The sequence below is a fragment of the Dipodomys spectabilis genome, unplaced genomic scaffold (genome assembly GCF_019054845.1).
Source record: "Dipodomys spectabilis isolate Male_0828 unplaced genomic scaffold, ASM1905484v1 ptg000094l, whole genome shotgun sequence".
In the NCBI taxonomy this organism is placed as follows: domain Eukaryota; kingdom Metazoa; phylum Chordata; class Mammalia; order Rodentia; family Heteromyidae; genus Dipodomys; species Dipodomys spectabilis.
Window position 1 is genome coordinate 4,048,092 of NW_024870771.1, and position 288,358 is coordinate 4,336,449.

The following is a 288,358-nucleotide window of genomic DNA, read 5'->3' on the forward strand; positions in this document are numbered from 1 at the left end:
TGGTTTATTGGAGATAGGAGTCTCACGGTCTCTCCTGCCCGGGCTGGCTTTGAACCGCGATCCTCAGATCTCAGCCTCCTGAGTAGCTAGGATTACAGGCGTGAGCCACCAGCGCCCGGCTTTCCCTATCAGTTTTGCATAGACTTTGGCTACATGTAACACATGTGGGTAGACTAGCAGACAATAACATCAAAACTCAATAAAATGGTGTGAAAAAGGAAAAAGAAAATCCTTCTCATCACTCTCATTCTATTTTAAGGATGTGAGAAGGAGGAAAAGAGACACCTGTTATACAGAGTTGGTTGAATGTTTAAGTAGAAACGACACAGCCATGTCAGAGATATTGTGACAGGATTGGCTACAGATGGAGTTCCATTAACTATTGCTGTGGGTCCCAGCAATGGCTACATAAAGAGATTTCAATGAAAGGCTTACATGGAGAGGTGCACCAGGGCTCAAAGCACACTAGAAATGCTATGGCACCAAAAGATCAGCAAAGTGAGAAGCAATTATTTCTGTTAGGGTCAAAGGAATAGAAATAGGAAAAAGAAGCACCAGAGCTCACTGAAGGCTGGGATGAAGAATAAGGTCATCTAGAGGCAGCTGTAGGCATCGCTACATTGCTATTGCTAAAGACAAGGCACTGACAGAGGAGATGGGGAGACCTACTGTCTGTCTCCTCTCTGGCAGACCTGTCAGCCAGCAAGGGATCCTGAGAAAAGGAATTCATAGGCAGCATCATTTGGGGCACAGAGCAGAGCAAGAAGAGTGAAGAGTGGATTTAGTGGGGAGAAGTGCAAAAGAATCATCCCCCACCTCCATCTAGGAGTCTTTCTAACTCTTACATGGAATTCGAAAATTCTCATTCCAACACAGAATGTATCATTAGTTTTTGAGTTAAGAATTAGGCCAAGAATGTTAGATAACATGTTAGCCATATCAGAGTTTGTTAACAGTCACAGCCACAGATTTAGGGTCATTTTATAATTTAGCCTCATTCCCAAGTATAAATGCACAGCATTAAATCTCAGAAAGAAGAGCAACTCTAGAACCATAATGTCAGTTACATAATTTAAAGTTTCCTAATAGTCACTGTGGAAAAGTAAAAAAAAAAAATAGGTAAAGTTGATTTTACCAGTGTGTTTTCTTTTTTGTAAGTTTAAAATTTTTAAATTTGTATTTTTTGGTATAGCGTGGCAAATTAATATATCTTCTTATATTTATTATTCCAATATGTAATCAATGTAAAATTATTTTTTTGTACCAGTTCTAGAGCTTGAACTCAAGGCCTGCGCACTGTCTCTTAGTTTTTCACTCAAGGCTGGTACTTTACCACATGAGCCACAACTCCACTTCAGCTATTTGCTTGTTCATTGGAGGTAAGAGTCTTATGAACTTTCCTACCTGGGTTGGTTTCAAGTAGCAATCCTTAGATGTCAGCTTAAGAGTAGCTCAGATTAAAGGTGTGAGCCACCAGAACCTAGCTTAATGTAGAATTATTAATGAGATAGTTTACATTCTTTTCTTTATGGTAGATCTTTGAAATTTTACACTTACAGCACATCTTAGTTCAAACTAGCTATGTTTCCAGTGCTCCATAGTCATCGGTTTCCAAGTAGAACTAAACAGCTCCTTTGTGTATTTTCTAGATGCTCTAGAGAATGCATGGGCCAGCATCTAAAAAATCAGAGCTCAGCCTTCAGACACTTCCTAGTGAAGTTTAGGTTTAATAAACTTTTTACTGAGGAACAAGGTACAGGCAAGAGAAGAGCACCGATCATGAGTGTGCAACTGGAATTTTCACATAACCCATCTGTGTAATTGGCTCTAAGGTGAAGAAGCAGAGCGTTCCTCACATCCACTATTGGTAATTTCCCCCACCTTTCCTTTTCATCCTATCTTCCAGCAGCACAGAGATTTTTTGCTTGTTTGTGAGAGATACGTTGTGAAAATTTATATTCAGTTTTGTTTCTACCCTTTTGTGCTTGGCATGTGGTGTCATTGTGATGAAACATTCAATTCAATGACTCTTCCACCATCTTTTACCCATCTTCTGGCTGAAAAGAATTTGGCTTGTTTTGATTGTGCTATGAACACACTCTTTTCTTTCTTTCGTTTTTTAAAAGTGTATTATTATTGTAAAGGTGTTGTACAGAGAGATTACAGGTATAGAAGTCAAAGAGTACATCTCTTTTTGAACAATGTCACCCTTTCCCTCACTCTCTCCCTGTTTTTTCCTTTCATCCTCACCCAAAAGTTGTATAGTTCATTTTCAACATCATGTCTACTGAGTATCACTGCTGTATTTGTTCACCCTTTGTCCCTGGATTTCTATGCCCCATACCTTCCCAAAGACAGATAAATGAATAATCAAGACAAAAGGAAATGAAAACAATAACAGCAGCAAAGGAAGCATCATCATTTCTACTTTTTGGAGATCATTTTGATAAATATTATTATTTTAAAATTCTATTGTAAGGGTTATGTACAGAGGGATTACAGTTACATAAGCCACATAATAAGTACATTTCCTTTTGCTTTTTTTGCAATTTTTTTTATTGTGATTAAGTGATTACATAATTTCACCAGTTTCACAGTAGTGTGGGATAGTGATGCTTAATTAAAGTCACAAACACATTCTAACCTTCATGGGGCAAATTGTCTATTGTGGTCTATAACATTTATGAGTTCTATGGGTTTTGACTATACAGTTATTTCTTCCACATTGGGTGATATGTACATTCCTTTCCTTTTGAATAGTGTCGGCTGTTCCCTCTTTCCCACTCATTCCCTCCCTCCCATAGCCACCATTGAGTTGCTTAGTTCGTTTTGATCAATGTCCAGTGCAGCTGATGGGCCCCACTGTTGTATGTTTTCCATTGTTTCCCTCTAGCTCTGTGTCCTCCTCCTAGTTTCCCTCTGATGTGCACATATATATCATATATGTGATCAGCAGCATGGGGTCATTTAGTAATGATTCGACTAGATAAGTGGAGGTCCTTTGTTTCTTGAGTCTTGTTTACTTTGTCATATCACCTTATATTTTTGGATTTAACATCCACTTATCAAGGAGACCATGTGCCATTTGTCTCCTTGCTCTTGGCTTACCTCACTCAACATGATTTCTTCTAGTTCCATCCATTTCCCTGTGAATGCCATTATTTTGTCCTTTTTAATGGCTGCATAATGTTCCATTGTATATAGATACCACAATTTTTGGATCCATTCATCTGTAGTGGGGTATTTGGATTGTTTCCATATCCTGGCTATTGTGAACAGTGCTGCAATAAACACGGAGGTGCATGTGTCCTTGTATCCTGATTCCTGTTGTTCAGGACAGATGCCTAGGAGGGGTGTGGCTGGTTCATAGGGGAGGTCAATATTTAGCTTTCTGAGGACCCTACAGACTGCTTTCCAAAGTGGTTGTGTAAGTGTACATTCCCACCAGCAGTGTAATAGGGTTCTTCTTTCTTTGCATCCCCTCCAGCATTTGTTTTTGGCTGACTTTTGGATGTGGGCCATTCTGACTGGGGTAAGGTGGTATCTCAGGGTTGTCTTTATTTGCATTTCCTTCACAACCAGGGATGGTGAACATTTCCTCATGTGTTTCTTTGCCATTTTTATCTCTTCTTCTGAGAAATCTTTCTTTAGTTCCCTTGCCCATTTAGTTATTGGTTTATTGGGTTTGTGAGGGATTAGTTTCTTGAGTTCCCTGTATATACTGGATATTAACCCTTTGTCTGATATACTGCTGGCAAATACTTTTTTCCAGTTAATTGGCTGTCTTTCTAGTTTGATAGCTATGTCTTTAGCTGTGCAGAAACTTTTTATTTTAAGGTAGTCCCATTTGTCGAGTCTCTCTCTAACTGGTTGTGACCCTGGGACTCTGTTCAGGAAGTTCCTTCCTGTGCCTGTAAGTTCAAGTGTCTCTCCTACTCTGTCCTGCAGTAGTTTCAGAGTATCAGGTTTGATGTTAAGGTCTTTAATCCATTTTGAGTTGATGTTGGTGCATGGTGATAGTCTGGGGTCCACTTTTAATTTTCTGCATGTGGCCTCCCAGTTTTTATAGCACCAGTAGTTGAAGAGGCTGTGCTTCTTCCACTTTATGTCTTTGGCTCCTTTGTCAAACATCAGCTGATGTAGGTGTGTGGTTTTATTTCTGGATCTTCTATTCTATTCCATTGGTCTTCAGGTCTGTTTTTGTGCCAGTACCATGCTGTCTTTGTTATTATGGCTCTATAGTAGAGTTTGAAGTCCAGCATCGAGATCCCTCCCATGTTGTCTTTTTTGCCCAGAATTGTTTTGGCTATTCTACATCTTTTGTTGTTCCATATGAACTTTTGGACTGTTTTCTCTATTTCAGTAATGTATGTTACTGGGATTTTAATAGGAACTGGGTTGAATTTGTATATTAATTTTGGCAGTATTGCCATTTTCACTATATTAAGTCTGCCTATCCAAGTACATGGAAGGTCTTTCCATTTCCTGGTGTCCCCTGTAATTTCTTTCTTTAAGTTTTTATAGTTTTCATTAAATAGTTCTTTTTCATCTTTGGTTAGGTTAATTCCTAAATATTTTATTTTGGGGGGAGTGGGTTATTGTGAATGGGGTCGTTTCCTTGATTTCCCTTCCTGCTTGTACATTGTTGGTGTGCAGGAAGGCGACTGATTTTTGTGGGTTGATTTTGTATCCTGCTACGTTGCTGAAGTGTTTTATAAGTTCTAAGAGTTTGGGGATGGAGTTTTTGGGATCGTGAAGGTATAGTATCATGTCATCTGCAAAAAGGGATAGTTTAACTTCTTCCTTCCCTTTAATCCCTTTAATGTCTTTTTCTTGCCTTATTGCTCTGGCTAAGGATTCCAGAACTATATTGAAGAGGAGTGGAGAAAGTGGGCATCCTTGCCTTGTTCTTGATTTTAGGAGAATTGGTTGTAGTTTTTCCCCATTAAGTATAATATTGGTTATTGGTCTGTCATATATGGCTTTTATTGTTTTAAAGAATGTTCCTTCTATTCCTATTTTCTCCAGAGTTTTTAACATGAATGAATGTTGTATCTTATCAAATGCCTTTTCTTCATCGATGGAGATAATCATGTGGTTCTTGACCTTGTATCTTTTTGATATGATGGATTACATTTATTGATTTACATATCCCAGTATTCCTGGGATGAAGCCTACTTGGTCGTAATGTATGATTTTTTTTATGTGTTTCTGGATTCTGTTGGCTAAAATTTTGTTAAGGATCTTTGCGTTTGTGTTCATCAAGGAGATTGGTCTGAAATTCTCTTTTTTTTTTTGTTGGGTCTTTGCCTGGTTTGAGGATGTGTGATATTGGCATTGTAGAATGTTTGGGATAGCTCCCTCTTTTTCTATTTCACAGAAGAGTCTGAGGAGTATGGGTGTTAGTTCTTCCTTAAAGGTCTTATAGAATTCCGTAGTGAATCCATCTGGTCCTGGGCTTTTCCTTGTTGGAAGACTTCTGATTGCTTTTTGTATCTCATTGTAAGATATTGGTTTATTTAATTGACTTACTTCTTCTTTGCTCAGTTTGGGCAACTTGTATTTTTCTAAAAATGCATCCATTTCCAGTAGGTTTTCTTTCTTTAGAGAGTATAGATTCTGGAAGTAGTTCTTTATAATTGTTTGGATATCTTGGGTATTTGTTGTGATTTTTTCTGTGGCATTCCTGATCTTGTTATTTGTTTCCTCTCTTTAAAAAAAAATTAACTCTTGGCAAAAGTTCATCGATTTTATTTATTTCAAAAAACTCAGCTTTTTGTTTTTATTAATTTTATTTATAATTTTCTTAGTCTCTATCTTGTTACTTTCAGCTCTTAATTTGGTTATCTGGCTCTGTCTAGTAACTTTAGGTTCCATTTTTTTTCATGTTTTTCTAGAAGTTTTAATTGCAACATGAGATTATTTACTTGGTCTGTCTCTATTTTCTTGATGGGGGCACTGAGGGCACTAAATTTGCCCCTCAGGACTGTTTTTTTCTGTGTCCCACAGTTTTCTTTGTGATGGATATTCATTTTTATTGAATTGTAGGAACTTTTAAATTTCTTCTTTAATTTCTTCTGTTACCCAGGTGTTGCTTAGAAGTGTGCTGTTCAATTTCCATGTATTTGACTAATTTCTACAGTATGCTTTGCTATTGAGAATTAACTTGATTCCACTGTGGTTGGATAGGATACAGGGGATTATGTCAATCTCCTTGGATTTGTTTAAATTCCTTGTATGAACTATGATATGGTCTATTTTGGAGAAAGTTCCATGAGCTGCTGAGAAGAACATGTACTGTGTCATTTTAGGGTGAAAAACTCATTAGATCTCAATTAGTTCTACTTGAAATATGGCCTCACTGAATTTGGTAGCTTTTTTGCCAATCCTCTGGTTGGTAGACCTGTCCTTTGCTGAGAGTGGGGTATTAAAGTGTCCTAATATTATGGTATTTGGATCTATTTTATTCTGTAAGTTTCAGAGTATTTGCTTAACATATTTGGGTGCTCCAATGTTTGGGAAGTAAAGTTGATAATGGTGATATCCTCTTCTTGGATTGTTCCCTGTATTAATATGTAGTGTCCTTCCTTTTCTTTTTGTATTGATTTTAATGAAAAGTTTATTTTGTCAGATATCAGGATAGCTTTCTTGCTGGGGGCATTTGCCTGGTAGATTTTTCTCCAATCCTTCACTCTGAGTTTGTTTTTATGTTTGGCTGTGAGGTGGATATCTTGAAGGCAACAGATGGAGGGGTCTTGTTTTCTGATCCAATCTGCAGTTCTTTTTCTTTTGATTGGTGAATTGAGTCTGTTGATATTTATGATTATTATAGAGAGATGCATTGTGTTTCCTGTCAATTTCCTGTTTTCCTAAGTTTTTCTCCTTTCATTTCTTCCTGTGCTTACTAAGTTGGACTTCTAGTGATACCTGTCTGATGAGGATTCCTGTTCTTGATTTCTTTCTTCAGGTTGTGTTCCCCATCTTAGTATTCTTTGTAATGCTGGCTTATTGTTTATGAATTCATTTAGTTTTACTTTACTATTAAAAATTTAATTTCTCCATCGAATGTGAATGCTAGCTTTGCTTTGCTGGGCATATCAGTCTGGGCTGGCAGTTATTGGTTCTCAGGCCTCAGATCATACTTTCCCAGGCCTTTCTTGAATTCAGTGTCTGTGTGGAGAGATCTGCAGTGATTCTGATTTTTTCCCATTGTAGTAGACCTCCTTCTTTGTTTTTGCTGCATGCAAGATTGTTTCTTTATTATTCAGATCTATCATTTTTACTATAAGGTGCCTAGAAATGTTTCTCCTGGAATCCTGCTTGTTAGGTGTTCTGTATGATTCTGTTATGTAGATAAGATGTTCTCTTTTAAGATGGGGAAATTTTCATTGATAATCTTGCTGAATAGGTGTTGCAATCCCTTGCTTTGATATTCCTCACCTTCGTCCACTCCAATTATGCAAAGGTTAAATTTTTTGGCACTGTCTGCTTGCTCTTGGATTTCTCTTTGGCATAAGTTAAGTGATCTTTCCATATTTCTGACTTTTTTTCCAGTTGCTGCATTTTGTCTTCTGTATCTGATATTCTAATTTCCATTTCATTCATTCTGTTAACTATGGCTTCCATTGTTGTTTGCATGGAGGAAATTGAGCCATTTATGGCTTCTATGTTGGTTCTCAGAGTTAATATCCCTTAGAGAGGTGTGTACTGCATCTATTTTTGCATGCATCCCCTGTTTGAAATCCTGTATCTCTTTTGATATTTCATTTCTGTGTTTTTTAAATTTCTGATCTATTTCTTGCTTTATTTCTTGAGTCATTGCCTCCAGCATCTCTTGGATGCAGCATTTGTTTTCCATTCCTGCTTTGTTTCCACTGGGGTTCTCCCCTAGATGGTTGCTGGCTTTTGGGGTAGCTTGCTATCCTGGGTGGTGATAAACCTTGTAATTTTTCTCTGTGATTTTTCACATGGGGATTTAGGGATTATTGGAGGCTAATCTGAAATTCTGACTGATTTGGTCAATAGATGGGTTGGTTCTTGGATCAATTGATGAAGCTCATTCTTGGTCCTGGGTTGGCTGAGAGAGTCTTTACTTGGTCTTATTTCTGTAAGAGGAGAGGCCAACCTCCAGCTACTAGTCTGACCCATGTAGGGCTCTCAGCTGTCTGCTGTAGATCACTGGCAGTTCCCGCCTTTAGAAGGACTGAGCAACCTAGACTGCTCCTGTTTACTCCTACAGGTGCTCTTGGCAAGATCAAGTGTATTCTCCCAGTTGTTGGAGTCTGCTATGAACTCCTGATTTTTTTTTTTTTTGTCAGTTGTGGGCCTGAACTCTGGGCCTGGGCGCTGTCCCTCAGCTCTTCAGCTCAAGGCTAGTGCCCTACCACTTGAGTCACAGTGCCATTTCCAGCTTTTTCTGCTTATGTGGTGCTGAGGAATTGGACCCATGGCCTCATGCATGCAAGCAAGCACTCTACCACTGAGCCACCTTACCAGCCTGAGCTCCTAACTATTATCAGGTGCTGGCGGCCTGAGTTGTCCAATCCCTGGCCTGGGATATACAGGTAGGTTCTGGTGGTGTTTGGGCTTCTGGTTCTCCTAACCTGAACATACAGGTCTTTTGCTGTCACAGCTGATTCCCAGGAGGTGCAGTTTGCTGCTTCCCCCCATCTGTTGAGGCATGTGCTCAGCTTCTGACTTCAATTGGGAGGAGTTGGTTGTCCTGTTCAGGCACCTGATCCCCAGGCCTGGCCCTGGCTCCAGTCCCCCACCTGGGGCATGCCAGTTGGACCTGTGCTGCTGGGTATCCTGCCTGGGGTATGCAGCCTAGGGTACACAGTTTGGGTTTCTTCCACTGTTGGCTGCTGTGATCCACCCAGCGCTGTTCCATGCTTGGGCATTTAAGCTCCCTTCCAAGGGTGCTCTTGATCTAGACTGGCCAGCTGGATGTGCTCCACGGGCTGGTGGAGCACTTGAATAGTTCCCAGTTTTAGTAGGACCTGTAGTCCAGGTGTTGGGGCAGGGGCCTGGGTCAAGATCTGGGGGTTCCTGCCAGCTCTGGTCTCCTTTGAGGGGGGATACGCTGTCCCCTGTGGAGTACTCACCTTGGAGCTCGTTGGGAACTCTCCAGCTCTTGTTTCTGTGTGATGTAGGTTGCTGGTTGCTGCTGCAATCTGCATTGGGTGGAGATGCTTGTGGGCTGGGCCGGGTGGTGGCGGCTCTCCGTTAGTGTTTCTCTCGTCTCTGCCTCTGTTGATGCTGTCTAGGTTCGCACCATGGCCTGCACTGGCCTCTGGCTGAGGGGTGAGGGAAGGGTCTCCATGCAGGTTCTGAGCTCTGAGGTTTGTGTCTGTGCTCTCCAGATCAGCACCAGTACCTTGAGGGTCTTCTGCACTGGTGTTCTGTGGGCGGACCCCTATAGCTCTGGGGTTCCTTCCAATGGGGCTGTGGGGCCGAGTGGCATTGGCAGGGTGGAGCCATGCCGCTTGGTGGGTGAGGGGTGGGAGAGGGGTTTTTGTGCAGGTTCTGAGCTCCGAGGTTTCTCTGTTTGTGATCAGTGGGTCTGGCACCGGAGCCTCAGGCATCTTCTTCATGGGCTATCTGCAGATGACCCCACTGTGTCTCCAGGGCTCCAGCAGCCCCTGCCGGGCCGGGCTGGCCACAGTTTGGCGCATTGCTGCACAGCTAGCAAGGGTAGTACATTTCCTTTTGAACAGTGTCTCCCCCTCCCTCATTCTCTCCCAGTTTTTCCCCTCCACCTTCTCTCACTTCCAAGTTGTAAAGCTCATTTCCAATATAATATCTAGTGGGTTATTTAATATCAAGTGGGTTTCATATAATATCTAGTGGGTTTCACTACTGAATTGGCTCACCCTTTGTCCCACCACTGAAAAACATTATTTTATACAGTCAGATGCACATAGCTATTGCACCTATGTGTTCCTCTCCTAAGAATGTCCTCCTTTGATCTCATGGTGTGAATGCCTAGAGACCTGCATAATTTATTATGTTCAGTGTATTTTTTAAAAAATCATCTGGTGTGTTGGCCAAAAGGGAACTTTACTATACTGTTGGTGGAAGTGTAAACTTGTTCAACTGCTCTGGAAATCAGTATGGAGGTTCCTCAAAAGACTAAACACGGAGCTTCCCTATGACCAAGTGATTCCACTTCTGGGCATTTATCCAGTAGACCACACACAAGGCCACACTAAAGCTACCAACACAAACATGTTCATTTCAGCATTGTTTACCATAGCCAAGATATAGAAGCAACCAAGATTCCCCTCAGTAGACAAGTGGATCAAGAAAATGTGATATATGTGTGTGTGTGTGTGTGTGTGTGTGTGTGTGTGTGTGTGTGTGTGTGTGACTTCTACTCATCCACCAGAAAGAATGACATTGTACCATTTGTAAGGATATAGAAAAACTTGAAAAAAATTATATTAAGCGAAGTAAGGCAGATGCAGAGAAACATAAGGTGTATGGTTTCCCTCATTTGTAGTAACTTTTTTCTTTCTTTCTTTTTTCCTTTCTTCCTTCCTTCCTTCCTTCCTTCCTTCCTTCCTTTCCTTTCCCTCCCTCCCTCTCTCCCTCCCCCCTCTTTTCTTTTCTTTTTTTTTTTTGTATTGGGAGATGGAACTCATGGTCTTACAATTGGTAGGCAGATGCTCTACCATGTGAGCCACACTGCCACCTTTTTTTGTTGGTTATTTTTGGAAGGAGGCTCTCACTTTATCCCTATGCTAGCCTGGGCTGCTGTCCTCCTAATTGTGCTTCCCCATGTTGCTCAGGGTGACAGGAGGACACCACTGTGCCCAGTCCTTGTTCTTCCCCTGTAGCTGGCATAATAGGTGCATACCACCATGCCCCAATTTTTTTTTATTGTAAAGATACTATACAGAGGATTACAATTACATGAGTGATGTAATGAGTACACTTCCTCTTGAACATTGTTACCCCCTCCATTGTTTTTCCCCTACCATCCCCTCCCTCCCTACCTTCCCAGAGGCTCTTTTTTTTTTTTTTAATTGTGTTTCAGTGATTACATAATTTCCGGAATTTCACAGTATTGTGGAATAATGATCATGCCCAAATTTTTATGCCAAGGCTATGTTTGAACTGCTATCTCTACCTCCTAAGTAGTTAGGATTATGGGCGAACTATTGCACCCAGTTGATTCTGCTATGAGTAGTCTTACACATGACTTAGGGAGACACAAGTCTTTGCTGTGTGATAAAAGAATATGGGATTTGCCACTGTCTATTCTCTTATTCCTGTTAGGATTTTACACTAGAGTTTAATAAAATGTGTTTAATAAAGTGATGGCAGAAACACATCATGATTTTTGTAGAAAGTAATTATTTCTCTCATGTCTTACACTTCTATTTTTGTATATTACCTATTGTATTTTTTTTTATTGTGAAAATACTGTACAGAGGGGTTACAATTACATGGGCAAGGTAATGATTACATTTCTTTTTTTGGGGGGAGGGTCTGGTCGTGGGGCCTGAACTCTGGGCTTGGGCGCTGTCCTTAAGCTCTTCAGCTCAAGGCTAACACTCTACCACTTGAGCCACAGCACCACTTCCGGCTTTTTTCTTTTTGCTTATGTGGTGCTGAGGAATCAAACCCAGGGTCTCATGCATGCAAGGCAAGTGCTCTTGACCACTGAGCCACCTTCCCAGCCCCATGAGTACATTTCTTATCAAGCATTGTAGCCTCCTCTTTTGTTTTCCCTTCCCATCCCTTCCCATCTTCACCCCCGACCCCCACCCAATTATTGTAAGTTTTTGTAATGTTTTATTAAGTAGGACTGGCATTAATGATGAGTTAGTACACTTTAATTTAATCTAAAACTTTTCTTCATTAAGTAAAACAAAGAGTTCTCTATATAAATATGAGCCTTCTAGCAGCTTTGCTTCAGGTATTAAGTCTGGGCTTCCCTGGCCATCAGTCAAAGTAAGTATAGATGGGCAGATCTTAACAGCTCTTGGTAATTTGTGGTGACCTGGCTATACCCACAATTAAGAGAAGAGAGCTTTGTCTAACTTAGATCTTGAGCTGACCATGAGTCCCTGACTATCCAAATGGGAAAGACAACCACTGGAGCTACAAAGACTAATGCAGGTAAATGTGGGCTGAGCAGCTATTTGTTAGTGCTTATTAAGTAAGGCCAAGTTAAAACAGAAACCAACTAACTAGTTGTGACACAACTAGTACTTCAACAGGTCCCATAGCGCAGCCTCTATCAGTGACAAAGGGTCAGCTGTAAGACTGCAAGGAGGTGTTTGGGGTATGGCAAGCTGAAGTATGGGCTCTTCTAATTTATATGTACAGCTTGGCCTCTGAGCACATGATACTAACATCCCCATGATCCTAACATCCTATGTTCTCCCGCAATGTTTCTGAAGCAGAGATTAGGCTAATGCTAATAAAAATGAGTCCCAAGCAACATTTAGTAAACTGCCATGTCCCAAGCCCTGAGCAATGGGGTAAAGATGCAAAGATGATAAAGATAAGCTTCCTTGCCCCCAGAGAACCCAAAGTGATCTGAAGAGGTTTTCCAGTGGTCAGTGCTCTCAGGTTATCTTGTATAATCCTATCAACAACTTGACATCAGTTCTTTGAAATGTTTGGGATGAAAAGCTTCATAGTTTGGATTTTTTTTTGGAAGTTGGAATGTTTACACATAAATGATGAGATTCCTTGGAGGAAGCAAGTCTAACTGTGGAATTCATTTATATTCCAGGTAGACCCTATACATATGGCCTGCAGGTAATTGTGTAGATTTTCTGTGTGGCCATGCTTTGACTGTCACCTGTAATAGGAGGTGAGGTGTGCAACTTGTAACACTACTTGTAACACCATGTGGATGCCACAGATGTTCAATTTTTGTCCCCATTTTACAACTAAAGAAACACTAAGACACTTTATGTATTGAAAATTAAAGAATGCCAAGTACCAAGCAGATAATGAAATTAAGAAATACAGGCCAAGTACAAGATTACAGGAACTGATGGTATGAATGTGCATGCTTTACCTGAAGATTCTTGGATCAAAGCAAAACAAAATAAAAGCAGCCTTTAAAGACCAGCCAAGAAGTTGAGCACTGAACTCTGGTGGCCCACACCTGTATTGCTAGCTATTCAGGAGACTGAGATTTTGGCTTGAACAGAAATAGTCTGTGATACTATCTTTAATTAATTACCAAAACCTCCAGAAGTGAAGGTGTGGCTCAAGTGGTAGAGTGCCAGCCTTGAGTGAAAAAGCCAAATGAGAGCCTAAAGCCCATTCAAGTCCAGACCCAATACTAGCATGAGAGCGAGAGAGCGAGAGCGAGAGCGCGAGCGAGTGAGTTGAGTGAGCAAGAGAGAGAGAGAGAGAGACAGAGAGTGCAATCTCAAAATTACAGGGCAGTTGGGATAGTCAGTTTCTAATATACCATCACATTATTATCACAGCCTTCCAAATGATGATGATGGGGTAAATTATTAAAATCCTCTGACCTACTCCAGCTTTCATTGTCCTTCTCTTGCCAAAATAATGGGGTAATACTATTAGCAATGCTAATACAGCATGTTACAAGTAACAGGAATTAAAATTATACAGCTTGGAATTTAAAAGATTCAAAGATTCAATAGAACAGAAATTTAAAATTACAAAGAACTTTACAACAGTGTAGACACAATGTTATATTAAGGAAGGAATCACTTCAATTTACATTTTGAGGAAGCTAAGTATCAATGGGGAAGAGAATGAACTCAGAACTAAATTCTTGAATTTTTTTTCCTTTTTCTGATACCAGGTTTGAACTCAGAGTCTGGAGTTTGCAGGCACTGTAACACTGGAGCCTAGCAGTCTTTGAGTACATTTTTTTTAATTGTGAAAATACCGTACAGAGGGGTTACAATCACATGAGCAAGGTAATGAGAACATTTCTTATCAAGCATTGTGGCCTCCTCCTTTGTTTCCCCTTCCCATCTCCCCTTCCCCTGCCCCCCCCGCAGAGAGAATACTAGCATCTCTGTACATGATTATGGAGTCATGTATCTACAGAAACCCATGGCAGTAAGGAAGTGCTAGAAAATACATAGAGAAAAGTAAAGGAACACATTATGCAAATTTTCTGTATAAACTAGTTTAAAGACTTCATACTATAGTTTCCATTTTAAATGTAGTGAGATACGAATTGATGTTTTGCTGCTGATGAACAAAGCACAGTACCTTGTAGTAGGTGTGGCAGCTCAAGCCTGTAATCTTAGCTACTTGGGAAGTGGAAATCCAAAGGTTTAGGGCAAGGTCAGCCAGGGGAAAACAATGAGATTCCATCTCTACTAATAAAAAGCTAGGTGCCATGGCATACACCAGTCATTCAGTCACACGTGAAGTGTAGATAGGAGGATGGTGGTCCAGGTAGGCGCTGGCCTAAAGGTGAGACTGTGCTAAAAAAAAACTGAAAAGAAGAGGAATGAGGGTGTGGCTTAAGTAGTAGAGCATCTGCCTGAACACAACCCAGAGGTACCATTATATCTCTATCAAAGCCACAAATCCAGTGATAACATCTTATAATGGCAAAGCTGAAGAAATGGACTGATTTCATGATGACTTGTGTATCTGTGCTGGCTCTTGGAGCCCAATCAAGCAATCTCTCTCAAGGACTATAAAGTTGTTTGCATGCTTTGATCAAATAGTTCCAGATCCCAGAAGCAGAGATTTCTTTTCTAATGGCAAAATGGTTATAAGAAAATCAGTTATAAAACACATAAGGAGAAATGAAAAAAATATACATTATTGTTGAGAAGGACACACATATGAAGGATGAAACGTGAGCAGTCAGAACACAGAACTGTGTTCTCAGCTGACCACTGTGTTATAGACCTGCATATGGGATGGATGAGGTTGAGAGAGATGGGGCGGGGGGGGGGGTGGGGGGTGGGGTGGGGGGAGGGGAGGGGAGGAATGAACGGGATGACATTAATCAAGAATCATTGTACTCATAGACTGACATGTTGAATTGCGATCCCTTTGTAAAATGACATCAAGAGAATAAAGCTATTCTAAAAACAAACAAACTCAGATATGAACATTAATACCAAATATAATTTCAAATGAGAGAGTTTGTTCAATTTATAGAGCACTGGCTACTCACCAGGTGTTCTGCGTGATCTTTGGAAATAAGAGAAAAGGATGTTTTCATATATACTTGTGTAAATGTAAAAACTTTCCAATGTGGTAAGTGCTCCCAAAATAAATGCAATGCTAGAATGTCAGAAGTGATTAGCATGTGTGACAGACACAGTTTTCATCACTTTGCACACAGCTTGAGTAATTTTCCTGGTAAGCTTTGAGCATGCAATGATCATCATTTCATCCGCAGAGCAGGAAGCTTCAATCCTCCACACTGTAGGCTCACCACTTCCTCCAACTCCCAGGCGGCCAGCTCATCGGCGGAAATCCTGCCAGTTGCAAATACACTTGCCCAGGTCAATTCTGAGTAAGGTCCCAGCTCAGATTCTGAATAAGAAGTCCAAGAACTCTTGCCCCCTCTGTCCTACTTTGCTGCTGAAGTTCTGGCCATCTGGTTCCCCTGCCTTAAATCGCTGGTCATCACTTGGCAATCTACCACTGTCAGGGTTTGGTGTGCTCAGGATCATTGCTAGGGTATTGCTGCAGTTCTGTCTGATAACTTCAGACCTCAGTGATGGGAACCAAGCTCTTAGGTCCTGAGGCCATGGACTCCTTGACTCCTCCCCTTCTGTCTATGGATGTTCTACCATTCTTATTACCTTCCTCCCCTGGCATCAGCAGAGAGCTGGATACTGAGCAGCCTGCATTGCATGCTGCAAGCTGTGCCCAGAGCCCTGGAACCCCCAGACGGAGAGGGCAAGTCCAGCTTTCTTAAGGACTTGAAAAAAATCATTTATGTTATTCGAAAGATAATGTACAAAAGGATTACAGTTACATAAAGAGTATATTTACATAAAGTTACATACAGTTACACAAAGAGTACATTTCTGTCTTTCTTTCTTTTGCTGGTCATGGGGCTTGAATTCTCTGGGCCCGGGCGCTGTCCCTCAGCTCTAGGCTAGAGCTCTACCACTTGAGCCACAGCGCCACTTCCAGTTTTCTGAGTGGTTTATTGGAGATAAGAGTCTCAGGGACTTTCCTGCCTGCACTGGCTTTGAACTGCGATCCTCAGATCTCAGCCTCCTGAGTAGCTAGGATTATAGGCATGCAAGTACATTTCATTTTGAACAATGTCACCCCTTCCCTTGCTCTTTCCCAGTTTTTCCTTCCCATCCCCACCCACAAGCTGTGTCCTTCATTTTCCACATAGTGTCTAGTGAGTACTTCTGCTGCATTTGTTCACCCTTTGTTCCTCCATTTACCCAGATAAATGAACAAACAAGACAAAAGGAAATGAAAACAAAAACAGCAACAAAGAAAAAAACCTCTTGTTTCTGCTTCCTGGAGTTGATTTTGATGAATATTATTATTTTTGGGGGGGGGGGGGTGTCCAGTCGTGGGGCCTGAACTCTGGGCCTGGGCACTGTCCCTCAGCTCTTCAGCTCAAGGCTAGTGCTCTACCACCTGAGCCACAGCGCCACTTCCGGCTTTTTTCTTTTTGCTTATGTGGTGCTGAGGAATCGAACCCAGGGCCTCATGCATGCAAGGCAAGCGCTCCACCACTGAGCCACCTTCCCAGCCCCCGATGAATATTATTTTGTATGTCAGATGCACATAGCTATTGCTCCTTTGTGATCCTCTCCTAAGAATATCCTCATTTGGTCTCACTGTGTGAATGCCTAGAGACCTGTATGATTTTTCATGTCCCAACCATGTTCATTGCAGCATTGTTTACCACTTCCAAGATATGGAATCAACCCCGATGCCCTCAGTGGACAAATGGATCAAGAAAATGTGATATATGCACACAATGGAAATCTACTCATCCATCAGAAAGAATGACATTGCTCCATTTGTAAGGAAATGTTAAGACTTGGAAAAAGCTATATGAAGTACGCCTGACCCAAAGAAATACAGATTGCATGGTTTCCCTCATGTGTAGTAACTAGAATGTCCCTGTAAATCTTGCCTTTGTGATCCTGCTTCAGCTTCTGCTTCAAAGCAGTTGCACATTTACGTGTCAGACTCTTCGAATAAGATGGGTGTGGGACTCTGCAGAGCCCTGCAGATGCCTCCACGTTCAGGAGCAGCGTGGAGGGGCACTGTGCGCACCCCGCACAGGGCAAAAGGGAGGCTCCATGACCGCAGCAGGCCTCGCCGCTGGGCTCTGAGTGCGGAACACGGGCCTCCATTTGCCTACGAATTTTCTGGAACTGGATTGCTTTTTCAGTCTTTTCAGGGTTCTGGGGAGAGCACCCCCGGGCAGAAGCTATGCATGGAGGCAAAGGCAGCCCGGCCACCCTGGCGGACTGCACGGCGCTCTGTGCACGGCCCCGCAGTCCAGCACTGGGACCACGACCGCACTGAGCATGCGCTACTCCTCACACGGGCCGCGGCAGTGTCACTAGGAAGGAAGGGACTGGTCACTAGGAAGGGACTGGTCCCAAGGGGTCGAAGACGACCCCGCCCCTGTGCCCACAGATGGCCTGGAGCCCGGGAGCCCACCCCGCTCAGGCCCCCGGGCTAGCACCTCGCCACTCCCTGGTGCTCCTGCTCCCCAGGCTTCCTGTTGGAATCCGGCCTGACTCTGGGACTCTGAATGGGCTCGCGAACCCGTAGCAAGCACAGGGGTTGCCCTGGCTGCCCGTGGCACAGGCCATGTCAACACCACCAGAATTAATATGTCAATGGATTGCTGTTTCTTAAAAATTTATTTACTATTGTTATGCATGCCAGTGCTGGAGCTTGAACTCAGGGCCTCAGGCCCTGGTTTGGCGTGTGTGTGTGTGTGTGTGTGTGTATGTGTGTGTGTGTGTGTGTGTGTGTGTGTGTGTGTGTACTCACTCGCGCATGCTCCATATTGAGGCTTAAATCCAGGGCCTGGTTGCTGTCCTTGAACTTCTTGTGCTCAAGGCTAGCTCTCTACCACTGGAAGCACAGCTCCACTCTGGCTTTTTGGTGGTTAATTGAAGATATGAGTCTCAGGGACTTTCCTTCTGGGGCTGGCTTTAAACACTGATCCTCACATCTCAGCCTCCTGAGCAGCTAGGGTCATAGTATTGAGCCACTGGCATCCAACTAAAAGCTTTGTAAGTATTGTGATCTTTGCCTTAAAGTGACAGAACTAACAGACCACCTACCAATGATTTAGAACCACAAATTCTGAGCATGGGATCTGAGGTCAAATCCAAGCCAGGTAGAACATTCATTGTGAGATAATAATGCAGGAACCTTCAGCAGACATCCAAGAAAGAGTTCTTTCTTTGAAAGGGACTAATTCATTTATTTAACAATTACTGTGTGCCAAACTCTGTTCCAGACCTTTCCAGAAGCTGTGGCTTTCTTAGAAGGAGGAAGTTCTTGCACTACTAGGAAGCATGAAGTTGTGGGATAGACAAGAGGAAGGGACCCAGTCCAGACTTCAAGAATCCCAGCACCATGCTGGAGTGCCGCTAAGGACTCTTGTGTTTGGCTGGCCTGTGAAGGCTTTCATGGTGGAGCAAAGCTGGAAAGAGGCATGGGAGATGATGAGGCTGCCTAGGGCCTTGGTGGCTGGATTTTGAAGTGCCATGTATGTTACGGAGAAGGTTGGGTGAGAGGGATTGGGAACATAATGGATAGAGACCGGATGGAGGAGGTAGGGTGTGGCACACAGTAATAACTCCCAGCATGAGAATGACTGCGCCCAATGTCTCTTAGCGGCATTAAAGGATGCAGTGACTGTGGGTGTGGTGGAGAGGGAGGGACACTGAAGTGTTCTGGTTGAGGCTCCTAGTGTCAGGGGCCTGTTACTAGGATGGATTTTGGAGAAACACAGTTGGAAGCTGAGGTATAAACTAGGTGATATTATTCCTAAGGCTACACTTTGATCACTACTTTTTTTGAGTCACTGCTTGCAACCTAACTTAAATTCTAGTGATGTTTGTTATAATATGAAGGTGTCAGTAACAATGATTACTACATTCAAAAGACCCACTTTCTTTTTCCTTTCCTTTTCCTTAAAAAAAAGTGTCACTGAATTCAATCCTTGTGCCCCTAGCCCCAAGACCCACTTTGTATGTCTTTCCAAGGAGGAAAAAGAGAGACTATTCATTTTTTCCTTTTAATTATACAATTACATATGACTGTGTGTTTGTTGGAAAGTTTAGGTATAATTTATATAATTATGTATATTATATGCAATACAATATATAATATATAATATATTATAATAATATAATTTAGTGTTGCTGGGTTTATTACATTTGTGTTCTCAGTGTTGTCCCTGGAACCATTTTTTTTCTTTCTGGCACCAGGGTTTGCACTCAGGACCTTGTACTCACTTGGTTGCTCCATTGATACTCCACACCTGAGCCAGGCATCCAGTCTGGCTTTTCACTGGTTATTTTGGAGGTGCAGTCTTGAGGACTTCATTGACTGGGCTGGCTTTGAGTTGAGTTCCTTCTCATCTCAGCTTCCTGAGTAGTTCTGATTTAGGGTAAACTGCTGGTACCTGGCTTCCTTTATTCTTTTATTTTTATTTTTTTATTTAATATATATTTTTTATTGTAAAGATACTATACAGAAGGGTCACAGTTACCTGAGTAAGGTAATGGCACATTTCCTATAGAGCATTGTTACCCCCTCCTTTGTTTTTTCCCTTACTATCACTTCCCTCCCCATCTACCCAACTTCTCCCTCCCCACACCCTGAAGTCGTCAAGTTCATTTTCAACATAGTGTCTTGTACATCTCATTGTTACAATGGGTCAACCTGTATCCTTATTTCAACATTTTGTTATTTCCCTTTATTCTTTTAAAAAGAGCTTTAGTATATTTGAGTTTTATCTATTGGCATTTACCACATTACAAATTAAAACTGAGAAGTTAAAAATACATAATTTGGGCTGGGAAGGTGGTTCAGTGGTAGAGTGCTTGCCTTGCATGCTTGAGGCCCTGGGTTTGATTCCTCAGCACCACATAAACAGAAAAAGCGGGAAGTGGCACTGTGGCTCAAGTGGTAGAGTGCTCTCCTTGAGCTTGAAGAGCTGAGGGACAGTGCCCAGGCCCAGAGTTCAGGCTCCATGACCGACAAAAACAAAAAACAAAAAACCCCAATATATTTTGATATAGATTATATGCATTTTACTAGATTTTGGGTAGACTGGTTAAATGTTTTTATATATCATAATGGTATAATTTCATCATGGTATTTTCATACCTGTATATATGTAATGTACTTTGATAATATTCACCTCAGTATCCTATCACACTGGTTCCCTTCCTCTGTCCAAGGTCCCCCTTCTTCTCTCATAGTTTTACTTTTTTTTGGTGGCCTGTATGATCTTTAAATTTGTTTACCAGTTCTGGAGCTTGAAGTCAGGGCCTGGGCCTGTCCCTGAGTCTCTCTGTGCTCAAGGCTAGCACTGTACCACTTGAGCCAGAGCATCACTTCCAGCTTTTTCTGTTTATGTGGTTCTGAGGAATCAAATCCAGGACTTTATGCATGCTAGGCAAGCACTCTACCACTGAGCCACATTCCCAGTCCTAATTTTTTTTTTAAAAAAATTAGGCAATGTACAAAGGGGTTACAGTTACATAAGTCAGATAAAGAATATATTTCTTTTTGGATAATTTTACTCCTTCTTTCACTCTCTCCCAGTTTTTAACCTCCAATCTCCCCCACCCCCGAGGTGTATGGTTCATTTTCAACATGATGTCTAGTGAGTAGCACTGATGCATTAGTTCACCCTTTGTCCCTCCATTTTTGTGCCCTTCCATACCCTTCCAAAGACAGATAAATGAATAAGCAAGACAAAAATAAAAGAAAAACAAAATATCCACAAAGAAAAAAAGCTTCTTGTTTCCATTCCTGGAGTTCATCTGACCATATAAAATAAGTTTTATCAAAATGAACTCCAGGAAGTAGAAACAAGAGGTTTTTTTCCTTTGTTGCCATTTTTTTATTTCCTTTTGTCTTGTTTGTTCCTTTGTCTGTGTTTGGGAGGGTGAGTAGGGGCACAGAATTGGTGGGATGAAAGGTGAACAAATGCAGGAGTGGTGCTCACTAGATACCATGTTGAAAATGAATTATACAACTTGTAGGTGGGGATGGGAGGGAAAAACTGGGAGAGAGAGAGAGATGAAGAGAGAAAGGGTGACATTGTTCAAGAAGAAATGTACTCTTCATCTGAGTTATATAACTGTAATCCTTTTGTATATCACCTTTACAATAACAATACAAAAGAGGATTCTCCTTTGGTCTCACTGTGTGTGAATGCCCAGGGTCTTTTTAATTTATCATGCCTCTACATGTCTTATGTCTTTAATGTTTTTATTGTTATTATTAAAGTAATGTACAGAGAGTTACCATTTCATAAGTCTGATAATGAGTACATTTCTTTTGGGGCCATTCTTTTTTTAAAGACTAGATTCTGAATATGAGAAAATTCAATATTTTTCTTTTTTAAATATGACTAACATAATGATATTCAGTTCCTGCAAATACAGGAAATGCACTCTTTATGACTACATAATACTGTAGATATGCCACATATTCATTATCCAATCATCTGTTGATGGGCACCTGGGCTAATTCCATAAGTTGGGTATTTTGAATAGTGCTGTAATAAATATGTGTGGTAGCACAGTTTTAAAAGAAAATGAAACGTATCTATCCTCGCAAATTAGTGAAAAGAATAGCAAATCTATTCAATAGAAGGCAAAATATTTTCATGACTCCTTTTGCCTTTAACCTTTCATGATATAAGTCTTGTACCCTTGGAAAACTTCAACATATACCAGCAAAAGCAAATGATGGCTTTATGTCATGAGGAAAAATAGTTCAAGCATTGCAGATCACTGAAGGGATCTCAGCAGACATTGAACTAGTTCCAACAGGGAGACACCAGGGCCAGCGTGTAACTGGCTTTGGGAAAGATGCTGGGAAGTCTCAAGTGGGGAATCCAAGTCTGACTTCTCATCCATTGCAAGTGTGCCCTGAAGCAGCTCTGTAGAGTTATTCACATTGTGTAGCTCTCTGGACCTCCGTTATATCACCTGGGAGATGAGAGGACTAGAATATATCCAAGTATTCTTCCTGAACAAAGAATATATAAGTTGTCAAAGGAACTTCCATATTGAGTGGAAAAACTGGACCAGAATTCAGGGGTCACAATTCTATCCATATGAAGGTCAGGTGTCCTGCACGGGCAAAGCAGACTGATGAGAGATGGGGCGGAGGGGTGGGGTCCATGATGAGCTGGAGGCATTGTAGCTTGCAAGGAAACAACATTTTGACTTTGTGATATGTGTGTTATTGGAATCTTTTTTTTCCCTAACTCAGCATCTCACACTTGCTACACTGTCACTGTATCAATTGAGCCATGACTCCAACTTATTTTTTTTGTTGGCTATTTTTGAGATAAGGTCTCACTTTCTACCTAGGTGTATGCTTAAGTTTCAGTCTATTTTAGACTTCCACTGGTTACTAGGGTCAGACACAGGCCACTAGGTTCAGCTTCCTTTCCAAGAGATGGTGTCTCAGCCTTTTTTCTGCCTGGACTTGACTGGTCTAGATCTAAGATCTTACCAATGGCAGCTCTCATGTAGCACAATGGGATGCCCGGTGTGTGCTACCGTACTCAGTTGTAAGATTCTCTTCTCTTCTCATGAAAACTTTTGCCTGGACTGTTATTTTCCTGTTCTTAGTCTCTCATTACAAGCATGAGCCACTAGTACTCAATTTTGCTTTTATTTTTTAATATAGGGCCTTACTCTGTAGCCTTGTTTAACCTCAGAGTTATGATTCTTCTGCATGCTGAAATTATAGGTGTATACCACCACTGTTAGCTCCAACTTATTATTACATTATTTTAGACAAAGAACCAGGCTGGCTTGTGAGCTGAGTTGGGACTTCTGATGTGGATCTTCTCTTATGTGTTTGTTTGTTTTTGTTTGTCTTTTTGTTTGTCTTTTTTCTGATTTGAAGCCCTCTCACTTGTAGCTCTTCCTGGAACACAGGGCCCTCATGCTCTCTTGGTTCTTCTTCTTAGTCTAAACTTATTCATGGGAAAAGACCTAATAAACTCATTCATTGACGGCAATCACAACCAGTGAGATGAACACCGTGAGATACTTACATTTTTATAAGAGTTTGTTTTAAGCCAAAGTAAGGGTGCTCTGATGGTACAATTCACACATCAGTGATCAGGCCAGGCAGGCTTGACTGTGCTCCAGGATTCATACCACATGTGTCTACCTGCCCCGGCCTGGAAGCTGGGAGACACAGCCCTGCTTATGAAGCCCAGAATGGATGAAGGCTTTGATCATCAGAAACTCTTCTCCTGGGAATCTCCATCCCTAGGAGGTCTCAGGCAAATGAACAACCATCTGTACTACAACTCTCCTTTCTAGAAGAAATTCACTTTCTGTAGACACCCATAGCCGGAAGTTGGTTGCAGCTGACAGCATCTTTGATACTAGGCAACAAGTTTTGCTGAAGAGGTCTGCTCCTCAGGCAGGGTTTTGTTTTGGTTTTGATTTTGGTTTTCTTTTCTTCTTTCTTTCTTTCCTTCCTTCCTTCCTTCTTTCTTTCTTTCTTTCTTTCTTTCTTTCTTTCTTTCTTTCTTTCTTTCTTTCTTTCTTTCTTTCTTTCTTTCTTTCTTTCTTTCTTTCTTTCTTTCTTTCTTTCTTTCGCTGGTCATAGAGTTTGAACTCTGGGCCTGGGTGCTGTCCCTCAGCTCTTCAGCTCAAGGTGAGCGTTCTACCACTTGAGCCATAGTGCCACTTCCAGTTTTCTAGTAGTTTATTGAAGATGAGTCTCATGGACTTTCCTGCCCGGGCTGGCTTTGAACCGTGATCCTCAGATCTCAGCCTCCTGAGTAGCTAGGATTATAGGCGTGAGCCACTGGCACCCAGATATTTTTCTTTTTTCTTAAGAGGTGCTGAGATAAGATTCTGGTAATTTCCTAGAAAAGTGGCAAACTCCCTTTGGAATGTCTTAACTATCTCTTCTCCATTCTGTGAATCTAGGTACTGGATATGTACTAAGAACAGTCCTTCTGAGCCATCACTGGAAAAGCCACAGTGGTTGCGAGAAGGAAGAAGGAAGGGCTCTTCCAACTGCCACAAAGCTGGGGATCTAGAATCTGAATTGCTTTCAGCCAACCTAGATACTGTCCTCACTTCCAAATGTCATCATCCAAATATCACTCTGGATTCTGTGGCCTCAGACAAGAAAGTTCAAAGTTTGCACGTTCTTTTTTAGTCATTACTGGGTTTTTGAAAAGTGGAGATTTCTCTTTAAGCATGATTAGGACTATTGCAACCAAGATCATTACAAAGTAAGATAGAAAATCGGGGGAGACTCATTTGTTTTAAGAGAGTATTGCATACATACAAGATTTTATGACCAACAAAAAATCCTGAGAGATCTACTGTAATGGAATGTTTTATTGAACACCCAGGTAGCTTTCAGACCGTTGCTTCCCATTCATGTACTCACGTATGTGTGCATTTAACTATGAGCACATAGGAAACCTTAAGAGCGTTCAGGGCCCAGGTTTAGGCACATTCTATACACACAGGTTACAGTGCAGCTGGTCGTGAGACGTGAGCAGGAAGGTAGCAGGGCATGTGTGGCAACTGTGCAGGGCAACTCTGTATCATATGAATGTCTCACTCTTTAGTCATGGAAAGAGGTAGGAGGTAGGTCTCTGGAATCTTTCTAGTTTTTTATTCTTGTTTTGCTCTTTGAAGAAAAAACAGGTTCTTGGCATAAAGCGTTCAAAGGTGTTACTCACAAGATGCCATGGGAAAACTTCATCTTTAAACCCTAGTACCATACCTTCCACCCTGTACTCTTCCCCTTCACAAACCAAACCAAAACCAGATCCAACCACTGGGCCTGAAAGTTGAATCAGCCAGATGGATTTAGTATCTTTTGCCCCAGATCAAGACCCTGGGCTGAGAGCTACAGTCCTTGGGGTACTTTTTTTCTGATACCTTCCACAAAGATGGGTTCCTTCTGGTGTCTAAGACAATCTGGGCCTGGCAGTACTGTTAGAGCAGGGAACTCTGAGCCTAAGCAGGAACCTACATACCTTGGCTTCTGGTCTGGGTTTTTGTTTCTTTGCAGGGGGAGGTTGGGGAGAGGGGCTGTACAAGGGCTTGAACTCAGGGTCAGGGCACGCTGCCTTAGATTTCTGCCCAAGGCTGGAATCTACCTCCCCTCCACTTCTGGCCTTTTTTGGGGGTGCTGGTTAATTATAATTGAAAATTAGAGTCTTGTAGATTTGTCTGCCTACGCTGGCTTTAAACGGCAACTCTAGCCTCAGCCTCCTGGGTAGCTAGTATATACCAGGCATGAGCCGCCAGATTTTGGCTGGTCTCTGGTCTTGTTTTCATCTTTTGAAGTGCTCTTTGATCCTCTAGCTTATATAGAGAATTGACCAGGTCACCCAGAGGCTCTGTAACTACTGTTACAGGCCTGTTCCAGGGCGCTCTGGCTAGCGTCCAGCTCCATGAGGGTGGCCTTTTGGCTGGTTAGTCCCGTCTGATGTTTTATTTGCTGGATATTGTAACGTTGGATTATCATAGTGGTAACTGGTAATGGTGGGGATACTCACATGGTTTATATGGAACCCCCTCAACCCACACACACACTCCCTAGAGATTTCCCTGCCTAAACTCATTACCATACCTAGGCACCAGTGTCTCACGCCTATAATCCTAACTACTCAGCAGGCTGAGACCTGAGGAGCATGGTTGAAAGCAAGCATGAAAAAGTCTGTGAGACTCTTATTTCCAATTCCCAAAACTGGAAGTAGAGCTGTGGCTCAAGTGATAGAGTGCCAGTCTTGAGTGAAAAAGATAGGAGACAGTGTCCAGGTCCTGAGTTAAAACCACAGTAATAGCATATGCATATGTGTGCATGCACATACACACACACACACACACACACACACACACAGACATACACACACACACACACACACACACACACACACACACACACACACACACACACACGAAACCCCCCAAAACCAAAACAGTCATCAAGAGTCACACATGAAAGAGTAGTGGGGGCTTAAACTGTCTTCAGGGACTGGTGGTTTGGAGGGGAGGAGGGGAAGAGGAGGAGTTTGAAGAGAGAGTGAAAGGAAGATGATTTCCCCTGCTTTTCATTATACCCATGATTGAAGGTTGGTTGTCATGAGTCTCTGGCACCATGGCTTGCCTCAGGCTATGGGCTGAGAGGCAGCATCAGGCTCTTTCCCAATGAGGAACAAATGTTGGAAATGGATGTTCCTACTGGGTAGGATAGTGACCAGTTCCTTTCCTCACAGATGTCAACCAGTGTCTCTTAGGCACGCTCTGGTAGATTTTGTTCTTTCTTTTGATGACACTGGGTGGGGTTTCTGACGATGAGACTCCATATGTTTTATTCTATCCTATAAAGTCTGAGTGAGCTTCAGAACAACTTCCGGGCTACTTCCTCTAGCGCCAAAGGCTTCTCCTTGACATGATTGTGAGTTTTTTTCCCCTACATCATCTGGTCTAAACTTGAACTTCACTCAACTCATTGTACTATTTAATTGATGTTTAAAATTTAATTATTATTTACAGTGTGTTCCTTCCACCTGGAGAAGCTCTGTTCTGTCTCATCCCCAGTTGATAAGAATGGAGTGGCAACAAGTAGATGTTCAGCTGAGTGAAATCATTATGGGACTTAGACTTGATAGAGTGTTTGTTTTTGTACATTCTGTTCTGTGTCTTTATGTCTTGCTTGTGTTTAAGGAAACCTACTGTATAGTGCTAATATTTCCTTCCTTGGGAGGATATGCTAGCCTTGGATTTTATTTTAATACAGTTTTTTTTCCCTTTTTTGAGCCTGTCCTGGGGCCTCGGCACTGCCCCTGAGTTTTCTTTGCTCAAGCTAGCACTCTACCACTTGAGCCATAGCTCCACTTCCAGCTTTTTTGGTAGTTGATGGGAGATAAAGAGTGTCACAGACATCCCTGCCCTGGCTGACCTTGAACAGTGATCCTTGTATCTTCACCTCCCCTGTGGCTAGAATTACAAGCATGAACCTCTACCCTCTAATCCAAATTTTTTTCTTTTTTTTAATGAATAAGTTTTTTATTGTGAAGATTAATCCAGTGTTTTTTAACATCTGTTGAGTGTAGTGGCCTAGAATGTGGGCCTCAGTGTCAAAAAGACTTGCTTTTACCCTTGCTCAGAGATTGAAAGTTCTAATCTACCCAAACTTAGTTTATACTATTGCCCTCCCAAGGTATTATGGCTGCACAGGATAAAGGACAGTGTGTGTGTGTGTGTGTGTGGGGGGGGTGTGTAACAGCTAGCAGACTTCTTGACACTGTTACTGTTACTGCCATTTCCTCAGAGTCTGCTTCTAGGCTCACCACTGAAGATACAGAGATAAACAAAATGCCTTTTAAATCTCCTGATCCAGATAAGAAATGGCGCAAGCACCATCCCAGGGCATGAGGGAGAGGCAAGGTTGTCTAAGAGCTTGGAGCAAAGACACAAGGGAAAGGTAACATTGTGGAAGCACAGGCGAAGGCAACTCCCAAACCAGGAAGTCAGCAGCCCCCAACTGTTGAGTAGGGTGAGACTGTTAGTAAGATCAAGAGCTCAAAGATTGAGGGCCAGGGGCTTGGAAGTGGAGGATGGGATGGTCTCCAGCTTTGATTGTGTTGTTGTTGTTGTTATTATTATTATTATTGGTGCCAGTCCTTGTGCTTGAATTTGGGGCTGGAGTGCTATCCCTGAGTTTTTTTTCTTTTTGTTTTTTGTTTTTTTTTTTTTTCATTCAAGGTTAGTGCTACCACTTGAGCCATACTCCACTTCTGGGGTTTTTTTTTGGTGGTTAATTGAAGGAAAGAGTCTCATGGACTTTTCTGCACCAGCTAGCTTAGAACTGAGATCCTCAGATCTCATTCTCCTGTGTAGCTAGGACTAGGAGTGACTTCAAGTTGTTTTAACAAAGCTGTGAGGTATCACGTGTAGTACGAAGGCAGTGTGGATGGCTGGTGTGACACTGTTTTTAAAGCATTTCTAGTGTGTTATGGAGAGCAAAGTATAAGCCACTGATCATATAAACAGGGATGAGTGAGCATGTGCCTAGTGCACAAGAAGCATGGCAGGAGGTATGGCTAATGCTGGAGGAGGAGGGAGGGCATGGCGGGCATGGTTAGAACCAAGGAGAGAAAGATCCCAGGAGGATGGGGGCACGAGAAGGTATTTCCTGGGAGTGGAGGGCTAAGACATGAAATGGAGAAATGGAACAGAATGGTATGTTTAGGTGCATGTAAGGTTTTGTAATGATTATCTGGACTGTCAGGGGTGTATGACCTTGGGTCAAGGGACATTTTCCGGATCTTACTCCAGTGGACAGATGCTTAGGAAATCTGAGCTTCTATTTATTTATAAAGAGTCGGTCTCCTGTTTTCCTTACTGGCTGAGCTCTATAGGAAGACTGGCTTTGGAGACTTGTAGAACTACACATTTTACCAGTTGTAGGACAATGAAGAAAAAAATCATCTAATGTTTCTAAACCTCATCTTTCTTACCCGTAGAATAGGGTATGTACCTGACAGGGCTGTTATAATAAGCTAATGTGACAGCATATTTACAAAAGTTGTCACAATTAAAATGGAGTCACTTATGTCAATTGTAAAATAGTAAATAAAGCCATGATGCTATGAATGTCGCATGAATGCCTTGCCTGATAATAGTGTTATCACAAAGGATTCTGCCAGAACCACAGCCTCACATAGTAGTCACTGTAACTTTGTACAAAGAGTATGTCAGCGAGACACCTGCTCACACACCTGTGTGTCCCCCATGTAGGCTGATACCACTCTTCTGTAATTCTTGTAGCCAAGGATTCTTGTTTCAAAACAATTTATGAAATTTTCTTCATTTTTCCTCTAAAGCATCCTCGCAGTAGTAGAACACATGTTAGCCAGGTATTATGGCACTGTAGTCCCAGGAAGACTACAGGTTCTAGGGTAGCTTGGGTTACATAACAAGTTCCAGGATCAGGATAGCCTAGGCTCTTCATAAGACCTTGCCTCAAAACCAAAACCAAAACCAAATAAAACAAAAATAGTGAGTGGGCTGAGGTGTTTATGGCTCACATCTGTAATACTATCTAATCAGGAGGCTGAGATCTGAGGATTGTGGTTTGATGCCAGGCTAGGCAGGAAAAGTCCTCATGAGATTCTTATCTCCAGTTAGCCACACACACACACACACACACACACACACACACACACACACACACACAAGCTAGAAGTGGAGCTGTAGCTTAAGTGGTAGAGTGACAGATTTGAATGAAAGAGCTCAGGGACAGTGTCCAGGCCTCAAATTCAAGCTCCAGTAACAGCACACACACACACACACAAATAGCAAGTGGTAGGCTGCTTAGTTAGCAGGCAGAATGTCTTGTGTTTAGTTCTTGGCACTATTTAAAAAAAAGAGAAAAGAAAAATAAAGACTCATTGCTTCAATTCCAGTTTAACATCACACAGAATCTGTCTATAATGTGTCATAGCATACTTATCCTAAATTTGCAAATCCCTAATAATTTTTTGTTGTTGTTGTTGGTCGTGGGGCTTCAACTCTGGGCCTGGGTGCTGTCCCTCAGCTCTTCAGCTCAAGGCTAGCTCTCTACCACTTGAGCCACAGTGCCACTTCTGGCTTTTTCTGTTTATGTGATGCCACCTGAGTAGCTAGGATTCCAAGTGTGAGCCACCAGCACTCAGCCAATTTCTTTTCTTTTATGGAATTCAGATACCCATCAAGTGGCACAGCATCTTTGTTGTCTTAGTGTGAGTAAGACTTTAAGAAAGATTTCTAGAAATTATTTCATTGTTTTATAGTAAAATCCCTGCCTTTTGCTCCTCTTTTACCAAGCTCTTTGCTACAAACAGGAGGAATGGCTGGGTGCCAGTGGCTCATGCCTGTAATCCTAGCTACTTAGGAGGCTGAGATCTGAGGATCGCAATTCAAAGTCAGCCCAGGCAGGAAAAGCCATGAGACTCGTACCTCCAATTAACCACCCAGAAAACCCAACGTGGGGCTGTGGCTTTCTGTAGAAATTCTGGTAGGATAATGACCACCGCACATGTTTATTTAACACAAATCGATCTGACTTCAGAGGCTAGGAATTTGGCCTATTGACATCCACAACTCACAACACAGCCTCAAAAAAGGGAAGCAATAAAAGAATGAAGAAGTAAAGGAGCAAAAGGCCAGAGGAATTTACTATACAACAATGAAATAATTTCTAGAAATCTTTCTTAAAGTCTTACTCACTCTAAAACAACAAAGGTGCTGTGCCACTTGATGGGCTATAAACAAAATTTATTCAGTCCAAACACTTCTAATTCATAACTCCTTCCCTTTTTTAAGGCTGTGTTGTGGATGTCAATGGGCCAAACTCCTAGCCTCTCAAGTCAGATGTATTTGTGTTCAATAAACATGTGCTGTGGTCATTATCCTACAGGAATTTCCACAGAAAGCCAAATCAAGAAACCAAAGACTGTGAAAAAGTACATTCAGCTTATCTTTTATTGATGTAGAGATTAGTTCAATACCTGTGTCATGGGACATCCATACCTCAACAGAGAAAGAACTTCCATACTTGAAATTGACAGAATGCATGGTCCATGGGAATTGGGGAAGGGAAAGGAAATCAGAAGAATGTTGTTGGAACTTCAAATCAGTCAATACACAGGCTGATAAGGTCTCTTTGAGGGTGTGAGAGAGATGAGCACTTCAGCACCTACTGAGCACTAATTCTGTGCTGGCGGACACTTCGAAGACAGCATCACTGAAAATCGTCTCAATAATCTCTCAATCCTATTTCACAGAGAAAGGCTCAGAGAGATTAAGTGATTCCTCTTGGCATCCATCGCTAGGTAATGGGATGAGGATTCAAACCTGAGTGAGTCTGACCTCAGAGCCCAGGGACTGGCTACTCCCTTTGCACAGTGTTGACTCCGGAGCAGTTCTGATGGGGATCAGATTGGGTCTCTGCCAGGGTTGAACAAGGTCTCACTCAACACTGAGATTCTAGGTCACAGACGAGCACACAGGACAGCATCTTCTTCACCTTGAAATCCAAGGATCTCCTGCTGAAATTGGTTTTCGTGTGTTTGAGGGCTATTCCTCCTTTGTCATTGTCAACTATTCAGGGATGGTGGCCTGGCCAGTCTGAGTTCCTCAAATTTGCTGGGGGTCAGAGGATTGGGGGGGAAATGGTATGATGGTGTGTGAGCTGATGAAGTATTAGTGGAGTTTTACAGTGTTGTTAGGAACTTTATAATGTGACTTGATTGTTTCATGTAGCCTCATAAAACAAGCCAGAGGTGATTACATCACTCCTGCCTTCCTGACAGAGACGAGGGCTTCTTTGGTGCCTGGAGTGTTTCCTGATGCTAAACTCAGGCCAGCCCACTTTGTCAATCGAAATAAAGCTCTGTAATAGGTGTAAAGGAGAAAAGAGGTGAGGGAAAACCATAAGCTCAAGTTGTTCTTGGTAAACGTGATGAGTGACTCATGTCAACGCAGAGTACCAAAACGTTCAGAAACAGGCCTGTTTTGCTTGGGCAGTACATGAATAAGCCAGTTAGACATTTCTTGGATGGCTGGCAAAAATGTTGTCGTCATAGCAACTCTCCCATCAACCTTGCTCTGCTTACACAAGTTGTCAGCTCCTGTCCCAACCCCAAGCTACCTGAGGAGGAGGAGGAGCTGGGCTTTGTCCATTCCTTATTTATAAGTAGCTCTAAGTGAGGGGGAGGGACGGGCAAGGTTGACTCCTGTGCAGGCTGCGTGCCCAGGTTACATCTACAAATGCCTCGGAAGCAGCTGGCTGGCTGCTTCCTTCTCCTCATACTCTTGGCTCTTTCTGGGCTGGCTGGTGCACTTACCAGAACATACTACATTGGGATTGTGGAAGAATACTGGAACTATGTACCTCAGGGGAAGGATGTTATTACTGGGAAGAGTTTTGCAGAAGACAAGTGAGTGAACTTGGAGTTCTTACAGACTCCCAGATTTGGCTTTTTGTTTTTTTTTAAACTCTGCATGGGAAAGGTTGTATTCCTTGGGTGGTTATAATGAGGGTCAGCTGATGGAGACCGAGTAATAATTCCCTGGTGTTGTTATAATGTTGAAGACTTGTAGCATGGGTAGATCTGTAATTTGTAAGAGAAATTCTTAGCTCCATATATCTGTTGAGTCGTCTGTTAATTTTATGAAGAGATGTAGACACAATTTGGTCTTTTGAAAAAATAGCTGTTATATGAAAGAATAATTTTCACAGTAACTTCTAGGAGGTTCTGGTCCCCGTTTTTTAAAAAATATATTCTTCATTACCATTATAAAGGTGATGTTCAGAGAGGTTGCAGTTTCATAAGTCACGTATCAGCTTTTTTTAACTGTAAAATTGGGGTGAAAACTTGAGAACACTGTTAAAACAGTGTTTTCTTAGTTGTATTTTTAGAATAAAACATTATAGTTGGAGATCATTCTGCTGTTATGTTTTGGATTTTTTTGTAATACTTAAAACTGAGGGACATAACAATAGATCTAGTTTGTATTTGAAGAGTTTCTCGAGTCTACTTACAAATGGCTCTTCCTGTGGTAGAAAGCTTATTCTAGTCTTCATTCATTCATTCCTAGGGAAATGTTCTGCTCACAGCCCATGGCATAGTTGGGTGAAGTGGTACTAGAGTATCAGATACTATTGAATTTTAATTGTTTTTCAGGAAATGGTCCTTGCTTCTTTCCCCCAGCCTGGGTCTAGGGTCTTAAATATTTTAGGGTATTTCTCTCAACTCACCTCTGGCTCTAGAAGCTGTCATTTGGATTTTACCTTGGTAGTTCTCAGGATCTCTTCTGAGTTGATTTACCAACCAATGTTGAGTCAATGAATGCATGCTTCTTTCTTGATAGACAGGCCCATTGCATTCAGCATCCACATTCTATTTCCTAAAAGATGAGGCTCGTTGGTAAAACTCAGGCATTCCTGAGTTACTGCACAGGGTCTGCCAATAGGTCTTGAAGAACCAGCTCCTCCTGGAGGAGAGACCTAAGAGCTAGTTTGTTTGGTGACACTGCTTCATTTCTAGCAACAGAGGTAGCATAGACAAGTGTTATTAAGTAAAGAACCATGGTGTTTCTACCAACCAGCCTTCCAAGGAAAACCTTTCCTGAGGCTTTATACTGAGGAATTTATTGTCTATAGGATTTTGCTAAAGAAAACCCTGAATTTCTTTTAATTTTCCCTCTGCTAGACAGAGGATGGTGCTGGTTTTAATGTGGCAAATGGATATTAGTTAACAATATCCTAATGTTACTGGGTATCACTACTATTTACTCTCTTGGAGAGGGTTACTAGGAAGTGGTTAGTGTGAGCAACTATGAGATGTTCAAATGTTCAAGATGTGTACATGGAGCACATTGAATATAGTCAAAATTGATATTGAGTTGCCTTTCTACACAGTTGAGTAAAACCCAGAGAAATTCAATCCCCCCCAATATCTATATTAGCATATCAGTATGTAGACATTTGTTCTGACCCAAACATTCCACAGGGGACTTACAATTCACCACTGTCTACAGATGCTACTGCTTCCATTTTACAAACCAGGAACAAAGGCTGATTAAAGAGTTGCCTGCCTTTACTGCATAAATAAAAAAAAAAACCTGTCTCTGGGCCAGAGTGCCTCATTCTTCCTTGATACACAACCTAATTCTTGGCGAACATGATCCTTTCCTACTAAATTAAACTTTGGAGAAAGCCAGGAATTTCAAAAGAACTTTCTAGAATGCTGTAATTCTTATCAAAGGTACATTTAGTCTTACTTGCCAAACTTCTGAGAGATGCTGAAAAATAATCACTAATAATTTGTGACCAAATTGGCAATGTAGGTCTAATCATATATATACATATATAAGTGTACATATAAATATATATATTATATGACAATCATATATATCTAATAATATATTATGATATATATCATACACATATACATATGTATATTTATATTAGATGTATATTAGATATATGTTAGATATTAGACATGTACTTCTACATTTATATATGTAGATGTACAAAGGAGTTTCAATTCAACATGTCAGTTTGTGAGTACGATGTATCTCCAGCAGCATTACACCTTTTGGCATTCTCCTCTATCTTTCCCAAGATACCCCAATATACCTTAAATACTCAAACAGTGTTTTCAGAAAACTAGAAGTGAAGAGCTTCCTCTTGATAATTTTTTGTTTTTGAACAGTTGTGGGGCTTGAATTCTGTCCCTGGGAGCTGTCCCTGAGCTCTTCAGCTCAAGTTGAACAATACCACTTGAGCCACAGCACCACTTCTGGTTTTCTGGTAATTAATTGGAGATAAGAGTCTCATGGACTTTCCTGCCCAGGCTGGCTTTGAACTATGATCCTCAGATTTCAGCCTCCTGAGTAGCTAGGATTACAGGCATGAGCCACTGGTGCCTGGCTCCTCTTGATAATTTTATCTAGAAGAGAGTGAGTGCTTCAAAGGAAGTGTAATATAATGTTGGGAAATTCTTACATTGATCAAGGCAGTTAGCATGATGCAAACAGGTTCTTTGACATTAACTTAGATGAAATGGTTCTCTATGAGTGGATCCCTTGGTCTTGACGACATGATAAGATGTCACACCTAGAATTTCAGACTCCTAGCTATTTCCCTCTGGTGTACAGAGGTAGGGTGCTTCTGTAGGACTGGCTGCTGCTGCCCCTTGAAAGGAAAGCTCAGGTAAGCTTACATTGCATATTGGAAAATTCTAGTGGCTGTGCTAGGTTGTGGTAAACCCTTTGATATTTGGGTAGGTATGGCTATGATAGGCTGCTGGCCTTGCTTGTAGGCTACAGAATATCTGCCACAGGTACACAAGGAGATGCCATAATGGAGAGACAGATACAGAGCTAGATACGTATATTCTGCATTGTGCCATTTCCCTAGAAGCAGGAAGGAGCCATTCACAATGGTTTAGTCATGCCTCAGCTTCCTGCAAGATGAATTACTGTATTCTGATGAATGCCAGGTGCTTTGTATTTCACTCTGAGTGGAAAGATCTTGAAACAGGAATCCAGAGACTTGGCTTCTAGTTCTTAGTCTACCTCAACATGCTTTGTGATATTGCACAGGTCCCCATTCTCTCTCTCTGAATATCACTCTTCTTAATTTCCTTAATTCAACAGAGTTATAATCCCTAAAGTCATGAGAAGTATATTTTCAAAACATCAATACAATATTTGAAACCAAATTAAAAAACAACTTTACCTGATTTCTTTAAAAAATCTAGAAAGATTTTATAAATGGGGAATACAAAAAGAGAAATGGTTTGCATATGTCCAATATTAGGGAGTGAAGCTAGAGAGAGCCTAGGAATAATAGTGGGGAGACGGCAGTTTTTAACTTTAACCATACTCTTCATTCTATTCTTTAAGAACTAGCTCCACTTTGTGCTTAGAATTTTCTACACAACTCTGACTTGTTCTTGTCATTTCCCTTCTAGATTGAAGTCTCTTCGTGAACTTGGTGTAATAATTTTCTTCTGTCTTTATTACTCTCTAGTTGTTTGAAGAATACCAGCCACCTTCCACCTTTACAGCTTGGGTAGAAGCACCATAATGGCAGTTGAGGGGCCCAGATGTACTTGACCCCCTCCCCCATACACATAGACTCTTATTAGTGAACTATCCCACAGACTATAGAACAACAGGCAGGCATTCAGAATTATCAAAGCAAAAATAAGTCACTTCATTAATTGTTCTGGTTGCTTTATTTTTGAAGAAGAGGAATGGATATACACTAGAAGAAAAAGAAGGTGAATGCCAAACTAAAATTTGGCAAACAAAGACCCTAGTAAATTCTGATGACAGAAATGAGATGGGAAATAACTGAAACCATTTGATCAAGACTCTAGCAACCAGATGGTACAATCTGACTTTCCAACTTGATATCTTTCTTTGGTCTTAGTATTCGAAACTATAACTCAGATTGTACTCACCACTATTTTCTTGGAATATTTTTTATTTCAGAGTTACATTCTATTTAGAAATAGTTTCTCCAGCTAAAATACTCCTCTTCCTCCCTTCCCCTCCTCTTCCTTCTCTTCACTGGCTTAATTGGGGATACCAGGCTTCTTTGATTTGCCTGAGAATGGTGTCAGCATTTTGATCCATTCATGCCAGTCCAGCTCAGGCTCATAAAGTACTTAATTAAGGTGTGGCCACTTCAGTGGCAAAGCCTGATCTTTAATGGGACCTGAGTGGGGTCACTTTAGTTAAAGCCATACAGGCAGGCTTCTTTTCAGTAAATGTAGGTCTCTCTCTCTCTCTCTCTCTCTCTCTCTCTCTCTCTCTCTCTCTCTTTCTCTCTCTCTCTTCCCCCTCTCTTATGATCAGAACTACCTTTGGACATGAGTGGGAATGACCATTGACAGAACTCCAAGTCTGTAGGACCTGTGAGAGTGGGTCTACCTAACCATATCTCTGCATCAGTCTAGTTAATGGGAAGGAGATGCTACAGTAGATATGAGAAAGGGACCCATATGTTCCTTTAAAAGAAAGGCCAATTGAAGGGAAGTAATTGGGTGAAAGAAGCTTTTATAAAAATATTTCCCTTTGAAAATAAGAGAAAGGTATAATTTCATTAGTAATTGTCTTAGACAAATGATGACATCCAAATCTCAACTTGGTCTTACCAGTATTAAAAATGTATGTGACCCTGTTGCCACACGGATCTCTTGAAACTGCTGTTATACCTTGTATCAGTAAGTGGTGCCTTGAGTTGCAAGAAGTGATTAAGATACAACAGCAGAAAAAGTTAGGATTTTGTATTTGTTTGAAAAGAAATCCAGAGGTTCCTGGGCTAGGCTGGTGGAGAGTTGTTATGATAGAGACTTAGGAGCTTTCTTGTATTTCTGACCCAGTCATGGTTTACATCACAAAGTGGCTTCTGAAGCTCCAGCCATTATCTTTGTATTCCAGAAAAGAAGAGTAGAGGGGAAAAGGTTGAAAGAGCATAGTTCCAGGTGCATCAGTCCTGTAAAGACCTCTCATGGAGGGGCTGGAAAGTTGGCTCAGTGGTAGAGTGTTTGTCTTGCATGCATGAGGCCCTGGGTTCAATTCCTCAGCACCACATAAGCAGAAAAAGCTGGAAGTGGCACTGTGGCTCAAGTGGAAGAGCGCTAGCCTTGAGCTGAAGAGCTGAGGGACAGCACCCAGGACCAGAGTTCAGCTCCCACAACCGACCAAAAAAAAAAAAAAGACCTCTCATGGAAACTTCCCCCAACTTTACTCAGCCCACATCTCTTTTAATAGTCACAGATGTAAGGGAGACTCTAAAATACAGCCTATTTTCAGAACATGATCCTAACAAAAATGAGATTCAATTTTGTAACTAAGAAAGAAGAGCATGAATATGGCAAGGCAGCTGACAGTCCTCACTCCCTCTTCTTCCTGTTTTCCTTTGCTTTTTCATAGTCCTTTTCTTTTCCCACTCCATGAAGAAAGGCCCCAAGGCCCAGTGGGTAGGATCTGGAGCACTGACAGACAATATAATAGTTTAGTGTCCCTGAGTGCCTGCTGTGCTTCAAGCAAGGTTCTGAAAACTTAACATGTCATGTGGAGGGGATGACTGATCTCCTCTACCTGGCCAAGGACCCAGAAAGTGTAAGGAGGTAGTCTCAGCTAAGTGTAGCTAGCGATGGTCCAACAGAAGTACCAAGCAGTCCAGCTTGCTGGTGAAGCAGGAGACTCTGGCACAATCAACAAATTTAGAATTCTTGATCTACTTATTAGTCATGTAATTGAAGTTCTCTGTGCTTCTATTTTCTTATTGGGAAAATAGTGATCATGATACTTGCCTCTCGGGCATATTAGTTTCCTATGGCTGCTGTAACAAATGACAACAAAGTAGGCAGCTTTAAACAATAGCAGTTTGCTTGTCCTTAGTTTTGGAGGCCACAAGATATTGGCAGGGCCATACTCATTGAAGCCACTAAGAGAGTCCTTAGAGTTTCCAATGGCTCCTAGCATTCCTAGGCCTGTGGCTGCATCACTCCGGCTTCAGCCTCCATGTTCATTAAAAATAGTCGCTTTCTAATGTCAGTGGATTTTGAGCATCAGGAGCTTTGTTGGAAAGAGACCTTGAGCAGTCGCTTTCTTCTTTTAACTAAGAGAGCTTCACCAGAAATCCTCGTAAGTGCCATTGATGGAGTTCTATGTGTCAGGGACTGTGCATGGGGTTTTGAATTCATGTAACTCTCATGATGGCTCTATCATGATCAGTGGCTTACAACTCAGAAGTCTGGAGTTCTGGGAGGTTACATCACTTTCCCAAATGGGAAAGTTGAGATTCAAGCAAATTCTACTTCTTCTTCACTATATGGAAGAATTTTTAACATAAATTGCATATATTTCTAGTGGCTTCTATGGAAATGAAATCCAAAAATGAAGGATCAAAAATCTATTTGGGTCTAGGGAGATCCGGATGAAAGAATTTTACAGAAGCAATTAATACCCAACTAACTAAGGAAGGTGTAGCTCTGAGTTCCAATGTGCTATTTCTATCCTTTTGGCCAAGTGGCATTTGTCCCAATCAGACACTATTTTCTCTGTGAAAAAAAAGTTCCTTCTCAAGCTCAGACAATGTTCTGTCTTCTTCTACATGTCTGCTCAAACAACACCTTCTGCTGACATTACTTTGCAGCTCATCTTTATCATGCTACCAGACATTCAGGCTCTAAGCTGCATAATTACCACCTAACATATGAAGCCTTGTCCTAGTATTTATTCTTCAATGCATATGATTTGATCTCTCAACCAGATTGTAAAACAGTAAAGATTGAGATTTAAATATCTTGGTTCCAGTTTCCAGTTTCATATTCCATACACAGTAGATGCTCAATAATTGATCCAGGCTGAACGCTGAAGAAAAATCCTAGTAAAATACCCAGCTTAAAGACTGAGGTAAAAAAAAAAAAAAGACTGAGGTACTGGTGAGGTAGGTACACACACCCAATAAACAATTAGCTCCTCTGAGTCTGACCAGGAAGTCTCCATCTTATGGCAGACTCTTTCTGATTATGGTTAATCTCACCTGCTTTTGGAAGATACTCCTACCATGTTATTGAAAATCTAGAGTTCCCCATGTCAGGTTATGCTACTCACCCCTGTGTGCTAAATTAAGAGGCATGGTGAAGGGTAGAGAAAGATTATTTATGAAGCAGCCATGAGAACATAGCACTTCAGAGCATCTTCAGCCATCTTTGGCTGTCTTCAAGGGTAACAACAGTTGCCTTATGTTATGTAGGGAGAATTAAGGTGGGAACTGAGAAAGTATTCATAACTGAAACAATCTCAAATCATAGGTGTGTTCAGAGATGGTCAGAGGTAGTGTGAGGTACTCTGATGCTCTATTGTCTCAGGATGGCTTGAATGGGATCTTGTTAGACTAAGAGTCATTGTCTCCTAGCAGGTAGCCTGCTGCTTCTTGGCTTCCAAGCTGGTGGCTAAATGACTGCGGAAGAGAATGGCTCAGGAAAAGAGATAGGGATATAAAACAGAGGAATCGGGAATGCCTACCCCTTATCCAGTTTTATGGGACCAAATAAGGAGTCAAGGTTTCTCAGTAAAGGGCAGCTTTTTTATTTTATTTTGGTGAGGGTCCTAGGTTTGAGTTCAGAGCCTGGGTGCTGTCCCTGAGCTATTTTTGTTCATGGATAGCATGTTACCACTTGAGCCACAGCTTCACTTCTGGCTATTTGGTGATTCATTGGAGATAAGAGTCTCACAGACTTTTCTGTCCCCATGGCTTTGAATCTCTATCCTCAGATTTCAGCCTCCTGAATTGCTAAATTTACAGGCATGAGTCACCAGTGCCTGGCAAAAAAGCAACTTTAAAGCAACTTTTAAGCATTTCTTACAGTATAGCCTTTTGACCTCAGCATGTGAGAGTCTAAATTTCTTCCCTGTCTTTAAGGCAGTTGCTAATGTGAAACCTCCCAATTCAGATTTCTTCACCACAGGGCATAGACACATCTCCACATTGAATGAAAATATTGCAGTGTAGGTTGGGATGTTCTTATGGGGGTTATGATTACTTTGTTCCTTACAACAGTTGTACAAGTAGCTTTACTATATTCTGATTTGTAATCTTTTGGATTAATGCCCAAGAGTGGTATAGACAGATCTTAGGGTAGCTCTATGTAGATTTTTGAGGAATCTCTAAACTGCTTCCTACAGTAGCTGTACTACCTTATATTCCACCAGCAGTGGATTGTGGTTCCTTTTCCCCCACATCTGCATCAGCATCTGTTGTTTGTACTCTTGAGGATGACCATTCTAACTGGAGTGAGATAGAAACACAATATTATTTGATTTGCATTTCCTTTATGGTCAGAGATGCTGAGCATTTTTATTATGTATCCATTGGACACTTTTATTTCTTTTTCCAAGAAGTCTCTATTTATCTTATTTGCCCATTTATTAATTGGGTTGTTAATTATTTGAGGTTTAGTCTTTTGAGCTCTTTCTGGATACTATGCCATTGCCTGATGAGCTGGCAAATATCTTCTGTCATTATGTAGGCTGTCTTTTTATCTTGTTGACTGTATCCCTTGTTATGTAGAAACTTTTTAGTTTGAGGCAATCTGATTTGTCAATTATTTCTTTATTTGCTGAACCTCTGGAACTTTATTCAGAAAGCTCTTGCCTGTGCTGAAAAGTTTTAACCTTTCTCCTTCTCCTTCCTATAGTAGATTTATGTTTTCAGGTCTTACATTGAAGTCTTTGATCCATGTTTGAATTGATAAATACAGGATGACAATAGGATAAGTTTCAGTTTTCTACATGTGGATATCTAGTTTCTCCAACACATTTGTGGAAGATGTCTTTCTTCTATCTTATGTTTTTTAGCTTCCTTATAAAATATTAGATAGCTGTAGGTCAGTGGGCTTATTTCTGGGTCATATATTCTGTTACATTGGTCCTCAGGCCTGTTTTTGTGCGTATTACAAGCTGTTTTCAATATAATAGATCTGTAGTAAAGTTTGAAGCCTGGAATTATTACACCTCCAGCATTACATTTTTTTTTTTTTTTGCTCAGGATTGCTAATCCCTTTTGGGGTCAACTAGTGTCAGTTTAGTAAATAAGACTGATGAATGCCCAGCAATGTGCAAAACAAGTCAACATGTAATTCAGTGCTAAAATATGCAACATATATATATATATATATATATATATATATATATATATATACACACACACACACACACAAATGCTGTGGGAAACATTGCAACATATATATATATATATATATATATATATACACTAAATAGATAGATAGATAGATAGATAGATAGATAGATAGATAGATAGATAGATACAAATGCTGGGGGAAACCAGTGAACATTTTCTGTCCCTCCAATGTTCCATGTTGTCTCTTTTTAAATTGTTTGCATGGCTTTCCAGAAAGGTGATAGGAACATTTTGGGTATTGATGATAGGGAGAGTAATGAGGTCCTGCCCTGTGATTCCCAGTACACATCCTCCTTAGAATAGGCATATCCTGGCACTTCTGTGAGGGTCCTGAACCTCTGGGATTCTAGCGGGATAGAGAAGTTTCTGGCAGGAATTAGGCCAGATTAAAAACAGCAGAATGCACATGAGAGTATGAGTATGAATGTGGAAGTTTCAGTATGCATTTGCGTATATGGGTGTGTGTGTGCACATGTACATGTTATGTGCGTGTCTGCTGGGATAGTAAGGTAGAGAAGTGTAAGGACTTCTTTCAGAGCTGGCTGCAGTGAACTATGAGTAATTTCATTATATCTTTTACTCATCAGGGGTCAGGAGTACCAGCAATGGAATCAAATCCTTGCTCTGCTTCTACCTCACTTAGTGACCCAGTGTCAGCTCTAAAGCCAGGTAGCTCTGCCTACTCTGGCTGGTGCTAATTAGGCAGCTTGTGGAAGACTTGTATCTTTCTCTGCTTCTTCCTTGTCCTTTTGATCAGCCTGTTCAGTCAGAAGTTATAGTCACTTCATTGTTAGTTTAAATGTGTTAATTTTTCTTACACAAAAGAGATCTAATTTCAGTAAGGCTTTTTAGCAAAACAGTGGCTCAGTATTTCTGAATCAAGGTCATGTATGGATATGCCTCCTGGGGGTGGGTCATCTGTCATGAACTACTTTCATAAACAAATCTATACTAACACTTTTTGTAGTAAAATGACAGTTTTCACTAATATCTGCTCTACAAAATTTAATAGAAATCTTCATTTCACTGTCCAAAGCACTAATTGAAACTTTCCAACATTAAGTGATTTGTTTTCCCCAATTAAATTAAATTAGATTAAATGTTACCTTAGGCTTTAGCATATAGATCTATCTCATCCTCCACTTCAAATTGAATGTTTTAAATCTCTGTGCAAACTAATTTGCCTATTTTCATATCCATTAGCTACTTTTCTTCAATTTTAGGGAGTTTATTGTATTTACAAAAAACTATTTAGCAATTCTTTAGACATACAGGGTGATTTTCGTATAAATGAAACAAATTAATAAATTGTGTTCTTCTCAATTAAAAAAACACAAGAGAGATCTAAAGGTTGACAGTCATCAGGGTTCTAGGCTCTTTTTGGTGTTCAGCTTTACTACTCCTATGATGTGATCCTCTTCTTCATTATTTCAGAGTGGCTTCTGAAGCTTCAGCCATCACATCTTCCTTTCTGTTATGAATAAAAGGCAATAGCAAATGGCCAAACAGTCACTGCCAACTATATATGGAGAAGTGACACTGAGTGACTTCTGTTTACATTTAGTTATATATGATTACGTAAAGCCACAGTGAGGCTGGTGAATGCAACAGCTTCTACTATTATACCCCAGGATCTAGACCTTTTATCCTCCTTATCACTTTTGGCTCAACCAAAAGCACCTTGAATGTGCACAATGTACCCTGGAACTTAGTGCCAGTGTCTGAATGGGGTCTTAGCAAACCAGAGGCTGAGTGGTGATTCTTGGAGGTCCTGCCCCTGTCAGAGAAGAAGAGCTGGCTCCCTCTACGTACTTTGTGATGCCAACATTGTCTTCAGGGGGTTAAAATGTATGCAAGAGTATGTTAGTGCCTCAGTGGTAAAACAGTCTGAGCCTAAATAAAATGTGAGCTTATTGTTACTATGTGAGTCCATGGGTACAGAGTAAATACCTCCATAGTAGAATGAAGATGAGTCCTCTCAAAGCTGCTCTTTTTCTTACTTCCCTGGCTACCTCCCAGATGTTTTCTCTGCATTTACAGATATGAATATTGTTCAAAACCACACAAGTAGAGGGCTGAATCTGATCAAGGTACATTGTATGTTAATGGATATATCAAAATTAAATGCCCCTGTAAAAATAATTGATATTAATAGAATGTTGAAAAATAGCTGATAAAAGTTTGTATGGACCAGCTTAAATTGCTTATTATCATTAAGTAGTTGTACAAAGGAGGTGCCATTTAACAAAGCAGTTTATGAATACAGTGCATCTTGATCAATGTCACCCCTTCAACATTCTCACCCCCCCTTAACCCACTCCTTTCCTTACTTTAATTTTGTAGTATATACAATGAACTCTTAACTGCATTCTCTTTCCCTTTCATTTGTCAAACCCTTTCCCCTTGACCCAGCCTCCCTTCTTGCATGTACACAATGGAATTCTAGTCATCCATTAAAAAGAATATGGTACCATTTGTAAGGAAATAAAAGTCTTGGGAAAAATTATATTAAGTGAAGTAAGCCAGACCAAAAAAAAAAAAAAACCACAAAGGTTGAATGGTTTACCTTATTTGTGGTAGGTAGAATGTACTTATAAATCTATAAGCAAGCATGTTGGATGGTATGCAAGTGGTTACAAGTGTTAGCTTTTTTATTAGTGCCGATACAGCATGAATATACATCATGTACCAATTGAAAAACATTTCTGTCTTTCAGATGTTTACTGTTACTGTTCTCTGCAATTTTAAGTAGGATTCCAATCATGTTGAACTCCTTATGCAGATTGGAAGTTGAACCGGGAAGCTGGGAGAGGGGAGAGCTTTGCTGACTCTGGGAGATTTTGCCTGGTGATTCTTGGGGTGCACATCTTTTGCTGGCCAAGTACACCCTGGCTCTTCCATGAGGGATCTGAACCCATGTTGTTCTCTGCTGACCTGGTAACTTCCCCTACTGACTTCAAATCAAGCATTAGGCAGGGCTGCCACATCTGAGTGCCCCTGGGTAGGTTAAAAATCTGGTGCCTGGGCAGATAAATAGTGCAGGGCTCATTCAATTGATATTTGCAAAAATACCTGTTCAATTCTTAACAATGACACTGAGGGTTGAAGAGAGAAGATGAATGACCTGCCAGTTAGCAGCTCTCAATTACCCTTTGGCTGCTGCAAAAAGAGCTCACCCTAGAGTCCACTGGTCTAATCCCCTTGGGGTAGATTCTGGTGACCACTTGCTTTACTAGATCTCGGGACCTTCCTTACTCATGTGTCACACCCCAACTCAATTACTTAACCAAAGCCTTCTCTCCAACCTCTCATACGGTACTCACTCTGGAGAAGTTCTTAAAGTTGCAATTCTCTCAACCTTCACAGTCATTTCTAGTGAATTTGCTGACTTCTTGCCTCCTGCCCCCTCCCTGTGGTGCTTCTAGCTCAGAGGTAAGATCCAGCCATTTAACACCTTAATCTGGCTCAGTTGAGTATTCTTGTAGTTTTTTGAGCTTCTGAGACCAAGAATACATTTGTCACTAGTGAGTTTGTCCTTATACATGATCATATTAGGGGGTCTGAAAACAAGCTGAATCTGGCTGGTTAGAAAGAGGGAGCTGGTCATGAGAATTGAATGTTCAATCTCATGCCTAGGTTCGTTCAGATGGCTCAAGACCAACTGGGTACGTCAGGGATCTGATGACAGCTCTTTGATCTCTGCAACTGAGTGGGGCAGGAACCAGCAGAGGCCATGTGGACCCGTCTTTCAACAAGGGTTGCATCCCATCAGATGATGACTGAGAAGCCAGTCAAAGCTCTTCCCATTAAGACAGTGAAGTTACATTATTATTCCAAAATTGTGGTTCTTTATGAAGAGAATGTTAATTTGGGGAAGCCTGCAATTGTTTGTTTTTGTTTATTTTTACTAAAAGAATTAAAGAAATGAATTAAAAGATTAAAAAAAAGAAAGAGGGAGCTGGTTAGAGACAGGAAAGAATGGCCTTTTAGCTTGATTTTAAAATCTTGCTATGCTCTGTTTAAGTGCTTTCCTTTTTAATTTCACTACTTTGTAAGCCCTAGTTTATAAATTACAAAGGATTTACATCAAGGTGGTTGTAAACTCTACGTGTCAGCAAGTTCTTGGAAAGAAGCCAATAGTTTTTGGAAGGTATAACTAGCAAAGGTAGATTTATGAGCAAAGATGACTTATGAGAAACTTCTTTGTGTGTTTCATTCTGAGACATATCCACTGGTTCATTTCTCTTTTTTTAACCACAAAATTAAGAAAAGTAAGAGATGAGGAAGGTCAAAGGGGGATGAGAATATTGAAGGAAGCAACCCTGATCAAGATATATTGTATTCATAAGCTGCTTTGTTATGTGGCACCTCCTTTGTACAACTACTTAAATATATTTTTAAATTTAAAATGAAAAAGAAAATTCCAAATCATATGCAAACTCCTATCATCATTCACTGGTTCTTTTCTGATGGCTATGAAGTATATCCTGGAGCCAGGAGCCATTGGATAATGATCAGTGATGTGCTGATCCATTATCCATTATCATTAGATAATGCCTGGTGTAGTTTGGTTACAAGAGGGACTTAGTAAATGAACGTGAGTAGATTATTTTTTAGTTGTTACCACTATGAAAAAATAGCCCAGTGTGTGTGTTCTTCCAGTAGTGAGGTATATCAGCTGTAGAGAGGGTCACACCTAAAGACCTTGACCACCATATTGCCAAGAGCACCGTGGCCATCCACACAGAGTATGAAGAGCAACTACCATCATGTGTGCCTCAAGCCCCATTGCTACTATAGACAACTGGTGTGGATTATATCATTCTTCCATCTGACTGATCTCAACTCTGACCCCTTTACTAAGCAATCACTACCGATGATCTGATTTAGGGCATAAGATAAAACATGTTTGTTACTATGGGTCTAGACAATATTCAAGCAAGGCAACACAGGTTTTACTGCAATAAAGTCTGCAAAACTATCCAGCTTTAGCTTGTCAGTCTGGGAGAAAAACTCATTCTTTTGTTTTAGACTACAAAACCATTTAGCACCAACTCTCTTTCAGAGATAATTTGCATGAGGATAGTAGGCAATAAGAAACGAGGCTAGGCATTAGCGAGAAGAAAAATATTTGAAGAAGCTTTATGTTCAATAAACTCACAAACTAGAGATGTATGTATCTTACCTTAAAGCATAACTTGTAAAGTACTGTTTCAAATGTATGTGAAGCATGTATGCATGTGGTGTAGTGAGAAGGAAAGAAGAGAGAGTTTCAACTGATGAGGAAGAGTTCTTAGAAGGTAGAGAATCAAAAAGATATTGAGACACGAGAAAAAGAATGTATGGAAGTGTTAGAATGCTAAAAGCATGTGTTTCAAGAACAGAAAAAAAGATGAAGACCTAGAAATGGGGGCAAAGAGAAAGAAAATGAGGCCAGAAATGAAGCTGGGACAGGTTTCTTCAGAGGACCTCTACTATTTTGGTTGATCCTCTGGATTCTTCTCCCACCTTAATTCAGGTGTTCTTGTTTCCATCTGCCTAAGTGATTCTTCTGGAATCTGGGAGGATTCTCATCTCCTGTTCCATTGCAGGATGGACTCTTAGCTCCTTGACATGGTGACCTCTTCCATGTCCTGGGATGCCTGATAGGTGGACAAAGCCATCCTTCATAACTGGGACTGCCGAGGACTGTGCAGTAGGAAGTTCTGAGGCTTGTTTCTGACTCATGGGCACACTTAACATTTGACAGTCTCTTCTAGTAAATGAAGATGAGGCCCCTAAAATATCTTTGACTTTGTATCTATGGTGCTCTCCCCAATCTTAATGAAGATTATGTATTTGTTAATACTGAGGATATCAGACTTGCTGTGGCAATAAAGGCTAGGGCAATGATTAGATTTGATAGGACAGGAATTGAGAATATGACATTGAATAAGGGCGATGAGGAGATTTACCAAATTGGCTTTAAAAAAGATCAAAATTAGGTATGGCTGATGTTGCATGGGTAATGGAGAATGTGAGGTTTAGTTGAGTTCAGATAGCAAGGAATAAAAACCACCAAATCAAACATGAAATTAAATGAAGTCTTGGTCAGGTGCATGGGTGTAATGACTCAGTCAGTATCCAGATGTATAAACATAGGAAGGGCTTAATCCAATGAGCAAAAGTAAATAGAAAAAAATCATATAAGTAGATATGATAAAAAGAAGTAAGAGAATCCACCCAAATTGTATTCCTTAAACACATATATGGTCTAATTTCCTTGATCAAGAAACTTTTAATTGAAGAGACTTTTAATTGAAATATCATTGTACCTGAATGTCTTCAGCCAGCATCCAAATTTCTCTACAGTTTCACTCTCATCAAGTTTCCTGGCTATATAAAGCTTTTTTTTTTTGTTCATTTCTAACTGCTAATCCTCTCACCTTGGCACCTTGCTCAAGCTATTCCTGCCACATGGAGTGTCCGGTGCCTTTTATTGAATCCTAAATTCCCAGAGCATTTGTTCTGTTCATAGGACTCTCATCATTCTCTTCAGTATAGATACCAACAGTATAGATACCAATATTAATCTCTTCTTCTTGCCCATAAACATATTCAGGAACTGTATCTTGTTGATTTTTGTGTCCTAAACATTTAGGCCAGAACAATACATGCTATGGACTCTAATCTGTTCTTGAAAGTCAGATAGTCTACAGGCTTACCCTATGGTGGGTGCACACATGGTCCACTAGGAGGGTTTGTGAGTCATACTATGTTTTTTTCTTATCAACAAAGCCTACTGCAGAGCCAAGATTCCATACTAATTTCTTTCCAGAGTAGTCATGCATCTTTATTAAGAGCTTTCTCTATTACAGAGACACAGTCACAAATAGCTATTGAGTTCATTTGGTTGAAGGGCTATGTCTACCCCAGAGGGTGCACAGAACCATCCCTGATTCTGTCTTTGGGCAGAAAAGAAATGTGGTGAGGTTGAGTTAAGAAGTCTCTGGATTTACACCCCCATCTGTCAGTGTCAGACAAGGGTGGCTGAATCAGGGCCATTAGTCTAGGATTCTGACTCAGAAAGCCAAGTCAAATGTGATGATTGTACCCATGCTGAGGGGGATGAGGTGGCAAAAATTGGTACCAGACACTCTGGAGGAACCTGGGAGACTGGAGTAAGCACGTAACTCTTTAGGCTGCCATATCATAGAACAAATCATTTAGGAACTTCTACATCCAACTGGTCCTCATAGAACCATCCTCATATTCATTGTGAGCCTGCAAAGAGCAGAACTGACTGCATTGTTCATTCTAGCACACTCAATTAAAGACACTAGACTGTCGGGTGCCAGTGACTCACACATGTAATCATAGCTCCTCGGGGGAATGAGATTGCAGTTCTAAACATGCCTGAGAAGACAAATCTGATACATTTTTGCATCCAAGTAACCAGAAGAAAGCCAGAAGTGGAGGTATGGTGTAAGTGGTAGAGTGCCAGCCTGGAGTGTAAAAATCAAGCAAGAGCACAAATCCCTGAATTCAAGCAAGAGCACAAAGCCCGTTCTTTGTACTGTCACAAGGAAGCAACAGACAAAATCACTGTCAGATCCTTTAGGAAAGAATAAACTAGTTTTTGTTGTAAAGACTTCAGAAAGAAAAGAAAAATATACAGAAAGGGTTTAAAGGCTATTTTCTTTTCTTCTTCTGTTCTTTCATAGAGAAAAACACTCTCTGGTCACAAATTCATTTTAAGTGAATTTGATGAATAATTGAGTTCTTAAAAGTAAATAAAGTATAAAGTAGAATAGATCCTATAAAAAATGAGGAGAATTCTAGCTACTCAGGAGGCTGAGATTGGAAAGTTGAGTTTTGAGGCCAGCCTGGGCAGGAAAGCCATTGAGACTCTTATCTTCACACACACACACACACAAAAACAATGAAACAGTGATATTCACAAGATAATATGTTAGAAATGACCTGTACAACTTGGGGTGGGGTTGGGGGGAGGGAAAATGAGGGAAGGGGTAACAAGTTTGACAAGAAATGTACTTATTACCTTACTTATGCAACTGTAACTCTCTGAACATCACCTTGACAATAAAAAGAAAGATTTTTTTTTTTTAAAGCCAGAAGTGGAGCTGTGGCTCAAGAGGTAGAGTGTCAGCTTTGAGAGATAAAAGCTAAGAGATAGTGCTCAGGACCTGAATTCAAGTCCCAGTACTAGAATGGAAGGAAGGAAGGAAGGAAGGAAGAAAGGAAGCAGGGAAGGAAGGAAGGAAGGAAGGAAGGAGGAAGAAAGGAAGGAAGGAAGGAAGGAAGGAGAGCGAGAGGAAGGAAGGCCAGGTATAGTGGTGCATGTTTGTCATTTGAGCATTTGAGAGGCTGACACAAGATTGTAAATTTGAGACCAGTCTGGGTAACAAAACAAGGCTTTATCTAAAAAGCAAAAACAAAATGGGAATGGAAAATGAACAGGAATGTTCAAGATGATAGAAGCAACTGCATTTGATTAGAGGTAAAAATAAGTAGATAGTAAGCTTCAAGCAAACAGAGAAGCTGACAGCTCTCAGGCAGACCTGGGCAAGTGCACTATGACATTCTTCACAGGCCTCCAGATTCCCTCAGATCTAGCCCCTGAGTTACTCCATGGCTGTCCTGGATCTAATCACAATGGTCTAGAGTAGGGATGAATGCTATCAGTTGATCTGGACCATGAGTCTTCCCTTGACAGCATCTGTGTTATGGGAGCTTATATGCTCATAGGTTAGGCTGAGTCACCAGATCGGGAGCTGAAACTCCAACCAAAGCCTACAGGATGAGAATGGGGAAGGGTGCTCTTAGACCAAATGGAACATGAGTGTTGCATTACCAGAATGTTCACCACATTGGCATTTCCTTTTTTCTTCCTTGGATAACTCTTCTTTGCTTTTTGGAAGCACATGGAAGCATTGATTGCATGAAGCAGCCTTTCCTGATCTGTCCTACACTCCAGATTAGATGTCCCAGAACATCATCTGCATTCTCACAATTCTCTTTTCCAAATTAAATTCCCTTTATGAGTTCTTAGCACTGAGTACAGGGCTTGACAAGAATAGCATGTGTAGAATGACTGTAGAATGTGTGTGCATTCGCAGCATTGTTCCAGACTGGGCCTCTGCTGCTCACTCCCTGGGAATTTACAGCTATACCAAATAGCGGCTTTCACAGCAGTCATTCCATTTTTGCTCAGTAGATGTTGGTTGGAGCCCTGCACTAAGCACAGGCTCTGAGTACAGAAGCAGGCTTCATGTTCCCAAAAGCTGGTATGGTAAAGTGCAGCTTTTTTTCCGCAGCCTTCCAAATTCTGTTTCCACACACCAAATCTTCCCTTTGGTCCTGAGGGCCAGAGTGCACCCACTCACTTCAATCCCAGAATCCTGCTTTTCCTTTTCCTTTGGCTGCAATCTTCTCCCCTTTTACCTCTCATCTTTGCCTTTTCCCTTTATCTGACTCTAAAATTCGCACACCACTGCCATAAGAAAGGTCCTTAAACACCAATTATCATTCACCCATTTTATGAAAAGTCTGAGTCCTGTCTTTTCATTTCCTTTTCCTCCCTTTCCTTTACTACCCTTTTTCTGTTCTTTTCTTTTCCTGTGCTAGTACTGAGGCTTGAAATCAGGGCCTTGCACTGTTGCTTGGCTTTTCTGGCTCTTGACCACTTGAGCCACACTTTTACTCCTGGTTTCTTGCTGGCTAATTGGAGATAAGAGTCTCTTGGATTTATCTACTGGGTTGGCTTTGAACCATCATTCTCAGTAGCTAGGATTCCAGGTGTGAACCACTGGTGCTCAGCCCCAAGGACACTTCAGTGCTTCCAATAGAAATTCTAAATTCTTCAACCTGGAATTACAATCGTCATTATCCATCTAGTCCAGGCATTTTTGCATACCACCTTTCTACTTCTCAAACCAGTGTCCAGCCCATGCCCTCCTCCCCACCCTGCTAACTGCATGTCTTCCCCTTCACTCTTTGTCCTTTTCTACTGTCCTCCTTGTAAGATTTTAGGTGAGGAAAGAACACACAGGAGGAGGTAAAGGTGAAGAAAGAAAAGTTTATTGGGGTACACTCCTGGGAGAACTCCCTGGTCAGGATCAGAGAGGTCCCGCAGTCTGGTTGTAGCAGAGTTTATATGGCCGGGCAGGAACTTTTAGCACTGTAACTAGTTTTGCAAGTTTGAGCAGTTTCAGGCTAGTGCCCCCAAAGAATGATCGGGATAGGTGGTGTATGATTGGGACGGGTGGTACATAAGGAAGTGGCTTTTCTCGGCTGCCTCTGCCCTACAGCACCCCGACACTACTTTCTTCTACAAGCCTGCTTCTTAATTCCTGTTTTTGTCATGGGGTGTTTTCTTACACCTGTTCACAGCCACATTTTCCTTTTTTGAACAACTATAATTCTAGGAAAGTTGAGCCTGTATCCCTCAACTGTCAAGCACATATGGCTTAATTTTCCATGATTAGATTAAAGCTCTTTTTGCGTCTTTTACACAGCACCTAGCAAGGTTCTGGTAGCAAGTGCATATTAAGAGTGGATTCCATGTTAGGAGAATCAATAAGAGTGAAGAGCTGAGCTAAAATTTCATGTAACATTTGTAGAGCTACCAACAAACACAAAAATAGTTGACTTGCACTACACTTTTTCAGAGTAGAATGAGTGTTGTAATTCAATAGATGGAGTTTGTGATTAGCATGCTTATTTTCTCATTTTTAAATTATCAAAGCTAGAATCCTAGGAATGCCTATTTCCTCTTGCAAGAGTAGAATCTGTATATACAAGATGCAGGGCACCAGTATCAAATACAGTGACAACAGGGGCTATACCATGGGGGAAGGGAAAGACAAATAACAAATGCTGAAACAAGGATATAGGTTGACCTATTGTAACAATGAGATGTACAAGACACTATGTTGAAAATGAACTTTACAATTTTGGGATGGGGAGGGAGGAGTTGGGTAGGTGGGTAGGGAAGGGATGGTAGGGGAAAATCAAAGGAGGAGGTAACAATGTGTGATAGGAAATGTACTCATTACCTTACTCATGTAACTGTAACCCTTCTGTACAGTATCTTTACAATAAATAATATTAAAAAAAAGAGTGGATTTCATGAAAAAAGAAGGAAGGTGTGTAAGGTCCACCCCAAAGGAGACTGCCATGTGGTTCCTCCCACTGTGCTCCAGTTACCTGGGCGGGGCATGGGCTTCTAGGGAAGGAGCCACGGGTGCATTGGAGAGCAATGAGGAAGAGGCCGTTTTCCCCCCAGCGGACCAAGTTGAAAAGAAGGGGAAAACCAAGACTGTGACTTCAGAATCTTTTGCTTTTGTTTTTGTGGGGGCTGTGGATGCTATTGTTCTTTGTAGTTTGTCAAAAGCCCAAAATGAGCCCGGGCACTGGTGGTTCGTGCCTATAATCCTAGGCAAGAGGCTGAGATCTAAGGATTGAAGTTCAAAGCCAGCCTGGACAGAAAAGTTCATCTCGAATGAACTACCAAAAAGCTGAAAGTGGAACTGTGGCTCAAATGATAGGGTGCTACCAAAAAGAAAAAAAAAGTGTTACCCCAGAAGCTCAAGGACAAAGCTCAGGCCCTGAGTTCAAGCCCTGGGACCTGCAGGACATATATATTGTTAGTGGCACTACAGAGATTACATGTCATGGTGAACACCAAATGAGAAATTATAATGCAAGTATATATTTCAAGTAAGCTATTAGAGTTTCTCTTGTAATCTCAGTGATAAAATATTTTCCTTTTTACTTTTAGACTTGCAACATTATTTCTCGAAAGAGGGCCCAACCGAATAGGTGGCATCTACAAAAAGGCTGTTTACAGACACTTCACCGATGGGACCTATTCAACCGAGATCCCCAAACCCCCTTGGCTTGGATTCCTGGGCCCAATCCTGCGGGCTGAAGTGGGTGATGTGATTGTCATTCATTTAAAGAACTTTGCTTCCCGGCCTTACTCCTTGCATCCACATGGTGTTTTCTACAACAAGGATTCGGAAGGTAAATACCAATTCTCTGTTGTGAGGGTTGTAGGTCAGTTCCACTTAAGGGGTCCTAAAACACCACCGTTACACATATTCATTTGTTTTCTTGCCTTGGCTCTCCTAGTCTGTCTCTTCTTTCTCTTCCTTCTTCTTTCCCACTTTCTCTGTTCTTGCTCTTCTTCATGTTGTTACAGAGACGGGGCTGGGATCCCTTGGCATGTGCCCACCATGCCATTCCCAGAGCACACTGGTTTCCTTTTGTGCCACTCCGTGGTGTCATGGAAGTGCACTGACTAAACATCTTGCTCCTGCCACCAGTTGCAGCCTGTGGCTCTTCCCCTTCTAGAAGCACCTTTGTCTTTCTCACGAGTTTTAGTAGGGTTGTTTTTTTAGATTTCTCTCTAATGCAAAAAGTCATGTAAAAATCCTTGCACTGTTAGTTGGCCTGCCACCATACTAACAATTATTCAAGAGAAACCAACTATATTATAAAGGAAAAGGTGTACTTTGGCTCACAGTTTTGGAATCTGTCATCTATGGACCCCATTGTTTTGAGGCCTGTAGTGAGGAAGAACATTACAGTGGAAAGCATATGGCAGAACAAAACTGTTCCTCTTGTGACTAGGAAGCCAAAAGAGCAGGAAGAAGCTGGTGCCTACTGGCCCCATCCAGAGCGCATCCTCTGTGACCTGAAGGTCCCCATCTTCAAAGGTTCTATAACCTCTCAACAGCACTACTCTGGGTACAACTGTTTGTTTACTATTAGGGAAACGCTTCAGGTCCAAATCGGTAACATCCCTTGTATTCTTGCTTGTGATTGGGTGGAATGAGTTGAATGATGCTACACCTGCTTGGTGGCTGCACCTGGGGAATGTGTCAGACACAGTCCCATTAACTCTGATGCAACTCATCGTAGCATCAAGGAGGAGCTACTGTTATTGAAGGTTCCCTGGCACCCAAACTTGACTGGTAGCTGTTCCTGCCAGGTCTGTGTAAGCAACAGGAGGAGAAAACTCTGAGGATGAGCTTGAATTGGGGGGGGAATGCCCTTTGTTCTTGACACATTTCCTTTACCACAGGGTAGCCCAGGCATGGTCATTTTTAATTGTTGAGAATGACCATAAGATAGTATGCTAGGCAAATTTGAAGGTTTGTAAAAAGGGGACTATTTTGGAGATAAGAACAGGAAGGTAGAAGAGGAAAAAAGAGGGTAGAAGGAAATATGATCAAAGTATATTGTCTCTACATATGACTAGGACAAAACCCACTTAAAATAAAAAGTTTAAGACATTTTTATTTTAAAATTTTTAACATAGTTGTACAAGAGAGTTTTCATTCAACATATGCATTTAAATTTTTTGGGGGGGTCTGGTCATGGGGCCTGAACTCTGGGCCTGGGCACTGTCCCTCAGCTCTTCAGCTCAAGGCTACCACTTGAGCCACAGCGCCACTTCTGGCTTTTTTCTTTTTGCTTATATGGTGCTGAGGAATTGAATCCAGGACCTCATGCATGCAAGGCAAGTGCTCTACCACTGAGCCACCTTCCCAGCCCTATTTAAGATTTTTTAAAGCAAGTTTCAAAAGGGTATTGGGAGAAAGTAATAGAGGCAGTGAGTATAATCACAACATATTATATATATTATATATTATGTTTTATATATTATATATAGATAGTATGGAAATACCACTATAAGATTACATTAATAAGATAATTTTGGAAAGTTTATAAGAGATAAAATTTTATGCTTTTTTTAAAGCTCAACAGCTATGTACATATGACCATATAAGATGATGCTAAGTGAAATGAACCCCAAGATATGAACACAAGAGGTCTTTCCTTGTTGTTGCTGTTTTCAATGTAATATGTTATTTTTTGTTTCCTTTGTATGTTCTTCCCTCTATGGTATATCCTCTGCTGTCATTGTACTTGATTTTGGCACCCTGTATCTTGTATATTCATTTGTCTAATTTGGGGAGGGGAAGGGGAATAACAAAATGCTGAAATAAGGACACAGGATGATCCACCGCAACAATGATACCCACATGACAGTATATGGGAAATGAACTTTACAAATTCAGGGGAGGAGGGAGGAGTGAGGAAGATGGGAAGGAAAGGGATAGTGGGAGAACAACAAAGGAGGGGGTAACAATGCTTGACAAGAAATGTACTCATTGCCTTATTCTTGTAACTATAACCCCTCTGTACAGCATCTTACAATAAAATAAAATTTAAAATTTTTATTTTTTATGCTTTTAAAAATATAGTTATTTTGAAAGTATCATTTACACTTCAGGAGGAAGGCAAAGATATGATATATTGTCCCATAGAATGAATTAGGACGTCTTCTTTTTTCTTTTATTATTATCATTATCTTTAAATAATTGTACAAGGAAGCTTCAATTTAACATGCCATTTATGTATACAATGCATCTCGATCACTGCTTCTATCATTCTTCTTCCTTCCTCTCCTTTCCCACTCATTTCCTCATTCTATGTTCATCTATCTATATTGAATATTATTACTGCACTTCCACACTTTTCCTCTTTCTATTCATCCACCATCTCCCATTAACCCTCACTTCTAACTCAAAATATGCTTCAGTTTCCTAATTTTTTTTTATTAAACTACCTGCTAATTGTTCAAAGGTGGTATACCATGGAATTCTACTTCTGTGTGTACCATACTTCAGTCATTTTGATCATACATGTATGCATATGATCCTGCATGTGTTTACATATATGTTTATATTTTGGTCTAATAATACTTAGATATGAGAGAAAACACGTAATTCTTATCCTGTGAATCTGGCTTGAAGTTATCCAGATCCATCTTACATATGACATAATTGCATTCTTTTTGATAGCTGAATAAAATTCCACTGCATATATGCACCACTTTTTCTTGATATATTAATTGGTTGTAGGACATTTGGGCTGTTTCCATAGCTTGGCTATTGTGAACAATGCTGCAATGAACAGATATGTCCAGATACCACAATTGTATCCTGATTTACATTCCTGTGTGTGTGTGTGTGTGTGTGTGTGTGTGTGTGTGTGCTAATCCTGGGGCTTGAGTTTAGGGCTTAACTTATCCTCGAGCTGTCCTGAGGTTTTTGCTCAAGGCTAGCACTCTACCACTTGAGCCACAGCTCCACTTCCAAAGTTTTTGGTGGTTAATTGGAGATAAGAGCCTCATAGACTTTTTTACCTGGCTGGCTTCAAACCATGATCCTCAAATCTCAGCCTCTGAGTAGCTAGGATTACAGGCATGAGCCACCAGTGCCCAGCTATTTTTAACTTTTGAGAAACCTCCACACTGACTTTCATAGTCAGTACATTAATTTACATTCCCACCAGAAGTATATGAGAGTTCCTTTCCCCCAGTATCCTTGCCAACATTTGTTGTTCATATTCTTGGTGATGGCCCATTCTGAATGGCGTGAGAGGGAATCTTGTGTTGTTTTGATTTGCATTTCTTTTATGGCCAGGGATATTGAACATTTCTTCATTTATTGGCCATTTGTACTACTTCTTCTGAGAAGTTTCTATCTAACTCATTTACTCATTTATTCATTGGGTTATTGATTTTTACAGGATTTAATTATTTATGGTTTTTTTGGGGGCGGGGGGGTCTGGTCATGGGGCCTGAACTCTGGGCCTGGGCTCTGTCCCTCAGCTCTTCAGCTCAAGGTTAGCACTCTACCACTTGAGCCACAGTGCCACTTCTGGCTTTTTTCTGTTTGCTTATGTGGTACTGAGGAATCGAACCCAGGGCCTCATGCATGCAAGGCAAGCACTCTACCACTGAGCCACCTTCCCAGCCAGGATTTAGTTTTTTAAACTCCTGGTATATTCTTTTTTTAGTCCTTGTCTGATATATAGTTAACAAAGATTTTCTCCTGTCCTGTAGGTTTTAGCTTTTTAAGCTTGATCCTTCTGTTTTCTGAAATATTTTTAATAAACAATTAGCATATTTCTTCTTTAATAATTGATAGAACTTATTTTCTTCACAGGGAAATTTTAAATTACTAAATAAGGTTTTTTTTTTGACATCGATTACAGTTTTTCACTTCTTTTTGGGTCAGTTCAAAGCCAGTATACTTCTTCATATACTTATTTTTCCACTGCACTTTTTCAAATAGGCATTTTAAAAATACATGTGTCATGGGCACATGGGTCATGTGTCACGGGCATGGGTGGCTCATGACTGTTATCCTAACTACTCAGGAGGCTGAGATCTGAGGATGGAGCTAGCGCAGGTAGAAAAGTCCATCAGACTCTTTTCTCCAATTAGCCACCAAAAAGCCAAAAGTGAAGCTGTGGCTCAAGTGGTAGAGTTCTAACCTTGAGCAAAAAGCCCAAGGTCTGTACTCAGGCACTGAGTTCAAGCCTTAGGACAAGCACACACACACACACACACACACACACACACACACACACACACACACACACACACACAGAGAGTATACATGTGTCTAGGGGTTTATCACTTTTATCTCTTGTCTAATATTTCGACACTACTTTGTTTATAATATTCCCTTATAAGCAATTGTATCTTCATTTGCTAGGTAAGCCCTCTCTTTCTGATTTTGGCAGTTTGTGCATTCTTTCATTTTCTTGCACAGTTCAGATAATATTTATTAAATTTTATTAATTTTTATGAAGCAGACTTTTTGTTTATATCTGTTTTACATTTTTAATATTCTAAATTCATTTTGCTCCTATCTCTGCCACTTTATCTATTTTGCTACCATGCATTTAGAGTTCTCCTGTTGTCTAGTCTCTTAATATAAAAGTTTAGATCATTGAAAGACTTTTCACTTCTATTGTAGGTTGAATATCTAAATTTTACCTGTGTATCATAAATTTTGACATGTTTTAGGTTCATTTTAATTTAGCCCCAAATATTTTACAATTTCCCTTGTGATTTCTAAATAACCCAGGGGTTATTTAGAGATGTACTCTTTTATTTCCAAATATTTTATTGATTTTCAATATTTCTTTCTGGGGGCTGGGAGGGTGGCTCAGTGGTAGAGCGCTTGCCTTGCATGCACCAGGTCCTGGGTTCTATTCCTCAGCACCACATAAAAGCAGAAAAAGCCAGAAATGGCGCTGTGGCTCAAGTGGTAGAGTGCTAGCCTTGAGCTGAAGAGCTGAGGGACAGTGCCCAGGCCCAGAGTTCAGGTCCCACAACCAACAACAGTGACAACAACAACAACAACAACAAAAAGATTTCTTTCTGTAGGTGATATCCAATTTTATTCCATCATGTTGGAGAACATATCTGAATATATCAATTCTAGTAAATTTATTTAGACTTATTTCATGCTTACCATGTGGTCTATATTGGAAGATGTCCGACATGCTTTTGTGAAGATGGTATATTCTGAGGCTGTTGGTTGGAATGGTGTATAAGTCAATTAGGTAGTATTGTTCTGGCCCTAGTTTTTTGTTTTGTTTTGTTTTTTGTTCTTGTTGGTCCTGGGCTTGAACTCTGGGCCTGGATGCTGTCCCTCAGCTCTTCAACTCAAGGGGAGCGCACTACCACTTGAGCCATAGTACCACTTTTGGTAGTATTGTTCTGTAGTGCTGTTCAAGTCCTGTACTTCCTTGCTGATTTTCTGTCTGGTTGTTTTGTTGGTTATTGAAAGTAGGATCTAAAATCCAAAGCAAAGTTGATTCATGCTTTCTGCTTTACTTTAACAATATCATTTTGATTGTGACTTTTAGACCAACTTAATGTATTTATGGATTGTTCAGATATATATTTTTTGGATAATTACCTTCTTTATACCTTCTTTTTGTTCTTTTGGTTGTCTTTTACTACCTTCATTTTGGTGACCATTTGATTTTTTTTCTCATTATTTAAAACATATCTTTTATTCATTTTCCTACTGAGATATTTTCACGCATATGCATAGTATACTTTGTACAAATTCACTCTCTTTACCATATACTCATATCTTCTCTGAAATTTTCAATTTTCAGGTGTGCACATGTGCATGTGTGCACAAGTCCTAGGGTTTATATTTATTTATTAATTTTAAAGCTTCTTAAAGATTTTATTTGTTTATTTTTTGGGTCCGGTTATGGGGCCTGAACTCTGGGCTTGGGCGCTGTCCCTCAGCTCTTCAGCTCAAGGCTAGCGCTCTACCACTTGAGCCACAGCACCACTTCCGGCTTTTTTCTTTTTTCTTATGTGATGCTGAGGAATCAAACCCAGGGCTTCAGGCATGCAAGGCAAGCGCTCTTCCACTGAGCCACTTTCCCAGCCCAAGATTTTAATATTTGGCTGCTGCATATGGAAAAATATGTGTGCATTATGTATAAAATGTAATTGTTTTTGCAAATTTGAAAATCCCATTTACAAATATATTTTATTGCTATTGAAGAGGTGACATACAGAGGGATTACAGTTAGTCAGTTAATGAGTACATTTCTTTCGAACAATGTCTCCCTTTCCCTCATTCTCTCCCAGTTTTTCACCCCTGTCCACACACACAAAATGTTTACATCATTTTCAACATAGTATGTAGTGAGTATCGCTGTTGTATTTGTTCACCCTTTGTTCAACTTTTTCTGTGCTGGGTCTCAAATTTAGGGCCCGATACCTTGTCCCTGAGTTTTTTGTTTGTTTGTTTGTTTGTTTTTCCCCTGAGTTTTTTTTTTGGGGGGGGGATCCGGTCGTGGGGCCTGAACTCTGGGCCTGGGCACTGTCCCTCAGCTCTTCAGCTCAAGGCTAGCGCTCTACCACTTGAGCCACAGCGCCACTTCCGGCTTTTTTCTTTTTGCTTATGTGGTGCTGAGGAATCGAACCCAGGGCCTCTAGCATACAAGGCAAGCGCTCTACCACTGAGCCACCTTCCCAGCCTCCCCTGAGTTTTTTTGATCAAGGCTGGAGCTCTACCATTTGAGTCAAAGCTCCACTTTTGGACTTTTTTTTCCTAGTGGCTAATTGATGATTAGAGTCTCAGATTTTTTTGTCTGGCTAGCTTCAAGCCTCAATCCTCAGATTTAAGTCTCCTGAGTAACTAGGACTATAGGAGTGAGCCACTGGCACCTGCCTCAAATGGCAGTTTTGAGTTTCAGTATGCTGTGTGTGTGTATGTGTGTGTGTGTGTGTGTGTGTGTGTGTGTGTGTGTGTGTGTGTGTGTGTAAGATCCTTTATTCCTATCAGTTTCCGTTCCTTTCCCGGCAATGATCCCACTGGTCCCCTCCCAGATGGCCCCCTTTTACATTCATGTCCCATTACCATTCCCAGTCATCATTATCATCAAAATGATTGTCATTATTTTAGGTCTCTACCACTGGAGCCATACCAGTAGCCCCACATTTTGCTCATCATTTTGGAAATAGTTTGATAAATTTTTTTTTGCCCCAGCTGATGAAACATGATCCTTTATATCTTATTCAGAGTAGCTAAAATTACAGGCATGAACCACTGGTGCCCAGCTTTTGTACTATTCTGTATTACTTCTTTCTGTCTACCAGTTTTGGATTTGGCTTGTTTTTGTTTTTCTTGGAGCTGGAGGTGCATCATTATATTATGAATTTGAGATCTCCTTATATATAGGTGCTCATAACTAAACATTTGTCTAAAGATTCTGATAAGGTATATTTTCATTTCCATTAACTCCAAAGAACTTTTGGGTATCCCTCTTATTTCTACTATAACCCACTCATTATTTAACAAACTGTTTTTCAGTCTCTATGAGTTGAGTATATATTGTGATTTCTTCTGTTGTTGAATTCCAGTTTTATCCCATTGTGGTCAAATAAAATACAAGGAGTAATTTCAATTTTCTTATGTTTACTGAGACATGCTTTATCTCTTAAAATGTGATCTATGTTGTAGAAAGTTCTATAGACTGCCGAGAATATGTATTATTCAACTGTTACATGGAATTGTCTGTAGATGCTTGTTAAGTCCAATTGCTGATTTTTTGTCTAGACAACATGTCCAGTGATGGGAATGAGGTACTGAAGTCTGTCACTATCATTGTGTTGGAGTTTAGCTGTGCTTTTAAGTCCAGTGTTTGTTTAATGAAGTTGGGTGCATTTTGGAGCATGAACGAGAACAATTCTTATGTTCTCTTGATGGATAATTCCTTTATTAGTGTGAAGTGATCTTTGTCTTTTCTGACTAATTTTTTAAAATATATTTTTATTCTTATTTTAAATGTGATATACAGAGGGATTACAGTTACATAAATCAGGTAATGAGTACATTTCTTTTTAAACAGTGTCACCTTTTCCCTTGTTTTTTTTTTTTTTTTTCCCAAATTAGCCTTCCTGATTCCCCTCTCCAACAAGGTGTACACTTAATTTTCAACATAGTGTCTAGTGAGTGTCACTGTTGCATTTGTTCACCCTTTGTACCACCATGTCTGTGACCCCACTTACCCTCCCCCAAATGGGTAGACTTACATACAAACAAAAGGTAGAGAAATAAAAAACAGCAACAACAACAATAAAAACAGCAACAAAGGAGAAAAAAAAGCAAACAAAAAGCAAAATAACAAAAACCCTTGTTTCCAATTCTTGGAGTTTATTTCAGTAAACATTTTATATGATCATATGCCCATAACTATTGAGCATTTGTGATCCTCTCTTAAGAATATCCTCCTTCAGTCTCACTGTGTGAATGTCTAGAGCCCTGTTTAATTCATCATGTTTAAGTGCATTGTTTTTTGTCTTTTACTATCCAGTGTGTTTACTTATCGATTTATAGGCACTTTCTAGTTACAATAAATGAGGGAAACCATGCAACCTATGTTTCTTTGGGTCTGGCTTACTTAATATAATTTTTTCCAAGTCTTTCTATGTCCGTATGAATGATACAATATCATTCTTTCTGAGGGATGAATAGATTTCCATTGTGTGTTTCTACCACACTTTCTTGACCCATTCATTCACTGAGGGGCATCTGGGTTGATTCCATTATCTTGACCATGGTAAATAATGCTGCAATAAATGTGGTTGTGTTGGTAGCGTTAGTATGGCATTGCTTGTGGTCTTTTGGGTAAATGCCCAGGAGTGGAATTGCTGGGTCCTAGAGAAGCTCTATTTTCAGTCATTTGAGGAGTCTCCATACTGCTTTCCAGAGTGATTAAACAAGTTTACATTCCCACCAACAGTGTAGTAGCATTCCTTTTTGGCCACATCCCCACCAGCATCTATTATTATTAGTTTTCTTGATAATGGACATTCTAATTGGGGTGAGGTGGAATCTGAATGTAGTTTTGGTTTGCATTTCTTTTATGGCCAGAGATGTTGAACATTTCATGTGTCTATTGGCCAGTCTTACTTCTGAGAAGTTTCTCTTTAAGTCATTAGCCCATTTGTTAACTGGGTTGTTGTTTGTTTAAGGCTTTATTTTGGAAGGGGGAATTACTTTTTTGAGCCTTAGGTGTATTTTGAATATGAGGCCATTGTCTTAGGAGCCCGTCATGTGTGTTTCCCTTCAGTCAGCTTCTCTTTTTCTACCAGGTGTCCTTTATGGGCAGCTGTGTTGTTTACTTGTATCCACTGGACTTCCACATCAGGGTCTTTTTTTGTTTGTTCATTTTTTTCGGGTCGGGGGGTTGGTCAGGCTTGAACTCGGGGCCTCTTTGTTCTCAAGGCTAGCGCTCTATCATTTGAGCCACAACTCCACTTCTGGTTTTTGAGTTGCACATCAGTCTTATTACATTGTTTCCTTTATGATCTAAAGTTTGGTGGTTTTTTATTTTCTCTGATTGCTTCCTCTGAGCACTGCTGAGAAGCCATGGCATGGTTTCAAGCAGAGGATAATATAATCAGATTTGAGATTTGAAAAGATTAACTTTTGCCATAGTTTGGAAGATGGATCAAAGGCAGAGATGCAGGGAAACCAGCTGGAAGGCTACTGCAGAAGCCCACTTGAGAGATGCTGGCTGTTTGATTGAGAGTTTGGATGTTAGAAATGGACAGAATTGGATGAATTTGAGGCGAAGCAGATTCTAGCTATTTGGAAACTGGAAGGGAGAAAGAGGAAGAAGATAAGAATATCGGCTTTATTTCTGATTTGTAGCATTGAATATACTGGTAGTAGCTTTCTCTGGGTCAGCAGACAGTGGCTGAGGATCAAACTTGGCAGAAGTAAGTTTTGCTCTTACAAAAGGTTACATTTGAGATCCTTTGATATTTACAAGTGTAAATGTCAATTAGATAGATATCTGTGAAAAGTTCAGAGATGCTATCTAGGATAAAGAGAAAAGCAGGAATTGTGTGTATGTGGCTGATGTGGTACTGTGTGACTGTGACATTAGGCAGGGGGAGATACTGTGCACAGAAGGAAGGAGGCTGTATTTATTCCTCTATCAAGTTAGATTATTTATCAAGATACAAAGTAGCAAATTACATTAGCTTAACTTGGAGTAAAAATTGTTTTGTCAAAATATTCTCACCTATCAAAAGACCATGTGAAAATTATTTGAAAAAGTTTTTTGTATCTTTTGAAAATTGTTTTCAAAAGCATTGAACATATAATTTATTATAATGGTAAAAATGTATATATAAAGGTTTTCTCAAAAACATTCTCTTAATATTAGCAAAAAGTCCTATCGATGAATTGATGAGTTTCATTTTATGGACAGAGAAACTATATAACCTTATATTAACTTAATGTTTGTATATATTAACTTAATGTATGCTAAACCTATATCTAAAAATATTTAATCTAAATGTAACCAGAAATTCAGACTTGCATTAATCAGAGGGATTAAACTAATTTATTCCCTGCTGCCTTCATATAGGTTTTGGCTAATGTTATTTCTATAAGTGTCACTGACTTCAGGTATTATGTAGTTTATGAGCTTGATGTAGAAAATTACTCACATTATTTTCAGAATGTAAAAAGCACTGACAGTTGCTATATGAAAGTGAATAAACAAGTATAACAATGGTCCATACACTCATCAATAATTTTGATGGGAAGTCAGGCATAAAAAATTCAAATGTGGCTCAATCACATGCTAGCAATGTTAACATATCTACAAATGGTCAATACCTTCCTTATGGGGTGGCTTTAGAGAATAAATGTGATAAAACACACAAAGTATCTACTATACTTGTATAGTAGGGGCTTAACTGGCTTTTGGTTTGTTCGTTTTACTGGTGTCCTCAAAACTTCAAATTATGCTTTTATGAAAGGATTTGTTTAGAAGGTAATACTCAAATTTTTGGTCATATCTTTGCCTCGGTTATACAGGCACTGACTATCACATTTGAAGCTGAATTTCTAATGCTTTTACATTCATTAGCATGTGGTCTATACCCAAGTCATGCTGTTGAATGAATGAGTGGCAAATGCATGGGGGAATGAATGGTACATAGTCCTGGATTGTGTCCATCTTTCTCTGTCATTCATTCTCCTACCTTCATTTCAGTAACAATCTAATTCTTCCCAGTCCTTTGGAAACCATCTTATCCCACCTCCATGATGATGCTTCTTATAATTATAATGTGCACATATTGGTCACTTGTCTTCTACAATTTTTCTACAAAAATGTTTGCTGGGCACTAGTGGGTCATGCCTATTATCCTAGCTACTCAGGAGGATGAGGTCTGAGGATTGTGATTCAAAGCCAGCCAGGGCAGGAAAGTCCATGAGACTCTTCTCTCCAATGAACCATCAAAGAGCTACAAGTGGATGGTAACTCAAGTGGTAGAGCACTAACCTTAAGCAAAATTAAGGCTCAGGGGCAATACCCAGGCCCCGAATTCAAGCCCCAGGATCAATACCATGAAAAATAAAAAAATTGTATTAACTTTGCCTCAAGCCCCATAGCAAACATACTTAATTTCACTGATATTTAAAAGACTCTGGCCTTTTAATGATACCTTGTTTTTTCTCTGAAGGAGCCCTGTACCCAGATGGAACATCTGGAAGGAACAAGGATGATGACATGGTTCCTCCTGGCAAGAACTATACCTATGTGTGGCCAGTGAGAGAAGAATATGCACCTGCTCCTGCAGATGCCAACTGCCTGACTTGGGTATACCATTCTCACATTGACGCTCCCAAGGACATCTGCTCTGGGCTCATTGGACCTCTGCTAGTATGTAAAGAAGGTAAGGTGCATCCCCACTCCCAAAAGCCTCTTCCCAGGTAACTCATGTGTAGCAAGTAAATAAGATTCCGGTCCAGTTTGGCTTACTTTCCTTGTTCCACACAGACTGTGCCTCTTCCTTTAAACTTTCTTTAACATACTGGAAATTGCTGTAGCACGGAAGTATGGTCTAACATCATAGCACAGGGAAATATTTTATATTCTGCTTAAGAATCCTAGGAGCATTCTGAAATGAATCTGATTCATATTTATAAAATAACATTCCATAAGCGTGAAAATTTTCATCAAATGACCTGAGACAACTTCTGCTTCATTATTACACATAGGTAATGTTTGCTATTTAACTTCTTGTTAACTGACTTAATGTGTCTATATTGTCAGTAAAATCTACCTACCTAAAGGACAGCTAGCTTTCCTAGGCTACAGTTGTGAATATTTATTTTTTATGACTTTTCTGTTGTTCTTTGAGGGGATTGTAGATTATCCAACTATGTTTAGCCCTTTGACAAACTTCAGATCAACCAAACACCATTGGTAAGAAGGAAAGCTCATTTTAATTTATTTCACCTTGAACTTTTGTTTTAATCTGCCCTCTGAACTCATCCTGTAGGTATGCTGAACAGGTACTCAGGCACAAGGACTGATGTGGATCGAGAATTTGTTATAATGTTCACTCTTGTGGATGAGAATCAAAGCTGGTACCTTGATGAAAATATAAGACATTTCTGCACAGACCCTGATTCTGTTGACAAGAAGGATGCTGTTTTCCAGAGAAGCAATAAAATGCATGGTGAGTATAAGGTAAATTTAAGTAGGTAGCCAGTGGATGAGAACAACACGTGGCATTCAGGCAAGAAAGAGAGGTTTATTTTATTTCCAAACAGTGTGCCCACCGTGCATGGTGGATATGCACATGGCCTAAAAGGGGCGAGCCCTCCTACCCCCCCAGGATTTATCTAGGCCAGGGCCTGCACCAGATTCGAATATGACCTTGGAGCCTTGGACCCTCCCACAGTCCAATGGGAGGAGGAGGTGGTCCAGGATGTGACCTCAGAGGAGGGGGAGGGGATTGCCTCCAGGTGTGCCAGTTACTTAGGTAATGCAGGTACTGGGTGGAGATTAGCCAAGAGGAAGGAAGAGTCTGCCCATCCCTCCTGGAGTGGACCTTGCAGTGACTGTCTCTTATGCTCTCAAATGTACTAGTGTCTCCTAAACTATGGGATACTTCAGGAAGGTATGCTAAGCCTTGTTTTGCAAGATATATAAATAGTGATGACAGTGGTTTGAAGTAATATGAATAAGGTATAATACATGTTGGAGCCTAAACAACCTGCAACACAATAGACACAAGCTAAATTGAGTATGATGGACATGGTTGTGGTACAGAAATGGAAGGATCAGTGTCATAATCAGCAAAGACTTGATGAGTAAAGTAATCCCAGAGACTTAATGGGATTAGATTGACATAAAAGAGGATGGAGTCACTATCACCTAATAATTGTTTTGTACCTCTTGCCTTATTCAGCAACTATTTTGTGAGTGGCTGCCAACTTTTAAGAACTATGCTATGCATAAGGATTAAAGGGGCACTTGTGAATTTGTAATGCTATCTTCTTTTAGCCAAGTTTTATTGAGCAACCAATGTACACCAGACCTTAGTATTTGTTTGAATATTTTTGTTCAAACTATTTATAGTTATCCTTGTAGTTCAGACAGAAAGCTTACCTGTGATTGTTCTTCACAATGGTGGCTTACTGCAGCATTTTTAGGATGTGAGGACTAAGCTGTCTCTTTCTACTGTTTGGCTAGAGAACTTTAGAGGACATAAAGGAAATCTTTAATGTAAACACCTATCTTCATTCATTGTGAAATCCTGTTTCTTAGAATCGCCCTGAGGCAGCCTCTGTGTTGCCATAGAATCCCATAAAGAAGGAGAGGAGTTGTAGATTCTCCTCTTGCCTCATTTAATAAAAATTACTGTGAACAGTTTTTTTAATTTTAATTTTATTGTAAAGATGCTATACAGAGGCGTTACAGTTACATGAGTAAGGTAATAAGTACATTTCTTGTTGAGCATTACACTGCATTTTAAGGAAAGACAGCATGTGTGCATAAGTAAGTGTTTGCAGGCAATCACTCCTTCTTTGAGACTGGCAAATGAGAACTTGCCAACTACAAGGGGGAAAAAAACCCTAGTTAATCAACACAAACCTATTGCTCAATTTATTCAACTCTACCAAAATGGCTTAGATTGATTGTGCTGCCTACATCATTATTATCTTAGTAGCAATAGCTTTAAAAAGCTTAGTTGGAATTTAATCAAGTCTTGGTAAAGTTGTGGCTGCCATTTAGATGACAGCTCTGTGTGTGTGTGTGTGTGTGTGTGTGTGTGTGTACACGCACGTACTGAGGCTTGCACTCAGGGTCTACATGCTGTCCCTTAACTTTTTCTCTCAAGACCAGTACTCTACTACTTGTGTCACAGCTCCACTCTTGGCTTTTAAATGTTTAATTGGAAATAAGGGTCTCATGGATTTCTCTGCTTCGGCTGGCTTCAAACCTCAGTCATCAAATCTGAGCTTTCTGAGCAGCTAGGATTACAGGCATAAGCTACTAGCCCCCTGGACCTCCCTGCTTTTTAAAGTAACAAAATAAAAATATGTCTCATAAGTATCCTTAAATCAACTCCTTTACTTTTCACCCTGTTGCATGCTTGTGTTACCTAATTAAGTAGATGCTACCTGTCAGAGTTTCTGCTGGATCCTGATGACATGAGCAAGACATGTTTCCAGCTCAAGGGAGCAGGAAGGAAGTGTGATGTGGGTGGTATGGTAGATATACAAAACAAATGAAGGATTTGAATAGAAGGTGATTGAGTCACTCTGGAAGTGCATCAGCTCAGTCTATACCTTAATACACCTTCTTACACATGACTGCTCACTGTAGCGCTAAGACTGTGTACAATGTATACTGATTTCTTCTTCTGCCTCTTCCTCTTCTTTGTTTTGTTCAGGCTTTTTCTTTTTCTTTTTAAAAAATTTCTGAAGCAGTTCCTCACTATATAGCTAAGGCTGGAGTCCTCCTGCTTCTGTCTCCGGAGTGGGGGATTACAAGTGTGTGCTTGATCTTCACTTGTGTTGATTTCTTTTCCTTAAAATAGACAAAACTTTCCATTCCTTTGTGAGATAATAATACATAAGTATTAAGGGCCAGAATTTCTCCATAAAGCATTACAACCAATGATGTGTTGGTCTTGTTTGCCTTTGTACGGGAGTCTTTTCCACTAGTGCATTTCTATTTTCAGCCCTCAATGGATTCCTCTTTGGAAATTTCCCTGAACCTGACATGTGTGTTGGTGAATCTGTGTCCTGGCACTTGTTTGGAATGGGGAATGAGATAGACATCCATTCCATCTACTTTTATGGTAACACCTTCATCAGCAGAGGGCATCGGACAGATGTTGTCAACCTGTTCCCAGCCACCTTCCTGACAACAGAAATGATAGTTGAAAATCCTGGGAAATGGATGATAACATGCCAAGTCAGCGACCACCTACAAGGTAAAAAAGGACAAAGGCCATGCTATGTGCACAGAACGGTGCGACAAAACTACATAGTCACTGCTGCTTGCCCAATGCTTTCTGATAGGTGGATTCTTATATGTATTATAGTTACTTAAATATTAAATACATAAAAGCATACTGCATTCTTTTAATTAAAATACTGCTCTCAGTCATTTATTAATCATGTCTCTGTGAACAAGGAGATGATTGAAAAAAATGGATGAGACTTTCAAAAGGACTTATAGTCTAGCAGCAAGGCACAGTTTGACGTTTACAAAATGAGTAAAATGTGAGGCCAGATTTTGTGGATGCTGTACTCACTATTCCAGAACAACCCAGGGACTTCCTCAGGAGATTGCTCCTAAACCAAATCTTGAAATGTGGGTAGGAAGTGAATAGAGGAAGAAGGAAAGAAAGCAAACCTTCCTTAAAACTGAGAAAAGTATATGTTTCTTCCCATGACTGGAAAGATTAAGTAAAATTTTAGCACTGAAAAAGACTTTCTAGATAATCAGGATCAAATCTCCAGCCAATTTTTGAATTTCTTTTGAATATCTCTGTTAAGTGATTGTATCAGCTTATGTCATCTCTAGACTGCTCTATTGGAATGTTCTTCCTTAAATCAAGACAAAACCCATTGATAATGAACAGTCCTCTTGCCTACAAAAGGCATTTGTTAACTGCCTGCCGAATGACATGGTTCTGGTTCCTTAAGACAACACGGAATAAATCCTTATTTATCTGGACCAAAAGATAGGTTCATGCTAGAGAAATAATGAGAGAGAAGCCTGAGGAGGCAGACGGAGCCCTTAAGTTTTTAACTCTCCATGATTCCTCCTTGGAAACTTCTCTGAAGCTGCCATTTGTATTGGTGGAATGGTGTTCATGACCAAGTGAAGGAGGCAGAGCTATGTGTGGAAGGCAGTTTTGAGTCCTGAATTCTTAGGCACACTAGTAACACACTATAGTCTTGGAAAGGTTAATATAACATATTTGCCCAGAAGGCCACTGGATGCTAGTTAAGAAGTACTAGAAGCATTCGAGCTATGGGATATAAAGGACTTGGCCTAAGATGATGCAAGCAGAAAGGGAAAAAGTGTCAGTGAGATTGAATGTTCACTTTAATAATAATCTGATTAACATCTAAATTTGATATGCAGGGATATTCAGGGATGCTTTGATAATATGGTTTTGTTCCTGTCAACTTTGTATAACAAATCTTAGTATTAGTTATTCCATTTAAATTAAATTCAACTTAAAAGTTAATCAGTTAATACCTACCAGGGAAGACAAAGTTGAACAAGATAAAGTTCTAATTTTTAATTAATTAATTATTACCAATATTAGAGCTGCAACCCTCTAGGTCTTAGCTTCCTAAGTAATTAGGATTACAGGCATGAGTCCCCAGTCCCCAACCAGGGTTAAATCTAAGAAGAAAATTCGTGACCTAAGCACTCCAAATCTAGACTTAAAATCAAGAAAACCATTTGAGATGAATAGTATTTCTGAGTTTGGCCAGTAGTTGTAAATGTAAATTGATGTTTATCCATTCACTGATATCCAGTATTGCCTAAATTTTCCATACCCCTAGGAAAGAAATATTATGGAATTTAGTAAATATAATCTGTAACCACATATGGAGATACTAGCATTGCGTTTTGATGAGTATGCACCCTATTTTCCATACCCTTATGTGACAGTGTGCATGATTTAAAGAATAAAATCAGTCTGCTACTAGTTCTCTGTCCTTTGCTCTTTCTACTTATTAACACATCAGAAGAATATTTTCATGTTAATGAAAATGATTGTCATAGGGAGACTGTACTTTATTTAACCAATACCCCAGTGCTTAACACTTACATTTTACTCCTTCTTTTTGGCTATTAGAAACAGTTCATAGTACATTTTCACTTTTCTCTGAATGTTTCCTTAGGAAAACTTCTTGATTTGGAATTCATGGATCAAAGTTTATTTTTTTAGAAAAAACCTCTATGGTCACACATTGCTAAATTATGTTTTTAGAAGTAGTTATTCCCCCAGCCATCATGTGTGAGCTCACCCCTCCTTCCGCTTGAATGTCAACACTGATAATTATTAGTCCTTTGTTTTCTTGAACTCTTTTTATTTGCTTTGACTGATGTGTCTTCTTTTATAAAACATTCATTTATGTCTTTGAACATAAATGTCTATCAAAGTGTGTTTTTCTTCTTTAGTTTTAGTTTTTTACTTAGCATATATTAGTTGTACAAAAGTGCTTCATTGTGGTATTACCATGATGCATAAAATGGACTTTGATCAAATTGACCTCCTTTATTACTCTTTGATGCTTTTATAAATTTAATGGGTTTTATTATTTTACTTTCATATATGCAGAGTAGTAAAACCACTGTCGCTGCCCCTCATACGTTCCTTCCGCCCTTCCAGTGATATTGAGGATCAAATTCATGGCCACATGCAAACACTTACCATTGAGCCACCTCCCTAGTGATTCACATATGCATCTTTTGTCATATATGTTACAAAATCTCTTCTCCTCACTATTATTCTTCATTTTTAACTTAACATGTAGTCTAATTTTCTGTATAAAAGTTTTAAGTGCTCTTCAGTATTTTCCTGAGTGTCATTTATTCTTGGCTTGTGTTACAGCTGGAATGTTAGGGCAATACAATGTTGGTAACTGCAAAAGTGATATTCCTCGCCCCAAGATGAATGGTCAACAGAGGCGCTACTTCATAGCAGCTGAAAAAGTTCTTTGGGATTATGGTCCTCAAGGGTATGACAAGTTAACTGGTCTTCCTCTGAATGCCTCCGGCAGGTATGTGCTTTTTTGCTGGTGTTTCTGAGCTCTTTGCAAGAGAGGCATGTAGTAAGATCTCCACACATGATCTTTCTTGTATTTCAGGCCCTACTCTGATGACCATATGCCACATAGATGACACAATGTCACTCTTCCTTTTTGTTTTATTTTTATTGTTATTATAAAGGTGTATACAGAGGGGTTACAGTTAGATAAGTCAGATAATGAGTACACTTCTTTTTGGACAATTTCAATGTCATTTCTTAAAAATTCTTAATATAAATACTGATGAGATTTGGCAGTGTTTATTTCCTTGGATTCATTTATTCTTTCATTAAACAAATGTTTGAGTACCCATTGTGTGCAAACTGGAATGCAAAGTGCCATTTGGAAAACTAAGAGGAAGGCCATTGCATGACTATTTTTCCATAGGAGAAACTCCTTTTCAGTGTAGATGAGCTTTTTTTTTTCAGGGAATTTTGATATTAATGATGTCCCATCTCTGTCCTTCACGAGTCCCTTTCCTCCCTGTCCAACAATGTCATTTTCCCCCCTTTAAGTTGTTAAGGGAAGCCTTCCCTGACTTCTGAATCACAAGTAATCACTTTTTCTTGGTTCCCATAGCATCTAGTATTTTTCAAATTGAATCTTGAAATTTATAATTTGATGTGAACTTCTGTGACTTGGAGATGCATATGTTGATGATGTCTATGAATGCATTAAAATGAACAATTGGATGCTAAGAATGATTACTATTCCCCAGCACTATTCAAGTCCTCTTTTTGTGACCAGTAATGACAACCTTTGCTTCAAGCATATATTTCATTCATCAATTCTGTTCATTCACACATATATACATGCATTCTTCCACCAAACTAATGCAGCTGAAACTTGCACAAAGAATTTGTGAGAACCATGCATAAAAATCTTTTCATGTCAATATTCTCTATTGGTGAGCATTTCTTTCTAAACAGAATAAGAAAAACAAACTTTTGTTATTATTGTTTTATTTATTTTCTGCGCTGGTCCTGGAGCTTTAACTTGGGGCCTGGGGGTTACCCTGAGCTTTTTGCTCAAGGCTAGTGCTCTACCACTTGAGCCACAGCTTCCATTTCCAGATTTTTCATGGTTAATTCTAGATAAGAGTCTCATGAACTTTCCTTCCCAGGCTGGCTTTGAACTGAGATCCTCAGATCTCAGCCTCCTAAATAGCTAGGATTGCAGGCATAAGCCACTGGAGCTTGGTGAGATTTAGCTTTTAAAACAATTCAGAAGCCTTCTGGAGTTCTGAAGTGCCTTCTAAAATATGAAAAATTAGAGTATATTCCACCAGTATTTAGTGTGGTATATGAAAGTACAATGAACTTGTGGCAGGAGAGATGCAATGCATCTAAGACAACATCCTCACCCTTATGTGGAGAAGGGGTGCAGAAACAACTTTACAAGTTATGAGTAGAGGTAGTTTCATGGCTGTTCAGAGATAACAAAGATAGTCATAGAGCACCGCACACAGGAAATAGGATTTAAGCAGGATCTTGTAGAATGACAGAATTTATATAAGTGAGTAGTGAAGGCTGGGAAAATTTAGATGCAGGGGTTAATGCACAGCACCTGCTATATGGGAGAGGTAGATTAGATCAGAAAGAATGTGGTGGTCATTTGCATAAAGGAATGAGCACTTGCATAGAACAATAGAAAGAATACTGGACATCAATCACAAAAGTTCTTTAATACTTTAAAACTTGGTTTGATTCGCAACTGGAAGCAATTGACACTTAAGGATAAATAAATAGTGCTGGTAACCTTTTGTGATATTAATGTTGTGTTAGTATGTATACTGAGAAAAAAATGAGTAAGCCGGAGTGAGATAAGGTGCAGAATATGCAATGAGGTGATGTGAGCCTCACCTGGGCTTTAGTATAAGGAAGACAAGAAGAGAAAAGATGCACAAAGTGTGTTGAAAAAGAAGTGTACAGAATTTACAAAGTGAAGATGAGTAAGCAAAGGGGATTAGATAGCAAAAGAAGAGAAAGACAATGCATGACTGTAGGAGTGGTATTTCCACAGGTGGAGATGAGGTGGTTGAGAACTAATGCTAGTCAGAAGTTATGTTATTATATCTCACAATTTTGAAATTTGATTTTTTATGATAACAGTTTATAGGTCCTTTCCATTAATTAAATGACTTAATTAACTAGGCACTCACTTAATCATGCCAGATAGCACATATCCTACAATCTGCAGAGCGTGTTCACATTGATATCAGCAAGAGATAGATGCTTGCTCAGCAGAGAAACCTGTTAGCTCTTTATTACTTTGTAGGACACAGTTCTGGGACCCCAACATTGGTAAGTAAGGAGTTTGCCTGTAACTTATTTGGTTGCTGAACTTCTGGGGAAGGGAGTACCATGTCCAAGAGAGAAATGAACTCGATCACTTCTGAAGACTTTTAAGGCTGGTCGACTCCTTGTGAACTTTGCTCAAGCCAGTGTGGATGTTCCTGGGGAGACTGGTGGGTGAGTGGGATAGAGGTTATCATTGAAGATCCATTGTTAATGTCTCCAGTGGATGTGGCAGGATGTGTTTTCAATCACATTCCAACATCATTTACAGCGACTCTGCACTCTACTTCACACAAGGAGAGCACAGAATAGGAGGGCAATATTGGAAGGCTCGGTATACAGAATATGTGGATGCAACTTTTACTCAAAGAAAAAGACCCTCCGGGATAGAAGGCCATCTTGGAATTCTTGGTACAGTAAAACAATCCTCGTGTTTGGAGAGACCATGCCTTACCGGGCATTGTTCATCTCCATAGAATGACTCCTCTGCTCGTACTTATTTCCTTTCCTCTCACCAACTTCATTCCCCTCTCAAAATTTTCTAGGTCCAGTCATAAAGGCAGAGGTGGGTGATACCCTGCTAGTGACCTTTGCCAACAAAGCTGACAAAGTCTACAGCATTCTACCCCATGGTGTGCTCTATGACAAGGCATCTGATGCAGCTCCAAACTTAGATGGTGAGTCTCAGCCTGAGCCTAGAGAAGAAACAGAGCAAATGAGGGAAGGACTGACAACTATACAGACTTGGTTCAAGTCCTGGTCCCTTCCCTTCCCAACTCTAAGTACTTAGGCAATGATTTCAACTTCCTGAACATTATTCTTCTCATCTATCCAATGCAGATAATAACATTCACATGATAAGGCACTGGAAAAGGATGGGGAGAATACAGAACAGGTTCCTCAATAGGTTCTTTGGAAATGGTCATTTCTTTCCTTTTCTCTTGGTAATGTAGTAAATTTAAAGTGAGCTTCTTCCATATCTCTAAAATGGAGAGTCTTTCTGCTGGAGGTTTTTCAAGATTCTGCTGGTAAGAATAGAAGGGGAAAGCTCATTTCCAGTGTTTCATTAACAAAATTATACACGTCGTTGTTCTATTTACTACTAGAACTGTTGATTGAAGGTTGGTATTATGGGCTGTATATTATCATATGCAGCCTTTCTCCCTCACAGAGCAGGGAGTGCAGGCTCTTTGCACACAGGAGGGCAGCTTCAGCTGGTGGCAGGAATATCCACCATTCAAGACAATGCTTCTGAGAAACTCCTGGGCCCTCAGTGCTGCCACCATGGCTGCAGCAGCCACCATGGCCTCCTGGGATTTTTCTTCATCCCCTAGATGGAGGCCCGGCCCAGTCAAGATTAGGTTTGGTGGTGCTGGTGAGAGGAAGGATAAAAGAATCTGTACGCTCCAATCTTCAGCCTCTCCTGATAAAACTGTGCTCTCTGTTTTTTAAAATCGAGATGCTCAGAATGACTTGTGGGGAGGGGAGGTGCCATAGAGAGAACACCAAGGCCAGCCAAATGTTTGTGTTTTTCATTTTTCAAGTCAGAAAACTTACTGGGCACATTTTTCCAAAACATGGAACAATATGCAAAGGGAATCTTTAGCCTGGTCCAGTAAGAGAGATACTGTTGTGGTTTTTGGCAGTACAATCAATGTGAATTAGTTGCACGGGCTTTCAAAGGAAACAGACTTGAGTTTGAATCCCTGCTCTGTCATTTATCAGCTTTGTAACCTTGAACATTCACTTACCTCTTCCAGCATATGGTTACTTAAATTAGTTACTAGTTCATGCTCCCAGGATTCAAAATCTTTAAAAATTAGTCTCTTGTTTAACATTTTGGGGTTGTTTCTTGCAAGGCTGAGTAAAACATATTTTACATTGAAGGCATTCAATGAGCCGGGCACTGGTGGCTCACACCTTTAATCCTAGCTACTCAGGAGGCTGAGATCTGGGGATCACAATTCAAAGCCAGCCAGGGAAGGAAAGTCCACGAGACTCTTATCTCCAATAAACCACTCAGAAAACTGGAAGTGGTGCTGTGGCTCAAGTGGTAGAGTGCTAGCCATGAGCTGAAGAGCTGAAGGACAGCGCCCAGGCTTAGTGTTCAAGACCCATGACAGACAAAAAAAAAAAAAGAAGGCATTCATTAAAGATGTCTCATATTTATTTAATTGCTAAATGGACTATATCACTCTTTCAATGTTGGCTAAGTCCAGTATTTGGGTATAAAACAGTATACACTCTACAAAGAAAACAGTGCTTTGAGTGAAGCTTCTACCTCATAAAACAACAGTGTGTTATAGGCATCATTGGCTCCCCTGGTGGGGTAAATACTAACTCTCCTGTAACATTTGCCAGCATTGGAGAGAAACATGGGGATGAGTCAGCCAAGCCTGGGCAGTGTTTGCTGTGGATTTGACAAACCATTTCATTTGTACCCTCAGGATTTCTGAAACCAGGTGCCCATGTCAAGCCTGGGGAAACCTTCACATACAGATGGATGGTGCCGGAAAGTGTCAGCCCCGCCGCAGGCGACCCCCCCTGCTTGACCTATCTTTACTTCTCAGCAGTTGAGGCAATCAAGGATACCAGTGCTGGGCTTGTAGGACCTCTGCTGGTGTGTAAAAGGGGTGCTCTCAATGCCGACGGCACACAGGTAGGTCATCAAATGTCACCAAGAGTTTACCGGGTAGTAGATGAGCCATGTGGCTACCGAGTAGCTAGTGATGAAGAGGCCCTGACAAAAACAGTAGCTCTTCTTTCCTCTTGAAATTGACTCCTACACAATGAGGAGCTTATTTATTTTTTTCTAAACTTTAGACCCAAATTTCCAAAGTAACCAAGGCCCACCCAGGATTGTTGCTTTTCTATTTCTTATAGCTGGGTTGAGTATACTTCATTCCCAGAATGAAGTACATATGACATCCCTATGAGACCTTACTAGAAAGATACATAAATACCTCTTCCCCTGCTCATCTTTTCACCTGCTAGAAGAGGCCTGAGTAGGTTTTTCCCTGCAAAAAGACTGATACAAAGTAGGTAGGTTACTTCTTGAAGTGAAAATAACTTTGGTAAAATGGATTTCTCTCTGAACAAAATTTCAGCTTTGGGGAGGTTTCAGGATTTTTTGTTCCTCGTGCATTATGTATAACTAATGTCACCATAAATAATATTTGGCTTAGGTAAAACAACAACTTCTACAGATACTTATAGAAAAAAAATCAAATTTTTCACTGAATGAATTCAACAGGGAAAAAAAATCAAAACTACGTTACAAATATTTTCCGGCACTTTATCTTTTTGGTTCAGGTATTTAATTCATAGGAAATAAGCTAGTGCACTGGGAAAAGACAGATGTGCAAAGTCACATGTTCTTCTGACCTACTACCATAGTAAATACATTCTGTATTACCTTATACTACTATTGAGGTATAGTACAAATACTCAAGAGTATTACACATGAAATAGACATTTCTAGGATTTTTCATTTTTGCAGAGAACTGGTAGACCAAGATGCCTGTGTCATCTAAGTCTAGAAATTCCTTTGAGTCCAGAACTAGGTCCTTACAATGCCAAATATTCTAAGACATCACAGCTTAGGTAAATTGCCTTACAATTTCTAATTGGTAAAATAAAGGTTTGAATGAATAGGTTTTCCTCTTTTTATAAATATACTTAATATCACATAGAGGTATTTTAAAATGCTGTGCTTTTCACTGCTAATCAGTGCAAGAAGGTAAGCCTCTAAATATGTGTTTGTAAGGAATTATTTACACACTTTCTTGCAGCTACCATAATTAACTTCCAGTTTTCAATGACGAGTTACAGGGGTTGCCAGCTTTGGCTGAACACTGTAATTATCTGGAAATTATGATTTAATTGGTCTACAACATCTGAATAAAGAATGTGTGAAAGATCCAACTCTTTTTTTTTTTTTTTTTTTTTTGGGTCCGGTTGTGGGGCCTGAACTCTGGGCCTGGGTGCTGTCCCTCAGCTCTTCAGCTCAAGGCTAGCGCTTTACCACTTGAGCCACAGCACCACTTCCGGCTTTTTTTTTCTTTTTGCTTATGTGGTGCTGGGGAATCGAACCCAGGGCCTTATGCATTGCAAGGCAAGCGCTCTACCACTGAGCCACCTTCCCAGCCCAGATCCAACTCTTTTATGGCCAACTTTGAGAAACCTTGTCAAATAAGAAGAATCATAATTACATTTCACGTAGCTCTCTGAAGACTCCAGAAGTGTCTGTAGAAGTTGTTGTTTTACCTAAGCCAAATATTATTTATGGTGAGATTAGTTATACATGATGCATGAGGAACAAAAAATCCTGAAACCTCCCCAAAGCTGAAATTTTGTTCAGAGAGAAATCCATTTTACCAGACAGAAAGTTATTTTCAATTCAAGAAGTAACCTACCTACTTTGTATCAGTCTTTCTGCAGGGAAAAACCTACTCAGGCCTCTTCTAGGCAAGTGAAAGGATGATCAGGGGAAGAGGTATTTATGCATCTTTCTAGTAAGGGTTTCATATGGATGCCATAGGCTATAGCCAGGTGATTTTTTTAGCTTCCCCTCCCTCCCCTTCCCTACTCTTCCTTTCCTTCTCCTCTCCTCCCCTCCTCTTCCCTCCCCTTCCCCAGTCTCCTCCAGTTCCCCTCCTCTCTCCCCTCTTCTCCAATTTCTCTCTCCCTCTTTCCCTCCCTCCCTTCCTCCCTTCTCCTTCCCTTTCTTCTTCTTCTCTCTCTCTGGATTAGAAGTCTGCAAAAGAAAAAAGAAGCAAACTGTGCATGCCTAAGGACATAGCAGAACACACCAAATTCCCCTAGTTGCTTTTGAACTTGGCTTTGTTGCATGATACCAAGGGAGAAGAGTGAAGGATTAGCTGAGCAGGCAGGCAGGCAAGGCATCACTGTAAGGACAGCAGCAGAATAAAAGGCAGCTTGGATGGGAAACATGTTTGAGACAGGAGGACATCTAGTGACAAAACGTGTATCAGCTATTTGGTGCAGCTTGAAAGAAAAGCATAATCATTAGTTGAGTGTACTGTGTAGTCAAATAAAATCCAATAAACTGTCTAGGAATATTCAACCTAGTAATTCATAGTCCTCTTCAACCCAAGTTAGCATAAAATAACCCTGTTTCCTAAGTTTTATGAATTCATTATTTTTCTCACAAATATATGTTGAGTGCCTGATTTTCCAGCCATTTTTCTTGGACCTGTGGGTACAGAGTGGAATCAAAAACTCTAAAATTGTCTCTCCCACATGCAGCCCATACTTCAGTGGAAAGCAGTTAAAAATAAGTTTATAAAATATAATGTCAGGTGGAGCTAAGTGCTTCAAGTACAACAAGACTAGGGTAAGATGAGTTTAGGGTGAGGCAGAAGGTGAAGGCTATGTAACATGAGGAGCGAGCTGGGGAGGAGATTTCTTTAGGAGGGGGACAGCATCTGAAAAGACCCCCAAAGCACGAATGAGGCTGGTGTGCTATTGATGGAAGAGCACAAAGGCAGAGTGTCTTCTGAAAGTGAGGAGGTGAGGAGCAGGAAATGAAGTCAGACAGAGAGGTTGAGGCCCGAGCATCGGAGGCCATACTCAGACGCTGTCAGAGAGGTCCAGCCTGTGAACAGGACTACACAGGGCAGAAAGCCTGCTGAGCAAGGATATCACACTTTGGAAGAAATTGAGAATGGTGTAAGGGAGACAACTGATAAGGATGCATTGTGCTCATAAATTGACATGTTGAATTGAAAGCCCGTTGTACAACTACTTAAAAATAATAATTAAAAAAGAGGAACAACAGAAAAGAAGTTTCATAGTAATGAATAGGACATAAAAAGAAAGACATGTTTCCTAGACATCATGTGAACCCACCCGAGTCAAGCTGAGAATCCTGATTTACAAAATGACTTGGTGAATCTGTAGCTTACATTGATCATCACTCATTTTGTCTTAAATTTGAAAGTTAAACATGCTATGAATTCTGCAAGCTGTATGTTTTGTGTATTTCTTTCTTTCTTCTCCATAGAAAGGAATAGACAAGGAATTTTACTTACTGTTCACAGTCTTTGATGAGAATCTGAGCAGGTATTTTGATGAAAACATTCAGAAGTTTACCTGGCATCCCTCCAGTGTTGACAAGGAAGAAAAAGAGTTTGTGAAATCCAACCGAATGCATGGTATGATAAATGAAAAGCATAATGGCATTTGAAATGTAAATAGTTGTGGTGTTTTAATTATCTTAATTTTTGTTTCTTGAGTATTGCTCTCAGTCTCAAAGTAAGTGATTTCACATCTTCAGCTTCACAGGTCATCTCCCAAAGATATGGTAAAACTTTATGCTTTCCTGTTGCTCATAATCATGTCTATAATCCTGAGGAGCTCAAAAAATTAAATCCCCTAACAACAAATCCTCAAAGAAACAACTGCCCGATAAATAAGTGGGCTAAAGACTTAAAGAGAAACTTCTCTGAAGAGGAAATAAGAATGGCCAATAGATATATGAAGAAATGCTCAACCTGTCTAGCCATAAAAGAAATGCAAATCAAAACAACATGAGATTCCACCTCATCCCAGTTAGAATGGCTATAATCAAGGAATCTATTAACAACAGATGCTGAAGGGGATGTGGCCAAAAGGGAGTCCTACTGCACTGTTGGTAGGAGTGTAAACTTGTGCAATCACTTTGGAAAGCAATATGGAGGTTCCTCAAAAGACTCCACATAGAGCTCCCCTATGACCCAGCACTTTTGGGCATTTACCCAAACAATCACAAACTAGACCATACTAAGGCTACCAGTACAACTGTTTATTGTAGTATTATTTACCAAAGCTAAGATATGGAACCAACCCAGATGCCCCTCAGCAGATGAATGGATCAAGAAAATGTGATATATATATATATATATATATATATATATATAAATTCTATGCCTTCATCAGAAGGAATGACATCGCCCCATTTGTTAGGAAATGGAAAGACTTGGAAAAAATTATATTAAGTGAAGTGAGCTATGCCCAAAGAAACAAAGGTCCCATGGTTTCCCTTATTTGCAATAACTAGTATATGTCTGGGACAAGCAGACAAGATCAAAAGCTATGTACATATGACCAGATAAGATAACCAGATAAAATGAACCCCAAGATAGGGAAACAAGTGGTGTTTTCTTTCTTGCTATTGTTCCTAACATATTTATAATGTACCATGTGATTTTTTTTTGCTTCTTTCTATGTTCCTCCCCCATGGCATAACCCTTGTTTTCACTGTATTTGGTGTCGGTGCCCTGCATCTTGTATATACTTCTCTACCTTGGGAGGGGAAGGGAAAAAACAAAGTGCTTAAATAGAGATACAGGTTGACCCATTGTAACAATGAGATGTACAAGACACTATGTTGAAAAACGAACTTTACAATTTAGGTGGGGAGGGAGGTGGGGGAAGGGGGAGCCTACTTGTGGAGGTGGGAGGGAAGGGAGGGTAGGGGACAAACAAAGGAGGGGGTAACAATGCTTGATAGGAAATGTACTCATGACCTTGCTCATGTAACTGTAACCCCTCCGTACAGTATTTTTGCAATAAAAAACGTATTTTTTAAAAAAAGAAAGCAGTCAATAAAGTGCTAAAGCAAGTATTATAACAGACACAAAACTACTCATTTAAGGACTGAACACAACATCTACTTATTGACTTTAAAATCAGTGTGGGATTTCAATTCAACATGTTAGTTTCTAAGTACAGGTACCTTGATCATTGTCACCTCTTCCATCTCTCTCCATCTCTCCCAACCCTACCCATCCCCTCACATTGTTGTGTTCCATTTTCACAAATGTACATTGAATATTTTGACTATTCACCACCCTTCCTTTCTCCATTCATCTACCCCCTCTGCGCCTTGACTCACCCTCCCAAGGACAACACATGTTCTAGCTCTCTGGTATGTTTTTTAAAAGGAATATTTAAAAACATTTTATGAAAGAATAAAAAATATAGCCCCAACCTCCCTCCCAGCATAGAGAGTCCAAAAAGTCCAAGGTTACAGTGACATACAACAAGCAGGTTCAAACCCCCATGGTCCCTGATGCTCATTTCCAGCAGAACCTTCCTGGACAGGGTCTGGAAGCAAGCGACTTCCAATGTCATCTTCTAGGAAAAGCGTTCTGATACGTGGATAAGCAATTTGTATCTGCAATTTGTAGAAGATGGTAAAAGAGCAACACAAAACTAGAAAGGAGCAAACATGGTAATTCCTTAATGGGAAAGTTAAATTGTAAGACAATTATCATCAGAGAAACCTCTACAGGGAAAAAATTGAACTAATGGACCACATCACATTTAGTTGCAACCTGGTTTGATGATATGAAACTCATTTATTTTTTTTCATTATTATCTTTAAGTAGTTGTACAAAAGAGTTGCCATTTAACAAAGCAGTTTATGAATACAATATAACTTGATCAATGTCACCTCCTTCATTTTCACATGTCATTTTAAAAGCAAAGTTAAAGGAAAAATTTCACATTAAGGGAAAGATTTCACATTAATTACAAAGTAAATTCTAATGCTAGTCTTGCTTGGATGGGATAGGGGAAGAAGTAACAAAACCAGAGACTGGGCCTAACATGGTATCATGCTTTGACTCTCATGTATTTACAGGGTGTGTTTGAAAGGTGTTTATTCAAGGAATCAGTGCAAGATCTAGAAAATGAAGCTCTAAGCAAAAGTTTAAAATCAAGAAAGATTCTCTACCAAATAGTAATTTATTAAGACCTGTATTTACACTAATATTTTTAATATTTGATGAACAAAAGTTTAGGTCATTTCTATGAATAGTCCTATATTTAAGTATACTTAGCAAGCAGTCACAGAAATAAAAAGAACTTTTTGACAGGGGGCTTATTCCAGAAGGCCATTCATGTCTTTGGATTTGTTTGTTTGTTTTTGCCTGATGTGGGCAATAGTGGGGATTAGGTGGAGATACATTATCTCTCTAAGGGACATTGATCAAGAAACATAATTATGTATACTTACCCATCAGACATTGCTATGTAATCTTGACATTTATCCCTACAGAACGAGAATGTGGTTTCTAATTTCTTCCTAAGACTTTGATCCAGATATAGCCACTGTTAATGGATTGGGTTGATATAAAAGGTAAAGTCAATTATACATAAGTTATCCCCAAAGACATTTCAAATGGACTGAAATATGCTTCAATCCACCAAACACTCTTTGGAAGTGAAAGGAGATGGAAGAAGTGTGGAAATATAATGAGGATGTGAACTTGTTCAAAATACATCTATATATCTGTGGAATTGTCATAGTGAAACCTCATTCTATCCATGTATACACACTCAAAAATAAAAAAAAATCTACAGGTTTTTTTTTTTATTGAAGCAAGAAAAGGAAATTTTGTCATTAAGATTTATTTCCTCAGGTGCTAAGTCTTTATAATGTACTGCTCCCTCATCTCCTCTAGATTACTCTCCACTAATCGGCCATGTGCAAATACAATGTTAATTTGTTTTCACCATGAAAATAAAAGGATACAAAACCCATGAAAGCAGTCATGTCTGATAACTCCTAGAATGAGATATGAAGACATCAGCGTTGAGGATCTAGCAGAATTGAATGACTGGATAACCAACGAAGAGATATTTAACAAGGGAGATGGCTAGAAAGCAACTTCCAAAGAAAATGATTTTTATATCAAAAGTTTTAGAAAAGAGTATGGGAAACTGATGAAGTCAATAATGTTTTCTCTATGTGTGCCAGTACTGAGGCTTGAACTCAGGGATTCTTGTTCTCGCTTGGCTTTTTCTCTCAAAGCTGATCCCCTTGAGCAAGAGCTTCACTTTCAGCTCTTCACCGGTTAATTACAGATAAGAATCTTATGGACCATATCATGCCATGAAACAATTTGTAGAAAAAAATTATCCACAAACAACCTGACTTTATTCCTTATTTTTTTTAATTAAGCAGTTGGACAAAGGGGTTTCAATTCAACAAGTCAGATTTTGAGTATAATGCAACTTGACCTTGTTTACTCGTAATGTGCTTGCATATGTATCATTAAATTTTCTTATAATTGTAATGTATTTGTATTATTGTTATTTTGCTAGTTTAAGTGGATCCACCCTCTAGCTTCTCCATCCAGGTTTTTAGTAACATTTCTTTAGTAGTTTTTATTTTCTAATAACAAGAATATTCTGGACACCACAAACACACTTGAACACCACCTTCCGCATGTTGATAATCTCTCACTAAGATAGAGTGTTTTTAATATGTCTACATACACAGAAGGTTCTGACAGTCTTCTTGTTCCCATTTAGCTATTAATGGTTATATGTATGGCAACCAGCCAGGCCTCAGCATGTGCAAAAAGGATAGAGTGTCCTGGCATTTGATTGGAATGGGCACTGACACCGACATGCATGGAGTTTATTTCCAAGGAAACACCATCCACCTTCGAGGCACTCATCGCGACTCGCTGGCTCTGTTTCCCCACATGTCCACAACAGCGTTCATGCAACCCGACAATGCAGGTAAAAATGGTGGGTCTGTCTAGAGACCAGATTTCAGCTCCTCCTCATGGGGTCTTCTCTCAGAAGAAATTGACAGGCTTTTGATAATTCAAGAGTTATAGAAGCAGATATAGTTACATTCAAATGAGAGGAATCCTAGGTGTTTTTGTCCAAACACCCAGTGCAAAGGGCGGAGGAGATGACATCCACCAAGCAGGATACAGGGGTCTTCTAAATGACTCTGCCATACAAATCCCAGGTGAATGCTTTTGATCCATGAAAATTTATCTCTAAGAAAAGAAATTTCTGGCTGGGAAGGTGGCTCAGTGGTAGAGTGCTTGCCTTGCATGCATGAGGCCCTGAGTTCGATTCCTCAGCACCACATAAACAGAAAAAAACTGGAAGTGGAGTCGTGGCTCAAGTGATAGAGTGCTAGCCTTGAGCTGAAGAGCTGAGGGACAGCACCCATGCCCAGAGTTCAGGCCCTATGGCTGACAAAAAAAAAAAAAGGAATTTCTTACTCTCTTGAGCATGTACATCATTCTAGGTGCTGCTCCAAAGCATGTGGGTGCTCTAGGTATTAGAGAAATGGATGTAGCCATAAATAGAAGAACTTGGTTTCCCTTCCCTAATGACTTACAATGACTTTCAAATTAGCTGTCTGGAAACTTCTCTATTTTCATTTTTTCTGTTGAGCACTTTTGCTTTCTCCTGAGAGAAAGCTGCATTTTATTCATAGAAGTCCTTGTAAAGTGCCAATATGTGGAACATTTGCCCTAGAAATCCCAAGCTAATTAGGTTATTTGTTTTGTTTTTTTGAGCAGCTCATGGGAGTGTATGCTACTTTCTGCATGAAAAGTAGGATAGCAGGTGCCATGTGCATTCAATATATTTCACCACCCAACTTATTCACCAGTCTTAATATGAAACCTATGTGCTACTCAAGTAGCTGCTGAATCTCACATATTAATGGACTTGACTTCATTTACTGGAACCACACTTGAGATGCCTCTGTATCATCAGTTGAAACCTTGAGACTTGAGCTTTAAAACTTTTGCCCAAGAGCTCCTAGCATGAGAAGATCTATAAATAGTTTTAATCCACAGAAACAGGCCCTGAAAGAATTGGTTGGAATAATTTTAGAGATCTAGCTACTTTTCTAGTGTGGAACCATGACAGTCTCACAGCTTCTAAGGAGCCTCGTAACAAAAGTTTCTGGTTTATGTTTGGTGGGAAACACAGATTTGTGAATACTGAAGAGCTTAATCATTTTTAGCTATTCTTGTCCCTTATTTAGAAGCTGAGAAAAGTGCTCAAAAAGTGTGTAGACCTAGTTACCAGCAGCTCCTGCCTATAATTCTAGTTACTCAGGAGGTTGAGATCTGAGTACTATGGTTCAAAAGTAGCACTGACAGGAAAAGTGTATGAGACTCTTTATTATCACTTAACCACTAAAAACCCAGAAGTGGAACTGTGGCTCCACTAGCAGAGTGCTAGCCTTGATTGAAAAAAATAAAGGGACAGCACCCAGGCCCTGAGTTCAAGCCCCAGTACCCTCCCCCCCACACACACACACAAAGTAGAGCAGACAGTGGCTGAAACTCACACATTTCTTCTTGATCTTTGAGAAAACACTTCCTTAACTGCTGAAAAACAATAATGGACAAATACATCATGAGCTGCCTGAAAAAAGCTTGCACAAAGGAAGACCTTTCCAAACGTGCTTTCTTTGTAGTTTCACAAGACCCTGGCCCACATTTTTAAGAAGAATCAACCTTATATTTATTATGCTTTTTGAGGCTCTTGTTCAAGGGGCACTTAAATATCTACTGAATCAACTGTTTTTTCTCGTCAGAGAGGGAATTTGAAAATAATTGGACAACAGTTTCATGTGCAGAAAAATTAAAGTTCTTTGGGAAGTGCTGATAGTTACTAATGGGCACGCCAATTGTGTGATTCTAAAACAGTCTATTAGAGAAAGGGAAGATTTGTTGATCCAATAATTTCTTAATTTTGTTACATGTGGTTTTATAGTGAGTTTAGTTATGATGTATCTATCTGATGTCAATTCTTCTAGAAAATTCCATTGAAAATACAGTTAATGTTTTCTATGCATATTTCTAGCAAATCACATCTAATTTCAGGTGGGGTGATTTACTAGAATTACACACGGAAATCAAAATTTGTTCTTGTTGCTTTTTATTTGGCATAATGTAGAACAAGCTTTAGATATGAGACTCCTCAAGACCTTAATGAGGTAGTTCATCTTTTTAATGATGATAAAAATAAGACTTCACACTTTTATTGTTCACAATAATTTATGAAATCCCTTGGTAGCAATCTTCTATGACTTCAGAACTTTGTCTAGATTAATTAGTTCTTTTTAAACTAGCACAGGCTGAAATGGTCATATCTTCAGAAGTGACCATTTTTAGTGGGTGTGTATAATAAGGACGATCCTGAGAAGTCATTTCTTGGTAAAAATTTGTAGGGTTTATTTTTCCCCAAATAAATTTAAAATTAATTTTTATTCTGAAGTAAATCTATTCGAAACAATTTCTTTCCATTGGGGTCGGATTTGAAAATATTTAAAACCCAATGTTTTAAAAGTCAACCCAGCTTTGTTGTTGATTTGGAAATAAGTTATGTAGGTTTGGTAAAGCAGCCGTCCACCCCATGGCCCGCAGTAACGCGAATGCCATGCACAATGCTGGCTGTTCTCTTCCAGGGGATTTGAAAGTGTCTGCTCACCTTGGGCTGTCCGTTCTCTTCCAGGGGTTTTGAAGGTGTCCTGCTCACCTTGGGCTGTCTGTTCTCTTCCGGGGGTTTCCAAGGTGTCTGCTCACCTTGGGCTGTCTGTTCTCTTCCAGGGGTTTTGAAGGTGTCTGCTCACCTTGGGCTGTCCGTTCTCTTCCAGGGGTTTTGAAGGTGTTCTGCTCACCTTGGGCTGTCTGTTCTCTTCCGGGGGTTTCCAAGGTGTCTGCTCACCTTGGGCTGTGTGTTCTCTTCCAGGGGGTTTCCAGGGTGTCTGCTCACCTTGGGCTGTCTGTTCTCTTCCAGGGGTTTTGAAGGTGTCTGCTCACCTTGGGCTGTCCGTTCTCTTCCAGGGGTTTTGAAGGTGTCTGCTCACCTTGGGCTGTCCGTTCTCTTCCAGGGGTTTGAAGGTGTCTGCTCACCTTGGGCTGTCCGTTCTCTTCCAGGGGTTTTGAAGGTGTTCTGCTCCACCTTGGGCTGTCTGTTCTCTTCCAGGGGGTTTCCAAGGTGTCTGCTCACCTTGGGCTGTCTGTTCTCTTCCAGGGGTTTGAAGGTGTCTGCTCACCTTGGGCTGTCTGTTCTCTTCCAGGGGTTTTGAAGGTGTCTGCTCACCTTGGGCTGTCCGTTCTCTTCCAGGGGTTTTGAAGGTGTCTGCTCACCTTGGGCTGTCTGTTCTCTTCCAGGGGTTTTGAAGGTGTCTGCTCACCTTGGGCTGTCCGTTCTCTTCCAGGGGTTTTGAAGGTGTCTGCTCCACCTTGGGCTGTCTGTTCTCTTCCAGGGGTTTTGAAGGTGTTCTGCTAACCTTGGGCTGTCTGTTCTCTTCCAGGGGTTTTGAAGGTGTCTGCTCCACTTTGGGCTGTCTGTTCTCTTCCAGGGGTTTTGAAGGTGTCTGTTCACCTTGGGCTGTCTGTTCTCTTCCAGGGGTTTCCAAGGTGTCTGCTCACCTTGGGCTGTCTGTTCTCTTCCAGGGGTTTGAAGGTGTCTGCTCACCTTGGGCTGTCTGTTCTCTTCCAGGGGTTTTGAAGGTGTCAGCTCACCTTGGGCTGTCCGTTCTCTTCCAGGGGTTTTGAAGGTGTTCTGCTCACCTTGGGCTGTCTGTTCTCTTCCGGGGGTTTCCAAGGTGTCTGCTCACCTTGGGCTGTCTGTTCTCTTCCAGGGGGTTTGAAGGTGTCTGCTCCACCTGGCGCTGCCCGTTCTCTTCCAGGGGTTTTGAAGGTGTCTGCTCACCTTGGGCTGTCTGTTCTCTTCCAGAGGTTTTGAAGGTGTCTGCTCCACTTTGGGCTGTCTGTTCTCTTCCAGGGGTTTGAAGGTGTCTGCTCACCTTGGGCTGTCTGTTCTCTTCCAGGGGTTTGAAGGTGTTCTGCTAACCTTGGGCTGTCTGTTCTCTTCCAGGGGTTTTGAAGGTGTCTGCTCCACTTTGGGCTGTCTGTTCTCTTCCAGGGGTTTTGAAGGTGTCTGCTCACCTTGGGCTGTCTGTTCTCTTCCAGGGGTTTGAAGGTGTTCTGCTCACCTTGGGCTGTCTGTTCTCTTCCAGGGGTTTGAAGGTGTTCTGCTCACCTTGGGCTGTCTGTTCTCTTCCAGGGGTTTTGAAGGTGTCTGCTCCACTTTGGGCTGTCTGTTCTCTTCCAGGGGTTTTGAAGGTGTCTGCTCCACTTTGGGCTGCCCGTTCTCTTCCAGGGGTTTTGAAGGTGTCTGCTCACCTTGGGCTGTCCGTTCTCTTCCAGGGGTTTTGAAGGTGTCTGCTCACCTTGGGCTGTCCGTTCTCTTCCAGGGGTTTGAAGGTGTCTGCTCACCTTGGGCTGTCCGTTCTCTTCCAGGGGTTTTGAAGGTGTTCTGCTCCACCTTGGGCTGTCTGTTCTCTTCCAGGGGGTTTCCAAGGTGTCTGCTCACCTTGGGCTGTCTGTTCTCTTCCAGGGGTTTTGAAGGTGTCTGCTCACCTTGGGCTGTCTGTTCTCTTCCAGGGGTTTTGAAGGTGTCTGCTCACCTTGGGCTGTCTGTTCTCTTCCAGGGGTTTGAAGGTGTCTGCTCCACTTTGGGCTGCCCGTTCTCTTCCAGGGGGTTTCCAGGGTGTCTGCTCACCTTGGGCTGTCTGTTCTCTTCCAGGGGTTTGAAGGTGTTCTGCTCACCTTGGGCTGTCTGTTCTCTTCCAGGGGTTTCCAAGGTGTCTGCTCCACTTTGGGCTGTCTGTTCTCTTCCAGGGGTTTTGAAGGTGTCTGCTCCACTTTGGGCTGCCCGTTCTCTTCCAGGGGTTTGAAGGTGTCTGCTCACCTTGGGCTGTCCGTTCTCTTCCAGGGGTTTTGAAGATGTCTGCTCACCTTGGGCTGTCTGTTCTCTTCCAGGGGTTTGAAGGTGTCTGCTCCACTTTGGGCTGCCCGTTCTCTTCCAGGGGTTTTGAAGGTGTCTGTTCACCTTGGGCTGTCTGTTCTCTTCCAGGGGTTTTGAAAGTGTCTGCTCACCTTGGGCTGTCTGTTCTCTTCCAGGGGTTTGAAGGTGTCTGCTCACCTTGGGCTGTCTGTTCTCTTCCAGGGGGTTTCCAGGGTGTCTGCTCACCTTGGGCTGTCTGTTCTCTTCCAGGGGTTTGAAAGTGTCTGCTCCACTTTGGGCTGCCCGTTCTCTTCCAGGGGGTTTCCAGGGTGTCTGCTCACCTTGGGCTGTCTGTTCTCTTCCAGGGGTTTGAAGGTGTTCTGCTCACCTTGGGCTGTCTGTTCTCTTCCAGGGGTTTCCAAGGTGTCTGCTCACCTTGGGCTGTCTGTTCTCTTCCAGGGGTTTTGAAGGTGTCTGCTCCACTTTGGGCTGTCCGTTCTCTTCCAGGGGTTTTGAAGGTGTTCTGTTCACCTTGGGCTGTCTGTTCTCTTCCAGGGGGTTTGCAGGGTGTCTGCTCACCTTGGGCTGTCTGTTCTCTTCCAGGGGGTTTCCAGGGTGTCTGCTCACCTTGGGCTGTCTGTTCTCTTCCAGGGGTTTCCAAGGTGTCTGCACACCTTGGGCTGTCCGTTCTCTTCCAGGGGTTTTGAAGGTGTCTGCTCACCTTGGGCTGTCTGTTCTCTTCCGGGGGTTTCCAAGGTGTCTGCTCCACCTTGGGCTGTCTGTTCTCTTCCAGGGGGTTTTGAAGGTGTCTGCTCCACCTTGGGCTGTCTGTTCTCTTCCAGGGGTTTGAAGGTGTCTGCTCACCTTGGGCTGTCCGTTCTCTTCCAGGGGTTTTGAAGGTGTCTGCTCACCTTGGGCTGTCCGTTCTCTTCCAGGGGTTTTGAAGGTGTCTGCTCCACTTTGGGCTGTCCGTTCTCTTCCAGGGGTTTTGAAGGTGTCTGCTCACCTTGGGCTGTCCGTTCTCTTCCAGGGGTTTTCAAGGTGTTCTGCTCCACCTTGCACCACTTCGCCCGAGGCATGAGTCAGATCTACGAGGTCAGCAGCTGTGGCCACAGGGACCCTCCCGAGCCGCCCTACGGGATGCTAAGAACCTTTTTCATCGCCGCTGAAGAGGTAGAATGGGATTATGCCCCTAACAAAAACTGGGAGTTCGAAAAGCAGCACTTGGACGCAGGAGGGGAAAGGTACCAACGGCGAAGCCGCCAAGCTCTTCGGTGGGAATGCGCATGCTCACTTCTGGAAACATGAAAACAAATGTGCGGGGTTTTCTCTGCACAGCTCTGACAGGTGGAGGCTTTTCCTCACGCGTGCAGAAGCTCAGGGCTGCCCCCCCCCCCCGGTCCTCCACTGGACAGGGACAGGTGGCCACCCGAGGCCACTTCTGCGCTTCCTCGGTGATGACTGATCTGCCGTAGAGCAGATGGACAGATGGACTCTGCCGTGGGGCAGATGGACAGATGTCTTCAAGTGAGGATGAAGGGAAAGGCCCAGGGGAAGAAGCGAGTCCTCGGTGCCAGGGAAGCTGGGAGGGAGAGGAGGAGTGGAGGTCTCTGGGAGAGACGGTCCAGATACAGGTGTATGAGGGGAGTGAGGCAGGGGCCATGGTCTCAGAAGAGATCCCTGACCTGGGGTGCGAACTAAGCTGTCCCTCAATGTCTGTACCCAGAAAGTCTGCAAGATCCACCCACCTTCCTTTGAAAGGTTCAGAAGCCCGGGCTACATGCCAAGGAATGAGCAATGCTGGAGCCCCATGTAGGCTGTGAGTGTTGGGCCTCCACTGCCCTCTCCTGGAGTCCAGGGAGCCAGTCCTTCCGGACTTAGGGACAAGGTCAGAAGCAGAGTGCAGGCCTCCTCCTCCAGAGTTAGAACCCTCCACTCCATGACTCACCACTGTCCTGATGCTTAGATGAGGAAACCTGGGAGCCAGAGTAAAGTCCTCTAACTAGCCTTTGGTAGACTTGGAATTGAACAGAAACCTTTTGAGGAGGCAAATCCATGTTTTATTGTCTCAGCAGCACATCACATTGTAGTTCTCCAGTTCCTGTTTTCTTTTTATTGCAGAGGTGATGTACAGAGGGGTTACAGTTACATATGTCAGGTGTTGAGTACATTTCTTTTGAACAGTGTCACCCTTTTGTCTGCTTTTTTAACTTTGGGGAGGGCTTACAACTTGCAAGGGAGGCCTCTGTACTTGAGCCATGCGTCTAGCACTTTTGCTGTGTATATTTTTAAGATAGAGTCAGCTCAGGCTGACTTGTACTTCAATATTCCTATTTATCTCCCTGTGGCTGGGATAACAGGAACACACCATCATGCATTTCTGTAGAAGTGGGATCTCATACGTTTTGAGCCAGGGCTGGGTCCAGCCTGTACTTTCTTCCTCTTCCTCATGAAATCCTCTAAGGCTGGAAACACTTTTTTTTTTTCCTTTTCTTACTGGCCTTTGTTGTGAGGTTTTTCTCTTCCTGGGAAAGAGAGAGCCTAACAGTGCCACCCAATGGATAAAAGGGAGAGAAAGAAAAGAAATGAAAAGAAAAAGAAACACCAAAATTAACTATTTTGAAGACTGCCTTTAGAACAGAAGGATTTAAATCAGTTTGTTAATCTAGACACCTTTCTTCTGGAAACCCGATGCTGCCAGGATAAGCAAAAATTGATATTAAAGCAGTAGAAAAGGAAGTGAATACTAATTTGGCTTTCTATAAAATGATTACATTATTAATCAGCCAAATAAATTATTGTACAACTAAATAATTGTACAAAGTTTTTTCATGTATATGCAAGTGTGTAAAAGATACCACTTTCAGTATTTTCTTTTGACTCATTCTTACTTCTGTTTGAAGCCCCTTACTTCTGAATGATCAGGCAGGTCTAGTTCCAGGCTCTGGGACTCTGTCCCAAATGACACTAGAAAATAGAGAATGCTGGTGGAGATAAGGAGCAAGTTCCATAACCATGCCCCTCCTGCAACATTAATAAATACAAGAGGGATAAGGACATGTTTCCAAGTTCAAAGTTCACCAAATTCTGTAGAAAAAAATTTCAGTTTAGCACTGAAATGGTTTCATTTCCAGTAGTGCATCTGCAATCTCTCTGTAGATAGGAATCCAGGGACAAATATCTCTCCACACCCAGTGGAGTGCATCTGCCCTTTGCCCCAATTCCATGGGAGCACATGTTAGGGATTTGAACCACTCTCGATTCGATGTCAATGACATTGGTTTGATGCTTATGAGACATTGTCCTTATCAGCACAGGCCTCTATCATAACTTTAGGTTGTTAAGAGCATCTGGGAAGGCTTTAGGACCCTAAACAGGGAGCAAATAGATTCATCTGCACAACTCTAGGAGACAATTTATGAGTGAGTGTGTGTGTGTGTGTGTGTGCACACGCGCGCGCGCGCGCCAGCACCAAAGCTTAACCTCAGGCTTAGGGCTCTCTCCCTTAGCTTTTTGAGCCACAGCTCCGCATTTGGCTTTTTGCTGGTTAATTGGGAATAAGAGTCTCACAGACTTTTCTGCCCAGGCTGGCTTTGAACCATAACCCTTAGATCTTAGCCTCTTGAGTAGCTAGGATTACAGGCACCAGCCATGGGTACTCAACTATGTGAGGGCAAATTTGAAAAAAAAATAAGTTGCTATAGGCAGAGTTATATTTCATATTGCTGAGTTTGTGGAGTGGCATGTGTATAGTTGAACCATATTACTATGGGTTTCTCCATAATAATCATCATCTGTTGTACAACTCTTATGGGGCATTTGCTCAGAGTTTTACAAATCATATGTAGTTTGATCCTTACAATGTGCTTGACCAATGCAACTAACTTTCAGAATTTCCATGCAGATGAGATTATGTCAAAGAGAGTAATTAGCTTTTAATATACTCCTAACCCATTGCTGGACATCTACCCAAAACATCACAAGCCAGGATACCATAAAGACACCTGCATATCCATAGAGAAATAATGCTGGGAAACACCTGACTCCAAGGTCTATGTTGGTTAAAACCACAAGTATTAACAGAGCTCCTTGGAAAACAAAAGTAGAAGAAAAGTCTCTTCCTTTCTAAAGTATACAGTCTAGATCAGAGGTGTATGTTCTAGGCATTATGCAAAGCTCTGATGAAGGAGTGTGGAGGAGGAGAGACAAGAAGAAGCAGAAAGAAGAGAGATATGCCATAATTTGGAGATAAAATGGATAGATTTTTCTTTTTCCAAAACTTATTTGTAACCTGCAAGTTATTGTAACCTGTAATTTATTGTAACTTTTGGCTCTTTTGCGGTCATTTGAAGATCTTTAAAATGATAAGAAAACCTAAAGTGGACTGATAAGGTGAAATAAAATGTCTCTCTGTCTTCTTGTCAAATGTAAACCAAGGGTCCATTTAGCTGGGCATCTGTGGCTCACACCTATCATCTTAGCTACTCAAGAGGCTTAGATCTGAGGATTGAGGTTTGATGAAGCCTGGCTGGGGGAAAATGTCCTTGGAATTCTTATCTCTAATTAACCAGCAAAAAGCCAGTAATGGAGTTGTGGCTCAAGTGGTAGAACACAGCATGGAGCAAAAAAGCCAACTAAGAAGAGTTACAGTCACAAAAATAAGCATCCTTTTTAAAGTCTATTTAGTGTCATAGTTTTACATGTGTGTGCTTTATTTTGTTCACTGTTTCAAATGCCACTTCCCATTCCAGAAGTAGTACTGACGCCCTGTCTCATATTTGCATTTGCAAGCATCACAGGATTGGGATGTGCCCTACAGAGAAAATATGTTCACACAGAATGAATTATACTGCTGTTGGCTGTGAGTTTAATATTAATGAATTGTCATCATAATACGTTAAATAAAATGTCTTTAAGCTAACCTACATGCTTGGGAGCTGTCCCTGAGCCTCTTTATGCTCAAGGCTAGCACTCTACCACTTGAGCCACACAGCACCACTTCTGGCTTTTTTCTGAATAGTCTATTGGAGATGAGAATCTCATGGACTTTCCTGCCCAGGCTGACTTTCAACCATGATCCTCAGATCTCAGTCTCCTGAGTAGCTAGGATTATAGGCATGAGCCACCAGCAGTCAGCATAATTATTCTTGAGGGCAATTATAAGAGTGGACCATGGGTTTCCCTTAACAGAAACAATTCCTGCCCCTACTCCCCAAGAAAGGTGCAAATGGCCAGCTCTGTAGGGAGACCCTGATTATAGCCAGGTTTCGGGATCTTTACTCTGAATTCTCCCCAAATTCCTCAGAAATACTTGAAGTTTGTCTCCCTTCTGACAACCTAAATTTCTGCTGCTTCTGTTTGCAGACATGGAGATATATTTATGAACCACACTGAAAACTGGATTGGTTCTCAGTACAAGAAGGTGGTTTACAGGGAGTACACCAATGGAGAATTTGTGGAGATCAAAGCCCGGCCACCTCCAGAGGAACACTTAGAACTCCTGGGTATGGCAGATTTCAGTGTGTAGCATTAGCCCCAAGCATGGGTATACACACACACACACACACACACACACACACACACACACACACACACACTTCTGTGAGACAGGAGGGACAAAGTAGCATGACTTTATTCATCTGTGTGTAGTATATTCTTGCTCTGCCATCATTAGGGAGTGTAATATGAACTTGGATCACACAAAGAATACTTGTAGAAATATAACAGAGGACACATAGTCAGGAAGCTACATCCCCAGGAGCCTGACACTCCTTGAGCTGTGAGTCAACAGAGCTCTGAAGGACAAGTGTTGATTCTGTTGAGGGGGCTAGGTGTACTGCCACACAACCCTGGTTTGGTTCTAATCAATGAAATGAGACAAGTGAATATTTTCATTTGAAACAATTGATTGTCTCAGAGAATCTGGTAAAATATTTGCATGACTTCTCTAAGGTTCTGGACTCTTCATGCACAGTGCTGTACTTTCCACATGATATAAAAGAAGTAGGGTAAAACAGAAAACTCGGATGTGGAATGAGTGCCAAAACTAAAAGTCTGGTCTCAGTTCCAGAGGAGCTGACCCCCAAAACTCAGCATTGACTTGGTCTGTCTAATACTGCTTTTTCTGCTTCTGAATGCATGAGGTAACTTATATAATCAGTATAGCTTTACATTATCCATATCAATATTAAGTATCAAGCTGACTCTTAGCTTGAAAAATTATGAAATGCTCCACCCACCTTCCTCCAGACCTCCAGGGTCTATTAACATTTGACCTGCAAGCTTGTTTGTCTCACCAAATGAGTCATGCATTTGAGCCATGGTGTCTATAGAACTCTGGAGGAAAGGTGTTGGTCTTGCCAAGGGGCTGGGCACACTCCCAAATCTCCCTCATTTGTCCTACTCAGCGAAATGAGAGAAGCAAGTGACTTCATCAGTGGCATCTGAGCAGCCTTCAGCCAGGGGAGTGTGAGGCCTGTACACTTATTGTCTGTAGCACAAGGAGACACCTGGGCTTCTAAAATAGCTTGAGAGCCCATATAAGGCACACGGCTACTCAGCACCATTTCTTGTGTCCAGTTACACTGTAATACAGAAAGTATTCATTCTTACTTATCAGTATAATAAGGTGTATGTAGTTTAAGAAGCAATGTGAATAAATACTTTATTAGATGCAAATTCACACACCCACACGTCCACATTAACTGGTTAAAATTTGGGGTGGAGATGGTCCTAGGACTTGAACTCAGTGCATCATGCTTACTAGACAGGTACTCTACTGCTGAACAGTGCCTCCAGTGCTTTTTAAGTCTTATCATTAAAAAATGCTTTTCAGAAACTGCCTGGTTTAGGATAAAACTTTTCTTCTGAATATGAAAACATTTCAACAAATTTTATATTTATTGGTATCTTTAGTGGTGTTTCTCAGAAAAGTATAACAAAAATGGTGCTTTGGATTAGTGAAGAATGGATAAATGTTGCCACATCACCAACTGTGAGTGTCTCTATGAATGTAGAATACATGACATGCCAAGCAAAAAGCCATAGGGATCAGGTCTAAAGTACTTTTAAAATGGGAGCCCATTCACCATGAAGCTATGCCTCATTCAGGCACAAATAAGGGTCTAGAGTATGTTTCTTCAATGTTTCTACATATCTAACATAAAGCATTCAATATGCAGTAGCGAAATCAATGTGCTCTTCATAACTCAATATGTAAGCATTTTTAGTTCAATTTTACATTTCAAAACCTTTTAATAAAATTATTTCCTGGGATCATTATTACATCATTATATCCATTTACCAGATACTAAGCAATTTCATACTTACTAAAGGTTTATACACAGGAAATTACAGCACAAGGTGAACATCATGTTCATATGACTTTTCTTATTGTCCAATAGTAGCAAAAAGTTAACCATATATCAAATAGTATATTTCAGAATGCCCTGAAATAGCACTTTACAAAGATTACTTTTTTTTAATCCTTGCCACAATTCTGTGAGAAAAGTATAGATGTGTCAGATTACATGGCTCACCCAAGTCCTCCCAATAAGCAAAGGAAGCAGAAAAGCAACTCAGCTTGATCTTATTACTAAACACTGTATGATATTTACAGAATACAATACAATATTGTCCTCCAAAGGATGCGCACCAATGCTAAACTAAACTTTATTTTATTCTGCTAAATGCTATTTATGTTTAAACTACACTGATATTGGAAAGAACAACAGTAATGCACACAGGCCCGTGATCTGCCTTTAGGACCAATGATTCATGCTGAGGTGGGTGACTCCATCCTGATCATATTTAAGAACAAAGCAAGCCGGCCTTACTCCATCTCTGCCCAGGGTGTGGAGGACACAGACAGCGGGAAGCAACTCCAAGTGCCTATTACAAAGCCAGGTCAGTTATTCCAGAGGTCAGCCTTTTCTCTTTCTTTCTTTCTTTCCTTTCTTTCTTTCTTTCTTTCTTCCTTTCTTCCTTTCTTCTTTCTTTCTTTCTTCCTTCCTTCCTTCCTTCCTTCCCTGCCTCCTTCCCTCCTTCCCTCCCTCCCTCCATCCCTCCCTCACTCTCTCTTCTTTCTTTCTTTCTTTCTTTCTTTCTTTCCTTCCTTCCTTCTTTCCTTCTTTCTATTGTTATTGTAAAGGTGGTGTACAGAGGTATTACAATTATGTAAGCCAGGTAATGAGTACTTTTTGAACAGGGTCACCTTTTTCCTAGTTTTCTTCCAATTTTTTCTTCCTTATCTCCCTCCCCCACAAGTTGTATGGTTATTTTCAGCATAATGTCTAGTGAGTATCACTGCTGTATTTGTTTACCCTTTATCCCACCATTTCAGTCCTCCTTCTTACCCTCTTCCAACAGATAAACTTATATAAAAGACAAAAGTACAGAAACAAAAAACAGTGACAAAGGAGGGGGAAAAAAGCCAAGAAGCAAAGTAACATAAGACTTCTTGTTTTCATTTCTTAGAGTTCATTTTGGTAAGCATTATTTTATAGGATCATATGCCCATAGCTATTGACCTTTGTGATCCTTTCCCAAGAATATCCTCTTTTGGTCTCACTGTGTGAATGTCTAGAGTATTGTATGATTTATCATGTCCAAGTGTATTATTTTTGTCTTTTACCATCCAATGTGTTTACTTGTAGATTTTCAGACACTTTTTAGTTACAACAAATAAGGGAAACCATGCAACCTATGTTTCTTTGGGTCTAGCTTACTTTACTTAATGTAATTTTTTCTAATTATTTCCATTTTCTTATGACTGGTATAATATTCTTTCTGATAGTGAGTAGATTTCCACTGTGTGTATATACCACATTTTCTTGATCCATTCATCCATAGAGGGGCATCTGATTCCATATCTTGACTATGGAAAACAATACTGCAATGAACATGGTTGTGCTGGTAGCTTTAATATGGCCTTGTTTGTGACCTTTTGGGTAAATACCCAGGAGTGGAATTTCTGGGTCATAGGGAAGCTTTATGTTTAGTCTTTTGAGGAACCTCTATACTGCTTTCCAGAGTGATTAAACAAGTTTACATTCCCACCCACAGTGTACTAGCACTCCCTTTTGGCCACATTTCCGCCAGCATCTGTTACTAGTTTTCTTGATTATAGGTGGAATCTCAATGTTGTCTTGATTTGCATTTTTTTTATGGACAAAGATGTTGAACATTTCTTCATGTGTCTATTGGCCATTTTTACTTCTTCTAAGAAATCTCAACAGCTTGATACTGGCACAAGAATATACCCAAGGACCAATGGGACAGAATAGAAGATCCACAAATAATCCCACAGACCTATAGCCACCTAATATTTGACAAGGGAGGCAAAAATCACAGGATGGGAGAAAGGCAGCCTCTTCAACCAGTGGTGCTGGCAGAATTGGCTATACACATGCAGAAAACTGAAGCTAGATCTATGTATATCACAATGCACTAGAATCAATTCTAAATAGATCAAAGACCTTAATATAAGGCCAGATACCATGGAAATATTACAGGAAGGGCTAAGATAAACACTGGGGCCCCTAAGCACAAGTTGAAACTTCCTAAGTAAAGATCCAGAATCACAACAAATCAAAGAAAGACTGGATAAATGGGATTGCATCAAACTGAAGAGTTTCTGCATGGCAAAGGACATAGCAAGCAAGATAAATAAAAAGCCCACAGAATGGGAGATTTTTACTAGCTATGCATCAGCTATGCATCTTGTCTGCTCCATTCTAATGGGGACCTACTTTCTTTTCTTTTTTTGATCTTTGATCAGTCTTAGAGAACCCTAAGATTATTTCATCATTCCCCAGTCACCCTGGTATGAGAAAATCATTCCTCCAATAACTAAGTCTTTAAGAAATTTCTAGGGTTCCATTAGGGACTTCATAGAGTTAGAAGAAATAACAATGGCCAACATATACTGAATGGTAACCTTGTGGTAGGTTCTATTCTTTGCATTTAAAACAAAGCAAAGAAGACATAAAACTCTTATTTATCCTTACACCAATTTGGCAAGGAAGATACTAACATTTTATTGATTCCAGCACCATTGATTTTAATATGTATCATTATGATATTTGTTACTAAAAAAAAGAAAAAACATGCTGTCAGTTAAAACAATGTGTTATAGATTTCATGGTGCATTAGATGTTAAATAATGATAGGAAAATTTTGCATCTTATAATTGATGAAATATGCAATTGTTATGTTCTTATCCACACATTTGCCTTAAGATGATTAAAATAAGTTGGGTTGGAAGAGATAAAAGATAAGACTGAATCATTTCAGAATAATGCAGATTACACATGATAAAATTCTAAGGGATGAAGAATTTTTTAAAAATCTATAGGACTGTTTATAAAAGTATCAGAGAAGGAAAATCTGTGATGGCTAATTAGTTGACTAGAAGAATTAAGGAAAGAATTAATTAGGTAAAGTTTTTTTAATGAATTAGAACTTGTTATGCTTTTTTTAAAATCAACAATCAACAAGCTTTATTTTTCAGTGTACTTAAGGTTCACAGGTAAGCTGAGCAGAGGTACAGAGAGTTCCCATATACCTTCTTTCTCACCCATGCATGGCATCCCACCACTAACAGTATTTTCCCTAACTAGAGTGAAACATTTGTTATACACCATTGCACTACACAGAATAATTCCACTGTTCTAAAATTTATACCCTGTCTATTACCCCTACCTTCTCCCTTCGTCCTGAGTGACCACAGATCTATATACTGACTCCTTGGTTTGGCCTTTTCAAGGATGTCATGTACTTAGAATTAGACTTTTCAGAAGAGCTCCTTTCATTCAATGATATACATTTGAGTTTCCTCCATATTTTTCATGATTGGATAGTTCACTCCTTAGTACCAAATAATATGCCATTGTATGGTTGTGTCACACTTCATATACTCACCTACAAAAAGGACATCTTTGTTGCTTCCAAAATTGGCAATTACAAACATAGCTAGTGTAAACATCTGCAGGCAGATTTTAGTATGAAAATAAAATTTCATCTCTTTGGGGTAAATACTAACAAATACAACTACTAAAACTATTATTAAGAATGTATGTAGTTTTGTTATTTTTTTAAAGAAACTGTCAAACTGTCATTCGAAAAGACTGTATCATTTTTGTATTCCAATGTACAATGAGAGCTCCTGTTGCTCCATTACTATCTGATGTTATAGATTTTGGACATTCTAACAGGTATAATAACAAATCATTATTTTAACTTGAAATTCCCTAAATGATATATGAAACATTTTTTCATATCTTCCTTACTTTTTGTATCCAATCATTTTTTTCCCCAGAAGTGGAGCTGTGGCTCAAGTGGTAGGGTACTAGCCTTGAACACAAAATCTCAGGAACAGTGCCTGGGCCTTTACTTCAAGCCCCAGAACCAGTATCAAAAAAAGAGCCTCATTAACTTTCCTGCTCAGGCTGGCTTAGAACAATGATCCTTAGATCTCAGCCTCCTGAGTAACTAGGATTACAGGTGTGACCCACCAGCACCCAGCTATCTTTTCTTTCTTGATTGGTGTTTGTTAATTCAACAAAGATTTAACAATTATATATAAGTATTTCTGTTTTGGGGCCCTCTATTCTGTTTCATTGATATATTTGTCTATTCTTCTGTCAGTACTACAATTTGTTTTCTATATATCTTCTTTTTTTTATTTTTGATTGTCATAATTACATATACTTTTAGAATATGATGTGTTTCAATACCTGCAAACATGCATATTAATGATCAAAGAAGCATAATTACCACAACAGTCACCTTGAGTACTTATCATTTCTTTGTGTTGAGAATATTCAAAATCTTCTCTTTAACTATTCTGAAACATACAATTCATCATTGGAAACTACTGTCACCTTACTGTACAATAGAGCACCCAAACATTCCTTCTACTTCCTCCTAATCAACTTCTCCACACCTCCCACCTTGATAGTGCCAGTTCTACTTTGTTCTTCACTTTTAATATTGAATAGGCTATTCTGGGTCTTTTACCTTTCCATATAAAACTTGAATCAGAGCCAGGTGTCAATGGTTCATGCCTATAATCCTAGCTACTCAGGAGGATGAGATCTAAGGATCACAGTTCAAAGCTAGCCCAAGAAGGAAAATCTGTGAGACTCTTATATCCAATTAACCACCAGAAAACTAAAAATGGAACTGTGGGTTAAAGTGATAAAGCACCAGCCTTGAGCGAAGAAGTTCAGGAACAGTGCCTAGGCTCTGAGTTCAAGCCTCACAACTGACAAAAAAGGTTAAAATCAGTGTATTGTATCTACAAACAATTTGTTGAGATTTGTATTGATTGTCTTTGACTTATGGATCAACTTGAGAAGGAAAGTATCTGACATCATTGAATTTTTGTCTCCATAAACACAGAATATCCATTTATAGTTCTTTGTTTATTTTTCATCACATTTTTTAGTTTTATTCATATATCTTGCTCCTTTTATTAAATGTGTATCTACATATTTTATTTGGGGGGAGGGGTTCTAATACAAGTAGCAGTCTGCTTTTAATTTCAATTTTTTTCTGATATATAACCAAGTATTGGCTTTTGCATATTAACTTTGCATCCTGTTATCTTACTGTGATTGCTTATTAATACTAGAAAGGATTTGTAGCCAGTTCCTTACATTTTATACACAGATGATTATGTCATGTGCAAACAAAGACAGTTTGCTTTCATTCTTTTCAATCATATACCTCTTTTCTTTCCTTTCCCTGTCTCTTGCATTTGGGAGGACTTCCTGGAGAAGTTGGAAAGCATAAGAGACCCCTTTCCTGGTCTTAATGGGAAATTTACATTTTTCACTATTAAGCAATTATAAAGTCATTTTAAATTAAATTTATATTGTTATTATAAAGATGATGTACAAAGAGATTACAGTTACATAAGTCAGGTAAAGAGTACATTTCTTTTTGGACAATGTCACCTTCCCGTGCTCTTTCCCAGTTAAGTCACTAATTTTCAATGGTCAAAAAATCTCCAAGATGCCAGGTGCTGGTGGCTCACGCCTGTAATCCTAGCTACTCAGGAGGCTGAGATTTGAGGATCAGGGTTTGAAGCCAGCCCAGGCAGGAAAGTCTGTGAGACTCTTATCTCCAATAAACCACTAGGAAACTGGAAGTGGTGCTGTGGCTCCACCAGTAGAGTGCTCTCCTTGAGCTGATAGAGCTGACTGACAGTCCCCACCCAGGCCCAGAGTTCAAGACCTACAACCAACAAAAAAAAAAAAACAACTCCAAGATATGGAAACAAAAGACTTTTTTTACTTCTTAGTTTGTGATGATTCTGTCTTCTTTTCCTTATGTCTGGTTTATTCAAGTATATATCTTTGGAAGGGTTGGGGGAGGGCACAGAATGGGAGAGGGAAGGAATGGGAGAGAGTGAGGGAACAGGTGACACTGTACAAAAGAAAATGTACTCATTACCTGACTCGTGTAATGGTAATCCCTCTGTACATCACCTCAATGAGAACAATAAATTATTTTTTTAAAAGACAACACCATGAGAGGAGAAAAGCTTCCTGCCAGGCATCGGTGAAGGCTTTGGTAAGGTTATGGTATGGCTAGAGTGACCCTAGCAAGCTACTGCACCTTCCTAGGAAGGGTGGGAAGACAGTCCTCCTCCCAGAGGCAAAGGTCACAAGAGTAGGCAGGACAATAAACTAGAAAGTGCAAGGAAGAATTTTTTTTCTATTGAAACTCATGAAATATTCCTTAAAATGTTTCTTGATAAGACTGAAAGGTTTGTGAAAAAACCCAGAGATTGATGGGAGAAGGAAAGAACTAACAGCTTGGGAAACTCAAGCAAGTTATTAAAGAACTACTTGCATGAGAAAGGGAGAGAACAAACATCATAAGAAAAGGAAGCAGCCCCTGTGAAATTCCTTCTTGCTAAAGAATCCTGTAAACATTTACTGAGCACCTTTATATGTATCATTATGCTGGTGGCTGGGCAAACAATGAATTATTACCACTTTAATAGTGCCACTTCTGAAGCTACTCAAGCTGAAGAAGCTAAATATCAGTTCACAGTTAGCAAGGTAAAATGGATTTTCATGAAACATAGTGGAAACAAACTAGATCTATAGTTGTATTACTACCACTGATGCATTCATAAAAACTGGAGCAAAATCAGGTGTGCCCATTTCTTTTGCTTTGTGGCACACATGGTTAGCCATAGGTTTGTTAATTCTGACTGGGTGGGAACTTGACATAGATCATTCAGAAGATATTTTGGTTGATTGTAGTTCTTATTTAGGACTTTGGCAATATGATTGTTTTGCTTGTTAATCTAGATACATTAGTGCCTTCTCTGTGCAACGCCCTGGGTCAGCATTTGTTTATTTACTGTCTTCAGTGCAAAGCACGATTGTGTGTATTTATTTATTGTCTTGTTTAGCCCTCACAACAATCTGATAGTCAAGATAGCTAACCAAGTATACAAGCAAGGAAACTAAATGTCAGTGAAGTTTTAAGTACCTTGTCAAATGTTTGTTAAAAAGTACACTAGGGCTGAGAGTTCAGTCTAGGTTTCTTGATTCTCTGTGATTCTGGATTTTTACCTTCCTCATACCCTATATCCCCAGGCTTTTAAAACATAGGTATCTGAATCAGAGAGTCAAGATATTTCTGATTTCACTTGGTCTTGTGTATGGCTTGAGCAGAGCTAGTTTACAAAACTTCCTGATGGCTCCTCTAACAGGCCTACACTGAGCCACTTGATGACTTACTCCTGAGGATTGATAGCTCTTGAGAAAGAGATAAAAACATATAGCAGAAAATCAGATACAAATAGTCACTTCCTAAATACATAATAGTTCACATTAGAAAAAGAAAACCAGAGAGAAGACTGGAGTCTGGGGTGACAGATTTACCATTTCCTTATGGAACTGTAGAAATCAAGATGTGAAGTTAGACTATTTCTAATGAATGGATACATTGACCAAAGTATATGAAGACCTGTTTGTGTTTCTTCAGGTAAATCACTCTAACAAATTCTTTCATTACTTCTTTGATTTCAGGAGAAATAAAAACTTACAGATGGAATGTCCCCAAAAGATCAGGTCCTGGGCCTTCTGATCCCAATTGTATTCCATGGGTCTACTATTCCACAGTAAACTTTGTGAAGGTAAGGAGGAGAGAGCACTACAGTATTCAGTGTCATGTGTCTGTGAGTCGACTGCTGACATCATTGCAGCTCTAGGGAGCATATGAAAAGGGGGTGGAATTTAGAGGTAGGGTCTCGAACTAGAGCCTACTGGCCAAATCTAGCCAGGCTAATTTATTAACATCATCTATGGTGTAACCGGGACTGGATGACCCAAAAAGTAAAAAGTATTTTCAATACAATGCTTTAATTTTTTTAGAGTTGTCTAGCCATTGATTTGAACTAAGGACGTTCAAACCAAAACCTCATTCAATTAACACATTTAGAAACTTACAAGATAATTTGAAGCAAAAGAAGACTGTGGATAGATGAGAAAAATGTTTCACAATATAATTTGTTCATGGTTTTGGATGTGGAAAATCTATTAATTTTAAAGGATTACCAGGGACACCAGGGATCAGGAAAAGAAAACATAGCAACTGAAATAACAAAACTATTTGAATGATAAATAGGCTAAGATATAAAAGGCAAAGATTCCACCCTGACAGAGTTAGGTACATGTATATAAAACAAGTGTAATTGTTAATTACCTGTCATAAACCAAAGTTCAAGTTAAAGTCATAGCTGATATGAAATGTAAACATTTCCCATTATTAAAAAAGTGAGGGATTAAGCCTGGTACCAGTGGCTCAGGCCTGCAATCCTAGTGACTTGAGATCTGAGGATTGCAGTTCAATCTGAGCGGGAAAGTCTGTGAGACTCTTGTCTCCAGTTAAGCACCCAAACAGCCAGAAGTAGAGCTATGCTTCAAGTAGTAGAGTGCTAGCCTTGAGCAAAAAAGTTAAGGGACAATCCCTAGGCCCTGAGTTCAAGCTCCAGTACTGGGGCACACACACACACACACACACACACACACACACACACACACACACACACAAGTGAGAGATCATTTTAACTCTGGTCTTAGGTATTAACTGACTTGAATTACTGTCCTAGACAGTACTAGAATTTAGGAGACAGATTTACAAGTGACTTGAAGAAATGAATTTACAAATGATAATTATGGGAAACTTAAACTTATATATTTACTCATTCATGCATTCCAACAAATGTTTAAGTACATCTGATATGCAAATTATGCCATTTAAAACTATGATAGATGCAAATATTCTTCTCTGGAAGAAACACATGACTGTGAGGAAAGTAGCACACGTCCATGCTTACAACTCTGACTTTGATGAATTGTATAGTGTCTAAGGTTTTATAGGAGGCTTTGGATAAGGCTGAAAATAGAAAAGTAGAAAGTACATTAAAACGCTTGTACCCATGTCTTGGGGTTCATTTCACTTAGCATCATCTTAGATGGTCATATGTATATAGCTTTTGAGTTTTTCTGCTCATTATTTGATAAGATTATCATAGATGTATACTAATTATTGTAAATGAGAGAAACCATGGGACCTATATTTCTTTGGGTCTGGCTTACTCACTTAGTATGATTTTTTTCCAAATCTTTCCATTTCCTAACAAAAAAACGTGGTGTCATTCTTTTTGATGGAAGCATTGAATTCCATTGTACATATATACCACATTCTCTTGATCCGTTCATCTACTGAGGGCATCTAGGTTGGTTTTATATCTTAGCCATGATGAATAATGCTATGATAAACATAGTTGTGCTGCTAGCTTTAGTATGGCCTTGTCTGTGATCATTTGGGTAAATGCCCAAAAGTGGGATTGCTGGGTTCTAAGGGAGCTCTCTACTGCTTTCCAGAGTGGTTGAACAAGTTTACACTCCCACCAACAGTGCAATAAGGTTCCTTTTGGCCACATCCTCTCCAGCATCTGTTGTTATTAGATCTCTTGATTATAGCCATTCTAACTGGGGTAAGGTAGAATCTCAACGTTGTTTTGATTTGCATTTCTTTTATGGCTAGAGAAGTTGACCATTTCTTCATGTGTCTATTGTCCATTCTTATTTCCTGTTCAGAGAAGTCTCTCTTTAAACCTTTAGCCCATTTATTAATATGATTTTCTTTTGTTTCTTTTGTATGTTCTTCCCCCTATGGTATATCCCCTGGTATCACTGTATATTTTATTTTGGTGCCCTGCATCTTGTATATACATTTATCTAATTTGGGGAGGGGAAGGGGAATAACAAAATGCTGAAACAAGGACACAATGAGATTCACTAGACACTATGTTGGAAATAAACTTTACAACTTTGGGGGAGGGGGAGAAATGGGGGAGGTGGGGAAGTAGGAGGAAAACAAAGGCAAGGGTAACAATAAAAAAATAAGAAAAGTAGAAAGTGTGTTTGGGAGGTATTCAAAGGCCTATTTAGCTATCATGTAGGATCCAATAAAAAAAAGTAGTAGGGAAACCTAAGTCAGAAACTTCATTGGGATTCATATGAATGGGCTTTAAGACCTGTCAAAGTTTTGTACTGTATTCGGTAGGCTGTGGACAGTCACTAAGACTCCTAGCTATGGGAGTGATGAGTCTAATCTAACAGTGGTCAATAGGATGAACTGATAGGCTGAACCAGAGACTACAGAGAAACGAGTTTCTAAATTCTAGTACTAGAATGGTGATAGATGGAATGAAATAAATTAAATATTTAATAACTTACGTATTTTAGCTTTATTTTTAAAATTATCTTTGAGTAGTGGTAGAAAGCTGATTGAATTCACCACGTCAGTTTGTGAGTACAATGTATCTTGATCAATGTCATCCCTTGCATTATTCTCCCCTGTTCCTCCCAACCCCACCCATGATCCAACTTTTTCTTTTTAAATTCCAGGATACATACAGTGGTTTAATGGGTCCTCTGATCACATGCCGAGAAGGAGTATTGAATGAAAAAGGAAGAAGAAGTGATGTTGATTATGAATTTGCTCTCTTGTTCTTGGTATTTAACGAGAATGAATCTTGGTATCTGGATGACAATATTAAGAAGTATCTCAATAAAGACCCACGAGATTTTAAGCACACCGATGATTTTGAAGAAAGCAACAAAATGCATGGTATCTCAGTGATTCTCATTGTTGGGCTAGGTCCATAGGAATTCCTAGCAATGTAGGCAACCCTTGGGTACTATAAGCTTTTCCCCTTTTCAAGGACCCTGAACTCAAGAAAGTTCTCTAAAGTTTCTCTTATTACATGAATCAGTCTAGCCATTGGTTGTCTGGCAGCAAAGTCACTGAGACTTTGGACCAGCTGTTTAGGGGCACCTAGCTCTGATAGATCTCTGCAGAGATCTTTAATTACTTTATCTATTATCTAAATAATTTTTAATAATTATTTTTTGCTATACTTATACATCTGCATCTCCATATTATATATCTATCTATATATTATATGCACATATTTGTATCATCTATCTATATTTATGTATATATATATGTATGTGTATATGCATGTACATGCTAGGAGTTGAATCAGGGCCTGGGTGTTGTCCTTTTTTTGTTGTTCAAGGAACAGGCCTATCATGTAAGATACAGTTCCTCTTCTGGCTTTTTGCTGTATAATAGGAAATAAGAGACTCACAGACTTTGTTGTCCAGGTTGGTTTTGAACATGGATCCTTAGATCTCAGTCTCCTGAGTAGCTGGGATTACAGGCTATAGTCATGAGTCACTGGTGCCCAGCTATTGATACGTTTTGTATGAATCAAGTAACTAATGCTTGATCAAATTTAAAAATTAAGTTTCAGGGGCTGGGAAGGTAGAGTGCTTGCCTTGCATGCATGAGGCCCTGGGTTCGATTCCTCAGCACCACCTAAGCAGAAAAAGCTGGAAGTGGCGCTATGGCTCAAGTGGTAGAGCACTAACCTTGAGCTGAAGAACTGAGGAACAGTGCCCAGGCCCAGAGTTTAGGTCCCATGACTGGCAAAAAAAAAAAAAAAAAAAAAAAAAAAAAAAAAAAAATATATATATATATATATATATATATATATATATTAGGTTTCATTCTCTTGAATATGAAAGACCACCAACTGAATTAAAAATTATCTCCTATTTGATTCTGGATAATTTAAGGAAGTTTGTCTTTATTTTGGAAGGAATAATGTGTTCAAATAGACATCTCCAGAATCTTTCACTAAAACTTGTGTGTGTGTGTGTGTGTGTGTGTGTGTGTGTGTGTGTGTCCACGCATGCCAATCCAGGAACTTAACTCAGAGCCTGGGTGCTCTCCCTGAGCTTTTTTGCTTAAGGCTAGTGCTCTACCACTTGAGCCACTTCTGGATTTTGAGTGGTTAATTGGGGATAAGAGTCTTACAGATTCTCTTGCCCAGGCTGGCTTTGAACCTTTATCCTCATGTCACATCCTCCCAAGTAGCTAAGATTATAGGCATGTGCCACCAGTTCCTGGCTTAAGACCTAGTTTTGAAGATGAGTCTTGTCCATGATCACAGAGCTAGCTGTTAATATAAATGAGAATACTGTGGCCTGGTTCCTCATTCAGTTATTCTTCTCTCTACTGGTTTTGCTATCCCCTCTTAAAAATTTTTTTTTGGGGGGGGGGGTCCAGTTGTGGGGCCTGAACTCTGGCCTGGGCACTGTCTCTCAGTTCTTCAGCTCAAGGCTAGCACTCTACCACTTGAGCCACAAAGCCACTTCTGGCTTTTTTTTCTTTTTGCTTATGTGGTGCTGAGGAATCAAACCCAGGGCCTCAGGCATGCAAGGCAAGCGCTCTACCACTGAGCCACCTTCCTAGCGCCCCCTCTTAAAACTTCTTAGTGTATTCTCTTTTGTAATGGGTTTCATCTATTTGGATGCATCACAATGCACAGAGTAAAGGGGGAGTAGAAGTGGAGGGATGAGTCACTATCATATAAAACCATCTTTCTTTGGTTCTGGTTAAGTTCTGGGTTCAGCCTGTGTAAAGATCTGTTTTTGGAGATTTTGAAAGTGAAACATTATGGAAATGGCTTATCATTCATTCAGTGTTGTTTGATATATACTGGATTCTTGGTGGCTTAGTTTACAAAGAATTCTACTGTCTACAGAATGGTATAAACTGGTTTCTAACCAATGAATCTGCAATCTGCTTTCCAAATAGGTTATGCAAAATAAAAAATAAACAGATTGCCAACCAACATTCAGCTTGTGATTTCTCCCTCTTAGCTCGTGTTGTACAAAGACTTCCTGGTAATCTGAATGTTGAACCTTGCATGGTGGGGTTATTGGTTAGTGGGAGTGAGATTGTTAACCATTTATCAGGTAAATAAAAATATTCGTGATTAAAAGACCTTGACTTGTCCATATGCTAGTGGTTCATACTTAACTACTCAGGAGGCCGAGTTGTGAGTATTGTACTTTGAAGCTTGTCTATGCAGAACAGTACTAGAGACTCTTATCTCCAATTAACCCCTGAAAAGCCAGAAGTGGAGCTGCGGCTCAAGTGATAGAGCACCAGCCTTGTGTGAGAAAGCTGAGGGACAGCGCCCAGGCCCTTAGTTCCCACCCCAGTACTGGTGCGCGCGCGCGCACACACACACACACACACACACACACACATATCTAGAACTATTTTGAAAATCGGATTTAGTAGTGTCTTCTCACTAACCAGAGGTTATTTTGTTTTCATCTTCTTAGCCATTAATGGAAAGATTTTTGGAAATCTCCATGGTCTCATAATGAATGAAGATACAATGACAAACTGGTATTTGTTAGGAATAGGAAGTGAAGTGGACATACACACCATCCATTACCATGCTGAGAGCTTTCTTTTCAAGGTGAGTGTAAGGAAAGTGCTTTGCAGGAAACTTTTTGAAGTACAGATTCAATGTATTTCCATTTGAGAAAGAAGAGATACTTAGAAATGATGCTCACAGGGGCCTTATAAGAGAGACTGACCAGAATAATGTGATTATACTCCTTTGCTGGCAGATATTTCTTTATGTATGTGTATATTATTTCTTATATACCTTCTCTGAACCTTGGATGAATTTTCTCATTAGTTTCATGTCCAGATCTTCTCTTTTTTTCCCTTTGCCCTTTCTTTCTCCTGTCTTTTCTTCGTGATTAGTTAACAGAATGGCTTTACTCCAGAAACAAGAAATGTTGACCTCTAACTTTCTCTTGACTTTTGCTCTGGAGACTTGGGCTAGACTGCCTGTGACCTTTTGCTCTCTGGCATTAAGTTGTACTTTAATGGATGGTGCTGGTGGTATAGTAGTATTACCTGGGAAGCTGATTGACAGGCCCCTCCCTGATCTGCTGAATGGATTTGCAAGGATAAAGTCCAAAGAATCTGTCCATCTCAATTTTTCAGTGCCATCTAAAGAAAGTAGAGAATAATAGTCATATGTAATCTGTGTGGAAAATAGAATCAAATATACAGGAATCGACAGAAATATATTCTGGTATCTAATATTCTTCACCCCACTATTCATTTCAAAGGACCATCACTTATTGACTATATTGGCTAATACAGTAATTAGACTTTCAAATATTAAATTGCTATCCTGCCTTTTTAGAAATTAGCCTTTTTAATATACATCTAAGAAATAAATTTAAAAGCTTATAAATGTTATAGAAACTAGCATATACAAGCTTTATGGTGAAGAAGACAGGAAAAACATGAGTTTGAAGCCAACACAAAGTTAGAAAGAAACCATATCAACAACAATAAAAAACTCTGAAGAAAAGGAGGTGCAGGTCAAAGAGTAGAGTGCTTAGGTTCCATGCTCAGTACTACAAAAGTATAAGAATATACAAGTTCAAATATGCATATATAAATGTTAACGTTAAGACTGTATAAAATAAACCATATTTATTGTATAATTCTGTTTTTCATAAACACAGACTTATTCATTAAATCAATACCAACCAAAATGATGCTCCCATCATACCCCTGTGTCACTTACCTGTCCACGCTTAGCATTTGGCAATCACTGATCTGCTCTCTCCCTCCCTGCTAGGATTTAAATATGGCCTCCAAAACTCAGGTGCTAGAGGCTGAATTTAGTGTCTTGCGTTGTTGTGTGGGTGTTCTCTTCTCCAGCTTTTTGCCATGGAACGGGTTGGTGAAAAGACCATCCTCAGGTACCAATCCCCTAATTTTGGACTCTCAGCTTTGAAAACAATAAGGGGAAAAAACCCTCTATTCTTTATAAATAACCCATTCTCAGACATTCTGTTATAACAGTACAAAACATATTAAAGTAATCTCTACAGTTTTGTCTTTTCTTTTCTTTTTTTTTTAAATTTTATTTTATTTTATTTGAGAACATACTGTACAGAGGGGTTACAATTACATGGGCAGGATAATGCATACATTTCTTACCAAGCATTGCAGCCTCCTCCTTTGTTTACCCTTCACCTCCCTTCCCAGCCTCCCCCCTCCCCCCCACCAGTTTTGTCTTTTCTGAATGTTACATAGAAATCACTACTTGCCAGGTCTTGAATTTGGCTCATTTCATTCAACATTGATCTTTGACTCCATCCTTCTTATATGAACAAGTAGTTTTTCCATGTGGTAGTTGGCAGTAGTCCAGTGTATAAAATAGTATGGTTCATTCATATATTTTCCATTAAAGAACATTTGAATTGTTTCCAGTGTTGGTTATTACAGTCAGTGTACATATTTGTGCATGCTTTTGTGTGAATATAAATGTTCACAGCCCTTCAGAAAATATGTAGGAATAGAATTGCTATACCAGATGGTAAATGTATGTTTAACATTTTAAAAATCAAGCCAGGTGCTGGTGGCTCATGCCTGTAATCCTAAATATTAAGGAGGCTGAGATCTGAGGATCACAGTTCAAATCCAGCAATGTACACAAGACTTTTATCTCCAGTAAACTAACAAAAAAAGCCAGAAGTGGAGCTGTGGCTCAAGTGATAGAGTGCCAGCCTTGAGCAAAAAAACCTACAAATCTCAGTACCGGCACAAAAAAAAAAAAAAAGAAAGAAAGAAAGAAAGAAAGAAAAAGGGTGGGGGGGGGGAGGAGGCAGGAAGGGGAGGGGGAGAAGGAGGAGGAGGAGGGAAGAGGAGGAGGCAGAGGAGGAGGAGGAGGAGGAGCATTCCCAACAGAAATATATGAGAACCTATATCTATATCTATATCTATTTCAGTACTTGGTAACTTTTGGTTTGCATTGTATTTTTTTCCTTAGCCATTTCTATAGCACATGTAGTGGTATCTTATTATTTATTTATATTTTTCTAATGGTTAATAGTATTGAGCATCTTTTCATGTGTTCCCATGAGTAAATCTTTCTTGGTAAAATAAATAAATTTATTCCCACTTTTTATTGCTTTTTAATTTTAACTTTAACTGATACATGAAAAAGAATATGTATGTGTGATATTCTACTCACATATGCATTGCATAATGTTCAAAGCAGAGATGACTATTTCCTCAAACATTTACCAATCTCACCCCTCCCCTTTTCTTTTTTTTTTTTTTGTGGCTATACTGGAGCTTGAACTCAGGGTCTAGGCATACTTCCTTAGCTTTTTGCTTGATGCTGACATGATGCTGACATGCTACCACTTGAGACACACCTCCACTTCTGGCTTTTTGCTGGTTAATTTGAAGTACTAGTCTCATGGACTTTCCTACTGGTGTTGGTGCCAAACTATGATCCTCAGATCTCAGCTTCTGAGTAGCTAGAATTAGAGTCATGGAAATTGATACCTGGCTTATTTACCCTTCCTCCCTCCATCCCTTCCTTTTCTTCCCTCCCTCCCTTCCTCCTTTCCTACCTTCCTTCCTTCTTTCCTCACTGTCTCTGTCTCTCTGTCTCTTTTTACTTTCTTTTCTTTCTCTCTTCCTCTCTCCTTCCTTCCTTCCTTCCTTCCTTCCTATCTACCTTCCTTCCTTCCTTCCTTCCTTCTTTCTTCACTGTCTCTGTCTCTTTTTACTTTCTTTTCTTTCTTTCTCTCTTCCTCTCTCTCTCTCCTTCCTTCCTTCCTTCCTACCTTCCTTCCTTCCTTCCTTCCTTCCTCTCTCTCTCTCTCTCTTTCCTTCTTCCTCTTCTCTCTTTCCTTCTTTCTTTCTTTCTCTCTCTCTTTCCTTCTTTCTTTCTTTCGTCATAGAGCTTGAACTCAGAGCCTGAGTACTGCCCCTGACCTTTTTCGTTCAAGGCTAGTGCTTTGAGCCACAGCGCCACTTCTGGTTTTCTGGTGGTTAATTGGAAATAATAGTCTCATGGACTTTCCTGCCAGGGCTGGCTTTGAACCAGGATCCTCATATCTCAGCCTCCTTACCATTTCTTAATGGTTAAGAAAAAAATTTTTAAAATCTTTTCTTCTAGCTTTCTTAAATATCCAGAACATTATTATCTAGAATCAACAATTGGGAAACACAAACACTACTTACTTGTAATTAATTATGACTTGCTACCCACTGATTAATTTTCCTCCATGCTTTTTTCCTCTTTACACTCCCAATCCCCTTCTACTCTGTGAGACCAACTTTTTCATATTCCACATATGAATGAAATCATGTTTCTCTGTGCCTGGCTTATTTCATATAATTATCTCTAGTTCCATTCATGAATATGAAATTCATGACAGGATTGCATCCTTTCTCATGGCAGAATAAGTTCCATTATGTAGATGTACTGGAATTTCCTTGTCATTTAGCAGTTCTTGGATATTTAGGTTGCTTCCATTTCTTGGCTATTGTGAGTAGTGCTGCAATAAATGTGAGGGTATAGGTGCCTCTTTGATATATTGACTCAATTTCCTTTGGCTCTCTAATTGTATGCATGGACCATATTGCCATTTTATTTTTAATTTTTTTGAGGAAATTCTACACAGTTTCCCAATGGAATCATCAGGAGCCAGATATTTCAATTTTATTGATCTGTTCAAACACCTAGTTTTGAATTTCTTTTATTTTTTCCCATTCTATCTTTGCTTTTATGTGTTTCTGCTTTACATTATTTCATTCCTTCTATGTATTGTGTGTTATTTTGTTCTTTCCCTGTGGTGAGCCACAAGTTGTATTTTTTTTCAATTATTGCAGATAGATAAATCTTACAGAGAAGATGTCTATGATCTCTTTCCTGGAACATTCCAAACCATTGAACTGTTTGCGGATCACCCAGGGACATGGCTACTGCACTGCCATGTGTCTGACCACATCCATGCTGGCATGGAGACAACTTACACAGTGCTCCGGAACATAGGTACTGTTGCCTGTCAGTGATGCTGGGGGATGGCACCCAGCTTCCTGTAGCTGTGGAAAACAGGAAGTATGAGAGAGAAAAAAACCCAAGGAGCTCAAATAAAAGAGAAAGATACACAAAAATGCAATCCAATGTAGTATGACATGTGCTATAATGGAATGGAGAAAACAGGGTTCTGTGGCAGGAGGAGGAGGGAGGACATGGTTAACATTTTAGAGAGAGGAACCAAGGTTTCAAAGTCTATGAAGCTCAGGACAGCGACGCTCAGTGAGTGAGCAGAAGCTAGCAAAGTGGAGGGGTAGCAATGCATATGCAGTGGCATGAAGTAGACCAGTGAGAAAGATGGCAGATGCCTATGGGGCAAAATCACTGCTGTGTTTATAAAACAACAAATTTAACTTTTACTTTCCTGTTTGCCCAGACAACAGAATTCCATACTCCACTAAGGCTCCTGGAGGAGCCCACCCAGCCACAGTGCCCTCCAATGGTAATGAAATGTGTGCAAATGCTTCAGTGTTCCCCTCCTGAAAGAGAGGCAGGTGTCTGATGTTTCCCTTTCCTTTTTCACAGAACAACCTGGCAGTGAGGGGCTCTATTTCTTTGGCAAGAATCTGGGTCCAAGAGGTGCCAAGGCAGCCTTGGTCATCCTTTTCATCATGGGACTTCTTCTCCTGGTTGCTACCATCATTCTCCTCCTCAGACTCCGTTCTGCGAGGAGGCAGATGGCTTACCGCGAAGTCCAGTCTTGTGCACTGCCCACCGATGCCCTGTGACCCATCTGGTTTACCTCTGCAAGGAGTGAGTCTCCTTCGCTGGTTCGACAGCAGCCATGGGCAAACCAGACAGTGGCATCAATCACCAAGGAAGGCTGACACTGTGCTCTGAGTCAGGGTTCTGATCCTCTGGAACATCATCCGAAGCAATTTGCTTTTATTTATTTATTTTTAATGGGCTGTGAATAATCCTCAGGTACAAAGTATACAGGAAAAGAAGGCACAGGCCTGAGATGCCTACTCTTACTCTGTTCTCTCAATGAATTTGCTTAAGTGGAGATCCTCTGAAAAATGTCTTCATACTCAATGTTTTGTAACTTTCTTTCTTTCATGCCAATACTGAGGCTTAAATTTGGGGCCTACTACCCTTTGGCTTTTTACTGAGGCTAGTGCTCTACCACTTGAGTGAGCCACACTTCTACTTTCAGCCTTGCTTGTTAATTGGGGATAAGAGTCTCATGGATTTGTCCCCTCAGGCTGACTTCCAACCTCTATCCTCAGATCTCAATTTCCTAAGTAGCTATGATTGCAGGCATGAGTCACTGGTGCCAGGTTTTTTATGTTTTTTGTTTTGTTTTAATAACTTTTAGATTAAACGCTTTTCTAGCTAGTTGTTTCCAGATGGACATTTTAGTTATAGTGCCTCAGACATTTATCTAACTAATAGCATTGATTGTCAACACTGTTATATAAAGATTTCCCTCATTTTTCTAGGGAAAATAAGTTTCTGAGGAGTTCACTGAAAAGTCTAATTCAACATCTATTGGCTGATAGATCTAACCAAATGAAAATTTTGGAGGCTTTATCCACTTACTCTGGCCTATTCTTCTTACCTAAAATAGCCTGTGCACAGTTAGTTATACAAGACAAAGTAATAGTTTTTTTTTTAAATTAAATTGCTGCTGTTTTTATTCAAACCTGTAGAAATACTTGAATGTTTACAATTCACTTCATGTTACATGTTTTTATAACATATTTTTCGGCAATGTCTGTGTTTTCAAATATCAACTAGAGAATTCATATTTCTGTTTCAGACTGTGGGAAGTAGAATCTGTGAAGGAGAGGGCTTGGTTTCCCTACTGAGTCAGGCTCCTTGGGAGTTTACTTGACCTCTCAGGGCTGTCAGTAATGGTTGGAACTTCAAGTCTGGGCTTGAATTTTGAGTCTGAATTTTCATTGAATTAGGGAGCATCTTTCTAGGTCTCCATTTCCTACAAAATAATAAGTCTTTTAATGTGAGGAACAGAAGGAGAAACCTATCCATACAGTTGGAAGAAGAGATCTTTCAAAATCCTAATTTCATGCTTCTGAGAAAGACATAGCTCTGGAAGGGAAAAGGAAAAGGAAAAGGAAAGTATAGGCTAGAAAAAGAGGCTCAGGCTGGGAAGGTGGCTCAGTGGTAGAGTGCTTGCCTTGCATGCATGAGGCCCTGGGTTTGATTCCTCAGCACCACATAAGCAAAAAGAAAAAAGCCGGAAGTGGCGCTGTGGCTCAAGTGGTAGAGCGCTAGCCTTGAGCTGAAGAGCTGAGGGACAGCGCCCAGGCCCAGAGTTCAGGCCCCACGACCGGACCCAAAAAAAAAAAAAAAAGAAAAAGAAAAAGAGGCTCAGCGATATATTTTTTTAAACCATTACATCCAGATAAGCATTGCAGTTTCTAAGCTTTGCATATGAAAGAAAATTACAGAACAACTAAACACAACCCACCAGAAGGCAATGTACTCTCTTTGTAGGCATGTAGACTTTACTACAGACTGATAAAAGCAACATTGTTTATCATTAGGCTTGAGAACTGCCTTCAGCTCAGGGAAGTTGCTTAGGCTGCTGATGCCAGATGAGTGTGCTTTTAGCCTTAGCATGGATCATTTGAATGTCCAAGTGAGTAAGTCAGACCTAGTAAGTACTGTGGTGGAGGGATCTTCCATACTTTTCATCTTCTTAGTGAGGGGAAATGGGTATTGATAGAAACAAATACTACTAGTTTTGTTTGTAACTGGGTGTTGGATCAAACAGGATACTCAAAAGATTTTAAATTCCGTCCTGCTAACCACTGACAATGTGATGTTGTAGGATGTGTTCTATGTTGTCCATTCATGTGTAGGCTGTCATTTCTTAATAATAATTATAGTAAATGCCTTATTTATTACTCACTTTTAGTAAGACAACAAAGTATTTAGTTGTAAGTTTTTTTTCTTTTTCATTTAGTTTATTTTTTTAATGCAAACAAACCAATAAAGTAGTTTCACTGCATCAGATCTCTTTTTAATAAAGTTTCACATATTATAAAATGGCTATTTGCATGGTTTAAAAAATTGTCATGAATATTTTTAAATTTTATTTTTATTATCTTTAAGTAGTTGCACGAAGGGATTACCATTCAATATGTCAGTTTGAGTCAATGCATCTTGATAATTATCACCCCTTCCATCATTCTCCCCATCTCTCCCAACCCCACATATTCCCTCAATTTTCCTAGCTTTGTAGAATATGTATTCAATATTATGACTGCATTCTCTTAGTGATTTTTTTTTCTTTCTCAAAATTACCTATCATTAAACAAGAAGAAGGGGAGGGGAGGAGTAGTAAGAAGAGAAGTGTCCTTCAAGTATTTAGTCCATACTATGGCAGTTACACATCTCCCCAGATCACAACTCTCCAAACTTATCTTCTCAGATAGACCATTCCCTTTAATCTCCAACTCACTGGGATGAATCAGCCTTCTCTTTATTTACTCCAGTCTCTCCACTTGGGCCTAGAACTCATCTCTTCCGACTTTCTCAGACTTAATTTTCTTTTTTACAGATTAATCTTATCAATCATTGTTACCACCTCCTTTGTTTTTCCCCTATCATTCCTTCCCTCCCCACCTCTCCAACTCCCCCCTCCCCCAGTTGCAAAATTCATTTTCAACATAGTGTCTTGTATATCTCATTATTACAATGGGTCAACCTGTATCATTGTTTCAGCATGTTATTTCTCTTCCCCTCCCCAAAATAGAAAAATGTATATATAAGATGCAGGGCATCTTGTATATATATACAGTGAAAACAGGGGTTATACCATGGGGGACGAACATATAAAAGAAACAAAAACCTCCACATAGTACATTAACAGCAACAGTGACAAAGATAAAACCTCTTGTGTCCCTATCTTGGGGTTCATTGATTTTCTCCACTATCAGTTTTTCCTTTTGCATTATTCTATGAAATCATCAGCTGTGTTGCCTGTTAAAAATGGACAGCAAAGCAAGAGCTGTCTGCCTTATCTCCATATCTCTGAAACAGTGTCTTTCCTCCATTAATAGCAGAAAGAGTTGTCTACACACTACGGCCTGTTCCACCGGTTCTGCATATCATGAGGAAAGCCTCAGACATTTCTCAGCCCAGGCCACTGACTCCCAGTAGGCATGCCCAGGCCCCACATCACAACTCCTGTTGTCAAGATGACCAACCATCATATGCCCTTTTCAGTGGCTTCTCTAACCTTCTCTTACCCAACTTCTCAGCAAAAAGCGTTAGTGCCTTCTTCTGGACAACTCTTCTGGCCCCCTGGCTCTGCAGCATGATTTCCTGTCAGCCTTCCTTCCTTCTTCCTTAATTTGCTTCTTTGCAATACCTTTTGCTAAGCACTCTCCTCTGACTTCAATGTTAGCATTTGTCAAAATTTGATATGGGACCCTTTTCATTACTTTACTTTTCAATATTTAACTTAAGAATGTTCCCAATGATTCCATATCTGAATCCCTGAGCCTGTGGCATTATATTATATTGTAAAAGAGACATTGTGGGTATGATTATTTTAAGGATCTGGTGATGGAGAATTTATCTTGGATTATTCAGCTTGGTCTTAAATTTAATCACAAGTGTCCTTATGAAAGAGAGGCAGATGGAAATTTGACTACAGAAGAAGAGGCAGAAGCAAGACAGGGGAAGAGGCCACAAGGAACACACAGCTTGAGAAAGCAGAAAAGACCGGGGAACTGAGATTCCCTTCTTGAGTATTATCCAGAGAGAGTTTGATACTGCTAACACTTTGAAACTAATTTCAGACTTCAGAGTTCCAAAACTATAAGAGAATAGACGTGTGCTGCCAAGTGTTTCAGCCCTCTCTCTCCATAGTTAATTTCACCCATCTGCAAAGCTTTGAAACACATATTTATGCTACTTGAGTCAGAAATGTAAGCTAATTAAGTCAGCAATACATTTCTCTAACCCTACAGGTCTCATCTGCTCGAAAGAGTGCCCTGCAGTAGTCTTCTGGACTTCTGCATTCCTCTGTCATGCCTGCCCTTTCCACACATCCCTGTAGTATTCTTCCAAATATGACCATATCACTTTTTCTAGTTAAACGCGTTAATGTGTTTCCACAAACTATTAATAGCCCCTAGAGTTTTTACCTTGGCTATAAGGCCCAGTCTAACTTGGCCACTGCCTTGTCTAATTTCTTGGATTCTCTTCTGCTTGAGCTTTTATCAGTTCCTATATCTTTGTAGATCTTTCTTGTCTGAAAGCCTTTGTACATGCTCCTTGCTCTTCCCCTTCACCCTCTTCAACATCCAGATTCCATCCTACTTTATGAGCTCCTTAGATTACCTTCTCTAAAATGAGTCTCTTCTATTATCTCCCATCTCTACTGATTTCCTTTGTAGCACTTATCGTAAGAAAAAACAATTCTATGTTTATTAGTTTGACTTTTGTCTGCCTCCGCCTGGAATATATAAGGTCCATAAAGTAATGACCCAAGCTTGGCTCACTTATGCATCTGTAGCAAAATGATAGCAAAATTACATACCAGTTGCTCAGCAAATACATCCCATCATTACTATTTTGACTTTATTTGGTTGAAAAAATTATTTTTATTGTGAAAATACCATACAGAGGGGTTACAATTACATGGGCAAGGTAATGAGTACATTTCTTATCAAGCATTGTTGCCTCCTCCTTTGTTTTGAAAATTTTATTATATTCAAATGCCAAGTACCTTAAACAAACAAACTAGAATTATGGGAGAGGCTGTGACCTCCTCCTAACAAATGACACTGTGGCAATGGTTAAGGGAAGGGCAGACTTGAGAGGAGAGTGTGTAATTTAATCCCTAAATGTATCTTACAATTATGAAATGCATCTTCTCATTATAAAAAGCGATGTTATCATCAAAAGCAAAGTCTGAGAAGTTGTTATGGCCAAGACTGATAACTAAACATATCATACTATCCTACTTGGGATCCTGGAGCAGAAGAATATGCATATATGAATATATAAAAGAAATGTGAATCAACCAAAACCCTTCTTTAAAGTATTAATAACAGTTTGCTAATTGTCACAATACATTTTGTAGGATAGAAGTAATAAAAGTACATGGGTGTGAGTGGAGTATCCAGGAACTCTGAACCATTGGCTTACTTTTTCTGTAAGTCTAAAAGTGATCTAAAATGAAAACTAAAGTAAGATCTAAAAATTCATCTATTTTTCTTAAAAGAAGCAATGTTAGCTACTCTTTCACTTGATGTATAAAATTCCTGAGGTTGTTCATGATAGCTATGAAACATTAAATGTCTGTGTTTCAGCAGACATTATAAAATGTTATCCTATCTAGCTCTTTGATGTAGAGGGTATTAGCCCTATTCAGTAATGGAAAAAACTGAGGTGTTGAGATTGTTAGTGACCTATCCCTGGTCGCACAGTAAATATGTTGCAAATTCAGGAGTGGAGGCTGACTTTTGTCTTTGTTCCCTCTGAAAGAACATCAGTCTGCCTCAGGTGGCTTAGTTTAGTTTTTGCAGTTGGAAAGATAGCACTTTTATTATCCCTTAGATGCTACTTTTTCTTTTTCGCGTGCGTGCAAGCTTGAACTCAGGATCTTAGTGCTGTTCCTGAGCTATTTTCCTCAAGCCTAAAGCTACTAGTGTACAACAGCTCCACTCTTGCTGGGTAATTGCAGATAAGAATCTGGCTGGTGTTGCAGGGCAATCCTCTAATCTCAGCTGCCAGAGTAGCTAGGATTATAGACAGTGGTTCTCAGCTTTAGATAGCTTTGAAAGTCTTCAACTTAGACCATAAAAATTTACCTTTTTTCTTTTAAAATTATCACAAACATGAATGCTGTTACTTCTTTTTTTTTCAGCCCCAGATTTTATTATATTCCTTATTTGGGACACAAACTATACAAACACACCAACACTTGGTTTGCCTGCCCGCGTGCGTTCTTTATGTGGATTAGACAAAGCTGATCTTTCTCCAGCAGGTCCCAAGGCCTGTGGCACCCCTGGGAGCTCTCAGAGGGACACCTGTGGCTCAGCTGGTGCCACTTATTTCTACCCTAAAGCCACAGTACCGCCCTTTCTGCCTCTTCCCCCACCGCTTTCACAGTACGGCACTGGCTGATCCTCGAAGCATTTAAGAAACGACCTTCCTTCCGCCGCACGGCTTTCTCAGCGTTGGGCTGGGTGGAGGCTGCGCGCCGCAGTCGGCAGGTGCCCGGGGCGCTAGGGTCCCCGCGGAGCACCGCGCGCCGGGCAGCGAGGAGGCGCGCACGACAGCCCCGCGCACCCTGGCGGCGTGGCTCGCAGCGGGGAGACGGAAGATCCCGGTGCGGGGAAGAGTTGCAGACGCGGGGGGGAGGAGAATCTTCGGGAACGCCCCTCTTGCGGGGCGGGCTCGGGGTCTCGGCAGCCGCGCCCACCCCGCGGGCCGTCCGCGCGCTTCCGGAAGCTCGGCGCCGTGAGCCCCGGTTTCCCGCGGTGGTGCCGGAAGAGCGCTTCGCGGCTCGGGGCACCGGCGGGGCTGGGGACCGCGCGCGGGGACCCGGGGTCGCGCCCTGCTCGGGGGGCTTTTCGCGCCTGCCCGCGTGCAGAGCAGCCCAAAGGCCGGTCCGCGGAGCGCGCGGGGAGGGTATCGTCCCCGCCCAGCTCCGGCCCGGTCTGGCCGCGGAGCGCGTGAGCGCGCGCTCGCCGGGGCTCTGCCCGCCGCCAGGTCCCGGCCCAGCCCGCGCGGCTGCCGGGCTCCCCGGACGCCGAGACAAAGGGCCGCGGGATGCGCGGGCGGCTGAGGAGCGGAGCGAGCGAGAGCCACGGCCGCGCGCGGGGCCCGTGACGCGGCGGAGGCAGCGCGGCCCCCAGCACCGCGGAGGCACGGCCCGTGCTAGCGGGCCTGCCCTGGCCAGCCCCGGAGCGCAGTCGCCATGGCCATCGCCCACCTGGCCACGGAATACGTCTTCTCAGATTTCCTGCTGAAGGAGCCCACGGAGCCCAAGTTCAAGGGGCTCCGCCTGGAGTTGGCGGTGGACAAGATGGTCACCTGCATCGCGGTGGGGCTGCCCCTGCTGCTCATCTCGCTGGCCTTCGCGCAGGAGATCTCCATCGGTGAGGCGCAGGGCGCGGGCGGCCGGGCCGGGTTTGCAGCCCTAGAGGCCGGTGAGATGCGGTTGTGCTGGGGCACGCCCCCCCCCCCCCCCCCCCCCCCCCCCGCCTCACTCGGAACCGCAGTGGGCTCGAAGGCGGGGAAGGAAGGTGGCCCATTTGTTTATGGGCTGAAGTCTTTGTCCACAGCATCTTGTGTCCCCTTCGACCCTACTGCCCTGTTCCTCAGCCCTTTTGTGCTCTGGGCCCCACTGATCACACTGTCACAGGTCCTACCCCAATCACTTGAATGGCTATCTTGCGCCAAGTTCCCTCCGTCCCCTCCCCACCAGTGTCGGTGCCAGAAAAGTTGGGGTGGCTGAGTGGAGGATGTGAAGAAAGCGCTCCTTAAGAAGTATGTTCTCCTGTTGCTATTTTACATCCAATCGATACTGACTTTAGTTCACAAGGATTGTGAGTGATGGGAAAGACTCCACTTGTTGGGTATTAGATCCTCTACTTAAACAGCCCTATTAGAATTAAAGATATACAAACCTCTTCACATACATTCCCATTTCTGGGAGATTTAAGTCTGAGATTTAGCCTCACAGATTCAAAAATCCTTTTCATGTAAATTCCCAATTTCTGAGAGCCTGTGACTCGTACCTTCATCCTAGCTACCCAGAAGGCTGAGATCAGCTCAGGTAGGAAAGTCTGTGAGATCTCATCTCCAGTTAAGCACCACAGTCTGGATATAGAGCTGTATCCAGTGGTAGAGCTCCCTCCAGCCTTGAGCGAGTAAGCTAAGGGACAGTGTCCAGCCCCTGAGTTCAAGACCCAGTACTGGCATGCACACACAGGTTTGTGAAATTAAAAGTTAGATGGGTTGGGCAAGATCATGGGGCTCAGTGGCTGGTTCTATTTAACAGATGTCCTGACTTTCAGTACAGGAGAGAGTGAATGGATTAATAGGAAGATGGTGTGGGGAAAGTGTGTGGCTTAGGACAGAGGATTGGGTGGAGTTTTGATAGGCAGAGAAAGGTCATTTGCTGAGAGTTTGATATGGCAGAGAATGTTCCTTGTTCCCAGAAGGGAAGACACAGGGAGTGTCCTAGCCAAGGGTTTCTGGGATCCTGAAGCAAATGTGGGCCTGCATCAGATTACAACAGACTAGATGGACAGTCCCAGGAGTGCAAAGTGATTGATTGAGTAGAGGACAGACTGGTTGTTAACAGCACTTAGAAATAAGTTGGATAAGGCTGGGCGTTGGTGACTCACGCCTGTAATCCTAGCTACTCAGGAGGCTGAGATCTGAGGATCACAGTTCAAAGCCAGCCTGGGCAGGAAAGTCGGTGAGACTCTTTATGTCCATTAAACCACTAGGAAACTGGAAGTGGTGCTGTGGCTCAAGTGGTAGAGTGCTAGCCTTGAGCTGAAGAGCTCAGGGACAGCGTCCAAGCCCAGAGTTCAAGCCCCATGACCGACCCAAAAAAAAAAAAAGTTGGATGGTGGTTTGCAGAATCTAGATGTGAAGGAAGGAAGATGGTATGGCTAGGCAGAGTGCATGCCATGGTGGAGGTCATCAGTTGAGATCTGCACAGATGGTGCAGAGAGGAAGGAGAGGAAAGGGTATCTCTGAGAAACCAAGCAGTGATAAGAAGCACTTGACTCCTTGAGTTGTAATCAGACTGTAAAAAGGAAAGATTGGTTGAACTTGTTAAAAAGTTATAGATTGGGAAGAATAGATATTAAGGAAAATAGCAAAGTCAAAGGAACAAATGGATGAGATGAGTTTTGTGTTCTGCAGCACTCAGGGTTGAGTTTGGCAGGAAGTTGTCAGGTTTAACTGCAGAAAGTAATTTCAGTTTCCCTAGTCTTTGCCCAGGCATAGTCATATGCATTTCCTTTTGCTTTCTGGATGGATGACAGGGAGTTGTGGCCTCCGGCTGAAAGGGAAACCAAGTTGCATGGGTCTTAGAGATAATTTCTTGCTTCAGCAACCACTTCTTGAGTACCAGCTATATATTGAACCATGCCAGGCAACAAGGACCTAAGAATAAAGGCACCTCATTTGGAGAGTGGACACTTATTTGGGGCAGAGGACTAGGAGAGAAGAGTTGATTACTCTCTCCAGGACTAAAGCCCACTTTTAGTCCATTCCTAAGCCACCTGCATCACTATTGCCTTAGATAGGTCCAGATTGTGGGGTTGTCCAAAAGGTATTTTTTGGAGGGTGGGTTTATCCAACAAGAGGTTTATCCAGCACTGCTGAGGAGGGTGTGGAAGTATTTTGAATCATGGTCGTCTTCTTTGTCCAGCAGGACTGTGCTACTTACCCAGACACTAGCAGGGAACTGCTAGTAGGTAGCATCTTTCAGCAGTCTGTGACTCAGTCAGGTGCTGTGCTCCAAGGGCCAGGATGGTGAAGCTTAGCAGGCACTTGGATGAAGCATGGTCAAGGAAGTTCCCACCTTTGAAGTGTTTCAGGAGTGCCACAGCAGGAGGCCAGGCATGTGAAATGAAGCCTAGGACCAGGAGAGACCAGCCAGATTATTCAACCTACACAACATGTTTAGATACATATAAAACATAAATTTGGATAAAACCAGAGGGATCTGCAGAAGTATATATGTAAATACATGGAGTTTGTACCTGGGATCTTATCATACAACATTTAAATTTGTTCAGCAATAGAGTTGGGTGTCCTCAGACCAGAAAAAACAACAACAGCAGCAAAAAAAGCGAGAGAATCATAACAACAAAGAGGAGGTGGAGTAATTTAAATGGAGCGTGTGACAGTGCTGCATCCTTCCTCTTCTGATAATAGTACCTAGTCTCCAGAGGGGACAGTCATTATGGTCATCTTTTGCACATTTGTTATGGCCTATTCATGTGTTTGCCTCACGTACAAGATACTAAATCTTTTATTGATCCCTAGAGGCTGAAATCTTGCATGGCCATTTGGTGAGTAGATGACATGTGTGATTTTGGTGTCTTGAGATGCATATTAATGAGCCAGATGGGCATAGCACGTGTGAGATACAGAATCTGCCCCTTGGAAACACAGTCCAGTGGAGAAGTTGGACACAACCTTAATAATCTAAGAGTCATGGGATCTGGACAGCATCAGCGGTTTAAAATATAGTTGTAGTGGGAAGGGGTAGAAGGAGGGGTTTCTTCTGAATCATAGGAACAACCGGAGGTGTTGAGAACAAAGTTTGATTTGAGCCCTGGGTTCAAATTCCAAGGTTATAAAGCAGAGTGAGATGAAGTAGAGAGGTGAGACACAGTTTGAATGTCATGGAAATGTGTGAGTTGCAGTTGGTATACAAGGGGATACAGGTGCTTCTACTGTTTTCCTATTTGCATTGAGGTACATGCATTCAGTTAGACGTAGGAAATCACCATGGATCATCACACATGTCAATTTTCCTTTTTTCTGTTTGGACTGATGAACTAATGTATATAAAAGTTGACTAATTGTTATTAAAATCACCACAGGGCCTTAGGTCCCTTCACCTATATATACAGTAGCTTACAAGTATAAGTCCTTGTGTGGTGGGTGCTGGTGTGGAACTGTGTGGGCTGGTAAAGATTGTGGTGGAGGGCTGGGAATATAGCACAATTGTAAAATGCCTAATGAACAAAAGTTTAAAAACAAACAAGTGATGGGGACCAAGAGCAGAGTACCCTGCCTTTCTCCCTCATCAGATCTTGCTCTGCCCACAAGTGATGTGACCAGAAGTTAGGCTTGGCTTGGTCATCAAGGTGGAGGGCAGCTCTGGGATCTTTTGCAGCAGCCCTCATGTTCCTTATCATTCTCCCTAGTCACATCTTCCCTGTGGAAAGTGCTCAGTAGAAACTTGGTGAAGGAAGTGCTGGGACCCAGTAGAATCCTCTCCTGGGTCCTCTCTGGCCAGACACTGCCCTGAGAAAACAAATATATCAGGTATGGGTCCCAGTTGCTTGAAGTTTTTCTCCTAAATGCCATTTAGTAAAAATTAGTGCTGTTCTGTCAGGGCAGCTGGACTTCCTCACAGATTGCCTCTGATAAAAGTCATAAGGGATATCCGTTACTGGGGCTTGATCTAAGGACCTGTACATCACCCCTGAGGTTGTTTTGCTCAAGGCTCACACTGTACCTTGTATCCACAGCTCCATTTTGAGTTTTTGATGTTTAATTAGAGATAAGAGTTTTATGGATTTTCCTGCGTGAGCTGGATTCAGACTGGGATCCTCAGCTCTCCACATCCACAGAGTAGCTAGGATTGCAGATGTGAGACGCTGGCTCCCTGCTTCCTTAGATAGTACTTGTGTGGTATAGATAGTACTTTTGTGGTAAAAAGGAATCTGTGTTCAGATCCCCGCCAAGGCTGTACTGTGGGAGGATGAGAGATGTCATTATCTGTGGGTCAGATATCACACGTCCTCACTGTCATGAAGGCAGGAGAAAGTACAGCTCTATACCACACAAGGCCCTGTATTCCTAACACGTCTGTTCCTATAGAGGTGCAGAGAAGTTCAGGAAAGAGCGAGATGATGACTTACTGTAGAATACAAGCTCTACATGGAGTCTCATGGACTTCTCTGTTTTAACCATCATCCATCCGCAGCCTCAGCCCCTGATGTCCAACTTAAGACAAAACTTTAAGTAGACTAGACACTGAATAGAATTCATATTCTTAGGGTGTTTTTCTTTTGTTTATTTTTGGTTTTGATGGTACCCTAGACTTAGGACTATGATAGGTCCAGTCCTTTGATTTTTGGGTACCATAGCCTGGCTTATACCTTCAGGAGAAAAACAACCCAGGCTCTTGCTAGGATGTTTCTTGTACCAGCATAGCCTCATTTCTGGGCACAGACAGATAGGGTCCTTAGGAATTCCGCCGTGCTCTTGTGCTGTCTTTTCGGGCAGGCATTCGGCCAGCCCCAGTGAGTCAGACGGAAGATACCGTGGCTGCCACTTAAAGAATCCTTGCTTACAGTTTCTCTTCTGTACTTCCTGTAACTGTGGCTGGAGTCATCTACTCTGTTGTGGTTGAATTTTGTCATGTCACTTAGAATATCCTCAGGCTACTTTTCAGTATGTGCCTGCTGATGAAGTTGATTGATTCTTTTGGGAGGGTCTATGAGAGTGTGCTAGTATTTACAATCTTATGGCATAGGTTCCATAACAGCACATCTTCACACCGAGTGAAATAAATGTAGGAACTTGAAGAAAACTAAAACTCCCATGTTGGTGTGGCAGATGGTGAATGTTCTGGCAGAGAGAACAAGTAGGCCCCTTATAGACTTGGTGCTTCAGCTGGCTTGGAGGCTGGTGCAGCACCACTGCCCTGAAGTCTGACACCGCTGCATGACGTTTGTGGTACTGGAGGGCATTTTCCAAATGAATTTAATTTCCTGTTGCCATATATACTCTGCGTCTCTGTGTTTGCATGTGCCTGTGAGGAAGTTCAGATGATGCAGAAAAACTCTTTTGTTGGAAAACTCAATTTGTGCTCTCACAAGAAAATGAGAAAGGCAGCTGGGTGCCAGTGGCTCACGCCTGTCATCCTGGCTTCTCCCTGAGATCTGAGGATCACGGTTCAAAGCCAGCCCAGATAGGAAAGTCGGTGAGACTCTTTATCGCCAGTTAACCACCAGAAAACTGGAAGTGGCACTGTGGCTCAAGTGGTAGAATGCTCACATTGAGCTGAAGAGGGAGTAGCACCCAGGCCCAAAGTTCAATCCCTCTGACCAACAAAACAAAAACACAAAATGAGAAAGGCAAATAACACTGTGATGTTACTAGGAAATACTGTTACATACCTCCTCTACAACAGGTGCCTCAGCTTCAGAGCTCGCCGCACATTGAAAACGATTTTTCTGGAGTCACACTCCAGAGTACAGTCTGAAGTCCAGGTTTCCAAAGGGGTGTATCCCTTTAAGTTCCAGAGGCCCTTCAACACCAGTTTGTTTCTGTCACTACTGACACTTCCAGTGTTTAATGTGCTATTCTTACAGTTGAAGTGACATCTTGGTTTTAGCTTGTAGTTCTGTATTTGCCTTGGGTTTTCACAAGATGTGTTTCTGGGCTCTCACTGCTGCTCCTGGCAGTATTTGGAGACCTTTCCTTCCCTTCTGGCCGTTTGCCATTGTCTTTTGGCCTGACAGCTCTCAACTTGTTATTCTTTGCCTATGAAATCCTTCCCTACCCCTCAGGTATCCACCTTCACTATCTCTTTTTAACTTTTTTTTTAAAGCTAAACATGTAAAACAAAACATGTTTCGTTCTGAAACAACTTGTTTCCTATTTAAATTAATCAGGTAAAAGTATAGACATGATTTATTAGGAAGTGTGAAATTTCTCTCCCCCCCCCCCCTCGTATGTGTGCTGGTATCGGGGCTTGAACTCAGGGCTTAGAGGTCTTGCTTGGCTTTTTGTTCTCAAGGCTGGCACTCTACTACTTAAGCCACACTTTACTTCTGGCTTTTTACTGGTTAATAAGAGTCTCCTGGGCTTTCCTCTCTGAAGGCCTGGCTGAGATCTGAGTATCTCAGCCTCCTGAGTAGCTAGGATCACAGGCATAGGTCATCAGCACCTGGCTGAAAATGTCTTTTTTGTTGTTGTTGTTGTTGGTCATGGGGCTTGAACTCTGGGCTTGGGTTCTGTCCCTCAGCTCTTCAGCTCAAGGCTAGCGCTTTACCACTTGAGTCACAGTGCAACTTCCAGTTTTCTGGTGGTTAATTGGAGATAAGAGTCTCATGGATTTTCCTGCCCAGGCTGGCTTTGAATGTGATTCTCAAATCTCAGCCTCCTGAGTAGCTGATTACCTGCAGGAGCCACCAGGTCCCGGCTGAAAATGTCTTTTAAAAACTGTCTTTCTTTCAAGTGTTAATATCTGCTCCACATTTGAGGTTCTGGGATAAAGATTCTGGACGTTCTCAGAAAGCACGCTGTGCCTCTTGTGGAGAGACTGCTTTTCGGAGAGCTCTTACTTGGTTGCACCTTGGTAGGTAGGATGGGTGTTACTTGTTGGTACTAGGTGGTTGTTTGCAATCAGATAGCTGTCCTGAGGCAAAAATAGAATGAGGTCAGAGTGGAATGAAGCTGGTGCTCAGTAAAAGTAAGTTAGCTGACTGAACCCTGGGTAAGCGTTATAATCTGAAGGCACTTGGCAGAAATGTGAGCCACCCCTGGATTGGAGTCAGGCTCAGGCCTTTCCATGGGCTCTGCAGGCTTGGCTGGGGTGAGTGTCGGTGCTGGTGACCCTGACTGTGACCATCTGTCTTTCCCTCAGTGCTCCTGACAGGAGGACAGCCCCAGGACTAATAGTTATAACATTCTTCTTCTTAATAAGGCTTCATTCCTTTTTTGAAAACACTACTGAGCCTTTGTGTTCTCAGTTTGTTTTCTTTGTTATACACATTCAAGGGAGCAGAACTGACATGTTTTCTTTTAAGAAATGAAGGAACCCTTTTATGTGCCTCTCTTCTTCCTCCCTCCCTCCCTCCCTCCCTCTCTCCCTCTCTCCTTTTCTCTCTTCCTTTCTCCCTTCTTTCCTTTTTTTTTTTTTTTTGCCAGTGCAGGGATTTGAACTCACAACCTTGTGCTTGCTTGGCAGGAATTCTACCACTTAAGCCACACCTCCAGCCTGGCTTTTTGACTGGTTATTCTAGATATGGAATCTTGTGGACTTTTGCTGTACAGGCTAGCTGTGACCTGTGAACATTTGCATCTCACCCTCTTCAGGAGATAGGATTACTAGCAACAAGTGGTTTTTTTTTTTTTTTTTTTTTTAATTGTAAAGCTACTATACAGAGGGTTACAGTTACATGAGTGAGGTTATGAGTACACTTCCTCTTGAACATTGTTACCCCCCTCCATTGTTTTCCCCCTACCATCCCCTCCCTCCCTCCCTTCCCCGAGGTTCTTTTTTTTTTTTTTTTGATTGTGATTAAATGATTACATAATTTCAAAGTCACAAGTTCATTCTAACTTCCCTGGAGCAAATTGTCTACCACAGTCTGTAATATATAACAGTGTTCACATGTTATATACCATATTTGTGATCAGTAGCATTGGGATATTTAGTAGTGGTTCAACCAGATGAGCGGGAGTTCTTTGTTTCTTAAGTCCTGTTAGTTTTATCATATCACCTAACCTTTTGGATTTAGCATCCACTTATCAGGGAGACCATGTACCGTTTGTCTCTTCGTTCTTGGCTTACCTCGCTCAACATGATTCCTTCTAGCTCCATCCATTTCCCTGCAAATGCCATTATTTTGTCATTTCTAATGGCTGCATAATATTCCATTGTGTATAGATACCACAATTTTTGGATCCATTCATCTGTGATGGGGCATCTAGGTTGTTTCCATATCCTGGCTATTGCGAACAGTGCTGCAATAAACATGGAGGTGCACGTGTCCTTGTATATTGGTTCCTGTTGTTCAGGGTAGATGCCTAGAAGTGGTATGACTGGGTCGTAAGGGAGGTCAATCTTTAGCTTTCTAAGGACCCTCCAGACTGCTTTCCAAAGTGGTTGTATAAGTGTACATTCCCACCAGCAGTGTAACAGGGTTCCTCTTTCTCCACATCCCCTCCAGCATTTGTCGTTGGCTGATTTGTGGATGTGGGACATTCTGACTGGGGTAAGGTGGTATCTCAGGGTTGTCTTTATTTGCATTTCCTTCACCACCAGGGATGATGAACATTTCCTCATGTGTTTCTTTGCCATTTTTATTTCTTCATTTGAGAAGTCCCTCTTTAGTTCCCTTGCCCATTTAGTAATTGGTTTGTTAGGTTTGGGAGGGATTAGTTTCTTGAGTTCCCTGTATATACAGGATGTTAACCCCTTGTCTGATATATTGCTGGTAAATATTTTTTCCCAATTAGTTGGTTGTCTTTCTAGCTTAGTTGCGATAGATTTAGCTGTGCAGAAGCTTTTTATTTTAAGGTAGTCCCATTTGTCGAGTCTCTCTCCAACTTGTTGTGACCCTGGGACTCTGTTCAGGAAGTTCCTTCCTGTGCCTATTAGTTCAAGTGTCTCTCCTACTCTGTCCTGTAGTAGTTTCAGAGATTCAGGTTTAATGTTAAGGTCTTTAATCCATTTTGAGTTGATGTTGGTGCATGGTGATAGGCTGGGGTCCACTTTTAGTTTTCTGCATGTGGCTGCCCAGTTTTCCCAGCACCAGTGGTTGAAGAGGCTGTGTTTCTTCCATTGTATGTCTTTGGCTCCTTTGTCGAATATCAGCTGGCTGTAGGCCTGTGGATTTATATCTGGATCTTCTATTCTGTTCCATTGGTCTTCGGGTCTGTTTTTGTGCCAGTACCATGCTGTCTTTGTGATTATAGCTCTGTAGTAGAGTTTGAAGTTCGGCATGGATAGCCCTCCCATATTGTCTTTATCCCCTAGAATTGTTTTGGCTATTCTAGGTCTTTTGTTGTTCCATATAAATTTTTGGACTGTTTTCTGTATTTCAGTGCTGTACGTCATTGGGATTTTAATAGGAATTGCATTGAATTTGTATATTAGTTTTGGAAGTATCACCATCTTTACTATATTAAGTCGGCCTATCCAGGAGCATGGGAGGTCTTTCCATTTCCTAGTGTCTTCTGCAATTTCTTTCTTTAACTTTTTATAGTTCTCATTAAATAGTTCTTTTACATCTTTGGTTAGGTTAATTCCTAAATATTTTATTTTTTGGGAGGTTATTGTGAATGGGGTTGCTCCCTTTATTTCCCTCTCTTCCTGTGCATTATCAGTGTATAGGAAGGCAACTGATTTTTGTGGGTTTATTTTGTATCCTGCTATTTTGCCGAAGTGACTTATGATTTCTAAAAGTTTGGGGATGGAGTTTTTGGGATCGTGGAGGTATAGTATCATGTCGTCTGCAAAAAGGGATAGTTTAACTTCTTCTTTCCCTATGCGGATCCCTTTAATGTCTTTTTCTTGCCTTATTGCCCTGGCTAAGGGTTCTAGGACTATGTTGAAGAGGAGTGGAGACAGTGGACATCCTTGCCTTGTTCCTGTTTTTAGGAGGATTGGTTGTAGCTTTTCCCCATTAAGTATAATATTGGCTATTGGTCTGTCATAAATGGCTTTTATTGTTTTTAGAAATGTTCCTTCTATTCCTATTTTCTCCAGAGCTTTTAGCATGAATGAATGTTGAATTTTATCAAAGGCCTTTTCTGCATCTGTGGCGATAATCATGTGATTCTTGACCTTGGCTCTGTTGATATGCTGGATTACATTTATTGACTTACGTATGTTAAACCATCCCTGTGTCTCTGGGATGAAGCCTACCTGATCATAGTGTATTATTTTTTTAATGTGTTTCTGGATTCTGTTAGCTAGAATCTTGTTAAGGATCTTTGCATCTGTGTTCATCAAGGAGATTGGCCTGTAATTCTCCTTTTTGGTTGGGTCTTTGCCTGGTTTGGGGATGAGTGTGATATTGGCTTCGTAGAATGAGTTTGGGATAGCTCCCTCCTTCTCTGTTTCTCTGAAGAGCTTGAGGAGTATGGGTATTAGTTCTTCTTTAAAGGTCTTATAGAATTCTGCTGTGAATCCATCTGGTCCTGGGCTTTTTTTTGTTGGAAGACTTTTGATAGCTTCCTGTATCTCATTATAGGATATTGGCTTATTTAATTGGTTAACTTCTTCTTTGCTCAGTTTGGGTAACTTGTATTTCTCTAAAAATGCATCCATTTCTGCCAGATTTTCTTCCTTTAGAGAGTATAGCTTTTGAAAGTAATCTGTTAGAATTGTTTGGATATCTTGGGTACGTGTTGTGATGTTTCCCGTGGCGTCCCTAATCCTATTAATATGGGTTTCCTCTCTTCTTTTTTTAATTAATCTTGCCAACGGGCCATCAATTTTGTTTATTTTTTCAAAGAACCAGCTTTTTGTTTGGTTTATTTTGGTTATGGTTTTCTGATTTTCTAATTGGTTAATCTCTGCTCTCAATTTGGTTATCTGGCTTCGTCTAGTAGCTTTAGGTCCCATTTTTTCTTGTTTTTCTAGCTGTTTTAGTTGCAACATGAGATTATTTACTTGGTCTGTCTCCATTCTCTTGATGTGGGCACTGAGGGCAATAAATTTGCCCCTCAGGACTGCTTTTGCTGTGTCCCACAAGTTTCTTTGTGAGGTGTTTTCATTTTCATTGAGTTGTAGGAAATGCTTTATTTCTTCTCTGATCTCTTCTGTTACCCAGGCCTTGTTAAGGAGTGTGCTGTTCAATTTCCATGTATTAGAGAAATTTCTGCGGTATGCTTTGTTATTGAGGGCTAGCTTGATTCCACTGTGGTCAGATAGGATACACGGGATTATGTCGATGCCTTTGTATTTGCTTAAGTTCCTTGCATGAACTATGATATGGTCTATTTTGGAGAAAGTTCCATGAGCTGCTGAGAAGAATGTGTACTGTGTTGTTTTAGGGTGAAATACTCGGTAGATGTCAGTTAATTCCGCTTGAAGTATGGCCTCACTTAATTCGGTAGCTTCTTTGCCAATCCTCTGGTTGGTAGACCTGTCCTTTGGTGAGAGTGGCGTGTTAAAGTCTCCTAGTATTATCGTATTGGGATCTATTTTATTCTGTAAGTTTGAGAGCATTTGTTTAACATATCTGGGTGCACCGATATTTGGGGCAAATAAGTTGATGATGGTTATATCCTCCTCTTGGATTGTTCCCTTTATTAATATGTAGTGTCCGTCCTTGTCTTTCTGTACTGATTTTAATGAAAAGTTTATTTTGTCAGATATCAGGATAGCTACACCTGCTTTCTTATTGGGGGAATTTGATTGGTAGATCCTTTTCCACCCCTTCACTCTGAGTTTGTTTGTATGTTTGGCTGAGAGGTGGGTCTCCTGAAGGCAACAGATGGATGGGTCTTGTTTTCTGATCCAGTCCTCATTTCGTTTTCTTTTAATTGGCGAATTCAGCCCATTTATATTAAGAGAAAGTATAGAGAGATGCATTGTTGTCCCTGCCATTCCGTTTTCCTAAGTTTTTCTTTTTTCCTTTCGTCCTGGGCTTGCTCAGTTAGACTTTGAGTAATGCCTGTTTGGGGCAGGTCCCAGTTCCTGGTTGCTTTCTTCAGGTTGTGTCCCCCCTCTTAGAATTCTTTGTAATGCTGGCTTAATGTTTATGTATTCATTTAGTTTTTCTTTGCTATTAAAAGTTTTCAGTTCTCCATGGAATGTGAATGCTAGCTTTGCCGGGTATATCAGTCTGGGTTGGCAGTTATTGGCTCTCAGGGCTCGTATGGTGCTTTCCCAGGCTTTTCTTGCATTCATTGTTTGTGTGGAGAGATCTGCAGTGATTCTAATTTTTTTCCCGTTGTAGTATAGCTCCTTCTTCATTTTTGCTGCATGCAGGATTGTTTCCTTATTATTCAGATCCATCATTGTTACTATAATGTGCCTAGAAGTGTTTCTCCTGGGATCTTGCTTGTTGGGTGTTCGATAAGCTTTTGTGATGTAGTTAAGATGGTCATTTTTGAGGTGGGGAAAATTTTCATTGACTATCTTGTTAAATAGGTGTTGCATTCCCTTGCTCTGGAATTCCTCACCTTCGTCCACTCCGATTATGTGAAGGTTAAATTTTTTAGCATTATCTGCTTGCTCTTGAATTTCCCTTTGGTTTAATTTGAGTGATTTTTCCATATCTGTCACTTTTTGGTCCAGTTGGTGTATTCTGTCTTCTGTATCTGACACTCTACCTTCCATTTCATTCACTCTGTTGACCGTGGCTTCTATTGTGGTTTGCATGGTGGAAATGGATCCCTTTATGGATTCAATGTTGGTTCTCAGAGTACTGATCTCACCTCTCAATGAGGTGAGATCAGTATGCATTACCTCTAATTTGGCGTTTATCTCACTTCTTACTGAGGTTTGTGCAGCTTCTATTTTTGCATCCAACTTTTGTTTGATGTCCTGTATATCTTTTGATAGTTCATCCTTGTGCTCTTTCAATTTCTGATCCATTTCTCGCTTTATTTCTTGAGTCATTGCCTCCAGCAACCCTTGGATGTAGTTTTTGTCTTCCATTCCTGCTTTGCTCCCACTGGGGCTCTCCCCTGCGTGGCTGCTGGCTTTTGAGGTGAGCTTGCTGTCCTGGGTAGTGGTAAACCTTGTGATTTTTCTCTGTGATTTTCGCATGGGGGTTCAGGAGACTGCTCTTCAATCTTGTTTTGGTGTGTCTGTCTTTGCTTGGTTGCTGATTCTGTATTGGTAGAGAGAGTCTGTGCCTGATCTGGATTCTGTTGGGAGCCTATTTCCAGCTGCTATTCTGACTTACTTAGGATTCTCAGCTCTCTGCTGTAGCAATTCCCGCCTTTGGAAGGGTTGAGCAGCCTAGACTGCTTGTGTTTGCTCCTGCGGGTGCTCTTGGGAAGATCAGATGCTCTGGATGCACTCTCCCAAATACTGGAGTCTGCTATGGGCTCCTGATGTGTTTTTGTTTGTTTGTTTTGGGCTTGCTGTGGGCTTGAACTCTAGGTTTGGTTGCTGTCCCTCAGCTCTTCAGCTCAAGGCTGGCACCCTACCATTTGAGTCACAGCCCCACTTCTGAACCTTTTTGCTTTGTTCAGGTGCCGGTCCCCAGGCCTGGTTCCGGCCCCAGCCTGGAGCGCGCTCGTTAGGCCCGTGCTAATGTGTATACCACCTAGGTTATGCAGCCTGGAGGACACAGTTCAAATTTCTTCTACTGTTGGTAGTCTTGACCCAGGGGCACTGTTCCTGGCTTGAGCATTTAAGCTCCCTTCCAGGGACGCTCTTGCTCTGGCCTGGCCAGCAGAGTGTGCTCCACCGGCTGGTGGAGCTCTCGAACAGTTCCCAGTTTTAGTGGGTCCTGTGGTCCGGGTGTTGGGGTAGGGAGTCTAGGTCAGGGTCTGGGGATTCCCTCCAGCTCTGGTCTCCCTTGAGGGATTCACTGTCCCCTGTTGGGTACTCACCCTGTAGGTCGTCAGTTGTTGTTGCAATCCGAGTTCAGTTGGGGTGGTTGCGGGCTGGGTTGGGCGGCCCCCCGCCCGGTAGTTGCGATCGTGATTGGGCGGGTGTTCTGCTGACAGGTCCCTTTGTGGCGCTGCTGGTGCCGGGCGGCTTTGGCGGGATGGAGCCTCTCCGCTCCGGTGGAGAGTGAGGGGTGGGGGTGGGATCCTCGTGGAGACTCCCGGCTGGTAGGTTTCTCTGTTCCTGGCGATCCGCTGTTCTGCAATCCGGTACCTGGTGATCTGCAAGCAGCCCCCTGTGTCTCTGTGGCTCCGGCAGCCCCCGCCGGGCCGGCTGGCCGGCGGCTTGGCGCACTGCCGCGCGGCCAGTAAAGGTTGGGGGAGGGGTCTTCGCTCTTCTCTGTTCTGAAATTCTTCTTTTCCTCTCTTTCTTTTTTTTGTTGTTTTCCACCTCTGGTTTTTCTCTGAGTGTTCGTCTTTTTGTTGTTGTCGGTCTCTTGGGGAGATTAAACGTTGGAACTCGAACTCTCTTTTTGGTTGGAGAGAGCTGTGGCGTTTCCCTACTGCCCCGTCGCCATCTTGGTCCCCCCTCTGGTTTTTTTTTTTAATAAGTTTTTTTATTGTGAAAATACTGTACAGAGTATAGTATATAAGCAAGGTAATGAGTACATTTCTTATCAAGCATTGTTGCCTCCTCCTTTGTTTTTCCCCTACTATCCCTTCCCTCCCATCTCCACAACTCCCCCCCCCCACTAAATAGTAAAGTTCCTTTTTCAACATAGTGTCTTGTACATCTTACTGTTACAATGGGTCAACCTGAATTCCTATTTAAACATTTTGTTTATTCCCTTCCCCTCCCCAAATTATACCGACATCAAATACAGTGAAAACAGGGGTAATACTGTGGGGGAGAAACATACAAAGAAACCAAAGAAATCACATGGTACCTTATAAATACCTTAGAAACAATAGCAAGAAAGAAAAAAGCACTTGAGTCCCTATCTTGGGGTTCATTTTGCTTAACTTCATCTTATCTGGTCATATGTACATAGCTTTTGACCTTTTCTGCTTGTCCAAGAAATATACTAGTTATCCAGGCAGTATTTTTTTTTTTAACATCCAGGTTAAAAACAGACATCCATATGTGTGACCACAAGCCATCTCCCCTTGGATTACCATCTCCTCTCCCCCTCCCCTAATAAGAGGACATGACTAAAGTTAGTTTTTGGATGCAACCCTGTACTCTTTCAGTTCTGGAACCATTATGTTTCATGCCTGCCTTGTCCTTTTCTTCATCATTTTTCTCCCTTTGCTCTTACTCATGTAACTGTAACCCTCTGTATAGTATACTATAGTATACTATACAGAGGGTTACAGTTACATAAGTAAGGTAATGAGTACACTTCCTCTTGAACATTGTTACCCCCTCCATTGTTTTCCCCCTACCATCCCTTCCCTCCTACCTTCCCCGAGGTTCTTTTTTTTTTTTTTTGATTGTGATTAAGTGATTACATAGTTTCCTGAATTTCACAGTATTGTGGAATAATGATGCTCATTTAAAGTCACAAGTTCATTCTAACTTTCCTGGAGCAAATTGTTTATCACAGTCTATAACATATAACGGTGTACACATGTTATACACCATACATTTGATCAGCAGCATGGGGATATTTAGTAGTGGTTCGACCAGATGGGTGGGAGTTCTTTGTTTCTTAAGTCCTGTTAGTTTTGTCGTATCACCTAACATTTTGGATTTAGCATCCACTTATCAGGGAGACCATGTACTGTTTGTCTCTTCGTTCTTGGCTTACCTCGCTCAACATGATTCCTTCTAGCTCCATCCATTTCCCTGCAAATGCCATTATTTTGTCATTTCTAATGGCTGCATAATATTCCATTGTGTATAGATACCACAATTTTTGGATCCATTCATCTGTGGTGGGGCATCTGGGTTGTTTCCATATCCTAGCTATTGTGAACAGTGCTGCAATAAACATGGAGGTACACGTGTCCTTGTATATTGGTTCCTGTTGTTCAGGGTAGATGCCTAGAAGTGGTATGACTGGGTCGTAAGGGAGATCAATCTGTACTTTACTCTTGCTGCAAACTGGAATCTTCCAGCAAAGCAGTGGACAGGTCCTGGGAGCTCACCACCGCCCAGGGGAGCTGGCTTCCCTGGGATGCTGGCTACATAAAGTGCTGTGGACAAGAGCTTTGGTGAGGAAGCCTCAATGGTGTGGGGCAGACGTAATGGCTTTGCCCAGGAAGAGAGCCGTGGGCTGGATGGCACACTAGTGAACGAAGCTGTTTAGTTTTTTGTTTTTTAAAGAATGGATGTACTTTTTTTTTTGAGAAACTGAAGGAAAGTTGTTGTAATTGGTCCTGGGTGTGTGTATGTATGTGTATGTGCATGCATATATGTGTGTGCATATACTGTTCATGGGTCCTGTAAAGAGGTGAGCAGGGATCTGATCATGAGATTTGGGAAATTGGATTTTAGATTTCATTCAAAGTAAAAATCAGGGCTTTCTTTTTGCTATGAAAATTTTGAAATCTTAGCTCAAGTCTGGGTGTGATAGTACACTTCTGTAATCTCAGTTACTCTGGAGACAGGCACAGCCTGGGAAAAGTTAGGGAGACCTTGTTTTATAAAACAAATCAAAGGACTGGGACATGACTAAAGTTACAGTGCTTGGCTAGCATTCAGGAGGCCCTGGGTTCTATCTCCAGTGCCAAAATAAAATTAATAAAGTAAATATTACCTAAGATGCTTGGTGAAGAATGGACAAATGTTGGCCATTACTCACCAATGGGTGTACTTTGAGACCTTCAGCGTCAGTATGTCTTGGTGCTTTGAGTAGGGCAGCTGTTTCAGAAAAGTTCATCAGAAGCTGTGGCTGAAAGCTCTATAGGAAGCCTGGTAACTCCTTGTCCTGAAGATGCTGCAGTTGATATGGTTAAAACTGAGGCTTTTTTTCCCCTTATAGTGTTTCATTGGAGGTAACAGTCTCATGGACTTTCCTGCCTAGGCTGGTTTTGAACCATGATCTTCAGATCTGAGTTTTAATTTTAATATTATCTTTAAGTAGTTGTATAAAGGGATTTTACTTCAACATATCATTTTATGAGTACAATGTATCTTGATCTTCCGTGGTTTTCTCCCGTCTATCCCAATGGAAACACCCTCCCTCTGCCCCACCTCAAGTTAGCTGGTTCCATTTTCATCTGTGTTTGTTTTGAGCATTGAGTATTGGGGCTGTATTTACCCACCACTCCTCTCCATTTGTCTGTCACCCTCTCATTAAACTCCATCAGCTTCATTCATTTTGTTAAACTGTTCGTTTCAATCCATTCCAGAACATACCATACTTTGGTTAGTTTAGTTGCGTATTATTTGTGTATGACCTTGTATATGTAAAATCAAGATTTTAGACACCAAGTCCAAACTTCAGGAGTTTCATGTTTTTAGTCTGGCTACTGTACATACCACATAAAGAGACATGGTGAAGGGCAGAGAAAGGAGATGTATCCCATGGTAACTGTGGGCTGTGGGGAGACAGCATTTCAATACATCTTCAGCCACTTTCAGGTATCTTCCTCTGGGTACAGACATTTTTCTTGGGATAAGTAGAGAGATTTCGGAGCATGGAGTAAGAAAGTTATGCATAGTTAAACCATCCCAACTCACAGGCAGGCTCTGAGGTACTTACAGGTGAGAAAGTTTATGTAGTTAAAGCAGGCAATTCAATTCCACGGTCCCTTATCTAAGGATTGATAAGGATGGGTCATTGGCAGATGGTTGTAGCTTTTAATAGCTTTCTTTGGGGGCAGTGTCACCTTTTGCCACAGGAAAATGAGGGGAACTTTGCCTTTTTTCCACAAGGTGCTTATTAGGTAGTAACTTGTCCTTCCTGGTGGTGTCTGCAGAGGAGAAAAGGGCTCAGATCAAAGGGCACTGCTACAAATAGGGGTTGTGCACTCAGCTTTTATTCTGCTATTCACTACTTATGAGTGAATTCACAGGCCTGGTAAAGCAGCTTTTAAGTTGCCTCTTGCATGATTACATTCAGCAGGTATGCTCTGGGCTGTATGGTAGTTTTTGGAGCTTGGCTGGCATGGGGAGGAGTTAGGCTGTGCATGGTGGTGGTGAGCCGCCGTGGGTAGGCCTCCACAGTTGGCTTGTTACCTGGCATAGCAGGAGCACTGTCTACTGAAGGCCTGAGAGAAGTTGGCAGTCCCAGAAGGCCTAGCCAGGTCCCTGGAAGGAGCGGCTTATGTGGGGGGGGGGGGGGGCGGGATGGGCTCTAGCTTCTGCACTTAGACCTCCCTTGCCCTCAGAACCCTCTGCATTTTGGCACACAGCCTCTGTATGTTGACACCCTTATGTGCTGCACACATGTAGGCACGACATTTTCCTTAGCAAGTCTTTAAAAATGTTTGTGGATGGTGGGGTGCTTAAGATGTGAGCTTCTAAGTCAGACTGCCTGGATTTTGAACCATTTGGTTTGAGGCCTTGAACAAGCTGTGTGATTTCCCCCTGCCCCAGTTTTCTCAGCAAGTGAGATGGTAGTAAAAAGTATCCGAGCTCTGTAAATACACTGAAGCTGCAAAGCTTCAAAACACTTAGTGTAAGCTATTTGTTAGTGACCCAATCCTTCTTTAAAACAACAAAACAAAAAACATGTTTTTAAACTCTCATCCCACCTCTGACCCAACTCCTATTTTGACCCTTACAGAAGAGCCACAGTTCCTGGCTAGTGGGGCTCAGGTTTCATGTTGTGGGCACCTAGAGCTCTGCATATTCATTCCGGAGCCTGAGTTCTCAGCTCCTGCTGTATAGACTGTCTGCCCTTTTGTTGTGTGTTTGAGTGAGTGACCTGAGCCCTGTCAGCATTTCCCCAGCTCAGAGGTTGCTGATCAGCATGGACAGAATCTCTGTTGGCTGCTTGAAATCCCTTTTCCTCTCCTCAGATTCCCATTGGAATGCTTGTTTTCTGGGACTTGCAGCCAGCTCTCTCCAGTTCAGCGCCTCATCCCCAGCAAGTTGTGGTGGGGCGGGAGGAGTATGGGTGCATGGATTATAGTGGCTGAGATGCTAAAGCACAAGTCCTGATCCCCTGCCAAGCCCTCTCCACACTGTTCTAGAATCAAATCACAGAAAGCTCCTGCTCTTGACACCCAGCTAGATCTTGTGATTTAGGGAAGTATTCTATACCCTGTTCCAAATAGGCTGTCCACACTCCAAACACTCAAGGTACTGGTATGTGCTGTTTTCCCCTAGATTCTTTCTGAATATGAGTTTATGCTGTGGTTCAGCCATTATCCTCTTATGCGATCTTTGTTTTTATTTTTGTCAGTGTTGGGGTTTGAACTCAGGGGCCTTGTTCTCTCTTGGTTTGCTTTCTCACTGTTGATGGTTTGCAACTTTAGCCACATCTTCAGTCCAGCTTTTTGCTGATTATTAGAACATAGAGTCTTGTAGACTGTTCTGTCTAGGCTGGCTTCACACTGAGATCCTCTGATCTCAATCTCCTGAATAACTAGGCTTACAGATATGAGTCGCTGGTGCCTGACTTCTCATGTAATATTTCTTTTCTCATCTCTTACTATTTGGACTCTTAGCCCTGGGAGGACAGAGACCATGGCCCCTTTTTCTTTGAGTTCTTATATATAGTACCATGCCCATGGCAAGTCCCTTCCCATTTTTGTTATCATATATTAACGGAACAAAGGGATTTCATTGTGACATTTCCATACATGTACACAGTGTACTTTGATCAAATTCACCCCCTCTTGTATTACATTACCTTCCTCTGCTTCCTTTTCAAAAACATTTTTAAAAACAGTGAATGCTTTTTGCCGTAACCTCAGTGCTGTTGCTCTGAGTGCCTTCAGCTGTGTTGCCTTGTGTAGAAATGGAAAGCATGTAGTCTGTAGGAGGGCATCACTTTGCTTCTTTTTGGTGTTTTGTTGTCACAAAGAACACCTGGGACTAAACTCTGCTCTGGTGAAAAGCTTGAAAATCTATTTTGTTTATTGAGATTCCTTGAAGAAAAATAAAGAGCATGTGTGACATTAGAATCTGCATCTGTACTGTGAAACTTACATCCATTTAGAATGGCCTTGTTCTCTGGAGGTATGGCTCAGCAGTGTCCCTAGAGACTACAGTGTCCTTGTATTTGCAGAAAAGTCCCATGACTCATGGTCTGCAGAATGGTAACAGTTCTTGGAAGTTCTTTTCAATTTCTCAGTTACTAATCTTTGATTCAGTGTTGAGTGTAGCTCATGGCCTTCTCCACCAAAGGGCTCTTTTGTTTCAGGAACTTTTAAAAGATAGCTTTTTTAAAAAGATAGCTTTTTTTTTTTTAAGACATCTGTGAAAGAGATCATGAGAAAGGACTTAATGATGTTGCATTTTTCCTCTTTAGGCCAAGTCCCCCTGTCACTAAATAACTTCCATTTTGTTTCATGAAAAATATGTGATCTTTTAAAATATCAGCTTCAAGGTTTTCAAGGGTTTCCATGATGTGTTTGTTTCAGTTTTAGAAAACTATAGGTAAATGGGTAATTTAAATAACCATAAGTGCACTGAAGAGATTATACATACACTGTGCCAAAGGAGTCCTGCAACCTATACTGTGCCACTGTGCGTGACACATAGAAATAAAAACCTTAGCTGTTATTTATTGAATTTTGGTCACATGCTGGGACTGTGGCAGGCATTTTCTTTTATGATTCTAGGAATCCTATGAAGTTTTACAAATGAAATTTAAGTTTAGAGAGGAACATGTTAGGAAGTAAAACCCAATGCTTACTGTTTATAATGAGATTTTTTTTTTTTTTTTTAGTCAGTCTTGTGGTTTGAATTCAGGGCCTGAGCACTGTCCTTAAGCTTTGAGTCACAGTGCCATTTCCAGCTTTTTGGTTGTTAATTGGAGATACGAGCTTGATGGATTGTCTCATCCTTCTTGGCTTTGAAGTGCAGTCCTCAGCTCAGCCTTCTGGTTAGCTGGGATTACAGGCATGAGCCACTGATGCCTGGCTTATGTGATCTTTTTTTTTTTTTTTTTGTTAGTCATGGGGCCTGAACTCTGGGCCTGGGCACTGTCTCTCAGCTCTTTTTTTAGCTTAAGGCTAGTGCTCTACCACTTGAGCCACAGTGCCACTTCCAGCTTTTTCTGCTTGTGTGATGCTGAAGAATCAAACCCCCGGACTCATGCATGTAAGGCTAACACTCTACCATTGACTGAATCACCTTCCCAGCCCATTATGTGATCTTTTTAAAAGTAACATTCAGGAATAAAGGGTTTAAAGCCTCTATAGAAGACTAACATAATTTTTCATCTTTAGGCTTAAGTCCCTCCACTGCTAAGTAACTTATATTTTGTTTCACTGTATTAGTGAACGTCAGTTGACAGTAATTTTGTTCTGACACTAGTGCTTAAAGGCATCTGTCAAAGAGCCCCCAGCCTTAATGGGTCTGTTCTTTAACATTTATACTGACCTCTCTTCTCTCTCACACACTTTTTTTTTTTAGCTGCATTTGTTTCTCATGTTCATCTTGGGACCACGCTCAGTTTCTCACACTGCCTTCTCCCAGTGTGCAACCTCAAAACCAGAAGTGTAACCAGCATAAATGGAAGTATAACCAGTCAGGTTGCTGCAGGATTTATTTCCTGATTCTGACATGTCAGGTTCTTGTGACTTTTGATGATGTTTATTCCATCTGACCTTTCCTTCCATGGATAGATCTTGTTTTTGTTGTTGTTGTGTTTTGTTTTGTGCAAGCCCTAGGGCTTGAACTCAGAACCTTGGTACTCTTTTTGAGCTAATATTCTACCTCTTGAGCCGTAACTCCACTTCCAGCTTTGGTAGTTTATTGGAGATTAGAATCTTGCAGACTTTCCTGACTGGGCTAGCCTCCAACTATGATCCTCTTTAGCTAGGCATGAGCCACTGGGACCTGGCTGACCTGTATTTTTTTTTTTTTTTGGTTGAACTCTGGGCCTGGGATCTGTCCCTCAGCTCTTCAGCTCAAAGCTAGCACTCTAGCACCACTTTTTGGTGGTTTATTAAGGTAAGAATCTTACGGACTTTTCTGCCTGGGTTGCCTTTGAACCTGATCCTCAGATCTCAGCCTCCTGAGTAGTTAGGATTACAGGCATGAGCCACTTGCTCCCGCTGACCTGTATTTTTTTTTTTTTGGGGGGGGGGGTCCGGTCATGGGACCTGAACTCTGGGCCTGGGCACTGTCCCTCAGCTCTTCAGCTCAAGGCTAGTACTCTACCACTTGAGCCACAGCGCCACTTCCGGCTTTTTTCTTTTTGCTTATGTGGTGCTGAGGAATCGAACCCAGGGCCTCATGCATGCAAGGCAAGCGCTCTACCACTGAGCCACCTTCCCAGCCCCTGACCTGTATTTTTTGATGACACTTTTTCAAGAACATGGGCTTTGATCTCAGGATCACGTTACAGGAGATTGATGCTGGCCCTTTCCTGTACCTCTTATGTATTGGATGGCCTCATATACTAGTCTAATCTCAGTGACACCTCCGACCAGGTTTTCCAGGTTTTCTTCTGCTTTTACTCCTCCCCTGTCACTGTTCATGTGTTTCTTTGGTGTCATAGTGGTGAGGGAAGAGTACAAACATACTCATGTTTGAATTTTACCTTGGCCAAGTATGGACTCATTTAACATCTCTGAACCTCTGTTTCCTCATCTTTAAATGAGAATAATGTTAACTAGCTCACAAGTTTCTGTTATCAGATAGAACGAGAACATTGAATTCTTTTCTCATAGGTTGTTCACTAAATACTGTCCCTTCAAAGAGTTGATCCTGTGTTAGGATGGGGCAGTGATCAGAGCTGAGGTGAACAGTACTGACTGAGGGGAGTGATAGCAATATGACATGGAAGTCACATTGGTTTATGTGTGATTTTTTTTAACCATATGAATGGTTTGAGCTATCAAATAAAAGTAATGGAGGAAGCAAGTAGAAGAGGAATATGATGCATACCTAATACAATATTGACATGGTTTCCAAGAATCTTCGCTTAGATTTCTCAGTATTTTACAGGGGAAAAAGGCACTTTTATAGTAGAGACTTGACTGATGGAATCTTGACCAATGTCATCATGGAAGAACTGTCAGCCGGCACTTCTCAAGGTGGTATCCTGGAGAAAACCCAAGCCCTTCCATAGAATGCCTCCCATACTGCAGAATATACAAACACAAATCTAGGCAGTAGGATGGGATAATTGTACAAAGCAGAGAGCTTGTGATTATCCGCTATCACATCTCAGTGTTGTGAATGATAGAGAAAAGCGGTAGACCATTCCAGGATCAAGTGACCATGAGAACTAAACTCAGTGTGCCGTACGGAATTGGGTCCTGATTGGAGAGCAGACAAGTTGGTGTAAAGAATAGTTTTAGAAATACGGATATAGATTGGGGATCCCTAGTTTGAAAAATCTGAACTCCAAAATATTCTAAAATCTGGAGCATTTCACATTTTCCAGGTTATGTGAATGCTCAACATTAAAGTTTACACAAATATTCTGAAATCTGAAACACTTCATATCGAAGGGGATAAGGAATACTCAATCTGTATAGATAACAGATTATGTTCAGGGTATGTTTTAGTTGGGTGATTGCATTGGGTGAAGAGAATGTTCTTGGATTTAAGGATGATAAATCTCTGCAAGTAACCCTTAAGGGACTGGGGGAAAACAAAAACAAAAAAACCCAGGCACCAGTGTTGCCTGAAATCCTAGCCACTCAGGAGCCTGAGATCTGAGAATAATGGTTCAAAGCCATTCTGGGCAGGAAAGCCCAAGTGGTAGAGTGCTAGCCTTAAGCACAAAAGCTTAGGGACAACACCTAGATCCTGAGTTCAAGTCCTAGGACTTGTGTGCATATATGTGTGTGCGCATGCACTTGCATGCGCGCGCACACACATACACACACATAGGTGGATAAGAATGTATATGTTCCAGGGATGGAGAATATTTTTTTCTGCCAAGGGCCAATTTTGTGAGTCTTATAAAAGTATTAATAAAGGCCCATGGCTGTTGGCAGCTAAGAAGATGAGAAGAAAATGTGTATAGCCATATATACATTTGTATAGCCATGTACTAAATGACTTTTCCAGTCATGTATGGCCCGTGGGCTTATAGACATACATAGAGAGAGGACTTATGGCCAGGTGTGAACAGTATGAGATGTCTTTGTAATATCCTTTTAACTTTTCTGTAGGTCTGAAAAAAAATTGAAAAACTGGGAGAAAATGAGGGAGTTAGTAACACTGTTCAAAAAGAAATATATTTGTTACCTGTCATATAACTATAACCCTTCTGTACATCACCTTTACAATATTTTTTTAATTTTAATTTTTTATTGAGATTAAGTGATTACATAAATTTCATAGTATTGTGGGATAGTGATACTTAAGGTCACAAACACATTTTAACCTTCACAAGGCAAATTGTCATTATCATGGTCTATAATGTTCGTGAATTCTATGAGTTTTGACAATACAACTGTTTCTTCCAAATCGGGTGATATGTACATTTCTTTCCTTTTACTTAGTGTAAGCTGTTCCCTCTTTCCCTCTCATTCTCTCCCTCCCATCTTTGCCCTTGAGTTGCTTAGTTCATTTTCGTCAGTGTCCAGTACAGCTGATGGATTCCTCTGTTGTATATTTCCCCCTGTTTCCCTCTAAGGTTTCTCCTCCAAGGTTTTTCTCAGAACTTCAGAGATGTAGAGTTTGTCTTTATTTTTCTGTTCTATGTTATACTTATCTAATCATCCATATTCTGGTAGCTTTTAATAGATTTTATTTTCTTTGGATAAAAATTTCTTTGTGTCCAGAAAAATTTTCCTTTTCTTCTAATAAACCAGGTTTCAGGGGTGGGTGGGGGAGGATGAAGCAAATACAACAAAATGTCAGTCGCTTTGACTGTGCTAGGCATCTCTGATGTTGTTTCTGAGATAGTTAATCTCAGATGAGAAAATATCTTGAATGTACTCTTTTTTACATCTTTAATACATAGTTGAATGACTCTTTTGCTTTACTTTTCAATGTGGTATGTAGTCACAGAACTTTTATTCATGAGATAGTTGTCGTGTGTGTGTGTGTGTGTGTGTGTGTGTGTGTGTGTGTGTGTGTTCACACACACAGACGCTAAGATCCTGGATTTGCCGCCACAAAAGAAAAACCCCACGTCGGCCACTTAGTTCCCTGTCTTTTGCCCCTGATGGGGAAATACGCCTGGCCCCATGGTTACTTGTGGTCATGGCCCCTGTCCAGTTTCTCTTCACTTCTGTTCTAGCACTTGGAAGATCCTATTGTACACCAGTGTTCCCGATAGAATTAAAGGAGCCTTGAAGAGGCTCTGGTTAGGCTTACTAGCTTGATAGTTTCATCTTTGGCTGTGGGCAATGTGGTCACATATGGACCATGTAGTGTGATCATTCTCTTCTGGTAGTAAGAGAGTTGCTTTATTGATCAGCCTTTTGGAACATTAAATAGGAAATTATACATTCCAAGATGCTGAATGTTTTGTTTCTTGCTCTGAACAGTGGAGCTTAGTAAAGTATTTGGATCTTATTTAGAGAGAGATGTATGCCGGGCAACCATGGCTCATGCCTGTAATCCTAGCTACTCATGCAGCAGAGATCAGAAGATCACAGTTGGAAGCTGGACTGGCTTTAAATATTTAAAAAAATATTTTTATGATATTAAGTGATTACATAAATTTCACAGTATTGTAGTATAATGATACTTAAAGTCACAAACACATTTTAACCTTCACAAGGCAAATTGTCATTATCATGTTCTATAATGTTTGTGAATTCTATGAGCTTTGACATTACAACTACTTCTTCTACATCAGGTGATATGTACAGGAAAGTCTGTGAGACCCTTATCTCCAATAAACTACCCCAAAAATGCTGAAAGTGGAACTGTGGATCAAGTGGTAGAGCTCTAGTCTTGAGCAAATAGCTCAGGGACTGCTCATTTCTTGAGTTCAAGTCCCAGGACAGCACAAAGAAATTTTTTTAAAGAGGAACATATTGTTCAGTGTTCATATGTGAAAATGGAACTAGGTAAGTTGAGGGAATTGGTAGATCTTGGAAAGATAGGGAGAATTGATGGAAGGGATGATATTGATCAAGTTGCATTGTACTCACTGACATGCTGAATTGAAACCCTTTTGTACAGCTACTTCGGGATTTTTTTTTTAAGATAGGTACATGTGCTTGCCCATTGTCACAAAGGAGCCCTAGTACATTCTCTTTAAAAGCCAGGATTATAAGGTATGAAAAAAAGAATCCTGTGAATCAGCTTTGTCTGATGAGAAAGAAATTTATTTCCATTCCATTTTCAGGTTTTGGTTATAAAGAGCACTTATATTTTCTTACAGGTATGAAATACTCCCTCTTTTCCCCTCTAAGAAACTCTGTAGTTTATTTCTTCTCATTCCCCATTTCTGACACTGTTTTCTTCAATAACCTGTGCCTTTGTCTCTTCTTTCTTGTGATTGGAGGTGTAGGCCAGGGTTGATGTCCCAGTGCTGCTGTTGTGAGGTCTTGATCTCTCTCTTTCCTCACTTTTAAGTTGGGGTCAGAAGTACACAGTAAGGGCTAGTTCTCATCAGCCAGCCTTTCTTGGCTTCCTGCAATGGGACTCTGATTTCAGCTTATAATCCCTTCCATGTGAAAGTTCTTTTCAAGTTCTATCAGCAATTTAACTGCATCTCTCTAGTCGTATTTTGCTTTTTGATGCACTTCATTAGCTCCTCAGGAGGTTTGATTCCTATGCTGCCCCATAGCACTTCAGTATGGAAGCAACACAGAAAAGATATTCCTACTCAGGGTCTTGGGAGGGAGAGAAGGGAGAGGAATGGAGGTGGAGTGGGGGGGAAGTCCAGACCTCAGCTTTCAGTTGCTATCCTAATAGCTCCATGTTAGTAATGCATAAGAACTGAACGAAAGTGTATTGAGAGTGGGAGAGAGAGAGAGCGAGAGAGAGCAGTAGCAGAAATAGACTAGAGCCTCTCCTGCTGCCGTTGGACAAGAATGGAAAGAGTCCTTGTGCTCACACTGGTGTCGTTGAGAATCCAGGGGCTAGTTCCTTGCTCTCCTTGCCCTTCTCCTCCTCCCCTTGACCTGTGTCACTTTCCACTACATCATGAGCCTCTGCTGCACAGTTCACACTAAGGACGGCCCAGACTGCACCTGAGGAGAACATACGATACGATAGTGCCCTGGGCTCCAGGCTGAGACATGTGGAAGGTGACAGAAGCTGTTTGGTTTGGGTCACTTACCTAGCAGATACCATGAGTCCCTCCGTGTGGCCTAGGGAGCATGTTTCTTCTTTGTACTCATGTCATATTTGGCTAGTCACTCCCCTATAAAGCCACACAGCTACCCCTGAACTTTAGGCAACCAGAAGTAGTATTCTTTAATGTTCTGGGTATAAGCTTGAAACTCTTACCTTGTCTGCATCATGAAAGGCCCTTCCCTAGGACCTTGTTTAGAGTGCTTGTTTAGCCCATACAGTGGTTCAGCGTATGTGAACTTGGCTGCATGGTCTTGTGGAGCTCTATTTTCTCAAGTGTCTGATGGCAGCACTTGGTTGTTTGTGAAAACATCAGTCACAGTAGTACTTCGTTTGTTTCACAGGTAATGTATGAAGTTGAGAGAGACAGGGAGTGCATCCTGTCTGCCAAGACTTCAGATATTGCCAGAAGAGATAAAGACACATCTGCCTGTATGGCTCATGGTGATTTTCTGAGCATCTGTGATAGTTTTGAAGTGCTGATGGTGTTGTGGGGATGGCGCTTCATGCAGAGGTCGGTGCCTGAGCCTGGCCTTGGAGGATGGTCTGTCAAGGTAGCATTGTTGTACACAGGCACTAGAGGACAAGCCTTTCGGGTGCTGGTATAGCATTAGGAAAGGCACAGCTCTGGAAACCTGCCAGGCCTAGACAAGTTACAACAGTTGTTGGTTTGGATCAGGACCCAGAGCAGGAGTAACCCAGAGCAGTGCTGAGCCAGGATGTATCATAATCAGGTGGGAACTTTAGGATGAATAATTAGGCAGCAGTTTATGTGGGTGGAGGAAAGAGATTCAGGAAAGTTTCTTTAGCGGAAGACTACTAGGAAAATGTAGAAATACCAAACCTTCTTGTCTCCCAACTGTTGGTTTTTGTTTGTTTGTTTTGTTGGTCGTGGGGCTTGAACTCTGGGCCTGAGTGCTGTCCCTCAGCTCTTCAGCTCAAGGCAAGCGCTCTACCACTTGAGCCACAGCACCACTTCCCCAATTGTTGTTTTAAAGAGTAAGTGAGGTAAAGGATGCTGCAGTATGATTTGGAGACATGAGTCAGGATGGTCCAAGGCCCAAGCTTCCTAGCCCCTCTGCAGCAGCTGGCTACACTGACAGGATGCCTGGAAGTCAGGCTCTCTGTCCCCAGGGTGAGGGTAGAGGGCTGCACAGCCCAGCTTGTATAGTCCCTGTTGCTGTGCCCTGAGGCTCTGTGCTATTCTTTACTCCTGCTTTTCACTCTCAATTGGGCCTCTACCTTAGCACAAGCCTGGCTCTCAGTTTCCTGTCCTTGGACTAGGAATTGCTTATAGTGAAACGCAATCTGTTTCTTTTCCTAGACTCTTTCCAAGTTCCTTGCCCTTTTCCTGCCACTTGGAGAGATCATCTGCTGGGACTAGCCATTATGTCAAAGCCTTGTAGGAAATTCTGTGGCTTGGCCACATGATCATCCTGATGAAGAATGCTGAGAGGAAGGGGAGAGCTGCGTAGCTCCCTGAACTTCAGTTTTCTCCAGGGTAAAAGGGGAGTAGGCTTTCTCCCTATTTGGCTGTGAGGCTATTAAATGAGGGAGTGATTGAAAGGGCTGATGGTGTTAGAAACCCTGAGATCCCAAGATAGAATTTGATACACTTTTTTCTAGAGAATGTTAATAAAATAAAATGTTGAAAACATTCACTGAGGACATTGCCAAAAGTACATCATGGCCAGGCAGGTGTTCATAACATTCTAGCAGCATTGCTTGTGTTCCTAAGTATGTGTTTGGCTAGATAAACATTCCCAAGAAATTTATCAGAAGCCATTGATTTGTAACCGAGCACTGCCTCTCTGCCTTGTATTCCTGTTATGTCCCCAGCCTTCATAATTGATGGCATGGGCTGCATTTGAAGAATCACAATGCTGGAGCAGTGTGAGGTTGAGTCCTGTGCCATTCTGATTACTTTGCTTTATACCGTGCAAGATCTCAAGTTTAATAGAATAAGAGAGACTGAACTACTCCAACTCTTTCTTATTTATGCCTTCACTGGATAGCAAGAAGTGTCCCTATTATAGGCCTTTTCCTCATGAACTCCTCCCCAGGGTCTGAGAAGTCCTTTCTTGGTACCTTTGGGCATGAAGGCATGTGTTGAAAAGGAAGAGGTGCTCAGACCCTTGGGCCCCACTCAGGTATGGTGCCCATTTACCCCCCCCTCCCACCACCACCTCAGAAACCACCATCTTGACAGTATACGCCTCACTTCCCTCTCCTGTTCCAGGCATATAAGCCATACATACACACATCCAGGGAGAAAGTTGGCTTTTTTTTTCCTATCCTGGAGCTTGAACTCAGGGCCTGGGCACTATCCCTGATCTTTTGTACTCAAGACCAGCACTCTACCACTTGAGCCACAATTGCACTTCGGATTTTTTTTTCCCCCTTTTGGCATTAACTGGAGATAAGAATCTCATGGACTTTCCTGTCTGGGCTAGTTTTGAACTGTGATCCTCAGATCTTAGCCTCCTGAGTAGCTGGGATTAGTGTTCCCAGGGTCTAGGGAAATCTGGCATGGTATCCTCCTAGTATCTCTGTCCTGTCTTTATGAGGTAGGAAGGGAGAATGTTGGCCATACATTAAAGGAATACCAGAACGATTTTATTGCTTCACTTGGAAAATATGACACTTAGCAACTGGCAGGAACCAGGTACTATGGTAAGTGCTGTCATGACTATTCTTGTTTTATTACCAGCACAGATCTGTGAATCTGTAACATAATGTTAATGTCATTCCTGTTTTGGAGATTTTGTCAGCTGTGAGTCAGATATGAGTGGCAGGATCCATTTTACATGCAGTTTGTGTCGGAGCTCAAGCACTTAGGTTCCAATGTTGAGTGGGATGTGCTGCCTGTGGGGGTGCTGTCCACTTGTCCCTCTGCCTGTACCGTAACCTTCTGTAACACTTGCTGGGGCCTGGGGGGCGGTGGGGCCAGGGGCTTTCCAGGGAAGCTGGCTCCAGGCACACACACTCAGCGGGAAGGACACAGCTGTTGGCCAGTTCCTGCCATGCTATGTGAATCAGGAGTGTGGAGTGTCTGTCAGGTGTCAGTTTGACCTGTGTAGAGGCAGCATTTCAGAGTGATACCTCCAGTTTGATTTGCGGAAAGCTGAATCCCACAGTCCCTTCTTAGGAGAGCATATTCAGCACATTCCCAAGCAGAACCCAGCTTTTCCCATTTCCCATTCAGCCTCCATCTCTGTCGGAAGGCATAAAGTCTTCTAGATATAACCTGATGGGGTGCAGTTTTGGCCTATGTCTTTTTTAACGACATGTGAAGTGGTTGATTTGCCCTCCAGTGATCTATTACCAGTGTTCCTTCAGCTCTAAATGCTCCAGAAAGCCGTTTCAAAAACAAAGGTCAGTTTCCTATACCGATTCACCTTGTCACTTACTCATTGAATCCTGACTCTTCCCCTAAATGAGACTGGCTGTGTCCATGTTTAGTCATATATTTCACTTTGGTTCTTTTTCTTTTTTATGCTGGTTCGCTTCTTCCAAGAGTTTCCTTTCAGCTAAGCCCTAATGATCTGTGTTGCTCAGAATACCTAACACTTTTGTGTGTATTGATACTGGTAGTTGAACTGGGTCTAAGCACTGTCCCTAGCTTTTCTCTCAAGGCTAGTGCTCTATCTTAAGCTACATCTCCACTTCTGGCTTTTGGGTAGTTAATGGAGGATAAGAGTCTCATGACTTTCCTGCCTGGGCTGGCTTTGAACCCCTGTCCTCAGATCTTAGTCTCTTGAGTAATTAAGATTACAGGCATGAGCCCCTGACACCTAGCTCCAAAGCTTTCAATGAACTCAGTGTTGTTCTTAGTTCTACCCTCTCCTGGCAGGTGACCCTTAAAATCAGGACCAATGAAGAGTAGAGGGTGGTGTGGGAAGGGTCTGGAACTGCATTGTCACTCATTCAGAACAATATGTTTTGCTTCTCAGGTACCCAGATAAGTTGTTTCTCTCCGAGTTCTTTCTCCTGGCGCCAGGCTGCCTTTGTGGATTCTTATTGTTGGGCTGCAGTTCAGCAGAAGGGCTCCCTGCCGAGCGGGTCTGGAAACCTGCCACTGTGGCTGCACAAGGTAATGGACATGCTTTCACCTATGTTCTGTGTGCTTTATAGAAAGGAAGGCTGGAATCTGGAGAGGCCCTGCCTGTGCACAGCTGCACGAAGATGTGTGGCTGATCACGAAACCTGAACAGCGGAAGGAACCCCAGGAATGATGTGGTCTGACACCATCATGTAGCAGATAGGGAAGCAGGTACTCTTCGGATTTGAGCTCTATGATGGCAGGCACCTTGTAAGTCTTCCTCGCCTTTGTGGAATGATACCTAGCAGAACCTCTGACCCACAGCAGGCTCTCTCAGTGCATCTGAAGGTGTGACTGAGCAGAGCTAGCTAGTGCAGAGCTAGGATTCATGCATAGATCCTTAGGTAGTCAATGGCCTTCCTGTCACACACAAGGTCTCTTGGTCAGAGTAAGGACCAACATAGTTCAGATGCTTTTAGCTGCTATGTTACTTAAGCATCCTGAAGCCTAGTGATGACTCTTTCTGGGTGGTAGCTACAGCACAGCTCTGAAATAGATGCCTTTGCTTTCTGGTAGGAAGCAAATACTATGTAAGAGACATCAATATCTAGGTTATACATCCTATGGAGAAGAGGTACAGGTTGAAAGTACTGTGAAAGAGAAGTATATAGTAACTCTGTGGTAAGGAGCTAGGACTAGAGTTAGCCAGTGTGTGCAGAAGAATATTCTCTAACTAATGAAGTGATGAAATTAAGTCTTCTACATGCAAAGGTCTTCCAGGACTTTGTTTCAGCCTGTCCTCAGTTTTAATCCCTGGCTCTCTTGTCCTTCATGAAAACAAATAAAACATTGCTGTAGCTTTTGGCACTCTCATCTTGGAGGAAAGCACAGACACTTAACATAAAGAGCCAAAGGCTCAAGTTCGTTTAATTCTCTGATCTACTAGACACCCAGTAAATATTTTTTTTTTTTTTGTCAGTCGTGGGGCTTGAACTCAGCCTGGGTGCTGTCCCTCAGCTCTTCAGCTCAAGGTGAGAGCTCTACCACTTGAGCCACAGCACCACTTCTGGCTTTCTGGTGGTTTATTGGAGATAAGAGTCTCACAAACTTTCCTGCCCAGGCCGGCTTTGAACTACAATCCTCAGATCTCAGCCTCCTGAGTATCTAGGATTACAGGCGTGAGCCACTGGTGTGAGCCCAACAAGAAACATTATTTTTATTTTTGGTTTGTTATGAGTCAGGCCTGTTTTCCTCCATGTTTGTTTATAGCGTTCAGTTTGGCATGGTGATAACTTGCAGTGACTCCTGTCTGTATTTAGGTTGGGCTTCCCTTCATTTTCAGCCTTAGCAGTGGGCAAGTCCTCATTAGCTCTGCATGGTTTAGTAGCCAGGGCAACACATCACATGGACCTGCAGCACAAGTAGGTATAGCTTCACAATTCAAACAGCTTGTTTGTAAATCTCATCCACACTATTACAGTGTCAGTGTTATAATGCTATTACAGAAATGTGAAGTTGTAACCAGTCACTGGACTAATAAGCACTGAGGGAGCCACGGAAGAAAAATGGATAACTGGATTGCCTGATATAAGAGTTGGCAGGGATGGTAATGAGGATTAATTTTTTGAAGAGAACAGAAACTCTAAAGATTTTTTATCCAGGTATGTTTTACTAATAAAAATAATGGAACCATCAGAGGTCAGACCCAGGAGTCCTAGGGCTTGTTTTGACTAGACAGACTAGAACCAGCTTGTAGATTCCCAGCCTGCCCTCTTTCCAGTTGGGGAAGCTGGTATCTATTAGCAGTGTGAGAACAAGCCTTAGTAAGAGACTAGCTTGTTTTCTTGGACATGTGGCTGAGTATCTGAGCAGAGTTCTTGATAGATGCACAGTGCTGAGATAGAAATGATTAGGTCCTACCAGGTTGGAAGGATCCTAGTCAGCACCCCAAGTTTTTGAGTTGAACCTCAGGGTAAAGTGTGATCCAGAATTTATCTGACCCTCATAGGACTATTGCCTGATTTGAATCATTTCATACCAGTGGAATGAGGAGAGCTGGAATGATCAGTGTCTCATCTTCCCACCTGCAGGAAGCAACACTGACTCCTTTCTAGAGGAAGGTGACATTGTGCTCTGACTCTGTACATAGCATGTTCAACATTCTCTGAGGAATACCAAGTATGAGGGAAGAATCAGAAATAGAGACAGGCCCACTGGACATCCAAGTCAGACTTTTATTATAAATAGTCCTTAGTAATGTGTTCAGAGAATTTTAATATGGAGGATATCACCAAGATCTAGACACATAAAAATCCAATGGAAATTGCTGAGCTGAAAACACCAGGTGACTGGAGAGTTGTTCTTACCTGACGATTGGGTGCTTTACTTACGATAGGAAGCAGAGAACAACAAATGACATGTCCCTTCCTGAAGGAGCTCACTGGAAGAGAACTGGACATGGGAGAGAACACAGGGAGGGAAGGATTAGAAAGCTAGGTGGAAAAGGGAGTGTGTGAGTTTCCTAGACGCTCAGGGAAGTGTTACTTCAAAGAAAGCTAAACTCTTACAAGCAGTTTCAGGGAGATCATTGCAGTCAGGATAGAGCAAAACTTAGGCAACTAATGAAATTACTCATGATCCTGGCAGGAGGAAACCTAGTGGAGAAGCAGCAGCCAGAGAGATGTGAGTGAAGAGTGAATGGAAGGGGAGGAAATGAAGATGATGTGAATAGACAGGTTTCTTCAAAATTAATTCTTTTCCCTGTTTTAGAGGGTCTGTCTTCTGGAAATGGAAGAGTGAGTAACTGGAGGGAAGGCATGTAGTCCTGCAAGATTTTATAATATGAGAGTTCTGAGAAAACTCATAAGAGACATTGTTGAAGAATCTAGGCCCCACAATCACAAAGACATTGCCTTGGGAAATGGTGGGTAGGCAACAGTAAAGCCTTGAGTACCTTCACAGGAGGCTTAGTTAAAGAGGCTCTTTGAAAACTAGGCAGGAACTTAGGCTAAGTTCTGGGTCAGTGGGAGCTGTTGCAGGTTCCTGCACAGGGTGAACTTGATGGTTCCAGGGATACTACTCAGTGATGGAGTGCAGGAGAGAGGAGCGGCAGAGAGAGATAGAGTGAGGCACAGAGGGAGAGTGTTGACCAGGGGATATAAGGGGAGAGAAACATGTTTCTGGAAGGCAACAAATAAATCCAGTGGAACATTTGGTATTTGATTTTTTTTTTTTTTTTTTTTGGTGCAAGTCCTGGGGCTTGAACTCAGGGCATGGGTACTGTCCTTCAGCTTCTTTTGTTCAAGACTAGTCTTTACCACATGAGCCATAGCTCTCCTTCAGCTTTTTTTTTGGGGGGGGGGGGGTAAGAGTCTCATGAATGTTTCAGCCTGGGCTGGCTTGGAACCAATGCTTAGATCATAACCTCTTGAGTAGCTAGGATTACAGGTGTGCGCCACTGGTTCCTGTGAACAGGAATATTCTATTGCCAATTGGATCACACTAAAGAATTGGCAAAGGGGATGTAAGAGTTTAGACTAGAGATCAGCAAACTTTCCTCAGAGAGCCAGACAGCGAGGTCTCTTTTTTTTTTTTAATTGTGAAAATACTGTACAGAGGGGTTACAATTACATGGGCAAGATAATGAGTACATTTCTTTTTTGGGGGGGGGGGGGTCCGGTCATGGGGCCTGAACTCTGGGCTTGGGCACTGTCCCTCAGCTCTTCAGCTCAAGACTAGCGCTCTACCACTTGAGCCACAGCGCCACTTCCGGGTTTTTTCTTTTTGCTTATGTGGTGCTGAGGAATCGAACCCAGGGCCTCGAGCATGCAAGGCAAGCGCTCTACCACTGAGCCACCTTCCCAGCCCATGAGTACATTTCTTATCAAGCATTGTAGCCTCCTCCTTTGAGCAAGGTCTTTTTGACAATACAGATCAGATAGTTGCTGATATAGCTACTCAGTTCTGCTGAGCTCAAGTATGCACATGAAAGGTGTGGCCAGATGTGGTAGCAGTGGAGGTGGAGCAAAGTGGACAGGCACCAGATGTCTTAGATGGGCGTCCAGAAAGATGTACTGATTGGAAGTAGGAGGATGAGGGAAAGGTTAGAATCTAGGATGTAACCACAGTGTTGGGTAAAGGTGGGGTTGCTTACTGCTTTGATGAAGTCCAGGGAAGCAGGTATCCGAGTAAAACCACGGAGCTCTGTGTGGCTCAGTGGATATTCCAAGTACATGGAAGGATATGGTTTCTGAGAAGGCAGGGTGGATTGGAGCTATAAATATGGCATCTGTCAGGAGCTAAGATTGTATGGAAGGTGTGGAACTTGAGGAATTTCCTAAGGAGGGAGTGTAGGTGAGGCCAGGTCTGGAGAGGTGGAATAGGAACTGGCAGGGAAAAGAGTTGGCAGTGGTGAGGAAAATGTGAAAGCTATGATGAAGGAAATGAAGGTCAAACCGCCTGTAAATAATAATAATGACTAGAAAGCATTCAAAGCAGCCTGTGCTGATTACTGTGCCAAATGCTGCTAAGAGGGTGAGAAAGTTATGAGGACTAAGACTTGGATAGTATTGTGGGTTGAAGTACGTCTCCTAAAAGGTATGTTGATGTCTTAACCCCCTGAACTGTGCAATGTGTCTTTATTTAGGAATAGGTTAAGAGGAACTCATCCTAGAATAGGGTAACACCCTGATCCAATATGACTCCAAAGAAGAAAATTGGATATAGCCACAAAGGGAAGGAAGACGGTGAATTTGAAGACACTGGTGGAAAGGATGGTCATGTTGCCACAAAGAGTCAAGAGGCAAAGAAGGATTATCAGAGGCTTTGGAGGGAGGAAGGCTCTGCCAGTGCTTTGGCTTTGGGCTTCAGCCTCCAGAGGTTTAAGAGAAGTGAATCCATTGAATTGCACCTAGGAAGGAACATTTAGCTGAGGAAGGAGCGTTGGGCCGAGGAAGGAACATTTAGCCTTACTGGAGAAGTCAGCCTGTACCAGATGTGAACACTAGTGTGACTTTCATTCTATTTTGTTCTTTTCATTTTATTTTTGCTATCTTTTATTTTTATCTTCTAAAGGTTATTTCTGTTTATTTTAAGTACAAAGTAGTACAAAGAGATTTCAATTCAACATGTCAGTTTCTGAGTACAACAATGTGGCTTTCTTAACCAGGCAAGAGTTGGAATCATAGCTCCTTTGTTTTTATGTTCCTTCATTTTCTATACTGGTCTTTTTCAGTCTTTCTCCTGCTCTTTTTTTAATTTTATTTTATTGTAAAGATGCTGTACAGTAGGATTATAGTTACATGAGTAATGAGTACTTCTTGAACATTGTAAAATATATGCCACATAAAGTTTACCTCTTAAACTATTTTTAGATAGACAATTCTGTATGAACCAATGATGGTTTAGTATGACTACATCTCTCTTGAGCTCTATCCTCTTTCCAAACCAAAACTCTGCACCCATTAAACAAGCTGACTTTACATCTGTGAGCCACACTACCAGTCACCCTGTTGATCAGCCATTCTAACTTTCTCTCTTTCAGCCTCTCATGTTGTCAGCCACTGTAATAGTCACTTTGTGTCACTATGCCAACACACCTGGCCCAGACAACTTAGGAAGTAAAGACAAATTTATTTAGGCTTAAGCTTATGTCCAAGATGGTGTAGTCCCAGGGGCTTGGGTCTAGGGTGAGTGCAGCACAGCCTATCGGGAACATGTGTTGGAGCAAATGCCCCCATCTTAAGCTAGCAACAGAGAAACATACTGGAAAAGGCAAGATCCTCCGGTCTCCCCTCAGGCACATCCCCAGTGATGTAAGACCCTTCTGTTATGCATTAGTCTTCCAAGTCTTGCCATACTGTAGACCCAACTTCTCACTGTGGACCTTTCAGGAATGTTATCCATACCATAGCAGCCATCATACTCATCGGTCCCATCTTGAATGAGTCTGAAATCCTCTCGCTTCTCCAGCCCGGTGTCTACCCTTGTGGACAGCAGTCCATCCACTGTCAGCTGCTGTTTCTCTCCCTGTCCCCAGCGGCGCTCATGACCTTCGTTCCTACCCTCGTCATCTCCTACTCATTTCTATCATGGATGGGTTTTTCTTTGTTGTGATTGACAATCTGATTCTGTCATTTCCTAACAAAAACTCTCCAGTATGTAATATTGTTATTTGGCTAACAAGACAACAACAAGATAGCCTGTGAGCTCTGGTGGCCTTAGCCCCAGCTCATCCTAGCACACGCTCCTCCCTCTGCATAAGAGCTCTCTCTAGTGTCCTCCCTTTATCTGCTTACTGTGTCTGTTTATGTGCCATTCCCACCTAGAATTTCATTTGAACCTTCAGGCTTAGGGTTGTTGGCTAAGTCAAATTGCTTGAAAGGCCAGTGGGGTCAGAGGGAAGCTTTTAGTAGTAAGATGGGAAAAGTGCTCTGTGGAGAGGAGAGCTGCTTCATGCCTGAAAGCATTCAAATTTTGAGACTGGAGTGCATTCAAAGACTTGTGGTGCCCACCTTGGTCTACGACATTGTGTGGTTGTACATTCCCAGAGCATCTGCCCTTTCCTGAAATCACTGTCAATTATAGTAATTGCTCATTTTCATTCTACTTAGTTTGTTTTCAATTTTGAAAGTCGCATATGGGCAAGAGAATGTGTCCATGTCTCGTTTCTCACGTACCCCTCAGTAATGCATGGTCAGGTGTAGTGGTGGTTCACCCTTGGAATTCTAGCACTCAAGGCACAGAAACAGGAAGATAAGCCAGGAGGTCAGCCTGAGCTCCATAGGGAAACTTGTGTCAAAACAAAACTCCCATATGTGTGGAAGGAAAGAGAAGAAGGAAGTAGTAGGTGTGTTCTGTACACAACCATTTTTAATTCTCCAAGGGCATTCTGACTAAACACTTCATAGCCATTCCTACAGTCCAAAGTAGGAGACACCTTCCCCTGAAGATGTTATTTGGTATAGTATTTAAGTGAGTATTGGTATAGGCGGTTTATAGCACCAGTGTAACCAATAGGGTTGTTATTCCCACCTACATTCACTTTTTTTTTCTGTTCCTCCCATTTGCTCACACTCCATTCACTAATGACAACCTCTGGTCAGCTGAGAATGGACGCGGGCTTTGCTAAGGTGTGAGTGCACTCGGTGACCAGTAGGTGGCAGCCAAGGACTGCTTGATTATTGGCCCTTTTTGTTTTATTTTATTTTGTCTGGGTACTGGAGCTTGAACTGAATGCCTAGAACTCACTCCCCTTTCCTAGTGGCTAGTACTCCACAGCTTGAACCATGCCTCTACTTACAGCTTTTTGCTAGTTAATTGTCTCCCAGATTTACCTCCTCAGGCTAACTGAACCCTGATCTTAAGATCTTAGTCTCCTGAGTAGCTAGGATTATAGGGATGAACCACAGGTGCCCAGCTTGTGAGTGAGTGTGTGTGTGTGTGTGTGTGTGTGTGTGTGTGCGCGCGCGCATATGTGTATGTCAGAGAGAGAGAGAGAGAACCATTCTTTGTACAAGTTAAAAAGAGGGGGGGCCAAGTTCAGATTATAGGTAATTGTGAGATTTCCCTCTGAAAGAGAAACCTGGAAAAACCAAGAAATATATATATATATATAATATATATATTGTATATATATTATATATATGTTATATATATTATACATATATATAAAACAAATCTTAACAAAGTGGGCAAATCTTTATTTCTCTTTGGTAGAGTCATGAAAATTTAATGGCAATAATTCTGAAGCTGCCAGCGGCAGCAATACAGCTTTGTGAGGCATGCTCTTGCTGTAGCCTTAGCCCACTGACCTGGTGTGGAACTTCCCAAGGCCTCTGAAAACACAGCTTCCCAGTCCCATCTCACCAGGAGGGTGGAACCTCTGGGGTTAAAGCCCAGAGCATCCTTCTATTCGCTTCCTAGGACTTCCTGGTACTGCTGGCCTGGTTCAGGGTCAGTGTGGGGACCGAGGATGTTAACCATGGGTGCATGCCCATTACCTGGACATCGTGTGGAAATGTAAGCTGATTTGGTAGGCTGGGTGGGGACTTACGTGGCTGAATTTCTAACCGCTTCAGGCAGTACCAAAGTTACTAGTCTGTGGACCATACAGCAAGAATCCATTTTGTGATTGACAAACTATGATACAATTTTTAGGTCAAATTCAGCCCTTTTTTGTAAGCTAAAGTTTCGTTGGAACATAACCTTGTTATTTGTTTACACATCCTTGGTAACTGGTTTCACACTATAGTGGCAGAGACACAGGGTTTGCAAAGCCTGGCCTTTTGCAAGAAACCTTTGCTCACCCCTGAACTACTCCCAGGCAGTCACATGCTCTTCTGAAAGAGAAGGTAGAAGCACATGAAGTCTCTTCTCCTCTTCTCTTGGCGCTCCTCTTCTCTTCCATGCATAGGTGCCTTCATTCACTGTCTTCTTTGAGTCTCTCCAGGAGCTACCCCTCCAGACACAAAGCACCGTACCTTGGGTTTCTGCCCTTTCGTAAAGAATTAAAGGCACGCATCTTTTTTCTATGCCTTCTGAAAGATGCACAGAGAAGCATTACCTTTTTGGGGTGGTTATTCACTTTTTGAGCTTCCCTCCCTCTCTTCCTTCTTTCCCTCCTTCCCTTCTTCCCTCTTTCCTTCCTTCCCTCCTTCCTGTTTCATTAAATGAGTAAAAAGTAGTCCACTCATATTTATCCCATAATTACCATTTTATTTACCTTCTCTACTCTTTCCTTCTGTTTCCCATACCCAAGCAATTTCTATTTTACATTTGTGTCATTCTTTTTTTTTTTTTTTTAAGTAATAGGGTTTGAACTTGGGCTTTGTGCTTGTCCCCTCATCCTTTTGTGGAGAAATAAATCCTACCTGTGAAACAAAATGTGTGATTTTGTCTTTTTCTGTCTGGCATATTTCTCTTTAGCGTTGTCTCTACAAATGATATAAATTAATTCTACATGGCTGAATAATATACTCTTTGTGTATGTATAGCTCACATTTTCTTTTTTCTTTCCTTTCCTTTCCTTTTTTTTTTTTTGTCCTAGGGCTTGAACTCTGGGCCTGCGTGCTGTCCCTAAGCTCTTCAGCTCAAAGCCAATGCTCTACCACTTACATTAAGTTTTAGAAGTATAATTTTACAAAAGGGTTTTATTGTGATTTTCCATATATGTGTATATATTATTGAATTTTTTATAATTATATGATAATATATTAATTGAACTTACCTACTCTAATATACTTTTTTTGTGTCTGTTCCAGTACAATGGCTTGAACTCAGGGGTCTCTCACTCTCATTTGGCTTGCTTGCTCATGGTACTATACCACTTAAGCCATGCCTCTAATCTGGCATTTTGCTGATTATTTGGAAGTAGAATCTCTGAGACTTTTCTGCTTGTGGTGGCTTCAAACTATGATCCTCTGATACAAACCTTGTGACTAGTTAGGATTATAACCATGAACCACTGGCATCCACATTTGCCCATCTATTAAAATTTCTTCATTTATTGTAAGTTTGACTTTTTTAATATATTGTGGATATTCCTTTTTTTGATGAATAGCTTACTTCCATTTTGTGAGCTGGGTTGTTTGATCATTCTGGTAATTGTTTCTTTTGATGTACAGAGCTTTTTAGCTTTGGAACTTATCAGTTCTTGCTCTTCCTGAACAATTGGAGCACTATTCAGGAAGGTATAACGATATGTTTTTTCCTAGTAGTTTCAAAGTCTTAGGTCCTACATTAAGATTTTTGACCCATTTTGAATTGATTTTTGATGAGGCTAAGAGATGAGAATCTAGTTTCAGTATTCTCTATGTGCATATCCAGTTTTCCCAACACTGTGTATTAAAGAGGCTGTCTTTTATCCAAAGTATGTTTTTGGATGGCTTAGCTCTGTAGGTGTATTTCCTGCATTCTATTCCAATGTTCTGTGTGTCTTATTTTGTATCAGTACCATGCTGTTTTCATTATATTGATTCTGTAATATAATTATAAGTCATATTGTGATGCTGCTAAGTGTTGCTCTTTTCCCTCAGGATTGCTTTGAGTATTCATAGTCTTTTATGTTTTCATATGAATTTTAGGGCTGATTTGCCTATTTCTGAGAAAAATTACATTGAAATTTTGGTGTGGATTGCATTAAATGTAGTTTTTTAAAAAAAAATAGCTATAGCCATTTTCATAATATGGACTTTACCAATCTGTCAAGATGGAAGGTCTATCTTCTACTGTTTGTTTTTTTTTTTTTAATTTTTTTCTTCTATTTTTCTTCTTTTTTTTTTGAGATACTGAGATTTGAATTCAGAACTCATGTTTTGCTTGGTTTGTGATCTGACACTTGTTTTTTGCTAATTATTTTTGACACAGTCTTACTGACTTTCCTGTATGGGGTTACTTCAAACCTCAGGCTTCTGAATCTCAGCCTCCTGAATAGCTAGGATTATAGGTTTGAGCCACCGGCACTCAGCTTTCAATTTCTCTCTTTAAGGATTTACAATTTTTTTTGTAGATATCATTCTCGTTTTCAATTAAGTTTATTCTTAATTTTAAAATGTACATCTGGAGGCTATTGTGAATGGGATTGATTCTCAGTTTGCTGGCATTTAGAAAGGCTAAATAGTTTTTATGTGCTGGGTTTCTATATTCTGTTGCTTTCCTGAAAGTGTTTATTAGATCTAGGTTTTTGGTGGAATCATTAGTCTTTTATCATCTGTAAATAGAGATGATTTTAGCAGTTCTCTGTATCCTTTTTATTTCCTCTGTCTGCTGTCACTTTGACCAGGAATTTCAAGCACTGTATCATTTGTGACTTCAGAGGAAATAATTTCTTCTCCCCATTTAGTAAATATAGGCAGTGAGATTATTATGTAAAATTTGTATTAGGTTGAAGTGTGTTTCTTCTATTCCTAGTTTCTTTAGGATTTTTATCATGATGGATGATGACTTTTTTTCTAAGTGAATTTTTTTTCTGTGTCTTTTGAGATATTTTTTCTCCTTGTTTCTCTTCTGTTTTGTGTATGTTAAGCCATCCTTACATCCTTGGCATGAAACCAGCTTGATCATGCTGTATGATCTTCATAATGTGCTCTTGAATTTTGTTTTCAAAGATCTTCTTGAGAATTTTTTCATCTATTATCATCAAGAAAATTGTTCTACCAATAAAGAAAAGGAAAATGCTAATTAAGGAGTATGAAGTTTCTGTCAAGCAGGAAGCATAAACTTTGATCATCTATTATACAGAATTGTGACTGTAATAAATAATAATACAATGTATATTCTAAAAAAATATTCTGAGCAACAACAACAAAAAAAGAAAGTGGTTCTACCAATTTTTCTTTGTCATGTCCTTTTCTGGTTTTGCTATCAGTCTAATCTTGGCTTCATACAATGGATTTGGTAGCATTCTTTCCCTTTCTGTTTTATGGAACCATTTGAGGAAAGCTGGTGTTAGTCCTTTTTTTTTAAGTTGGTACAGTTCAGTAGTGAACCTAATTGTTGTCAGCATTATTGCTTGTTATACATCTGTTTGTGTCATTTATATTTTCTTGGTTCAGTTTTTGTTGGTACTATGCATCTAAAGTTTTATGTATTTCTTTTAGATTTTTCAGTTTATTAGAATGTTTTCAAAGTATTACCTAGGGCTGGGAAGTTGGCTCAGTGGTAGAGTGCTTGCATTGCATGTTATGAGGCCCTGGGTTCGATTCCTCAGCACCACATAAGCAGAAAAAGCCAGAAGTGGTGCTATGGCTCAAGTGGCAGAGTGCTAGCCTTGAGCTGAAATCTGAGGGACAGCACCCAGGCCCAGAGTTCAGGCCCCACGACCAAGAAAAAAAAAAATCAAAGTATTACCTAATATGATGCTCTGAATTTTACTTGTATTTGATGTAGTATCTCCTTTCTCATCTCCAATTTTGTTAATTAGTCGTTCCTCCCTTTTTTGTAGTTAAGAGTTTATTAGCCTTGTTTATTTTTTCATTGATTCTTTGTATTCTTTTAGTCTCCAATTCAATCATTTCTGCCTTAATCTTTGTTTCTTTTTATTTATTGGGTTTGACTTGACCTTTGTTGGTCGTAGGGCTTGAACTCTGGGCCTGGGCGCTATCCCTGGTGCTCTTCAGCTCAAGGCAAGCACTCTACCGCTTGAGCCACAGCGCCACTTCTGGTTTTCTAGTGGTTTATTGTAGATAAGTCTCATGGACTTTCCTGCTCGGGCTGGCTTTGAACAGCGATCCTCAGATCTCAGCCTCCCGAGTAGCTAGGATTACAGGCGTAAGCCACCGGCGCCCGGCTTTGACCCATTTTCTTAGAGTATTAGTTTGTTTGAGATCTCTCAGGTTTTTTAATCTAGGCAGTGAGAGGTCCAAACTTACTCCTAGTACTGACTATGCTGTGTCCCAAAGGTTTTTATTCCCAGTTACTTCATTATTCAAAAATTAATTTTTCATTTTCCATGTGTCTTTCTATAGTTTTTCTTTCTATTGATTTCTAGTTTTATTCCGTTATGTTCTGATAATGTACAGGAAATTATTTTGTTAAGACTTGCTTTATGTTCTAAAGTATGATCTGTTTAGTAGAAAGTTTTATAAGCTCCCAAGAAAAATGTGTATTCTGCAGCTGTTGGGTGAAATAGTTTGTACATGTCTGTTAAGTTCTTTTTTTTTTTTTAGAAACCATCTATTATTAAAGAGAGACATGGAAATTATTTACATCGTGAAAGATGTTAGAACTTCCATGGTATGGGTAGCCTCACATGATGCCATTAGAGAGATGTATTCATGTTTCGTACTTCCCCAAGAATGTCATTATCCCTAAATGAAAAGTAATCCTTGTCATCTAGAACTGCTTTGGTGCCTCCATGTTCTGGAACAACTTTCACACTAACTGGCTGAATCTCTCTACCTTCTCCTTTAGAGCCTGATCCCACAGCCACTACTGTAGTTTGCAATCCTTCTCCTTGAGACTTTTCTGGAAACATAATGCCTCCTTTGGTTCCAGTTCTAGCTGTATTCCTTTCAAACAATACTCAAACAGAGAAAGAAACTTCCTAAATACTCATCCAACCATGACTCTTACGTTCACTACTCAGACCCTCTTAAGTTTTTAATTTAATCAATAGTAGCTTCTAATTCTGAAATTTGCTTTCTAATTTTCTGTTTTTTGGTCTAGATGACCTGTATAGTGATGAAAGTGGTATATGAAAGTCAGATTCTATTACTGTATTGTAGTCTATTGTATTTTTTTGGGGGGGGTCCAGTTGTGGGGCCTGAATTCTGGGCCTGGGCGCTGTTCCTCAGCTCTTCAGCTCAAGGCTAGCGCTCTACCACTTGAGCCATAGCACCACTTCCAGCTTTTTTCTTTTTGCTTATGTGGTGCTGAGGAATCGAACCCAGGGCCTCATGCATGCGAGGCAAGCGCTCTACCACTGAGCCACCTTCCCAACCCTAGTCTATTGTATTTTTATGTCTAGTAGCACTGCTTTATGAAATTGGGTGTTCTGATGCTGAGTGTGTATATGAGTGCTTACAATATCTTTTCCATTATTTAAATTTCAACATGTGTTTCTCAGTAACATGTAGTTTTTGTTGACAACAAGTTGTAGGATTTGTTCATAAGTCCAGTATGCAAGTCTGTGTTTTAGTTAAAGAATTAAGATTATGAATAATATTTAATCCTCAACTGTCCTCCCACTTTTCTTGGCAGTTTTCCGTATTTTTCCCTTGTTTTGTGTACCTAATGCTTTAAGTATAATATGCCTCAGATTTTTCTCTTCTGGTCTTATCTGTGGAGTTTAACAGCTAACTGTACCTGGATGACCATTTCTTTCTCAAGATTTGGGGAAGTTTTCATTGTGAATATGTTTTCTCTGCCTTTAGTTTTCACTTCTTCCCCATCTGCATTGCCCAGGGCCTGATTCCCAGCACTGTTCCGGTTGAGGAGAAGCAGATGGAATCTATACTGCTGGACTCTGTCCATCATAGAAGCTTCCTGTTGTGGCTTGGGAATGCTGCTCGCCGAAGGGAGCCCTCCACACTGTGGGTTAGGCAGGCTCCCACTTGACCTATATGCCTTTCCCTTGTGTCCTCAGGAGCAGCCAGTGTTCCAGCCTAAGAATGCCTCCTCTAGGATTGTCTTTAGGTGGTTTCGTATTTGAACAACATAGAGCCAGAATAGACACCTTCATTCCTTTTTATTTCATTCCCCCAATACATATGTTTTGGTTTGCCTACGTTCTACTTTCTGACCCTTCTTCTTGTATCTTCAAAGGTTCGCCTTCTGCTTGACTCCTGAATGTTACATGGTGCAGGCTTTAGTTCTCTTGTCTTTTCACATTCTATTTGGATAATTTTAGCCATGCTCTTAAGTTCGGTGATCTATGTGCTTCTGAATACTGAATCAAAAGGCTGGCCAGACTCTCTCTTCATTGATTTTTGGTTATCATGGCATTATCTGTGGCTTTTTTTCAGAGTTCCCCCATGCTTCCCCTCTGCTCTGAGTCTAGTACACCTAAAGAGGTGTACTTGCTTCAGCTAATGGTACAAAGTCCATACCCTTGAATAAGGGTAACATGGTGTTACCCTCAGGTCTTCTCCTTTTCCACCTTTAATGTGTGTCCTTTTCTCCACAGTTCTCGGTTGCCTCCCTTCCTGCCAATGGCTCAGTTCTGTCACTTCCAGTCTCTGTTGTAGTGAACCTTCTATCTTCTCTCCTACTTGTTCCTTTCCCACGGTTGTAGTAATTTCCCCAAATGATCATGCTCTCTACAATGGGTTTTCATTGTGTATAGGAATCTGGGCCTTCATAATCTAGTGTCTGCATGAAGCAAGTGCCCAAAAGATGCTTTTGAACAAATACGTCCATGTGGCATGCATCTCATGGAAGAGTTGTTCAGTCTTTGCATGTGTAACTTGACCATAGAAAGGGGCTGTACTGGGTTATCATCAAGGCTTCTCCACCTAGACGTTCTGTTTTTCCTTCCAGGAATGGTACATTTTGTAAACTTCTTGTTGTCATTATTGTTGGTGGTGATGGGGCTTGAACTTGAGGCCTGGGCCTGAGCTCTTTTGCTCAAGGCTAACATTCTACCACTTTGAGCCATAGTTCCGTTTCTAGTTTTCTGGTGGTTAATTGGATATAAGAGTCTCACAGGGACTATTCTGCCCAGGCTGGCTTTGAACTGCAATGCTCAGGTCTTAGCTTCTTGAGTAGGTAGGATTACAGGCATGAGCTAACAGCTCCCAGTTCTTTGTTTTTTTAATCTTTAAGTAATTATACAAAGGAGTTGCCATTCAAGAAAGCAGTTTATGAATGAATTCAGCATGTCTTGATCAATATCATCCTTTTCAACATTCTCACCCATTCCTTTTAACCCATTCCTTACCTCACTTTTCTTAATTTTGTAGGATATATGTTCAATTTTTTTTTACTGCATTCTCCTCCTTTTCTTCTCTTCTTTCATCTACCTACCTCTCCTTGACCCCACCCTATCCCTTTCAAGTATTCTTTTCCTGGTGTTTATTTTGTTGAACTATGATTTTGCCTTTCCTAGGTATTACAGTTACTGTTTTTCCCTGAATCTACTATATTTCAATTAATAAATTTTTATATTCTTCCTTGCATACTACCTAACATATTTACTTGTTTATAAACTAATTCTAGCTTCCACATAGGAAAAATTTGCAACCTTTGTTTCTCTAGGCCTGACTTACTTCATTATCATTTTTCCAGGTCATTCCATTTCTTTGCAAATGATGCACTGTCATTCTTTCTAAAGAATGAGTAAAATTCCATTGTGTACGTATACCCGATTTTTTTGATCCATCCGTCATCCCTTGAGGGACATCTGGGCTGAGGCCATACCTTGGCTATGGAAGTAGTGCTACAATGAACATGGTTGTGCTGGTTGTTTTAGTGTATCCTGGTTTATAATCTTCGATAAATGCCCAAGAGTAGAATTGCTGAATCATAAGGTAGTTCTGTGTTTAATTTTTTGAGGAACCTGTACACTGCTTTCCAGAGCAGTTGAACAAGTTTACATTCCCACCAACAATGTAATAGATTTCCCTTTGGCCCACATTCATTTGTTTTTTAGACAAGGTTTTGCTGTATAGCTCATGCTGGCTTTAAACTGGTGATCCTCTTGGTTCATCTTCCCAAACTGAACACTTAAAGCCAATAGGCCGAAGTTGTGATTGGAACAGCTACTTCATTCCCCATTGCTTTGAAGACTGTCACTTTGTTGAGGAGGTCAGTGCTAACTGAGATGTTTAGATAAGAGGGCAGGTAGAGTTTTGAGAGATACTAAGCATCTCCGCTCTAAAATGGAGTAGGCAGAGCTTAGGAAGAAGTTTCTGGTCTGGTAGTTGCCCTCTTAAAGTGGAGGACTTTTTTTTTTTTCAAGCTCTTTAAATACTATAGTATTTTTTTGAATTCTTGTTTCAATTGAATTGGTTTTGCTACCTTGTTAAAGGCACACTAAAAATGGCCTCTTTGTTTTTGATGGGGGTGGTGAAGAAAGTTTAACTCTTAAAGAAAACCAGAAAATTGGATTTTCAGCTACATTCCTGCAGAGGTGGTCAAAGTACAAGGGTATTTTAGGAAAAGAGCAAATACTTGGTGTGTAATACTTTTAAACATTCATTTTCCTAATTACAATGAACTGTGTTGAATTGTTCTTTGGTGCTAATTATTGCACCACTTGGGTATGTGAACTGTTTTTAATTTAGGAGAACAGTTTGAGGTAAATGCTGTTATTCAAATAGCATTGAAACAAAAGTGACTTACAAAAATATTTCACAAGCCCAAGTTAGAAATAATTTCACTCCCATGGTTTCCAGAAAAAAAAAAAGCCTGAATCTTTAGTTGTGGAAGCCGTACAAGCTGTTGTGCAATTTCTATAATAACAGCTGTCAAACTGGGCAAGGATTGAGTGAACATTGCTTCTTCCACTAGCCAACTAACTGTGTGAACTATGCATCCCATAGCCAGACAGTTAGTAACAGAGTGAGTGCTTTGTGTGTTGCTATGGGTCGGTCAGCTCTTGGCACATTAATTTAATTTTGAGACTATCCCAGGCTAGAACCCCAAAGTGAAGCTGTGAGAAGGTAGAATTCTCCCTTTCCCCTCTCCCCTCCCTCTCCCTTCTTCCTCTCCTTCTCTCTCTCTCTCTCTCTCTCTCTCCCCCTCTCCCCCCCCTTCCCTCTCTCCCCTCTCTCTTTTTCCCCCTTCCTTCCATCAGTCGTGGGGTTTGAACTCAGGGCCTGAGAACTGTCCTTGAGCCTCTTTGTGCTCAAGACTAGTAGTGCTCTACCATTTGAGCCACAGTGCCACTTCCAGTTTTTGAGTGTTTAATTGGAGATAAGAGTCTCATGGGAACTTTTCTTCCTGGGCTGGCTTTGAACTGCGATCTTCTTGAGTAGCTATTGTTATTGGCATGAGCCACCCGTGCCCGGCTCACTTCTCTCTCTTACGGAGTAAAGAGAGTTGGACTCACAATGCTATCAGGAGGTCTGGCAACAAGGATAGGAAAGAAAATAGCTAAGACCTTTATTTTTCATTGACTTTTAAACAAAATTTAACATTAAAAGTAGTAGGAACAAAGGAAGGGATGATGTTGACCAAGAAGCATTGTACTCATAACCTGACTTAAGAATTGTAATCCTTTGTACAACTCCTTAATAACAACAACACTAATAATAAAAATTATAATCTCAAGCAGAAACAGTCAGATAAGTTGATGTGAGGTGAAATGAACCCCAAGATAAGGATTCAAATTTTTTTCTTTCTTGAGATTGTTTCTAACATATTTATAAGATGGTTTCTTTGTTGCTTTGTATGTCCCTCCCCCATGGTATAACCCCTGCTTTCACTGTATTTGATGTTGGTATACTGTGTAGAGGGGAAGGAAAAACACAAATTGTTTAAATAGGGATACAGGTGGACCCATTGCAACAATGAGATGTATAAGACCTTATGTCAAAAAACGAACTTTACAACTTTGGTGGGAGGTGGGGGATGGGGAGGGGATGGGAAGGGATGGGAAGGGGAAACAAAGGAAAAGGCAACAATGCTTGATAAGAAATGTACTCATTACATTGCCCATTTAATTGTAATCCCTCTGTATGGTATTTTCACAATAAAAAATTATAATCTTAAAAAATAGTAATAGGCAACAATATATGGAAATCATAGATACCCAAGAATTCTAAGATAACTTGGAATTGTTTACTCTATGAAAATAGTTATTGGATGGTCTGTTGGACACTATTTGGTATATAAAGCAGCACATGGGGCATTATTTTCACTGTGGCATTGGGGATTCATGCAACAGTTTGAGGCCAGCCCGGGCACAAAAGTTCACTAAACTCCATCTCCAAAATCACTAGCAAAAAACAGGACTGGAGGTATAGCTCAAGTAGTAGAGCACCAGCCTAACAAGCATAAGACACTGAGTTCAAACTCTAGTACTGCCAAAACGAATAAATTTCATGAAAAGCAAGGGAAGATTGAGAAACTTTCACAAACCAAGAAAATTCTAGCAGCCTACCTCAGTGGGTACCCCAAATTGGGTTTTGGAATAGAAAGAAGACAACAATGGAAGAACCAGTGAAATACAAGTAAAAGTTTATTAGTTCATAGTAATGTGCCGATGGCAGCTCTCGGTGGTTCCATGTAAGATACTCTCAGTAGAGCAAATTGGGTGAAGAGATCAAAGGATGTTCTGTAGGTCCGTGTAGCTTCTCTGTACATGGGCAATCACAGGGAAGTCCTGATGTGAGCTCCATGGCTCATTTCCAGAGACGTGTGGCATGGAGGTGATGCATTAAGGCCATTGTGACTTCGTCCAGTTACCACTGCAAGGAACTGCAGAGAAAGAGAAATCCAAACAAAACGAGAGAGAAGTTTCCAGAGAAGGAACATGATGTAGAGCCACAGAGAAGGCATGGCTCTTTGGTCATAGTTCAGGGGTCATAGTCTGGCTCTGGTTTTGTGATCTGGCACCAAGCTACCCCTTGGCATAACGGAGCCATCCACACAGCCTTGCCAAGGACATCGTGAGGACCAAAGGTGATGTACTCATCTCAAAAGTTGGTCTTTTTTCTCAGCTGAGCAAGCTCAGTGCTGACTGGTGATGGTTTGTCTAAGGCTCTGCTAAGCACCCAGTGGACAAGCTTCCACAGGGTCCTTACTGTCTTTGTCCTTCGACCTTTGTCCTTAGACCTGGTATCCTCCTTTTGGTTCTTTTTCCTGTAGTTGTTGGGTTCTTTGGACTTCATAGTATCCAACTATAGAGAAGGAGGAAGAGAACTTTGGACTGTCCTCCAGGTCTGATCCAGTACTGTGGCCCCTTCCACATTCTGTGAATTTTAACTGTGTATTTCAGCTGTTTCATTGAGGGTAATTACTGGATTACTGAAGGCAAAATTAACCACTTTTTTTTGGTCAATTTCCCAGATTTTAGAGAGGAACAAAACCAAAGCTTGAAAGCCATATTGCCTCTTAAAAACACAAAGTAGGAAGTGGTGCTGTGGCTCAAGTGGTAGAGCACTAACCTTGAGCTGAAGAACTGAGGGACAGCACCCAGGCCCAGAGTTCAAGACCCACGACCGACAAAAAGCAAACAAAAAAACAAACAGAAAGTAGCCAGGTGCTCATAGCTTATACCTGTAATCCTAGCTACTCAAGAGGCAGGGATCTAGAGGATCATAGTTTGAAGCTAGTCCAGGTGGAACATTCCAAGAAACTCCATTTCTAGTTAACCAACAAAATGCTAAGCTGTAGTTGTGACTCAAGCAGTTGAGACTATACGCAGCATGTACAACCTCCACACACACAAAGTGATAAAACAAATAAAAAAACTATCAAAGGCCATTGTGATGTTCACCTGTTTCATAATTAGGATTTTGTTCAGATATTATACTACAGAATACAGGAGCTGTTTTCCTCCTGTGATCAAAAAGGAAATACCATCTACCTATCTGTCTGTCTGTCTGTCTGCCTGTCTATCTATATCTAGTTTCCAGTTACTTCATACAAATGACTACCAAAAAGTACCTCTTTAAGTATTACTTTAGCCATAAGTAGTAGTGAGCACAGTTTCCACAAGGAACGTGAGTAAATGGGTTTGTCTCAGAATGAGAAGGAATGAGAAGCACTTAGCAGGGTTAGGCTGCTGTAGTGAGAGGGTCTGTTAACCTATGACTTGTCTTATTTTTTTCAGTTTTTCCCCTACATCCTATTATTATTTGCAATCCTCCTGTACCTGCCTGCACTGTTCTGGCGCTTCACAGCTGCTCCTCACCTTTGCTCAGACTTGAAGTTTATCATGGAAGAACTTGACAAAGTTTACAACCGTGCAATTAAGGCCGCCAAGAGTGCACGTGACCTGGACCTGAGAGATGGTGCCTGCCCCGCTCCTGGTGTTAAGGAGACTCTAGGGCAAAGGTAACAGCCCCCAGGAAGTTTTATAATACAGGTTCTCTGGCATTTCTCTTGTTCATCTAGGCCTTATGCTATTTCCAGGCAGTGGGAGAAAGGTATATCTTCCAACTAGTGACAGTTTGTGAGAGTCAGAGACGTGCACTGTCACCCCAGATCTTACCCCATGCATGTGTGCATAGTACCTATTCCTGTGTTAGGATGCTTTTCTTTGCTACATGAAATTTCTGTCTCCTCCTTTGCAGTATGGACCTCAGAGGGGTATCTGGTCAGGGTACTATGTAAAGATAAATTGCTTTAATGGGAAAGCAGGGTTTTGGAACCATCAAGCTTAGAGAAAGGTTGAGAAAGGAAGACAGTGCCTTGCCTTTTCACATTCTTCTTCTGGCTCATGTTATTGCCAGTAGTATTGATAGTGTGGGTATCTACCTTGTCTGTGTAGGTGCGAGCGTGCATTTGTGTATATGTGAGTGCCAGTGTTGGGACTTGGACTCAGGGCCTGAGTGGCACTCTTAGCTCTTCCATTCAAGGCTGGGACTCTACCACTTGAGCAACTCCTTCATTTCTGGCTTTTTGATGGTTAATTGGAGATAAGAGTTTCATGGACTTTCCTGCTTAGGCTGGCTTCAAAATGAGCATAATATCCCATTTAACTCTTGAGAATGTCCTTAATGCAACTTATTAGCTAACTTATTATCTGTTTGTTCCTCTTTTTTTTTTTTTTTGGTGCTGGTCCTAGGGCTTGAACTCAGGGCCTGGGCACTGTCCCTGAGCTTTCATGATCAAGGCTAGTGCTCTATCACTTGAGGCACAGCTCCACTTCCAGCTTTTTAGTAGTTAGAGATAAGAGTCTCACAGATTTTCCTGCTCATGCTGGTTTTGAACCATGGTCTTCCTGAGTAGCTAGGATGACAGGCATGAGCCACTAGCATCCAGCATCCTTCTTTTTTTCCAGATTAAAAATACTGTCTCGTAGCTGTAAAGGGGATTGTGGGACCAGCACCATGCCAGCCTGGTCTCCATAGCCTTGAACATGTTCACTGCATGTCTCCAGCTGTTCCTGTAGAATCATATGTATATTATTCTACTTGGTGAAAATTTCCTTACCTTATTCTGCATACTTTAGTAGAAAATGGTAGTTTTTTTTTAAAAAGCAACAGTTCCTATTCAGAAACTGGTAAATTTATTTAATATTTTGCATGAGGTTGCTAGGCATTTTTAAAGAATTTTTAAAGACTCATTTAATTAGCTGCTCTTTAAAATATTGAGAAAAAGTGTTTTATTATTGTTCTGTTCTCTCTCTCTTTTTAAAATCTCATTTTATTCCCCAATACTCTGATGAAGTTATAAGTATAGTGGGCGTTTGAAACTTTTTTGTGTGTGCTGATCCCACAGTTTGAACTCAGGCCACAGGGTGCTGTTCCTGAGTTTTTTGCTCAGCGTTAGTGCTTTACCACTTGAGGCACAGCTTCACTCTTTGCTGGTTAATTCGAGATCAGAGTTTCCTAGACTTTCTGGCCCAGGCTGGCTTTGCATTGCAATCCTCAGATCTCAGTCTTCTGAATAGCTAGGATTCCAGTTCTGAGCCATCAGTTCCTGGCAAGGTGTTTGAAACTTTTTAGTCTCACATTATTATGTCTGCCTGCCTTTAATATTGATTATCATAGGAAGGGTCTAAATTATTTTTGTTTCTTTTTAGTTTGTGGGAAATATCCGAAAGTCACTTCAAGTACCCAATTGTAGAGCAATACTTGAAGACAAAGAAAAACTCTAATAATTTAATCTTCAAGTACATCAGCTGCCGGCTAGTGACACTGATAATCATATTGTCAGCAAGCGTCTACCTGAGCTATTACTTCAGCCTGTCCTCGCTCTCAGATGAGTTTGTATGCAGCATCAAGTCAGGAATCCTGAGAAATGACAGCGCCATCCCTGATCAGTTCCAGTGTAAACTTATTGCAGTCGGCATCTTCCAGCTGCTCAGCTTCATTAACCTCATGGTGTATGTTCTTTTGGCTCCTGTGGTAATCTACACGCTGTTGGTTCCCTTTCGGCAGAAGACAGATATTCTCAAAGTATATGAGATCCTGCCCACATTTGATGTCCTGCATTTCAAATCTGAAGGGTACAATGACTTGAGCCTCTACAATCTCTTCTTGGAGGAAAATATCAGTGAACTCAAATCATACAAGTGCCTGAAGGTACTGGAGAATATTAAAAGCAATGGTCAAGGGATTGATCCAATGCTACTTCTTACCAATCTTGGTATGATCAAGATGGATATTGTGGATGGCAAAATGCCCAAGTCAGCAGAAACCAAGGAAGAGGAGCGGCAGAGCCAAATTGCTGAGCTCACAGGTAGGGTCAGCTCTCCAAGCCCAGCCACAGAGTTCCTAGAGCATCTTTGCTGCATTTCCTTATCGGTATTGACCATTATTATCATTTGAGCCATTAGCCCATCATTGTCCTGTCCTAGGGGAAACCCAAGACTGAGGGGAGGGGAGGAATGAATTGATGCTTCCCTTGTGCTTCCAAGGAGGAAGAACGTTGTGCTTTTTCTGATGGTGTGTCTCTTGTTTCTCAGTCCTCTGCCTAATCTTCGTCATCTTGCTCCAGCACTCTTCCTGGTTGTGTTTCTTGCTTATATTTGTCTTGTCATATGGCTTTTGCCTCTGTAATCTCTGGTTCCCTTGTTGTCTCTGACCTTCTCTTTAAAGGGACTGATAATTTATCAATTTAATTACTGCTTTGATTTCACTGTGCTTTGAAAAGTTAGGCTACAAAGCAAAACATAGTGAAGCCAAGTATTAAAGTGTGAGAAAAAAGTTGTTGCTGGATGCTGGTGGCTCACACCTGTAATCCTAGCTGCTCAGGAGGCTGAGATCTGAGGATCATGGTTCAAAGCCAGCCCAGGCAGGAAAGCAAGTTGTTTTGTGTTCTAGTATTGAGGCTTAAACTGCAGGCTTCTCAATATTGCTTGGCTTTTTTGCTCAAGGCTGACACTCCACCACCTGAGCCATACCTCCACATCTGGCTTTTTGTCTTGAGATTTGACTGGTTGGGCTGGCTTTGAAACTTGATTCCCAGATCTCAGCCTCTTAACATAGCTAGGATTATAGGCATGAGCCTCTGGAGCCTGGCAAGAACGTTTTTCACAGAGAGAAGCTGATTAGTACCAGTATTTTCTACTACATCTATGTCATGTGTTTTCAATTTTAACAGATTTGAACCTGCACAATGAAACTAAAGCAAATAATGAAGAAAAGAATGCTCGCCAGAGACTTCTGAATTCTTCCTGCTAAAGTTTTGTTTTGAAGAGGAAATCTCTTCAAATCTCTTGGCTAAGGCACCCCTGTTGGGGTCACAGCTGGTGCAGAAAGTGGCATTTGGTAGAGATAGTCTCTCATGAACACAATGGTCAACAAATGTTATAAAAGAAGCAACATACAATATACAAGAAGCACCATTAAACTAGCAAGCCATATGTATGTGTGTCCTCATCGATGAGCCGTGGAAGAACTAGGAAGAATGGCAAAGGGCCTTTTAGAGCTTTGAAGAGACAACTTTCTCTGCCAACAGTACAAGACATAGAGCTACTTGAAATAAGCAAAAGATTTGTTTTCCTTTATGAAATAATAATAAACATATCAAAACTAGACACCAGTGCCTCATGTCCTGTAATCCTAGCTATTCAAGAGGCTGAGATCTGAGAATCATGGTTCGAAGATTGCCCAGGAAGGAAAGTCCATGAGACTCTTATTTCCAATTACCTAGCAAAATGCTGGACGTGGAGCTGTGATAAAGCTAATGGACAGCCTGTAGACCCTAAGTTCACTTCCCAGTATTGGCACATATACAAATAATAATGATAGTAATAAACATACCAGAATATAATTTAATAGTAAATTTATGTGTACCCTTGCTCAACATTGGACAAGAAAAGAATTCTCTGGCTAACTGCAGGCCCAGAGGTCAACTTGTGCTTGGCAGGGCCCTGTGTTGGCAGCAGCCTGGTGCTCTGGCCCTGCCACACCTGAAGTTCCTTTACCATTACTTGCCAGATGCTGCTAATTATACCTTGTATCTGCTGATGGTTGCCCTCTTCTCTGCAGGGCAGCAGCCCAGCACTGCTCTGAGTGAAATCACACTTAATGAGACAGAGTTGAAAGGATGTTCAGTTCATACCATACTCAGTTCAAGAAAGAAGCCCCAAAACATTGCCAAGTGGAGAAATCTGAATTTATAGATGATAACTCAGTCACTTCCAAAGAGATCGACAGGGTGTTACGAAAGCATTTGAAACAGGATTTTACTTAAACACATGAACAACACAGGAATATTTACAGAAGCCTAATATGACCAGGCACATCAATGACATTTGTTGTCTGGTTGGAGCCAAGAACAGCTTAACAGTTGATTTGGTTTCTATTTAAGCATAGTCTTTAAAAATGCATTCTAAGCCATGTGCTGATGGTTCATGCTTATAATCCTAGCTATTGAAGAGGCTGAGATCTGAGGATTGTGGTTCAAAGCCAGCCTAGGCATGTCTGTGAGATTCCTATCTCCAATCACCAAAAAGCGGTAAGTGGAGTCATAGTTCAAGTGTTAGTGCACTAGCCTCCTTGAGCAAAAACACTCAAGGACAATGCCCAGGCTCTGAATTCAAGCCGCATGACCAGCACCCCCCAAAAAATTTTTTTTAATGTATACAATGTTAGGATTTAGGTGATTAAGAAGAACTTGCTAGCATTGATGAAGAATTCAAGAGTAATATTACAAATGGATGTCCAAGTCTAGTATAAGCATTATTTCATAAACATTTAAGGCTGATTCAGAATATGTTAAAAACTCTATAGTCTGGTCATGGAAATCTATTAGATGTTCACATTTTATAAATAAAGACTGTATTGTCTGTGTACCTTGCATTTTATCTTTGGTCACAAAAGTGGCCTTCACAGTTTACTTGGTCTTTAGGAACCATTATTAACCTTCATGCAGCTGCTTTCTAGTGAAGAACAGAAGAGTTTAGAAACTATTGTCTGCCCTTCAGGGTACACAGAATCACAGGTTTCATTTGTACTTCTGTGACGGTTCTGAGATGAAAACTAATGATATGAATGCAACCAGTTTTTAAATTATTCACTTATTACATGACATGTATTACAAATAAATTGTAGTGTGTTAGAAATGATGTTAGCCCAGATAACTGACTTTGTTATACTTCATGTCTACTGAACCATTCTGTCCTAATTCTCTACTGTGGCTTTTTTTTTTCTTTGAAATATTTTTCTAGAATGTGGTTTTAAAAAATACCATCTTCCCTGTAAACTCCACCTAATTTTTCATTTTTATTTTACTTTTTTGTCAATCATGGGGCTTGAATCTCAAGGCCTGGGTGATGTCCCTGAGCTCTTTCACTCAAGGCTAGCACTCTACCATTTTGAGCCACAGCGCCACTTCCAGCTTTGTGGTAGTTAATTGGAGAATACAGTTTCACAGACTTTCCTGCCCTGGTTGGTTTTGAACTGTGATCCTCAGATCTTAGCCACCAAAGTAACTAGGATTATAGGAATGAGCCACTGGTCCCCAGCTTCTAATTTGTTTTTTTGAAGTGGTAAAAATGGATGTTTTAGGAGAGCAGGAACTTCAACCCTACCACTTATAATCCTTAAATTAAGAATGTGTATAGTTGGCGTCCTTGGTCTCTCTTTGCTTCATTTTCCCATTCTGAGGAAGGGAATTCACAGTAGGCACTGTTGTGCAGACAGGAATAGATAAACCCCACATCTGAGGGCTGCAGAGTCCAGTACTAGGCAGCCATAGGAGGCAGGCCTGGAGGGGAGAGTCCCACAGTGAAAGTCCTGCCATAATACTGGAGATGCTCCATTCTTCCTTTTCCTGCCATAACACCATTCTTCCTTTTTCCCCCATCTTTTTTTTTTGTAGGACATGGGTTTGGGTGCTGTCCCTGTGCTCTTCAGCTCAAGGTGAGCACTCTACCACTTGTGCCACAGCGCCACTTCAGTTTTCTGGTGGTTTATTGGAGATAAGAGTCTCATGGAGTTTTTTGCCCAGGCTGGTTTTTAACCATGATCCTCAGATCTCAGCCTCCTTAATAGCTAGGATTACAGGGGTGAGCCACTGGAGCTCAGCTTACTATACATTTTCTTAAAGGCAGATGGTCCTCTTAAAGTTATTTTACTATTATTATTAGCTTACATTAAGTTATACTCCTCTTAAAATTCTTTTTTGTTTTTTTTTTGGGTCCGGTCGTGGGGCCTGAACTCTGGGCCTGGGCACTGTCCCTCAACTCTTCAGCTCAAGGCTAGCGCTCTACCACTTGAGCCACAGCGCCACTTCCGGCTTTTTTCTTTTTGCTTATGTGGTGCTGAGGAATCGAACCCAGGGCCTCATGCATGCAAGGCAAGCGCTCTACCACTGAGCCACCTTCCCAGCCCTCCTCTTAAAATTCTTTAGCTACAAATCTTCTGTTGAAGTTTGAGCACAACAGAGTGATTTTGCACCAGAAGGGCTCTGGTGCCATCTCTGTGCCTTTCCACATGAGGGAAGGGAGAATATCCCTGTGGCCATGTGGAGCTTTGATGAACCATGGAGAGGGTTCCAGAAGGCTAGTGTGGGGCCTGGCAGTATTTTGGCCTAGAAAGTGAAATCTTCCATTCGCTACCTAACCTGGAGGACTATCTTCAGGCTCCAGTTTCTGACGGCAAATCAAATTGCTTTTATAAAGCACGCACTGCATTTCACAGGGCGCACAGGTCTGAAGCGAGCTGGTTCACTTGGTGCGGGGCTGCTGTGCCTGCAGTGAGCCACAGGCTGCAGAGCTCACCTGCTACAGAGCTCACCTGCCGCAGACAGCTCACCTGTGGCGCCTGGGACCAGCACAGGTCAGTCTGAAATTGGTGTGCCAGAACACCTGGGCTCTTACCAGGCAAAGGTCATTCCTGTGGAGGTGAAAACTGTAGGCAGCATTTTTAAAGCTACAGGCACTCTGCTCAGGTGGACGCATTTTAGAAGAAATGGGATGCATTCAGAGTGGTCTGACTGTAGGCAGTACATACCACTTTAAATATTCTCCAGAGGTCTTTGTCATCTAAGATAAGTGGCTCATGGCTGAAAATCAAGCTCCACTCAGAGGAGCTGCCTCTTGTCCTTGAGAATGTAATTCTACAACCTTAGAGCAGCAGTATGTTTGTTTATGTAACATGTTTGCACACTTTCGAGTGTTGAGTTGATGTCATTTTTCTAGAGTCAGACTGAGCGGAATCAGTAAGGAGGGAGTGGCAGCAGTGTGTGTGATAGCCAGGCCACCAGTCCTGGCTGCTGTTCCCTTCCAGATCACAAGGCTTACACATTAGTACCGTCTTCCAGTTCAAGCCTAAGGGGCAAGAGACACTGGTAGCTCAAGCCTACCTATTATCCTATCTACTCAGGAGGCTGAAACACGGGGATTCTAGTTCAAAGCGGGCGTGGCGGGGGGTCATCCTGTTTTGTACTTGTACTGTGAACAAGCTAGGAACTTTCCAGTTCAGTGGGTCTGGTTTGCATGTTGGTTACATATCAATTTCCTCTTTACACAAGTGTGAGCTAAGGTGGGGGGTCATTGAGCCCCTATGACTATTCCTACGGGAATTAGTTCACCTGTAAGAATCAGATGGAAGGTGTAGGTTTGCATTCAGTTTATTCTGCACATGTCAGTCCAGAGTAAATAGGTCTGTGGGAGCAAGTGTTTTTATTTACTGCTGGCTTGCCAGCATTCTATAAATACTTGTTGAACAAAAACATGACCCCTTAGGACAAAGTGTGTTGACAACTCTTAATCTGATCCTCTGTCGGGGAGGGGAGGCAGGGGAACATTGAGCCTCTTGGTTGAGAAGGAAATCTTTCTGCAAATGTAAATAATGATAATTTTCAGTGTTTAGTGTGGAATGAGTCATGACCACTTTCCAAGTTCAATACAAGTTCAATGTTGTCTTGCAGTGACTGCAGAAATTGAAGTTTTAAAGGTCTTGATCTCAGTAATTGTCCAGAATAAGCCTCTTAAAAGGAGATGGGAATTGAAATGTGCAATTACCACTAACTGAGGTTTTTATCTGAGCCTTAGGGATGAAATGGCTCCTTTTAGGCAATCACTGGCACTTCAGCCCTATTCACAAGTACGGAGAAACCTCTCAAAGATGTATGAAGATGTTATTGTGTTATTCATGCAATATAATAGATAATAATTTGTGATTGGTCTTTCTGCCTGCTTTAAATTAAATGTATTGTGTTTTTGGTTCCCCTTTGACTGTTAAAAAAAAAAAAAGTACTGTCACTTAAGCATGCAGTTTGTGATCAGTAGTTGTTCCAGTTCCTGAAAGTTATAAGTATCTTGAAGTGCTTCTTTCCCTGCCCTACAGAAGAAAAACTTCCTTATAGGATTTTCAGTGTTACAAGTGATCTCTACAAAAAGGAAAATAAATACCACAACACAAAAAAAAATGAAACCATCAGCTCTTCTTTGACAAGTTGGCTTCTTGAAAAGTATCATAATTGCAACTTAATAGTCTTTAGTAAAGTGGTACTCTATAAGTTAAATTCTTTTTCATGACTGAAACCTTTTAAAGAAAAGTCCACATGTTCTTTTTGCTGTATCACTTGTTATGAATGCTGACAGCAGATGGAGAACAACAAAAATTAACATTTTTGATTTTATTCCATAAAGTCGTGAAGATGAGCTCAAATGATAGTGTTAGGAAATGATCCTTTAAAAAAAAGTTTTGAAACCTCTGCATATTGGTGTGTATTACTACTAAACTGCATTCATGATTCCCTGTAGTTCACTTGGCCAGACTGTATTGTGGTCATTCTGGCTCATATAAAGGGTGGGGGGGAGGCTCAAAGTCAAGGCTATTAATGTCTGTTTACAAAAGGTGAAACATTGTATTCTGCACTGTGTTGTCCACCTAATAAAAGTTACATAAAACAGAGTAGCCTAATATTTCTTCTCTGAAAGAGAGTTATTTCATGGGAAATACAACCAGAGATGAATCCTGAAATGTCCTGAGGCTCCCCTGTGGTAGATACATAAAATTTAGTAGGTTCTATGGAACTTGCTAAAAAACCTGGCAGGCAATATGTAAAGTAAAATCAGTGACAAACTGATTTCTGGGAGGAAGGATGGGGGGCTGTGTTCTGCCTATTCTCCCAAGGGGAAAATGAAAGCGCCACCCCCCCCAAAAACAACAACAACAACAACATGGAGACACAGTCATGCTCGGAGAATGGAGTTTTTAATGTCAGCTAGGGCTGGGGATAGAGAGTAGCAGCCTGTCCCGAACAAGGAGGTATCTTTCATGGTCCAGGGGCTAGAGGCAGGAGGATTCCTCTCAGGGCAGGGGAGTGCTCTGCTGGACAGCAGAGGTAGCCCACAGCCAAGGCAGGGCAGCAGCTGTGGTCAGACCTGGGTAGACAACACTCTACTGATGTAGCTGGAGACTAGAGATAACTGTCATTTTGGGAATAGGATGGGGGCTAACAATTATGCCTGGCCTGCTCACCTGATTTCAGGGAAAGTCAGAGGACCTAAGATGGAGATAGTCAAACCAAACTGGGGGAGGACACACTAACATTCCCCCTTTGTTGTTTGATAGGTGCGGGTACCAGTTCAGGAGCAGCATGGGTGGCTATTGTTTCTTCTGGTGCTACTTCCCGCTGAGAAGGGGTGAAGTAGTCAATAGGGGTCCTTAAATTGTTGCTTGACTGGGTACTGTCTGGGAAGCATTTGGTTGACAGTTTGATTGGTAAAGGTCCTCAGCCTTTCCATGAGAATCTTTTTTAGGTATCAAAAAAGGCAAGGCACAATTAGTAAAAGGCAAAAAAATTGCTGCTAGTGGACCCAAGAGAGGCATAAGCCAGGGAGTGACTGATCCCCAGAAGGAGCTATCAAAGACCTGGCATTCCTTCTCAGTCTTGGAGACAGCATGGTACCTGACAGCTTTATCTTAGGATCACAGGAGCCTGAGGAGGAGGTAGCAGAAATATTTAAAGGTACCATAGCCAACAGGCATCATGGTCTTTTCTGGCCACTTCCTGCTGGCATGGGGGTGGGTGTTGAGTCAATGGGGCTGAGGGTCTTTAGGATCCAGGTCTGCACTAGGCAAGGCAGGGCAGTGTAAGTGAAGCCTCCAGTGGCCTGTAGTAATAGGATGGCCTTGACTTGCTCCCAGTAGTGTCTTGAGTGAGGGCTTTGAAAAGGTGAGATTGGGCAAAAGACTGACAAGGTGGCAGGCCCAGTTCATATGAATGACACAGGAAAGCACACCTTGGGCACAACCAGGAAGGTTTTGTTTGGAGCCTATATCACAGGGAAAGAGGAATTCCTATGTAACTGTACTAGGTTTTGGCAGCTGGGTAGGGGAGAGCATAGTGGACTGGTTGAGAATAACCTTAGTCAGCGACTAGGGCTGGATTGGAGTGGTTAAGAGGCCAACAGGAGGCCTTGGTTGATGTCTGGATTATAGAGTTATGTATGGGAGACCCAGGAAGCTGCCAAGGCTAACTGTCCTGATTCTAAGACTTACTATAAATGCAAATAGCATGTAACAAAGGCAAGAATGTAAGTTCCTGTCCAGTTAGAAGGTAGATAAGTATAGACAAGCTTTTTAACTATTCCTCTTGATCTCCCAGCTCTGGTTAATCTTAAAAGGGTGAGCACAGAGTGGCTCTATTTAGGATGTGACACATCCCCTCTTACTTCTCTCCATAATTTCTTGTCAGAACTGGCTTTGTCCTGGGGGTCTGCTTGTTGCTAGGATGGCTTGTCCCAGTTGGCATCTCCTGTCAGTCATGGCATTTGAACTCGAGGCCTGGGCATTGTCTCTGAGTATTTCTGCTTGATCAAGGCTAGTACTCCACCACTTTGAGCCACAACACCACTTTCAGCATTTGGCTGGTTAGAGACAAGAGTCTCTTGAACCAGGTTCCAGTCTGGATCTTTGCTGGTTAATTGGGAGATGGCATGTTAGCTCAATTAGATTACTTAGACTTTGCCAGAGAACCACGCAGACATCCAGGTACAGAGAACAAAGAAAGGTTTATTGCCAGGAGAGGGGGCCAGCAAGACTCCTCACAAGGGAGGATTGAGAAGAAGCACTGGCTATTGTCTGTGGTGACCTATATAACCTAGGGGAGTTAGGAGGGGCTAGAAGGGGCTAGGAGGTGGAGACCCTGGTGGGGACATGTGGGCCAGGGGCTTTGTCATGGTGGACTAGGATTTATGGCTGCTGTCCAAATAGTAGATAAGGGTCCTGCAATTGTCCAGACCTAAAGGTCTCTCTAAAGGGCTCTTGTTGCCTTATATGGTGGTAGCTGCCCCAGAGAAGTGCCATCCCAAGGTAAAGGGGGTTGATTATTTACTGCCTTTACTCCATAGTGTTGCCTGGTATTGTCTGGTGTTGCCTAGGAAGGGGCATGCTAAGCTGTGGAGAAGAGAAGGAGTAGACTAAGCTATAGGTAGGGACTCATTTCACTAACATGGAGTCTGAGGGATTTTTCTGCCTGGGGTGGCTTTGAACTGCAATCCTCAGATCAAAGGAGTCTTTGTCTCAAAGGCCCTTTTTATTTCCAATTAAAGCAAGGAGTCCAATAGAAATAATAAGTAGAGCTTACCTGTAACTTGTTAAGAATTGACCAATAAATACTTGTCAGAGTTATTTTTCTGTGAGTGTGGCTAAATATTGCAGAGGTAAAACCTGAGATAACAACTCTATGGATGTGATGGAAGTTTTAAAATAGCAACTGCTTAACTGAACATAGTACTACTGAAGATTGAAAAAACCATTGTCAGCTCTATACCCAAGGTGGCTTACATACTTAAAAAAACACATTAAGGGGCTGGGAATGTGGCTTAGTGGTAGAGTGCTTGCCCAGCATGCATGAAGCCCTGGGTTCGATTCCTCAGTACCACATAAACAGAAAAGGCCAGAAAGTGGTGCTGTGCAAGTGGTAGAGTGCTAGCCTTGAACAAAAGGAGCTCAGGGACAGTGCCAGGCCCTTTCAAGCCCCAGGACTGGCAAAAAAAACCCAAAAAACAAAAAACGGTAAAAACTTGACAATAGTGTAGATGGACATAAAGAATGTATTAATCTTGACCTTATTTAAATCATAGTCAACTTCATTACATACCAGCTTTACTCCTAAGCTCTATCTTGAAGACATACTTACACCATCTGCTACGTACTCACACCTTCTGGGGTTTGTTTTCCTCCCTTTTGCCATTTTGAAACAACATTTTAAGACAATTCTTACTTTCCAAATTGTTTTTATCCAGAGGAAACCACTGTTTCCTCAATTCCTTTCCCAAGTCTTTCTTTACTAGCTTTTCATTTACATTTCCTTCCTGTTTTTTTCTTAATTTGTGTTTTGGATTAACTCAGACACATTTATTTGCGCCCAAATATAATGACCTTCTTTGGCAGTTTGAGTTTAAAACTGCCCTTTTTTTTCCTTTGGCTGATAGAGTTAGGTTGTCTCAGAACTGCCACAGGGCAAGTAACTAATGCCACCCACAGCTAGGCTGCTAACTTTGGCAACCCACAGCTAGGCTGCTAGACTTTGGGTCACATTACAGCTTCTATTGATAAACATTTGTCTCTTTGGCAAGCAGCACAGTTGATCATTAACTCCCTTAATACAAGATCCACATTAGTTACAAATGTCAAAAAGCAAATAATTTTTACACCATGATGACAGTTTTTATGTATTACAATGAGATTACTTTGAACATGTTCACACACACATACTTGCGCACAAAAGTTTTAGCATGCTCAGGTTTTTTTTGGGGGGGGGAGGGGGGAGGTTGAAGAAGAAAAAAAGAAAATTGGCTGTGTAAGTTCTCTGGAATTCTAGTGTTAAATGACATTATTTTGCCCAATATGATAGAACTGTGTGGTCAGTTAGAAAAACAAAAACAGCAAATACTTTTGCCAACAAACAAGAGCTTTTTCACAGATCACCAGGAGCTAGCTAGCCAGAACAGAATATGTTTAAACATCTTTGTTAGCAAGACACATAAACATACAAATTGACATTTGATTAATTGACTGAAGACTTTTGCTTAATACTGTTGGGAAACTAAGCCATGAGATAGTAAAGAAAGCAGAAAAATAATCTGAACAAATGAGATCAACATTCATGGAAGCTGAAGAAGGATGCCATGATGACCTGAGTAGTCAGGAGACATGAGGCATGGCACAAAATGGCACCCGAGCTGCTTGCAGCCTAAACAGAGTCATAGTCAGGGGGCAGGATTAGAGGGAGCTTGAGTTCAAAGTGTGTCTTGAGTACACTATTGTCCATATCCCCACCCCTGCCTGTAGAAATTAAGGTACACCTATTACCTGGGTGGGTGGTGGGACTGCACCTCCAAGAGTTTTTGGACATTTCCTATCATCTACTACATTACCAAGATGGCGCCTATAAAACCCAATCCTCTATTTAATCCATCACATGACCAATGCTAGAAACAAAAAAAAATCATATATCAAAAATCAAATATCAAAAAAAATGCAAGACAAAATTTAAGATTTAGCCAACAACAAGCAGAATTTAACAATCTCCATGCTTAAGCAAACAATTTAGGTAATGAGACATCTTCCCATATAAAGTGACCTTTGAACCTAAAGGAGTGAAGATGAGCAAGTTGCTGTTAGAGTGGAGGCTGCACAAAAACCCACCACATGGCCTTTGTCTCTTCCTAGGTGGGTGTTAATCTCCATGACCTGTAGAGAAAATGGGGGAAGGGTGGGTTCTCCAGGGAGCCTAAAGCAACCTCCTAGAGGAGTTTTGCCTTAAGGGAAAGACTAAGAATCCAGATCCTGGAGTAGACTCAGGAAAGAAAAGTACTGGTTTATTTTAGGGATGCTATCTGTGAAACTGCTCCCATTATGGGATTTTTTGGGGGGTAGGGGTAGGGAAAGGAGAGAAAAGTTACAAGGCAACTTTGCTTTACCTTTGGAAACTTGTACTTACCCCACCCTCTGTCAGCCACGCAGGCAGGCAGGCCCAGAAGAGTTTTGCTTTTAGAAGACAATTTTTACTTAGAGAATCTGAACTGGCTGCAGAGAGGAAGAATACAGTTACAAGAGCGAGGATAGAGAAAAGACTTAGGCTAACCACTGGCCATTTTGTTGGAGAAATTTTGGCTGGAATGGAGGCAATTTAATGGCAAATAATTTTTAGTCTGAAAGTGGACTGACAGAACTTGTATGTAGGTCCCGTAAAATGTTGGGGTCCAGTGTCCCATGAGGGCCACGTGGACTTATTGTCCAGTGAATATTGGAGCCAAGTTTGATTACATTAGCATATAAGCTTTGGGAGCTTAAGGTCAGGCAGGAGCTTTAAAGGCCCCAAATTCTGCAAAAGACAGTCTAGAGCAGAATCCTGAGGATTTAAAACGGGGCTCCTCTCATGGTGAGAGCACAGAATTGACCCAAGAGCTTCCACGGGTGTCCCCAGGGGAACTCGGGCAGCAAGATGGGTCATCACCCGCAATTGCTGGGTCCAGAACACAAGCAACAAGAGGAGTCGTCACCATGTAGTTGTTGGTTCTCCGGCCTATACTGACTGGCCCAAGAAAGGGCTCGACGGGACTCAATGCCGAGGTTTTCCCACTGTTGGAGAATGAATCTCCACGAAGAAAACCTGAGCCCTGACACTGGTCACTCATCACTGAAGGGAGGTGGATCAACCAGTGTTGAATGCAGGAAAGGTCCCTGAGACAGCTCAGATTCCCCTAGAGGAAAAGCAAAACTCACCGGGGGAGCCTAGTTTCCAATCATGGCACCAATGAAAGCACCAACCCAGAGAACCATGCAGACACACAGTCACGTACAGAGAAAGGGGAGTTATTGTCAGCAGAGGACTGACAGGCTAGCTCTCTCTCAGGATAGAGTGTAGCAGCCTGTCCCTAAGAAGGAGGTATCTTTTATGGTCCAGGAGTATAAGGGTAGGGGCGGGGCACCAAAGAATCCACCACGGAGAGCAAAGTCCGGAGCAGGTGGAGGGGTGTATGCAAAACGTAGTGGCCCAGCAGGTGCCAGTCTAATTAGGCAGGAGGAAATAGGGCCCAAGTAAGTGTGAAATCTGTTCTAAGGTCTCCCTTTAGGGCATCTTTTTGTTTTTAGTAAAGGGTCGATTTTCTAGCTTAGTTTTCTCACACAGTCTAGGGCCTTGACAGTCTAGGAGACCCTTGCCCCCTACTGGAGGGTTCCACTTGGAGCTGGGGAGTGCTCTGCCAGATAGCAGAGGTAGCCCAAATCCAGGGCAGGGCAGCCGCTGTGGTTAGACTTGGGTGGACAGCATTCCACTGATGCAGCTGGAGGCTGGAGATACTTGTCGTTTTGGGAATGGAATAGGAGCTAACAATTATGGCCAGGCCTGGCTTGCTCAACCAATTTCGGGGAAAGTGCCTAGGACCAAAGATGGAAGCAGTCAAACCAAAATGGAGGAGGAGATGCTAAGAGAATACCTTTGTAAAATGTAAATTCATGCAATTTGCTATTGTGGTGAATAAACTAGAGCTGTGCAAGATCTGAGTGCAATGTGTACAGCAAACGGCAAATATTTCATAAATGCTAGCTTCAGTTATCACTGCCTCCTGCTCCTCTAGGGCTCATAGGAACTTGGGAGGTTGTATTCATTGTCTGTTGCCCCAGAACAAATTACTGACAGCATTCACTACCTTGCAGTTTCCTGGGTCTTCTGCTCAGTTTTACAGACTCCAGTCAGGATATGAACAGATTATGTTCTCATCTTAAGGCTCAACTGGGAAAATGCTGCTTTCCCAGATTTTGAGTAGTTGGCAGAATCCATTTTTATTAACACAACATCAACTGAACCTAGAAACTTAATCTTACATCTGTAAAATCCCTCCATCTTTGCCATGTTCTTTTGGCTAGAAGCAAAACACAGATTCTTCCCTCACTCAAAGGGAGGACCTTGTAGGGTATGAATATCAGGGGAATTGTAGGATCCATATTACATTTTCTCTACCACACAGTTGTTTATGAGACTGCTTTTCTCCAGCACTCCCAAGGCCTCTGTCCATTCCTGGTTGCTGAATTCTTCTCACAGTCCTTCTGGCCACTGGCCCTTATAGAATGCAAATATGAGGGTGTCAGTCCTTCCTATCAACTTTCCCACATGCCTCCCCCACCAGCATGTTTCCATCCCTCAGGACTCTGGATTTTAGAGTAAAGAACAAACCTGTGGCCCTGACCTCTTAGGGGAGCTTGAACTCTGGGCCTGGGCGCTCTCCCTCAGCTCTTCAGCTCAAGGCTTGAGCTACAGTGCCACTTCCGGCTTTTTCTATTTATGTGGTGCTAAGGAATCGAACCCAGGGCCTTATGCATACAAAGCAAGCACTCTACCACTGAGCCACCTTCCCAGCCCTCATCTAATTTTCTTAAAAGCATTTCTGTCTTTCATACACCCTTTGCTGACTCCACTCTCTAACCTTATATTCAAAAGTCAGTATTAGCATCTCCTTCTGGAAGTTCTCAAGCCTTTACTTCTCCCCTGGCCTGGATAGAGATGTTCCGCTGTGATTAATATTGTCTGTCTCTTGCACTAGCCTGGAAAGCCCATGAGGCACAAGCCTTTCTCTTTTCTGTACTCAGCACCTAGCGGGATGCCCTGACAGGGAGGAGTTGCTTTAGAATTAGTTTAAAGGATGCCTTGTGTGGAGAAGAATATCAGATTTCTAGTAAATTCTCCCCAGGCCAATCACCCACACCACTCCAACATGACCAACCCCTCCTCCCATTTTAGGAATTGAGAACTTAATTGGGAGTCTTCCCGGAACACTTGTAGGTGTCTTTTCTTGGTGGTAGTTTCTCCTATTCCCTTCCATGCTAGGTGACACCTGAGCAGCCATAGTTAACTCATTTTTTTTTTTTTGGTCCAGTCATGGAGCCTGAACTCTGGGCCTGGGCGCTGTCCCTCAGCTCTTCAGCTCAAGGCTAACACTCTACCACTTGAGCCATAGCGCCACTTCCAGCTTTTTTCTTTTTGCTTATGTGGTGCTGGGGAATCGAACCCAGGGCCTCAGGCATGCAAGGCAAGCGCTCTACCACTGAGCCACCTTCCCAGCCCAGTTAACTCTTTTTTATAAGGGTTCTGACACACACACACATACCCCTATTGGAATGCATTTGGGTGTACTACTGATTTGAAATACTGATGCTGTCAGAATAAGAATGGGAACACCATTCTTTACAACATATCCAGCCAGGAAAGAGGCTTAGTTTATGCTGATCTCCACATCTTCTCCCATCCCCACCCAGGGATATGGGCAAGAGAGTAGGACTATGTTTGAATGGAGATTGCTGATCTGGACCCCAGATCTCAGCCCCTCTATATGAAACTGAGTTATAGGAACCAAACTGTAGCATTGAAAATTTATCAATTCAATTCCTCCTTTGCCCCCCTCAAAATCAGTGTTCTGCCATACTACTTTGAAAATGTCATGAAAAAAGGAGGAAACAAAGTCCTTTTGAGGGACAGTGGGTTTGAGGCAAGTCCCAGAGTGGAAAGGAGAAGAAAGGAGCAAGCCTGTGAATGGAGGAAAATAAAAACAAATTTTCCAAGAGTCTCATTCAGTGTCTCAGTGTCTTTTCTCAGACAAGGAAGAGGAAAAATGAGGAACTGAAGTGCTCTCAAAAGTTCCTTCCAAATTCACAGAAATGAAAAATGCATTACCTCCAGAAGCAAAGAGTGTCTGATATAGTCCCAAGCTCCCATGGAAACTTCAGGAATAGAGGAGGAAATGTTTTAACAGTAATTTCAGGGGAAAAGAGACAAAAATTTTAACATTCATCTCATTTGTTCATTCTGAATATCAAAACTGCCTGTTAACAAAGAAAGTATTGTTAAGTAGAGGTTCTTCAGGCTCTTAGCATCTTGCTAAGTGGTATTATAAATAATATCACCCCTTAAGAGAAGGGAAGTTTCATTTCAGAAAAAAATTACCCACAAATATGGCTGATGAACAAGGAAGCAGACAAAAAGTAAGTTATAGATGGTTTGGACAGTCTGTTCAATAGGATATGGTGCAGACAGCATTTTTAAATTTTTAGGCATAAAAAGTGAAGTGGGTAAATTAATGTTAATATTTATTTTAATTAACCTAATATATTCTTTCAACATGTAACAATACATAAAATGTTAGGATATTTTGTATTTTTTATATTTTTATTATAATGGTGATGAACAGCAGGGTTACAGTTACATATGTAAGGCAAGGAGTACATTTCTTTTTAAACAGTTACCCCCTCCCTCATTTTTTCCCTCTTACCCCTCCCTGCTCCCTTCCCTCCCCGCAACATTTCCAGCATAGTGTCAAAGGAGTATCATTGTTGCATTACTTCATCCTGTGTCCTGCTGTTTTTGTGATTCCATTTACCTTCCATGGATCAGATAAATTTCTATACAGGACAAAGGGTACAGAACACTAACACAGAAGAAAAAATAGAAGTAACTGCATGCAGGGCATGAGAAGAACCTTTCTTCCCCAATACTTGGAGTTCATGTTGCTATGCTTCATTATATATGGTCCTATGCACTTATCAGTTGGGCTATTGAGATCCCCTGCTAAGAATATCATTGATATATCCTACTTAACTCCACTGTGTATATATACTGTAAGGTATATTAAATAGGTAGGTTTCATTAGGTAGCTGATGAAGAGAACACCACATGCTATTCAGGCAGGAGAAGTCCCTCCTAAGGTCAGAGAGGAAGCATGTGGCCAGAGGTGGCCCAGGCTGTGACCCAGCAGGAGGAGAAGGTGACTGCTTCCAGGTCTGCCAGTTACCTAGGTAACAGATACTGGGTGGAGACTTAGCCAAGACAGAAGGAGGTGTCCCTGTGCAGCCCTTACAATCCAGCCCTTTGATAATTATGTAAAAGGGTGAAGATTCTCTCTGGCTACTTCCTGCTTGCAAGGGGCATCGACCTTAGGAATAAAAGGCTGAGATGTGGTCCCCTCTGGGAGAAGGCAGCAAGCAGCAGCTGTCACTTGGTAGGCGTGAGTCCTTAGATGAAGTCTGAAGAAGTCTCACAAGGCTTCTCGTGATGGACTGAAAAAAAAATACTAGAGAGCAAATAAATGGCAAGAGGAAGGACTTGGGGCTAAAAATGTTGGTAGAAATGTCCCTATCTGGTGACTAGGTAGAGGAGAAGTCAGGTAACAAAGGCAAGAATGTAAATTCCTGTCCAGTTAATAGGTAGACAGGTATGGACACTAGATGGGCAGGCTTCTTCCCTCTACTGACCTCCCAGCTCTGGTTAATTTTGAAAGGGCAGGCACAAAGTGGCTGATATGATATCATCTCCTCTTAGTCCTCTCCATGGTCCTTTGTTCCCCAGACTGACTGAGTCTAGGTGCTCATTGCTGGGATGGCTTGTCCCAGTTGGTATTCATGGAGGTTTGAACTCAAGGTCTGGGCACTGTCCCTGAGTACTTCTGCTCAAGACTAGTGCTCTACCACGTTAAGTTACAGTACCACTTGCAGTGTTTGCTGGTTAATTAGAGATAAGTGTCTTGAGCCATGCTTCCAGCCTGGCTCTTTGCAGGTTAGATGGGAGATGGAGTCTTAGGGACTTTTCAGCCTGGGCTGACTTTGAACTGCAATCTTTGCCACAAAAACCCTTTATTATTTCCAATTAAAGCAACAAGGAGATCCAACAGAATAAGTAGAGCTTACCTGGGCCTTATCAAGAATTGGACTGGGAAGGTGGCTGAGTGGTAGAGCGCTTGCCTTGAGCTGAAGAGCTGAGGGACAGCGTCCAGACCGAGTTCAGGCCACACGACTGGACCAAAAAAAAAAAATTGACCAAATATTCTGCAATGATAAAACTCATTAGATATGATGAAAATCTTAGCACAGATATGCCCAACATTTTAGAACCAGGTAGTCAGTACTAGAATACACAACACCAAACAAAAAGGCAAAACTCAAAACCTAAAATTTTGACAACAATGTTTAGACATCTTTGCTAACAAAGCCTATCAGGTGGTCGAGCCTTAGTGTCCAGGGCCTCTGAAGAGGCAGCAACTTGTTAGCAAGGCAACAAGTTCTCCGATGAGGAGAACACCACATGCTATTCAGGCAGGAGAAGTTTATTTTTTATTTATTTTTATTTATTTATTTTTTATTGTGAAAATACTGTACAGAGGGGTTACAATTACATGGGCAAGATAATGAGTACATTTCTTTTTTTTTTTGGGGGGGGGGTCTGGTCATGGGGCCTGAACTCTAGGCCTGGGCGCTGTCACTCAGCTCCTCAACTCAAGGCTAGCGCTTTACCACTTGAGCCACAGCACCACTTCCAGTGCTGAGGAATCGAACCCAGGGCCTCAGGCATGCAAGGCAAGCGCTCTACCACTGAGCCAACTTCCCAGCCCCATGATACATTTCTTATCAAGCATTGTAGCCTCCTCCTTTGTTTCCCCTTCCCATCCCTTCCCATCTTCCCCCTGCCCTCCCCACCCAATCCTCCCTGCCCCCCTCCCCACCAAAGTTGTAAAGTTCGTTTTCAAGAACAGACCTCAGGACCAATGGAATAGAATTGAAAACCCAGAAATGAACCTACAGACCTATAGCCATCTAATCTTCGATAAGGGAGCTAAAAAAATAGAATGGAAGAAAGACAGCCTCTTCAGTAAATGGTGCTGGAAAAAATTGGTTAATCACTCATAGAAAACTAAAGCTAGATCCTTATATATCACCCTGCACCAGAATGAACTCCAAATGGATCAAAGACCTCAGAGTCAAAGCAGACACTCTGAAAACATTACAGGATGGAATAGGAGAAACCCTAGGTCTCCTTGGCACAGGCCGAAATTTTCTTAATAGAGACCCAGAAACACAACAAATCAAAGAAAGGTTGGACAAATGGAATTGCATGAAATTGCAGAGCTTCTGCATGGCAAAGGACATAGCTAGCAAGATCAATAGAAAGCCCACGGATTGGGAGAAGATCTTCACTAGCCATACAATGGACAAGGGTCTCATATCTAAAATATACCTTGAACTCAAAAAATTAAATTCACCAACAACAAATCTTCAAAGGAGAAGTTTATTTACCGAACTGCTGCCCCTGCCGTGCATGGTGGAGAGGCATGGCTGAAAAAGGAAAAAGGGGGTGACCCACCCCTGCCCCAGGACTTATATAGACTAGGGACAGGAAGAGGTGTGGCAAGGTGGGGGAAAGGTGTGGCCACACTGGATCCTGATGTGACCTCAGGGTCTGGGACCCTCCTAAGGTCAGATGGGAAGCTTGTGCCAGAGGTAGACCAGGATGTGACCTAGCTGAAGGGGAAGGTGACTGCTTCCAGGTCTGCCAGTTACCTAGGTAACAGATACTGGACGGAGACTTAGCCAAGAGGTAGGGAGGTGACCCTGTGCAGACCTTACACATACCACATCTTCTTGATCCGTCCATCTATTGAGGGGCATCTGGGTTGGTTCCAAATTTTAGCTGTGGTAAATAATGCTTCAATGAACATGGTTGTGCTGGTAGCCTTAGTATGGCCTTGATTGTGATCATTAGAATAAATGCCCAGGAGTGGGATTGCTGGGTCATAGGGGAGCTCTATGTTTAGTCTTAAGGAGCCTCCAGTCTGATTTTCAGAGTAGCTAAACAAGTTTGTATTCCCACCAACAGTTTAGTAGTGTTTCCTTTTGGCCACATCCTCACCAGCATCTTTTGTTATTAGATTTCTTGATAATGGCCATTCTAACTGGGGTGAGGTGGAATCTCAGTGTTGAGCATTTCTTCATGTATCTCTTAGACATTTTACATTTTTGGGGGGGGGGGGGTCCAGTCGTGGGGCCTGAACTCTGGGCCTGGGCGCTGTCCCTCAGCTCTTCAGCTCAAGGCTAGCACTCTACCACTTGAGCCACAGCGCCACTTCCGGCTTTTTTCTTTTTGTTTATGTGGTGCTGAGGAATCGAATCCAGGGTCTCATGCATGTAAGGCAAGCGCTCTACCACTGAGCCACCTTCCCAGCCCCAACATTTTACATTTTTTGTACTTTATTTTTTTTTTGGTTGTCCCTGGGGCTTGTGCTCTGGGTCTGGCCAGGCACTATTTCTGAGCTCTTTTGCTCAGGGAGCCAGAGCTCCATTTCCAGTTTTTGAGTGGTTAATTGGAGAGAGGGGTCTCACAAGGACTTTTCTACCTGGGCTGGCTTCAAACTGTGATCCTCAGATCTTAGCCTCCTGAGTAGCTAGGATTACAGGCATGAGACACTAGCAGCTAACTTATACTTTCTGAACTTCAGTTTCTCTTTTCAGTATCTCTTTTTGCATTTAGTACATTTTGTTTACTGAGTACTTAGAAGACTCAGTAGTCAGCTGGGCGCTGGTGGCTCACGCCTGTAATCCTAACTACTCAGGAGGCTGAGATCTGAGGATTGTGGTTCAAAGCCAGCCCGGGCAGGAGAGACCGTGAGACTCCTATCTCCAATAAATCACCAGAAAACCGAAAGTGGCGCTGAAGCTCAAGTGGTAGAGCGCTCGCCTTGAGCTGAAGAGCTGAGGGACAGCGCCCAGGCCCAGAGTTCAAGCCCCACGACCAACAAAAAAAAAAAAAAAAGAAGAAGACTCAGTAGTCACATGTGGCTGGAAGGTGGCTGTGACTCCTATTCTCACCTAATGACAACTTGAGAGTTTTCTGAGTCTCCGTGTAATTAATTAACATCTGATCTTTTATCTTGAAGGTCTATTATCTTAAAACTTAATAAAGCTGTGAGTACTTACCACAAAAGGTGGTCAGGGTGAGATAAATATATAAGAAATACCTCCTGCCTTCAAGGCATTTTTAATCTGAAATAAAAGCTGATAAGAGCTTCTGCTGATTCTCCAATCCATACACTGCCTTCCTTAAGTGTAATTTGCTTGTCCTTGTTCTCAAATGAACTAGAAGCCTTTAAATCCAGGCATCTTGGCTCAGTGCCTTCGTAACAGGCTAGGCTAGAGAAAAATTATTCAATGGCAATTGTTAAAACATGTTTAAGTCAAATTTTATTCAGGGCCATCACAATAGATGTAAGGACAATTGTAATGGGATTCTATAGAATAGGAAACTGGGAATAAATACACAGCCAAGGAGCAGGATAGGCTTAGTGGTGAATAATACTAAAAGGAACAATCAGAAGTAAAGGAGGTTATGGCTAACTCAACCCAATAGAATTTTTGCTGAAGAAATGCCAGAGTGATCAGACATCCCCCAAGTGTGGAGAATTATGGAGGATGAGGAACCTGATCAGGTATCAAGAGTCATCACATACTGATGGGTGGGGAGTTCTTGATAAAGATTCTTCATCAAACTAGACTAGACCATTTGGACCTAGAAAAAGGTGCAGGTGGCTGGCTGAAGTTTGTGAAGAATCTTGATCAACCACATCACCCCAACCTTATTCTACCCACTTTGTTCAAGCTGAAGGCAGATGGGGGAACCATGAAGAAATCATTGTATGGGTGCAGGGTGTCCCGTTGCTCTGAGAGCAAATGGAAGGTATGCAGGGCCAATTCAGTACAGCCTGGGAGGTGGAGTAAGAAGTGAATTAGAGTGATGTAGCAGAGCCCCTCTCAAATGAGCTGCCATCAGCTCCCACTGCTTGCATGGGAAGAAATCCAAACCCCCTATTACTACTCTCTTAGCAGGCTTAGACACTCAGCAGCTTCAAAGAAAAAAAAAAACAAATGGGGCAATTTGAGACCATGAAGACTGAAGGGTTAAAAATTAGGAACCTCACTTTACCATTACCATTATTAACTTGCTAACTGCTGACTTTGCTTCTGTAAATATGCTTGCATTCAGACCCCCTTTGGCCTGGGAGATAAAATTGGCAGTAACTCAAGTATTGGCCGGCCCAGATGTCCGGATATCAGCCCACCCAGGACAAGGACAGCGGTTATAGATAGTACATGTTCTTCAGTTCCAGATTAATTAAGCCATCCCTGGGACAAACCTTGACAACGACCACCTGGCAAGACTACAAACTGGGCCAAATGTCAACCAATCACAAGTCTGTAACTATGTGAACTCCCCTAATCCTTATTGTCCAAAGTAACCACCCCCCTTGAGTCCCCCACGCCAATCATTTTACAAAGAGTGTTAGAAAATTTCCCGCGTGGCAAAGTGATTGTTGGTGTATATGGTGACCTTTAAATGGACCAATCATGGGATGCTTTGTGTTATGCGTTAATCTTGTGGTTTTTGCCTTTAAAAAGGCTTGTAGCTGCTGCTCCGGGCTCCCTGTCTGCTCGGGACAGAGTCCCTTTGCGCAAATGTCAAATAAACTCCTCTTGCTTATTGCATCTCCCGGACTGGAGTCTGAGTTTTCTGGGGCGCCCTCCCGTTGACGAAAGTATCCTAGGGGACTAGGGTCTTTCAAAGACCAGCTTTTGAAAACTTCTTTCACACATATATGGGCTGCTGTGGTGGAGAGGGAAGCTCACAACTCCGAGGTCAGAGACGTGGAATGAAATCCTTACTCTCCTATTCAAAGCTATATCACCCTGCAATCTTTATGTCTTTCATCTGTAGAATGTGGAAATAATCTCACAGGTTTAAAAACAGTTTTAATTTTGAAATAATTATGAACACCTAGAAAGCTACAAAAACAGCTATACAGGAGCCATGGGTGTAGGTCCCCTTTACCTTACTCCTCAGTGATAATATCTTACACGATTATATATAAATCAGGAAACATCAAACATTGGTCCAATGGACAAACATTATTTAGACTTTTACATACATGTTTATGTGTGTGAATTCTTTTGACCACCACTACCACCAAGATGAAGAGCTATTCATCACTACAAAGGAACTCCATGCTACTCCTTTAGCTGTATTTTGTCTTTTCTTTTTTGGTCCTGGGGATTGATCCCAGGATGTTGCACTTGCTAGGCAAGTGCTTTGCCACTGAGCTACATCCCAGCCCCATGCTACTCCTTTATAGTGATATCTTCATTCATAGCTTCTCTTATCTCTGGCAGCCACTAATCTTTATCTAATCTTCATCTCTAAAATTTGTCATTTGCAGAATTCTATACTAATTAAAGTATAGAATCTCTGAAAGTGTTTTCAGTCATCATAATGCCACTGAAATCCATCCAAGTGTGTATTAATGGTTTGTTCTGGCAAACACTGTTCTACATGAGCTGCTTTTGAGGATTTCACAAAGGGTGTAAAGAAAAGTCACTAGCCCGGTACCAATAAATGTTGGGTCTTTTTTCCTAACTGCTGGTTCTACCTATTTTTGTTTTGTCTCTTTTCTTTTTTCATTTTTAATATATAAATTCTATTATAATGATACTATACAGAGGGGTTACAGTTACATAAGCAAAGTAATGAGTCCTTTTCCTATGGACCATTGTTACACCCGCCTTTATTTTTCCCCTACAATCCCTTTCCTCCCCACCTCCCTAGCTCCCCCCTCCCCTCTCCCACCCCCCCACAAAGTTGTAAAATTTGTTTTCAACATACTGTCTTGTACATCTCATTGTTACAATGGGTCATCCTGTATCCTTATTACAGCATTTTGTTATTTCCCTTCCCCTCCCCAAATTAGAAAAATGTATATACAAGATGCAGGACACCGGACTCAAAGATAGTGACAACAAGGGTTGTACCATAAGGAAAAAATATACGAAGAAACAAAAAATCACATAGTACATTAAAAAGAACAGCATCTGTTTTGTTTCTTGAAACAGGGTCTTGCACTGTAGCCCAGGCTTTTCTTGAACTTGCGATCCTCCTGCCTCCCCTCCTAAATGCTAGGATTATAAGTGTGCATCACTACACCTAGCAATTCTGAGCTCTTGATGAAGGTAGAGACCGGCCTGAGCAGCAATTCCTACTGCTCATAAATCCACACTCCCCTCCATGTCTTCTGCTTCTTTGTAAATCCCTGTGGTTAGAATTCAGCTAGGCTTCCTTTTAGAGCCTAGGATGCTAAGACAAGTCAGGGAGGAGGCCAGAGAGGAAGGCCCCAGTTTGTCTCCCAACCCAGTGCTTTATGTGCTGCAATGTGCCTGCTACAAGGTCTGAAGTCTACTGTTGCCTGTTTGTGAATCCTCTACATGGCTCCAGGTCAGTCTTATGTTGTAGTTCATATTATTTTTCTTTTCTAGAGCATAGTGAGCTTCCCCCATCCCTGCCAGTGGTTCTGAGATTTGATTTAAGGGCTTTGGTGTGGTAGACAGGCACTCTACCACTTGGGTCATTTGAGCCAGCTTTTTTTTGCTTTTAAAATTATGTATTTTAGTGCATATTCATTATACAAAACAATGAGGTTGGGCTGGGAAGGTGGCTCAGTGGTAGAGCGCTTGCCTTGCATGCCTGAGGCCCTGGGTTCGATTCCTCAGCACTACATAAGAAAAAAGCCGGAAGTGGCGCTGTGGCTCAAGTGGTAGAGTGCTAGCCTTGAAGTGAAGAGCTGAGGGACAGTGCCCAGGCCCAGAGTTCAGGCCCCACAACCGGACCTAAAAAAAAAACAAAAACAAAAACAAAAAAATAACAATGAGGTTAATTGTGACAATCTTATACAAGCGTATAACATTTTTTGATCATATCTCCATAGTACATTACCCTCCTTTTCCTTTTCCCTGGATCTCCTTATTGAACAGTATACCTTCTAATTCTATTTCCTTGTGTAGCTAAATTTTCCTAGATCCCATATATAAGATAAACCATGCCATACTTGAATCTTGCTTATTTTGACTAACATGGTGATATCCACTTTCCATTTTCCCAGGGAAGTACTTCAACATGGACCCAAGATGCTGAGTCATCCTTCATCCCTAATCAAGGTAGTGCAGGGGGCCACCAGGCTCAGTTTCCCCCAGATATGATATTCCCAGGAAGCAAAAGCCTTTAGGACTTCAGTTTCAAGATGAGATTGCATTCATCCAACAAAAGTTTTTCAAATACTTCCTTGTGCTAGGTATTTGAAAGATGGACACAGCAGCTTTCTGGAATCTCTGGGGAATAACAGTGACAAAGAGAAAAAAGAAAAAAAAGAGAGAGGAAGGAAGTAAAATTAAATCATAATTATCATCTGAAAATTTACCTCTGGATTATTTGCTGGGGGAGGGCAAACAATTGAAGTCTTTGCTTCTGGAAATCTACTTTCTCTCTCAGAGCATTCTGCTCTAGAGCCTGGAACAATAATAAGAAAAGAAACTAGTATTTTTTGATTATTAATTGATATATTCATTATGTGCTAGACACATAAAAATATACACTGAATTTCTGAAACCCTGTAAGGCCTCTCACTTAATTTTGGGGTGAGGCTCACTCGGAAGGGGTTCTCAGAACTAGCTTCCTGAGTTCTAACCCATGGATGGTGATGTGGTTTTCTAACCTGTTGTCAGCAAAAGTGATGGGGCTTCATTGAAACCTACATTAGGAACTACATATAATTGTCAGGCCACTGGAGAAAATAGACAGCTAAGAAAACTGTCAGGTCGCAGGGGGAAACAGGCTGCTGCTGAGAAAGACCACGTCCCTATCTAAAACACCATCTGCGTCAACCATTCTTCCAGTGCACTGGCCTAAAACCGTTCAAATGGGCAAAACAAGCTGCGTGCTACAAGTCCCCGCTCACTACACGTTCTGCTTTTACCCAGCCTATAAAAGCACTGTTACAACCAAACTCACCATGACCTCTCTGATCTTGACTAGAGAGTTCGCCCAGGAGTGTACCCCAATAAACTTCCCTGTCAGTGTTTTGATTCCTCTCTGTGTGATCCTTTTCTATAATAAAACATCTGGTTTACATCTGGTGCCCAAACCCGGGAAGTCGGTAGTGCTTCCCTTCATCCTTGGGCCACCCACAGGCACTGCCCCTTCTCGGTCTCTCTTTTCCTCTCCTCCTTTTCCTGAGGCCTCCTACATCTGGAGCACAGACGCCACCCAGCTTACTTTAGGCTAAACCGCCACTTGACAGATGACCTGGCCTCTGCTCCTGGAAGTGGGTGCATATTCCATGCACGGCCACCAGGTGGCTTGGGGTATTATTGGTCATCCACGTAAACCCAGCTGAGGCATCCCCCCCACCCCCCACCCCCCCCACCCCCTCACCCCCCTACCCCCCCCACCCCCCATCTCCCCACCCCCCCACCCCCCCACCCCCTCTCTCTTCCTCTTTTTCTCCCTCCTTCAGATTGAGTAAGTCCCCACCTACTCTCCCAGGGTGCCCTGGCCTGCTGTCCGTCCAGGGACTGGTATCTGTCTGTCTAAAAAGTCTTGGGCTGAGACAGGACTGCCTTCTTCAGCCTTAGTTTGACCCCGGGCTGCCTGGACACCATGGGAAACTAAAATTCCAAACCTGATCCACTTACTCCTTTGGATTGTTTATTGGCTAACCTCAAATCTCTACACCTTAGACCTGACCTTACACGGAGAAGACAACTTCCTCTGTAACCGGGAATGGCCTGTGTACAGCTCAATCATCTGTTGTGCTGGCCTGAAAAAGGGACTTTTAATTTTAACATATTGACTGATCTCCGCAATTTCTGCAGGCGGACAGTAAAGTGGGCTGAAATTCCTTATGTCCAGGGATTCTTCTACTTACGCTCTCCTCCTCCCTCTGTCTCTCCTGCCCCCTATCTCAAATCTTGCTCATGCAGCAAGGTCCCTCCAAAAGCTCTCCTCCTCCCTCTTCCCCTCCTGACCCTCTGGATCTCAAATATCCTCCCTACCTGTTGCACGTCCACCACCCTATGTGCCAGCTGACCCCACTGGGCTGAGGGTCTAATATCTCACCTGGCACGATCTCCATGTTATACTCTCCTCTGCTCTTACCATGAAGGAGAGTGAGCAAGTCTGCCCAGACTCATGGGGACAAAATCCACCTTACAGATACCACCATGCCCGTGGGAGCCGAGGTGGTTCCCAGACCGGACCACCACTGGGAATACCAGCTGACACACAGGCAGGCATGGCTGGCTGCTTGTGGAGGGACAAATGAGTCAGGGCCTCTTGGCTGGTTTACAGGCAGCCTCCCACAAGGCTGTTAACTTTGATAAATTGAGGGAAATTACTCATCTCCGAGATGAAAACCCCGCTGCCTTCTTAGCTAGACTTACGGAGGCCCTAACTAGATACACCCTCATGGACCCCACCTCCTGGGCTGAGACCAAGTTTTTGGCCTGTCACTTCATCTCTCAGTCCAGCTCCAGATATAAAAAAATAAACTCAAGAAGGCAGAGGACAGCCCTCAGACCTCTATCCATGACCTGGTTAAACATGGCCTTTAAAGTGTTTCATGCCTATGAGGAGCAGGGAAAGGCCAATAGGGAAGCCCACTCTCGCCAAAAGGCAGCCTACCAAGCCCAATACCTGGTCGCTGCCCTAAGGCCCTCTATGCCCCACGGCTCTGTAGGAACATGTCTACGGCCTGGATCTTGCTTCAAGTGTGGCCTGGAGGGGCATTGGGCAAAGACATGCCCTAAACCCCGTCCTCCCCTAAAGCCATGTCTGCTGTGCAAGCAAAAGGGACACTGGATGGATGACTGCCCCTCTCCTCCTAGTAGCGGAGGTACAGCCCTTCCTCCCCTGACTTGCCACCATCAGGTCTGGGCCTGGCTTCTGAAGACTGAGGACCCCTGCCTCACTGACCCTGATCACCCTCCTCAAGCTTAGGGTGACCATCCAGGCAGTGGGGAAGGCCATGTCCTTTTTGGATGATACAAGCTTACCTATTTGGTCCTCCCCTCCTCCTCGGGCCCCTTCATTCCTTCTCAGGTCTCGGTCATGGGAGTTGACGGCCTTTCTTCCCTGCCACCATCAACAGGCCCTCTGCATGCAATGGAGGTAGTGAGAGGAATGAGACTCGGCCGGCTCTTGGCCTTAAAATCTACCAAACTTCTCCACCCAAGCGGTGCCTTGAGGCAGTTCTGAGATAACCCAGTTCCACAAGCCAAAGGAAAAAACGGGCAGTTTTAAACTCTAGCCACAAAAAAGCTCAAAAAATTGTAAAGAGGGTAGAAAAACAAAACCAAACAACAACAACAAAAAAACTTTGGGAAAGGAATTGAAGGAATTGTAAAGAGGGTAGTAAAGAAAGCCTTGGAGAAAATGGAGCTTATGAATAAAGTTGGTATGAAATTGTTAGCTATGATATACATAGAGTCAGGATTGGTGCACTGATGTGGAACCTTGGTTCTATGCTTAAACAGTTCCACTACACCTTGCATACTCGTTTCTATTGTTCCTCAATTGACCTTTCTTACAAAGGGCAAGGTGAGTTGGCTTCTATCCTGATAGGGCGAGATGGGCAGCTTTTCTGCCTGTTATGGGGAGTGAGGGGTCAGCCTGGTCTTGTCCATTGGGGGTGTGGCCTTTGTGGGAGGAGCCCTTGGACATAGTTTGGTTTCAGCTCAGGAATTCTCAGATAAACTCCAGATGGCCGTTCAGCCCATCTCTACCTCTCTGGCCTCCAGCGCCAACTTACTTCCCTAGCACAAGTAGTTCTTCAAAATTGCTGAGCCCTGGACCTTCCAACCGCTGAAAAAGGTGGGACCTGCCTATTTTTGCAGGAACAATGTTGCTACTATGTCAATAAATCAGGTTTGGTAAAACAAAACATCGAAGCCCTGAACAAGCTGCAGGAAAAGCTTAAGCGTCAGCAAACCAGGGGACCCATCCTAGACTGTTGGCAAAGTCCTCTGGCTGGATGGTTACTGCCCCTGGTAAGCCCACTAATTTTAATTGGTCTTTTCTTTTCATTTGTTCCAGGTTCCTAAGGTTTATTCAGAGCCGCATCCAAGAAATGACCAGAGTGGTGGTTGATCAGCTGCTTCTCCTCCACTGGTATACTCAACCGGCATACAGCCCCTTTATGCACCTTCTCAGAAGGAAGTAGCCAGATAACTGTTATCATCCTATTTCCAAACCAAAGATGCCAGTATGTCAAGCCACTGGAAAAAGTAGGCAGCTAGGAAAAAATGTCAGGCTGTGGGGGTGGGGGTGGGAGGGGATAAGCTGCTACTGAGAAAGACCACATCCCTATCTAAAACACCATCTGAGTCAACCATTCTTCTGGCCTAAAACCGTTCAAACGGACAAAACAAGCTACATGCTACAAGTCCCTGCTCACTACAAGTTCTGCTTTTACCCTGCCTATAAAAGCTCTGTTAGAACCAAACTCACCATGACCTCTTTGATCCCAACCAGGGAGTTCTCCCAGGAGTGTACCCCAATAAACTTTCTTGTCAATCTTTTGATTCCTCTCTGCATGGTCTTTTTCTCACCTAAAACCTTACAATAATGTCAGCACATATAGTTTTGTTTTCTTTTTTTAAGTCTAACAGCATTTCTTTGTTCACAGAATAAACCTCTAAACTATGGACACATAAAAGAAAGACATACAGAAGGAAAAAAATTGAAAAACCTACTTTGGGTTTTCATATCAGCCACTAGGCAAACTGAGGGGAAAGGCCAGGGTTGGAGGGGTGGGAGAGAATGGTGAAAGGCGTGACATTGATCAAGATACATTGTGCTTATAAACTGGTGAATGCTAACCCCTTTGTACAAACACTTAAGGTAATAATAATCAATTATTTTAAAAGATGAGAAAAAAATCTAGTTTGGAGACCTAACTCTAACATATACAGTGGCTCTGGGAGTCATTTCCACTGTTTTTCTCTGTAGTAGGATCTACCTTTCAATGGCTATTGGTAAGATTCCATGAGATAATAATACACCTGGTCCTCAACAGGAGTTCAATGCAGGTAGCTAATTATTTGCCTGAAATAGAAACTTTGAGCTGCTTAGTAAAAAGAAAGTTATTTGGAGCTGCACCATAGAATTCAAAGGTGGAAAATTTCACCCCCCCCAAAAAAAAAATACTACAAAGGGCAATTGCTAAAATAGAAACCCCTGCTCCTTTTCAAGAAACAGCTGGACCCCTGCTTCTAGTCTGAGTTTTGTCTCTGGACTGACAACAAAGATCAGGCAGAACTGAGAGGCAGATGTGGGTATTTTTTAAAGGTTCTTGGGAAGATCCATGACTCTAGAACGGAGAGGCCAGATGGGCCTGTGGGTGTGAATGGAATGGAGGCTGGAGCCACTCTCCAGGGAGCCCTAGCACCCTGCCTGTGCACAAGCCTGCATAGGCACTGTGGGACACACTGTGTGTGTGTGTGTGTGTGTGTGTGTGTGTGTGTGTGTGTGTGTGTTCTCAGCTCCGCAGCCCGGTACCAGCAGCAGAGGGTGAATCCCCAAAATGAGCCATGGAACCTCTCCACTTCTACTCCTTTCCCTATTTTGTCAAATATGACTAGTTGTAAAAGACAAGGCAAACTTTTTATGATGACAAATTCATTGCCAAAAATCAAGAAAAAAAATATCTAGAGAATCCAGGAATACCTAGGGTGAAAGTTCCCTGTTCATCGCTGCCTCTGCTCTGGAGAAGTGCAGTGGTCCCTCCAGTCTGGTGCCCATCCTGGGTTTTTCACCTGGCACCAAGCTATGTCTTCCTGGGACACCTACCTCGCTTGCCCACTTAACAATTTAGATCTTAATTGTACCAGAATGTATAAAGCTTCAGCGTTTTCTAAAACACACAGCTAAGTACATTTTTTAATGTAGACACAGAATTCCAGGGAAGGCTGAGTGTGTTGAAAGGAATTCTTCTTTGAGTGTGCTGACTGACTGTGGAGAGTCTCTGAGGGCAGCACAATGGTTCTTTCTCATGGTTCTGCTGCATTACTTGGGGAAGTTTCTTCTTAAATTATCTTTAAACAGTGTACAAAGGAGTTGTCACTTAACAAAGCAGTTTATGAACGCAATCATCTCCTTTCAGCATTTACATGTATCCTTCCCAACCTACCCCTTTCCTTACCTTTTTTTAATTTCGTAGGATATACACTGAACTCTTGACTGCATTCTCCCCTCTTCTCTTCGTTCCAAGTTTCTTAATCTCCATCCAAATCAATAGTCAACTGAAAAACTGAAGCAAATCACTTATCTAAGGAGACAATTGGGAAGGGGCACAGGACAGTGGAAAGGGTTATGGTGCCTGGTACTGGTGAGCCTGATATATGTTTTATTCGTTGGTGGAGATGCTGTATACTTTTCACTCTCAGACAGAAATACTTTCCTGTGTTTTCAGCTTCTTGCTGGCCACTCACATTAGGAGTTAAACTGAAATGAAGCCTGGTGAATTTGGAGTCAAAGCAGTCAGTTCTTTTCCTAGTTAGGCTCTTAACATAGATTTATTCTAGAGATTTGGAGAGAATACACATCAGATAGAATAAAAATCATCTATAATGTGTATGGCTTGATAGGCCACTTGGTAAGAGTCACAGTTATTTAGGGGTTTGTTGGGATTCATTATGTGTCAAACATCATGTCTCAAGCTTTATAGAAATTCATTTATAGGAATATTCATTTATAGGCATTCATTTATAGGAACCCGTATGAGAGAGATGATCACTTTGAGAAATGTACTATCAATTCTATCTGTGCAGCTATAGAAAGTGATTCTATAGATACTAATTTAGCTCAAATCAATCAAGCTTTTAAGAGAGAAGTGGGAATCTGGATTCAAAACTCCTGCTGTTAGGTGCTGTGTCAGGCTAATTTTCTTCTTCAGAAAGTGAGAACTGAGATCCTGGCAGCAGAACCAGCTCTGCACCATCTACCCATTTAGATTTTGAATAAACACATTGCATGCTTCAGCTCTACTGCAGGTGCTGTAGGTGCTCAAGATGAATCAGACTCAGTTTGTGTTTGAGTGAAGGGTTAGATCAGAAATCCCAACACAGTGCTAATAAATGCTATCCAAGTGTATATTTAAAACACCACTGGCATGTGGCTCATAGATAGAGAAGAAAACTCACACAAAAGGCCACTTTTAGGCTGAAAAACTTGGCTTCTAATTCACCAGAGTAAGAAGCAGTATAACTATTATGTGATCTTAGAGTTGAAAGTCTCAAATTCTTGGCATCCAGGACAAGAAATTCACACATACACTCACACACACACACACACACACACACATACACACACACACACACACACACACAAAGCAAAATGTCAAAGCCAGAGTTTAATAGAAAGTATGCCTTTCAGGAAAATGGTAGACTAGAACTAGGCAGCTCCAGAAGGGACATTGAGTTCTTAGCTCTGGGACTGTGGGAAGAGTTCTTACAAATGATAGTGGACTGGCTTTTGGGAAATAGGAGTGATGAGGTGGTAGATTTTTGGAAGGGATCTGCCCACATGCAAGGTTGGCATCCTATAATGCATATGAATGAGCTATAACCCATTTGCATAAATCTTCCAGTAGGGATTTGTTCTGAAAATATAAGACTAAGGACATACAGTTTTCTACTGTCCAGGTACCTTGGTCTGGTTAGAACTGGCTGGAAGTTTTTCTACCCCTAGGGATCAAAAGCCCTAGCTGTAGACTGACTAGAGATTATCTACAAGGAGGAGTGGCTGTTGTGTATGTGTGGCTGGGGACTGGGGAGGGGGACTAGAGAAAACATAGAACCCATAATCATGACTAGGGGAGGGTGTTGGTTTCAGCTTTCTTTCCTTGTAGCAAGTCTGCTGCTGGACAGAGGTAGCATCCCAGACAGGAAACTTGCAAGAGCAGAAACTTGTAAATGTGAAGGATGAGTATAGATGTCCTGTAATGAGGTTGGAGTTAAAAGTAGAGGACTGAGAACAAGTCAGAGGTCAGGACTGCCATCAGCAAGCTCATCATCTGTTCATCAGAAGAGACTTGTGCTCAAGTGCTCTGCAGGCTTGTCCTAAGAAAAAGTTGCCTTCACCGGTTCTGGTAGACACTTTGTTAAAGTACCATATTAGTCTGCTGTTACTAACTGAATGAAGCTAGGTGCCATATAAAAGAGGTTTATTTAGCGCCTAATGGTAGTACCAAGGCATGGCAACTGCATCAGCTCAGCTCTGGTGAATCTTCAAGGTCATCACCATGGTGGGAACATGAGAGACATAAGTGGGGAGGAGGGGAAGGAGGTCGGGAGGTCGGGAGGGATGGAGGGAAAGAGAGAGAGAGAGAGAGATCACATGGAGACATGAAGCCAGAGAGCAATTCAGGGTCAGTCTCAGGCCTTTATGACAACTCACTCTTGTAAGAATTAACTCAGGGGTCCCACAATAACTACCTAATCCTTTTAGAAGGTGGCACCCCAATAACCTAAGGATCTCCCACTGGACCCCACCACTTAAAAATCCAACCACCTCTCAGATCTCTGTCCTTCTAAGGGACAAACCACATCCAAGCCATAGCAAACCACACACTAGCAGAATAACCTGCTCCCAAGAAAACAAAACAGGCCTGGGAGCCTCAGTGACCTGCCCACAGCACATGGCCAGACCCCACCATGCCGGGCATGTTCAGGTTACCTGTGGCCTGAGGACCCTGAGCCTCAGAGCATGTGGAGGTACTGGAGAAAAGGCAGATTCCTGGGCTTAACGGACCCAACATGAGGAGCCAGGCCTTCAGGAAGGGGTTTGAGCATATGCATTTGTGTTTTTATTTTGTTTTATTTTATTTTATTTTGTTGTAAATGTGAGGTACAGAGGGGTTACAGTTACATAAGTAATGAGTACATTTCTTGTCAAACATTGTTACCCCCTCCTTTGTTTTTTTCTCCCACTATCCCTCCCCTGACTTCCCACCACCAAGGTATAAAGTTCATTTCCAACCTAGTGTCTTGTGAGTATCACTGCTGCATTGGTTCACCCTTCATCCTTGTTTCACCATTTTGTTATTCCCCTTCCCTTCCCCAAATCATATAAATGTACATACAAGACACAGGATACCAGAATCAAAAACAGTGACAACAGAGGATAAATCAAAGGGGAGAAAAGAAAAGAAAGAACTTGATACAGTACATTAAAAATAACAACATCAACAACAACCAAAAAACCCTCTTGTTTCCGTGTCTTGGAGTTCATTTTGATTAGCATCATTTCATATGGTCATATGTACTTAGCTATTGAGCTATTGTGATCCTCTCTAGGACTATTCTGCACTATGACCACATAGGATTCATTCCAGAGCTGGGAGCATGTGTATTTGTTGTTGTTTTTAATTGACATAATGATTTTATTACTTCAGTACAGACAAATTTATGGCACTAGGGCAGAGACTGTGGATGATTCATATTTCCAATTAGCAGGGGAGGACCCGTAATATTGATCCAGTCAGTGAATTTGTCTCCCTATCAGAATCAGAATTTAACATCTTTAACCTTTCTGTTCCTCTCAAGATGTTTTCAGACAGCAACTGCTTTCTTAAGTAAATGGTAGAGATCCTCAGGAAGATCAGGAACAAGGCCTTTGGACTTGAGGATTCTCAAGCTTGTATTGCCTCTCACAAAACATACTTGTGCAACATCGTGTGAGTCCCTCAGGATCACACCAATTTGTGAGGGAGTCGGGCCCTTCTTGGTGAGTTTGTAAATCTGCTCCTTCATGAGCATGTGTATTTGAAAGCACCCATCCCAGAAGACTACCTGGACACAGTCATATACAGCAAAAGGAGTTTATTGCCAGTGGAGCTGACAAGACCACTTCCTCCTTGGGAGAGGGAGAAATGTGCCTGTCCTTGTTCAGGGGCATCTTTATGCAGTTGAGACTAGAGACAGGAGGTACTCAGTGTGCACTCAGTGCACAGCTGGTCACTGAAGGCTGGGCATAGGCAGGGCAGCATTTAGGTCTGGGTGGAGAGTGGGAATGAAGACAGATCCCCAAGAAAATGGTGGAAGCCCCAGGAGAGTTCTGTTTTCTATGTGAAGGGTAGGGTGGAGGGCCTTTGCTGATGCAGCTGGGGTCTAAAGACACAGGCTGAGGGCCTAGGATGGAGACTGTCAAACCCCAAATGGAAGAGGATGTGCTACCAGCATTTATTTCTCTTTTTAAAAAGTAATTCTGAGCAATGTTTGAGAATCCTCACCCTACACCATACTGTTTCCCCCTGCACAGAACTAAAGCCAACAAGAACAGAACAACTGGGATGTGGAGAAATTTTTCTAGCCCAAGAGTCAGGATCTGCCCCTCTCTGTGGATTTGGGAGACTGGGGTGGCTTTGGGAACTGCAGGAACAGTGAGACTCTTTGAGTACCTGAGGCCCTGATAGCTGCTTGGTCTCCTCCGTCCTTCCATGTTCAGCCCATGTGAACATTCCTCATGTTCTTTACCAGTCCCAGAAGAAGACAAATCCTGTTCTGTGCAAGACTACGTGCATTCATGGAAGCAGCAAGGTAGCCCAGCTTTGGTCCTCCAGGCATTTCCACCATGGCCAGGAGATAAGCATCCCTGATGGGTGTGTGTGGACCACACTCCTATTCTGAGATAAGATCAGAGATAAGTCCTGCCAAGGTGGTGGGTCATCCTTAGTTGCAAATGGGACAAAGTGGTCAGAAACATAAGAGTATGTGATTGGAGGGCTGTTAAAGAACAATTACTGGCCTGGCCTGGGCGGGCGGGTTCGGGACCCCAGGTGTGGTCTCCTGGGGCATGTGTTTTCCCTGCCTGGGGATTCTGCCCTTCCTCCCAGAATCTGGAAAAGAAAAGAGCAAAGCTTGCAGAGCTGCGGAGAGAAGACAGAAGGAGGCTGCATACTCGGGGAATTCAAGATGTTCAATCTGTGGAAGAAAAGAGAAAGGAACAAGAAAAAAATAGAGGAATAAATGGCCACATCTGGGCCCCCACTAGCAGGCAGACCTAGATGGACAGGTTCATGAAGCATAATATGAATGGTAGAATGTTCTGCCAATAACCGTTCTGCACCTACAATCAAACAGACTTGCTCGATTTAAATTCCTCTCCTTGCAGACATGAAAAGTTTGTGTTATCACTGCCTAAAAGTGCAGTGCTAAATCCACATGGAAAATAATGGTAAAATTTTTGATTTTTCAAACTTAGAAAATGGCCAGACCTTTCATTAAATTTTTATTTTGCTGCATTTGCTCTTCTTCTGGAAGTAAGTAATTTGCCATTTTTTTTAAGCCTTGGGTCTAAATACTAAATATAAGACATAAAAAATGCAGCATATATCTCAAATACTTAAATTCTCAGTTGTATTTCTCTTGTTTATAAAATGATCTAGCTACCTAGAGTTGTGCTGAGTAGCCTATATCTTTATTTCACTACATGTGTAGATGTTTGCTTAAACTTGCAAATTGAGTACCTTTACACTGATAACCATGGAAAGTCTTATAATGTTATTTGAAGGGCTCATGTGCATGAACACTATGAGTTTTTATAACTTACTAAGGAATGAATATTTATAGGCAAATGCTGAATCTCCTCTAATTTATTTTCCATTTCAATAGCTTATTAAATTAACATACTGTGTTTTACATTATAATAAAGTTTTTCTTTGCTTGATTGAAATTATATATTAGTTGTATCATCAAAGAGTGATATACTGTTGTTAATATCAGACTCAGCTTCATAAAGATCTATGCTATAATTGAATGAAGTAAATCAATAATCTGGATGAATTATAATGAGTGGTAATATACTTGCCCAAACTTTATAGACATTTTTATCCTTTTTATTTGTCAAAGAATAATTATCAAGTTTATGCTGATGTGAAGTTGCTAATGTAGATATGAATGTAAGAAAGAGAAACATATATTTAAAATGCCTGCTTTAAATATAAAATACTAGGGGATTCTAAACGATGTACTGATAAAAACTTTATAGACTTAAGTTTATTATGAACATGAGGTTTATGTCATTTGTTCTTTTGTTTTTCTTTTTAATACATAATAAACTAAAAAAAAGAACAATTACTGTGGTTGAGTGTAGTAACAATAGGAAGTGGACTTTTTCTCACAGTGTGAAGACTAAAGAATCCAGAATCAAGGTGTTGGCTGATTTACTTCCTGGTATGGGCCCACATCCTGTGTTCTTGCCTTCTTGCTTCGTATAATTGAACTGAGCTAGTTTACTCTCTGTCCTCTTCTTGAAGGATTATTCTACCCCACCGCCCTTGTGTCCTGTTCAGTTTCCAGACTCCATCCCCTCCATGTGCCACATTTGGGACTAGGGCCTTCACATATGAATTCAGAGGGCATAGCATAAAGGGGCATTAGCCCACAGCACATGTTGCCCTCCAAAACAGGAGAGAGAGACCTGACTGTGTCCCTCTTTCAGAGAAGAAGACAAAGGGTGAGATAGGGAGTAATGAGGCAGAATGGGGAAAAAAGGGCCTGGGAAGTCATATCTGTAGATATTTCCCTGAGGTGAGGACAGAAATAGCTGGTAGTTCTCACAGAAAAAATGAGGGAGGGAAGGTCAGAGAAAGGGGGGTGATTGGGGGAGTGGGAGGACACCCTTCAGGACAGGCCTCAGAAGCTCAAGCACAGGACCAGCTAAGAGAAAGAATGACGCTCCCTAAATAGTCCTGGTGAAATTATTGTTTGGTCTTTGGTTCATTGGATACTTCCTGAACTTCCATCTCCTCTGAGCCAAGCACAGCTTATGTGCTCTTGTTGATACTCATGACTGTAAACACTCAGACTTGACCTGTGACTTCTGGAGGCCTAGGAAGCAGTCACACTGCAGCCTCTGGAGCAGAAGTGCTCTGAGTATATACAAGTCCCACTCTGCCTCTCAAGAGAAAGTAGTTTTACTCATACCTTCAAATTGGTAGGAGGGAATGTGCCTAAGTGGAATTCAGGCCCCCAACAGCCCTACATATCAGGGTTCCTTGTAGACAATCCCACAGGCTTCAGATCCTCCACAGGGACATTTGAGAGCACAAATTCCAGGTTCCTCTTCCAGCCTGCAGTCTGAATCTCTGTAGTGAGCCCCATAGACGATGCTAATAAATAACCAGAGAATCAGCTTTCTTCCATCTTGGAGTATCATTGACAGCCATGTGTACCCCACTAGGCAGGAACTGAGGCTGAAACTCTTGGAATATTGTTGATAAAGGCTAGGTCCATTAGCTACCGGGGAGAGAGCTGCCTCTATGGTTGGACCAAATGAAGCGACCAAACTACCAAGAACTGCTGTGCCTCATGCAGAGTAAGAAGACCAGCCTTTCCTGCTGAGGGTTCTAGCCATAGCATCACCCATAGGAGCTGAAAGGTTAAAGCACCGTGTAATTCCCTGGAATATTTCATTTTTGACAGCTTTATTTGTTACAAATGTACTAAACTCACTATTTCTTAGTGTGTTTTCAGTTCTCATATTTTTGTCCTGCTTATACAATACCCATTGAAAAAGTACATGAACAGGTGAACAGTAAATACTTGTTGAGGACAAAGGACAGGGTGGCTTACTGCATCATAATCTTCATCAGCTCTCCATTCAAAGCCTCAAGTTGATAATGCAATTCAAGTAAAACTATGCCTTCTATATAAATGCGGTGTATAAGAAAATGTTTAGCCCATGCCCATTTAACTTTTTTGATAGCCCTAATTCTTTTATAGACATTTGAGAACTGCCAGTTTCTGTGAAAAATACGCAAACACAGTGAGTTAATTAGCATTTGCTCTGGCATCAGAGAATGACATCTTCTTGTTTGAATTACAGCCAGCTTTGGCCTCTCACTGCATAAGTTTGGCACAGGGAACTAGTCACATCCACAGCAGAATAGAGCTTTCATTGGATCTCATGCATCTTGATTGTTGCTCCCACTGCTCAGCTTCCTCCTCACCCTTTAAATGAGCTCAGCTATAAGGCCAGGCTGAATTTACAAGTGATACTCAAATCACTTCCTGTTGATTGACTGATTCTGTTACTAGGGGAACCACTAGATTCTTACATGACTGTGGGACTCCTTCCTAATTTTGTGCTGAATTTGGACTTAGACCTGGACAAATATGGATTACAATTCTGGCTCAGAATTAATAAAGCTGAGTTTTTCTATCTGTGAAATGAGGATAATGACCTAGAGCTGTTGAGAAGATCCGTGGAAAATCTACATGAAGCATGAGAGGCTAGCCCAAAATATCCATACATAAGAGATGTCATTGTTCCCAATATCAGATAACATTGCTCAAGAATGTAAATTTACAAGTACTATTTTTATTATCAACTTATTTACATAGTGTGGCATTCTTTAAAAAGTAGCTTTGGAATGTCAGCCAGATGACAGAGAAAGGGGTTTTAACTGCCATTCAATGCAGCAATTTGACAACTAAGCTCAAATAAGAGTCTCTTTGAATGAGTGGGAGTACAGTAGAGAAGTTCTAGCAAATATATATATATATGTATATATTTACATATATACATACATTTGTTCCAATTACATATGTGTACATATATATGCATGTATGAGAATGAATATGTGAGGAAGAAAAACATTTTCATTTGACCCATGTCACTTCTCCAACATGGCTTAGTACCAAAAGAGATCCCTTAGCCTACCATTTCTTCCCCATGGATATTGCCTCAACATGCAAGGTGCTATCCAATAGACTTAGTTATTCCTTTACCTCACCTAGATTTCTTTCTTTTTGTTTTGTCAGTCATGGATCTTGAACTTGGGGCCTGGGTGCTGTCCCCCTGTGCATTTACACTCAAGGCTAGCACTCTACTACTTTGAGCCACAACTCCATTTCCAGTTTTCTGGTGGTTAATTGGAGATAAGAGTCTTATGGACTTTCTTGCCTGGGCTGGCTTTGAAACACGATCCTTAGATCTCAGCCTTCTAAGTAGCTAGGATTATAGGCATGAGCTACCAGTGCCCTTCATCTAGATTTCTGAGGAATCAGCACACCCGAGAGATTGAAAGGACCGGGAAAGACTGAAGCGATGGTACAGATCCTAATGACTGCCTCAAAGACCAGAAAAGTACCTCTCCAAGGAATATTATAATTAAAACATTAAAGATGCAAGGAAAGAGTACTGAGAGCCAGAAAAGTGCTAAATCATGTATAAAGACAAATCCAGCAGATTAACATCATATTTCTCAACAGAAACTAAAGGAAGGAGGGCATGGAATGATGTAATGCAAACCTTTAAGGAAGATAACTGTAAACATTTGATAGAATACACTATCAAAATAAACTATCCTTCATAATCGAGAAACTCTTTCATTTTAATCAAAAATTAAAGAAACACATAACTCATCAGAACTGAAGAAGATACTTAAATGAATTCTACACAGAAGAAATAAACACAACATAGTAAGGAATAAATCTCAGTAGACAAGTAAACAATCAAATAAACATCAGGAAGAATTAAAATTCACAAATTCAATAAAATGACAGAAATGACTACATACCTTATAATAATAACTCTGAACATTAATGTTTTGAAATTATGATCAAAAGATGCAGACTGTTGGTTAGGTTTAAAAAAAAAAGTCCTAATCATTTGGTGTCTGCAACAAACACAACTCCCTGGCATAGACAAATACAAGCTTAAGGTAAAAGGATAGAAAACCCAAGTCCAAGCAAATAGAGCTTAAAAGCAAGCAAGCATAGCTATACTCATATCTGTCAAAGTAGACTTCAAATCAAAATTAGTCAAAAGGGACAAAAAAGTCACTCCATATTGATAAAGATAATGATCTACCAAGGGAAGATTATTGTAAACAATCATGCACTGACTATTGGTGCACATAATTTTATAACACAAACATTACTGGGAAAAAAGAACAGCTAGATACCTAACTTTGATGCCTCTACCCAAACAAATTGGCACACACTTCAGAACTTGAAGACACCTTAAAGATCGCCTCAGAAATCCATGTGACTTTTCCCAAAATAGATCATATTTTACAAGTAGAAGAAAATTAAAATAACTTTGTGTATTTTATCAGATCACAACAAAATAAAGCTAGAAATCAACAGCAAAAGAAATGACATACAATATTGAAATACATGGAAACTGAATAATACCCACTAGATTGGTTATCAAAGAAATAGAGAGATTTAAGAATTCCTTTTATATAAATATATATGCTTGTATACCACAAACATATGGTCTACATCACACTAAATTGGTAGAAACAAAACTATTTCCTATAAAGTTAAGGGTCTCAACTGTCTCTACTCCTAAATAGAGTGCTTGAATTTCTAACTAAAGAGGTAAGACCCCCACCAAAACTTCTTATATCTAATAAGCAGTTGGAAAAAGATCAGGATACAAACTGAACATGCAAAAAAGCAGTAACATTTTTTTTTTTTTCCCAATGCAAAAGCAAAGGAGTCTTTATTGCAAGCTCAAGCTTGGTCCCCACGCGTACACGGCAACAACCGATGATGCTGAGAGGCCCCAAGCCCAGGGTTACAGCACTTTTTATACACTTTTTTAGGAAAGACAGGGGCTTTGCATACGTCATAACTTCTTGTAACAAATGACTACAAACCACAGGAAAATCATGAAACAACTCTATAGCATGATTGGCGCACTGCAAAGCAGGAAAGGATCAGAAACAAGTTGTTGGTTAAATCAAGGGGCTGACGTACTTTAAACTGGTTGGCTTGCACCACAGGAGAGTCTCAAGAGGATAGGTGCTAAACTACAGAGTGTGTGGTTTAGATAATGGTCCCCAGACCCTTGGAGGGGCTGTTCTGGAATTTCGGATATCTCGACATCCTGCCTTAAGCAAACACCATCTGTGGTTCTGAGAATTGTTTGTGCAAGGTTTTCTGTGTAATTCCTGGCCTTGGGGCTGAAAGGGGTCAAGGGTTAAGTTGCAGAACTGAGATGGAGTCTTAAGTAAAATGGAGTTGCTTAGGTTCCTCATTGGAAGAGAAGAGCAGTAGCAGCGCTTCCCAGTGCAGTATGATAGATTTTCACACCTCCTGATGGCTGCCTGCAAATTTCTACCCAGACTGGTTAAAGAAGCTTAACTTAAGGTGGAAGCATTACTTTAGTGAAGTGTCCCAATATTTTCCTGGTTGCTTTCTCTGAGGACATTGGCTTTGCAGGCTGGCGCCTTACTGTTTGTTTGTTTGTTTGTCAGTCTTGGGGCTTGAACTCAGGATCTGGGCACTGTCCCTGAGCTTCTTTTGCTCAAGGTTAGCACTCTACCAATTAAGCCACAGCAGCATTCTGGCTTTTTCTGTTTATGTGGTACTGAGGAATCGAACCCAGGGCTTCATACATACTAGGCAGGCAATCCACCACTAAGCCACATTCCCGGCCCCCACTGTTGTTGTTTTTGTTGTTGTGGTTTTTTTTGGGGGTCTGGTCGTGGGGCCTGAACTCTGGGTCTGGGCGCTGTCCCTCAGCTCTTCAGCTCCAGGCTAGCGCTCTACCACTTGAGCCACAGCACCACTTCCGGCTTTTTTCTTTTTTTTTTTTTCTTTTAAATTTTATTTTATTTTATTTGAGAGCATACTGTACAGAGGGGTTACAATTACATGGGCAGGATAATGCATACATTTCTTACCAAGCATTGCAGCCTCCTCCTTTGTTTACCCTTCACCTCCCTTCCCAGCCTCCCCCCTCCCCCCACCCAATCCTTCCCCCCCCCCCCCCCCCCACACCGACATTGTAAAGCCCGTTTTTTTTTTTTTAATTTTATTTTATTTTATTTGAGAACATACTGTACAGAGGGGTTACAATTACATGGGCAGGATAATGTATACATTTCTTACCAAGCATTGCAGCCTCCTCCTTTGTTTACCCTTCACCTCCCTTCCCAGCCTCCCCCCTCCCCCCACCCAATCATACCCCCCTCCGACATTGTAAAGCTCGTTTTTGACATGACATTTTGTACTTCTCATTGTTGCAACAGGTCCACCTGAATCCTTAAACGACTTGTTTGTCCCCATCTCCTCCACAAGTTATACTGACATCAAATATAGTGAAAGCGGGGGTTACACTGTGGGGGAGGGACATACAAAGCAACAAAGAAATAATCTTATAAATGTGTTAGAAACACATGCATGAAAGAAAAAAAACATTAAAATACATATTTAAGGGATCGTATTCCTAACATCACATTATCTGACCTTTTCCGCTTGACTCATACATATACTAGATATTGCATATAAGGGAAACCATGGGACCTATGTTTCTTTGGGCCTGGCTTACTTCACTTAATATAATTTTTTCCAAGCCTTTCCATTTCCTAACAAATGGGGCAATGTCATTCTTTCTGATGGAGGCATAGAATTCCATTGTGTATATATACCACATTTTCTTGATCCATTCATCTACTGAGGGGCATCTGGGTTGGTTCCATACCTTAGCTATGGTAAATAATGCTGCAATAAACATAGTTGTGCTGGTAGCTTTAGTGTGGTCTTGTTTGTAAACATTTGGGTAAATGCCCAAAAGTGGGATTGCTGGGTCATAGGAGAGTTCTATGTGTAGTCTTTTGAGGAACCTCCATATTGCTTTCCAAAGTGGTTGAACAAGTTTACATTCCCACCAACAATGAAGTAAGGTTCCTTTCTGTCCACATCCCCTCCAGCATCTGTTGTTGTTAGAGTTCTTGATTTTTGCTGTTCTAACTGGAGTGAGGTGATATCTCAATGTTGTTTTGATTTGCATTTCTTTTATGGCTAGGGATGTTGAACATTTTTTCATGTGTCTATTGGCCATCCTTCTTTCTTCTTCAGAGAAGTTTCTCTTTAAGTCTTTCGCCCACTTATTTATTGGGCAGTTGTTTCTTTGAGGATTTGTTGTTGGGTGGTTTAATTTTTTGAGTACCAAGTATATTTTAGATATGAGACCCTTGTCCGTTGTATGGCTAGTAAAGATCTTCTCCCAATCCGTGGGCTTTCTATTGATCTTGCTAGCTATGTCATTTGCCCTGCAGAAGCTCTGCAACTTTATGCAATCCCATTTGTCCAACCTTTCTTTGATTTGTTGTGTTTCCGGGTCTCTATTCAGAAAATTTCGGCCTGAGCCAAGGAGACCTAGGGTTTCTCCTATTCCATCCTGTAATGTTTTCAGAGTGTAGCAGTAACATTTTTATATGTCCATAATGAATAGGCTGAGAGAGAAATCAGAAAACATTATCATTTACAATAGCCTCAAAAGTAAAATATTTAGTTAACTAAAGAATGTCTCTATAGAAAAAAAAAAGTGAAGAAAGAAATCAAAGTCCCTGGATGATTAAAGGCATCTTGTGTTGATGAACTGGCAGAATGTATATTGTGAAAATGGCTATATTACTATAGCAATCTACAGATTCATTGCAATCTCCATTACAACCTTAATATCAATCTTCATGAAAGTAGAAAAAATAACTCTAAAATTCATATGGAAGCACAGAAGACTCCAAATTGTCAAAGCAATCCTGAGGGAGGGAAAAATCAATGCTGTAGGTATCACAATATCTGACTTCAAATTATACTACACAGCAATAGTAACAAAAACAGTCAAATACGGTCACAATGCTGAATATAAGATCCAGAAATAACCATACAAACTATAGCCTTCTGATTCTTGATAGAGGTTCCAAAAACATACATCGGAGAAAATAGAAAAGATAGCCTTTTAAACAAATGGGAAAACTAGATGTCTACAAGTGACTGAAACTAGAGTCCTATCCCTCAAAAAAATCAATTCTATATGGATCTAAGATCTTAATGTAAGACCTGAAACTCTGAAAGTACTACTGGAAAACAGGCATAAGTAATGGCTTTATGAATCACACCCCAATTGCTCAGGAAATAGTAAGGATAGACATAGGATTACATAAAATTATCAAAGGAAACAATCACCAGACTGAAGAGATAGCTTATGGAATGGTATAACATCTTTGCAACATCCTTGGACTAATACCCAGAATATTAAGAGTTAGAATATTAAACATCAAAAGAACAAATAGCCAGTGCTGGTGGCTCATGCCTGTAATCCTAGCTACTCAGGAGACTGAGATCTGAGGATAGCAGTTCAAAGCCAGCCCAGGCTGGCTCGTGAGACTTTATCTCCAAATAACTACCAGAAAACTGGAAGTGGCACTGTGGCTCAAAGTGGTAGAGTGCTAGCCTTGAGTGAAAAAGTTCACTCAAAAGACTCCCAGGCCCTGACAAACAAACAAATACACAAAACCCCACAAATACTCCAATTAATAAATGGCCAAATACATTGGACAGTTCTGAAAAGAAGCAGCACAAATTTCCAATAAATACATAAATAATCATCACCATGAATGAACTGCAAATTAAAACTAAGCTGAGATTCCATCTCCCCCAAGTCATAACAACTATGATCAAGAAAGTAAGCAACAAATAGTGGTGAGGATATTAGCGAAAGGAAAGGAATATACTGTTGGTATGAATGTGAATTTGTGCAGGCATGGAAATCAGCAAGAGGGTGCTCAATTCACAAAAAATAGAACCCACATGATTCCTGCAGTTCTCTGGCTTAGACAGGCACCCAAAATCTTTATTTGTAAATAGCATCCTAATGGCCTATTTTGACCCTAGTCTGAAGACATTGCCTATTGTTCATTTTTCCTGCTCACAGACGGTCATGGGCATCACTTTAAGTGACTTGGATGTTACTCTTAACACTTTTAGTCCCCAAGAAGAAGAAGAAAAAAGCAGCCTTATGAATTTGCAAGTAAGTAGAGCTGGTAACCATAATTAAAAGACAAGAAACTCTCAAATTTAAGATTCATAAGTAGAATTGTCCTCTCTGGTTCTGTAAAATAGTAGAATCGTTACAAAAATGACAAATTCTTCATGTATGCATCTGGTGCTTCATGTGGGCTGAGTTTTTTTTTTTTTTTTCTGTAGACCTGAGCATAAAAAAACTACTGCAAAATTGTATTTTCTTGCCAAGTGCAATCTAAAATGAATATCAAGTCCTAGAAGGTATGCTGGTATGTTGGTTGGCTTTTGTTACTCTTCTGGGTAGCTTTAGAAGCGATTACACAGTGATTCCCCTGTATAAAGCAACCTCAGCAACCAGCTGTGTAAGAACAGGAGAGACCTAACACATTCCTTCTGTCTCATCATGCAATCCCTTCACTCTGTTCTGGGGACAGGTCTTTCCAGAAGACCTGTTCTTAGAGTCACCATGTTCTTAGAGTTGCCAGTCACCAGAACATAAGATAGATCAATCTCCACTCCTTACGAGTTCCCGTGTAGGACTGTTATACCAAAAGAAAATGGACTGAGACAGAAAATGTACTGTGTACTTAAATATACGTCATTTTTATTTGTTAAACCTTTTATAGTTGTTGATGGTGATAAGAAGAAACCTGCATTGGATTTGAATGCTACAGAATCTGTGGTCAAAGCCAGCCCTTTGGAAAGAACTTCACAGACAACTCCTTTGTGTATATCGAAAAAGGAGTGTTTGTCTCAAAGCTCATGACAGAGTCCAGCATGTTTCATCTGGATGAACTGCTTGGCTTCGGAAGAGATGTGAACTGTAGCCAGGCACTCAAGTGCACAGATAACAAAACCCATTACAAGAAGGAAAGACTGAAATCCAATGCAAAAGGTCTACTGTGTTTTGCTCAGAGTTTTATAGGGCTCTGAAGCCCAATCTGCCTGTAGAAATTGCTTTTCTTTGTGTGACCCATATGTGGCAAAGATAAAATTCAGGCCGTTCTGAAATAGAATGAGGTGAGACTGGTAGCATAAACTCTCAGCTTTTAAGACATATGAGCCATAAAATGAGTGAGGTAGCCAGCAACAACTTTGCCAGAAGTTAGAATTACCTGTAGTGAAAAACAACTGGAAATTGTTTGATAAGCAACTTTTAGAACTTCTTAGTTCATAGAAGCACTGGTTACCCTAGGACAGGTCACAATTTTCTTAAAGAGCAAGCAGGTGAGACGGATGGTAGATAAGACCTTGGTGTGCTCCGTGTGTGTGTGTGTGTGTGTGTGTGTGTGTGTGTGTGTGTGTGTAGTACAGGGGATGTCCACACATGTAACATTGAAGGGAAGTTGAGAATCAAGATGAGGCATGCGGAAGGTAATCAAGAGAACATAAGCTCTTCTAAGATGGGCAGAACCAAGTATGCAACCACAATGACCACTGGAAAGTCAGGTGAAAATCCCAGGCAGGAAGTGCTAAGAGTCTTGCCTCAACTGCAGTGAAAACCTTCCCAGGGAAAGGCCAAGGGCACAGAAATCACAGGAGTTGTTTGTCTCTTTCTTTCTTCCCTTCCCAGGGAAAGGCCAAGGGCACAGAAACCACAGGGGTTGTTTGCCTCTTTCTTTCTTCCATTTAAATATAAAAATAGCACAAAAGTTTTAAATGTCAAAGATGAGAAATGAAATCATCCATGCACAAGTTCCAAAGCCTAACCTAGTGGCCACTGTAGATTTTCATGTGAACTTTTCAAACTTGGCCTGTTTGACCTCTGTACTGAGATATGCATTGTATTTCCACTTTGTCATTTCTTTTAACCTTATTATTCTTGCACCTTATTATTCGGTTGTTGTGAGGAAAACCTTACATTATAACCAAAAGTGTGTCCAGGAATGAGAGAATGTCAGAGCTACTAAGGGTTTTGGAGATCATCCTATGAAGGGATTGTTTTTTTTTCCAATATGTTTCCTTTAATTTTGACACTGAAACAGCAGAACGAATTGGTTGTGGCTGAAACAACCTTTTTTCCCCATGGGGTAGCAACCTGGAGTGCTCACCCATCAAAAGAACAAACTTAGAAAGTCTGAGCCAGCTGTATCCCCTCCCCAGACAAAGCCAAGGTCAGATGAAAGGGTAGGAGGAGACAACCAAACGAGGGCTGGTGGTAACTGGCACACTTTCAGGAAAGTACAATTCTCAGAGTTGCCATAGTCACAGAAAGTGGTAGTACTCGCATTAAAAACATCACAAACAGTAGCTCTCAACCCTCCCCCCTTTGATTAGAATTCATAAAAATCAATTCCTTGCTCTGACCTTTCTGGAGATAGGTTTCAGGCAGTTTGTGTCACATCTGCTACTTGGAAAATTCTACTATGAGCATTGGCATCTTTTGAGAGATAGTTTTCTCTTTGCACCACAATTAGAGTTTTAAAAGGAACCCTCTTGCCGGGCGCCAGTGACTCACGCCTATAATCCTAGCCACTCAGGAGGCTGAGATCTGAGGATCGCAATTCAAAGCCAGCTTGGGCATGAAAGTCTGTGAGACCCTTACCTCCAATAAACCACCAGAAAACCAGAAGTGGCGCTGTGGCTCAAGTGGTAGAGCTCTTGCCTTGAGCTGAATTGCTGAGGGACAGCGCCCAGGCCCAGAGCTCAAGCCCCATAATGGACAACAAAAAAGGAACCTTTTTGAAAGATTATCCACTCCTTCTATGCTGGACAATTGTGTACAGTTCCTTACTCAACTTGACAAATTGGGGATGGGTTGATGTGGGGAGGGGTAACACATAGACTATAATATCCTCTGGAGTTGTGTAATATACAACATGCATGATCATAGACGAGAGACCTGTTTCCTACTATATGCTGATTTTTCCAACGGCACTACAGCATTGAAAAGTGACTTTCCTTCTCCCTGCTTCCACAGCACTCTGCATACATTTCTTTCCTCACACTCACATCACACAGAAATGACTTAAGGAAGTGTGTCTATTTAATTGAAGGATTTAGGATGAAGAGATCCACCATGTCATGCTAACTTTCCTACATCAGTTTTATTACTTGCAATCATAGTTCACTCTCTCTCTGTCTGATTTCTTTCTAACTTTCAGTGTGTTCTAAATGCAGATAGAAAAGAGGAATGCTATTTGTTGTCCCTTAAACCTTAAACATGTATACAAAGAGTCAATCAACATTTCATGAATGAAAAAGGAACAAAAAAGTTTTATACGGCGTTAAAGACTAAGAATCCATTTTTTTAATGGATCTCCTTTTGTATTTTACCTCCTGGAAACATTTCCCCTGAGAGTGTTTTTGTAATTGGTTGTTTGTTTAGAAACATTATCACATTCTTCTATTACATTTTACAAAACCTTCTTCTAATAATTGTGTGTGTGTGTGTGTGTGTGTGTGTGTGTGTGTGTGTGTGTGTGTGTGTGTGTTGGTATAGGAGCTTGATCTTAGTGCCTTGTGCTCTTGCTCAGCTTTTCCAATCACAGCTGGTGCTCTACCACTTGAGCCATGTCTCCAGTCCAGCTCTTCTGCAGATTAATTGAAGACATTTCTCTGCCTAGGCTTGTCTTTGATATCTGCCTCTTAAATAGCTACAATTATAGGCATGGAATTCTGATACTTGGTAGCTTCTATTAATTTAAACAATTAATAGCTAATACTTAAGTTCTTAAAGCACTTGTGAGTATATCAGCTCATTTGAGTCCAAGAGAAAGAGCAGGAATTTAATCCATTTTCTATAAATTGAGATTCAGCAGTTTAGCCATAAGTGTGGCAGAAGTGAGACTCAGGTAGTGTCTAACTCAAATTTGTTACATAAAGGCCTGGTACATTAACCATAGTAGCATGGAAGGCAATGCAAATGATCACTGATAGCTGATTCTCTTCAACTTCAGGTAAACATATTGTACTTCTTTGATTATGGTTGTATGACCACATATGGCCAATAAAATGAGAACATAATGGGTATGGATTACTTTGGGACCAAAGGCCTGATTCTTGGTTAACTCAGAGTGTATCCTATTGCTGTGCAATAACCTCCCATACACAGGCATCTTTTGATATGTAAAACATGATTTATCCGGGATGATAAACCAACATATAGAACATATTTTCTCTGGGGAGAAAATGACCCTGTAGCAACTTTGCTTGGACAAAAAATTAATGTTTACTATGGTCAGCCAAGGAGCTTTTGCTTATTACCACAGCCTACCCTGACTACCACTGGCAGACTCTATACTTGACTGGACTTCAGCCCCTTACAGCACAGACTGGTATTCAGAGGCATATTTCACTATGCCCAAGAAATCTTCCTTCTTCTAATCCAGCAAACCCCTTGACTTTGTGTTCCTTGAACAATTATAGTTATAATCATTTAACCATGCAGGAGACACATCTAGAAAAGGAGAGATTGGGAAGAACATACCACTGAACAGTGCAATGAATGTATTAGCAGCTTAGGTATGTATCAATTTGCAATGATGGGTTGCCATTAATGAGATAGTGCCACGTAATCAATCCAAGATCAGAAAAAAATGAAAATGACATAGACCAGAGCAAAGTAAGAGAGGAAATAGACGCAACATGGCCCCACACAAAATCCCATGCCCCCTCTCTCCACTGCTGATTTTGATAGCAGCTGAGTCTTCTCAGGCTATTTCTTCCCTTGATGTCCTTGCCCAATGTTTTATAAGTCAGTCCTCATAGTACCTTAGGCTAGAGGCCATATCTGAACCTGGAGCTTTTCAAATTCTTTTTCTCCATGTTATGTCATCCATAAAGACATTTACCTGGCACACTGAGAGAAATATTGGATACTACTTCTGGCTGTAAGCAAGAAAAGTGTGATTCCATCTATCCTCTGCTCTACCTGATGGGCATAGGGCATCAATATTCCACATATTTATAACCTGTTCACAAGATGCTCTGGTTTTCTTCATCCCTTCCTTGTTAGATCATATGTAGTCAAGCCACATGGCTGTGGCAACAGGTTTAATCGGAGACCTTGCTGGGTCTCAGTCCACCAGGACTTGATGCTGGCTTCTCTGAGCTTCACAAATGTTCTTATTCTTACACACTTGTGTGTGGAGCTTATTATCTCTCAGAATCCAATGAGAACAGGATGATGGCCCTGGCCCTGGTTATCCAGTGAAAATTCTCCAGCAATTCTAAGAAAGCATAATTAGTGTGACAGAAAATGTACAGGAACTTTATGGCAATACCTAGCTGAAGAAATGAATTTACTCTGGGGATCAGGGGATCAGTTCACATAAGACTTCTAACAACTCTTATGAATGTTCTTTAATATATATCTATGTTTAACTGTGGAGTGCCACGGGCACAGAATGTACATTTTTGACATTTCATAAACATTTCCCAAGAGCATGTCAGATACTTGTCCTTGCATTACCTGTTATGACCTTCACAGTGATCCTTGGAAGCAGAGCTGCACATTGTTTTATTTTCCTTGCAGTCAGTGAGTGGTCCCACCACTCATGGACAATGAATTCCAATGTTGTGATCTTTTTATGCCACATAGAGCTGCATAGAACCCCAATTCACCTGCTGTCCCACTCCTGGGCATGTGCTTCTGAATCCTGAGTGCCAGGCCCTGTTGCCCCAAAGTCATCTATGCAGAAGGAATAGCTAAGACATCTGTTCAGTATTCCTGGCACATTTGGCAGTCACGGGACTGCCTTCATTCCTTTGTAAGAAACAGAAAGCACCCACTCCAGCCCTAACAATGCCTTTTCTGCCAGGTGACTGTGTCCCATTAAACAGTAATCCTCTCATAGCACTCTAGCCTGAGAAAAAGACTATAGCACTCTAGCCTGGGGCAAAGGTAAATCCTTTGGACACACCCCTGCCCTGCTCTGATGGGAAAATGTTCAACTCTTCTCCAAGTACAGAGAATGGGGTGGTTTGCTTCAGAATGTGGGGAGTTGCCTACTTCCTCCATGTCTGAAAATGAAGTATCTATTTAACTCTAGTTCATCGAGTGAGTGTGAAGTCGTGGTTACCTAGACAGACTTGGGCCCAGCCAACCAGAGGAGCTCCTGGATGTGGGCACAGCCAGTCTTATTCCTTATACAGCAGTTTGCCTCATCCACAGGATAAGAACCAAGACCTTCAGTGGATAGCTAAAAAAACCCTGTAGTTAGTTCTCCCCCTCTCTCATACATATCTATTATAAAGTTTAATGTATAGCGTAGGTATACAACAATAACTAATCATAAAACTATAATCACACACTACTATGAAAGTTATTTGATTGTGCTTTTTCTTTCTCTTAAAATATAGTTCACCTTTTTATTTAAAGAAAACATTTTTGGCTTCTCTTGGGCATACCCTCATTGCTAATTTTGCAACTTTTCTCCTTTGCTGCCATTAAGTAAGTACTGTAACAGTATTTACAGTAGCAGTCAGTCTGGTGATGAATGACTACTAGTTGACTAATGGGGTGTGGAAAATAGTAGATGTACTATATCTATTAGTAGTAGACAATTCACATCTCAGATGAGATAGAGCTGCCTAGTACTGGTTTAATAAGACTACTCACAATGACACACATATGAAGTATTTGTTTCTGGAGCTTTACATTTATTATTTTCAGACCATGGTTGATCTCAGATAACTGAGCCTGTGAAAAGCAGAACTTCCAATCATGGAATGGCTACCACAGTGTAAGATAGCCTGTGCTCCCATGAAAGTACATCTTGACTCAATCTTTCTCTCCTACGCTTGAGGAATTCCACTTCACCATTTTCTCTATTGGTGATGTCTTTCTGATTGCTGACCACCTGGCAACACCAACACTGTTCACATTTTCTGCACTTCCCTCAAGAGAGCAGGTCCTTCCTGTCTCTATGCAAGATATAATTGGCCATCGGACTCTATCCCAGACACATTTATTATACACATATTAGCATCATCCTCTGCCTCCTACCCCTAGCGTTCACGGTGTTGAGAAATGCAGCATATACTTGCCCAGTAGGTCCTTCATTTGGTGCTATGGAAAGAGGTTTGAGCTAGAGACTGAGAGGCCAACATTTTGTTTCAGCCTTGTCATTAATATACAAACCTGCTACACCATACACCATTCTGAGCACCATTTTCCCTCCTCTGTAATATGGAAACTAGGTTGATCAGGCCTAGCAGTGGTGGGGAAGGAAATGGCCAGCCCTCAGATGGTATAAGGCTGAAAAACCATTTGGTACTTGTTGGGACAGAGGTGCATTTTACTTGTACACTTCTTGTTGGCTGCCTGAGGCCATCTACCTGTGTCCATAACCTTGTATGACTCTCAAATGATGTTACAAATATTCAAATGGCTCTTGGGAGAAAAAAGTTTCTCCACCCCTGAAGATAATTGCTCTAAATTTATACGTGGAAGGCAAAGTAGAAAGAACTTTGTGACAGTCTTTTGATGGATCAACTTGATTGGTTTAGAGTACTACTTATTTAATCAAATACTAATGTAGGAATTGCTGGGAAGGCATTTTGTAGATATGGCTAATATCCATAATCCGTTGCTTATTTTAGAAAAATTGTTAGGCCTTTTTCAGTTGAAAGGCCTTGTGAGCACAGCTGATACTTCTCTGAAGAAGAAAATTCCACCTGTGCACAACAGTACCAGTCAGGGCCTGGAAGCTCCTGCCGACCCTTCCTGCCTGCTCTATGCATCTCTAGCTTGCTTACACAAGCCTGGAGAATTGGTCTGTGTAAGCCAATTCCTTGCAGTAAATGACTTGGCTTAGGCTCTCACTAATTCTCATTCTTGTTTTGACACAATCTTTATACTTATGGAAGCATCAGTTAAAATTCTAGCTATGGTACTTGTGAGCTGAGTGATTTGAGGCCAGTCACTGACTGGCTTGAGATTCTGTTTTCTTATCTATAATCAGGGCAGTATATACTACTCCAGACTCCAGAGTTAATTGTAGACAATATTCCTAGTATCTTAACTTATAGTACTACTTTTTATATTGTTTATTTAGCAGCTTCTGTGTTTTAAACACGCTTCCCTTTCTTCTCTGGTTTACTCTTTTTAATCCCTCTGGTATTAAATGAAATAATGCATGAAATGATAACAAATAATGTAAGTATGACTGAACATTAAAGGTGTCTAGCAAGTTACTTTCATTTACTTTGACCTAATAATTATTTCAAATGATAAACTATTTTAAGGCAAATTCATTCTAAGCAATGATTTAGCCTGTGAACATCACTTAAATAAATCCTTTCTTGTACTGGAAGACAATTAATTAGTGTACCCTTTCTTATCTCTAGGTTGGTTTGCACATATAACCTTCTGATATTCAATTGCCCTGGAATCCTGTAGTTTCTCATGTAGGTGGATTTATAGAGGTTGTCTGTATGAAAAAGGGAGAAACAAGTCCCCCCCCCCCTTATTCCATGGATTATTTTTTTTTGCCAGTCCAGTTGTTACTTGCCTGTTTGCTATCTTCTCAAGCCACATGCACCCCCCTGGTGTCTGACTTCTTGCTCATCACAGTCCTAAAACCCAACCACATTACTGTGTATATACTGTGTGTAGCCATAGTTTGTTCTTTTTCACTGCTGTAATCTATACTATAGTTTACTTGTCTATTCTATTCCTGATGGGTATTTAGGCAGTGCTCAGTTTGGGACAACTCTATATAGTACTGTTTCCAGCTTTCTAGAGTGTGCCATGTTGCCACGTAGTGAAATAGACGCATGTATCACCATTGGATACACACTGGGAATGAAACTGTCTAGCTTTACAGAAAGCTTTGCCCAGTGTAGTCACTAGATATCCCTGAAGGCTGCTGCACTATCATATCCACATCAACACTTGGCATTTTCTGTCTTTTTCACATTCATTTTGCTCAGGAATATCTAAATCAATGCACAAATGAAGGCAAACCTATTTTTTTCTACAGAGAAAAGTCAATGGAACTGTAATATGGGGCAAAATTTGCACGTGTATAACAACTGTTTTGCATAACTGTTGGTTATCTACAACTCACTGAGTTGTAAAAGAACTGAAGGATGACTGCATCCTAGAATAGATGACATGGAGTCCTTTAAGCAATGAACATCTTCCTCAGATATTTTTTCCTGCACTACTTTTCACACAATTGAAGTGGGCTGTTATGTTCTTTAGCATCTTTTCTCAGTACACACAATTGCAGTTCCCAACAGAAATCCTTGAATGTTGGCAAGTCTCTTCTCCATCTTGATTTCTCAGCTTAATTTAGTCAGGTTAATAACAATGCCATAAAGTTGGTAACTTACAAACTCCAGAAAGGTATTTCTCACAGTTCTAGAGGCAGAGTCTAAGATTATGATGCCAGCAGGTTCAGTGTGGATGAAGACTCACTTCTGTTAGGTTTTTAAAAAGAGGTAGCCAAGTAAGAAGCACACCACACATGTGGTATTCAGATAAGGGGTGGGCACCAGGCCATGTTGGCCCTCCACGTGGCAGGGGAAAGGCCTGGGAAAGACCTGGGAAAGAGCTGGGAAAGAGAGCATCTGGGCCTGGGCTAGGCCTTATCTAGGGTATGGGCGGAGAAAGGTGTGGCCACATCAAATTCAGATGTGACCTCAGCGGATGCAGATGTGACCTCTTCCAGGTGTGCCAGTTGCCTAGGTAACGCAGGTACTGGGTGAAGACTTTGCTGCGAAGAGGGTAGAATCTGCTCGCCATCCAGGAGTAGACCTTACAACTTCCTGTTTGTAGATGGTACTTTTTTATTTTATTTTATTTTTTTGCTGTATCTGCACATGGTAGAAAAGGTTCAAAGAACCCAAAAAATTTTACTTCAAAATATGGCACCCTGATGTTATGACTTGGATTCTTTTTTTTTTTAATTGTGAAAATACCGTACAGAGGGGTTACAATTACATGGGCAAGATAACGAGTACATTTCTTTTCAAGCATTGTTGCCTTCTCCTTTGTTTCCCCTTCCCATCCCTTCCCATACCTCCCTCCGCCCCTCCACCGATCCTCCCCTCCCCTCCCAAAGTTATAAAGTTTGTTTTTTGACATAACAACTTGTACATCTCATTGTTGCAATGGGTCCACCTGTATCCCTATGTAATCGATTTGTTTTTTCCCTTCCCCTCCACCAATTATACCAACATCAAATACAGTGAAAGCAGGGTTATACCGTAGGGGAGGGAATGATTTGGATTCTAAATGTCTGCCAACAACAGCTCATATGTTGAAGACCTGGAGCTAATCATCAGTATTCAGAGGTGGGAGCTATTGGCAGGTGATTGGACCATGAGATCTCTGACCTCATGAATGGATCGACCTATTTGTAGACTCATAGCTTAACAGATATCAGGGAAAGGGCTCAGTTATAAAAGTAAGCTCCCTCCCATCCTCCACCTCTTACATTGCCATTAAGTAAGTACTTCTCTGTTTTACTCTGCTTTTTCTTCTGTGTTATTCTTGTCCCACCTCAGACTAGAAGCCACTGAGTGAAAAAATCATAGACTGAAACTCCAGAAATTGTGAGTCAAAACAAGACAAGGATGCCCACTCTCTCCACTTCTCTTCAATCTAGTATTAGAATGCCTAGCTACAGCAATAAGACAAGATGCAGACATAAAGGTGATCCAAATAGGGAAAGAAGAAATAAAACTCTCCCTCTTTGCAGATGACATGATCTTGTATTTAAAGAATCCCATAGACTCCACTCCCAAATTACTCAAGCTGATTCAAAACTTTGGCAAAGTAGCAGGTTATAAAATTAACCCCCCAAAATCAATGGCTTTTCTGTATGCCAACAATGAGAAAAGTGTGGCTGAAATTAGGAAAGCAACTCCATTTGTAATAGCCCCACAAAAAATAAAATACCTAGGAATTAACTTAACTAAAGAAGTGAAGGACCTCTATGATGAAAACTTTAAAATCTTGAAAAAGGAAATCAACACAGAACTTAAAAAATGGCAAAACCTCCCATGCTCCTGGATTGGAAAGATTAACATCGTGAAAATGGCAATACTTCCCAAGGCTATCTACAAATTCAACGCAATACCTATCAAAATTCCACCCTCATTCTTCAAGGAAATAGAAGAGGCAATCCAAAAATTCATATGGAACAATAAAAGACCCCGAATAGCAAAAACGCTCCTCAACGGAAAGAACACTGCTGGAGGAATATCAATACCAAATTTCAAACTCTACTATAAAGCCATAGTAATCAAAACAGCTTGGTATTGGCATAAGAACAGACCTCAGGACCAATGGAATAGAATTGAAAACCCAGAAATGAACCTACAGACCTATAGCCATCTAATCTTCGATAAGGGAACTAAAACAATAGAATGGAAGACAGACAGCCTCTTCAGTAAATGGTGCTGGCAAAACTGGTTAACTACATGTAGAAAACTAAAGCTAGATCCTTATATATCACCCTGCACCAGAATCAACTCCAAATGGATCAAAGACCTTGAACTCAAAGCAGACACTCTGAAAACATTACAGGATGGAATAGGAGAAACCCTGGGTCTCCTTGGCTCAGGCCGAAATTTTCTGAATAGAGACCCGGAAACACAACAAATCAAAGAAAGGCTGGACAAATGGGATTGTATAAGGTTGCAGAGCTTCTGCAGGGCAAATGACATAGCTAGCAAGATCAATAGAAAGCCCACGGATTGGGAGAAGATCTTTACTAGCCATACAACGGACAAGGGTCTCATATCTAAAATATACTTGGAACTCAAAAAATTAAACCACCCAACAACAAATCCTCAAAGAAACAACTGCCCAATAAGTAAGTGGGCAAAAGACTTAAAGAGAAGCTTCTCTGAAGAAGAAAGAAGGATGGCCAATAGACACATGAAGAAATGTTCAACATCCCTAGCCATAAAAGAAATGCAAATCAAAACAACATTGAGATATCACCTCACTCCAGTTAGAACAGCAAAAATCAAGAACTCTAACAACAACAGATGCTGGAGGGGATTTGGACAGAAAGGAACCTTACTTCATTGTTGGTGGGAATGTAAACTTGTTCAACCACTTTGGAAAGCAGTATGGAGGTTCCTCAAAAGACTCCACATAGAGCTCCCCAACGACCCAGCAATCCCACTTTTGGGCATTTACCCAAATGATCACAAACAAGGCCACACTAAAGCTACCAGCACAACTATGTTTATTGCAGCATTATTTACCATAGCTAAGACATGGAACCAACCCAGATGCCCCTCAGTAGATGAATGGATCAAGAAGATGTGGTATATATACACAATGGAATTCTATGCCTCCATCAGAAAGAATGACATTGCCCCATTTGTTAGGAAATGGAAAGGCTTGGAAAAAATTATATTAAGTGAAGTAAGCCAGGCCCAAAGAAACATAGGTCCCATGGTTTCCCTTATTTGCAATATCTAGTATAGGTATGAGTCAAGCGGAAAAAGTCAGATAATGTGATGTTAGGAAAACAAAACCTCAAATATGTATTTTAATGTTTTTGTTTCTTTCATGCATGTGTTTCTAACGCATTTATAAGATTATTTCTTTGTTGCTTTGTATGTCCCTCCCACACAGTGTAACCCCCGCTTTCACTATATTTGATGTCAGTATAACATGTGGAGGAGATGGGGACAAACAAGTCGTTTAAGGATTCAGGTGGACCTGTTGCAACAATGAGAAGTACAAAATGTCATGTCAAAACCAGCTTTACAATGTCGGTGGGGGGGGGGGGGGAGGGGGGGTATGATTGGTTGGGAGGGAGGGGGGAGGCTGGGAAGGGAGGTGAAGGGTAAACAAAGGAGGAGGCTGCAATGCTTGGTAAGAAATGTATGCATTATCCTGCCCATGTAATTGTAACCCTTCTGTACAGTATGTTCTCAAATAAAATAAAATAAAATTTAAAAAAAAAAAAAAAAGAAATTGTGAGTCAAAAGCAATTTTTTCTTCCTTCGAAGTTGATTGATTGTAGGTGTTAGCAAAATGAGTCCCTTCCCATAGCTTAGTCCACTCCTTCCCTTCTCCATGCTCTCTTCCTAGGCAACACTAGGCCTAAGTAGTAAAAGCAGTAAATAATCAACTTCCAACCCCCTCTACCTTGGGATGGCACTTCTCAGGGGCAGCTACCACCATATAAGGCAACAAGAGCCCCTTAGAGAGACCTTCATGAAGCTCTGGGCAGTTGCAGGACCCCTTATCTACCATTTGGATAACAGCCATAAATCCTAGTCCACCATGATGAAGCCCCTGGCCCACACTTCCCCACCAGGGTCTCCACCTCCTAGCCCCTTCTAGTCCCTCCTAAACCCCCTAGGTTATATAGGTCACCCCAGGCAATAGCCGGTGCTTCTTCTCAATCCTCCCTTGTGAGGAGGAGTCTTATCAGCCCCCTTTCGCCGCAATAAACCTTTCTTTTTCTCTGTACCTGGATGTCTGCGTGGTTCTCTGGCAAGTCTAATTAATCTTAATTTGCCATCAATAGGTATTTTTTTCACAGTGATACAAGTACCTGGTATTCTCAGTGTTGCAATAAATACTCCTTGGAGATCAATAAATAATGGAAAAAGATTTACTCTTGATATTCCTTTATTTACCTTATGATGCAAATTGCTTTTGGTCAGCTCCCTGAGGTTTCATCAGCTACATTCATTTCACAGGAAGGAAAAAAAGGAATATTACTATCCATGTGTTTTAAAAGTGATTTTTAAAAATCTTTTGGACCCATTTATTACTCTTAATGAATGCCTGTGTTTCCTTACTTTCCTCCTCACTTCCCTTTCACCAGTGAAGAAGGGCATCTATAAACATTTTAATTCACTGAGTTATTGAGTAACTTCTTTTGATGAATCTGGCTATTGTCAGTTTGTTTTATTGACTTCACAAGATGAAGGTGAAGCTTTCTTGATGGAACTACAGGGATAGCTAGCTCTCTGAGATCACTTTTTTTTGGGGGGGGTCCAGTCATGGGGCCTGAACTCTGGGCCTGGGCGCTGTCCCTCAGCTCTTCAGCTCAAGGCTAGCGCTCTACCACTTGAGCCACAGCACCACTTCCGGCTTATTTTTTCTGCTTATTTGGTGCTGAGGAATCGAACCCAGGGCCTCATGCATGCAAGGCAAGCACTCTACCACTGAGCCATCTTCTCACCCCCTTTGAGATCACTTTATAAGGACACTAATTCAGGTCAAGATCCCTCAGGAACTAATCACTTCCCACAAGTCTTAACTCCGAATTATCACATTAGGAATTAGATTCTACCTTATGAATTTGGGATACACATTAAGACCATAGCATCCCTTTTTAGATGTCCTCCAATAATTCAATGTCTCTATTAAAATGTAGCCCCTTAAACTGAACAAAATATTCAAAGACTTTCTTAACCAGCTTGAGGTAGATTTACAAATCAACTTAACCAATGTGAATAACTGGCTACCAGTGGCTCATGTCTGTAATGCTAGCAACTCAGGAGGCTGAGATCTGAGGTTTGCAGTTTGAAATAAGCCTGGGCAGGAAGGCTCATGATACTCTTATCTCCAGTTAATCACCAGAAAGTTGGAAGTGGAGTTGTGGCTAAAGTGGTAGAGTGCTAGCTGAAGGATTGACTCCCCCACCCTATTATCCCAGGTGCAAACGGATGTCAGGCAAAACCCCAGGTATGCATGGACTTGCTTGACACAGGCAGGGCAATCCAACCTAAACCCCGCATACACATTCCCTTGTGTGCCTAACTGAAACCTCCCGCAGCCCTATAGGCTTTCCACATGCGCTGTCTCCTTGCTTAGATCCTAAAGCCTAGCTCCAACCCCATCTCCTTGCACAGCCTCCCATCCCACGGGAAGGTTGGTGTGCCTCCCTGCTGCACCTCAATAAACAGTCCTTGCCTGTTGAGGTCTAGTCTGGCCTGTTCTTTCTCCTCCATTTTCTTAACATTTGGTGCTGAAACATGGGAGAGGAAAAGCATCAGGAGTAACTGGGTCTTCTCTGCCAAGGGGCCACCAGCCTCCTGGCCACCTCTCATAGAGCCTTGGGTTACACTCCTTCTCTTTCCTAACACTAGCCTTGAGCAACAAAAGCCCAGGGACAGCACCCAGCTCTGAGTTCAAGCCCCAAGACTAGCAACTCCCCCCCCCACACACACCAAAAAAAAAAGAGTAAATATTTCACTTACATTGAAATGTTCTTATGTTAACTGGCTCTGTATTTGTGACTTGATGCTTTATCATATAAGATCCTACTTTGTCTTATTTAACTGGGCATCTAACTACATCATATTCCTCTTATCTCTTTCAGGCAGGCTAGGCCTCTGTGACTGAGATACCAATGAATGGAAAAATTATTGGCACCATGAGGAGTGTGAAGTCACAGTTGAAATGAATTTGGGTCTCTGAATATTGGTATAAAAGGCTTCCAGGCCATGCCACACACACACTAGATTGGGTCAATGGGAAAGCTAACCTATGCCAAAACTACAGGGCTTAACTTATAGTAGATAGAAAAACCTTAAATAAAGTAGACAGAACTGCAGAGGCCTCTTGCTTGTCTTAAACTTCTATATGGTTTCTCTGAGGTACTTGCAAAGGTCTCAGAATTTCTTCTGGAACTTCTCCCTGCACAAAGAGACATACTCTATCAGGAGAAGGCTCAAGGTCATTTAGACTGATTTTGAAATACCTTGTCATCTTTTATTTCCTGGATTTCTATATCCTCTGGCTAAATTGACTCCCTTTTTTTTTTTTGTCTGAAAACCATTCATTCTTTATAACAGAAAAGACTGAACTAAGCCAGGATTTGGGAAGTTTTCATTCTCTCTTCATTGGCAATACTTTAACATCTGAAAGCTGTTGTTTCTTTGAGGACAAAGTACAAAACAGGTCTCTTTCCTGTCAAGGGTCAGAACAAGCTGCTGGTCCCCCCAATCTTTCAGAGGTGCTAAGCAGGACCAAGAGAGTGAGGGCCAACCTTGTCATTTGTGTCCTTCATAAAGTAAGCTAGCCATGACATCAGGTATGCTGATGGCTGATATGACTGATGTGAGCCCTAAAATTACTTTCAGGGCTGAGGAACACAGATATCATTATTTTCTGGTAGGCTGTATTGATATAACAGTCTTATGATAACTGGACTTAGAAACTCACTGGTCAAAACTTCATTTCCTGAGCAGAGATTGAAATTAGTTTCCAGGAGAAAAGTCAATCACTAAACACATGATAACTTTGAGGGTTCTGAGTGTATGGTCATTTGAGTCACATGACAGAAGCTCTGGTGTGGCAATCCTAATGCCAAGGTCTCACAGATCCATCAATATCTACCAGTTACAAGACACATGCTGTTTTCTAGATCATTGTAGACACTCCTTATGTGTCATCTCAAACACTGCCTTTGAAATAGCATATAAGGTTGGTACAGTACCAGGGATGAGAGTCAGGTTCAGCCTGAGATATCATGCCAGGAATTCAGGGTAAAATCAGCTCTGTTACCAGGTGTCCAGGTGAACAAAAATCATGAGCTACTTGGGAATATAGTCAGGTGCATGGGGAACCGTAGTTGAAGCTATCCTGGAAGACAGGAGTCAGCTATTCTGAATGATGCTCAGGATGCCTTATTTTATTGTGTTGAGTAACTAGCCAGGGACGTCTTTAGAGCAATGATTTTTAACCTTGGCTGTACATAGAAGATGCTAAGGGAGGATTTCCAAAAATATTGATGCCAGATCCTTATCCCCAAATATTCTGATTTAGTGGGTCTCTCTTAATGGGTCTGAGTTTATGTGCTAGGAATTTGAAGAGCTTCCCAGTTGGTTCTTATAAGAAATCAAACTGGGCACTGGTGGCTCACACCTTTAATCCTAGCATCTCAGGAGGCTGAAGATCTAAGGATCATGGTTCTAAGTCAGCCTGGGCAGGAACATCTGTAGGACTCTTAACTCCAACTAATCACCAGAAAACTGAAAGTAGTGCTGTGGCTCAAACTGGTAGAGCTCTAACCTTGAGCAAAAAGAGCTCAAGGACAGTGATGAGGCCCTGAGTTCAAGTCCCGTGACCAACAAAAAAAAAATCAAGATTGGAAACTCCTGCCTTGAAACCACAACCAGACACCTGAATATAATCATCTCTGTGCTTGACTCCCATTACTGGTTGCTCATCCCATTATAATTATTTGTTTTCACTTGTAACAAATTAACGATTATAACTCTTTTACTGTTTTAATTTGTGTGTGTGTGTCTGTGTGTGTGTGTGTGTGTGTGTGTGTGTGTGTGTGTGTGTGTGTGTGTGTGTGTATGTGTGTACCATTTCTGGGGCTTGAACTCAGAGCCACTTGAGTGTTGTCCATGAGCTTTTTTCACTCAAGGCTAGTGTTCTGCCACTTGAGCCACAGTTTCACTTCTGGCTTTTTGGTAGTTTGTTGGAAATAAAAACCTCATGGACTTTTCTGCCTGTACTGTCTTTGAACCACAATCCTCAGATCTCAGCCTCATGAGTAGCTAGGGTTACAGGTATAAGCCACCAGCACACAGCTATTTTAAAGCTTTATTTTAATTTCTTTCCTGAAATCGTAGTGTCTAAGGACCCCGAAGATGGGAGGAACAGGCTTCATGAAAGAGGTGTGGCTTTAGTTAGCCTGGAAGGACTGAAGTTTCTCAAGATGTAGAGTCAAGAAGTTGGGGGGTGGGGCGGGGGATGGTTGGGGGCAACCAGCTCTCTGCCAGATGAAATATTGCTGCTACTTAAGACAGGGGAGATGATAAAACATTTCATCCCTTGACTGGGCTTTGTCTTGTAAATTAGGCCTATTTCAGGGTCAAACCTTCTGGTTAGCACCAGAATTTACATTTGCAGATCTAACACATATTCATGGAGTACTTTATGTTTTCCATATACCACGCTAGGTATATTGTCATGTTATCTCATGTCATCTATATAGATTATTTTAAAATCCATTGTTCTTCCTGCTTAAATGGTTAACTCCATTTTTGAGGCAGTGACCATTTGTTGCTTGTTTAAACTGAAAGGTTAAACCTAAGATAAGCAAATCCTGTGAGCAAACCTAGACCACCAATTATCTCAGCTAGCAGAGCAACACGTGGTGGTAATCCAAACACCTGGTTGTTTGCCTTTATAAACCCTGTAAATGTTTAGCTTGGGGCTCTCCTCCTAGGCTCTGCTGTGTCGGAGTGTAAGCCTGAGCTGCAGCCCGTCTAAATAAAACCTTGCTTTTGCATTTCGGAATGTCTGACTCTCGGTGGTCTTCTTGGTGGGGGTACTGCGACTTGGGTACTACACTTTGAGTCTCTCTATAACATCAAAATCAGCTGGATTATATAAAATGGATTTTATTTACTCTTTGGAACTTCAGGGGATAGTGATTAATAAAAATGAGTGCTAAAATTAATTGATAATTTACTGTAATTTAGACACTAGCTTGAATACTTTAGGTTTATGCTATTCCAAGTAATTTTCTTAAGTCTAGGCATCTATTATTTCCCTGTGCCATATGGGAGAATAGAGATTTTGAGGTCTTAAATGTCCAGCTCTAAATCTTATCATGACTAGTTCCCAGCTCTCTTTGAGATGTTCCTTTAGTGATGTTCCTTTAGTCCTCAAATTTGGAGGGATAATAGAACTTTTGTTCTTGTTAGAGGCTGCATGGCAGAAAATTTTGTATGTATATGTGTGTACTTGTCCTGGGGCTTGAACTCAGAGCCTGGGCACCATCCCTAAGCCTTAAGCTGAATCCTAGCACTCTACTACTTGAGCCATAGCTCTACTTCTGGCTTTTTGATGGTTCATTAGAGATAAGAAGCTCATAGACTTCCCTGCTCAGACTGGCTTTGAACTGCAATCCTCAGACCTCAGTCTCCTGAGTAGCCAGATGACATGAGCCAGATTACAGGCATGAGACACTGGCATCTGGCTTTTGGGAGAAACTTTTGGGGGAAAAATCAACTTCTTGTTTAGGGTAATTTTAGATTTTCAGAAGAATTACAAAGATAGCAAATCCATAAACCCTTCCTCAATTTTTCTCATTGTTAAAATGAAACAATTTGATGGGGCATTTATCAAGGCTAAGAAACTTACCTTCACACATTACTGTAACCAACACTCCAAGTTTTATGTAGATTTCATCAGTTTATACAGGTGAAATCTGGTATTTCCTCTTTCTCTTTCGGTATTCAATCTAGATTATAATATTCCATTGAATGGTCATATTTCCATCTGGTCTGATATGCTTTTCTGTCAGCTTAGCAGTCCTGAGGCATAATGTTTGAGCATCCTGAACAATGTTCTCCAATTTGGGATTGATGCTGGTTTTCTCATGATTATACTGGAATCTGGGTTTTGGAAAGAATAGCACAGAGCACCTTTCTAAGTACATCAAACTAGAGGGTGCAGGACACCAGATAACATCATTAACAATGTCAGCTTCCATCACTTGACTAAGGCAAATTAGCAGGTTTCTGTTTTCCCCTTTTCCTACTCTGTTCTTTAGGAGTGACTTGCTAAACCTGTTATAGTTCTTTTGCAAACTACATGTTCTGGGATCCACCCAAACCTACTTTATTAAAACAGACTTCATTCAGATGGATTGCTAGTTTAAGGACTCTTTTTTATTTTATTTTTTTAAAGAGAACACTACATATATAATGAAATTTTGTTTGTCATACTGTTGTACACCCTCCCAGGTGATGTTGCTGAGGATTCAAGGTTAATATCTCCTAATATTAAATACAGTAGACTGTGGCAAAGGAATTCAAGGTAGAAAGACTTCAGCTTCTCATGAGACAGATCTTTCTTCATCAAGCTCTGCTAAGAGTTATAGAGTAGGTAGTCAAGGCATAATCTGGGCAAATGCATCTCAAAGATGTAGCCATTCATGCACTGACCACATAATCAATAAAATCATTTTCACTGGCAGGGACTGGGATGGTATTCTATCATTTCTGTTGGTTATTGTCTCCTTTAATATCTCTAGTAGACAGAGAGAAGGAAGGAAGAGAACTAACAGTTTGTTCTCCTATAAGAAAGTTGTACAGAAAAAAATATGAATAGGTAAAGGAGTACCTATAAGTGAATATTACACAGCAATAAAGAAATGAAATCATATCCCTCACAGGAAAATGAATGCAACTCAAAGACATCATTTTGAGCAAGCCAAACTAAAAAAATAAACTATTACCTGTATTCACTATATGTAAAAGCTAGGCATACACTATATGTAAAAGCTAGACTTAAAAATACCTATTCATGGATATATCTATATCTAGTTTTAAAATTGGGTATACACACATGTATATGTATGTATGTATATATATATTTATTTATTTATGAATAAACACAGAACATGAGCCTAACTAAAGTTCTCCTCCTAGTGATCTTCTTAGAAGGAAAAGGGGAAGGGGGGAAAGAAAAAGACAGAATGATTGTGATATACATTTCAAGTATATATGAAATAGCATACAGAACACCAGTGAACAGGCTCTGTTGAAGTTTGGAGACTAGGGGGAGGAGATAGGCATAACAAGGAAGATGAAAGAGGATGAACATCACCAAAATAGATGATTTGCAAGTATGAAAATAAAATAATGTATTCTGTTGAATTTGCTTTGAGAAGAGGGGAAGAAGAGAAGGGAGAGCAAAAGAAAGTGAGATTGATTAGAATATGTTATAAATATATGTAAATGTAACAATGAAATTTCACCTGTATAACTAATATAAGCTAATTAAAAAGGAAAAAAAGGAAACTACCATAGATTATCATCATATGTTAGGTATTCAGAATATAGAAGACATTAATTAGGTAAAGAATTCAAAATAAATAGAGACTGCAAACAACTAATTCCAAAACATTATCTAATTATAATTAGGTAAGTGCTGCAAAGGATAAGCAGAGGCTATTGTAAGATGTATGCCAAGGACACAGGATAAAAGAAATATAGACTACTAGTAAGATAAGTTGGGTGTTCATATAAATGTATAAAAATCAGCTGCAGGAAATAGTTTAGTGCAAGACTGGGGGTGTGGTTAGAGAGCGCTCACAGACACATTTGTGCTCAGTCCTAAAGGAAGGAGCATCTTTCAGCAGTGACATAGGAGGCTGGAAGTGTTTGGGCATTAGAATGTAAAAAAGACACAACGGGGGGGGGGGGGTGCGGGTGGAGGAAGGAGCATCTTTCAGCAGTGACATAGAATGTAATAAAGACACAACAGGGAGGGGGGGAGGGGGGAGCGTGTGGGGGCTGGCAGTACACTGGTTTGTTTGGGAAGGATGAATTCCAAGTGGATTGGAAGCAGATGCCCACAGTAGGAAGTGTTGGCAGGGTAGGTCTGGGTGAGGGACTCAAGGAACATTTTTGAGTAATCGAATCAGATATGTGCATGAGAATGAACACTTTAGCTACAAAGAAGATGGATTTCTGAGCTATGGTTCCTCAAGCTTAGGAGTTTTTAGTACTGAATTCGCTCCCCATCCTTCCCCAACATTTTTCTCTTTAGTATGAAATGCTACATTTCATATTCTATATTCTACATTCATATTTCTATATTCAAGCCTGGTGCTCTTGCCTTATCGGGTATTTCATGTGTCCTTTCCCACTTTCCCTGCTCTCACAACCATAACTTAAGCTCTCCTGTCCTTTCTGGAGTGCTGCTTGGCCTCCTACACATTCCCTTGCTCATTGTCTAACCCTTGTTCATCCCTTCCTTGCTGCTGTTGATAAAATCAGATTCCCAGCAGGCAAAATTGATTCCTGTCATTTCATCACCAAAAAATCCTTAAGCAGCTTTTATTATTCATACAATAATAATTGAAACTGTTTTTCAGACTATAGAAATTTCACAATAGGACTAATCCTTGAATGCCACTTCCTGTCACCCATTTAGCACTTTATACTGAACCATGAAGTCTCTATAGGCAGTCCTTCCTGACAAAACACCAAGTTTTCTCAGCTCACTGTGCCTTTTCACATGGAATTACTTCTCTGTGGTAACCATCTTTTCCTCATTCAATCATCCGCTACAAACTCTTAAGCATTCATCAAATCTCAGACTAAATGGAATACATCTGTGAGGCCTTCTCTTCCACCCAAAACCTCAGCACATGCTTAGTTCTGAATTTTCTGTTGTATTTGCTTCATTTCTTTACTACCAAATAAACTTCCTGTTTGTTTGTTAATCTTCTTGTTACCTGTCATGATGCCTAGTACACCATACTTAAAAATATTTACAAGAAAGCTGGGTGCCAGTGGCTCACGCCTGAAATCCTAGCTACTCAGGAGGCTGAGATTGGAGGATCATTGTTCAAAGCCAGCCCGGACAAGAAAGTCCATGAGACTCTTATCTCCAATTAACCCCAGAAAACCGGAAGTAGTGCTGTGGCTCAAAGTGGTAGAGTGCTAGCCTTGAGCGAAAAAGCTCAGGGACAGTGCCTAGAACCTGAGTTAAAGCCCAATGACCGGAGTTCCGGGAAGATGGCGGAGGAGAAGCTGGAATCTGAACAAGCTCTTGCATAGAAAACAGTTTCAGAGTTCCAGTGAACAGTCCCAAGCCAGAGAATCACACCAAGTGTGCCATCACAGGACAGAGAGTTAGTCAAGAGAGGGGAAGCCAAGCAGACACATCTGAGCGCCTGCCAGCAGCTGCCACTACGGCGGCAGGGTCGCGGTGGCGACCACCGCCGTGGGGTCATACCTGAGACACAGTCCGGGACGAAGGAGCCAGACGCAGCGGACGAGCGGATTCTACTCAACACCAGCAAGAACCAACAAGGAGCGGACAACTTCATCCTGCACTTTGCAGACCAGAGACGACCCAGGATCCAAGACTCGGCGTGAGTAGAAGCCCGACTTCCTCACTCCTTCCCAGGGAGCAGAGGAGGGAAGGCCACCCTCCCCCCCCAGCACCGGTGATCTCCATCTTGGATACCGACAAAGCTCGGAGGAGCGGCTAGCTCCAGCTCAGGCCTTCCAATAAAACGAGTCATTTAGCAGGTCACAAGAACTTAACGGCGTAGTGACCTCACAGACTCAGTTCCATCCAGGGAAAAGTCACCCAGCTCAGGCGCCAGCCATTGGAGTGGCTCTCCTCACCGGGCAACCAGAGCCAGAGGCTGCCCCTCCCTCTAGCAGCCACCACAGTCAATTGAAAAACAGAAACCCTGAGAATGGTTCCAGGCTGGGTGCTGTGAGTTTTTTTCACAAAATAGCCCCAGGGAAAAGCTACTGTTTGTTGAAAGGCCTCAACTCTACCCAGAACCTAGCCTCATCACTGCATCCCCCTCTTTTGTGATTCTCAAAGCAGATCACCCTCCCAGTAAACTAGCCTGGGAGGGGGATCTCAAAATCTTGGGTAAAGCAGAGCATTTTTCTGCCTGTTCCAACAAACTGACTTAAGAAACCAATCAAGCCACAGGACCTCAAGCTGACCAGAGACTCCAACCAGACTCCGGTTACAGACAAAAGGGAGATACAGGACTCTTCCCACCCCTCCCAAAAAAAAAAAAAAATCAAAGAACTTTTTTTTTCTTCTTCTTCTTTTCTTTTTTTTTTTTTTTTTTTTTTCGTTTTTCGTTACCTTATATATATAAAAAAAATTTTTTCCTTTTCTAAAACTTTTATTAATCTTTAATTTTTGCCTCTTCTGAAAAAATAATTGTTTTCCAGTAACTTTTTTTTTCTCCTCTTATAATTTTTATTTTAGAAATCCGTGAATGTGTGTTTTCCTTTCTTTTCTTGTCTTCTTTCTCTTTTTCTTTCATTCTTAATTATCTTTTTGTTTTTTGTCTAGCTCTACTGAACTTCTGATCTTTTCTTCTCACTTTCCTATCCTTTCCACCTTTTCCTCTTTTGTTCTTCTTTATGTGACTTAACTCTTGTCCTGCACATCCTCAGATAACTAGTAGACCCTATCCCCCATTGTGTACACACTTAATCCACAAACTTATTACTCAATTCAAAACCTCTGAGACTTAAATTCATTAATAGCAGTACTACCTCTTTATACCTATATAATATTTTAAGCATTTTTTTAAAGTTTTTCACATCTCCTCTATGTCCCTCCCTTTCTCTCAACATATTCACATTCCTCTCTAAATAGATGGTCTTTTAATCTCTATAATAACATTAATTTTTACATTTCTATTTTTTTCTGGTCTCTTTTCATTCCCCTTTCCCTTTCTTCTTTTTCTCTCTCTCTCTACTTGCATCCTACCCAACCTATTTCCTGCATTGTGATTAGGACATAGTTAACTCTCCCTGTGCCTCCCCACACCAATCTATTCCTATTTTTTACCCACATCTCTCCCTAACCCTAATAATTTCTGGTTTTCCAAATTCTTCTCTGCGGTTCAAAGTCCTTTAACATATAGTTGTTTGATGTCGAATAGATGTATCTGTTGAACTAGATTGTATCTGTAGACTATTGATGTACAAATGCAAACTTTGGTTGATGGTTGCCTTAAGATAGTGTTCTAGCACAAAACTGGTGCTATCTTCATCTCAAATGGGCAGAGGAAGCCAGAAAAACACAAGAAAAATGGCAAATTCGGGTATCTCAATTCCCAATCTTGATAATCAGGGGTTAGAACAGATAATGAATAATCCAGAGGAGAGTTCCCAAATAGTTCTACAAACACTGCTGGCAAACATGATAAATGAGAAGTTTGACAACGTACAAAGGACTCTGTATGAGCGTGATAGGGAGAGAGAGGAGGCATCCCAGAAGTTTATACAGGAATATCATAAGCATGAGGAAGCTACTCAAAAACTGATACAGGATTTGCGTGAACAACTTGAGAATACTCAAAGAGAAAGGGAGGAATGGTGTGAGCAGGCTGAGAACACTCAAAGAGATCTGCAGGAATCCCACGAATGGGAGGAAGCTAATCAAAGAGTAATACAGGAATTGAGAGACCAGGTAGAGAACACACAAAGATCACTAAAGGCATTCATGGAATCCATTAACAAAGAGCTGAAGGAAGTCAGGGAGACCACAAAGGGAATGCTGAATGGAACCCAACAGAAGGAATGGGAGCCCAAAGAAACCATAACCAATCAACTAAGTGATTTGAGGACAAACACTGAACACCAAATTAAGGAAGTAAAGTAAAGTAAAGACCTAAAACAGAGCTTCAACAAAGAACTTGAAGCCATCAAAGCTGACCAACTAGAAGGAAAAGAGATAAAAAACAAAGTAGAGAGTCTTGACAGCAGGTTAGACCATGCAGAAGATCGAATCTCAGGGATTGAAGACAACCTAGATATTATAGAGAAAGAACATACAACCATCCAAGACAAGTCCAAGAAATATGATAGATCTATCCAACACCTGGAAGACACCATCAGAAGGCCTAATCTAAGGATAATGGGTATAGAGGAGCACCTAGAAACAGAAGTTAATGGTCTAGGAAATTTGTTTAACAGGATCCTAGCAGAGAACTTCCCAAACATGCAAAAAGATAGGCCTGTCCAGATACAAGAAGCCTTTAGAACCCCAAATAGACCAGACCAGAATAGGACATCCCACCGCCACATTATAATCCACACAGGATCAACTCAGAACAAGGAAAAGATCCTTAAAGCTGTCAAGGAGAAAAGGGTAATCACCTATAAAGGGAAACCAATTAGAATCACCTCAGATTTCTCAGCAGAGACAATCAAAGCAAGAAGAGCCTGGAATGATGTATGCCATGCCCTAAAAACAAACAACTATCAACCAAGAATACTGTACCCAGCTAAACTCTCCTTCATAACCGAAGGCCAAATAAAAACCTTCCATAGCAAAGAAAAATTGAAACAATACATCTCCACCAAAGCAGCCCTACAAAACAGTCTTAAAGATGTCCTACACATAGAAAACCAACAAGACCACAATAAAGGCCAAGAAACTGCACCCAAACTGAGAATCCAAGAACCATAGGAAGAACCCAGTTTTCGCAGCCCCCAAGAAGGTAGATAACATGGCAGGAACTCCCAAATACCTCTCAGTCCTATCTCTTAATGTTAACGGACTGAACTCTCCAATTAAGCGACATAGACTGTCTAGTTGGATTAAAAAACAAGACCCTTCTATCTGCTGCCTGCAGGAGTCACATCTTGCCCGTAAAAACAAACACATTTTCAATGTTAAAGGCTGGAACAAAATCTACCAAGTAAACGGACCCCATAAACAGGCGGGAGTTGCAATCCTAATATCAGATAAAATAGACTTCAAATTAAAATTCGTGAGAAGAGATAAAGAAGGTAGCTACATACTAATTAAAGGATCTCTCCTTCAGGACGATATTACAATTCTAAATATCTATTCGCCAAACAATGGAGCACCCAAATTTATCAAAGAAACACTACTTTCCCTCAAATCCTATATAGATCCAAAGACATTAATTGTTGGGGATTTTAACACACCACTCTCTACACTAGATAGATCAACTCGGCAAAAACTCAACAGAGAAACCGCAGATCTAAACAGCTGCATAGATCAACTAGACTTAACAGACATCTACCGAACATTTCACCCAGCAGCATCAGAATACACGTTTTTCTCAGCAGCACATGGAACGTTTTCTAAAATAGACCACATTTTAGGCCACAAAGCAAACTTGTCTAAATTCAGAAACATTGAAGTTATACCTTGCATTCTCTCTGACCACAAGGGAATAAAATTAGAACTCAACACCAAAAGCCACCAAAGAAAGTCCGGTATCACATGGAGGCTGAACAACACACTGCTGAATCATGAGTGGGTCATGGAAGAGATTAGAAAGGAAATTCAAATGTTCATGCTATTCAACAAAAATGAACACACAAAATACCAGCTCCTCTGGGACACAGCAAAGGCAGTACTCAGAGGCAAGTTTATAGCTCTGAGCTCCTACATCAACAAATTGGAGAGATCTGAAACTAACAATTTAATGACACATCTAAACCTCCTTGAAAAAGAGCAGCAAGATAAACCCCAATCCAGTAGACGGAAAGAAATAATCAAAATTAAATCAGAATTAAATGAATCAGAATCCAAAAAAACTATAGAAAGAATCAACAAAACAAAGAGTTGGTTCTTCGAAAAACTTAACAAAATTGACAGACCCTTAGCAAATCTTATCAGAAAAAGAAGAGAACACACCCAAATTAATAAACTCAGAGATGAGAATGGAAACATCACCACGGAAACAACCAAGATTTAGAACATTATAAGGGAATACTTCTCAAAACTTTATGCTAATAAGTTTGAGAACTTGACAGAAATGGACCTCTTCCTAGCAAATATTGACATGCCAAAACTAAACCAGGATGAGTTAAATATCTTAACAGGCCCATATCAAGCATTGAAATAGAAACAGCAATAAGAGTCCTCCCAGCTAAGAAAAGTCCAGGACCAGATGGTTTTACAGCGGAATTTTACAAGGCCTTCAAAGCAGAGCTCACACCAATTCTCCTCTAACTCTTCAATGAAATTGAAAGAGAAAGCTCACTATCGAACACATTCTATGAAGCCATCATAACCCTCATCCCAAAACCAGGCAGGGACTCATCAAAGAAAGAGAACTATAGACCCATTTCTTTGATGAACATTGATGCAAAACTTCTCAACAAAATTTTGGCCAACCGACTTCAACAATTCATCCAAAAAAACATACACCACGATCAAACAGGATTCATTTCAGGGATGCAAAGCTGGTTCAATATACGCAAATCAATTAATATTATTCATCACATCAACAGGAGCAAGAATAAGAACCACATGGTTATCATCTCAATAGACGCAGAAAAAGCATTCGACAAGATCCAACACCCCTTTATGATGAAGGTTTTGGAAAAATTAGGAATCCATGGAACATTCCTCAATACAATAAAGGTTGTATATGACAAACCTACAGCCAGCATTATACTCAATGGTGAAAAACTAAAGCCATTTCCTCTTAACTCAGGAACAAGACAAGGATGCCCACTCTCTCCACTTCTCTTCAATCTAGTATTAGAATGCCTAGCTACAGCAATAAGACAAGATGCAGACATAAAGGGGATCCAAATAGGGAAAGAAGAAATAAAACTCTCCCTCTTTGCAGATGACATGATCTCGTATTTAAAGAATCCCATAGACTCCACTCCCAAATTACTCAAGCTGATTCAAAACTTTGGCAAAGTAGCAGGTTATAAAATTAACCCCCCAAAATCAATGGCTTTTCTGTATGCCAACAATGAGAAAAGTGTGGCTGAAATTAGGAAAGCAACTCCATTTGTAATAGCCCCACAAAAAATAAAATACCTAGGAATTAACTTAACTAAAGAAGTGAAGGACCTCTATGATGAAAACTTTAAAATCTTGAAAAAGGAAATCAACACAGAACTTAAAAAATGGCAAAACCTCCCATGCTCCTGGATTGGAAAGATTAACATCGTGAAAATGGCAATACTTCCCAAGGCTATCTACAAATTCAACGCAATACCTATCAAAATTCCACCCTCATTCTTCAAGGAAATAGAAGAGGCAATCCAAAAATTCATATGGAACAATAAAAGACCCCGAATAGCAAAAACGCTCCTCAACGGAAAGAACACTGCTGGAGGAATATCAATACCAAATTTCAAACTCTACTATAAAGCCATAGTAATCAAAACAGCTTGGTATTGGCATAAGAACAGACCTCAGGACCAATGGAATAGAATTGAAAACCCAGAAATGAACCTACAGACCTATAGCCATCTAATCTTCGATAAGGGAACTAAAACAATAGAATGGAAGACAGACAGCCTCTTCAGTAAATGGTGCTGGCAAAACTGGTTAACTACATGTAGAAAACTAAAGCTAGATCCTTATATATCACCCTGCACCAGAATCAACTCCAAATGGATCAAAGACCTTGAACTCAAAGCAGACACTCTGAAAACATTACAGGATGGAATAGGAGAAACCCTGGGTCTCCTTGGCTCAGGCCGAAATTTTCTGAATAGAGACCCGGAAACACAACAAATCAAAGAAAGGTTGGACAAATGGGATTGCATAAGGTTGCAGAGCTTCTGCAGGGCAAATGACATAGCTAGCAAGATCAATAGAAAGCCCACGGATTGGGAGAAGATCTTTACTAGCCATACAACGGACAAGGGTCTCATATGTAAAATATACTTGGAACTCAAAAAATTAAACCACCCAACAACAAATCCTCAAAGAAACAACTGCCCAATAAGTAAGTGGGCGAAAGACTTAAAGAGAAACTTCTCTGAAGAAGAAAGAAGGATGGCCAATAGACACATGAAGAAATGTTCAACATCCCTAGCCATAAAAGAAATGCAAATCAAAACAACATTGAGATATCACCTCACTCCAGTTAGAACAGCAAAAATCAAGAACTCTAACAACAACAGATGCTGGAGGGGATGTGGACAGAAAGGAACCTTACTTCATTGTTGGTGGGAATGTAAACTTGTTCAAACACTTTGGAAAGCAGTATGGAGGTTCCTCAAAAGACTTCACATAGAACTCCCCTATGATCCAGCAATCCCACTTTTGGGCATTTACCCTAATGTTTACAAAAAAGACCACACTAAAGCTACCAGCACAACTATGTTTATTGCAGCATTATTTACCATAGCTAAGATATGGAACCAACCCAGATGCCCCTCAGTAGATGAATGGATCAAGAAAATGTGGTATATATACACAATGGAATTCTATGCCTCCATCAGAAAGAATGACATTTCCCCATTTGTTAGGAAATGGAAAGGCTTGGAAAAAATTATATTAAGTGAAGTAAGCCAGGCCCAAAGAAACATAGGTCCCATGGTTTCCCTTATTTGCAATATCTAGTATAGGTATGAGTCAAGCGGAAAAAGTCAGATAATGTGATGTTAGGAAAACGAACCCTCAAATATGTATTTTAATGTTTTTGTTTCTTTCATGCATGTGTTTCTAATGCATTTATAAGATTATTTCTTTGTTGCTTTGTATGTCCCTCCCCCACAGTGTAACCCCCGCTTTCACTATATTTGATGTCAGTATAACATGTGGAGGAGACGGGGACAAACAAGTCGTTTAAGGATTCAGGTGGACCTGTTGCAACAATGAGAAGTACAAAATGTCATGTCAAAACCAGCTTTACAATGTCGGTGTGGGGGGGGGGGGAGGGGGGTATGATTGGGTGGGGGGGAGGGGGGAGGCTGGGAAGGGAGGTGAAGGGTAAACAAAGGAGGAGGCTGCAATGCTTGGTAAGAAATGTATGCATTATCCTGCCCGTGTAATTGTAACCCCTCTGTACAGTATGTTCTCAAATAAAATAAAATTAAATTAAAAAAAAAAAAGCCCAATGACCAACAAAAAATTAAAATATTTACAAAGGGAAGGAGGAAAAGATGGAAAGAAAGAAAAGAGGAATAAAATCAGGAAGAGCGTGAAAGGAATGAGGAGGGAGGAAAAAGTGAAAGCAGGGGAGGATGGGAGAAACGAAAGAAAAGGAGAAGATGGAGCTAAGTCTAAGGTGTTGAGAGAGAAGACAGTGGTGTGGACCTGGGCTTCTATTTTCTCAGTGCAGCAGAGCTGGGCTGGGCTGAGTTGGCATATGTATGGCAACACGATTAGACTTAATATGTTTTACTTAATTTAAATACTTCAAATGCAAACCACACCAATAACTAACTCTTATGCCACACAGTCAGGGGGCCCACATGGCATGTCACACGGTCCGGAGGTCGAGGGGAGTCTTCCCAGGGTGTCCTCTGGGATGCTGGAGTCGCTGAAGGGAGAAGCAGCCGGCTTGCTGGGGCGGCTCCAATGGAGAGTCGGTCCACGGTGTAGTCACCTTGCTCTGGGAGGCCTTCTCGCTGGGTCTCTGCTGCCCTGGGTTCTTATATGTTTTAGGCTGGGCCTTTCATTTCTGGCCATGTCTGATTATCAGGGTTGCCTGGATGGTAGCTTTGCTTCTGGTCACATCTGGCAAATGATGGGGGCGGAGCTGCCTTGCCTCTGGCTGGGTCTGGTTATCTGGTGGGCTGGTTGTCTTAGTGATGGCTCTATAGGCTCCCTGGGTGTGTCCTTATCTAACTCTTCCATAGTTATAACATCTAACTCATAACTCCTAATTTTACAGCTTAACATTTCATATTATTTCAGAGCACACATACATCCAATATATTCCTATTCAATAGTCTGCCATGTCAATATTCAATAACACACTATGTCAGTATTCAATAACACACTATGTCAGTATTCAATAACACACTATGTCAGTACACATTATGTCAGTATTCGATAACTCACACACTACGTCACTATTCCATAATATTCACTACATGGTTGCTACCCAAAGCCAGAGGCTGAGTGTTACAAGAGACAGCAGCAGACAAGAATTCCAAGTATTGGGCTGGGAAGGTGGCTCAGTGGTAGAGTGCTTGCCTTGCATGCCTGAGGCCCTGGGTTCGATTCCTCAGCACCACATAAGCAAAAAAAAAAAAAAGAATTCCAAGTATAGTTCTCTAAAACAAACACTAAAGACACAAGCTTACACACACACACAATAATACCATGTTTGGATTTTTTTGGGGGGGTCTGGTCTTGGGGCCTGAACTCTGGGCCTGGGTGCTGTCCTTCAGCTCTTCAGCTCAAGGCTAGCACTGTACCACTTGAGCCACAGCACCACTTCCGGCTTTTTTCTTTTTTGCTTATGGGGTGCTGAGGAATCGAACCCAGGGCCTCGTGCATGCAAGGCAAGTGCTCTACCACTGAGCCACTTTCCCAGCCCCAGTGTTTGGATTTTTAAATCATGAACCAATATTGCAGTGGGCAATCTGTACAAAATTAAACAAATTAAATCTCTATGAAAAAGTTGGCTTCAAATTCAATCTCTATGTTTTTCAGGACAAGTTTATGAGCCACAGTCTTTCTTGGAAGGCCAATGAAAAAAATGAAACTATAGGTGAAATTCCAAGCAGATTTTGAAAACACACACACACACACACACACACACACACACACACACACACACAATTCTAAAGGGAAGCCTGAAGGAAACACAGGCAACCTGAGAAAATAAATATTTAGATGAAACAGCTGGAAAGATTGAGGTACCTTCTGTGACACACCAGGTCAATATCACCTAAGCAAAATAGCCTCTTGTGAGTCTGTCAAAATTTTTGAAGTTTCTGTGGAATTTATATTGATAGAGGACTCAGCGGTCCTTCTCCCCACAGCTGGCTTCTTGTCTTGAAAGGGAGCATTTGACATTTCTTCTGCTATCTACTCCCCCTTGGTTTCTGTGCCTTGACTTCCCTGAAAACAAGTGTCATGGAATCCTCTGCCTCCCTTTGTCAAGTCATCCCCAGAGTCCACCCTCAGAAGACACAATGACTGTTCAAAATGTAGACCAATGGACATCCAAGATGTACTAGGATCTCTAGCTCTGGTTGGATTCTCAGGTCCAGTGATAGTCTCCATCCCAGTCTCTCTAGACAAAAGCTCAAATAACCACTTTAACCCACAAATGATGTCCCCTCTAAATGAAGAAGGTGATTTCTACCTACCTATAAAGATTCATCCTTTAGTCTCTAGATGCCTCAAATCCAATTCCAGGGATTTTTATTTCAAGCTCTGTAAGTTGTGGGTTTTTGGGTTTTTTTTTTTTGTCTCCTCATGCTTGGCCATGTTTGCTTCATCTTGTTAGATTTTTTTTTTTCCTTTTTCTGGTATTGGAGTTTGAACTCAGGATATCTCATTTGTTTGGCTTGCTTGCCTGGCTGGTGCTCTACTACTTGAGCCATGCCTTCAGTCCAGGTTTTTGCTGGCTATTTTGGAAAGGGAGTCTTGTATATTTTTCTGTCCCGGCTGGCTTCAAACTATGATCCTCTGAGTCTCAGCCTCCTGAGTAGCTAGAATTAATGCACATGAGCCACTGGTACCTTGCTTTTTTTTTTTTTCTGTAGCACATTTGATAGTCAATAAAGTTAGTTCTGTCTTAAAGAAAGCCTTCTTGATGTTTCTCCCATACTACTGATTTATAAGTAGGACAGTCACTCTGGATCTCTCTCCTCACATACTGAGAAACAATACAAAAAATAAAAACACATACAAAGAAACAATAGCTAGATCCTATGTTAAAAAAGAACTCTGATAGACAATCTGTAGCAATCACCATCTCTGTAGAAACTGGCCCAAAATATACAGAATTTGATCAATAACTAACAGCTTCCCTAATTTCATCTTTACTTTCAACTCAGGGTCATGTAGATAAAAACAGTCTGACAGACTGACCCCTAACCAATTACTTGGGATGCCCTGTTTCAAGTTAGCTCATCTCTTCCATGCTTCTGTTAACAAATCGGGGAGACACAAACCTTCCCTCTTCTTTCTCTAAAGCCTTCCTACTACGCTGTCTATCTTTGAGTCTCAGCTAGACTCAGAAGGAAATGGCTGATAATCTTGAAATAGCAAACTCTGAATAAACAGCCCTTAATGTGTACTCTTTTAGGTGGTCTTTATTTATGTCTACAGCTTTCAGCATGGTAGAAGGAATAAGAATTCAAAATCAAACCCAATTATTCCATGTTTATGAAGTTCACAAATAGGTAAAACTAATCTATGATGCTAGAAATACAAAAGTCATTGGCAAGGAGATATGACAAAGTAAACAGGACTCAAGAAACAAAAGACCTCCACTCAATTGTCATATCCTCTCTACATGACTCCATATTCTTGACCACATATATGGTACGTGTGTGTGTGAAGCTAGGAGGAGGGAAACAGGAAAATATACAAGAGAGGGGCCTATCAGCTGGACTGGACATTGATGAAGATGAACTAAGCAACTCAAAGGCAGAGATGGGAGGAAGGGAATGAGAGGGAAAGAGGGAACAGCTTACACTAAGCAAAAGGCACATATCACCCAATGTGGAAGAAATAGTTGTATTGTCAACGCTCATAGAATTCACAAACATTATAGACCATGATAATGATAATTTGCCTTGTGAAGGTTAAAATATGTTCCTAACTTTAAATATCACTATCTCACCATATTGTGAAATTTGTGACATTTACATAATCACTTAATCTCAATAAAAAATTATTTAAAAACAAAGTGGTTGGCAGTGTGTGCGGTTGGGGGTGAAGGAGTAGTGAAGTTGGAAATGGGGTGAATTGGTGGGACAGAATCACCAGGAATGTTTCTAGAGGGATAGAATTTTTTTCAAATCTCTAATTGACTGATCATGTATTTAGTGTTATGGGAATTATACCTTGTGTGAGGCAGCCTCTAAGATGACCCATGATTCTGGTGCTCCCTGCCCTAGAGTGTAGGCCAGACTAGGTGACCCACTTCTAATATAATTAGATACAACAAAAGTAACAAGTTGCTACTTTGAGGATGAAGTTGTCCCTGGCTTTGGGGCCATTCTCTTGCTCTTGTGTCTTCCTTGCTCACTTTGAGAGAAGTCAGCCACTGAGCTGTGAACGTTCTATGGATAGCTCTGCATGGCAGAATAGGTGTCTCCAGAAGATAGCAAATAAGAACCCGAGGCTTAGCAGCAGCCATGCAAATAACCATATAAGCAGATATTCCACAGCCAAGCCTTGTGATGACACTACAGTTCCAAACGTTGGCATCCTTGCAGCCCTCAGAGAGATCTTGAGCCAGAGCACCCAGCAAAGCCGTGCTTGGATTCCTAACTCACAGAAGGTAATAAAAGTTTTGAAGTTCTTTGTCACTAAGTTATACGGTAATTTATTTTGTGGCAGCAGACAGTGAATGCACTACATTCTTTAAGTGCTTATTATTGTTAGTATGTCTTCTTCCGTTTTGGGCCTTGACAGTCTCCTCGCCTAGCATGTGTCTCTAGCTCCAGCTGCATCAGTGGAATGCTCCCTACCCAGACCTCAATTCTGCCCTGCCTACAGCACTGGGTCAGTGATCAGCTGTGCATGCGCAATACCTCCTGCCTCTAGTCCAGTGGCTGTATAAGGATGCCCCTGAAAAAGGCAGGCTCCAATTCTCCCTCTCCCGTGAGAGGATTGGCCTTGTCAGCCCTGCTGGCAATAAACTCCCTTTGCTCTACATGACTGTGTCTGTGTGGTCTTCTGGGCTGCTTACTTTCATTTTAATTACAAAGAAAACACAGCTCAATGCCTAGTAACATATGCCTTGTTCCTTGCCTAGCTTAGGAGATATGCCCTGACCACTATGATTCACTCAATTATTTCTCTGGAAAGCCTCCTTCTAGAGTAATTTACCATACAACATAACTAGGATGTATGCACACATTCATAGCAGTTCTTCTGCACACACTGGGAGAGAAGCTCTGTACTTTGTGTGGTAGGAGCTCTCCCAGCTCTGATAGGTTCACAGCAAGCCTTAACATAAGTCATGGAGGAACAGGAAGGAGGGGATACCTCTTCACAAAGCCAAAAGGCCTTTTCTATGGAGTCCTCGCTTCTGTCCTCACCTCCCTTAACTGGTAAAGGTTGGGAGGTACACAGCCTCCCTTGGCCAGTGCCACCTTGGCTGGTACTGCAGAGAATGTGGACTCTAGAATTGCATGGATCTGGGTTTAAATCCAGGGTTTGCTTTCATAGGCCAGGAGAGTTTCAATGAATCATGAACCCTCACTAAGGCTCTCAGAAACCTCAGCTATCACAGTAAGATAATGCTTGCTTTGAGGAACCATTAAGAGATACAAACTAGAAATATAAGTCACATGGATAAATCTCTGCTCTAGCTTGGAGATGTGCTCCCCGGGAGCTCATGTATTGAAGGTTTGTTCCTTAGCTATGACACCATGGAATGTGGTGAAACCTCATAGTGTCACAGAGGGGTGGGCTTTGAAAGGGAGTTTGGGACTCTGACCTTTTCCTCTCTCCTTCTCTTTGCTTCTCAGCAGTCATGAGAAAGAAACTTCTTCCAGTACATACAAGCAATTGGATCACTGACCATGGACTGAAACTTCAAAGTTTTGGCCAGAGTAAACCACCTCTTCCTCCTCCTCCTCCTCCTCCTTCTCCTCCTCCTCCTCCTCCTCCTTCTCCTCCTCCTTCTTTTTCTCCTTCTCCTCCTCCTTCTTTTTCTCCTTCTCCTTCTTCTCCTTCTCCTTCTTCTTGTTCTTCTTCTTTGTCAGTCATGGGCTTGAACTGAGGAGCTGAGGGTATTGTCTCTGAGCTCTTGTGCTCAAGGTAGTGCTCTACCATTTTGAGCCACAGTGCCACTGGGTTTCTTTAGTGGTTAATTGGAAATAAGAGTCCCATGGAGACTTTTCTGCCTGGGCTGGCTTTGAACTGCAATCCTCAGATCTTAGCCTCCTGAGTAGCTAGGATTACAGGCATAAGCCACCAACACTTGGCCCTTTCTTTCTTTTTAAGCTCAGGAATTTGGCTATAGTCACAGAGCCAGCTAACACAATCTCAAGTGCATTGTTTAAGAGGAAGAAACTACTTTCAAAAGGCTACATTAGATGGCAAAGGAAACACTAAAGGGTCAGAAAGAAGAACCATAAATGCTAGGGGCATGGGAGTGGGAAAGGTGGAACACAAAGGCACGGGAGAATTTGGGGAAGCAATAGGATTGTTCTGTGTCTCCCTTATGGCGATACCATGTCTCCATTATGATGATACCAGCATGAGTGTCTATGTTTTCAAAATTAACAGAACAGAATCCTGAAAAGAATCAATTTTACTTTATAGAAGTTGCACCTTGATAAACCTATGTTCTTTTGTTTGCTTTTGTTTTTTGTTTCTTTTAAATAATGGAAATAAGTACAAGGTGCAGACATGATGTCTCCCTCAGGCTAGCCCACCAAAACATGTGAGCCATGCAGGCTCAACCCTGCAGGCTCACATCACAGCTCTGGCAGCTCTGGCTTGTAAAGGCTCATCAAGGTTCTGTACAATCTAAGCTTATTTGTTCCTGAACTTTCCCCCTTCATTGCTAAGGCTCTCTGCCAATTTCTCACTGCTTGGACCAAATTCCTTGGGGTTATAACTCTACTGAGTATGAGCGGGAGAGCACCACAGCTACCTCACAACCAGCATGACCACCCACATCTACTGAGACAAAGGCAATGCCCGATCCTGTGCTTCAGAATTCCAACAGTTAACAAGGGAGCCTGAGGGGCAGCCATTTTCATCCATCAACAGCATGTACTTAGCTGCTTTTTATGCAAGACAGCAAATAGGCTGCTAACACACCACAGAGCAATGACTTACAAATCAAATGGATGTGACCTGTGACCTATGGACAAAGGGATGAGTGTTCCCTCCCTCACACAAGGGACAGAAGAGCTGGGGCTGAAAAGTTGTAATTGAACTAAAAAGTGAGAAATGAAAAAATATGGCCATAGTGCCCATCAATCTCCTTAAAGTTGCCAGGAGGTTGGGCCCAGCCAGGGCCTTCATTTCTATGGAAACCACAAAAGCCGTTTGTACAAAAGGAAAGGAAACCAGCGAAACAAATGGATTGTTTCTGTCTGAGTAAGACTGAATTCCAAGGTCAGTCAGTTGAAAGGTTTGGGAGGCTTCAAGGCCGGGAAGGCAAAGCCAGGTTACCCAGCACCTCTGCCCAACTTCTTTTGTTCTGATGGCTGCTTAGGAAATCCAAAGAGGCCTGTAAGGCTAGGTATAACAAATGCCCAGGAGCCAGGTGCAGGTGGCTCACCCTTGTAAGCCGACTTATTCAGGAGGCTGAGATCTAAGGATCTTGGTTCAAAGCACTGGCCTTGAATGGAAAAAGTAAAGCAAGAACATAAAGACTTGAGTCCAAGCACCAATATTGGCACAAAATAACAGAAGAAAGGTATGGAAAACAGCATGGTCACCAAGCACATGCCTCCTGACATCCAGTAGTTTGGATGCTGTCCCTCCTGCACAGTCACAAATGTGCCATGCACTTATCTCTACAGTAATACAAGCTGCTCTGTTCAAATAGCTTGCTTCCTTGCTGTTCCATAACCAAATTATTCATTAAAAATATTGGTACATAGAAGTCATTACTGTATTATCAGGCCCTTGTGCATAGCTCAGAATTTTATAAATCATCATCATCATCATCATCATCATCATCATCATTTTTAAGTAACTGTACAAAAGAAATACAATTTAACATGACAGTTTATAAGTACAATGAATATTGGTTGATATCACCCCTCTCGTCATTCTTTCCCATTCCTCCCAACCTCACCCCTCTCCTCAATTTTCCTAGTTTCACAGGATATGCACTGATCATTTTGATTGCAAACCCTCTCCCCAACTTCCTCTCTTCATTTGTCTGCCCACTCTTCCTGTCCTTCCCTTTCTCTGCTTCCTGGACTCATTTTGTTGTACTACGAGTTCGTTTTTCTAATGAGGTACACCATTTGAATCCTCTCAGGGCTCAGTCTTATTACTATTACAACAGGTAATGTTAACCCTTATATAATAACAGTCATCAACACCCATTGTGCCCACAGTTTGTCAGGTATGCACCAATACCTTCTTAAATTTTCAGTTTATATTGAACTAATTTGTAGATAAGGAAGCTGGGGCACAATAAGTTTGAAATGCTTGCCCATGGCCATACTGCTAGTAAAAAGCAGAGCTAAGATTTGAGCAGGCTGTTTGCTTTAGTTTATGTTCTTAATCCTATAATAATAGGATCATAAAGGCCTATTGAGAAAATGGCTTGCCAGGGCTCTGTCCTCATCCTTTTCTCTCTGTATTTTTTTTTTTGCCTCAGTCCACTAATATCCTCAGTTTCCTCTATTCCATATCTACAGGTGATTTCTATATCTACATAGCACCAATCTCCTAAGTGCCAATTTCCAATGGATAGAAAGCTATCCAGATTTCTATGTGTTATTGTTGGTCAAAAGATAAACACATACTCAAATAATAGCAAATCACTCACCCTACCATTACCCTACTACCTTCTGTCCTCTTGTTTTTTTCTCTCTACATGCACACAAACTTTCATGTACAAATGAATGCTAGAAGCCCAACTCCACCGCCCTTCCCTTGTAGAGTATAAATAGCCCAATCAGCACATTCTGCTTTCCAACTCATTCTCTTACCACTTTCCCACTTTCCCAAGGGGCCCTTTAAAACTCCTACACATTTGATAATAAAAACTGATTTGTATACCAGTTCCACAGACTAACAAAGTCATGGCTTTAATTTCCTTGGCCACATAGGACCTTGCCTTGTTAATTCAAAACAACTGATCATTATCATGCACTGAAAAAAAATTGACATTAATTCTGCCTCAGGAACCACAGGCCAAGATGGTATGAAATTCAAATCATTATTGCCTGAGGGAAATGGTTTCTGATGCCTGACAACTTCACAGCATTTCTAATCTTTCTCACTAGGAGAATACACACTTTGGGATGAGAACATGGTGTTAAAAGAAAGTTCAGATACTCAATAGAAATATCCCTTGCATTCATGCTTCAAAATCAGCTTTGTCCTTGACACTTCTTGGCATAAAGATTTCTGAATTAAGCACAGTTCTAATTTATAAATTAGAAGCCCAAACGTATCAACTCAAATTCCTGTGTTGGTGACTACCCCCTGTGCTTTTCTGAAAAAAATAAAAGATGGCTTCCATTCAAGGTGGCCAGAATTCACTATAAGTCATGAACACTGGCATCAGTAGAGGAAGACATACTGTCTCGTGATTATATGATTTAGACACAGATACAAGATACAAGCAACAATAAGCCTTAGGGTGAGTTATATGTGAAAGATTTGCCTCTCTCTTCTTGGCCCAATTGTTTTATGTATCCAAAGATGGAATATGAAAGATTAACACACTCCTTTTTTTTTTTTTTTTTTTTGGTCATGGGGCTTGAACTCTGGGCCTGGGCACTGTCCCTCAGCTCTTCAGCTCAAGGCAAGCACTCTACCACTTGAGCCACAGTGCCACTTCTGTTTTTCTGGTGGTTAATTGTAGATAAGGGTCTCATGGACTTTCCTGCCCAAGCTGGCTTTGAATTGCAATCCTCAGATCTCAGCCTCCAGAGTAGCTAGGGTTACGGGCATGAGCCACCAGTTCCCTGCCCAAACGCCCAACCTTTTTTCCCAGGTTCAGACAGGCAAGCCATCGAAGATATGTGCAACTGCCTGACACAGGCAGGGCAGTCCACCTAAGCCTGGAGGTAAACATCCCATCGTGGGTTCAACCAAAAAGCCCCCCACTTCCCTAGACTTAATGGCTTTTTCATTAACCTCTGCACAGACTCCAAATCTGCGGGAAGGCTGTGCCCCTTACTGCCCTATCTCAATAAACAGTCCTAGCCTGTTGAAGATCAAGTCTGGTCTGTTTCCTTCCTTCCTCCTCCATTTTCCTAACAATATGTATTAACAATAAGAAACAAAGCCAAGATGGGTGCTGGTGGCTCACACCTGTAATATAATCCTAGCTACTTTGGAGGCTGAGATTTGAGGATCAACGTTCAAAGCCTGGATAGATAAATCTGAGAAAGTCTTATGTTCAGTTAACCAGCAAAAAGCTGGAGTTGGAGATGTGGCTCAAGTGGTAGGCTGCCAGCCTTGAGTAAAAAAGCCAAGTGTGAACGTGAGGCTGTGACTTCAAGCCCCTATATTGGAAGAGAGAGAAAGAAAGATAGGGAGAGAAAAAAGGATAGGCAGGATCCATAATTCTGGCTGAGAAGTATATGAAGGCAGAGGAAGATTGGGGAATATTTGCAGGGTTAGAACTCCTCTGAACCAAGATTTTAAGAATTAAGATGAATTCTCTGGAGTCATTAAGTCAAAAATGTTTTACTAGGGGCTGGGAAGATGGCTCAGTGGTAGAGTGCTTGCCTACCATGCATGAATCCCTGTGTTCTATTCCTCAGTACCACATAAACAGAAAAAGCTGGAAGTGGCTTTGTGGCTCAGGTGGTAGAGTGCTAGCCTTGAGCAAAAGAAGCTCTGGGACAGCTCGCAGGCCCTGAGTTCAAGCCCCAGGACTGGCAAAAAAAAATGTTTTATTAGAAAAAGTAGAAATAACATATGGTGATTTAAATTTTTCTTCTCTGAATATTGACTAGTGAGTGTCAGCATCTTTTCACTTGTTTATATGGCTATTAAATTAATTAAAAAATTAATTGAGTTTTTCAGCAAATGTGTTGAAAAATTCTGTCTTAAAATGAGGGAGGGGGGTAACAAGTTAGACAAGAAATGCACTCACTACCTTACTTACGTAACTGTAACCCCTCTGTACATCACCTTAACAATAAAATTAAAATTTTAAAAATTCTAAGTCTTTAATTCACATTTTATAGTAATAGTTGGCACAGAGACATTTCAATTTTAATATAGTCATATTTACTAATCATTGTCTTCATGATAGATACCTTCTACATCTTAACAAAACTCATACTCGGGTATGATAAAGATATTATCTTATGTGTTCTTCTATTTTACTGTTTCTGAAACTTTATTTTTATTAAATCCAGCTAAGTGTTACTTGCACAAACATAAGGTGAACAGTGGTGTTAAGGTTACCATAAACCTTCCTGCTTAAACCTTAAAGCTTTCTGATTCCTGTATCCTGCTCCATTTGCTAAATCAAAATATAATAAATGGGATAATGAGCTAAATAGAATCTTCTAAGAAGAAGCACAAGTAGCCAAGTATATACAAGTATATTAACTTAAATACGATAGCAAGGAAAATCTCAAATAGTATAATTCCTTAGAAAGACAAAATCAGGGGATGGAAGAAGATGGCAGCAAAGCAATAATCACCCTAGCCCTCCCTAAAAAACGGAGATTTAGTGTTCTAACTTTTACTTCTCCCCAAGAGATTGTCAACAAAACATATATAAACAAATAAGAGTATCACAAGAATAGGGTGGGATAAGGCTCATGACTAGTACACGCAAGGACGGAAAACCAAAAAGAGCCTTCCCCAAAACCCCATCCCATGCCAGCAGTTCCACTAAGCCAGGAGAGATATCCACGGCTGCCAGGGACTCTGCGGTGGACCTGTGAGACCGTAGCATCCAGACACAGAAAGCGTCTACAGTGCCGGAACCGAAAGTGCAGGCAGAGACACAGACCAGCAATGTGAGACCCTGACGTTCAGACCCAGAGAACTTCCACAGTGCCCATCACCCCACAACCAGAGAGGCCCTGCGGCGGGACCTGACCAGCCACAGTCAGCCCAAAGCCAACTCCAGGATCAATGAGTACCCTTCTGGGGTCCTCCCCCCCCCCGCCCCCCCCCCCCACCATGGGAGACCAGCGCTGGTGGTGACCCAGAGCTTGGCGGGGACCCTCCCTCCCAACCAAGAAGGCGTCCCACATTGGAAGAGAACAGAGGACAGAGCCCTTCCTCACTCCCCCATCCACCTGCTGGCTTCCAGGGAGGCCAGCGGGACTCATACTGGGAAGGCGCAAGGATCCTGGCTCATTACCTTATGTGTGTAACAGTAACCCCTCTGTACATCACCTTGACAATAAAAGTTAAATTAAAAAAAAGAACGATTAAAGAAACAATGGCAGAATTGGCCAATGAAATAAAAGTGGAGATGCAAAAACAATTTCAAGAGTACAAAGAAGAAATGACAAAGAAGATCCAGAACTCCCCAAAAATATGGAGATAAAAATAGAAATGCTGTACACCTCACTAAAAGACGAAATTAACACTATGAGAACTGATCTCAACAAAGAACTTGGAAGCATAAAAGGTTCAATTTCTACATTGCAAACCACGGTGGAATGCTCAGGTAACAGAATAAGTGAAATGGAAAACAGAATATCAGGAGTTGGGGATAAAACAGAGGAGCTAGAACAAAAAGTCAAAGGTATGGGCAAAAACACTCAGAATCGCCAAAAGGGAAATCCAAGAATTTACCAACTCAGCCAAAAGATCAAATTAACGCAGAGTTGGAATCCATGAGAGGGAAGAATTCAATACTAAAGGCATTGAAAACCTACTGAGTAAAATAGTAACAGAGAACTTCCTAATCTTAAGAGGGGAAAAATCACTAGAAGACCAATTTAGTAAGCACAGGAAGGGGAAAGAGGAAAGCAACAAAATACAGGAAATCAAGAAAATGTCAGGAAGCATGACATATCTCTCTAAAATAACTCTAAATGTTACGGAACTCAATTCCCCAATCAAAAGAAAAAGAGCAGCAGATTAGATCAAAAAACAAGATCCATCCATTTGTTGTCTCCAAGAGACCCATCTCATAGTCAAAGATAAAAACAAACTCTGAGTGAAGGGATGGAAAAAGATATTTCATGCAAATGCACCCTGCAAGAAGGCAGGAGTAGCCATATTGATATCTGATAAAAATAAACTATTAAAATCAGTACAAAGACATAAGGAAGGTCATTACATAGTAATGAAGGGAATGATCCATGAAGAGGAAATCACAGTGGTCAATATCTATGCACCAAACAATGGAGCCCTAAATACATTAAACAAATACTTTTGGACTTGCAGAACAAGATAGTCCCAAACTCATAATAGTGGGAGATTTAAATATCCCACTCTCACCAAAGGACAGGTCAACCAAACAAAAGATAAACAAAGAAGCAGCTGAACTAAATGACACAATAACCCAAATGGACTTAACAGACATCTACAGATTATTCCACCCAACAATGACCCAATACACATTCTTCTCAACAGCCCATGGAACACTCTCCAAAACAGATCATATCAAACTACACACAAAGAACCTAAGTAAATACATAATTAACATAACTCTTTGCATCCTATCTGACCACAGTGGAATCACATTAGTTCTCAACAAAAAATGGGAAAAACTAAAACCATTTTCCCTAAAATCAAGAACAAGGTAAGGATGCCCACTCTTTACACTTCTCTTCAATATAGTTCTGGAATTCTTAGCCAGGGGAATAAGGCAAGAAAAGGACATAAAAGGGATTCACATAGGGAAAGAAGAAATTAAACTATCCCTATTTGCAGATGACATGATCTTATAACTAAAGGACCCAAAAAACTCCACCCCCAAACTCTTAGAGCTCATCAACTACTTCAGCAAAGTAGCAGGATGCAAAATTAACGCACAAAAATCAGTAGCTTTTCCAAACAATGTACAAAAAGAAAGGGAAATCATGAAAACAACCCCATTTGCCATGGCTTAAAAAAAAACCTAGGAATTAACCTAACCAAAAATGTAAAAGATCTTTATAGCAAAACCTATAAAAATCTGAAGAAAGAAATCAAAGAGGACAGCAGGAAATGGAAAGACCTTCCATGTTCATGGATAGAATCAATATTGTAAAAATGGCCATACTACTAAAAGTTATATACAAATTCAATGCAATCTCCATCAAAATCCGAATGATGTTCTTTAGTGAGACAGAGAAAGCAATCCAAAATTCATATGGAACAACAAAAGACTTGGAAAAACCAAAGCAATTCTAGACAAACAAAACAATGCAGGCAGTATCACAATACCAGATTTCATAACATACAACAATAGACTTGAAGATCAATGGAATAGATTAGAAGACCTAGAAATAAAACCACACAAAGGTGCAATGCCTAAGCACCTGTTCATATTTATATAAAATAAGATACATACTTAAAAGAACTCCAAAGATACAGACACAAGACTTTCTTAAAATTGTTTTTTCTTTTTCTGGTGATTCTGTATTCTTTACCTTGTATACAGTGTATTCACATGCACATCTGTGGAAGGGCGGGGGGGGGGGGGGGGGGAAGGGCACAGAATCCAAGGAAAATGGTGAAAAAGTGCAGCAGTGGAGAGCGCTGGATATTGATGAAAGTAAACTACGCAACTTGTGGGTGGAGATGGGGCGGAGGGAATGGGAGAGAATGAGGAAACAGATGGCACTGTAAGAAAGGAAATGCACTTATTACCTGATGTGTAAATGTAACCCCACTGTATATCACCTCCATAATAACAATAAAGTAAAATTTAAAAAAGAAAGCCAAAATCAATGTTCAGCAAAATAGAACACCAGGAAGTGGGTACTCGAAAGAGTAGGGGTGGAGTCAAGGGGAAAGGAGTAGATGAATGAAGAGGAGAAGAGGTGGAAGTAAAGATAAGAATCCAATGTATATCCTACAAAATGAAGAAGAGTGAAGGAATGGGTGCGTAGGGGTAGGATGGTGAGAATGTTGAAAGGGGTGACATTGATCAAGATATAATCATAAACTGCTTTGTTAAATGGTAGCTCCTTTGTACAACTTCTTTTTTTTGGGAGGGGGGGGTCAGGTCGTGGAGCCTGAACTTTGGGCCTGGGCGCTGTCCCTCAGCTCTTCAGCTCAAGGCTAGCGCTCTACCACTTGAGCCACAACGCCACTTCCGGCTTTTTTCTCTTTGCTTATGTGGTACTGAGGAATCGAACCCAGGGCCTCAGGCATGCAAGGCAAGCACTCTACCACTGAGCCACCTTCCCAGCCCTGTACAACTTCTTAAAGATAGTAATAATTTGAAAAAATAAAAAAGAAACAAAAATAGCCAATAGACACATGAAGAACTGCTCAACATCTCTGGTCATAAAGGAAATGCAAGTCAAACAACATTGAGATTCACCTCACCTCAGTTGGAATTGCCATTCAAGAAAACAAACAGCGAGGTGCTGGTGGCTCACTCCTTTAATCCTAGCTACTCAGGAGGCTGAAATCTGAAGATCACAAGTTCAAAGCCAGCCCAGGCAGGAAAGTCCATGAGACTCTTATTTCAATGTAACCACTCAAAAATTGGTATTGGTGCTGCGGCTCAAATAGTAGAGCCCTCACCTTGAGCTGAAGAGCTCAGGGACAACGCCCAGGCCCAGAGTTCAAGCTGCACAAACAATTTTTAAAAAAGAGAGAAAAGAGAAGAAAACATGCCGATGAGGATGTGGCCAAAAGGGAACCCTGATACACTGTTGGTGAAAATGTTCAACCACTTTGGAAAGCAATGTAAAGGTTCTTCAAAAAATTAAACATGAAATTATCCTATGATCCAGTTATTCTACTCCTGGTCATTTAACCAAAAGATTACAAACCAGGATACAGTAAAGCCACCAGCACAATCATGTTCATTGCAGCCCTATTCATCATAGCCAAGGAATGGAATCAGCCCAGATGCCCCTTAATACAGGCAGTATCAAAATACCAGATTTTAAACTCTATTACAGAGCTATAATCAGAAAAATAGACCTGAAGATCAATGGAACAGATTAGAAGAACTAGAAATAAAACCACACAAAGGTACAATGCCTAAGCACCTCTTCATATGGAGAAGAAAATGTGGCATATATACACAATGGAATCCTATTCATTCATTAGAAAGAATGATATTGTGCCATTTGTAAAGAAATGGAAAGACCTGGAAAAAAATTGTATTAAGTGAAGTAAGTCTGGGTCAAAGAGACAAAGGATGTATGTTTTCCTTTATACACAGAAGCTAGATTTTGCTTATAAACTTAAAAGTAAATATGTCGACTGGTATGCAAGTGTATACAAATGTATTAACTGAAATGAATGGTGGTAGATTCAAGGGAGAACTCAAATAGTCTAATTCATTAAAAAGGCAAAAATCAAAGTTCAAGGGAAAAAAAACTCACCAGGATGTGGGTACTCAAAAGGATTGGAATGGGGTCAAGAGGGAAAAGGGCAGAGGAATGAAAAGAAGAGGGGGAAAATGCAGCCCAGAATTCAATGTATGTCCTTAAAAAGTAAAAAAGCAAAGAATGCAGTAGATTGGGAGGGATAGGTGACACTGTTGAGAGGGATGACATTGATGAAAATGTGCTGCATTTATCAACTGCTTCATTAAATAGCAACTCCTTTGTAGACTACTTAAAGATAATAGAAGTTAAAAAAGAATTTCTGAATCAACATTTAACACAGATATTGGTTTTCAGTTTTCTTGTGTTTTTATCTAGTTTGGGCTGTTACATATATGTTTTTAAAGCATTAAAATTATTTTTTCATTAAGGTCTTTCATCTATCTAGTCTTAATTTTACATATTATAAGATAGAGTGATGCTACATTTAAATATTCCATTGTTTTACAAGCCATTTTTTTAAGTTTTAGCAAAGGTCTATTTTAGTATAGCAGGGTTAAAGAGAAATAGAAAAAGAGAAACATTTCCTGTTTTCCATGCAGGAAATAGGAGTTAAATATGTCTTGTGGTATCTCTGTCTCATGCTAACCTCCACCATAGGGTTGGTATCATCTGGAATCTCTATTTTCTTCACTAATGTATCTGTTTATTCTGTCATCATTACTATTTCAACACTATCTTTATTATTATAATCATCAGTCTGAAAAACATTTAAAATTGTTTTAAACTCAACATGTGGCAAGTATGAAGATCATAGGAAATTTTCATGCAGCTCTAATTAAAGACATAAATTTTTACAGCTGCTGAGGTTAACCATTTATCTTTAATATGTCTGAGATCTTTTAACAGCCTGTACATGGATTTGCCTTATGGAGTTTTGTTATTAAAAATATAACTGCTTGAGAACTTGTATCATACAATCTTTTTATGGACATAGTTTTTATTTCAGTGAATATTTAGTAGAATTGCTCATTCATGTAGAAGTGTAGCTTTTTGCCAGGTGCCAGTAGCTCATGCCTATAATCCTAGCTACTCAGAAGGCTGAGATATGAGGACCTCGGTTCAAAGCCAGCCCAGCCTGGGCAGAAAAGTCCATGAGATTCCTATCTCCCATTACCCACCAGAAGACTGGAAGTAGCATTGTGGCTCAAAGTGGTAGAGCAGTAGCCTTGGAGCAGAGTTCAGGTACAGTGCCCAGGCCCTGAGTTGAAGCCCCAGGACTGACATAAAAAGTGCATCTATTTAACTTTAAAAGAAATGTCTAAATTGTTTTCCAAAGTGGTAGTACTATTTTAAATTCTAGTAGGTAATTATGAGGCTTTATCTTTATCATATCCTTGACAATACTTAGTATCGTGCATATTTTAATTCTAATTGGTTAAGTGTAAAATGAAATCTCACCAGAGTTTTTTTCTGATAGATGAATAAAATTTTATTTTGTATGTATGTGTATTCCTTTTTATAATTGTAAAAATGTTGTACAGAGAGTTTACAGTTACATGAGTAGGGTAATGAGCACATTTCATAGCGGGCATTGTTACCTCTTCCTTTATTTTCCCCCTATCATCACTTCCCTCCCCACCTCCCCAACTCATCCAGCCTCCCCACCACCCCAACATTGTAACATTTGTTTTCAGTATAGTGTCCTGTACATCTCGTCATCACAATGGGTCAGCCTTCATCCCCATTTAAGCATTCTGCAATATCCCTTCTCCTCCCCAAATTACAAAAATGTATATACAAGGTGCAGAACACCTGCATCAAATCCAGTGAAAATAGGGAAAGAACATACTGAGAGAAGATCTTCATTAGCCATACAATGGACAAGGGTCTCATATCTAAAATATACTTAGAACTCAAAAAACTAAATCTCCCAACAACAAATCCTCAAAGAAACAACTGCCCAATTAATAAATGGACTAAAGACTTAAAAATAGATTTCTCTGAAGAGGAAATAAGTATGGCCAATAGACACATGAAGAAATGCTCAACCTCTCTAGCCATAGAGAAATGCAAATCAAGACAACACTGAGATTCCACCTCACCTCAGCTATAATCAAGAAATCTAGTAACAACAGATGCTGGAAGGGATGTGGTCAAAAGGGAACCCTACTACATTGTTGGTGGGAGTGTAAACTTGTTCAACCACTCTGGAAAGCAGTATGGAGGTTCCTCAAAAGACTCCACATAGAGCTTTCTTATGACCCAGCAATCCCACTTCTGGGGTCACAAACAAGGTCATACCAAAGCTACCAACACAACCATGTTTATCTTAGTATTATTTACCATAGCTAAGATATGGAACAACCCAGATGCCCCTCAGTAGATGAAAGGATCAAGAAAATGTATATATATATTCACACACACAATGGAATTCTATGCCTCAGTCAGAAAGAATGGCATTGCCTCTTTCACTGGGAAATGGAAAGACTTGGAAAAAATTATATTAAGTGAAGTAATCCAGTCCCAAAGAAACAAAGGTCTCATGGTTTCCCTTGTTTGCAATGACTAGTACATGGCTAGGACAAGCAGAGAAAATCAAAGACTATGTACATATGACCACATGAGATAATGTTAAGCAAAATGTACCCCAAGACAGGGACACAAGCGGTTTTTTTTTTCTTTCTTTCTTTCTTGCTAGTGTTTTTAATGTACTTACAGTGCACTATGTGATTCTTTTGTTTCTATTGTATGTTCTTCCCTCATGGTATAACCCCTGTTTTCACTGGATTTGATGCCAGTGTTCTACGGAGTTTGTTTGTCTTTTTTAATATAGGCATAGATGTGTGTGTGTGTGTGTGTGTGTGTGTGTGTGTGTGTGTGTGTGTGTGTGTGTTACTAGGGCTTAAACTGAGGACCTTACACTCTTGCTCAGCTTTTTTGCTAATTGCTGGCACTCTATATAGCCCTTGAGCCATGCTTCCATTCCTTCTGTAGTTTTATTTTGTGTTTCTTTGATGAGTCATTTCCCACGTGTGGATTGGATATTCATATATCATTTCTTTGGTAAAATATCTGTTCTTGTATGCTGCCCATATTTGACTGTTACCTTTTTATTGCTGAATTATAAGAATTAGCAATATTAATCACAAATCCTTTGTCTGAGAGATATATGAATTGTGAATATTTTCTCAGTCTACTGACTTGCTTTTAATTTTCTTAATGGTGTCTTCATTTTAATGAAGTCTAATTTATTAACTTTTTCATTCATGATTAGCCTACTTGGAAAATTTTTGCCTACCACAAAACTGCAAAGATTTTTCTCTTACATTTTCCTTCAGAAGTTTTCTTTAAAAAACTTTTATTGTTATTTTATTTTTATTGTTATTATGATGTACGAAGGGGTTAGAGTTACGTGTCTGGTAATGAGTGTTAGGTTTTTAAAAAGAGGTTGTCGAGTAAGAACCACACCATGCACATAGTATTCAGGTAAAGGGTAGGTTTATTCATCCTTCTGGCTGGCACCAGGCCATGTTGGCACTTCATGAGGCTGGGAGAGACCTGGGAAAGACCTGGGAAAGGGGGCATCTGGGCCTGGGCTAGGCCTTATCTGGGGTATGGGTGGAGAAAGGTGTGGCCACATGGAATTCAGATGTGACCTGAGCCGATGCAGATGTGACCTCTTCCAGGTGTTCTAGTTGCCTAGGTAAGGCAGGTACTGGGCAGAGATTTTGCTGCGAGGAGGGTGGAGTCTGCTCGACATCCAGGAGCGACCTTACATTCCAGCCTTTTAATAATCATGAAATAGGGCACGGATTCTCTCTGGCTACTTCCTACTCACTAGGGGCATCGACATTAGAGGTAAAAGGCTGGAATGTGGTCCCCTCCCAGAGAAGGCAGCGAGCAGCAGCTGTCCCTTGGTAGGCGTGAGTCCTTAGATGAAGTCTGAAGGAGGCAAATCTCTTGGATGAAGTCTGGAGAAAGTCTCATGAGGCATTGAGGGGCTGGGAGGAAAAAATTCTAGAGAGCAAATAAATGGCAAGAGGAAGGACTTGGGGCTGAAAATGTTGGTAGAAATGTCCTTATCTGGTGACTAGGTAGAGGAGAAGTCAAGTAACAAAGGCAAGCATGTAAATTCCTATCCAGTTAAAAGGTAGACAGTTATGGACATTAGATGGGCAGGCTTCTTACTTCTATTGACCTCCTGGCTCTGGTTAATTTTGAAAGGGCAGGGACAAAGTGGTTGATATGATAACTCCATTCTAAAAGCAAGCCATCATCTCCTGTAAAACTGACCTCACGTTAAAGTTAAGGGACAAAACAGTTATTGGAAAAACCAGTTTTTGGAAAAGTTCTCGGAAAACCCACAATCGAAACTGCAATTATACCCCTAGCAACTGCCAGTTAGATAAGAGTTGAGAAACACAACCCCAGTTACTGGAAAATGGACAGGTTGGTCAAGTTCCTGGAAAAAGCAGCTGTAGGGTCATAAACAGTTAAGAAATATATTGTTGCCCACATTCCTATGGTTAGTCTTATGTATCCCAACCAATGATCTGCTTGCTATGTATGATTCAACCAATCCTGTAACTACTAAGTTCGAAAGCCTCTACCCTTACTGGAAATGATTATGCCCCTAACCAATGAGCTTTCCCTGAAATTTGCCCGGGAAATGCTGACCAATTGCTGACCAATTATGTAGAAGCCCGTGAACCTTAAACTATTTGCTGGAAACTCTATAAGAACCCTACTGAACATGTGGTCGGGGCTCACAACTCTGACCTGCTGTGTCAGTGACAATTGTGATTCCAGGCTCCAGCTTGCAAATAAACGACTCTTTTGCTGTTTGCATTGGTCATGGTCTCTGGGGGTTGCTCGGGGGTCTTTATTCCTCTCCATGGTCCCTTGTCCCCCAGAATGGCTGAGTCTAGGTGCTCATTGCTGGGATGGCTTGTCCTAGTTAGTATTCATGGAGGTTTGAACTCAAGGCCTGGACACTGTCCCTGAGTACTTCTGCTCAATGCTAGGGCTCTACCACTTTAAGTTACAGTACCACTTCCAGTGTTTGGCTGGTTAGATATAAGAGTTTTGAGCCATGCTTCCAGCCTGGCTCTTTGCAGGTTAGTTGGGAGATGGAGTCTTAGGGATTTTTCAGCCCGGGCTGGCTTTGAACTGCAATCTTTGCCACAAAAACCCTTTATTATTTCCAATTAAAGCAACAAGGAGATCAAATAGAACAAGTAGAGCTTACCTGCTCCTTATCAAGAATTGACCAACAAATATTCAGTAATGACAAAACTCACTAAATGTGATGAGAATTTTAGCACAGATATGCCCAATATTTTAGAACCACATAGTCAGTACTAGAATACGCAACACAAAACAAAAAAGGCAAAACTCAAAACTTAAAATTTTTGACAACAATGTTTAGACATCTTTGCTAACAAAGCACATCAGATGGTTGGGCCTCAGTTACCAGGGCCTGTGAAAAGAGCAACTTGTTAGCAAGGCACCTTAGAATAGATGGATGGAGTAGTAAGCTTAGTGGAAGGTTAAGGGTCAGATGAGACCAAACCCTTAACCTACTATGCGGCCAAGATGGTGAACTCAAGATGGCGAATTTCTGAAAAAAATGCAAAGAAAACTTGAACAAATAGATCAAGCCTAGATTGGCTAGCCTTTGAGAGGGAACCTTGGTCCCTGGGACCCAGCCTACATCGCACTCTTCAGGGCACAAGCCAAAATGTAGAAAAGAGAAAGGGAGAGATAAAGTTGGACATGATTAGTAGAGAGCAAAGAAAGCCTGAAAATAAACAGACTTCTGCCCATTTACCATTGCAGAGACAAAAATTGTCTAAATCTGAGAACAGCATAAAAAATTAGGCACTCTGGCTTTCTAGGAAGTGCAGGAGGCATTTCAGAGGGGTTTCACGGCACCGGAGTGACACACAGCACCCCATTAAAGGCATAGAAGAGAAAAAACTAGTGAGTGAAGAAGAGCTTATTGGATGGACATGGCCTCCCGACTTACCACCGAGGCCTCTAGGGAGGAGTGGCCAAGCAACCACAGCCAAGCCTCCTCGGCTCCAGAGGTGACCAGCCTTTCAGTTAAAGGCCTAGTAGGTTCTTTGGCATGGTACCATGTCTGGAGAGAGACTGAGTGACAGAGAACCCTTAGAGATTAGTTCACTCACCAAAAATGTAGAAACGTGGAGGTGGATGCAAAGGCCAGCAATGGTACTGATGCGCTGTGTCCGCAGCAGACAGACAGGTTTGCAAAAAGGCTGTCAGAACTGTGGATATTCCTCAGAGCAAAAAAGGGAAAAACAAACAAACAAAAAAAGAAAAGAAAAAGGGAGAGGAATCCCACCCATCCTGACTTAAAGCCCTTCCCAGGTTCAAACGGCACCACTTATGTTAGGTTTTTAAAAAGAGGTGGCTGAGTAAGAACCACACCATGCACATGGTATTCAGGTAAAGGGTAGGTTTATTCATCCTTCTGGCTGGCACCAGGCCATGTTGGCACTTCACGAGGCTGGGAGAGACCTGGGAAAGACCTGGGAAAGAGGGCGTCTGGGCCTGGGCTTAGGCCTTATCTAGGGTATGGGCGGAGAAAGGTATGGCCACATGGAATTTAGATGTGACCTGAGCAGATGCAAATGTGACCTCTTCCAGGTGTGCCAGTTGCCTAGGTGAGGCAGGTACTGGGCGGAGACTTTGCTGCAAGGAGGGTAGTCTGCTCGCCATCCAGGAGCAGACCTTACAATGAGTACAGTTCTTTTTGGACAATGTCAACATTTCCCTTGCTATCTCCCACTTCTTCCTTCCCAGCCCCACCCATAAGTTGTATAGTTCATTTTTAACAATGTCTAGTGAGTACCACTGCTGCCTTTGTCCACCCTTTGTCCCTCCATTTCTGTGCCTCCCCTCTCTTCCCCCCCATCTTTTGGAAGGTTTTAACATAAACTTTTATTTATTTATTTATTTATTTTATTTTTTTGGGGGTCTGGTCGTGGGGCCTGAACTCTGGGCCTGGGCGCTGTCCCTCAGCTCTTCAGCTCAAGGCTAGCGCTCTACCACTTGAGCCACAGCACCACTTCCAGCTTTTTTCTTTTTGCTTATGTGGTGCTGAGGAATCGAATCCAGGGCCTCAGGCATGCAAGGCAAGCGCTCTACCACTGAGCCACCTTCCCAGCCCCTAACATAAACTTTTATGTGGTATACTTATGATTAATTTCAAGGTAACTTTTGTTTTTGTTATAAAATACAGGGTTTAGATTTTCAATATGTACACACAGTTACTGAAGCAATTCTAGAAAAGCCTGCCTTTTCTTCCTTGATTTACAGTATTCCACAGAAAACACCTTCAACTAGTTACTGTCTGCCTTCCAGTGGTCTTATGGCAGGAGAATATCATGACAAAACTCTTCTATTTTTCTTTCCCAGTCTTTGTGTGATTATTGCCATATATTTTATTCTAATCTTAGGCTACAAAATCTGAAAGCTATTATTTGTGCTTAGATGGTCAATTATGTCTTATTAATATTTTAAAAATACATTTGTAGGTTTGGGGGAAGTACTGCTGGCTTCCAAACTTCTCAAAATAGGAGTAGAAGTGGGTTAAGAAAGTCAGCAGAGCACTGGCAGGTTTAACTACTTACTCAGAATAGAAGATGGTTGGGACCAGTTACTGTGAACACACAATATTTATGTGATCATATTAGACCAACTATACAGTTCTGTCTTTGTACTTTATAAGTTACATCTTTGGCATGGTATTCTAGATCAGAGGTATCTAATACAAAAATAAAAGTCACAAAGTTGAATCACATATATAATCACAAAGTTTTAGTAGCCACATAAATGATAAAAATGATATAAAAATAATAAAAAGTTCTAAATAGATGAGATGTCATTGGTTGTGGGTGATTTTTTTTCTTTTGGGGATTCAAAAGGGGAGTGTAGAAAGGGAGGGAGAAAGAGTGAACAAATGCAATCATATGCAATCATGCTGTTCAGTAGACACTTGAGAAAATGACCTGTGTAACTTGTGAACAGGGATGGGAAGGGAAAACTGTGGTAGAGAAAAGGAAGGGGTGACACTGTCCAAAAAAAGAAATGTCCTTATGACTTATGAAATGGTAGCCCCTCTCTACAATACCTTAATAATACCTACAAAATTATATTTAAAAACTAAAAAAAAATAGATAAAATTAATTTTAATGCATGTTAGCTAATTTCACTATGTCAAAAATACATCACCACATATCAGTATTAAAATTATCAATGAGGGCTGGGAAGGTGGCTCAGTGGTAGAGCGCTTGCCTTACATGCCCGAGGCCCTGGGTTCAATTCCTCAGCACCACATAAGCAAAAACTAAAAAAGCTAGAAGTGGCGCTGTGGCTCAAGTGGTAGAGTGCTAGCCTTGAGCTGAAGAGCTGAGGGACAGCGCCCAGGCCCAGAGTTCAGGCCCCATGACTAGACCCCAAAAAATAAATTAATAAATAAATAATAAATAAAATTATCAATGAGATATTTTACATTCTTCTTTTAAAACTAAATCTTGAAAATAAGGTATCATTTTTGAAAGTGAGTATGTATTTGTACCTCTAAGACATTTCAATTCAGACAATTCAATTCATATTTTGAATTCTCAATGGTTTCATATGGATAAAGGTTAGTTTTAGAAAATAATTCTATGGAAAATGATCTTTCCCCATGAAAAACAATATGATTCAGAGGACATTTTTTAATTTATGGTGAAGATAGTGTTAAACTATCTTCATATTGCTTTTCATTGAGGACACACTGCAATATAATTAAGACTGATAAGATGAGACATAATGAATACTTCATGTTGCCAGGTAAGCTGAAAAAAATAGGAACTGAAGGATAAAAGGTTACTCAAATACAACAAAAAGTGAGTCACACACAGAAAACAGAAGGTCAATAGACATTCCGGTAAATGGAGCATTTGAAAGACATTTAATAAAATGTTTGTTTGTATTACTTTGCTTCTTTAAAAGATTATTCATAATTTCCATGTACTCTAAAGGATATGAACATTAATAAAACTGGCACTTGTGATTCCATCTTCTAGACAATGAATTTGACTTAACATTTTAAAAGGAAACATTCAGGTGCTTGAATCATCACTTGTAAATAATAATGCTTAAAAATATAAAACAATTAGATCAAACCATTGAACCTTCAAAAGGGAAAGACAATGATCCCAAAGATGTAGGCAAACAGCTAAAAAGACAAACAGGTTTATATCATACAATCAAGGCAGACACTTGTTTTAGGTACTTCTTACTGTGTAATAAGTGATTCCAAAACATAGAGGTTTAAATGGCCACCAGTCTATCCGCTCCTACCTCTGCAATCTGGAGAAGCTGGTAGGGTGAGCTGGTCTTGCTCTACACAGCCTCCAGAGGAACAGGAAGGTAACACAGCTGATAGTTTACCACCACCTGTGGGGCACAGTGCATGCAGCTGTTGGCCAAGGGCTTCAGTCATTTCATGTGGTCTTTCCACATGACTGGATTATGCCTTTCACACGCCATTTTTATCACCTTACAATCATTCTTAAACTGATGACTTCCAAATTCACATTTCAGCCTGTGATTCCTGAGATAACCTAAATTCCTATAGCAGCCACATGGATATCTTTACCTAAGTACCCCACTGATACCTTATACTCAGCATTTGCAAACTGGATTTCTTTTCTCCTCTGCTCTATTTTTCTCCCATATTTCCCATCTTGGCTAACACACAAGGCAATGTAGGACCTTCAAGGCCTACTCCTTCATCCTTCATTCAGCCAATCCACAGCCAAGTACGAGGAAGCCAAGCAGAATTAGTTATTCTCTCACTGTGCTTTCACACCGGTCCTGCCTGACCTGCTAGCCATTGTGATATACTGTAGTTGCTTGTTTATAGGCGCCACCCCTTTAAAGACAGGACCATCCCTGCCTTCCTCATTTCCATATCCACAAAACCTATATACTTGGCCTATATTAGTTGTTTAGTAAATTATTTGTTGAGTTTATAAAGAAGGAGGTGGATAAACTATCTTGGAATAATCAAAGTAGTCCATATTTTAAAAGCTCACATGAGCCAGGTTACCAGTCACACCTGTAATCCTAGCTATTCAGGAAGTTGAGATCTGAGGATTGCAGTTCAAAGCCAGCCCCGGCAGGAAAGTCAGTGAGACTCTTATCTCCAATAAACCACCAGAAAACCGAAAGTGGTGCTGTGGCTTAAGTGGTAGAGCACTAGCCTTGAGCTGAAGAGCTGAGGGACAGCACCCAGGCCCAGAGTTCAAGCCCCATGATCGGAAAAAAAAAAAAATTCACATGAGTCAGAGGTGGATCCTGCTTGTGATCTTACTTGAGAGATAGAGGAAAGGAAATGACAGTTTTAGGCCAGTGATGGCAAAGAGTTTGTAAGACCCCTATTTCAACAAACAAGCTGGGCATGATATGGGCATAGCTATACTCCCAGCTATCTGGGATGAGGATCATGGTCAGAGATCGCCCTGGACCAGAAGTGCTAGTCCTAGATCCTATCTGAAAAAAAAAAAAACTATAAGAGAAAGGGCTGGGGGGAATAGCTCAAGTGGTAGAGCAAGACCCTGAATCAGATGGCAGTATCATCAGAATAATAACAAAAGTTCACATGAGAAATCTTCAACAGTTTCTTTGTCAGCTGGTATTGTATAGCCATGGATTTAAAATGGTTATTGTAAAAGTAATTCTAAATGTGTCTCTGATATAGGTAATGAGGAATGCTAAAAACTTAATTCTATTTGCATTACAAATCCCTCCCTATGGAGGCATATAAATGGATGCCTACTCACCTGACCATGCTGATTCCAGCAGCATTGCTGGCTGGATCAGAAGGGCTCTGACTTCACTGAAGGCAGCCAGTTTCCCTGCGTGTCCCATCTTCAAGACTGCTATGTTCACAACGGGCTGTGGTCATCTTGATCATCATGGAGACCTGAATTTATTCCAACTAGCACAGAAGAGACTCTTTCTCTTAAGTCCTGTTCTAGCAATTTGATGATGGTACTTTTATTTACATACAAAGATACCCAGACCAGATAATTATCACATAGTTTAATTTAGATACAAATAGCATGTCAGTAAAAGGAATGAGCTACTCTGTCACATACACACAAATAAATAGAGAAATACTAAATAAAATGACAGTCAGTAGATGTCAAGGGGCAAGTTAACAGACAATTATAATAGAACAAGCTGGGTGCCAGCTACTCAGGAGGCTGAATCTGAGGATTACTGTTTGAAGTCAGCCCTGGCAGGAAAGCCCATGAGACTCTTATCTCCACTAAATTACCCAAAAAGCCAGAATTGGAGCTGTGGGTCAAGTGGTAGAGCGTTAGGTTTGAGTAAAAGGAGAGTCAGGGAGAGAGCCAAATGCTGAGTTCCACCAAGCACCCAAGGTGGCAGATAAGCACTTTATTTGGAGCTCCTTACTTCACTGCATTACATCTTCATTCAAGAGATTCTGCTTTGTCCTTATAACAAGATGGGCAAGGGAAATATGCTTTGAGAATTCAATACTGGACAAAACATAAATGATCTGTATACACTGTGATCACAATGTAAGGCTAGAGTAACAGCAATCAGTTTGCAGATGCTAAGTAGTTAGAGGTAGCAAGCTTGCTTCTGCTTTTCCACACTTTCTGAAAACTTCTGGAAGTTGTAGAGAAGCTGAACTATGTGTGGACTCCCCCATTCTCTGAAAGTTCTTCATTGATTGTAACACCTGATCAGAAACAGAAAATTATCTAGAGGAGAATGAAGAGATGCAAAGCTTTGTTACAAGCACTAAGGCTAGCTAGGCTGGAGGAGGGACTATTAAAGAGAAAATATAGATGCCCTGAGAATTTCCCTATGACACAGTAAAAGATCTATATTGTGTGATTCCGGCAGCAGAAATGGAACTCCATTAAATATTATCAGGAGAGAAATGCTGATGCAAGTTAAGTGAAATTGATTTGACAACTCAAACTCAATATTACAATGGCTACTGTTTACTGAGTGCACTATGATGTGCTGATCACTGTGTTAAGCATAATAAAGCATTTAACATGTTTTATTAAATTTATACTTTCAGTTCAAAATAACAAAATACTTGGGCACACCAACCCCACTGGAATAATAGGAAAGAAAGACAAAAATAAATAAGTTTACAAGAGAGCCATAGTGGTAATAAATGAATGAACAAGATACTTCAGTGAATTTCTACCAAGCAGGCAGGATCAGAAGGATGGATGTTCTGGAACAGAGGAGACTTCTGGGAGCACACAGTCTGAGGAGAACAGCAGCCAGAGTGGAAGCTCTGCTTCTCAAACAGACACAAAGAGAGGGCTCCATCTTACAAGTAGCAAGTATTAGATTTGAGGAGAGAGATGGGGCATTATTTAGAGCAAGTAATCTACTGAAAATATGAGTCAGTTACCCTTTTTGTCTCCCAGTCTGCTTCTTGCCACACACAGTAATAGGCAATAGAAGCATTTACCCCTAGCACAAAACGGGAAGTTGACTTTTCAAGGAAGAGTCTGTCTAAAGAAGTCAGTACTCTCAGTAGTGAGAGTAAATCTCCCTTCATTTTATCGTATGAAGGAGTGACCAACCTGCCTACTTGCTCTCCACAAACAAGCCCTATGTGATCATCTTTTACTTAAAATGACCTCTACAACCCATTCAACCCCTTTCATTTGAGGAATACACTTTTGATGTGGTCAAGAAAACCTGTGCCAAGATCAATTCAATTTGTCTAAATAAAAAAGAAAATCCAGGAACGTAACATTGTTGGGGGAAATGACACAGTGTTTAGAGAAGGAAAAGCCAAAGTTAAAAAAAAAATCAATTTTAGGGGAGGGGAGGGGGGGTATGATTGGGTGGGGGGAGGGGGGAGGCTGGGAAGGGAGGTGAAGGGTAAACAGAGGAGGAGGCTGCAATGCTTGGTAAGAAAATATGCATTATCCTGCCCATGTAATTGTAACCCCTCTGTACAGTATGTTCTCAAATAAAATAAAATAAAATTTTAAAAAAAATCAATTTTAGAATGTAAAAGAAAGTACAGGGTAGGGGGGAGAGATGGGAAGGGACTGGAAGGGTAAACAAAGGAGGAGGCTACAATGCTTGATAAGAAATGTACTCATTATCTTGCCCATGTAATTGTAACTCCTCTGTACAGTATTTTCACAATAAATAAAATAAAATAAAAATATAAAAGAAAGTACGACCTTGGAGAAAACAAAGAATATCTTGGAAAAAGAGAACATTTAAAATATCTTCAGAAGTCTCAGAAGATTTTGCATCAGAAGAACATGAATAGGCCGCTTTAAAAATAGGACATTCAATGCAGGTGTTGGTGGTTCATGCCTATAATCCTAACTACTCAGTAGGCTGAGATCTGAGGATCATGGTTTGAACCCAGCCCTGACAGGAAAGTTTATAATACTCTTATCTCCAACAAACTGCTCAGAAAAGGCCAGAAGTGGCACTGTGGCTCAAGTGGTAGAGCACTATCCTTGAGCAGAGGGACAGCATACAGGCCCTGAGTTCTGGCCACAGGACTGGCCAAAAAAAAAAAAAAAAGACATTTAGGCCCTGCTGGAACCCAGACTCACAGCACACTGAAGCTGAGTGCAAATCGCTGACCTGTATCCCCTGGCTCAAGTGAGCATGTTATTCAAGAAACTTGATGATCTTGAACTTAACTCTTTCCCTCTACCTTGACTTCCACTTAGAAGAAGTAACTGGTTATAACTCCAGTATGTTCTGGAACTTTTACTGTGAGATGAGTGACTCTGAGCTGAATCTCTGAAGAGAAACTGCTGTCAAGCAACTCTATACTTTTAGCTTCCTTAAAGCCAGAAAATATGTGAAGATTCAATTCATGTACAACTACAAGGAGTCAGAGACTGTTTCTCACTGTCTTTCTAAAATAAAAAAAAAAATGATTGGGAAATTTACTTGCAACTTGAAAAGTGAAGCTAAAAAAGAGATTAAGGAAAAATACAGTGGTACAGGGAATCTATAAACAATTGATCCAATTTGGGCCATGGCAAATGACTCCATGATGACTGTCTAGGAAACAAATAGATTTTACTCAACAGAGTATTAAAATCCTAGAGCCATCTAGTAATTTATTAAGGAAATAACTTGTTTCTCTCAATAGGATAGTAAGAAATAACTTTTGAGTTTAATTTTTTAAATATTGTTATTATCCTTTGTTGTACAAAGGAGTTACCATTGACAAAGCAGTTTATGAATACAGTGCACCTTGATCAATGTCATCCCTTTCAACATTCTCACCCACCCCTCCCAACCCATCCCTTTCCTCACTTTTCTTAATTTTGTAGGATATGTATTGAACATTTTGTCATTTAACAAAGCAGTCTATGAATACAATGTATTTTAATCAGTGTCACCTCTTTCAACATTATCATCCTCCTCCAAACCAGCCTCTTCCTTACTTTCTTTTTTTTTTCTTTTTTAAATGTTTTTTATTGTGAAAATACTGTACAGAGAGGTTACAGTTACATGAACAAGGTAATGCGTACATTTCTTATCAAGCATTGTTGCCTCCTCCTTTGTTTTTCCCCTACCATTCCTTCCCTCCCACCTCCACAACTATTTCCCCACCCCTGCCTAAATTGTAAAGTTTGTTTTTCAACATAGTGACTTCTACATCTCATTGTTGCCATGGGTCCACCTGTATCTCTATTTAAACATTTTGTTTTTTCCCTTCCCCTCCCCAAATTATACCAACATCAAATACAGTGAAAACAGGGGTTATATGGTGGAGGAGAAAGATACAAAGCAACCAAAAAAATCACATGGTAACTTATCCTTACTTTTCTTAATTTTGTAGCATACACAATAAATTCTTGACTGCATTCTCCACTGCCTTCTCTTCTTCATTTGTTTACCACTCTCCCCTTAGTCCCAACCTCCCACCCCAACTTGCCAGTACCTGTTTCCTGGTGTTCGTAACGTTGGACTCTTACTTTTGTTGGTCATGGGTCTTGAACTCAGGACCTGGGCACTGTCGCTGAGCTCTTTTGCTCAAGGCTAGCACTGTACCACTTTGAGCCACAACTCCACTTTTGGTTTTGGAGTAGTTAATTGGAGATAAGAGTTTCATGGAGGAAGTGGCGCTGTAGCTCAAGTGGTAGAGCGCTCGCCTTGAGTTGAAGAGCTGAGGGACAGCGCCCAGGCCCAGAGTTCAAGCCCCACCACCACCAACAAAAAAAAAGAGTTTCATGGAGACTTTTCTCCTCAGATTTCAGCCTCCCAAGTAGCTAGGATTACAGGTGTAAGCCACAGGAGCCCTGGCTGATGTTGGGCATAGAAGAAAGAACTTAAAAAAAAAACAAACAAATATGAAACACTTTCTGTAAAGCCAAAGCAAACTAAAATGGCATGATTTTGAACCATGGTGAAATTTAAGAGTAGACTTTATTTAGCTCAGGTGCTAGAACATTCCCTTTTGAACTGCACAAAATGAGTCATACTGGATTTTGTAAGTATTCACTTCTGCAATACTTTTACATAACTATGACATTGGCAGTGATATTTTATTTCAGGAATCCATCTGCAGACAAGAAATGAGAGATTTAATTACAAGTCAAAACAGAATTCAAATGGCACAACCTTCTTTAAATGATTCACCATAATTGATGAAAAAGGAGGCAGAAATTATTGTCTCAAGCTGATTGAATCAGAAGTATATATTTGAGTGTATTGAAATCATTCTATAGTTATTTCAGTGCCTTGGACAGGGCCCACTCTGGGCTGAGTCCTGAGACAAATATTGAACTGGATATATGAGTGGACTTCCAAGGGATTCATGTGGGGAACAGTGTCAGTGACAAAATCCACAATTACGGAAATGGCCAGGATGAGAAGCAGCATCAGGCATTCGTTTTGCTGCCTGCTCTCAAGCCACCTCTGCTTTCCTCCTTGAAGCTGAAATCCTCTTGTGATCATTCCTGCTCCTGCTCCTGCCTGTTCCAGGTATAGAACTGGGTCACAGCTCCTGTAGAAAAGGGAAAATATTTTCTAGATCTAACCATATGAATCACAACCACAGGAATTTACTTTTTTCAAAAGGAGCTACCTCACTGGCTCAGGTTTTCAGATCTCCCTTGATCCTGCCATTTTGGTGATAACAGCCATCAACCATTATGAATTATACATTTTTCATACATTCTTTCCCTTTTAGAGGTTAAATGCAAAGAGCTAGCAACCACTGTCTTCTCTCTATAGAACGTAAGAAACATGAGTGTTTCCTTCCAATAGTGACAGGGGTCAGTGTTTTATAGAACGGGCTTTGGAAACAGATTGCATGAAATGGATCCCTTTCCTACTAAACAGTCTGGAAAAGTTTCTTTGAGCTTTAATTTTTAAAATTCTACAACTCAACCTCTCTATTGGATTATAGTGATCATTAAGTGTGATATATAAAGTGTCGCAGTCAACGCCTGGCAAATCCAGTATAAAATTTGTTATTGCCGGGCACTGGTGGCTCACACCTGTAATCTTACTCAGGAAGCAGAGATCTGAGGATCGCGGTTCAAAGCCAGACTGGGAAGGAAAGTCCGTGGGACTCTTATCTCCAATAAAGCAGTAGAAAGCTGAAAGTGGTGCTGTAGCTCAAGTGGTAGAGCACTCACCTTGAGCTGAAGAGCTGAGTGACAGCATCCAGGCCCAGAGTTCAAGCCCCATGACCGACAAAAAATAAAAAAATTTTAAAAATGTTATTCTTTTCCATTGCCTAGATACATGTCATGTAGTTAAATGGCTGTTTTATTTTCAGACATATTTTTTCCAGACATTGTTGGGGTCTGAACCCCTGGTTCTTGCTAGGTATGAGCTACAGCACTTGAACCGATCTCCATCCCTTTTTTTTCCCCCCACATAAGATCTTGCATTTTGCCTTGGCTGGCCTACACCATGATGCTCCTATTTGTGCGTCCTACAAAGGTGCGGGCTACAGCAGCTAGCTTTTTATTGGTTGAGACAAAGTTTCAAAAACGTCTTTGTTTAAATTATAAGCTTCCCAATCTTAGCCTCCCAAGTAGCTAGAACTACAGATACAAGCCACTATGCTTACTCACTTCTTTTCTTTCTCTAGAAAGTTATTCCCTGAATTCCTGTACTGAACTTTCTATTAGCTAGTTACAGAACAAATGGCTAATCTCACAGTAAGAAAATCAGAGGAAAAAGTTATTGTTACTAGTTTAGGCCAATCAGATTCATACATTGAGTCTGGGAACATCACAGTTCAAAAACACAACAGGAGCTTTATTACTAGTCAGATGTAGGTTACATCTAACAGGTAAGTATCAATGGGGGTTGGTTAGACACAGAGATCAATCATTAAATATTAAATGTAATTATATTTGTTAAATTTCTAACACAGTGCCAGGTTTTAAAGTGTTTAATAAATTGTAGCTATTTCGATCAGTACAATTTATGTTACAATATTGGTTTGCAGTGTTCTGTATGAAATTAATATTGTTATTGCTATTACTACTGCTGCGCTATTATCATTAGCAAGTACTTGAGTTTGGATTTAGAGCCTCATACTTATTCAGCCATACTTATTTGGCTGGCACTCTACCACATTAACAATGCCTGCTTGGCTAGTTTTTCCCTGTTGTTTTGACAGTAGAGTTTCATAGACTTTTCTGCCCAGGTTGCAATTAAAATCCTGCAAATCTCAATATCCTAAGTAGCTAAGATTTATATGTATGAGCTACCAGCATTTGTTAAAATTATTTTCAACACATTACTTACAAAAGTACAAACTTTATAGAACACAGCACCAGTCTTTATTTTGCAGAACACATATCAAAACCTCACTTTTTTGCTACTTCCTTGCCACAATTATTCACTAAGTACTAGCTTTGTACCAGGTGAAAGTACTTGTACTTATGACTCTGGGAAACCATAGGCCTCAAAAAAAATCTCATTTCTATATGATTCATGCCAATAGTTCATCCTGCAGGAACTCAAAACCAAGCTAAGACAGAGCCATGGAGACTCATACCTCTTTATCTACAAAGTCCAAAAACAGATATTTAAACTTGGATAAGGACAGTACAGTAAACACCAAGTTCATGGCTTCATTTAGGAGTTTTGAGATCACCTGAATAGAAATGCAAACAAAGCAGGTATCAAAAGAGGTGCTAGAGAACTCTCACCTTCTGAGGGTACCAGACCAAAATCTCTGAGACTGCTAACACCTCTATTATCAGATGTTTGCTGAGCAGGGATCAGATACAAATTTGCTTTCCTGTGCTGAAAATTGGATCACTGTTCATTTATAGAGTTCTTTCAAAGCCACATGTTTATTTTTAGCAGCATTGAGATCCTCAAAGCAAGGATTCGTATCCCCAAGCTGTGAATAAAGGAGTTATGACCCCAAAAGGCATCTGTTCACAGCACGAGGACATTTGTACATATTTAATCCTCATGTACTGCCAGATAGATAGCCTTATTGTCAATGTGTAGAAGAGAAGTAAGGCCTAGAGAGGTAATTTACCTATGGGTACACATAGCATCAAGGATAAAAGCATAATTAGAATCCAAGTCTCCAATTTCCAATCCTAAGTACTCCCCCCTGGACTGGGAAATCCTCTACTACATTCTTCTTTGGGATAAAGTATCTATGACAAAAAAAATTTTAATGTAGTTTGAGTACAAGTTTTATAGGGAAAGATACTACTGAAGCTGTTATTGTCTGTTGATTTCAGTTACCTGTATTTTTTTGTCAGTCCTGGGGTTTCAACTCAGGACCTGGGCTCTGTCCCTCTCTGTGCTCAAGGCTAGCACTCTACCACTTGAGCCACAATGCCACTTCAGGCTTTTCTGTTTATGTGGTACTGCGGAATAGAACCCAGGGCTTCATGCATGAGAGGCAAGCACTCCACCACTAAACCACTTTCCCAGCCCTTCTTTTTCATACAATTTGTTATCTTTGAGGAGTTGTACAAAGGAGTTGGCATTCAACATAGCAGTTTATGAATACAGAAAGTGTGCCATAGTTGTGCTACAATTACATTTTCTTTCCTTTCTCTTCTGCCTAACAACTAACACCCCCTCTACTACCATTTTGTGCTCCTCTTTGCCATAGGAGAGGAAGCCATTGGATGTAGTGTTAAAAAGAAAGAAAAGGTAGTTGAGAATAGTAATAGGTTGTTACAATTGTTGAAAAAATCCAAGCTCTCTGTGTTGTATGCTGTCCTTAATTATGCCTATCTACATTGGTCTGGCCAAATTGCAATAATATCCTCCTTCCATTGTAGTATATTAAGAAAATCAAAGGGAAATGCCTATACCATGACACTAACTTTCTAAAGTTATATCCTGCACACAG

At 41.1% G+C, this 288,358-nt stretch overlaps 2 protein-coding genes and 1 pseudogene across 2 annotated transcripts; all 3 read left to right on the forward strand.

Moving 5' to 3' along the window:
* Positions 1 to 31,991: 31,991 nt before the first annotated feature.
* Hephl1 (hephaestin like 1) lies at positions 31,992 to 115,891 on the forward strand. Its single transcript, XM_042685242.1, has 20 exons — positions 31,992 to 32,161; positions 53,237 to 53,481; positions 65,348 to 65,560; positions 66,170 to 66,349; positions 68,864 to 69,118; positions 71,768 to 71,936; positions 74,532 to 74,671; positions 74,806 to 74,937; positions 76,708 to 76,919; positions 80,286 to 80,436; positions 84,584 to 84,796; positions 90,864 to 91,077; positions 95,198 to 95,337; positions 97,598 to 97,738; positions 104,887 to 104,993; positions 107,776 to 107,998; positions 110,572 to 110,711; positions 114,956 to 115,118; positions 115,540 to 115,605; positions 115,689 to 115,891. The coding sequence occupies exons 1-20, from the start codon at positions 31,992 to 31,994 to the stop codon at positions 115,889 to 115,891; spliced, it is 3,477 nt and encodes a 1,158-aa protein (XP_042541176.1).
* A 7,157-nt stretch (positions 115,892 to 123,048) lies between these two features.
* On the forward strand, positions 123,049 to 179,900 carry Panx1 (pannexin 1). The gene is made up of 5 exons (XM_042685266.1): positions 123,049 to 123,250; positions 154,461 to 154,600; positions 174,765 to 174,988; positions 176,682 to 177,340; positions 178,205 to 179,900. The coding sequence occupies exons 1-5, from the start codon at positions 123,070 to 123,072 to the stop codon at positions 178,282 to 178,284; spliced, it is 1,284 nt and encodes a 427-aa protein (XP_042541200.1). The 5' UTR covers positions 123,049 to 123,069; the 3' UTR covers positions 178,285 to 179,900.
* A 32,619-nt stretch (positions 179,901 to 212,519) lies between these two features.
* Positions 212,520 to 212,786, forward strand: LOC122112451 (annotated as a pseudogene).
* The last annotated feature ends 75,572 nt before the right edge of the window (positions 212,787 to 288,358 follow it).

Excerpts from the sequence above, each read along its gene's own strand:
- Hephl1 (XM_042685242.1), top strand. The coding sequence starts at position 31,992 with ATGCCTCGGAAGCAGCTGGCTGGCTGCTTCCTTCTCCTCATACTCTTG. Across the intron at positions 66,350-68,863 it reads GAGAAGCAATAAAATGCATG|CCCTCAATGGATTCCTCTTT; the intron begins GTGAGTATAAGG and ends TTCTATTTTCAG. Across the intron at positions 104,994-107,775 it reads CCACAGTAAACTTTGTGAAG|GATACATACAGTGGTTTAAT; the intron begins GTAAGGAGGAGA and ends TTTAAATTCCAG.
- Panx1 (XM_042685266.1), top strand. The coding sequence starts at position 123,070 with ATGGCCATCGCCCACCTGGCCACGGAATACGTCTTCTCAGATTTCCTG. Across the intron at positions 123,251-154,460 it reads CGCGCAGGAGATCTCCATCG|GTACCCAGATAAGTTGTTTC; the intron begins GTGAGGCGCAGG and ends TTTGCTTCTCAG. Across the intron at positions 177,341-178,204 it reads CCAAATTGCTGAGCTCACAG|ATTTGAACCTGCACAATGAA; the intron begins GTAGGGTCAGCT and ends CAATTTTAACAG.